Source organism: Sorex araneus, chromosome 10 (genome assembly GCF_027595985.1).
Source record: "Sorex araneus isolate mSorAra2 chromosome 10, mSorAra2.pri, whole genome shotgun sequence".
In the NCBI taxonomy this organism is placed as follows: domain Eukaryota; kingdom Metazoa; phylum Chordata; class Mammalia; order Eulipotyphla; family Soricidae; genus Sorex; species Sorex araneus.
In genome coordinates, this window is record NC_073311.1 from 22,132,536 (window position 1) to 22,420,893 (window position 288,358).

Here is a 288,358-nt window from a genome sequence, read left to right on the forward strand (position 1 = left end):
GGTGAGGCACTTGCCTTGCCTGGCACTGATCATGCCCAGTTCCACGATCCCTGGCATTATACAAGGGTCACTGAGCACTGCCAGATGCAGTCTACTCCCCCCAAAGTTGTCAAGAAGATAAATATTATGGGAAAAAAATAGCAGTCTTGGTGCCTAGAACCGCCAGAATCATTCCTGAACACATCCAGGTGTAGCTTGACCACCCACCTGCTGAAGAGGTTTCAAATGGAGAGCCAAGGAGATACTCAAGGAGAAGCAAGATGTGAAGGCGCCTAGTTTGATCCCTTGCACGACTCGCCTCACTCCCTCACCCACTGCCACTGCCTCGGGAGTTTCTCAGGCAGCACCACATTCCCTGGCCTTAGCTCTGAGCTGAAGGCCCTGCAGTCAGCCCGAGTACCACAAGGAGTATCCCCAAAGCCTTGTTTTTGTTTTGAAAGAATAAAAGCTTCAAATGGATATGTGATGATAATATTCACATGTACTCCTAAAATGTACAATGATATATGTATATGTAATTGACAGTACATACTTTCACAATAAAAATAGGAACATACCAAGTTCAGCTTATTCCATCTGAGAACAGATGGAGAGAAAAGATAGAGGAGTTGTAATGTTGCCATTATTTATGTTTGATCTCATTAAAAAGAAAGAGATCTAAGATAAATGTTGCAAAATATTAAAATTTGCTAAATCTCGGTAGAGGGGTTATCTCATTATTTTCTGTACTTTTCAAGGTTTGATATGCTAGAATTTAAAGTAGTATTTAAGGAAAATGTCTGGACTTGTATAAATCATTTCATCACAAAATGTTTGATTTGAAAGGACTGCAACTTTTACAAAGTTGAACTTGCCCAACATACCTTGAGGGCAACCTTAAAATGTCCCTTTGTTTTTTCTAAACAAAAGATGACACCAAATTATAGAAAACTTAATGAAACTGTCTACCCTGAAAATATTTGAAATGGTTTGTGGCTTGGGGCAAAGGAAGAAAACTGAAGTCCTGCCAATTTCAAAAGGCACTACTAATATTTCTTCTAATATCTGGAAGGCAGATTTCTCTTAAAGTGGACCCTAAATGACATTTCTTCAATAGGCAAATGGCTGTATCAAAGTGCTGACATCGGGGCTGTAGCAATAGTACAGCGTGTGGGGCGTTTGCTTTGCACGTGGCCAACCCAGGTTCGATTCCCAGCATCGCATGTGGTCCCTGAGCAACGCCAGGGTAATTCCTGAGTGCAAAGCCAGGAATAACCCCTGAGCATCACCCAGTGTGACCCCCCCAAAAACACACACACACACACACACACACACACACAAAGTGCTGACATCTCTCATTTTAGCTAGCTCTTCAGCTTCATTCTTCCTTTTCACACAGCCACAAGAGAAGTCTGACAATTTTTCGGATCTCCTTTTGGACACTTGACAAACTTTTGTTATCTTTCAGTTGGAAAAAAAAATGTCAAGGACAACAGTGGATAGAACATTTTGGTTCTCTGAGCACAGAAGGAGCTTTGGAGAAGCTTGGTGACACACCTGGAGAGATGCTTTGCTGAAAGGGTTTTGCTGGCAACAACCACACTTTCATGACTCACACTTTTATCATCCACAGGAGTTGAGCTAAGCCAGCAGTTCTGAAAGGAGCCCTTCTCTGCCCTTGTGAAAACCACCAGCTTTATCAATGCCTGTGCCGGACTTCAGACTTTCCAAGAATTCTGGACCAGAGGATCAGGAGGAGATGGCCTTGGGCTGAAATGCCTGCTTTGCAATTGTGAGACCTCAAGAATGATACTTAGCCCCTTCTCTACCCGCCCCCCAAACACACACACACACACACACACACACACACACTGACTCATGAACAGAACTATGTACTGTCTGCTCTGCTCTTCTGCTGTCTGAAACACCTCCTGCCAACCCAAGCTGCAAGTGATTTTTAGCCACACACAGTCCAGGATGTTTGAGCCCTATGTCTAAGGGCTGCAACTCCAAGAGAGTGTGGGAGCTAAAAAGATGTGTAAGTTTTGCATGGAACCAGTACCTCCTGACAAGTACCTGTGAGAGGACCACGGAGAATCCCTTGGAGCACTTCAACTAGAAGAAGCAAGAGAACCACAATTAAAGGAGCGCAAGAGCTAGTGAGCACTGCAGCGAGGCATTTGAGCACCACAACCTGATGAGTAACTTCTAGTAAGCCCCTAAACTCAAAGTGCAGAGCACCGCAGTCAAGGATATTTGAAATGCTGAGTTATACCAATAGTATCATTAAAAGAAGGAAGAGATACCTGCTCTATTCCCTCTGCCTTCTCTCCTCCGCTGCTTCACAATGCTTCACTATGGAGCTGTCTTTCTGGCCCTTCTATCTACTGTCCTTGGGTGTCAGCCTCATGTGATGTTATTTTATACTCCACAAATGAGTGCAGTCCCTCTACATCTGTCTCTCTCTTTCTGACTCATTTCACTTAGCATGATACTCTCCATGTCTATCCATTTATAAGCAAATTTCATGACTTCATCTCTCCTAACAGCTGCATAGTATTCCATTGTGTAGATGTACCAAAATTTCTTTAACCAGTCATCTATTCTTGGGCACTTGGGTTGTTTCCAGATTTTGGCATTTGTGAACAGTGCTGCAATGAATATATAGGTACAGATGTCTGGAGAAATCAGTCAGGATGGGAGATGTGTGCTGAAAGTAGATAATGGACCAAACATGATAACCTCTCAGTATCTGTATTGCGAACCATAATGCCCAAAAGTAGAGGGAGTATGGGGAATCTTGTCTGCCATGGAGGCAGTGGGAGGGTGGGAAAGGGGGTACACTCGGGATATTGGTGGTGGGGAATGTGCGCTGGTGGAGGGATGGGTTTTTGATCATTGTGTGATTGTAACCCAAACATGAAAACTTGTAACTATCTCACGGTGATTGAATAAAAATAAATAAATAAATAATAAAAAGAAAATAATTTATAAAATAAATCAGAGTTTTAATTAAAAAAAGAAGGGAAAGTGGAATTTATTTACTTATTTATTTTGGTTTTGGGGAGTCATTCCTAGTAGTATTTAGAGGCCCTTGTGGTATCTGGGACCATGCAGCACCTAGGCCGCCCTCATGCAGAGCCGTGGGCTCCAGGCCGCCAAGATATCTATCTGGCCCTGAAAGAGTAGGGAGCTCTTCTCAACTACCTAACTTCCACACTGTGCTTCAAGACTCCAGAGGTAACAGAATGTGGAGTCAAAAATTTGGTAACAGGGGCCAGAGTGAGATACAGAGAGAGAGAGAGAGAGAGAGAGAGAGAGAGAGAGAGAGAGAGAGAGAGAGAGAGAGAGAGAGAGAGAGAGAGAGAGAGAGAGAGAGAGAGAGAGAGAGAGAGTTACGTGGGTAAGGCATTTGTCTTACATGCAGCTGATTTGGGTTTAATCCCTCACACACAGCCCCTTGAGTCCCGCCAGAAGTGATTCCTGTGCACAAAGTCAGGAGTAAGCAACGCCCCCAAGTTAGCAACAGTTGTGCGCCAGAGAGATAGTACAGAGGTTAAGATACTTGCCTTGCGTACTGCTAAACCCAGTTCAAGCCCCAGCACTGCCACATGTAATACCTGAGCACACAGCAAGGAATAAGCCCTGAGTCCTGCTGAGTGTAACCTTAAAAAAACAAAAACAAAAACAATAACACATTGTTGGCAATAGTAAAAGATGTCTTAACTTGCAAGGACCAACAATTGATTCAAAATCAATTGCAACTGAATTTAAGGTAATTGTGGCAGTGTCCTCTGATCTTGCATTTCTTGGACAAAGGAGAAAGTTTAAAAAGTTACACATAACTTACTGACTTTCCAAAGAGCAAGTCTTAAATTTGCAGGGGGCCCACATTTGCTCCCTGGCACACATGGTCCCCAACACTGAACTGGGAGTAGCCCACAAGCATTGTTGGGTACACCCCCAGGCCCAGGGTAAAAAATGTGTGAAAGAGCTTATTGCACTTACACATATACTCTATGTGTGCCCCAAAGAAAGAGAGGGAGAGAGAGAGATGAAATGAGATAAAGATGGGGAAAAGAAGAAAGTCTATTCACAATGATATAACTAAAAATAATTCATTGTGATTTTATGAGTTCATTGTGGTTTTATATATCCGAGATTTTTATTTCTTTAGTTTTGGGGCCAACTTGGGGGTACTCAGAGGAACAGTGTGGGCCAGATGCATGCAAGGCAAACAATCCCTGTACTATCTCTGCAGCCTCCACCTGAACTATATTTGGCTATCTTAAATGTACTGATTCAGGGCATAGAATATGATGGATGCTGCTGATGGAAACCTCACTGACTCTTTCAGTTCAGCTACCTTTTTAGGAATCAAAGATGCAATAAAAGGAAGGATGTTTTAAAGCCATTGGAGGAAGTGTTGCTAGTTTCTCTGTAAACAGAAATCTTCAATGGGGGTAAGGGGGGTGCCAAGTGGATAGAATTACTTTGGATGCTACTTCTATTCATTTTAAAATTAAAGTGCTTTAAAATCAAAGTATGAATTTATCATTCTTTTGGCCTACAGAAAATTGCAATGACATATACCTCCTCAAAGATGGTGTCATTGATATGTGCAGTGATGATGGGGTATGAATTCAACTCGGTCTTGGAAATGTGCTCATTGACCAACATGGAGTTGTGTTTTCAAGGCTTCTTTGGGGGGGAGGCGAGAAATGAAATCAAATTAATTATATAGATGACACAAACTACCTTCTTAGTTAAGACAAAAGAAACATTTCGCTAGAATTTACTATGGAGCAAAGTTAAAGTTTCCCTCTTTTTTTGACACACTTGAATCTAATTCAGGAATGAAGAGAACTTGTTGCAAAATAATAAAGCAATAATATGTTACTTACCATGAGTTGGGCACTGTGGTAAATAACTTACATGTAGTTTCTAATGTCACTTTGTTTTTGGTTTGGGGGTCATACCTGGCTTACTCCTGACTTTAGTAGTCTCAGTGGTCACTCATGGCCGTGCTCAAACTTATTCCTGAGTTTGCACTCAGGAGTCACTCCTGGCCTTGGCTAAGGTGCCAAGGATCAGATCTGAGTTGATTATGCAAATAGCTTGCCTTACACCCTGTACTATCTTTCCACTCTTAACCTGATATGTAATGCAGCCCTCAGAGGGGATAACTATTGCTTCCCTTTCACATACAGAAAACAGGCAAAGGGAGGTGAACTTGCTAAGTATTGCACAGTTAGCGTATGATAAAGCCAAACATTTCAGCGCCCATCAGTATGATTCCAGAACCTGTCCTTACATTATGTCAATGCAATAGCATAAACTGTATGCAAACTGCTCAGTGTCCACGCAATTTTTTTCTCTGAAAAATTTGCTTTGAGGAGCCCAAGTGACAGTACAGTGGGTAGAATGCTTGCCTTGCACCCTGCCAACCTGGGTTCAATTCGCAGCACCACATATGGATGGCTTCCTGAGCCACAGGAAGAGTGATCCTTGATCATGGGGCCAGGTCATAAGCACTGAGCACTGCCAGGTATGGTCCCCCAAACAAAACAAACACGTGTGCGTCCCCCCCACAAAGCCAACAACAACAACAACAACAACAACAACAACAACAACAACAAAACCCAACTCAAAACAATATCCAAAAAATCCCAAAACAAATGAACCCCCAAAAGACAAACAACCTCCCCACACACACACATACACCCCACCACCAAAACACAAAGTAAAACAAAAACAAATGAACAAAAAAAGATCTGTTTGATTTCACAGTCTGTTAGGGCTTCATAATCAGTTATTATTTTCTTGGGGAGGGGCATTGGGGTCATACCCAGTGGTGCTCTGGGGTTGTTCGAGATTCTGTGCTTAGATGTTACACCGACTGTGCTCAGGGGACTGTATGAGGTGCTGTGAATCGAAGTGGGGTCAGCTGCTTGCAGGCAAACACCTGACTCACTGTACTCTCTCTCTAGCATTATAATCAGTGGTTCTAAGGTCAAGAATGACTAATTTGAGTGACTTGAGAAGACTTCCCCTCTCTGCATCAGTATCTATCAGATAGCTGGTACTCATGTATAAATATTTGTCAACCAGCATACTGGCAGGAACTCTTGGAAGCAATATATCTTCCAGGGCTTTTCACAAGGGAAGGTGGGGGGCAGTTTGGGGTGGGGAAGTAATCCTTGGTGTCCGTACCATATAAATCAGCCTTTGTTCCTTAGCCTTGCAGTCAGAACTCTGATTTAATCAGCAATTTACCAGAATATTGATGTCTCAGGGACACGGTCACGAGAATGCAGCCTGCTTGTCTGATGCCAAGTAACACACTGATTTATAATGAAAAATATGAAGGTCAGAAACAGGAATGTTCAAGTCGCGGCGAAAAGCCCGTCTCTCCAAGAAGGCAGACCTACAAGGGAGTGGAGGCAGGACTGGAAGTTTTCTTGGTAAATATGGCAAATGCACAAGAGGACTTGATGAGAGGAATCCAGTGTGCTGTTGGACCCTGCTAAGCCCGGGACACTTCTCTGCAAACAAGGAGAGTCCTGCCAAAGGGAACAAACAGATCTGCTCTCCCCGGGACCTTCGCATTCCTTGTTCGCTAAGGAGCCTACTAAATCTCTGCCTAATGGATACATTCTTTCTTTGTACATTCTAGTGATTTTAATCTGGTTATGGCCATCTTTTATAGGTCTAACCTCTTTCAGGTGACTTTGCAGAGCTCTGCAGAAATCCTTTTTTAAAACATAAAACAAACATTATGAAATTATTATCATGATTATTATTTTATTGTATTGTGCTACTTGGGGTTGAAAGCACTCGCCAGGTGTCATGGTTTCCTGCACAGGTGTGAGAGCTTCTTTTTTTTTTTTTTAATTGAATCACTGTGAGATACAGTTACAAAGTTTTCATGTTTGAGTTTTGGTCACACAGTGAGCAAACACTCATCCCTTCCCCAGTGCACATTTTCCGCCACCAAAATCCCCAGTACCCACCCCCGCTGCTACCATCCCAACCCTTCCCTTGCCTGTATGGCAGACAATTTCCATAACACTCCCTCTCTACTTTGATTACGTTCAATAGTTCGACACCGGTTTCACCATTATTATTTAAAATTTTTCCTGCAACTGCTCAAACTCATCAAAAAAGCAACGCTAGACAATTTATTTTGTATTGCTTGTTATGAATAGCATAAGATGTTGCACGGCCGAGAGAGTGGCCACACGCTCGTGGAATTCTAAGATTTTAGATAATTAGGGTCTGGAGAGATCTCTGCAGAGAGCTGCTCAGTTCTGAGGTTCTTTTTGTGTGTTTCTGGATCAGGGCCCTTAAGGAGCTGAAGTAGTAGCTGGAAGCAGTTGGTGGGCGTCATCTCAAGCTTCCATCGGGGCAGTGGTGTGAGATCATGGTACTGATCCCATGAGGCATAGTTTGCTGTACCTGGGCTTCTCATTGAGTTCTGGAAGATGGCAGCCAGCAGGATTCCTAGGGGGCAGGTGGAGAAGCAGCACCTGCTCCCGTCTGGAGTAGCCCAGCGAAAGTGGCCCATTGCCAAGTCCGGAAGCATCTCTGCAGAGAGCTGCTCAGTTCTGAGGTTCTTTTGTGTGTCTTTTAAAGAGCTTCTTTCCCCCAAGAATTTTACAGGTGGACTTTCTGCTGGGCTGGAGTGATAGCACAGTGGTAGGGCGTTTGCCTTGCACGCGGCTGACCAGGGTTCGATTCCTCCACCCCTCTCGGAAAGCCCGGCAAGCTACAGAGAGTATCTCGTCCCCATGGCAGAGCCTGGCAAGCTACCCGTGGCGTATTTGATATGCCAAAAACAGTAGCAACAAGTCTCACGATGGAGACGTAACTGGTGCCTGCTAGAGCTAATCGGTGAGCAACGGGATGACAGTGACCATGACGGTGACTTTCTGCTCTCTCAGAGTACTTGTGACTAATGCTCCTGATCCTTCATTAGACATTGCTCCAGATTGAAAAGTTAATACACAAGCTCCATGAAGAAAAGGAGTCCAGATACTGACTCAGTGAACGCTGGGTGAGGCAAACCTACCCCGAAGCCAGCTGCTCCCAGAACAGGCCTGCTGAAGCAGCCGCGTGTGGAGATGAAGGACGCCTACAGCTCAGGCTGTCAAGGAAGGCAGAGGTGTGTAAACACCCATCTAAACAAAAACAGGTGGAAAATATCTGCATCAAACTTGGAAAAATGATATTTAGATCTACACAGAGATTAAAAACAAGTTGCTGAAGGAAACCCGGAATGAGAAAGAAGATAGCTTCAAGAATCAATAAGGGCCAGAGAGATGGCATTGGGGTTAAAGGCCCTGCACACATTTAGGCACAGCAGATGGTCCCCAAAGTTCTGCCAGGAGTGAGCCCTGAGCACAGAGCCAGGAATAAGCCCCATGTGCACTGCAGGGTCTGGTGCTAAAATCAACGAGGATGGTTTTGTTTTTTTTAAGTAGATATGAGAAAAAGTGTGTCCTCGCAGATGGAATCACTTATGCAAAGTCACAGAAGCATAAAGTGCCTACAAGGAATGGGGGCGAGTGCCCCTGAAGGCTGGGCGTGGAGACAAGGATGAGCTAGAAGGGGCATGTGTGTGTGGGCTTAAGGATGAAGGTATTTAAGCTCTTGGGACCAAAGGTGCAGTGATATCTCCCACCTCCCTGAACCTTCTTCCCTCTTGCCCTGGAAAATTGAACTCCCCATGTTTACCTCTTGTGCCTCTGCCAATAAATTCTACCTCTTGCAGAAGCTTGTTTCTTTAGTTAATTATTTAAGTCAGAAACTTTGTAAAAATTAGCTTTTAATTATTGAATATATGTGTGGAACAATATTCAAAAGCTGTAAGAGCAGAGTGTGAAAAAGCCGTCTTTTCTCCCACCTATGTTCTCTGGCTCCCAGGCACAGCCATAGAACCCACTTCCTACACAAGAAGAATGTGATGTTTAGGCAAGGAGATATATATGAGTGAGTGAGCCTGTGTGTGTATTTACAATGTATATGCACGTATGCATATGAGTGTATGCATGTGGTTTTTAAATACACAAACAATAGGACATGACTGAATTCTGCCTTCTTCCCTCTTTCCAAATTTATTCATTCTCTAAATTCATTAATTTGACAAATATTTGTTGAATGTCTTCCATGTGCCAGGCATTCAATCCTTGGTAGTGAAGATATGGGAGTAGACAAGAGAAAAAATTCTGTCTATGGAATTTTTATTCTTGTAGAAGGGGTACAGGGAATACAAAAGCAAATAAACAATGCCAGATGGTGCTAAGTGCTACAAGAGAAAAATAAAGTGGAATGTTGGGAGGGCAAAAGTCAGAAAGTGTCTGAAGGGATCTAAAGAGGAGAGGGAAAGAATGAGAGAGAGAGAAAGAGAGAGGGGGGAGAAAGAAAGAGAGAGAAACTTCATTAGAAAGATTCTGTTAGACCAGAACAATGTGATAAAACATTTGACACAACTTTCATAAGTCAACTTCCTACCACTGACATTGGACATGTTCTAATATATGACCAAATATATCAATATCACCAAACTATATTGCAGAGGTTCCTAAACTAATTTGACTTATTGAACTTTTCTTAGAAGACAAATCTACTTTTAATAATCTACCTTAATAAACAAATTACTTTAAGCAAAGAGAAAGTACTTCCTAATTATCCCCTAGATAGTTCTAGTGAGGTGGGGATGGGTGTGTGCTACGGCCTGCTTTGGGAAATGCTACTTTGGGAAATATTTGGCAAACCATCATACTCCTCTCAGATGCAAATGAGAGCGCCACTGTTTAATCAACACAATGTATGGCTAGAACTTGCAATATTTGCCTATTTGATGAGTAAATCATAAAAAATTATTATCAGTCTAATTTACATTTCACAATTTTTAAAAAGTAAAATAGTTTTATTTAAAGAAATTTAGTAAGAAATATAAGAAGAAAGAGAGATACATGTTCAAGAGAGATCACGGGCTTCTCCAGAGGGGAGAAAGTCTACATTTTACTTTTTATTGATTTGAGTTTCTCCTCTCACATTTAAAGAACATTTTTATTTCCTATGAACTGTTCACCTTTTTTTAAATACCCATACGGCCTCATAAACTGCTGTTATACTTGTGGGTTTTTTTGTTTGTTTGTTTCATTCCATTTTTTTTTCAAAAATGTTTATTTATTTATTTATTTATTTGGCTTATTTTTAGGCCACACAGGTAATGCTTGGGGATTAGTCCTGGCTCTGTATTTGGGAAGTATTCCTGGTGATGTGTGGGAGAGCATATGGACTGCCAGGGATCCAAACCAGGTTGGCTCCTTGCAGGACCAATGCCCTCCTCGCTGTACTATCTCTCCAGAACCTGCTTGCTTCATTTCTGATCTGTAGAAACTTCTAAAGAAGTAAGGCCGGAGAGATAATACAGGGCACGTGGTCAGCCCTGGATCAACCCAGGCACTGCCTGCTCAGTCCCCTGAGAAATGCTGGGGGTGACACCTGACCACAGAGCCAGTGCTAAGTCCTGAGAACCAACGAGTGTGGCACCAAAATGAAAAAGAGAGAGTTAGAAAAGAGAAGTCATTTAGTAAATAGCTTACATCATTTTGGGATGTTTGTAGTATGTTTTACTCATTTTCCCAGTTCTCTTTGACTTCATTTAGAGCAAATACTTTTGTGAGGCAGGCATTTTTATAATTCTAACAGTCTGATTAATCCTTTTATGGTTTCAGAAGTTATTTTATTTCCTGTTTTCTTATAATGCTTAAATACTTTGTTATTTATTTGTATGGCGGGGGTGGGGGGTGGGGGGTGGCTCGGGCCTCTCCGGAAGGGTTCAGGGGCTATTTCTGGCTCTGTGCTCAGGGACTACATATGGCACTGGGGGTTTAAACTGAGGTCAGCAGGATGCAAGCAAGTGCCATAATCCCTACAGCTTGTTTCTTAACCTTTAAATATATGATTCATTTAAAATTCATTCTGTGCAAGGCTAGCACACAAAAAGAATGACTTCGAAAGGTTTTTTTTTTTTCCCAAATGGTTATTCAGCCATCATAAAACCATCTGTAGAATAATTACTTTCTCTGTTGGGATTTTTAAATCCACTTTTCCCGCCCCCAACATACACACCCCGACCTTTTGTGTTTGTGTCACTTTGTTTGGGATCAACACCTAGTAGTGCTCAAGGATCACTTCTAGTGCTCAAGGGTGGCAGGGATCAAATGTGAGTCAGCCATGTGCAAGGCGAGCATCCTGCCTGCCCTACCATGGCTCTACCCTCAGCAGTCTTATCTTAAACTTTAAAATTGAAGGGGTTTATGGTGTGTAATCATGGAATTACACATTGAGGGGGCCCAGTCGAGAGAGACTTCTAAGATCTCAGGGAAAGGACGAATGGAGAGGTTACTGAGCCCGCGTGAGAAATCGACAATTAACGGGATTTAGTGATTTGTGATTCATGAATCATGAAATGACCGGGAAACCCGGGGCTCTCGCCTGCATTCAGTGGTCTCATGCTGTTCCCCCACCCTAGATGGCCGGTGCAATGGACCGACGAAGGAGGAAACGAGGACCAGGCTGGTTGATGATCAGTTGTCATTTATTCCATTCTCCCCACGCGCCTGCTCCTGCATGCTTCCCTTCCATTCCTCTTCCCCTATCCCCCTTGCTTATCTCTCCGCGCTCCAACTTGGTCTCTCTCCAACTCCCTGCTTTTGGGGTACCAACCACGCACCTAGGTTCTAGGTCGGGTGGCACAATCAACATATCAAAGCCCTTCCTGATCACAGATCAGGCTCAAGGGCAAAATGCTACCTAGGGGTTTTTCTCCTTTCCTTAGTCCAATAACTTAATTAACATTTTAATTAACATCTTAATTCTACTTCTTAATATTAGTTATATGGGCACAGTAAGAGATACATTAAGCTTTTAGGGTGGCTTTCCTGGGGACATTCTCTCTATAGATCTCAGACTACAGTGCTCAGGCCAGATTAATCTTTCCTAACCCGAGCAGGATCCTAATCTAGTTGTTACTTTTTGCATTATGACAGAATTTGTCCATGACCATGCTCTTAACTTATAGTTAGTATTATGGCGCTTTGGCCTGGCCTATTTCGATACCAGAGTAGTTGATGGCTTGCCCTGGGTTCATCCGGTCCCTCATCAGGACCCTGCTCTTAGGTGCTAGGAAGTAAGGGCAACTGAGGCTTAAGTGGAGGGAACAGATGCCCAGGAGTGAATATTATTCAGAGTCAATTAACTCCTCAAATTACAAAAGCATAGTATTAACTGTCCTTTTTGTGTCTATACAAAAAGGACATTACTCTGAATTAACTATGCAAAGGACTTAAGGAGGAGAGAAAAGCAATATTTACAAGTTAACAAAGATTAGGAGATACAGGTAATTGACCAGTTGGAGAAGCAGAGAACAAAGAAAGAGGTTACAAATAAACACAGAAGAATGGGAGCACTGTGATGGGAGTAACCCAATAAGCCTAAACTCCCTGTGACAAAGCAGAAAGGACAAACCAATGTCATCCTACAGAATGGGAGATTATTGTGAGGATATTTGGAAACATGAGAAAGATAAGAACCCAAGACTGTGATTGCAGATTACTCTGTATCTTTTCTTTCTTTTTCATGTAACACATTTATCATTGTATAATTCTGAAGGCCATACAATGAATGTTTCTCACTAAGCTTATTTTGGACATGCCAGCGATGAGTTCTGTTTTCCATAAAGGTAATGATAGGGAGAGTAGAAATCTGAGCAGGTTAGTTTGAAGAATTTGCTTGAGTGATCTCTTTTCCCATTACTGTCCCCCCCTTTAACAATAAGCTAAACTGGTCATATATATCTTGAAGAATTAAAAAAAAATTCAGAACTTTCAGAAGAGGAAGCATAAAAAAATTCTCATCATTTACCAAAAGCAAATTACTCTGTATCTCAATACTATTTTCTATCTTTTTTTTTTTTTTTTTTTGCTTTTTGGGTCACACCCAGCAATGCACAGGGGTTACTCCTGGCTCTGCACTCAGGAATCACCCTGGCGATGCTCGGGGGACCATATGGGATGCTGGGAATCGAATTCGGGTTGGTCGAGTGCCAGGCAAATGCCCTACCCACTGTGCTATTGCTCCAGCCCCCTATTTTCTATCTTAACAGAATTATAACTTTAGTTCTTTTGGCCACATGTGGCGGTGCTCAGGACCAATCATGGCTCAATGATTTTGTGTTGTTCCTACTGGTATTCTTGTTTAGTGGTAGGGATGGAACCTAGGCCTCCTGCTCTGTAAAATTTGCTCAGCCCACTGAACTCTTTCTCCAGCCCCAACACTTTACACACAACAGATTGCCTGAAAATAATTCCCTAAAAAGCTACATATTGTGTATAAAGGTAAAAATGCTCCAAAAGGAAACTTAATGATAAAAATTTCAGTATTGTACTAAAAAAACCTGCATATTTGAGTTGGAGAGAAGACTTTTAGGTTGAGCACATGCTTTGCCTACAAGAGGTCCAGGTTCTGTCCCTGCTACCGCATGGTCCCCTGAGCATACAGCGGGTCTCTACCTCTGAGCACCAAGGGTAGGATCAGAAATAAACCAACAAGTAAAAACCAAAAATGGTTCCTTCTTCATGGATGAATCTAAGGAGAATTTAATTGCCGAACAAAAGAACAGGGAGTATGAGATCCAAGTGACCTAGTAGTATACTGACTCATCGCTCTCTAATTAGCCAAAACATGGCCTTAATTTAGAGACAATATTTTTTCTGATACATGCAAAAATTTGGCTCCAACTTGTCTCATCTATCAATACTCAAAATCTCCTGCTAGAAAAATTGCTTTGAGATTGTGCAAAGACTTTCATCTTAATGCCCCACAATACCTTGTGCACAACAGATGTTTAAAAAGAATGTTGAACCAGTGAATGTTGGGTAATTAGTGCACCCTGTGTGGTTTTCTATTAGTGATATGTTGCAACGCCTGCGGAACAAAGGGAAGGTTTCAGGTACTCTGACATATGCATCAACTTTTTAAAAAGATGATGAATGTAGATAACTTCAAAATGTCATCTTACTATGATAATGTTTATGGATTGCTAACAATTACAAAATCTGTTTCTGAGACCATCAATTAGTATGGTTAAAAGTTACTCAGTCTTGTATTATGCCTTACCTTTTTTTTTTTTTAAAAAAAAAAACAACTAAAAGGCACTTGTAATCTTCTAAATATGTTACTCATTGACAGCATGCATGTTGAGGTAAGGACATTTCTAAAGCCCCCAAGTGCTTTAGACATTTTCTTAAAGAAATTTTCTTAGACAATCTATTAGAAATTTTCATCTCTGAATTTTTTAATTAAATGGTGAGAGTAAAGAGTTGAAAAACTTTTTAAATACTCGGCATGTGATAAGATGGATCTACAATTTTAACATTTCAAATGTTTTTCCTAAACAACCCATTTAGTATTTAATAGTTTAAAATTGGCATAGCTTTATTTAAGTGGCCCCTTTCCTGGGTTTAATTATCTAAACTCTATGTAGAAGACCTGATTGGTTCAGTTGTCTCAGTATAGTATTGCTCTCCTTGATGAGCTTCATGGCTCTCAGTCCTGTCTAGCTTGTGGATCTGCAGCTTTCAAACACATTAGCCACAACCCCACAGAAATAAATATATTTGTATTGTGATCTCATGCCTAATTGCATATATGCATAAGGATTCTTAAGCAGTTTACATATTTTAATCTCCAGTGTTTTCTGTGCTTAATCTAATCGATTCCATCCCATCCCATTCTGCTCTATTCATTTAAAATACGAACAAGCAAAATTGATTGTAGTTATGCAATCAATTTAACGAACAATGTTAAATTGATTGCATAACAACAATTTTAAAAACAGTACTCTAGGTCAACACTGAGCATTACTGGGTGGGGCCCAAATTCTCCTCCCCAATTATTAATCTATACCTCATTAATCATGAAGATCAATGTACCAAGGTCTTTGACCACTTTGTTGAGAGAAAAGTATGGCCATGGTTGGCATTGAGAGCCGTAGAGGGTCTTGTCTAGGAGAGCAACATTTAGTTCAGAAACTGAAAACTATAGCAAGCATTTAATCAATACTAAGTTCACAGTCACCAGACCCAATTTCAAGATAAATCCTTTAGTGGGGGTTATACACCTGGTAGTACTCCGGGAACTATACAGCACCAGCACTTGGACCCAGGCTCTCAGGTGCTATGTAGGCACTCCAACTCTTTGAGGCAGGTCCCAGTCCCCAACAAGTCTCTTCGTACAAATTTTCCTGAACTTCTGATGAAATTACTTCCCAGTGAACCTGTCATAAATTAAAAATATTATAATTAAAAATCGGAGCCAGAGCAATAGTACAGCGGGTAGGGCACTTGCTTTGCACGTGACCAACTTGGGCTCAATCCCCAGCACCCTATGTGGAACCCTGAGCCCCACCAAGACTGATTCCTGAGTACAGAGCCAGGAGTAAGCCCTGTGCACTGCTGGGTGTGGCCCCAAAACAAGCAAGCAAAAAATGCCCTAAGGATCAGGAGGAATCACAGAGTAACTTAGAGTCCCTGCCTTGCAAGCCTATGGTCACAAGTTCAAACCCCCAGTGCCCCGCATTTGCAGTGCCAAGCCCCATCCACGAAGCTCTGATCATTGTGCTCTGAGGACTGCAATTGATTTTGAAGCCAGGTATATATAAGCATCACAAAAACGAGAGTGACCGCAGTGGACCCCGCCATTAAAAGGATACACAAGAACCACAGCCAAGAAATGCTCAGACCTCTGGCAAGCACATGTGGCAGCATCACAGTGACCTGGTGAGCACCACAACCACAACTAAAGAAGTGTAGTCCTTGGTGAACACCACGGCAGAATGTGAAAACACCACAGACCACGGAGAACAAAAATAAGAACATTAGCATTATCGCAACAATCACAAAAACTAAAGGAAGTGGGGGAGAGGGAGGGAATCAAAAATAATACTTTGTAAATAAAATTATAAAACAAACAAACAATATGCCTTGAATACCCTTAACTTACTGAACATCAAAGCTTAGCCTATAATGACGTTGTGATGACCAATACCATCTGTATGACACACGTTTCACTAGCCCAGGGAAAAGAACAGAATTGAAAGTACATTTTCTACTCAACAGGCATCATTTTCACACAATGGTAAAGTCCAAAAAAAAAAAAATCCTAAGTCAAACATCACTTGGGGAGTGTGTGTGCTTTACGTTTGATTGTGACGAAGAATGGGATCTATCATTTCATTGTGTGTTACATGCAGTGAAGTAGGTGCCAGGAACAGCCTGGGGCCCTGAATGTTTGGGATTTTGTGTTTAAGTCAGATTTACCCGGGTCAGTGACAGGTATAGTAATGAAAAAGATCTGGGAGGAGAGGGGCTAGAGAGATAGAACAGGAGTTAAGGTGCTCACCTTGTAAGCATGGGCTCCACTGGGTGTGACCTCTCCTCTTGTCAAAAGAAAATAGGAGGCCGAACAGTCCAGGCAGAGAGAACAGCAGCAAGCCAATTGTGGGGTGGGAAAAGATCAGTAGTTTTTCAGGATTAGCACGGAGGCAAGTCTGACTAGAGGGGAGGTAAAAAGACAAGGAAAAGATTAGATCAGGGCATAAGATCTAGTAATTTCACTCCTTGGAATCCATCTTCAAAACCCAAAACCTCTCATTTGAAACATCATCTACACACCTATATTCTATTTATAATAACCAAGCTCTGGAAACAATTGCTATGCCCCACAACAGATGAGTGAATAAAAAAATTGTATATGCACACGATGAAATACTAATCATCTGCAAGGAGAGATGAAGTTTTGTAGGACATAGTTGGATCCAGTGGGAGTCATAGGAAGCAAAGAAAGTCCGAAGGAGAAAGACAATGACCAGATCATCTGACTCGTATGTGACTGATAAAGAAACAAAGCAAGGGAAAAGATGATGACCTGGTAAAGAAGCCCTTGGTCTCTGAGAACAGTCTGTGAGTAACAAGGATTCTGGGGATTGGGTGTAGTGAGGGGGGGAGTATGTGTGTGCAACTAGAGAGGACTTAGGAACATTAGGGGGGAGAGATTTGGTGGTGGGTGTGCCAAGCAAATAATATTGAATATTAACATAATCAGAGCAAAAATATTAAAACTGTCGTAAACCACACCATCTCAACTTAAAAAGATATGGTGAATTCCTTACTCAGCCCTCACATGTGCCCATCATGGTGTCTGGGACCCTTGGCACCACGAGAGAGTGCGTGACCCCTGCGAGCAGCACGACCACAGCCAACCACTGCAACCCTTTGTCACCACAACTGAAGGGAAGGAAGGAGAGGGGTTGGGGATACAGGAGCAGTTGGGGAAGCAGCCCCAGATCTGAAAGGCTGAGCTGAGTTTGGATCCCATGATACGAAACCCTGGACACTGAGCAAGGAAACGACACTTCCATTTCAACTGGCTGTGCTGGTGGGTGTGAGGTGAGGTGCGGTGGGTACGGAAGGGCAGGAGTAGACTCGGGAGGACTGGTTGGGGCATCACAGCAGAAGTGCACAAATACTCGTTTCAATGGACAGGTTGTGCCCATTTATATTCAGAACAGGGAATAAATTATTTTGCACTGCTGAAGTGCCACATGATGGAAAATAGAGACGGTAACTGATGTGAGAACTCAAGTGATAATTGACATTTAACAAGGGAAGTTGCCAAATTCAATAAACAATAAGTTACTGAAAGAATATAATTGATGCCCCATCTTTCCATGAACTCAGGCAACACTTGAACCTGTACAGCATCACCTGATGTTCGTGTCTCTTTTTCTGGTCATGGGAGTTGATTTTTTCACCCACCCAGATATTCCAGCAGTCCATGACTGCAGAGCAAGAAGGTAGGTTTTGGTTTTCAATAATAAAGTAAGGTACGCCAATTAAAATCACCCCCGTCCCCAAGTCTCACAGGTATGCCTTCTTCCTCTCAGCCTTCCTGCCCAAATCTGATCTTCTACTAGTACCCTCGACCTTATATACTACTTTATGCTAAATCTAAGATATTGTCACATGGTTGATGCATCATTATTCCATTAGAGACAAAAACATCAACAACAAAATGACAAAACATCTAAGTACATCATGCACCATAGACCTCCATTTCAGAGGTATTTATTTATTTATTTATTTATTTATTTATTTATTTATTTATTTTTGGCTTTTTGGGTCACACCTGGCGATGCAAAGGGGTTACTCCTGGCTCTGCACTCAGGAATTACCCCTGGCCGTGCTCAGGGGACCATATGGGATGCTGGGATTCGAACCCGGGTCGGCCGAGTGCAAGGCAAACGCCCTACCTGCTGTGCTATCTCTCCAGCCCCATTTCAGAGGTATTTAAATGTGGAGGGAAATGTGCTTTTTTAGGATTCATATGTATTATGACCAGTGTCAGCCTAGTCCCTGTGGCAGTCACGCAGATTACCCCATCTCACACACACCCTGACCGCCCCCCTGTTTCTTCCACAAGCAGCTACTAAATTTCTTAACCCCCCTTTATCTCTAAAGTTCCTCCCTTTGCCATTTTTGAAACTCTTTTCTAGGCTAAATGACTTTTCTAGCCAACATATTTCCACAATGAAAATAGAATGATATTCTGAAATATTCACATGATGATAAATTAGTTAAAAAGCTTTCATTTTCCCCTAGTTTGTGAATCTTGTCTACCTCTTTTTCAAGTAGCTTCAGGTTTACACAAACAAACTAGCATATAGGAATTTTATTCCCTTTGATTTTGTCCTTCGGGACCTACCTGGCAGTGCTCAGGGTCACCAAGGTCATACCCAGTGGTTCTTTGGGGGTGGGTGGGGCAGGCGATGCTAGGGATCAAGTCCGGAGCCTTGAACAGGTCAGGCATGTGCTCCATCACTTGCCACAAATCACTGAACCTGCCCTGCTTCTCCCCTTCAACAGTGCCCTCCCTTGCTCCATTTTCTGTCGAACAAATATCTGCTTATTCCTCATAAACCAATGCAAATAGCTCATCCTCCATAAATTCTCCCAGTGCCTACTCTAAAGATGCTAAGCACTGACAGCTACAGTGGTGGACTCGCAGGTCCCCTACGATGGCCCTCTTCACACTTGATAATTGTCTGCCATTCTGGGTTGTGAGCCCTTCAGAATCAACTCCATACTGCATCCGTGTCACGGCCTCCACGTGCAGCATCAGTCCTGGCACAGGAGCCGAGCGAAGGTTGGCCAAATGAATGAGAAAATGATGTCAAAGGGGAAAAGAGTCAATCGATGAGATCTAAAGTTTGTACATGAGGCATTATTTTTAACTCTGAAGAGAGTCAGGATCCCTGCCTTTGTCAGCAAGTCCACAGTGCTCCCAGGGGCCCTGATTTGGGAACTCTTCCTGGTGAGAGGATCCCCTGAACATGGGTCTACGAGGCCGAGCAACCTGGATGAACACAGAACTGGGTTGTCTCTTTGTGAGCTGCCTCTTTATTCAGGTAAAAGAACCTAAATTTGAATCCATATGTCTTATCATTAGGGAATCTGGGGACACCAGGGGTGGGAAATGCACACTGGTGAAGGGAGAGGTATGGAACATTGTATAACTGAAACCCAATCATGAACAACTTTGTAACTATATATCACACGCTGGTTCAATTAAAAAAGGCAAAAAAAGAGATGATCTTTTAGTACCCAGAGAACAATGCAGGGGTTAAGGCACTTTTGCCTTGCATGCCGCCAACCCTGGTTTGATCCCTGATACTGTGTATGGCATCACCAGGAATGACCCTGAACAGAGCAGGAATTAAGCCCCGAGCATCATGCAGTGTGGTCTAAATCCCCCCAGTAGAGTGAAAAAGAAATTATCTTGTAAACTATCACCCACTGATTAAAAAAAAAATCATTACTTAATTTGCAGTTAGTTGACAATCAGACTAAGGAGCAACAGCTTCTGACAGATTTTTCTATTTAACTCTCCCTCGAGAACAGATGGACAGACGATCAAAAACTAGGAAATTCCAAAGGCAGCTAAATTGCTTGGTATTGAGTCAGTGCCTTAAATTACTCTATAGTCAAGATAATGATCCCCTCTCCATTGTATATCTTTGACACCATCACGCCTCACAGAACACCAGTATTTTGTGATTATTTACTGACTGAAAAATGTTGAAAGGAGAAATAGAATTGGAACACTTTTTTTCAACTTTATTTTTGCCTTCGGCTTGTTTCTTTCAAACCTGGATAAATAACAGGGGAAACAAGCTCATTAGTCTCTAAATGACTCAACTTAGGACTGTCACCCCATGAGACTGCAATATAAATATCACAGTAAATGTACAAAGCAGTGTGCATTTACTGTGTTCAAAGGGTAGTATGTGAGATGGCAGTTGGTCTGTGTTACAGGGAAAGAAGACCCACATTTTCTAATTTTTCTAGTTCTATGCTCTACAGAGTTCTGCAAGCATGAACAATAGATTACAGGGGATTTCAAGAAGTCATGGGAGGGGATAGAAAAGTTGGTTCATCAAAAAAAAAGTAAAAATGTATAAAAGATTTTTTTTTATTAGTGAATCACTGTGAGATAAAGTTACAGACTTACAAGTTTTCATGCTTACGTTTCAGTCATACAATGATGGAGAACCCATCCCTCCACCAGTGCCCATTTTCCACCACCAATGGTCCCAGAATCCCTCCCTAGAAAAGGTATTTAAAAGTAAAAAAACCCAAAAATCTTTTTCAGATGGTACTTGGCCTGCATTCAATCAACCCCAGTTCAAATCCGTGACATTACATGTGGTCCCCAAGCACTAGGCACAGAGTCAGGAATTGTTCCTGCACACCACTGGCTGGTACCCCACTCCCACCCCAGCCCTAATATTTTTTCATGCAATATAAATGCTGTGAACATTTCAACAGAAATGAAGGTGGCTTGTGATATCAGCCACCCAGGGGTTATATAACAGATTGGCTAAGATATGAATGTCAAGCTTAGGCTTCATTTAATTGAATCCTGTAATGCCGCTTTCTGTGAGGTATTAGTAAATTTACTTCATATCTTCCACCTCAGTTTCTTTACTGTAAAAGAAAAATACTACGATGCTTATCTTATTTGATTTCTTTTTTTTTTAATAATGTAGAAGTACTGCTATTTATTCAGCCATTGATTAAGCTGATTGAATTGGGCATGAACTCCACATCACTCTTTTTTTATTCTATTCTAAATGCTAACTTTATTTTATTATTTTATTATTATTTTCTCCCCCCTTTTTTTGATTCACCGTGAGATACAGCTACAAAGCTTTCATGTTTGAGCTTCGGTCATATAATCATCAAACACCCATCCCTTCACCAGTGCACACTTTCCACCACCAAAATCCCCAGTATTCCCCCCCACTCCTCCCATTCCAACCCTTCCCCTGCTTGTGTAGCAGACAACTTCCCCCATACTCTCTCTCTACTTTGGTTACATTCCATATTTGACACCAGTCTCACCACCACTCAAACCTGCTGAGAAGGCAATGCTAGACAATTTGTTTTGTATTGCTTGTTATAGATAGAATTTAATGTCCAGGAAATTCTGTGTCATTCTCTTCCGGGAGCTTTAGTTTATAGTCTCTGGGTCTTGGCAGTTGATGAGATTACATGGAGCCAGGGGCAGTTTGTGGGTGTGACTGCCAAGCTTCTGGAAAACTGGAGACCTGTGGGGAGGAGGAACAGTCCTGATCCAAGCAGGCTTGGAGATCTCAGTCACGGGTTCCCGCATATATGAGTTTTCCTGCCAGTCTGCTCTCTGATGAGGTTCATCCCGTTCTCATCTGAACATGTGGATAGTGGCCTTGGGCATAGTGGTGGTTGGGTTCTGGAGGTTTTCAGTTGCTGGAGTTCTGCTTGGGGCAGGGAGGGAAATTCAACCTGTCCCCCTCCGAGGTTCCCCCAGGTGAAGACAGCCTGGTGCGGGGTCAGGGCATTCTGTAGTGCTCTCTTATGGGAGCTTTAGTTTATAGTCTCTGGGCTATAAACTTGGCCACTGATGAGATTACATGGCACGAGGGGCAGTTTGTGGGTGTGACTGCCAAGCTACTGGAAAACTGGGTACCTGAGGGAAGGAGGCTGAGTCCTGATCCAAGCTAACCTGGGGCTCTCAGTCATGGGTTCCCACCGACTTCTGCGCTACAGGCCCTAACTGCATCTTTTGATCTCTTTTGAAATTTATGGGTCTCTGAAAAAAGGCCAGTAAATGAGCTTATATAGCTGAGCCGGAGATGGTTTTTGTGAGTGTGTCTCCCACACTCCTAACTTTTGGTCGTTAGGTTAACTTGGTAAACTTGGCCCCAAGTTGTTGGGGTCTGGCCAAAGGCACAGCAGCAATTTGGGGTATTTAGAAGTCTGAAGTCATCATCAAGCTGCTGATGCACTCACCCCACAAGTACAGATTTACCTGCTGATGGCACCATACTCCCATTATTTGATTTTTAAGTAGATTAAATTATAATAAACTATAGAAATTTTTGAGTTTTAGTAGTAACTAAGTTTCTAATTAGAGAAGTATGATGTTACTTTTGTTTTGTCTTTGGTCCTAAAAATCAAACCCAGGATCTCATATGTGTAGAATATGTGTTTCAGCCCTTGACAAATTCTTATTCTTCTATTTTTTTTTTCCTTCTACCATAAGGGATCAAACCCAGGGCCTCTCACATGTGAAGCAGGCCTGCTTTGGTAACTTTTGTCAATTTTGTACAATTACAAGGAAATAACACAGCTATTTATTTAAGAAGTTGGAGTTTCTGGGACCAGAGAGAGAACCCAAAGGGATGAGTGCATGTTTTGCATGTATAGTAGGTCCAGAAACCGTTCCATTACATGGTCACTATCACTGGCTGGTTCCAGGAACAATTTCTGTAAAGAAAACTGGGAATAGCCACCAGATACCACCAGGGACAAAGTTAAAATGTTAATCACACACTTATCATTTTAAGTTCTGTAGACTATTTTCTATAATTCAAAAGTATTGACCTGTTGCAATTTCAAGGTAAGTAAAAAAGGATCTTTCATTCAGGCTATCACTGGGCATGGGAAATAGCTCAGTGGTAAAGCATTTGCCTTGCATGTATAAGGCTTTGGGTTCAATTTCCAGGAACATGACAACCAAAAAAAAAAAAACCTTCTCAAACCAATTACTTAATGTAGCATAAAATCATAGTTTCTAATTATAACTTTCTATATGACAAAAAATGTAAAAACCAGAATTAAAAACGACTGTGGTGGGCATGAGCATATTCCTATTACTAAAATGAAAGGAAATAACTAAACGTTTGGCAGGAGGCAAGAAGAGGGTGCATATATCTGAGGGGAGAGCGCATACAGTGGTTCCCCATCTAAAGTCTACAGGTGGGTGGGCCAGAGAGATACTACAATGGGTATGTATCTCTTTGCCTTCTCATCTTTGCCTAGCATGGGGTTGACCCTCGTTCGATCTCAGCACTCTATATTGCTCCCCAAGCACACAGGAGTGATCCTTGAGCACAGAGCCAGGAGTAAGCCCTGAACATTGCCGGGTGTATCCTCTCCCCTCCAAATAAAATGAAATCTACATATAGCTCAGCACAGTGGCTGACTTCTGGCTTCAGTTCTGAAGCTGTCCTTTCAACCTATTCTTTTTAGCCATAATGTTATTCTAGGTGATAACATTTAAAAATGAGGGAAAGAGACTGATAACATTTGCTGCAATAGACTAAGAATATTGGGGAGACAAGCAGATAGAAGATGAACAAGAAAAGATCAGCTCAGATTGCATCTTTAAATTATTATGGAAGGTATTTGTTTAGAAAGACACTCCAGGGTCCGCATATTCAAAGAAAATAAAAAATGATATGAAAGATGATATTATTCTAATACATTTGATTAATGAAAAGACTGCATTCATGATTATAGGAAAAGTTCTTTATGGAACTTGAAAAGGTAGAATTGATACACCACCTCCTAACACTTCATAGACTAAGAATGCACTTTTCCCTGAGGCTCAAAGCATTAAAGCCACATAAAATATTTCATTGTCTTGTGATTCATAATGCTGGCACAACTTACATCACACTCAATTAAAGAACAGTTCTTGTTTCCCCACATCATCTTCCCACAGGGAAACTGAGGGACACAAATGAAGTGGCATTATCAGGAATAAAATCAGCCTCTATATTAAATTATTTTTATTTCATTCTTCTTTCTAGCTTTTTACCTCACCTTGAAGTTTCTTGCTTCCTATATGACTTTGGGTACATATATTTTGATATATCCAGTTTATAGCACTTGAATTTGGTTTGAACTAGTCAGGTGGTGCCTGGAGGTCCCTTCTACATGCATTTGTCTTGCCTTTGAAAGAAATGAGTCAGTATGGCAGTGTGGTTAACGTTCAGTATTTGGTTTCAGATACTGTCAGTTCAAAGACAAGGCTTGACCTACCAGCTTTAAGTCTCAGTTCCCTCTGCTGTAAAACAGATAGCTTACTATCTACTGCATTAGTGCCTAAAGCATTCCATTACAGGGAGCTCTAATTGCCTGTGAGACACTCTATATAATGTCTGGTACATAGCAAAAACTAAAGGCATGATGATTATTTTTGAACTATTTGTTGGCACAGCAGGTAGGGCATTTGCGTTGCATGCGGCTGACCCGGGTTCAATTCCTTCGTCCAACTCGGAAAGCCGGGCAAGCTACTGAGAGTATCCCGCCTGCATGGCAGAGTCTGGCAAGCTACTCCTGACGTATTTGATACGCCAAAAACAGTAACAACAAGTCTCACAATGGAGATATTACTGGTGCCTGCTTGAGCAAATCGATAAACAGCGGGATGACAGTACTACAGTGCTATTTGGAGAATAATCATGATCACGATCACGATAGTCCGTAAATCACCGATTTCTCGGGCGGGCCCAGTAACATCTTATTTCGTCCTTTCCCTGAGATCTTAGAAGTCCATCTGGACTTGGCCCTCCCAACGATGTTGCACTGGGGGCTCTTCAGGGTCAGGGGAATGAGATCCAGCTTGTTACTGGATTTTGCATATGAATACACCATGGGAAGCTAGCAAGGCTGTCCCCTGTGGGCAGGAAACTCTCAGAAGATTGCCAGTTTCTCCCAGAGGGAGAAGCAGGCTAAAGATATCGAGCTTCTGAGAGCTTGCTTTAAAGTCTCTCTGGATGTTGGCCGATGATGGGATTACACACACCTGGGTTCCTCTGCCGGTACCTTCATGCATGAGGCCTGTCTGAACATGTGGAGAGGGGCCTCCAGCATGGCTGTAGCTAGGTTACAGTGGTCCTCGGCTGCCCGGAGCTCTGCTCGGTGTGGGGAGGGAAGCTGGAGCCTATCCCCTCTGAGGGGCCCCGGGGAAGACAGCCCTGCGTGCGGGCAAGAGACTCTCTTGGAGAATAATAGGATTTATATAATGACAATTATTTATTAGTATGGGAAATCAAGTATTTCTTGCTACATGAAATATCCTTAAGCTATAACCACCTCTTTACTGCAAACTTTCAGATCCTTAATTATCGGTATTTATACTAAGAGCTAGATTGTTTCCTCAAAACGTGACAAAGAGAGACCAGGTATAAGATTTCTACTTCTGGGAAGACAAGATGATAAGTTTTTCCCTACTTTTGCAACCAAGTACCACCTAAAACTCTACACATCACTTATAGAATAAACAGAGACCCTGAAAAGTGGAGAGAAGCAGGCAGGCCACACGTCGGGATGCGGGAACTCAAGGAATGACACGGTGGTGAATTCTGCAGTTTTCTCTTTGCCTCCTCATCTTATTTATTTATTTATTTATTTATTTATTTATTTATTTATTTATGTATTTTTAACTGGGGACCACACCTAGTACACCTCGTGCCACCTGTAGGAACTTAAGCCCCTTCCAGGACAGTTTGGTGCTTGAGCTGGTTGTGCTGGGGAGTCACCTGTGCTAGACCTGATGCCGCCGCCGAGGGGGCCCCCTGTGCTGCCGGAAATAGAACTCAAGGCTTCAAACAGGCAAGGCGTCCGTGCCGTGGACACAGCCTTTCTCTTTGCCTCCTGGGTAGACAACCCCACAGCCCAGGAACAGCAACAGGAAGCACAAAACAAATGAACAGACAAATGAACTACACTGTTGCTTTAGGAAAGGCGAGACCTAGAAAGCCAGAAAGCTGTGAGATAACACTACTGCAGGCAAGTGTCACAGATTAAACACACCAGGACTGTCCAACTGGGGTATCTAGACCACCGTCTTCTCCAGGCTATAGTCAATGACCCCAATGCCACAGTGGTGTGGAATCAAATGAAGGTTAAGCAGGGATATTTCTTATCCCTATTTGCCAGAAGCGAGCACGCCATTCCCTTACCGTTGTGGACAGTAGAAAGCGATGTCCCCATCTCAGTGAAACAAATGACTATGCCCCCTGGAAATCTGTCTTTAAGTGAACAAGCAGAAAGTGCCTCTTCAGTCCTCCATGCCCATTCCGATTGCTTCCAACACTAGTAGCACCTGCTGAACTTCTCCAGAACCCTCAGGGGGTGGGATTGCCCACTCATGCCACTCAGAGGAAGACTGCTTTGAACCAAGGGAGGAGCCTGGACTTCCCCCCGACCTGGCAGGCATGATGTGCCTCTCTCAGTATTCATTGTGGAGGCATCAAAGGAACTTCCCAGTGAAGGCAGACAGGTCTTGCCTCACAGCCATGAGTCCACTTCCTCACATACCTTAAAGTTGAAGGAAGATGCAGGGAAAATGGTAATAAACCACATCCATCAATCACTTTCAGTCAAAGTCATCCCAGGGAATTTCTGGTGGGAATCTACAACTCTAGGGACCTGCTGCAACAAGGAACTCAAAGTGGAGCAGTCAAAGAGGCAGAGCCCCAAATATCTACCTGCCTTCAGTAACGTGGCCAATTCCCACCGGCACCTTTTTCTGAGCGAGAGCAGCGTCTGAGGAAGCCAGAGGGTTTGAATAAGACTGAGAGTCTCAAAACACCTAGAATGTCTTCGCTCTATTGAACTTCACTCCCCAGGCCATGAAAGAGGCCTGTTTTAGCATGAGTGGTGCCGGGCGGGTCAGGTGTGTGGTGTGTGTGTGTGTGTGTGTGTGTGTGTGTGTGTGTGTGAGAGAGAGAGAGAGAGAAAGAGAGAGAGAGAGAGAGAGACAGAGAGAGAGAGACAGAGAGAGAGAGAGAGAGAGAGACAGAAAGTTTAGAATTTGCTGGCAGATGTAAATGCAGGCGTCAAAGTTTCAATGATCAAGTACAATCATGTTTGGAAAAATGAGTCAGCAAAGAGAAAAGATGGAGAAAAATTTAGGACTGAAAATGTAATAATTGAAAATAAACGAGCATTTATAGTCAAATGGAGAGGACCGAGGAGTGCACCAGTGAACTGGATGATAGAACAATAGTCTCGACTAACACAGGATGATCTCACTTATTTGTGGTATGTAGACCTCCATCACTGTATTGTAGTAATGAGGTGGTGGGGGGGGTTGTGGACCTTGACTCCAGTGTGTAGAGATGAAAGGGACAGTGATGAAGAGAAATCAAGGCTGGGAAAAGAGAATGGGAAGCAATAGGTGAACAGCATCAGGGCATCAGTTAAACTGATGATAGGGGAGAGTGGAATAGCCATGTATCCAGAACACAGACTCAGCAACATGAGAACTGAACAGCAGACACTGGAACTTTGTTATGTGCCTGTTAAGTTGACAGGTGGGGATAAGGCATGTCTGGGGGAGGGGAAGGGATATGGGAACACTAGTGGAGGAAAAGTTGACACTGGTGGTATTGGTATTGAAATATTGTATGCCTAAAATTCAATCATCAATAGCTTTGTAAGTTAAAGTCATTTAACTAAAAAAAATTAAAAAACATTATAAAGAAAGCACACAAAATTTATTTTCTAAGAAAACAAAAGACAAACACAGAACACAAAAGAATAGTCCTTTAAAAAAATTTTTTTAGGGACTGGAGTGATAACACAGCGGGTAGGGCATTTGCCATGCACGCGGCAGACCCAGGTTCGATGCCCGGCATCCCATAATGTCCCCCAGCACTGCCAGGAGTAATTCCTGAGTGCAGAGCCAGCAGTAACCCCTGAGCATCACTGGGTGTGACCCGAAAAGAAAAAATATTTTGAAATAAAAATGTACTTCACCGTGAGATACATTTTTAAAGCTTTCAAGATTCAGTTTCAGTCATACAATGGTCTGACACCCATCCCTCCACCAGTGTAGATTTCTCACCACCAGTGTCCCCAGTATCCCTCCTGCCACTCCAACCCCATGCCACCCCCTGCCAATATGGCAAGCACTTTCCTTCTTATTCTCTCTCTTCTTTGGGGCACTAAGTTTTGCAAAACAGATACTGAGGCCATGATGTTTGGTCCTTTGTCTACTTTCACCACACATCTCCCATCCCAAGCAATCCCACCAACCATCATTGACTTAGTGGTCCCTTTTCTATCCCAATTGCCTTCTTCCCCAGCACTTGAGGCAAGCTTCCAACCATGGACCAATCCTCCTGGCCCTTGTCTCTACTGTTCTTGGGTGTTAGTCTCATACTATGTTATTTTATAGTTCATAAATGAGTGCAGTCATTCTATATCTGTCCCTCTCCTTCTGACTCATTTCACTTAGCATGATATGTTCCATGTCCATCCACTTATAAGCACATTTCATGACTTCATTTTTTTCTAACAGATGCATTTGATTGTATAAATGTGCTATAGTAAGAACAATATTCTTGATCTAACCCAAGTAGAGGAAAAATAGCACTCACTTCCTATATTAAGGAGAAACTCAGAAACCTAAGGGACTCTAAAAAATTAGTTAACATTCATATCATCAAAACCTTGGAAAGAAAGGATAAGGTATATCCAAATAATCAGTAACCGAGTTGAACAAACTGGAAAAATTCTAAATAGGATCAATCCAAAGTATCTAAAATGGCATATAGTTAAGTCTCTAAAAATTGATAACAAACGAAAAAATTTGAAAATGGTGAGAAAGAAATGACATATTATTTTACCTATTGGGGATAATAAATAACACTTATTTCTTGACAGAGATCATGGATGACAGAAGGAAATGGTATATTTTTCAAGTGATGAAAGACAGGAACTGTCAACCTAGAATCCAGCAAATACATCTTTTAGGAATGAAGGAATAAAGACATTCTCAGATGAATTAAATCTAAAAAAAAAAAAAAGTTGACAGCCTTGAAAGAATGATTGAAGGAAATTCTCTAAATTGAAAGGAAATGATAAAAGAAGGAGTAATGGATATTATGAAGAAAGCACAACAATGAAAATAAGAAGCTCAAGCTAGAGCAATATTACAGCGAGTAGGGCATTTGCCTTGCATATGATGGGCCTGGGTTCAATCCCCAACACCCCATATGGTCCCTCAAGCCTGCCAGGAGTGACCTTTGAGCACAGAGCCAGGAAAGTTCTGAGCACACCTGGGTGTGGCCCAAGTAAATAAAAAAAGTAAGGAGCTGGTTTTTTCAGTTTCCTTAATCACAGTTTATTGTGGAATTAAAATTACATCACTTCATAGGACTTTAAATGTATTAATAAAAATATGGAACAAGCATATTATAAATGGCTGAGTATAAAGAGATATAAAGGAAGGAAAGTTTCTATATTTACTCAGGTAAAATATTACTATCATAATGTATATATAATGTTAACATCTACAATAACTTCTAAAAATCTGTATAAAGAATTGCAATCTAAAACAGGTGTTGGCAAAACTGGATAACTGTAAAAAATTAAAGCTGGATCCATATCTTACATTTCACACAAAAACCAATTCAAAGTAAATCAAATACCTTGAACACCAGATTTTATAAAGTATATTGAGAAATATATTGGCAGAATGCTCCAAGATCTGGACCTCAGAACTGTCTTCAATGATACAGTGTCACTGACAAAGGCAACAGAATAAAAAACCAAAAAAAAAAAAATTGGGACTACATCAAATTAAAGAGTTTCTACATGGCAAAAGAAATGAAAGGATAAAATGAAAGGACAACTAACTGTATAGTAAAAAATATTTCCACTCAACACATCAAAAAAAAAAAGGATTTATATCCAGGATCTATAAAGTACTCACAAAGATCAACAACAAAACCCTGAAAAAGGATAATGAAGATGCGGGGTATATATACATATATATATATACACACACATACATACACATGCACATATATATGTATATTATATACATACATATGCACACATGCAATGGAATACTATGTAGCAGTAAGGAAAGATGAAATTATGCAAAATTTGCTGCAATATGGATAGAACAGAAAGATATCATGTTAAATGAAGGACAAGGATGATACCACTTATATGTGGTATATGGAATAACTGAAGAAATTCAATGTTTGAAATGGGGCAATGCCTAGTTCACCCTTGACCCCGGGATATATGGAGGACAAGTGCAGAGAAGGAAGTAAATAGAGATGGGAAGAAGAAATATATGGGAAACAGCAGGGAGCAGGGTCAAGGGGATCCAAGTACACAGCGGTGTAAAGGAGCCAAATATCCAAGCACAGAGTCAACAACAATAAAAACAAGGGATCCAAACTTCAACAACCGAACTTAAAATGTGCAGGTAGCAGGCTGGGGATGGCGGGGTGAAGCAGGATGGGAGGGAGCCTGGGTACCCTGGTTGGGGGAGTAAGACACTGGTGGTTGGATTGGTGCTGGGACAAAGTATGCCAAAAACCCAAGTACGAATAATTTTGTAAATCATGGTGCTTATATATATGTGTGTCATACATACACACATATATTGGTTTTTGTGCCACACCCGGTGGTACTCAGGAGTTACTCTTGGCTCTACACTACAGTGCTCAAGGGACCTGAGGTGCTGAGGATAAGCCTGTGTTGATCATATGAAAGATAAGCACCCTATCCACTGTACTATCTTCAGGTCCTGAAATAATTCTTTCAGAAAAAAATTGCTAAGATTACTTAGCAATTCTAACACACACACACACACACACACACACACACACACACACACAGAACTGCAAATTAAGTGAAGAGAAACCGATAGAACTGAAAGGAGCTATAGGTAAACCCAATATATAAATCCTATGATATAGTGTCATCACTGACAACCCGTTGCTCATGGATTTGCTTGAGCGAGCAACAGTAAAGTCTCAACTGTGAGACTTGTTGTTACTGTTTTTGGCATATCGAATACAGCACGGGTAGCTTGCCAGGCTCTGCCGAGCAGGCGAGATACTCTTGGTAGCTTGCCGAGCTCTCTAAGAGGGGTGGAGGAATCGAACCGGGTCGTCTGCGTGGAAGGCGAACGCCCTACTCGCTGCACTATAGCTCCAGCCCATCATGTAGTGTAATCTTTATTTTTATTTTATTTTATTTTATACCAACCCTGGTGGTTTTTAGGAAGCTACTCCCAGCTCTGTGCTCAGGCATCACCTCTAACAGTACTTGGGGGACCTCGCAGTACCTGGAATCATACTGGGGTTTCCTGCATGCAAAGCCTGTGCCCTGACCTTTGAGCTATCTCTCTATTCCTGTCAGTAATTTCACACCCTTATCTTACTGATGATTAGTACAAGTAGGTTAAAAAAAAAAAGAAAAGAAAAGTCAGAAAACAAACAGAACATTGTCAACCAAGAAATAACATTAACAACTATTATGATCTGATGAATACCTATGAAAAATACTTGACAATGGAAAAATTTAGGATGCCCTGAAACATATACAAAATAACACACTGAAACACTAAGAATACTTTAAAAAATTGAAAAGGGTTGATATCATTTAGAGTATTTCTCTGCTCATAATGGAAGCAAACTGAAAACCAATAATGGAAGCATATAAAGAAAATCTTCAAACTACACAACACCCTTCTAAATAATTCATGAGGAATACAAATTTTTTAGTAAAATTAAAAAACATTAAAATAAAGCAAAGACATAATGTATCAAAAGTTGTAGAACATGGTTAATGAAGCACTTAAATTTAGGGAATTTAAGAAACAGATATGTACAATATGGAGAAAAAAATCTAAAAGCAGCAGTCTAACCTCTTACTTTAAGAATCTACAAAAATGTTAGATAAAATCAAATGGAGAGTAATGAAAAAATGCTGACAAGAGCAGAAATCAATGAAATTAAAAGAAAATATCAAAGCTAATGAAACAAAACCTTTTTTTAAACAAAGCAAACATCGAGCTAGATGAAATAAAAGCAAAATAAAGTGATTAAAACAGAAATATCATGACATACCCCCAAACCTTCAAAAGATAAGGACACAATCACAAGTCTATACACATTAATGATAACATATTTAAAAATGGAAGAATTCATTGGAAAACACAAAGTACAATTCATTTGATATAAAGCATAATTTGAATGGTTTTATAACTCTTAAGGAAATTGACTATATAATTTTCTTTTATTTTTAGTATTTTTGGTTTGGGAGTCACCTGCAGCTCTGCTCAGGGCTTGCTCCTGGCGCTGTGCTAAGGATCACTCCTGCAGGCTTGGACGACTGTCTGGGCTATGAAAGACTGAACCTGGTTTGGCCACAGACAAGGCAAGCATCGTTCTCTGGTGCCGTCATGGCATCTCTCTAACCATGTCATTTAAAATCTCTCCGAAGCACTGTGAAGGCTTAAGATGGTTTCCACTAAAAATTCTACCTAATATATAAGGAGGATATTAGAACCATTTAAATATACAGTTGATCTCTTCTAGAACTTAGAAAGAACATTTTCTAACCAATTTATGAAGTCAAACCAGGCCAAAATTAGCAAAAAGTACTACAAAAATTTATACAACAATATTCAGGGGGCCAGAGCGAAAGCACAGCGGGTAGGGCGTTTGCTTTGCACGCGGCTGACCTGGGCTCAATCCCCGGCATCCTATATGGTCCTCCAAGCACTGCCAGGAGTAATTCCTGAGTGCAGAGCCAGGAGTAACCCCTGAACATCGCTGGGTGTGACCCAAAGAGAAAAAAAAAACAGATGCAAATATCCTTAATACATTATTAGCAAATAAAATTCAGAGATCCATATACATACATATGTACATGTATATATAATTATATGCCCTTGGGCCCGCAGTGTTGGGGGGAGACCACGCAGAACCTCACGCCAACATGCACTCAGCCCTTGGGCCCGAGTGTGTGTGGGGAGAACACGCGGAGTTGGGAGTCCAGCCGGGGATGCCTCACCTAACAGGAACTCGGACCTTGGGCTCGTAGTGTGTGGGGGAACCATGCAGAGCTGGGAGTCCCGCCCGAGATGCTTCACACCAACATGCACTCAGCCCTTTGAACCGTCTCCCGAGCAACTGTCCCAGATGGTGCTTGGCAGCCTGGTGATTCTGTGTGGTTTGGTGAGATGTGACTGATTGCAACCCCCCCTTTCTTTTTTTGCTTTTTGGGTCATACCTGGTGATGCACCTGCACAGGGGTTACTCCTGGCTCTGCACTCAGGAATTACCCCAGGTGGTGCTCAGGGGACCATATGGGATGCTGGGAATCGAACCCGGGTCGGCCGCGTGCAAGGCAAACGCCCTACCGGCTGTGCTATTGCTCCAGCCCCCTTTTAACTAAGCCCCCACCCCTAGCCCTTGCGCCTTCTCACCCAATTTCTGGGCATGTGAGAAGACTACAGCCTCATTGCTCACCCTCCTATCCCACTGTTGTGTCTGTGTCTGAGCAGACAGGTAAAGTTTGTTTATCTCAGGAAAAGTCTATTTCACACTCTCTGCAGCCAGGAAAACCGCCTTCACCTTATTAACTAAGTTACAGATTAGACTTAAGGACTCAAGAAGAGAGATCCCCCTAGCTGCTTCTAGATTCCTCTTCAGTATATCAAGTGGACTTTGATAAACTTAGAAAAAAAAATGTGAATAACCTTAGTATAGCTTCTATTTGGATTTCAGCCACATGCATCTGTGTGGGGGGTGGGGCAGGGGGTGTGTGGAAACTTTTCCTGGGAAAGGAATTAGTTGGCAAACAGCAGCTAATTAAAGTGGAAAACAAATCACCTCATCTCGGAGCATGGAGTACGGAGTTGGGAGCAGTCCTCAAGTGCTGGTGGGTGTGGCCCCCCAATCCAAACTCCCCTTCCCCCCAAAGAAACAACCCCAGAAACCATGACAGAGAAATCACGATGGTATTTATGTCAAATACCTGGGCTTCTCTCTGGATCATTCTTTCCAAAACTATAATTTTTCATGATCAGGTGAGAGTATTTGCATGGGGGAGGGTGTGGATTGGGGCTATACCCGGCAGTACTTAGGACTTACTCCTGTTCCAGTGCTCAGAGATCACTCCCAGTAGGCTCGGGGACCTTCTGGGTGCTGGGAACCGAACCCAGATCAGCCAGTGTGCCAGGCAAGCGCCCTGCCCATCACACTGTCTCTCTGGTCTCCACATCTGTATTTCCGATTGATTGAAGTTTGAGTTGGGTCTGGTCTTCCGGGGTGGGGGGGTGGGAGGGCTGTGATGGTGACGTGATGCCTGTCACAGTCTCAGAAGGGAGAGTTCTGAGGAGGCTTTCTGCTCCACGTGTGTGTGGGGGGTAAATGTGTGTTGACTTTTTCTGTATGTGATGGTGGCGAGACTGAAGGGGAACTCACTGGGGTTTTCCCTGAGGGCCAGGTGCTGCTGGACAGCAGAGGGGCCACATAAAGCAGAGTGTGACTCAGTGGGGCCTCCGCTCCGTTCTTTGCAGGCGGTGTGACTTTTATCTACCTATATATTTATTTATATTTTTTATTTTGCAGCCCTGAACAGGGTTTTAATTTTTATTTATTATTATTATTGTTGATGATCATCATAGAGGGAAATAAATATATATGCCTCTTGGAGAGTTCAGCGAGCTACCGAGAGTACCCCTCCCACACAGCAGAGCCTGGCAAGCTCCCCATGGCGTACTCTGATATGCCAAAAACAGTAACAATAGCAGGTCTCATTCCCCTGACCCTGAAAGAAGCCTCCAATCATGGGAAAGATGAGTACGGAGAGGCTGCTAAAATCTCAGGGCTGGGACGAATGGAGATGTTACTGGCGCCCACTCGAGTAAATCAATGAACAACAGGATGACAGTGATACAGTGATGCCCATAGTAGTGGGGTTTATTCCATGGGCCCATGGCTGGCTTAATATTTGAAAATTAATCATCATGCTTATTTGGCTCTATTTACAGATTTAAAATGAAAATCAAATGATCATAATCAACTAATGCTGAAAAAGCATTTGACAAAATCCAAATTTCACTTCGAATTAAGAAATCTATGAAACTAAGGATGGTGGAGGCTGGAGAGATAGTACAATGGGTATAGATTTTGCTCTGTACACAGCAGACCTAGGTTAGCTTCCCAGCACCACATGTGGTCCCCTAAGCCTCGCCAGGAATGAGGACCAATCCCTGAGCACCTGAGCATTGCTTCAGTTTGATCAAGAGCATCAACAAAATAAAATTAGAGATAACATTATACTTAATGTTGCTCCATTAAGATGAACAAGGAAAGAAAGTCTACTCTTACCCCCGTTACTCAACAGAGTTGTAGAGGTTCCATTCTATACTCTAAGTCCAGAAAATAAAATAATTTTTATTTTATACAGGTCAGAAATGAAGATTAAAAAATTAAAGGTCTCTATTTGTCTAGAGAAAGTCTAGCTACATAGAAAATCACATGGAAGCCACACAAAATTCTTACAACTAATGAGTTCATCAAAGCCACAAGATGCAAAATAAGCATATTAAATTAAGTTTCTCTACACAAGCAATTAACATATGGACACAGATTAACTATCACTCCATGTATAATTTAAACAGTGATCTTGTACAAACTGTATCACTAACTCTGCATGATGCCACAGAAGTGAGGAGAACCAGGTGTGCTGAAGTAATTGCAGTGATAGATAGGGATTAACCGCAGACAGTACTGAGTTACCTATTTTGTCCTAGTACAGGGTAAAAAAAAAAAAAGGAAAATCATACAGTGATCTTGAAATGACAAAGTGACAGAAATGAGAATAATTTGTGCATAGCTTCCATTGCCCCTCCTAGGGGCAGAAAGGAATTGTTGAGTATCCAGAATGTCTGAATTTCAGTTTTCTGGTTGGGAGTTGGTGGTAAAATTATGCCAGGAGGCGGAGTGAACATGGCCAAAGAGGCAGTTCCTTAGTCAGTACTTTCCTATGAACATGACAAATTTTGACATACAAAGTTGCAGAATCTTTTCTGCAGTTGGATCTCTCTGGAGGAGTCCTCAGACAGAAAGCGGAATGGGAGGTTGTCAGTAGGGCAGTTTCTGTGGAGCAACACACAGCAGTTACAAAAAGAGATCGAGGCAAGCCGACAGCTGTGGGGAGCAGGTTCAGTTGCAAGAGGCTGATAAGGTTCTGAACGCCACCCTGAGAAGCCTGGTGGTGAGGGGGGAGGTGAGCCCCTAACGCCTCATCACCGTTAATCCTGTTTTTTACAACCTCTGCGTTAGGAGACCAGGGAATGTGAGATGGAGACCGAGGTGAGGACTGGTGACAGGTACCGTTGCCGTTCCTTGAAGTCTGGCAGGGAGATGTTTTCTGAAGTGAGCTCTGCCCATCCCAAACCCAGAAGGAAGCAAACAGGAGTCAAGTGATACTTGCTTTGCTGAGCCAATACACTCGGCTTCTCCCAGCCTCTAGCTTCCTGCCAGCAAGCAGGCTGGACCTCCCAAAGCATATCCGGTTAGCGCTGGGCCCTTGTCTGCTGGCTCTGTGACTGAGGGCCCGCCGCTTTCTGCCAGGTCACCCATCCACACATAGACCTGCGTGACGTCAACAGAGCAGATGTGGGATGATGGGGCTCTGGTGAGCACAGGACCCTCATTGTCGTTGAGATCTTCTCGATAGAGATGCTTAGGTACCTTGGAGTACTTCAGTCTTAAAGCCTAGTTCCCTAAGGTGGAAATAATTTGGTTATTTCACAATTATCCTTAGAACTTGGGGGAACTGTACACTTGTGTACTCAGACTCTAGTACCCCAAGTAACCCAACCGTCTGCTCAAATTTGGCACAGACATGCCAAAGGACAATTGTGATCAAGCCCCTCTTCCCCCCCTCCCTCCGCCCCCGGGCTGGTTATCACCCAATCTGCTCAAATGTATTGCATAGAACCCCCAGGGCACCTGCAAGCTCAAGCTCAAACAACTGGCTACAGCACAGGACTATTCAAATCAGGTGCCAAACATCTTTTCATTTTTTGGCCTTTTGGGTCACACCCAGTGTTGCCCGGGTTTACTCCTGGCTCTGCACTCAGGAATTACTCCTGGTGGTGCTCAGGGGACCATATGGGATGCTGGGAATCAAATGCAGGTTGGCTGAGTGCAAGGCAAACGCCCTTCCCGCTGTGCTATCACTCTAGCCCCAGGTAGTGCTACATATCTTTCCAAACACGCAGTATCATTTTACAGAACACTGACCAGCTCTGATGAATTTTGGCACCACAGTTACTTCCAGAGGCCATCAACACAAAACTGCCCAGTTTGTGTTGAAGGCCAGTTTGCTGTTACAACTATTACTGGAATCCATGACCACAACCCCTAGTCACTGCCCAAGCCTGCTGGACTCTGACACCACAGCACTGCCGCCTACGGTACTGAGCGTGCTGGAACTACAGACCAGGCCTGTCAGACCTTGGCCCCATAACTGCTGCATGGTTATTGTGGCCACAACTGTCTACATATATACAGATGCAGAGCCAAAGTCACTGTAATTTACAGTTCCAACAACCTGATTGCTCCCCAGGTTGACACAAATGGGTTCACCTCTACCCACAATTTGGCATTTAAGCAGAATGTCAATATTGAGGAACTTCCACATGAGTGGAGGAAGACAAAAACCTGAGAAAGACCCCAGGCACATGGGAATTTTCTATTCTTCCTCATTAAGACTTCCAAGCAACAGTCCTAAGAATGCTCACTGAAATGAAGAACTCAATGGAAGAGAACTATAAAGACAGAGAAAGCATGAGAAAAGTTTAAACAGAAATTCAGCTAAAGAGCATAGTAGATAAACATGCAACACTGTACAATTCCATGCAACACAATATACAGTAATACAATAGCAGGGCAAAATGTGGAATGGAAGGAGCCAAACACTGGATCAATGAGCTCAAGCAAATGTAAGTTAGAAGGAATCATTTAAAAAATTAAAGTTGGGGCTGGAGAGATAGAGCAGCAGGTAGGGCAACTTGCCTTGTATGCACCCAACCTGGGTCCAATCCCTGGCATCCCACACGGTCCCCTGAGCAGTGGCAGGAGTGATTCCTGAGGCGGAACCAGGAGCAACCCCTGAGCAATGCCAGGTGTGGCCTCCAAACTAATAAAAAAAAAGTATGAAAAAGAAATTTTAAAATGAAGAATCTAACAGAATTATGGAATAATATATGCAGGGATGATATATCATGAGGGTTTTAGAAGGGGAGGAAAGAGAAAATGAGGAACTACTGGAGAAAGAAAGAAAAGCTGACGTATTCCCCTATCTGAAGAGGGAGACATAGAACCAGGTCCAGAAAGCTAAGGACTTCCAAACAAAATTACTAGCCTCAGTCTATTGATTTGGGAAACTGAAGAGATAAGCCTTGCCCCATGTATTCTGTTTTTTTGTTTTGTTTTTTTTTTCTTTTTGGGTCACACCCAGCGATGCACAGGGATCACTCCTGGCTCTGCACTCAGGAACCACCCCTGGCTGTGCTCAGGGGACCATATGGGATGCTCCAGCCCCTGCCCTGTATTCTGAATTGGTCAAATATAAAGGAGAAAATGTTTCAAATTTTATATATAGCTACATATTTGGACTCAATCTTATGAAACAGAAGTTGCTTCATTAATTTCCTATTTTATTGGTTTTAAAATTATGTGTTGTTCGCCGGCTAACGGAGGAAATAACCTTCCTTCTTGGTCTCTCTCCCCTCCGGGAGAAGGCGTGGTGTCCGACATTTTGTGGGTCCGTTGAGAAGGTATGAACTTGTGGCGCGGAAAAAAAAAAAAATGTGTGCTTTGAACTTGAAACAGCCGCGGGATACAGGGCCAGCCCCAGTCGGGGCCCGTGCTCGGCTCCGGCCGGCCGGGTTTTCAGCCCGGGCGCCCATGCCCCTGCAGAGCCGGTGGATGTGGAACGAGCGGGAACCAGAGACAGCTTTAGGAATTGGGGTTCCAGCAAGTGCTTGCACCCATGTATGGAGACTGTGAACTAACTTTGGCTACTGCTGTTCCAGGAAGAGAAATGATTCATTTTCAAACTTAAATCTTCGCGGACTTAATTATTATAATACAGAAATTGTAATACAGACATTTTATCTCTTCATTCTCATCAATGGAAAACTTATTATCAAATATTTCCCTATTAATAGAGCTGTATTCTTAGGGGATAAATTCCAACAAAAATAGTGAGTCTGTTTTGAAACTCTAACAACAATAGTGAGTTATGTGTTGAAATCTGGAATGTAATCAAGGTAAAGAGAAAAGGAAGTGAAATTATCACTCACCTACGGGGTGGGTTGGGGGGTGAGGGGTGGGATGTATACTGTTTTTTCTTTTGTTTGTTTGTTTGTCTGTTTTGTTTTTGCTTTTGTTTTTGTTTTTATTGGTGGTGGAATATGGGCACTGGTGAAGGGATGGGTGTTTGAGCATTGTGTAACTGAGATATAAGCCTGAGAACTTTGTAACTTTCCACTTGGTGATTCAATAAAATAAATTAAAAAAAAAATAAAATTATGTGTTGTTCATGCCCAATTCAATCAGCATAATCAATGGCTGAATAAATAGCAGTACTCCTACATTAAAAATAAATAAATAAATAAAAGCATGTGTTTTTGTTTGGTTTGCAGGCCACACACTGTGGTGCTCAGGGCTGACTCCTGCCTCTGCACTTAGGGATCAATCATTCCTGGCAGCGCTCCAGAAACCATGTGGTCAAATTTGGGGGTAGGGGGCAAGAATCGAACCCAGGGCAGCTGCATGTGAGGCAAACACCGTGAGCAAAAAATTATGTTTTATTTTTTAATCCTGGCTCGTAGATACCACAGAGCGAGAAAGATCAGAAAGGACTTCTTCCAACTGTCTACCTCTCAATCCACTTGCTTCTCAGTCTAACTTTTCACATTGGAATTGAGAGCTTTTGTTGGAGAAAACAGTTTTTGAAGTAAGGCATTTTAAAATCGACTCCTCTAGTTGCAATCTGTCATTTCACTAGTCAGAAGAACTGAAATCTGTGAAGTTTAGTGATCTTCATTAAGACAGTTAGTAATTGAGCTGAGAATAGCACGAGGCAAAACTTCTGGCATTCGGGTCTGGGTTATTTCACGAAATCATGATGTTCTGTATTTTGATTCCTAAATATTTTATCAGTGACATTAAACCCTATAGTAGCTAGTACTAAAATAATAACATTTACTGTCTAGAGCTGGTGATCCCTCTTCATTATAGAAACTTTTACATGATCTTTGGCATAGCACCATATAAAAGAGATTTACAAATCCAACATTTATTGATAATAAATCATAAATATATCCTTTAACACATTTTTCTCTTTTATTTTATTTTGGGAGTAGGGGCACATGTGTTGGGGGCCAGGTGGTACCTTGGAAATGCCCCAGGGTTTTTTGCATGCAAGGCAAGAGAAAGTATCTAGAAAATGTATTTCCTCTTTACTATCTCTTTCCTCACATTTCAAAACTTAGATCTGACTCTTTAAAAGGGGCTGCAACCCAAAGTTTAAGAAGTTAGGATCTAAAATCATAACTTTTATATAACATCCCATAGGTACATGTGAAAAATTTGTAGATATATTTTTAGAGGTGGTTTGAAAACCTGTAGGTGGATGGAATTCAGTGTTTATACATGCAGTGTACATATTTGGAAAAAGCTTGTTGGTGCCACCTAGTGTAGATATTAATAGTAGCAAATCAGAAGACATTTTATTTCCCTTTTGTGAAACTGTTTCATTAATATAGTAAAAGTCATTGTCAACTACTTCAGTCATTTTATTTCTATAATATTTTAGGTGGAAAATACTTTTCATAGCACAAAGGAAGAGTTTACCTTTTGGCTTAACTATGAAATTTACCTCTACTTTCTTCTTGATAGAGTAAATTAGTTAATAAGTTACTTTCAAGTTCAAATTATTTGTTAATTAAAATTAATGTTAACAGTGAGACATTACTTACAAATATCCTTTGATTTCTATGAAATAAGTTAGTGTATATGTTTTAAAAGGATTAGTATGTATTCTTAAAACTTCATATTTTAAAAAATTCTTTTAAAAAATATGCAGTTCAACTAATTTCTGAACTAATAAAATATTGTTCTGTTAAAATACCTGTGACTATGCTAAACACTAATGTCATAAGGACTGCAATTAGAATTAAATGCACAATTTAATTATTAGAAGGGTTTTAACTCTTTGAAGTTTTCTAATGAGCAAATGTTTCTTTCAATGAAAACTTATATTTAATAGATATAATCCTTTTCCTAACATCAAAGCAACTGTTTAAGCAAGGCAAACTCATTTCAACAACTATTGAATACTTAAAACCTTAATTACTTCTATACTCTCACCATATACCAATTTTCTTTCCTTTATGAGGGGTCATGAAAGGAATGAATCATAAAGTAATTTGTTTGCTTAAGCTATTATTAGCTTTAGAAATTGCTGGTCTTCTGGACTAGCCCACTTATCAAAGCTATTTCAGAATAATTATGACCAGGATGATTGACTAGATACTCAAATATACAAAGGCTATTTGGTATGCAAGTATAGGGAACTTGTTAAAACATTCCATGGAGGAAACCTGAATAAATATAAGGGAGTAGGATAGAAAGATAACCAGAGAGAGGAAAGGAACCAGTGAAAGAAAGAGAAGCTAAAAAGATTTTAGAAACGGATTTCAGCTACTATGATGGAAAATACGGGAAAGGTGTCAGAGAATGCTGGAGTGGATTAAAAAAGTTGGAAGGAGAATTTAGAAAACATATGAAGTGTCCATTTTAACATTTTTACCTCTATATAAATTATGGCTTCTTTTTTTCCTTCTTCTTAAAGTTCATTTTAACAATAATATATATTTAAACTACTAAAGTGTATTTTTTCACTGTCCGTTCAAAAATTACTAAGAAAAGATGACACAATTGTAAACAATTTCAAGAACTGGGGTCAAAGATGAAATTTAACACCGATTAGTCACATCAGTTCTTTAAGTAATGTACTGACAAATTGAAGACAATTTCGTTCTTTAAAAAAAAAAAATAGGGGTGCCCCATAAGCTGAGCATCATGTTAGAACCTTATTAGGAAGCCACACTCAGAGGCTGCCATTTCGCCCCAGGTCAGAACGCTCTGATACTGCACTTCTTCATATCTCACAGAGAGCGTACACTAACATCCTAACTCAAGTCACAGTGACACACAAAACTAGCTGCAGCCATAAGAATTAACTTATAATTGGAATAGTGGCAGGGTCAAAGATACTGAAAGGCTTCCTGGAACCAGCATGAGAAAATCTAAGCAACTAGTTTGTAACAACAAATCTGGTGCACGTCGTTTGGACAGGGGGAAAGAGAGCAACACTCGGCGGGCTCCTCCAGAGAGTTCACAGGCAGTGGGAATGGATATGAAAGGTGAATTGAAAAGAAACTCTTCTGGACCACAAAAGCCACCATGGGAATGCAGTGCAGAATGACACTAAGCGTGGGCGTGGAGGGGTAGTGGGGGGAGGTGGTGGCCCTGAAGACTCAACCATTAATGACCAGCTACATAGCCTCTCTGATAAGAACTTTAGAGAGCAAACATTGAGGATGTTTAAAGTGCTTAAAGCAACAATAGAAGGGGCGGCCAATGAAGCATAAGAAGCTTTGAGAGCAGAAATGAGAAAAGTACAAGCAGAAATCACAGAACTAAAGAATTTGCCAGGTGAAATAAATAATTCACTGGAAGGTATCAGTAGCAGAGAAACAGTAGCTGAGGACAAGATCAGTGAGGTCCAAGATGAGATGCAATAAACCTCCAGAAAATGGCAGGAGATGAGGGGAAAAAGAACCCTCAAATTAAAGAACAGCAGTTCAGCAAGTACAAGAATCATCGGGATCCCTGAGGCCCAAGCAGGTAATTCTGATGAAAGAGCAGTAGTCAAAGAAAACGTCACCAAGAGTTTCCAGAGAAGAAGAACGCATGCCTCCAGATTCAAGAGGCCCAAAGGGTACCAGCTAAAAGAGACACCTCCCATCCCCTAATGGTGGTAGGAAAGAGACAGTGGGTAAGGAGTGGGGAACACACTTGCCTTGTACGTGGCCAACACAGAATCAAACCGAGGTACCACATATGGCTGGCTGGCCTCCTGAGAATCGGCAGGAGTGATCTCTGAGTACAGAGACAAGAGTAATCCTTGAACACAGAGCTGGGAACAAGTCCAGTAACCCCCAAAAGCAAGCAAACAAACAAAAACAGGGAGCAGAATGATAGTACAGTGGGTAGGGCGCTTGCCTCACACATGGCCAGCCAGGGTTTGGTCCCTGGCACCCCATAGGGTCCCCCAAGCCCTACCAGGAGTACAGGAGCTTCCATATGTTGCTCCAGTGCCTCAGATGTCTGCTCACTTGCTTCCTTCTGAGAGATGCCTCCCTTGGTCACCCCATCTGGAACAGTCATTTCCTACCCATACTCCTTATTTTGAATTTTCCTTTATAGCACTTTTTGCTGCATGATAACACACCTTTTATTTAGTGGTCTATATCTCCTTGGAGCTAGATACAGCCCAGGGGTTAAGGTATGTGGCCGATGTTGTTGAATCCTTGGCACAGCATGTATGCATGTGGGCACAGAGCCAGGAATAGCTTTTGAATATGCCAGGTGTAATCAAATTCACGTATGAGCTATGTCTTGGTTCTCTTTATTACATTTACATAGTATTTCATGCACATCTTTCTCTTATCTCTGGGTACGAATTTTTTTCATTGTTTGTTTTTTTGTCCCACACCCAGTTTGCCCAGGGATTTTTTGAGGCTCTGCTCAGGGATCATTCCCGGTGATGGTGGACCACGTGGAGTGCCAGCCACTTGCCAGGTCAGGACCTGTACCCACTGGACTATCTCCAGCCTCTTAGTACCAAAATTTTTGCATGCTCACTCTACAAACTTTTATTTCCCAGTGCTTTCTGTTTATAATATAACCAGGACATAGTGGCTGTTAAATTTGGGACCCTATGAGGTGCCAGGGACCAAGCCTTGGCTGACCATGTGCGAGGCAAGCACTCTACCCACTGTACTATCACTCTGCCCCCCGTTTTTGTTTGTTTGCTTGCTTTTGGGGTTATTGGACTTATTCCCAGCTCTGTGTTCAAGGATTACTCCTAGCAATATACCAGGTGCACCACCAACAAATATTCTCTCTTAAGGAGATAGGTGACTATATTTTATTTATTACTACATTTCCAGTGCTTCAGCCATAATAATTCTCAAGTTTCTAGAGAAGAAAAGGAGAGAATAAGAGGCCATTTTGTCAAAGACTTTGAATACCTTGTCTAGTTATTCTGCAGGACACTGTATCTCTCGTTACAAACTTTTTATTTTTTTTCCTGGGATTATAATAGACAGTTAGTGATTTTCTCTCTCTCTCTCTTTCTTTCTTATTTTTTATTAAGTAGGTCCAAAATGTTGAATAGTTGGCATATCACTGCTTTCTTATATTGCATAGAAGAACAAAAGAAATTAATGAACAATTTTTTTTCTAGATTTTTAGGCCAGACTCAGTGGTGCTTATGGGCACTTCTTGGACCTGTGCTCAGGATTGTTCCTGACGGTGTTCAGGGTACTGTATGCCACATCTGTAATTGAGCCACTGCATGCAAGTGACTTAATCCCTGTATTATCTCTTCAGACTCTCAATGAACGATTCTTTAAACCAGCAAATATTTGTTGGGTACTTAATATTGCTAGATGCTAGGTATAAAACAACAAATAAGATAAGGGTTACTCTCAGAGTTAAAGCCAAGTAGGGAGTTAGAGTGAAGTGCTCTGCTTAAGGAAATACTTTTGTCGAATTGATTAAAATGTGTTGTAGGGAAGGATAATCAAGCTGAGACCTGAGAGATGAGTCAGACATATAAGAAGGGAATAATAAAGACTATTTTAGAATAAGGAAACAAATGTGCATAAGGGAGTGGAAGGAATTAAGGTAGTTTGAGAATGACTAGAGCTTTAAGTTCTTGATCTTCTGGTGTTTACATTTTCGGTATGTAATAAGACGTGGGCTTTTAAGACAGTTAAATAAGGATGTGAGAAGCCAGAGGGAAGAGACCCTGGTATGAAATGGGCATTTTAGTCCAGCAAACACAGAGAGAAATGAGGGAGCTGGACTGAAGGTAATTGCAAGTGCTTAGGGAACAGATGGGATGTGGGCGGAATATAGAAAGGCGGTTGGCTGTGGGTGGGTGGAAAGGGAATGAATATTTTAATGAGAAGAACTGGTGTTTCTTGGCCGAAGATGGGATAAAATAACTTGGAATGTTTAAGTGGGAGAGGAGGAAGTGATAAGATTTGGTGTCTAAGTTACAAATGGAAGCCCTTAAAAATAAGAAAATTTGAATTTTATCTTGAGGATGACTGGGAGATAGTGAAAGGAATAAGTAATAACGAGTTATTTAACAGCCACTATATCCTGGTGCTATTATAAACAGAAAGCACTGGGAAATAAAAGTTTGTAGAGTGAGCATGCAAAAAGTTTGGTACCAAGAGGTTGGAGATAGAACAGCGGGTACGGTGCTGGCAAGTGGCTGGCACTCCATGTGGTCCACCACCATCAGGAATGGTCCCTGAGCAGAGCCTCAAATAAGCCCTGGGCATAACCAGGTGTGGGACAAAAAACAAAAAATAAAAAAATTCGTACCCAGAGATAAGAGGAAGATGTGCATGAAATACTGTGTAAATGTAATAAAGAGAACCAAGACATAGCTCATACCTGAATTTGAACCATGCATGCATTTAGGGTGTGAGCCCCAAGCACTTCTGGCCCAAATATGGCCAGGCTCTACTGAAAAAAAAAAAAAAAACGATGTAAGCGAGTGTGGCAAACTAAGAGGAAAGAAGTGCTTTGGATCTTTGTTTGTTTTTTTTTTTTCTTTATTTTATTTTTTAATTAAAGAACTGTGCTTTTTTTTTCTTTTTTGCTTTTTGGGTTATGCCCAGTGATGCTCAGGGGTTACTCCTGGCTCTGCACTCAGGAATTAGTCCTGGCAGTGGTTGGGGGACCATATGGGATGCTGTGGATCGAACCCAGATCAGGCGCGTGCAAGGCAAACGCCCTCCCCACTGTGCTATGGCTCCAGCCCCAAAGAATTGTGCTTTAAATATTATTGATAGTTAAATTTTAGGCATATAATATTTCAACACCAATCCCACCGCCAGTGTCAACTTCCCTCTACCTGTGTTCTCATATTTCCCATCCCAACCCTACCCCATCTCTGCCTGTCAACTTGATGGGCACATTGCAAAGATTCAATGGTTGCAGCTTAGATCTCATGTTTTCAGCGTTATTAAGTCTCTGTTTTGGATATAAGGCTATATCACTCACCCATATCACCATTATAACTGAAGCCCTGATGTTTGAATCTTTGCTTTTTTTCACTTTCCAGCCTCCCATTGTGTTTATCCTTATTCCCTGGTCCCTAGAGGTGTCTTCAATGATTTGACTCCAGTGGCGCAGATTACAATAAATAAATAAATAAATAAACAAACAAACAAGAGGAATTATATAGAATTATAAATTTCTGGGTAAAGAAACTTGGGCTAAAACAAAAAGACACCATACGGAGGAAACACTTGTAAAAAGTACATCAGATAAAGAGATATTATACATAATCTATAGAACATTCACAAAGCTCAGACACACACACATATGCAATAACCTTATCAAAAATGGGGAGAAGAGATGAATACATTTCTCCAAAGAAGACATAAGAATGGCCAACAATTGGGGGCTGGAGCGATAGCATGGGGGATGGAGCGATAGCACAGCGGGTAGGGCGTTTGCGCAGCTGACCTGGGTTCAATTCCCAGCATCCCATATGGTCTCCCCAGCAGCGCCAGGAATGATTCCTGAGTGCAGAGCCAGGAGTAACCCCTGAGCATCTCCGGGTGTGACCCAAAAAGCCAAAAAAAAAAATATTTGCCAACAAGCATAGAAAAGGTGATCGTCACTTTAGGAAAATACAAATCAAAGCAATCTGAGAGATGGTCTCATGCCAGTGAGAAATGGCATATCTCAAATAAGCTAGAAATAAGTAGTGTTGGTCGTCGGGACATGGTAAAAAGGAAATACTCAATGCAGGTGGGAATGTCATCTGGAACACAGTATGAAAATTCCAAAAATGTAAAAAGAAAGCTCTGATATGACCCAGTAACTGCTCTTTTTTGCCATCTACGCTTAACACAAAAAGAGAATTCCGAAAGATATATGTATGTCTAGGTTCATCACAGTACCTAGTATACTCTATCGGTTGTTTCCATATCCTAAAAGTCAGGATATGGAAACAATCCTGGCTTTTAGATATGGAAACAATCCAAATGTCCAATGACAAATGAATGGGTAAAGAAATTATGGCATATATACACAATGGAATATTATGCAGCTATAAGAAAAGAAGAGCTCATGCAGTTTGGTGTAATATGAATGGAACTGGCGGGTATTTTGTTGGGCAAAATAAGCCAGAGAGGATCTGGAATGATAATACAGTGGGTAAGGTACTAGCTTTGTACCTGGCCAACACAAGTTTGATTCCTGGCACTCCATATGGTCCTTGCTAGGAGTGATTCCTGAGTGTAGAGCCAGTAGTAACCCCTAAGCATTGTGGGGTGTGGCCCCCAAGGCAATAACAACAACAACAAGTCAGAATGAAAATAACAAACACTGGACAATTTCACCTGTCTGTGGAATATAGAGAAACAAGGCAATATTGATCAATGACAAACCCTTGGTGTTGGGTGACAAAACTTATCAACAGAGGACAGATGGGAAGTGGAAGTATGAAGACCAAAATTGCCAGCCTTGTAAACAGGAACTATGTTCTCATTCCCAGTGCAACACACAAGGTCATGAAAGCTCTTCTCTGACTGTGACTTCTGCAAACACATATGTGATCATCACAGCAACTCTGCCCCCTCTGTGAGCACAATTGAGAGGGTGACACCCCGGGAACATGTGAAAACCTGTGAACATGTGAAAAACGTGTGCAACTCTGGTGAACTCTACAACTGCAACAAAACAAGAATGGGAAGGGGAAAATGGGGAAAAATAAAATCTTACTTTTAGAGGTAATCTTCAACAATCTAATTTAAAACAGGGATTCTCTGCCAGCTGGTTCAGCCTTTTGGAAAACAGTATGGACGTTTCTCAAAAAATTAGAAATTGAGCTCCCATTTGACCCAGCAATACCGCTTCTGGAAATATACCCAGGAGATGCAAGAAAGTATAGTAGAAATGACATCTGCACTTGTATGTTTATTGCAGCACTGTTTACAATAACCGGAATCTGGTAAAAACCCGAATGCCTGAGAACAGATGACTGGCTAAAGAAACTTTGGTACATCTACACAATGGAATACTATGCAGCTGTTAGAAAGGATGAAGTCATGAAATTTGTATATAAGTGGATTAACATGGAGAGTATTATGCTAAGTGAAATGAGTCAGAAAGACTCATAGGAGTCAGAAATACACATAGGAAGATTGCACTCATTTGTGGAATATAAGGTAACAAAATGGGAGATTAACACCCAAAGATAGTAGAGACAAGGAACAGGGGGATTGCTCCATGGCCTGAAAACTAGCCTCACATGCTGGGGGAAAAGGCAGCTCAGATAGAGAAGGAACCACCTAGTAAAGGGTGCTTGGAGGACCTGCTAGGGGTGGGAGATGTGTACTATAGACCAAACATGATGGCCACTTAATACCTGCATTGCAGAACACAACACCCTAAAGGAGAGAGAGAAACAGGGAATCTGCCTGCTACAGAGGTGGGGCATGGGGAATGGGGGCATGTGGGAGGGATCCTGGGAATATTGGTGGTGGAGAATGGGCACTGGTGGAGGGATGGGTACTTGATCATTGTATGACTGAAACGTAAACATGAAAGTTTTTAAGTCTGTAACTGTACCTCATGATTCATTAAAATAAAAAAAAATAGAAAAAAACCAGGGATTCTCTTAATCTCTAATACACAAATATATTAGCAAAACCAGTCATGACTTTTATAATTATTTGGAATAATAGTTTTTTCTTAAATTTTTAAAAATTTTATTGAATTGCCGTGAGATAGTTACAAGCTTTCATGTTTGGGTTACAACCTCACAATGATCAAACGCCCATCCCTCCACCAGTGCACATTCCCCACCACCAATATCCCGGGTATACCCCCCTTTCCCACCCTCCCCCTGCCTCCATGGCAGACAATATTCCCCACTGGAATAATAGTTGAAGTAGAACTGTAGCCTACACATGGTATTTGGCAACTATCCATTACATGAATATTTTAAAAACTATTTAATAAATTAGAGCAGGATAGAGAGGCTTTTTTGGTTAATAATATTATTTTCATCCTAATATACTTTCCTGAGTGGGAGAGAAAAATAGCTAGGCCAGGAGTATCTTACTAAATTGGAACTGATCATCATCAGGTACCCTCTTCTATTCCAGAGGCCTCTAAGAATTTTAAGGCAATGTGAAAGTCATCTCTGTAGGTCTTAGGTAGTGGGAGAGCTATGATCTACTACCATAAAAATCATCAAATCATACTCAGTTTCATCACCCTACAATTATTTGTCTTCCTTGGTCTATCCCTTTCTGATTTGTGTTCAAAGGTGTATTTTGATATGGATATTATATGCCATTTCATATAATAATAAGTTGGAAATATTAAGATATTCAGTAGGGTTCTTTATAAAATACTAAGTTACTAAATAAAATAATATCCAACAGATTTTATAATCCGACAGATTTATAATCTGTGCATATGGCAATGAATTGAGGCTAAGTGCCTTTGTGTATGGGTAGGGCTTCCCTTGTTTCTTTAATTTGTCCATATCTCCACCCTCGGAAAATCACACTGTCCCCAGCCAACAGCTGATTCACAGATGACTCATACTTTACACACACACTTACCTTTTATTTCAATTTATATACCTCCTACCATATGGGAAGTGTCCACTTCATGCAAATTCTATCCACAAGAAAACGTTTGATTAAAGGAATACCATATTACAGAAAATTCAAAATATAGGGAATAAATACTAATAATAATACATAAAAATAATAAATAAATACTAATAATTACTCACTAGCAGAAATGTTGTATTTTGATCCATTTTCCCCTAACTGTCTTCAAAACTAGTTTTTAATTTATAAAAATATTTTCAGTAATGATAGAGTAGCCTGTATGGGGAAAAAGTATCTCACAAAAAAACACTTGTGGACCTTGGAGCAAAAGTAATATAACTGGAGAGTTATCAAAAATAAGGCACAACTTGAGAGGAATAAATTCTGGAAAAAGAAAAGGGGTCCTTACTTGATGAGATCTATGTTTAAACAGGTTTGCCTCTGGTGGCATTCCCTAGTGACTTAAAATAAGTCAATTCTTATTGTCTTACTGAGAATAAAAGTCTGGGGTTGCCATAACAGTTGGAAAATAAGGGTGATGGTGGTGGATAATCTGAGAACAAGAGCCATTAAACGGGATTCCCAAAATTGCACACACACTTTCATTAAGTCTTCTGATTTACATACAATTTTGTACATTCATGATCCAAAAAAAGCTTGGGAGAACAATGGCTATATATTTTGAGCAGAGATTTCAGTTGTTGCTAATCACCAAAGAGATGAACTTTGTAGTTTGAATTCTACTGTTTCAGCCCATTCTGGCTACAACAAGATATCACAGAGGTTTACAAAAAACAGAAATCTGTTATTTACAATGTTATTAGTAGGTTTATAAGTTTGGGGGGTTTATAGACAATAGAAACTCATTTCTCACAGTTTGTAGAAGCCAGAAATTCAAGATCATGTGCTAATATGATTGGGTGAGTGTCTTTTTGTATCCTTATTTCCTTGTTACTGTATTTCCACCATCAACAAAAAGAATTATAGAGATCTGCAGGAGTGCTCTTATTATACCATGCAGTTTTATCCCCAGTCTCTAGAAAAATCTTTTATAAAAGTAGCAATCTTGGGGAGGGGGAAGAGAGAGAAAGGGAGGGGAGAAAGACAGAGAGGAGGGGAAAGCACTTGCCTTGCATGTGGCTGGTTTGTATTTGATCTTCAGCACTATATAAGGTTCCCAAGCACTGATTACTAAGCACAGAGCTAAGCCTAGGCAACCAAACAACAACAACGAAAAAAAACAAAACCAACCAAAAAGTACCAATCATATTCATGAGAATTCTACCTTCATGACTTAATGACCTACCAAATTTCCCCAATTCTATCCCCATGATTTAATCACCTCCCAAATTTCCCCTTAGAAGAAGATTAACATTAGGATACAGGACTACAAAATTTGGATTTGGTGGGGGTGAGGGCACACATTCAAATTATAGAACCTATGAAGTCAATTAGTTAATACTTCAAGATTTTGATCAAAATTTGAAAGGGACCCTATCTTTGCAGCAAAGACTTTCTATGTGGAGCCAGAGATAGTACAGGAGCTAAAGCACTTGCTTTGCATGTGGCCAACCACAGTTCAACCTTGGCATCAAATATGGTCCCCAGAGCACTAACAGAAGTGATCTCTAAGCATAGGGTCAGGAGTAGCCTGACCCAGAGCACAGCCAGGCTGTGCCTCCCTCTAAAAAGACTATTTCCTAGGACTACTTTTTATAATATTAAAGTATGTCTATCTAAAAATATAAAAGGCTTACACAAATTCAAAGTTCTCAGTCAGTAATGTAATTGCCTTCTAGAACAGAAACATGTCTTCAAAGGAAGATGAAGTCATGAGTAATCTATAACACCTGGGATAAAAAATGCTAAGCATGTAGAAGCACAGGAAAATATAAGCTAAGATCAAGAGATAAAAACAGTCAATAGAAGCAGACCATATTATATATATTTGTTATTATAAAATTTCAAGCTGAAAGGAAAAGACAGTCAGTGAATGGACAGAAAATTTCAGGAGAAAAATGAAAACACTGAAATAAAAGTCTAGAGCTGTAAAGTATTATTTATTTTGCTGAATCTAATACCCAACAGAAGATAATAAGAGAATTTATGAACTTGAAGAAAGATGTCCAAATTATCCACTTTGAAGAGCAAAGAGTAAAGGGATGAAGGGAAAGAAAGTCTTTTAAAGTCTTTGGGAAATATTAAGCTGATTAATAGACAAACAATTGTAATCCAAAAAAGAAAAAGGAAGTAACAAGAAATATTTGAAATAGGTAGCTAATGCTAATTTTTAAAATAACCTTGGTGAAAATATCAACTTACAATTCCAAAAATTTCAGTGAATGCAATTACCAATTACAAACCTTCTGGGTGCCAAAAATAAAGTTCATACCACTAAAGGAAAAAATATGCATTCACCTAGGTGAAAAAAATAAGTTCAATTATGACCAAATTTTCATCAGTAACAGTGAATACCAAAAGACAATTTTATGACATTAATCAAGTGAAAGAAAACAATTAAGAATTCTGGAACTGGAGAAGATATTTAATGCAAATGAGGGGTAACCATAAAGACACATATATAAATAGAAACTGAGAATTCATTATTAGAGGTCTCTATTACTAGGGATACACTATGAGGTACTTTGAGTTGAAAGTAGTATCTTCATGGCTATAAGCCCATCTGCATCGACAGCAGTGCTTCTATTTCTGGCCTGTGGTTTTATTTCTCCATCTTCATTACTAGTCACTGCAAGTAGCCATACTGCATTTTTTTTACTGATTCTCCTGTTTTCTTTCCTCCATTTAGAGATCCTTGTAATTAAATCAGATCCAGGTGAATAATCCAAAAATAATATTCCTATATTAAGATAACTGATTTGCATTTTGTGCGACACCAGGCAGTGCTGTGTTGCTGATGTGGAGCCCTGTGCAGGGTTCCAGCAGGGTTCCAGTCTGCTGAGCGTCTCTTCAGCCTTGATTAGTATTTTTTTTTCTTTTTGGGTTACACCGGCTATGCACAGGGGTCACTCCTGGCTCTGCACTCAGGAATTATTCCTGGCGGTGCTCAGGGGACCATATGGGATGCTGGGAATTGAACCTGGGTCGGCTGCATGCAAGGCGAACGCCCTACCTGCTGTGCTATCTCTTCGGCCCCCTTGATTAGCATTTTAATTCTGTCAGCTTTCATAATTCCTTCTAACAGGTAACCTAACATATTCACAAATTTGAGGAATAGAACAAGACCATATTTTGGGGGCAATTGTTGTCACTACATACACCCCTTGTCCTTTACTTAAAAGGCATTCTAGAGAGGGGTTGGGAAGATAGTGCAATGAGTAAGGCTCTTACCCTGAACATGGCTGACATAGGTTTGATCTCTGGTACCACATATGGTCACCTGAGTACTGCCTATAGTGATTTATGAGCAGAGACACAGAGGAGAAAGACAGCCCTGAGCACTATCAGATGTGGCCCCAAACCAAACTCAAAACCACAAAAGGAAAATCTATCAATTCTTTAAAAAATTTTAATAGAACGATGACATTTTCCCCTTGGTCTTTGGGCCACCACACCTGGTGGTGCTCAGGGCTTACTCCTGGCTCTGCACTCAGGGATCACTCCTAGTGGGACTGGAGACCACTGGGGAGCAGGAAGTGAACCTGGGTTGGCTGCATATAAGGCAAGAGCCCCAGACCCATGGCTGTTTTTAATTTTTTTTTTAACAATGAAAACCTGAACAGATGATGCCTAAATTTCTTGTTTCCTGTAGAGATCAGGGGTTGATCTTAGTTCTCAATGGGAACTCAAAAGAGATTTCCAGGAATATTTTTCAGCTAAACAGGCTTAAGTTTGCTCAATTCAACACATTTCTACAATATTATTCAAGAAAAGGCTTTGGCGGTTCTTTGATTTTAAAGGAAACTGTCGTTTTGGAAGAATCATGTTTCCAGAAAGGATATTATTTTTCCAATGATGCTTGAGTTTGAGAGTGATGAGAGATATCATATCATCACTGCCCAGTTTTATTGTAACCTCCTTAAAGAAAAATGAAGAAAATTAAATATTATTTTCCCTCTCATTCTGAGGAAAGTATACTGCCCTCCTTCCAAATATGCTCAGATATAGAATCTGGGATCTGGTCTTTCCACTGATGGAACCTACTGATTTGCCTACCACTAAGACAAGCTCTATTAAAAAAAAATCCATACTCTCATTCATAGGAAAAATAAATATCTTCCTGCAGTTTTCAACTCCTTACGTATGCAAACAAATGTATCAGTTGAAAATGAAATCTTTACTTATCCTATTCAGAATTCACAGAAAGTCAAGTACATTTGAGCATCATGTGTAGACTATTATGATACCTCTCAATTCTTTCCATACATTACCTTTGCTTATTTTATCAAGCCTCACTGCACATGGTCGATGTGTTTCTAATCCAGATCTTAACAAGTATATGACTTTTTCTTCTGTCCTAAAAGCCTTTGCTCCCTTAGTCATAACCACATTAGCCTTACCATTTGTTACTCGGAAACACCTGCCCAGCAGGGTCTTTACTTTGAGTCACTCCCTGTCAAGAAAGGCTTAGTTGTCTGTGTAGTTTTTGCCCTCATCTTCTTCTGGGATGGGCTCTCTTCTCAGCGAGGACCTCTCTAACTTGTCTCTCATTCCTTAAATTAAAAACTTTGTATGTTGTTATGAATTAAACCCAGGATCACACATGACACATGCACTCTCTCAGTTCCACAACTCCAATTTCATAACTAAAAAACCATTTTTTTTTGGCATACACCTGGCAGTACTAGGGAACCATATGTGGTACTGGGATACGAACCAGGGTTACGGCCTCCCCTGCATGCTAGGAAAGTAACTTAAGCTTTGTATTATCTCTTCAGCCCCCATTTCTGAAATCTTATCTGCTCTGTTTTTTATACTGTACCTATTATCTTCTAAAATAGGGTAGCTGCTTATTTTCAATATTTCCTTTATTTGAATGTGACTGTTACAGGCAAGATTTTATTTTTGTCTGTTTTGCTTCTGGGGGTGTCCACATAATCAAGGTAATGTCTGGCATTTAACTTTTTTTTTTTTTTTGCTTTTTGGGTCACACCCAGCAATGCTCAGGGGTTACTCCTGGCTTTGCCCTCAGGAATTACTCCTGGCGGTGCTTGGGGGACCATATGGGATGCCGGGGATCGAACCCGGGTCGGCCGCGTGCAAGGCAAATGCCCTACCCACTGTGCTATCACTCCGGCCCCATGTCTGGCATTTAAATGCGAAGCATTTAATAAAAACTTCAAGAATCAGAATGCATTAATAGTTAAGACATTATCTACATACCAGTTCAAAGTTTTCTTTCACACACAAAAAAATGTATCACAATTGTTCAGATTTATGCTTCACTTTTAAATACAATAATAAATATCTACTATGTGCAAGTCTAAGTGCTGAGAGCAAAGAGGAAAAAGACGCTGTACCCTTTAGGGACTCACAGTAAATAATATTAAAGACCTTTATTGAAAACAATTCTGGGGCCTGTGAGATAACAGCACAGGTAAGATGCTTCCCTTGCATGCGGAGGACTTAGGTTCACTCCCCAGCACCACATGTGGTCCACTGAGCCAAGAAGAAACCCTGAGCACTGCCCGACATGGAAAAAAAACAAAAACAAAAACAGAAAAACAAGGCAAAACAAAAAAACCTGGCAGTGATTTGAACCACATCTGGCAGTTCTTGGGGACTATAGCTCACTGCTAAATCTTGGTTGGGTATTAAGCTCAGGTGCTAGGATTGAGCCCAGGACTCCTGCATGGAAAGTATGTAAGTCAGCCCTCTGAGCTATCTGCCTAATTCTAAAACGGTTTTTTTCAAGTTCACATCAGATGGGTAATGTGCCAAATATGTAACAAGTTTTAAGGGTGGCACATGGCAAATTTGTGAATGCACAATCATCGTGCTTATGAACTGGGAAAGAATCCCTAAAACTTTTTTAACCAAAAAATCATTTACGTATAGTTTCTAGTCCACAGAAAATACTAAAGATGTATATTCCATCTCTGGTTTTCCTACTACTGGTTTGCAGGACTCTGTACTAGAGAGTGAAAGTGTAGTCCTGCATGGTAAGCAGGAGAGAGTAAGTCTCCCAAGTTCAAAGTAGATGACAAAAGAAAATTCTCAGGGTAGAACATTTTGTAACAAGGCTAATTTGATCCACAGTCCAATAGATAGACATTATCTCAGGATACTTTATGGGAGGGTTTATGTAAACTTAAAAAAAGTGATTAGTGATAATCCTGATGTTATAACTACATATTTTAAGAAACAGCATAGTAGTACTGTAGCACTGTCATCCCATTCATCGATTTGCTCAAGTGGCACCAGTAACGTCTCCATTGTGAGACTTGTTGTTACTGCTTTTGGCATGTCGAATACGCCACGGGTAGCTTGCCAGGTTCTGCCGTGGGGAATACTCTCAGTAGCTTGTCGGGCTCTCCAAGAGGGAAGGAGGAATTGAACCCGGGTTGGTCGCGTGCAAGGCAAATGCCCTACCCGTTGTGCTATCACTCCAGTGCAAGAAGCAGCATAATTAAAACAGATGAACTTACCCATACTTCATCACCTGCCTCTTCTAAAATTGGCAAGTGTATTTTGTAAGTCACCCCTATGAACTTCCTAGTACTCGCCCCTCTCTTCCTTTTTGATTACAGCCACTGGAATTCAGAACTAGACTCACGAGTTGGTCTCCAGATTTTACCAGGACAGCCATCGTGGCATTGTTTAATGGTGTGATTTCCCTCTTTCCAATGGCTTAAAGCGCCCTTTGAAATCCACTTCAGTTTTCACCCTTACTGATGAAACCCAAAGTAAAACTTTAAATTGGGTGTTTATGGCAACCAGACAAATAATTACAGACATGTGCTTCACATTTTCTAATAAACATTTTCAAACACTAGAAATTTGTTGAAAATATTATTTATCAATGATGCATTTATAAAATGATCCTAGTCAAGATAAACTGCTTTCCAAAGTAAATTAAAAAATCAGAAGTTTTTAAGAAATTTAAAAAAAATTAAAAAAAATCAGAAGTTACAGCAGTTTCCCTGACTTCTGCAGAGGCCCCATGTCCAGCGGGCGGGCCCAGAAGCCTTCACACTTAACCGGCACCATGCTAAGGGCTCACACCACAGCCCCTGAAGGGCACAGGGAGCTATGCAACGGATCTACCCAACAGGGTACACCCTCCTCACAATTATTCTTCCAGTCTTTCTGTGTGCACGGGCAGAAAACAAGAGTGGTCCTCTTGCATTCCCGCGCGTGTAAGCCTAATCTCAGCTGGTCCACAGAGTCGCCCTGAGAACCAGCCCTAGTTCTCCGTGGCCCCATTTCTGCTCCAAAAGGATGAAAGAAACCATGCACCAAGAGAAGCTGCTAGACTTCCAGCATAGGTGTGCACAGGCGGGAGAGGAGCTGCCGGCAGAAAGAAGGTGGTTCACAGAGCAGCTACAGCAGATAGGAAACTTCAGTTCTCCCGAAAGAAGTTAGGCATAAACAGTATCTCTGGCATTGAAGAGGTGAGTATGTTCACAAGCCAAGATCCAGTGGTCCACTCTAAGGACCCTAAAGTTCAAGCATCCCTGGCAGGAAACACTTCCACCATTACAGGCCATGCTGAGACAAAGCAGATGACAGAAATGCCTCCCAAGCCTCTTAAAGCGTCTGGGTGCAGACTGTCTGACTAGTTGAAGGAGACCGGCCAAAGCTCTGCCCAAACAACCAGGGGATGGAAAAGCACCACTTGCTACTGGGGAGGAGGAAGATGAAGTTCCAGATCTCGTGGAGAATTTTGATGGGGCTTCCGAAATGAAGCAAACTGAATTGAGCCAACTTCTGAAGATAAAACTTGAAGTTCCTGGGAGCAGCTATTTTACATTATGATTGCTTTTAAAACCTTTGCTCAAGGATCTAGTAAGTGTATTTCTAACATTTTTTAAGCTCCAGCCCCTTGGACACTGCAGCTCTTTTCAGTTTTTGCTTAAATACAAGTCATTCTCTGCGGCTAATTAAGCTGAAGAGGCCTGGGAAAAAAGTTTGAAACAAAGGTTAATAAAGTTCTTTGTCTAGTATATAGTTTAATGTTTTATTTCATTGGCACTGATTTATGCACAGAAAAGCAAACTTATTTATAGAGAAAGCTAATCACAACATGTAATAATAAGTGAAAAATCTTTGATGAAATTTGATCAAAGATTTGAAATGACAGAATAATTAAAAAAAATTTAGAGTAAACTTCAGCTTAATTCCTCAGTATCTTTCAGCAGGCATAACTACAAAGACTCATCCCACCCCCAACCCCCTACTTGACAACGTGGCAGGAACACCAAAATAAAAAAAAAAAGGGTAAAAATGAGGAACACATAGAAACCCATCAATTTCAATGAGTTGAAATTGAGCCCATCAATTTCAATTGAGCTCATCAATTTCAATGAGTTTATGAAGACATAAAAAACCAAATAGCTCAGCAATGGAAAACAAATTACCAAATGCTTTCTTTTCAGCAGGTCAACTTTAGGGGGAACTCCAAATCAATAATAGTGAATTTTTTGTTGAAATATTGAATGTAATCAAAGTGAAAGTAAATTGAAATTTACCAGTTACACATGCGGGGCGGGGAGCTGGGGAGGTGGGGGGAAGGGGGAGGTATACCGTGATTCTTGGTGGTGGAATATGTGCACTGGTGAAGGGATGGGTGTTTGAGCAATGTATAACTGAGACTTAAACCTGAAACTTTTGTAACTTTCCACATGGTGATTCAATAAAAAAATAAAATTAAAAAAAAAACAAATAGCTCAGTAAATTCTCAGTCTTTAGTGACACCATGAGGATGACCAATGAGCTCAAAGAAATGATAGCACAGGTAGTAGTCAAAACACACAAAAGTATTCCAGTATTAGTAAATAAAACTATAATAAAAAATGATAGAAACGAAGAGCACGGTAGGTGATATAACAAACTCAACAGAAGTTCTGAACAGCAGGATAACAGCAGCTGAACAAAAGATCAAGGAGCTCCAAGCTGAGGAGGAACCGGCTAAATAACAGCAGACGGTAGAAAACAGTCTGAAAAGAAATGCATATTAACAGAGAGGAACGATGAAAGAATTATAGAAGTCCTGGCCGTCGAGATGTGATCCTGGCCGCAGCTGCACGAGCATGACTCCAGAGGCCAGCTAACCTACTTTTGGTATGAGCAGCTCCTTGCAGAATGTCTCCAGACTGAGAACTAAGCCATGGCCCCATGCCTGCACAGGAGGGGAAAGGTATTTCTCTCTCGCCTTTTTCCTTGCCGGGGGTGAAGGGCGTGGTGACCACCATATTATGAGGACCACAGATGAGAGTTACAAGCTTGCAATGATCCAATATCTGGAAGAAATTTCCTTGGACTTAGTTGCTAAAATACAGAAATCCAAAACCGACCTCATCTCTTCACAACAGGTCTGACTCTAGTGAGGAACTCCTAACAATAATAGTGAGGTTTTGTTGAAATATTAAATGTAACCAAAGTAAAGAGAAAGTAAAATGAAATTTATCAGTCTGGGGTGGGGGGCGAGATGGGAAGTATACTGGGTTTTTGGTGTTTTTTTTTCTGGTGGTGGAATATGGGCACTGGTGAAGAGATGGTTGTTTCAGCATTGTATACTGAGACTTAAACCTGAAAGCATTGTAATTTTCCACATGGTGATTCAATAAAATAAAAAAATTAAAAAAAAGAAAAATATTTAAAGAAAAAAAGAATGATAGAAGTCCCTTAAGGGGAAAGCATGTGTGATAAAGAAGCAATAGAAATAATCGATAAGAATTTCTGAGTTGAGGATTACAGGCACAGACATCTAAGAGGCCCACTTGGTTTCAGTGAAAATGACAAGTCCAAAGATATAAACAGAATATTGAAAGCAGCAAGGTGGAAAAAAAGAAGCTTACACACAAAGGAAAGCCTGTAAGACGTACAGCAGACCTATCAAATGAAACTCCAAAAGCCAGAATACGGAAGGATAGAGTATAAAAACTCAAAGAAATGAACACCTCACCAGGATTCCTCTACGCAGCTGGATGCTCAGTTTTGAAGGAACTATACAGAGCTTCATGAACAGGCAACAGTTAAGGGAATTCAAAACCTTGAAACTAGTTTTGCAAGAAGCGTTAAAAGAGCCCCTTTAAAGGTCAGGAAAAAATTTCCCATCATGGCAGAGTATGTTATTCACCAATGGTGCATATGGTTGTCCTTTTGAGACGTTAAAAATATGTAGCCATCAATTATCACAAATTAACTTTTATTATCTGATAATTCTATTTGTTATTCCTTGTTTTACTGGAGCAAGTAATATGAAATAAACTTCTTACATATGCCTGCCAAGGGGGCAAGTCTGGTGCCAGGGGATGGCAGGGAACCTGGGGGTACTGGTGGTGGGTGTAGTGTTGGAACGTTTTATGCCTGAAATGCTATTATGAACAACTCTGTAAATCATGGTGTCTTAATAAACATTCCTGAAAAAAAGTAATTTCTTGAAAAAGAAATGCGTGTATTTGTTGTACACTGATGCACTAAAGATCAATAACTACTATGAGGCACTTATAGAGGTGTTTAACCTGAAGAAACTGAGCATGACAGGTTAAAAAATTTAGCTAAAGACAATTACACAGACGAAGCTGGGATCTATTTCTGGATTTGACGGTTTAAAATTTACAATGTCAAATGTTTAGAAATGTTATCCTGTATGTTTTGCAAGGGTACTTTATCTCTCGTTCTGTTTGATTACAAAATAGTGAAAACAATGAATTTGTAAGATTGTGAAATGGAGCGCAATACTGTTGTCATTTCTATTGGCAAATATTTCATTTTGGCGTGGGGTGTCTTTTATTTACCAATGTTTTCTCTGACATAAAGAAAGCAGGCAAAATGCAGCTGCACACAAAGTTCTAGTCTTAAAAATTACAGACCAGCAAGTGTAGGTGGTCAAGCTATTGCCAAGATGCTGGCTTACTGAGGCATATTTAAAAGTTCGATTCTTTATTGAGAGGGTCATCATATGAACAAAATTCTTGTTTTATGTGCTGGTATTCCATGTTTCCACTTTGGGATATTTATCCTAAACCACATCACTATCCAGTATTACCTGTCATATAAGACAATGAAAAAAATCAATGGGGTAACCTAAGTTCCAATTACTAGTCAGATTTTTTGATATGCAAATATATGTAAAAATATTTTATGAACTCACAATGGTCTACTAGACATAGCTGGACCTTATACAAGGGAAATCAACCAGATGCTAGAGCATTACTCTAAGGGAAAAAGAGAACAAAAAAATAATAAATAAAAAATAAGAAGCACAAGCTCTGTTCCCGAGTTAGATTCCTGGCACTGCATGGTACCAAGCATCCTAGAGTTCTGGAGGGTACCTCTTTTCTTCAGCACCACAGTGTGGTCCTGGAGACCTGCTTGAGCACTGTTGACTGAGCCTGGTGACCCCTGGCACTGCTAGGCCTAGGCATTGAACCACTCAGTCTGGAGCAGTAATTTAAGGACAGGAAAAATGTATGGGTGTTGGGATGAGAATATGGGATTAGAAAACAGAATATGGAATAAGAAAAAAAGACAGGCCATTCTCGAGGAGAATATTTTAAGCCCAAATCTATAAAACCAATGAGTATTTATGTAAATTCATATAAGTAAACTATTAGGTGGACAGAGAAAAATGTCCCGGACTAGCAGTTCCTAAGGAAAACTGAAAGCCCCTAGCTGGTGGGGATGTGGTGAAAAGGAACCCTCTTGCAAGTTGGGGAGACTTCTAAAAACAGCGCGGAAATTTTTTTTCTTAAAAACACTAAAAATTGGGACTGGAGCAATAGCACAGCAGGTAGGGCGTTTGCCTTGCACGCGGCTGACCCGGGTTCGATTCCCAGTATCCCATATGGTCCCCTGAGCACCGCCAGGGGTGATTCCTGAGTGCAGAGCCAGAGCCAGGAGTAACTTCTGTGCATTACCAAGTGTAACCCAAAAAGCAAAAAAAAAAAAAAAAACACGAAAGATATATGCACATCTATTTTCATCAAGTGGCTTGCTTAAGTACAATAACCAGGTTATGTAAACTCAAATGCCTAAACGGAAAATTAAAACTTATGTTGTATATATAAACACACACACACACACACACACACACACACACACACAGAGGAATACCATGAAGCTGTTAAGAAAAGATGAACTCTTTCCATTTACTGTAATGTGGATTGAACTGGAGGCCATGATAGTAAATGAAATGTCAGAGGGAGATGAACAAATGCAAGATATCATTCACCTGTGGTATATAAACAAAGGAACATGCAACTGAATTAGGACAAACCCTAGGCATTTGATTGCAAAACTAAGATTACTAAACTGTGGGGAAAGAAGCGGATGAGAGGTGGTACAGGGTGTGTGTGTGGGGGGTGGGGGTGAAGGGGGTGGGGGGCCCTGGGCACTTTGTTGGTGGTAAATGTGCCTTGGTTTTGTTAATTAAAAACCATGAAAATTAATACATATTACCTAAGCTACAATGAAAAAATGTTCTTGTATCTATTAAAAAAATTGTAATTTCTGCTTTCTCACCTGTAAGGTGAGACAGATTCTGTTTACCCTGTCAGTTGTAACAAACTATTCTATGGAAACAAGTTTTATTTAGGGCAACAAAACAAAAGTGGAGAATAAAAACTGTTTGGAAAAAAATATGGTTTGTTTCTTCAAACTTGCCCCCTTCTTTTACTTTAACTCTTTAAAATACTAATCGAGTTTATGACCTACATGTTTCCTGAAAGTTAGCAGTGATATGTTGGTACTATGGTTCAAAAATGTTTTTAAATAAATTTTAGAAAATTTTAGTAAAATTTTCAAGTTACAGCAATAACGTAATTTGTTACTTTATTTTAGGAAATGTATACTTCTGGCTTCTATGTTCTCATTTAAATTTTATTGCTTTGTAATTTCATCATTTTTATAGGCAAGGATTAGCAACATAACACTGTCAGCTCACCTAAGAGGAAGAACACTGATGCCTACATAGTACTTAACCCCAGATAATCTTTTCAAAACCAAAGTCTAGAACTGTATTTAGAGATTGTATAATCTAAAGGGAAAATAAATACTTTATTCCATACTAAGTCCTTCTGGACAGCAACTCTCATATGCGCTTTAGCCCTGTTGAACATAAACACTTTTAGATACAAAGACCACACAAATATAATGCAAAATACAGGACATCACAGAAAGGTTATTTATCTGTGAGCTTTCATCTTTGTAACCAGAAGTTTTCATTAGCAAGATGTGATAAAGGATAGTAACTGTTAATCTGTGCTTTGTATTTTGCCTATAATGACAAAGTGGAGAACAATCTACAAGGCTATTACAGCCTATGGGGAATACATTTTATATTTTACTTTAAACAGTACCTGACCCTCTGGATATAACACACACACACATATATATATATATATGATTTTATATATAATTTTTTGGGGGGTCATATCCAGCAATGCTCAGGGCTAACTCCTGGCTCAGTGCTTTTGGGGAGCAAGGGCGCTGCTTGTGGTCTCGGGAGAGCATGCAGTGGCAGGGACTGAGCTTGGGACTCTGATGTCAGCATATCAAGCATGCACTAAACACACTGGAGCTATCTTGCCAGAATCTGGTTATTTTCTAAAGAGTCAATGCCAACACTTGGGAGTCCTGATTGTTTCAGCTAAGAAAGAAAATACAAAACAGCAACATCAAAGAATGGCCAATGCAGTGATCTTCCATCCTTTCCTAACTATAGACTAGCACTGCTCTGCAGTCCTGTGACTGAAACCACTGGTCTAAGTGGATTAGTGAACGGACCCTGGCACACACTGGCAGTGCTCAGGGAAACGTGGTGCTGAGGACCAAGCTCAGGGCTCCAGCAAAATATGGACCCCACTGCTCTGAATTGACACCCACTGCCCCCATCTTTTATTTTTATTTGAATACTCTCCTAGAACTATAGTCACTTTTCATTTGACTCTGAAGTATTTTCATGTGAAACCCTCTTTCAATAATAGAGAAACAGCAACAACGACTTTCATTCTGTGAGAATACAAAAAAGTACTGGAAATAGAGATAATTGATACTAATTTTTGTTATAGTAACTTAAACACAGTCTTACTGTAAATCCTCTAACAAAACCCCTGAAGTGAAAAACCTTTATCTAGTTACAGATATTAGTAAGCTGAACTGGAACTTCAGAAAAATCTAGGTTGGAGAATGATCCAATACATATTTCAATAGAATATTTTCTTTGCAGGTATTCTCAAGTTTATGTTTGTACCTAAGGAAAGAGCACAGGTTTAATTAAAACCACAAAATGCTTATAGAGCTACGATCTTAGAATTCAGTTACTATTTTCACCCACTTTATAAAGAAACTAGTTCTCAGATTCTCCATACAGATAGCTTTATGTAAAATATATAAACATTTGTCCAAATTGGTACATAGATTGCATAAATATGGCAAGTAAGATTGCATTTACAGGTGTGCATGTACAATGTTGTGCAAAGTATCACAATATTACAATTTCAAAAATTATTCAAATTGGAATCCAAGTAATGCAATTAGTGAAAATACCCATGCAGAATTAAAATCTCAGAACAAAATTTAAAATATTTTCAGTAAAAGCTCACACATTTAAAATAATTTTATTCATTTTATTTGTATATGTCAAAATACATTTTTATTTCCAAAATAGTGGGTTTTGCAACTAGTTTCATGCAGAAACAAGGTCTGCTCAATACTACCAATAAAATCAATATAGCACAGTAGCTGTTCAGTTTTAGATACAAAGAATAAATAACCTAAATACAAAACACGAAAATATCAGAAACATGTATTTCACCATTCTTCACAAACACCCGAACTCCACAAATATCATCCTTAGACGTCTAACTGTTGTGCAACCAGGACACGTTGCAGTCACTCAAACTGATCTGTCATCTGTATATTTTATGTCTCTTTAAGACCAGGGAAATTCTCTATATTCAGACCCACCATTCATACAGTTCAAATATAACCAGAAATAAAGCTCCCACAACTATCCTTGTACCTTTAAAAAACAAGAATCCTGAGCTTGGTAGTAAGAGCATAACCTTATATCTTCATAAAACCAATCAAGAAAGAGGATTTAAAATCCTGCTTACCGAAACACCCTATCCCAATCCCAAAGTAATTAAAAATAGGCAGTAGAACACAATGACCTTTTAAAATGAAGGGGCTACAAATTCACATTTAATATAGTATACAATACAATCAATAATACAATTAGCTACAATATGCTTTACAATGTACAATTTATTCAAATGGCTGAACTGCTCAGTGGTTAGGGAGACAGTTATGTGCCAGAAAGATGTAAATTTTTTTTGCATGGTTTAATGAAAATATAAAAGCTATTTGTCCAAATAAAAGCCATTTTAACTGTGACTTGATTTTGCTTTTTTTCCTTTCTTTTTAAAAAAAGGCCACTGAAATGTATAAAATGATTTGAACATGATGGTGGTATCAAAGTCAATGCCTCTTCACATGGCAATTAACAGTGCATTTACCATTAACTGAGGGGTTAAAGTCTGTAAATGATTCAGATCACTACTTTGGCTAGCACAACAGTTTTAGACAGCACTCAGATAAATATACGTAATGTGAAATGTGAAGCAATTATCTTATGCAACTTTAATTATGGTTGAATACTATCAAATGAAAACTGAAAATCAAAGTAAAAGCACTTTACAGTAGAAAACTCTTGTAAAGATAGGGCTCCATATAATGTGTTATTTTTAAAGTCTATCACATTTTTAAGCAAATTTTGTTTTTAACACTATCATGGAGTAACCTACTTTAACAGACATTTGAAATAAGAGAAATAAGAGTCAAGCATGCCATGTGGTGGTTTAAAAATCAAAATAATACACTTATTTATATATACAGCATCACTCAGTACCTGCTAAAATAAATGTGAAGATTACAGAACTAACGTTTTTATACTACAATAGTAAAAAACAAACAGAAACAAAAAAGTGACCAATGAAGGCAGAAAGTAGGTCTTAAAAACATCTAATCTCAATTGACTTTAAAGCATTCATATAAGAAATAAATGCATATTGCACAAACAGTGAAAGCAAATGTTCCACCGAGCAATTTAGTTCCAGGTGGGAGACAAAAACACAGCATTAACCTAATGCATGACAATGATATCAGAAGAACAAGTGGATTTTTTTTTTCCTTTTTTCCTTTTTTTTTTTCAGTCAGAGAAAGTTGTGGAAACACAGAAAAGTCTGCCACATGAAGAGTTAGGAGGAAAAGATACAAACCCAAACTTAGATGTAAGGAAAAAAAATTAAATATAAAAAAACTGAATTGTGGCACATCAAAAAATGTTGAATAACTGTCTTCTGTGAGAGCTGAAAGTTTTTGTTGACACAAAAGTATTTATGTACAACTAAGGCTTACTGGTTAAATATCTGAGGCATATCTGGCCTTGAACACTTTCCTTATATGCTAGAGCTGTAAACAAGTTTTCTCAGTCATTAAAAAAATCTTCTCAGCAGCTGCATTAACATGAAACAATGGTCTTGATACAAGAAAAAAATGAAATTAAACAAAAACAAATTCTAGTAAGTGGGTATTTGGCAGGATATCCAAAAATGACAGTCTTCAAGGATTCTTCTCAGATTTCCATTGACTGTAAAGTATGGTCCATTTGGGTAACTAATATGTGCAATTCCATTATTTGCTGCTTTATTTTTTTTATTTAGAAAGTTTGCTTATAACTCTGATCAAGGCCCCATTTTCATCCTTTAGCCTCTGGTTGTCTGCTTTTAAGTCTGGTAACATCTATGAGGGAAAAACAAAGAGAAAAATTTTACTTCAATAAAAAGATAAATGAAATATTACTCTAAATAAATGTTATTTTTTCACCACAAAACACATAAACAAGCTTGGTCAGTTATATACTGTGTATATATATTTTTTCTAGTGGCTAAAACATTTATCAGAAATAATAAAAGAGCCAATTTGTGAAACTAATTAGTTTTAGGTACAGAGCAGAATGGAAGACTTATTCTGCCATGGTTACCAATTAAAATGTACTTCCGTTGATCTTATGTCTCACAAGCACACCATATTAGAACAGCCACGAATGAAGCCTAATTTTGTTAGGATATGTTTTTATGCACTTAAATAAAGTTCATGTAAGAGTTCTGTCACCATCTAAGTCAATGCTTTCTATTTTCTTTATGCCAGACCTTCATTGCAACTTTCACTATTATTTCACAAGGTATCTGATCAATTAGGAAAGCTCTGAGAGAAACAGATTTGTTCTCAACTATTATGATTCTTTAAAGAATTTACCATAGTACTAATTTAAGTGCCTAGTAATTACATCTTCTGGAGCAGGTGTTCATTAAATGGAAGTAGCACTGTATCATTGTTGTCCCATTGTTCATCAATTTGCTCGAGCGGGTACCAGTAACATCTCCATTGTGAGACTTTCTGTTACTGGTTTTGGCATATTGAATACGCCCCGGGGAGCTTGCCAGGCTCTGCCTCATGGGCAGGATATTCTCAGTAGCTTGCCAGGCTCTCTGAGAGAGACGGAGAAATCAAACCTGGGTTGGCCTCATGCAAGGCAAACAACCTACTTGAAATTATTAATGAGTAGTAGAAAGTAATTTATAAGGATGTATCTTATAGTACTTCAAATCATCAAAATATAGGGAAAAAATTATTCACAGATAATTTTGAAGACGGGTGAAAATATTTTAATTTAACTGAACTTCCTGTTAACACTTCTGGAGAGTACTTTCTCAGATATTCTCCTCTTGCCACAGGTTTCAAAATGTATAAGGATCCCTGAATCACAAAAAAGTAAAATTGTATAACGATTCCAAGCAAAACCTTCATAAAAAGTTGAATTTCATTTGGGACCAATCAATTCTTCCTTGTGTACAGAATGGATAAAACCGAACAATAAGTAATTTATGTAACAGATACCTCTGTGACTGACAAATTAAATGATTATAAACTAAGATGGGTGTGACTGAAAATGACAATATTTTGAAAATCAGATGCAATATATGCTTAATACATGCGAAGTTTGTGTGCTCTAGACCTCCGGGCGATTCCCTGGCTCCAATAAAGAATCATAAACAAGTTACATCCCAAGTACTAAGCTCTTTGTGGAGTCAACAATAAGCCTAAGCTTTGCAAAAGTGCATGTCTTCTATTTAAATTCACAAAACTTACCCTAAGTTTATCATAGTTTATAAGTAGCAATAAAAAAATTAGTGATACTTTCTGACATTCTGAGAAGCCATGCATAATTAAACAGTTACACAGTGAACTCCAGACACAATGGCATTAATTTGTAAAAGTGAGCTCAAGACACGCTTACTAATCAAGACACCTGCCTGGCTCTACCAAGAAGAATTCATGGGGCTAAATTATAGGTGGACAGACTGCAGCTGCCTACAGAACCCTGAGCGTTTGGCGACCACTCTGGTCAAGGCCCTATTCTCTGCCAGCAGTCGCTCATTTAACTCTCTCAGAGACTGATTTTGATTTATTTGATGCAGGTTCTGTAAAAATCAGAACATAAGGAAATAGACAATAGAAAATAAGAAAATGGAAAAAACACAATAAAAATTTAAAAATCACAGTGGATATAAGAAATTAAACCTTAAAAGACTAATCCATGAGATTTACAAGAGTAAACAGTGTAGTCCTAAAACTAAACATCAAGCAAAATAGATATCCAAACAAAATCCAAAAATTGTCTCCCAAGTAATTCAATAACATGCTAAAAAGAAACCAAATTTAATTACAAGGTAATACAGAATAACAAATAAAGCTCTTATTCTATAATATCCTCTATTTCAAAGGGAAAAATTTTGTACTGATTTCCCTTTCACCATTTATTCTCCAAGAAGAGTATGCAAAATGTAAAGACCAACATTCTGAAAATCAGACATCATTCTCTACCCTTTATAATGAAATATCAAAAGTGCTATAAAAATTGATTAACAAAAAGAATGAAAATTTAGTATTCTCTTTGCTCAAGACAGAGAAGTACAAGATAGATAACTTGACAATTCGCATAATCATTTAGAAAACAATTCATTTGAACATAACACAGCAAGAGACTAAACTTTAAATTCACAAAAAGAATTCTTATGGATAGCATGGTCTAACTTACTTTAAGCTCTTCTTCCATTTCAGATATTCTTCTTTCTAGAGCTCTTCGTTCCTAGGTCAATTTAAGATACGGTATTAATTGTACAATTATGATATTCTTAAATTTTCTCTCAAATTGTGAAAGTGGCACTTTAGAACAAAAAATCAAATCAGGAGCAGTGTAGAAAAAGATGTGATGCGCCAGTGAAGTGTAAAGAGCTTTCCAAAATTTAAAATAAATCATCTTATTATTTCTTAGATGCTCTTTTTTAAAGCTTGAACTTTCTAGTAAGATGCTATTACAATATGTTCAAACTATCCGCTCCCCCACCCATCACATGTAGACTTAAGGACAGAGTAAACCAAGTAAACCTCAGTCTTGAATAAGACAGGATTATATACAGGAAAAAAAACCCACTCACACAAAAGATGCAATTATATTCTATAGTGATGAAGCAGAGAAGCAAGAAGCACACGTGCCTAATCTATGTGTATTATAATATTTCAAAGGGATCTAAGTGAAGTTCATCTCCTCCACTCACAATGTTTACTAACCATTATTAGTCACTGGCTTTACAACTTATATTTAGGTTTGAGACTGTGTAGCATTAATGCAGTGAAGTCTAATGAAGAAGCAACTACAGCATTTGTTTAAAACTTATTTCACAGTGCTAGGCAAAGGCAACATCCATTATTGCAGTAACATTATTTTTTTTCCTTTAAATAAAAAGCATTCTAGGGTGTTATGCATAAAAGCAAGCAGCATAATTAATGTGCTGTAAAACTTTGGTTAGGTCATACCGCCCAGAAGATACTGACTCCTGCCGGTCACCTTTCAGATACAAACCATTTACATTTAGTTTAATCACACCAAAACTATTTCCAAGACATATTTTTCCAGATTAATAATTAATGCTGATATTTAGTAAAGCAGTACATTTATCGTAAATGTTAATTATCTTTAGAGTATATAGCTTAAAAGAAAAACAAATATACTCTGTATTCTTACATGAAGACCCGAAAATATTAAATACTCTATTATTGGCATGTTCAAACAATATTACATGACAAAATGGTTTCTTTTTTAACTAAAAGCAGGCAGTCTCCAAGTTAAAAATACATTCATGACTAAATTCCTAAAAATAAAGTACTAGCAACCTATCATGTCATTTGATTCTCATACCTTGGCAAAACATTAGAAATATCATTAAGATGGCATTTCTAATTAAAAAGGTAACCTTCTCAATTAAATTGTAGGCAATTAATTATTTCCCTGGCTGTTATTTTCATAATGAATTGATTACTTTCAAAAGAAAAACAAAACTGGGGGCCATACCTGGTAGAGGACCCGAAGGGGTGCTGGGGTCTGAACATAGGGTTAGCCACAAGCAAGGCAAGCACCTTGCCTGATGGACTCTCTCCGGCCCCAATTCTTATGTTTGACAAACTTGTTACTATGGACAATTATGGTCAAGAGAAAATACTTATAAATACTTTTAGTGCAGTGCCTGTCTAACATGTAAGAGTGCTGAATAAATGTTAGCAATTATTAATATCATGGTTACCAATATTCTCAATATTAAATTGAGAATGGATTAATGTCAAAATGTGAACTTTGTGGCCACGTATATAAACACAGATTTAAAAAATAGGTCATTTCTGCAAATAGGTCAGTGAATGATTTTTCTTCTCTGGTTATGATTTTTATAATAAACATTACTTTCAAAAGAAAAACAAAACTTTTTTTCTTTGGTGTTCAGGACACATGAAGTTTTCAGGGGTCATTCACTCCCAAGTGGTGCTCGAGGGACCATATGAGATGCTGGGGATTGAACTGTGGTTGGCTGCATACAAAGCAAGTGCCTTTAATACTGTACTATCTCACTGGTCCCCAACATAAAATTATAAAAATTAGTGGTGTCTCTCAATAGTTTCTGCATGGTTGCCTTTTTGTCAGGCCCAGTATCCTGACAAAGGAGTCATACTTGCAAATCTCTTGGTTAAAAAAAATAATGCCAGGATGAATAATTGTAATATTTATGGAAATTTAAAAATTGCTAAATATTTTATAAGCTAGTGTGGGTTTTAAGGTGTGACTATCTCAAATATAAATAGTAACCGATTAAGCATATTGTTTTATATTGACTACTGTTATGGATTTGAGAAGTGACTTTAGAGGGGGCTGAAAAGATAGGACTTGAACTAAAGTGTTTGTCTTACACTTGGCTGACCTGGTTCAAATTAAATTACTGGTATCACACATGGTCCCCCAAGTACTGCCACAGGTCACTCCTGAACAGTCAGGAATAGCACCTGAGCACTGTAGGGTGTGGGTCAAAACCACCCTGAAAAGTTTTTTTTTTTTTAAGAATTTCTGTATGTTCTGATAATAAGATCACTAGTGGTTTATTATGAAAGAAATATTAAATTTAATAAAAGTGATTCTAAATTTTTAGCAAAATGTTATAAAAGGGCTATTAAAAATGGCCTATAAAATCATTTAAATAATCTGCTTGGGGCTGTAAAAATAGCACAGCGGGCTGAAGTGCATGCTTGGCACACAGGAGGCCCATGTTCGATCCTTAGCACTGCTTGGTGACCCGAGTACTGCTGGGACTGACCTCTGAGCACTAGAGGGTAGTCCCCAAATCACACCAAACCAGACCAACTATTACAATAAAAAACCCCAACCCACTGAAGTCATAATGCAACAGCTACTCATTAGAAGGCACAATTTAGTAAATGGCAAAGACATTAATACAATACATATGTACATCCATTATATAAACTCTTGAGTGCATGCATGTCCTAAGCAGTGCTCAGGAGGACTGAAGACACTCTGTCCCACTGTGCAGGCCGGACAGTTCAATGATTGGCCCAATGATGTTGGGGGCTACCAGGCTACACAACCAAGTAGTGCTTAGGGGACCACGTGGTACCAAGCACTACACATGGAGCCTGTAATGCAGGACTCCTTCCTCCAGTCCTTTGAATTACATCCCCAGCTTTATTTGATTCCTATATATTTTTTGCTGTTTGATAAAAGATTCACTATTGCAATATGTACATTTCAGACAAGGCAAATAGTTTAATTTTAGTCAATCCAAAGAATAGAGCAAATTAAAACTTAGTGGAATTTCATATCTAGATATACATCATAGAACTCTACAACAAAACTAAAAAATTCATATTATTAAACTACTACTATTAGTCATTAAAAAATAATAACAAAACACTCACTGCTTATACAAAAGGGAAAATAATTTTCTCATTCAACAAAATGGAAACTTACCCTTTTTTCCATTTCCAATAGTGACCTATCAGTAAATCTTTCTTGTCTCTGAAAAATAAATAAGTAAATAAATAAATAAAAGGGATACTTGTACAAGAGATGAGGGTGGAAAGTGGGAAAACATTAATTCTTCCTATTCCAGGAGGAGTAGTACACAGAAATGAGTTAAGCCAAGCCAGAATTCATACTGAAATAATAGTTTAAGAAATGCTTAGAAACAGAATGGTTTTCACAGATCTTGTTTTCTATATATTACTATTCCTCACATTTTCATATAATTTGCGTAAGGACACCAAAATTAAACTAGTCTTTCCCCAAATGCTCGAGCCCTCCCCATTTTTCTTTATCCTCTGAATATTTTGTTTTTTTAAGTGAAGCAAAATATATCCTGCTGAAAGAAATCTAGATGTGAGGGAGGAGAGGGGGAGAGCGAGTGAGAGCCAGCAAGCGAGAGACAGTGCGGTATATTCAACAGAGACATGGGCTTCTCCAGAGGGGAACACCGAGCTCGCCTGCTCCGTCCTCCAGAAGCAGTGGTCAAAGTGGTAGATCCCAGAATCCTGACTCAGTCTGATCAGTGACAGGTGGTGGGACTCTGAGCACTCACTGGGGTATGGTCAGATATCTCTTTAGATTCCTTCTCTAAACTCCAATGCTCTTAAATTACTATGACGGTTCTCAGCTACTGTCATGTGGAAGAAATTCTAACTTAAATTCATTCAGTGTATTAGAAATTAGCTTCTTTTCTCTAGGTGAGCACAGAATCTCTCAATCTACTTCTACTCCACTTTACATTACTGATTAAACACAACTCTACTTAATGTTGAAACCAGAATAGCTTTTTCTTTGGGGGATTTTTCTGGCTACACCCACTGGTGCTCAGGGAACCGTATGTGATACGGGGGATGGAGCCAGGGTCAGAGGTATGAAAGTTTCTCTAACCTGAACTACCTCTCTGGCCCTTAGTGTGGCAATTAAAAAAAGAAATCCATTACATTGTTTTCTGCTTTGTCTATCCTTTCAGGAGGTTTTAGCATTACTGGGATTCATAACCAAGTTATTTAACCCTTTGGACACAATTTTTATGGTTCTGGTACAGAAGACTTAAAAATCTTTTCTTTTAAATATTTAAAAGCCATACTTTTCTCTACGTTTTAAACAATTCCATGCTTTGTGAATATTCTTTCTGGAAAAACAGAAGTCGATATGTTCTAATAGTTTCTTATTAAAAGTCAAATTTAGAATTTCAAGTACCAGAGATTATTCAGGCAACCCCAGCAGTGTCTGGGGGTGTTCAGGGCTGTACCAGACGAAGAGCAGGTAGGATCAGGGATTAAGCCAGGTCTGCTGGAAGGTGAACTTGAATCCCTGTACTATCTCTCTGGGGTCAGTCTTAATCTTTTTGGGGGACCACGCCCAACGATGCTTACAAGCCTCCTCCTGGCTCTGGGTCTCAGGGATCACTCCTGGTAGGTTTGGGGGACCGTTGGGTTACTACCGCTTTGGCCCTAAAATTTGTATTTTAACAGACGTAAAACATTCATAAGCCACTTTAGGATCTGTAGATAAATCCTAAAATTGTTTAAGACTCAAAATGACATTATAAACTACAATGTTACCAAGTCAATAAAACTTTATATGAACATTAGCATTTTGATTTTTCCCCATTTAGAAATATTTTAAAAACTAATATGAACAATGTGCCAATTTCTTTTCTTTCTTTAAAAAAATTATTTTTTTAAAGCTGTGCTCAGGGTGGTACTGAGGACTGAACCTGGGCCGGCCATGTCACCCATGGCTGCACCTGCCAAGCACCTGCCATCTCACACTGTACTGTTGCCACCCCCCATGTTAATTTCTCAAGTAGATTATCAACTTAATATTTCTGGTAAATGCTTTGGTTCAAGCAGTTAAAATTACAATGAGTAAATCTGGTGAAATATACAAGACAAAAAAGATTATTCAAACTTATTTTGGTAATTTGGTCTATTTTACTTCTGGTGGATGCTAATGGGAGAACGGTTAGCTGGGATATGGTAAGATCTCAGGGTCTTTTAACAAAATACTATGAAACAAAACTTCAAGATCAGTTCTTAAAAGAATTTCCACTGTAAAAAATACCTTTTGGTATTATGTGTGTGTATACGTGTATGTTGCACTGTAGTCCTGTTCATCGATTTGCTCGAGCAGGCACCAGTAACGTCTCCATCGTGAGACTTGTTATTGTGTTTTTTTTTTTTCTTTTTGGGTCACACCCAGCTATGCACAGGGGTCACTCCTGGCTCTGCACTCAGGAATTACCCCTGGTGGTGCTCAGGGGACCATATGGGATGCTGGGAATCGAACTCGGGTCGGCTGCGTGCAAGGCAAACGCCCTACCCGCTGTGCCATCACTCCAGCCCCTTGTTGTTATTGTTTTTGGCATATCGAATACGCCACGGGTAGCTTGCCAGGCTCTCCGAGAGGGACGGAGGAATCGAACCCAGGTCGGCCATGTGCAATGCAAACGCCCTACATGCTGTGCTATCACTCCAGCCCATATATGTACATACATGGGTATATATGTATATTCATAGTCATATAATTTGCTTAAAAACAAAACAAACCAAAGCAACAATGAGATAAAAGGAGTCAAAATAAGGTGTTGAGGAAAAATACTTAAAACTGAGCTAAAAGTCTGTCTATTGGTTTTTCTTTTACATATATTACTAGATTTTAAAAGTAAGCTTTAATATATTTTTCAACTAAGATAACGAATATTTATTCAATGCCTTATACTATGAATTACTCTTATTAAGTCAGTAGATTGGGCACAATTATCAAAAGGTCTTAGAAACATTACTTTTTTATCCAATTATGTTATATGTCAAAAACCAAAGGCACCTTTATAGAGGTGATGGACTGTCCTATGAATGGTCACTACACCAGAGAGTAACATTTTTAAAAAGTTCCTCCTAACAATACTAACTAGTTCAATTGGTTTCCCACCCCCAATATGCAGGACTTGAATTAAAGCCATACAGGAATCAGATAGTAAGGCACATAGAAAGCAGAGGAATACAGGGAAGGTGCTAGGCAGTGGAAACAATGCAAGTCCTGTGGGCAGAATACTACTGTAAGCAGCCCTGGAAACTAAGGTAAAATGTCTAGAGGTGAAACACTATTGAGAGATTGATTGATGATACTTTTATACATGGAGGATTATGAGACTAACACAGTTTGAAGAATGGTGTCATTCCAGTTTACTATGAAGTCTAAATGTAAACCAGTAAATTGTGCTTTTTTTGGTTTTTGTGTGTTTTGGTCACACTGATGGTGGACTCCTGGTGGGCTTCGGGGATGATATGTGGCACTAGGGATTAAGCATGGGTCAGCTACACGCAAGACATCATTAAAAAAAAGAGGGTGTTAGAGCAAGGAGGAGAGTAAAAAAGTTGGTAACAAGTAGGTTCAAATGAAGAACTTAATTTCCAAAAATATAAAAAAGGTCCAGGTGCAAAAGGATAATGAAAAAGTGTAGACAGGCTCGTTTACTGAACTGGGAAATGCCATTTAAATCAGTACTAGATTTTGAGTTGTACTGTAGAAATGTATTAACGCTAGAGTCTTCTGCTAAAATTAAACACGTTTTTTTCCACCTTTTCTTTTTTGTGTTTTCGAACCACACCCATATCCAGCGGTACTCAGAAACATTCCCAAGTGTTTTGGGGGATCATACGATGTCAGGGACACCTGGAGTTGGCTGCACACGATGCAAGCAGGCTCCTTAACCTTCATACTGTTTTTCAGTTTCAAGCTTATTTTCCTAAGAATTACAGGCCCAATCAGCACTGTAACATATGGATATACCTTACGAAATCCCAGATCTTATGTCCAGTGTTTATTTGTTCACTTTTTCTTGGAAAGGGCAGGAGGAGGAGAGTGGCATGAGCCTATAAACTGTCATAGAACTCTTGGGGGGGGAAGGGGACGACTACGAGGACAAACTTGGGAAACAACAGATTATATGTAAATGGCAAAGTCTTAAATTAACATCTAAAATCATCTCCTCTAAACTGCTGAGTGTGGCCAAATAAATAAAATTGCTTTATTCTCAGAAATGACCCCCAGCAGCACTTGAGGACCACCTGGTTCTAGGGATTGAAGTGGCCTTACCCATGTGTTATTTCTCCAGCCCCCAAATAGTGATTATAAAAACATTTCTGGCTTTAAGAAGATTCTCTTAAGTACTTCTACTGTATTGAACATTTCAATGCAAATCTTATGATCAATCTTTTCCCCTTTGGTTTATTTGAACGTAACCACGCAAAGGAGACCATATTTGGTGCTGTGGATTTGAACCAGGCTTGGTCAAGTGCAAGCAAAGTGCCTTACCTCCACTACAATCTTTTTAGGCCTCAATAAAAATTTTTAGACAGAATAAATTTATTTTTAAGTAAGATTAGCTTCGGAGTAACAATGACAAACAAAAAGGTACAAACCTGGGTAGCCTTTTCCAACTGCAATTTAAGATCTGTCAATTCCATGTTTGTATCATGTAGCTGTGCTTTTAGCTTTTCATTTTCAGCTAGAATTTGTTCATAAAGCTATAAAAATTTAGATTAAAAGAAAAATTAGTACCTGCTCTTCTGAAATTTTAACATTCCCACCGATTATGATATGGAAACAAAAATACATACAATATATGAGCTATTAAAGAATGCTTTACAACTGAAAAAAGATTTTTGGACTGTAAGGCAAGAGGAATTTTTGGTCACGAAGTTCTGTATTTTCCTATATAATATGCCCCCCAAAGTTACTGCCAGGGATCAAATCCAGAATTTCCAACAAGTGCTATACCACTCTGTCACATTACTGGTCCCATCCTACATGGAAGTTTTAATATTATCAGTATTCAAAATGTAAGAATCACCAAAAAATCTGACAATTCGGTTATTTCTTGAAAAGAATTCAGTTATCTAAAAGGAACCACTAAATTGTTTCAGTAACTATAGCGAGGAAAAGTAGTCACTGTGGTATTTTCCTTTGCTGTCTGTGAGCTTTTCTACCAATCATTCTTTTTTCAAATTTGTGTGGTGAATTATCTAGTGCATTTATACTTATATTAGTTCTACTGAAGTTGAAGAAAACAAAAATTCCTAGAATATGTAACTGTAAATTTCTTTTACCTCATCTCTACTATCACTATCAATAGGCTCTAATTATTTTTTACCTGGTATACTCTAATATTAGATTGTTCTCAACCTTCTCTTAATAGGAAGAGTTAACTTAAAAGGACAATTTCATGAATTTCTTATGTCAACATATGCTTAAAAACTCTTGAATAATTCCTCAACTTTCCTTAAACTAGTACAAAGCACTGGACGGTTTAATTCCCAGCCTACACATCCAGGGCAACTAAAGCCATCACTTCTGTCAACAAAGCACACCCAACATTTCATCACTTCAGTGCTTAGAGTAGCCCCTCCTGCCGCCAGGGCTACAGTCTCACACTCATTCCTGCCATCTGGGACAATTTTCCTTCTCATTTTTGCCAGTCAACTACTAATCATACTTCTGTTCCTGGCCAAAACAAAATGAAACAAAAACAATTTTTTTTTTTAAAAAGGAAATCCATCATCATCTAGTCCTGCCACTATAACTGAAGGATAACTTCTGTTTTATTTTACTGCAATTTTTTTCCTTCAGTTTTTAGTTTTTGGGCCACCCTTGGTGGTACTCAGGACTTACTCCTGAGGATCACTGCACACAGTGCTGGGGGGGGCTATATGTGATGCCAGAGATTGAACCCAGGTCAACCACATACAAAGCAAGCACTCTATCGCTCTATTCTACCTCAGCCCCCTAGCTGCTTCTATTTTCTTTTTCAGTTTTACTATCTTTGTTTTTAGCAACATACCCAAAGGTATTCAGAGCTTACTCTTGGCTGTGCGCTCAGGGATCACTATTGGTATACTTGAGGAACCATATGGGGTGCCAAGCATTGAACCTGGGCTGGCCACATGTGAGGCAAGCACTCTATCAGTTGTGCTATTATCTCTCCAGTCCAACGGCTTCTGTTTTAAAATTACATATTCACAAGTCTGTGAATGACGATAATGTTTGCCAATCTTTTTAGCTGAAAGATGCTGAAAACTAAGGGCAATATCCAATGTTCACGTGTTCGCTGCTGACCTCCTAGCATGGCGTGATGTTCTGTTCTTTACAGAATGAATCTTTTCACTTTTTTGGGGGTGAGGGGAGAAAGGTACTTGGCCACACCTGGCAGTATTCAGGGCTTAGTCCTCTATGCTAAAGAGTCACTGCTTGTGGTATTTAGGGGACATATGTGATGCCAGGTATCAAATCAGGGTCAGCTGAGTACAAGGCAAATACCTGAGTACTCCAGCCCTTTGGATGACTGAATCATCATAAAGTAAGCTGATTCCCATCACCCCGTCCTTGTCTTAGGAGTTTGCTAAATACTTGAGAACATGTACAAGGACATGTACAATACTTGAGGACATAAGCCACTTCTTTCTCCAATGAATTCTATCAGCTTCACAAAATAATATAAATAATAACATAGACTCATTTTAGAAACCCAAATTGAGTTTCCCAGGATTTACTTCATGCTTAATCCCTTAAGAGCATTTTGCACCAATACAAGTTTTTCTTAGTAGGAAATATATTCAATTATGAAATGTCATACTTTAACATACTTGCTTGTGTTCTTTTATATACATTTTTTGCCCCTCTCAGAGAGCCCGGCAAGCTACGGAGAGTATCTCACCCATATGGCAGAGCCTGGCAAGCTCCCTGTGGTGTATTTGATATGCCCAAAACAGTAACAATAATGAGTCTCACTCCCCTGACCCTGAAAGAGCCCCCAATACGGCACCATTGGGAAGAACGAGTAAGGAGAGGCTGCTAAAATCTCAGGGATAGGGCGAATGGAGACATTACTGGTGCCCGCTCGATCAAACTGATGAACAACAACAGGATGACAGTGATGATGAAATCTCATGTACACTTTGTCTCCTACTGATGTATGTGCATAAACTGCCCTTACCCCTCCCCACTGCCATACTACCTTTTAGCTTAAACAGAATCAGCCCAAGACAGTGAACCAAGGCCTGGCTACTTTCCCCTTCCTTAAAAGGCAAAAGGTTCTTAAACTTCATTATTAAGTGCTGGAAATGAAAAATTAAAGTTATTCTTAGATGCTGATTTCATTATGATAGACTAGTAATAAAACATTGAATACAAATTGTTATTTTAAATAAATGTAATTAAATAACCCAAATACCTTTTTAAAGTCAGATGAGTCATCCTTTTCTAGCCGGCTGCTGTAAGATTTTCTTTCATCTAAGTAACTGTATGATCCAGAGCGACCCAGCAAGGAATCATACCGATCACTAGCTGATGTGGAACTGGTTTCATATCTTCAAAGGACAAGTTTAGTTAAAAGCAAAGATGACTTTATATTCTTACAACTTAAACTAGTATTAGGTATATGTTTCTATTATAAAATAGTATGGAACATTTTCAAGTTACCTATAGTTTTAAGTTGTTGGGCGACCCTGGCATTGCTCAGGGTTTACTCCTGGCTCTGTGCTCAGGGATCACTCTTGGGGCTCAAGGTACCATTAAGTGGTGCCAGGGATCAAATCAACGTAGGCTGTAGGCATGGCAAATTTACCTGCTGTACTATTTCTCTACCTCCTATTCTCACGTTATCTAATCAACTTTTGTGATACATAGTAAGTATTACTATATACAGGCATAAAAGCTGATATTAACAACTTGAAATTGCACAAACTTTTCACATCAACATTTCTGAAAATAGGACATGGCTTATAACTGATTATCTATTATGGCAATAGTTTGTAAATAACTGGCAGTATTTTTTAATAAGTGGTCTTATGAATTTGTAAAATTACCAACATTTTAGATTTAACAAGTTAACACAGTACATTGAATATCATTTTAAATGAGACTTCTCTTACTATTTAGTTCTGAATTCAGATGAGTTTCTGAGAAATGCTACTGTCTCTAAATTTTAACTCGGATTATTTGGGAGGAGGAAACACACAAAAGTGCTTTGGAGGGGTGTCTAAACAGTACTCAACGGGGCCACCTAATACTTGCGTGGCCAGTCCACAGGGCCACACAGGCCAATGAGTGGGCCCTAAAATGCAATGCTGTTCAGGCTCTATGGTGCTGGAGGCCACCCAGGCCAAACTTGGTAATGCTGGAGGTGGGGGTGGGGGAGAACATGAGGTGCTAGGGGTTGAACTTGAGGCCTCATGTGGTCCAGTCTGTAAGCTATCTCCTAGCCCTACATTTCAATTCAATAGAATCATAGAACATAGAAAATTATCTTTGGGTTTCATGTGGCTTTGTCGAACAATCATGAAGCAGAGAAACGGAATGAAGATTAGATTCAAGGTTATTGTGGAGGTACCTTGAAATGAAGTTTTCGGTTAGACAAATACTTCAGTGTCTTCAGTTGTTTTCTTTATTTAAAAAAAATTCAAATATAAATAAAAGATTCTGAGTGCCTAACTGTGACCAGCCACTGATGTAAGTAGTGAAAATAATCATTGAAATAAGTTAGGAAGCTTAGGAAAACTTAAGGTACCACTGTCATAAAAAACAAAAACAAGATGGCAGCTCATCTAAATGTCTATAAATTCTTACTGCTCAAGAATTCTATCAACATGTAAAATCCATAAACATCTAGAAATAAACTTTTAAAACAGGTAGAAATGAGAACCAGAAAATAGCATAAAATGTAACAACATACCTAGAGATGGAATCCGTCTAGAAAGAAAAATAAAGATACTAAATTTTAATTCTTTCAGTAAATATTGCTTATTAATTTAATATGACACATTACCATTTCATTACTTATCTGTATGTTTTAATTTTAATTTTAATGTTCTTTTATAAAATTTTACTCTACAAAGTCAATGTATGAAGTTACATGCATAATACTAAACAATTACATTTGGCAATCTATGGGCATAGTATTTAATGTTAAGGGGAAAAAAGAGAAACTGGATCCATACTATTAATACCCGCTCAGCAGAAAGAAGCACAATAATTAAAAAATGTACTATGTGACTTTTCAAAGCAACAACTTTGCTCATTTTCCTGCTTTTTAAATTTATGGCAATGATATAAAGGCAAACAAATGAATAGTTAAGGTATTATATGTACAATGATGCTGAAAAATTTTGTTTATAATTTACTTTCTGACAATCGAGATATACATCTATCAAGTTTAGCTAGGAGACAGGAAACAGTGATGGATAGTATTTATTATTTAGTGCTGGGAATCAAACCGAAGCCTCACACATTCAAGGCACACACTGTATTGTCACATTTCCTTTAATTTCCAGTAACTCCTATCTGAATAGTCACTAGTGTAAAAGAATCTTTTTTTTTTTTTTGCTTTTTGGGTCACACCTGGCAATGCACAGGGGTTACTCCTGGCTCTGCACTCAGGAATCACCACTGGTGGTGCTCAGAGGACCATAGGGATGCTGGGAATCGAACCTGGGTTGGCTGTGTGCAAGGCAAACGCCCTACCCACTGTACTACTGCTCCAACCCCTGGTCCCAATTTTGTATGTTTAAATTATCAAGTCTGTTAATATCTTTTTAAAAGTTTTTTGGTGTAAAACATTTAAATTGTTGACTTCTAAAATCCTTTATTACTTATAGAAGTTTTGCCATTCAATATTGAGCATTTAATAAAAGCAAGTCACAGTAACATAAGCAATAAAACCCTAATTTTTAGAAATAATGAGAATATTATGATATAGTAAAACATTTCCTGTGGTAAAATTTTATTACCAACTTTTATCTTTTCTTTTTTCTCGTATTTTGGTCACAGCTTACTCTCACATAGGAATATTGTCTCTACTCTGGGTTTTAGACTCCTAAAAGCCTATTTTGTTTCACACAAATTGTGTGAAAGATTTTTCAAAACTTTTTGTAACCTTACAATTATTTTAAAGCAAAAACGTACATGCCAGAAAGCTATTTTTTAACGTTGTATACCTGGACTTTATAAACTGAATTTAGGCAACGCTACTTTGGAAAAAATATGTATTAAGAGATTCTGCTGTTCATACTTGTCACAGAAAGGGTTAATGTCAACAGTTTCAAGTGCTTCTACTTTTCGAGTTTACTGTAAAGACACTGTTGGGTCAGTGTCTAACTACCATTCTTTTTCCTCACAGTGCAGTGAAGGTTAGTAAAAAAATGGCTCATTACCCTAACAATGGTTAGTCTAACTTCTATTTCCTTTTTGGCTCTTGGTACCCAGTAGGGCTCAGGGTATACTCTTGGCTTTGTGTTTTATTCCTGTGGCCTTGGGGGACAAGGGAATTAAACCTGGGTCAAATGCATACAAGGCAAGTACATTATTCACTGTACTCTGGCCTGATTTTACTTTTTTTATTTTTGCCATTTTTGGGGGGCGGGGGGAGGGCAATCCCACCCAGCAGTGCTCAGGGGCTACTCCTGGCTCTCCTGGGGGACCATCTGGAATGCCAGGGATTGAACCCAGGGCAAAGCAAGTACCTTACCAGCCTGTACTATCGTGCTAGCTAAAGGCTTACTTCTTTTAAGCCATTTATAATTTGGTGCTATGTGAGATTGTTTAGTTTAAATGAAATACAATAAATTCTCTTTCTTTAACCCAGTTTAAGTCATTTACTTGTATGCGAAGGAATGAACGGTAGAAAATACCACAATTAGGGGGCTGGAGCGATAGCACAGCGAGTAGGGCGTTTGCCTTGCACGCGGCCGACCCAGGTTCGAATCCCAGCATCCCATATGGTCCCCTGAGCACCGCCAGGGGTAATTCCTGAGTGAGGAGCCAGGAGTAACCCCTGTGCATCGCCAGGTGTGACCCAAAAACCAAAAAAAAAAAAAAGAAAATACCACAATTAAAACAATTCTCTATTTGAAATGAACAAAACCGAATTTGTATGGAATGAGCAACTTTTTTTCTTTATAGAAACAATGCTCTACTCAGTACTAATGTATCTCATACATAATGTACATACTTAATGCATCTTAATGCATGTAAAAGTAACATTTATACACATCATGTGTTGTTATGCTTCAATGTCTCAACTCTGGAAGCAAAAAAATATCTCCTTCCTATACCATCCTTGGGAGACTTGAGGTCGACAGGATTAAGCCAGGAAAACATCGGCTGGGAATTGCTTACTAATACTAATACCTTCCCCCACTTGTTTCTAGTTTACCTGTCTACTGTTTAACTTTGAAAGATAGGAATTCAGAAAGCGCCCAAAGAAAAGGAAGGTGATAAATGAGTTTACAAAACATAACAATCATAACCCATAGGTAAATTAAAGGAGAGTAACTGATAGGCAAGAGGTCTAAAACTTATAAAACCTTCACACTGCAAATAAATTACCCTTCAAAGTTCTTAACCTGCCTTACCACCGAGAGAGAAAAATAAAAACCTCAAACATTACAGAGATGAGACAGCCATTAAAAATTACTTGGTAGCCACCACGGAAATGACAGGTAGCCAACTGCCAGTCATTTCCATAATGACTATCAAGTAATTTTTTGGGGGGAGGGGACAAATCACACTTAAGGTACTCAGGTGACCATATGGTAGCAGGGATCAAATCAGGGCCACAAGTACCTTTACCCAGTACTATCTGGTTCCACTAAAAAGAATGTTACTTAAGAGCTCTAGTCAAAATAAAGACAATGACCAAATGCAGTTTTAGGCTAGACAGTACTGAATTTATATTGCAGATTAGAATTTGCCTAGATGTACAATTCTGAGGTTATGTTAACAGAGCTCTCTTTAACTAGGCCAGCTTCCTGTATCATCCAATAACAGGGCCTGGGTGTGGGGAAGGAAGGGGATCACCATCAACAACGCAACTACTGTCCTAACTACTGAGGAGGAGCACATTTCTTTAGAAACTGCTTAAGATCAGTTGCCATAATGAATATGAAAGTATTCTAAAGAAACTGAATTTCTAAGCAATGTAAAGAAAATTAGAAAGGTCAATTTGATTTTTCCAAAATATTAGCCATTTTCAAAAACTAAAATGCATCTGGTATGGCACCCATTACTACTGACTATTCTTTATTGCTCTGACTTTTCTCTGGTCAGAACAGTAACTTTTATGGATATTTTTTCTTTGCCACTTTGAGGATAAATTTACATATAACAAACTATATCCACTTAACAGTATAGAGTTTAATGAGTTGACGTGTGGCGATATTTAGAAGAGCAATACTAAAAGTCAAGACCCAGAACATTTCCATTATCTCTAACAATATTCTTTATCATCTTTTCCAGTCCCTTTACCCTGGGTTCCAAGCAATGATCTGGAATCAAGTTTATTGTCAGTATGCAGGCATTGGGTGTCCTAACTGTCTTACATGAATAAACACAAGTTAAAAATAATCACTGAAAAATCATTGTCACTGTCATCCTGTTGCGGGTTCAATTCCTCCGTCCCTCTCGGAGAGCCCGGCAAGCTACCGAGAGTATCTCGCCTGCACAGCAGAGCCTGGTAAGCTACATGTGGCGTATTCAACATGCCAAAAACAGTAACAACAAGTCTCACAATGGAGATGTTACTGGTGCCCACTCGAGCACTGAAAAATACGAATAAAAATAAAAAATACAAAAATAAAAAAAAATTGCCTGAAAAATACAAATACTTAAATACAGAAATAAGATTTTTTTTACCTGAGTTTCTTTCTTATTGGATCCTTCGTCTGTATCTGACTGTTGTTCTTGTTCATTTTCATCACTCTAAAATAGATGTAAGGTTAGTTTAGAAAAATAGAGACATGGTATAAATACTTTAAAGTTTTTCTAATTAAAGACAATTTACCAGGAAATGGATCAAAGAAAAACTCATTTTTACGTGGGAATTTTTATACCTTAGAGGCAGACTAGTATGTCTGCAGTGGCACAACGTCCAGTAGGTTAGAACAACTGGTAAAGAAAGACTAACAACCAAACAACTTGACTGAACCAACACATTCCTTTCTGGGATGTGTTATTATTAAGATATTAAGGGCCAAATATGAGAAAGAAGATACTCTGGTTTTATTCAGTAACGATACTACATATATTTTTATGTTAATGTTTTTACACAGCAGCTCAAACTATAATGGGCAAACATAGTGACTTCATCATCAAGAAAGAAAAGCTGTATTTTATAAATTTGGCAAAATTTTTGTCCACTCTTCTATGTGGACAGTTCATTAACCTAGAAAAACATTTTGGAGTTTAAGAGCACACCAAAGTGATAACGAAAAGTTATCAGAGAGAGAGAGAGAGACAGAGACAGAGAGGGAGATTGAGAGGGGAGAAAAGAGAGAGAGAAGGGGGAAAAAAGAGAGAAGGGGGGAGAGAGAGAGAAGGAGGGAGAGAGAGAGAATGAATGTGCCTGTCACAGAGGCAGGGGGTGGTGAAGAATGGGCACTGGTGGAGGGATGGGTACTCAAATATTATATGACTGAATGGTAATCACGTTTTGTAAGTCTGTTAAAATACCATACGCAGTTCCCAGTAAAAGCATGCATAGCAGTCCTTTGAATCAGTAGGGAGACTCTTCATACAAGATAGTATTTTGTAAAAATAAGTATGTGTAGTTACTAATAGGAGAAATCAATGCTGCTGATAGTATGATTTATTGATATAAATGTTAGTTGTAAACCATGAGCTATTTTTATGGTTGGTAATTTCAAGGGAGAACACAGAACTGGAAATTAAAAAGTGGTGAGGCTAAGTACTGAAAAACATCACCTCATCCTTTCTTTGGTAAAAATTTCTGGTTCTTTTTGTTGTGTGGAATAGGTTCAAAAGAGGAAAGAATACCTGTGCTCTTTTGGATTAGAACAAAACTCAATGCATGCTTGATTAAAAAGACAAGCATTGCCAAAGTGGATCCTAAAAAGGATCCTTGGGCTGGAGAGGTAAGAGTACTATCCTTGCTCGCCGTCCAAGCAGATTCCCACAGACATATACAATTAGCAGCTATGTACAACCGAACAGATTAAGCCTTCTATAAAGAAGTATACTTCAGTAGGTTCTCACATCTTGTGTCCAAAATGAAACTCCCGTAGATCTTCTTTTCTCTCTAGGTCGCCGTCTTTCTCTGATAGATTTACTTTGTGATTTATCTTCTCCTTCTTTTTCTTCTTCTCTCTTTTCTCCCTCTGTAAAGAATTACAAAAATCAGCAATTTGTGATTCAATCACAAATTGATTGTAAATCAGTGCACATTGACAGTACTTGGCAAGGGAGATGTATAAACAATTTTAAATATTTTGTGAAGTCTTCTGAAATTCTCTAAACAGAAAGAAACTTTGTTCCTCATAAACAATTTTTGTCTGTGTCTCCCATTAGATGTTTTTGAGAATGAAGACAACAAATGTTATTTTAAACTAACTATAATTATTTTTAATTATTAGTGCTATAAATAAAAATTTTAAGACACACTTGGGCTAGAGTAATAGCACAGTGGGTAGGGCGTTTACCTTGCGTGTGGCTGACCTGGGTTCGATTCCTCTGGCCCTCTCGGAGAGCCTGGCAAGCTACCGAGAGTATCTCGCCCACATGGCAGAGCCTGGCAAACTCCATGTAGCATATTCGATATGTCAAAAACAGTAACAAGTCTCACAATGGAGACTTTATTGGTGCCCGCTCGAGCAAATCGATGAGCAATGGGGTAACAGTGATACAGTGAAGACAAACTTGATATTTAATTATCAATCATAATAAACACTTCTAAAACCAGTTTCCCACCAGTTTTTATATTTAACAACTTTTTTGGCTGAGGTAAATATACAAAATTTCATGACATTCTAGGTTATGATGAGTTATATTTTCCTATGCCTGATCTATCATTTTATTTCCCCCCTCTTTTTTACTTTTCTTCGTCTCAGCCACTAAAATTAATTTTTTCAGTGTAGGTCCTACTTTAGGACATATTAGGAAAAAAAATATTCAAAGCTTATTAGAAAGAAATGGCTTTCAAATTTTGTTCTTCTTACCTCTTTCATTTTCTTTTGTTAATCCTCTGTAAGCAGACGTTATACCTACAAGACTATTTGGCCTGTTTAGTTGACTGGAAGCATAGAGTGAACTGCTCATGGTAGAATGTGAAGAGGATGGAGTGGTTGAACTTGAAGTTGATACTGGTCTGTAACGCTGGTAAGTCTGTGAGATATTAAAATTAGACTCCATTTGAAAATTAAAAACAGTAAAACCAGGAAGCCCAGCAGTCACAGCCACATCCCATAGCCTCCAGCATGCACACAGTCCAGTTCCACAGCTTTATAACCAATCTCGGATGAGATGCCAAGACAATGAAAGTCATAGGTACAGCAGCCTTCAGGCTGAAACTCGGGCATCCTAGGGAGTGTGGTGGGCTGAGAATCATCCCAGTTCTACTCTGCAGCCAAACCTCCAAAACTATTAATTCTATCAACGTACCTCATCATATGTTCTGGAATACTTTTGTTTATATTCATCTTCTCGAGAAGTTTCTGACTCCTTCTTTTCTTCTTGCTTCTCTTTATCCTGTTTTTCTTTTTCCTCTTTTTCTTTTTCTTCATTTTCTTGTTCTCTAGTTCTGATAGAACGACTTCTTCCAATTGTTTTCTCAGCTTCTTGAAGCTCAGTCAGTGTCACCCCCTGTGTATCGAAATGGTAAATATATGATGCATCAGTCATATTCATTCTATGAAGAATAATCATGAATAAACACGACAGGTGCCCGAAATGACATAAAATATATGTAAGATGAGGGTAGGGAGAGACAAGACAGCAGGTAAAGATGCCTGCCTTGCATATGGCCAACTGGTTTGATGCCCATAACCCCAGCTGACTCTTAGCCCCATCAGGATCCCCGAGAACAGAGCCAGGAGAAAGTCTCGAGGGTATAGCACAGGTTTCAACCAAAAAATAAAAATAATTAAAAGAACGGAAATAAACATGCTAATATAAATGTTTCCAATAAATTCAAAGAAAAAAGTCATTATGTAAATTATCTTTATATGAAATTTGTATTTGCTTTTATATGTATTTTGTATATATGTACGTGTATGCATATACATTTCAGTAAAATATTTCAAGAACAGAGTAGTTCAGATTTCAAGAAATAAAGTTACACAATTAAAACAGCATGGTACTGGAACAAAGGCAGAGCCACAGACCAATGGACAGGGTGGAATATCCCTACACACAACCCCAAATGTATGATCATCTAATCTTTGATAAGGGAGCAAGAGGTGTGAAATGGAGCAAGGAAAATCTCTTTAACAAATGGTGCTGGCACAACTGGACAACCACATGCAGAAGAATGGGCTTAGACCTCGACCTGACACCATGCACAAAAGTCAGATCAAAATGGATTAAAGACCTCAACATCAGACCACAATCCATAAAGTACACTGAAGACAAGGTCAGCAAAACCCTCCACGATATTGAAGATAAAAGTATCTTAAAAGATGACATGCAACTGACCAACCAAGTGGAAACAGAAATAAACAAATGGGACTACATTAAACTAAAAAGCTTCTGCACCGCAAAAGATACAGTGACCAGAATACAAAGACAATCTACAGAATGGGAAAGGATACCTACCCAATACCCATCAGATAAGGGGCTGATATCAAGGGTATATAAAGCACTGGTTTAACTCTACAAGAAGAAAACATCCAACCCCATCAGAAAATGGGGTGAAGAAATGAACAGAAACTTTCCCAAGGAAGAGATACAAATGGCCAAAAGGCACATGAAAAAGTGCTCTATATCACTAATCATCAGAGAGATGCAGATCAAAACAACCACGAGATACCACCTCATATCACAGAGACTAGCACACATCCAAAAGAACAAAAGCAACATCTGCTGGAAAGGATGTGGGAAGAAAGGGACCCTTCTACACTGCTGGTGGAAATGCCGACTGGTTCAGCCCTTTTGGAAAACAATATGGGTGATTCTCAAAAAATTAGAAATTGAGCTCCCATTTGACCCAGCAATACCACTGCTGGGAATATATCCCAGAGAAGCAAAAAAGTATAGTCAAAATGACATCTGCACTTATATGTTCATTGCAGCACTGTTTACAATAGCCAGAATCTGGAAAAAACCCGAGTGCCCTAGAACAGATGACTGGTTGAAGAAGCTTTGGTACATCTATACAATGGAATACTATGCAGCTGTTAGAAAAAAAATGAGGTCATGAACTTTGCATGTAAGTGGATCAGCATGGAAAGTATGCTAAGTGAAATGAGTCAAGAAGAGAGAGACAGACATAGAAAGATTGCACTCATCTGTGGAATATAGAATAACAGAGTAGGAGACTAACACCCAAGAACAGTAGAAATAAGTACCAGGAGGTTGACTTCATGGCTTGGAAGCTGGCCTCACATTCTGGGGAGAGGGCAACTCAGATAGAGAAGGGAACACCAAGTAAAATGTGGTTGGAGGCCACGTGGGGGAAGGGTGATGCGTGTTGGATGTAGACTAGAGACTGAACACAATGGCCACTCAACACCTTTATTGCAAACCACAACACCTAATTAGAGAGAGAGAACAAAAGGGAATACCCTGCCACAGTGGCAGGGTGGGGTGGGGTGAGATGGGATTGGGGGGTGGGAGGGATGCTGGGTTTATTTGTGGTGGAGAATGGGCACTGGTGAAGGGATGGGTTCTCGAACTTTGTATGAGAGAAACATGAGCACAAAAGTGTATAAATCTGTAACTGTACCCTCATGGTGATTCACTAATTAAAAAATAAATTAAAAAAAAAAAGAAAGAAAGTTACAAAGAAAAATGTCAAAGTCTTGAGGCCAGTGCAATAGCATAGAGGGTAAGGCATTTGCTTTGCACTCGGCCAATTTGGGTTCGATTCCCAGCATCCCATATTGTCCCCCAAGCACCACCAGGAATAATTCCTGAGTACATCTATACAGGATGTTCAGGAGTAAGCCATGAACATCCCTGGGTGTGATCCAAAAAGAAAAAAAAAAAGTCAAGGTCTTAAATAGTTTTGCTTAAAATATGAGTAGTAGTAAGAATCAAACAGCTGAATCTGGAATCTGAAGTTTCTCAACATAAAAAACAAAATAGGGACATATAAGGTAAAAATAGAATGGGAAGGAGGTGCTAAGAAGATAACTAGCATGAGTGACATTGTTCTCATTTTCTGCTATAGTTATCTGATATAGCTAATAACAGACCCAAATATCCCTAACTGCAAATATTCATAAAATTCTTGAGTTTTTAGACAACCTATATAATTAAATAATTCTTAACAAATACCATTAGGAATAAAAATCATTCTTAACAACTACCATATTAAGAATAAAAATATATTATAATTTTAGTGGCAGTGCTATAGATTATAATATATAAGAATTCTTAATATAAAATATATTAAGATTTCATTATCACATAATTGCATTAGAAATAAAAATTGAGATGAAATACTATATTAACAGTTAACTACATATAGTAATTTTTATATTTTAATATCTACTCACTATATGCTAACATCAATTATTTTCACAGAAAAATGGAAGAGCAATTATAAAGTTTTATATATTATACACATTAAGCATTACCTGTGTTGATCTTCTAGACTGTCTTGCTTGTCTAGATCTTGCTTTTCTTTGGGATTCAGACTCTTCATCTCTAACAGGAGTGAGGTATGATCTACCGTAATAAGTACCAATTGTTATTTTAGTTGAAAACAATACTTGTGCATAAGTACAAATAAATTTTAATGACCTAGGCAAATTCAGCATTTTAATGGGTTATATGAATAAGCATCTTTAGAGTACAGTTCTACTCACTCTGAAATACAATTTAACAGTTGCACTTCGGATAACTAATCACATTATTGTGCATTTCAAGGTATTCCTAACTACAGGTATTCTTTTTGTTTTTTTTAATCACATAGTACCACTCCTTTTGCAATACCATTCTAGAAGATATGTTACATTCTTTTTATATGCCCCTGTTAATTAGTATTCCTGTTTGTCACTGATTTGGGTTTTCACTTTGATATAGTCTTGAGGTTTCTCTTTATTTTAAACTTGAGTTTTATATCACTACCAGGAACTGTAAAACATGGCTAATGTCTAAACTGTCTGTATCTCTTAATTAAACAACAGTTAGGAATCGGTAACCATTGTCATTTAGGCTATAGAGTGAGTGATGAACATTCATTACCTGCATATTGTTCTGCACATGCAGAATGTTCATTGTCTGGACTTGTTAATAATGAAATACATACACACCTATGTACGTATATATGTTGGTTTCGAGTGATACCTGCTAATGCTCAGCCGTCACTTTTGGCTCTGCATCCAAGAGTTACTCCTGGCAGTGCTTGGGGACTGAACCCAGATCAGCTATGTGCAAAGTAAGCGCCCTGCCCCACTGCACTATCTCTCTAGCCCCTGTTAATGATGATTTTTGTAGATACCATACTTCTGCTTATACTTGAAGTTCCCTAAATATCCAAACACTTTTTTTATATACTTAAATGCTATAAAGCAGTGTCTTACACTGGGTTAATTGACTTTCTGATAGAATGAGAACTTGGCATTTATTTTCATTAAGTTTCACTTCATAAATCTTGAGCCTATGTTTCATCCTTTCATAAGATAGGAGCCATTTCAAAAGAATGTAATCTATATGAAGAAATAATTAAATGGTCAATTAAGTAAAATTAAGATTTGAAACACAGCAGAAAAACTTAATTTCAATAATCAATATTACTTAAAAAGTTTAAGATAAAACAGTTTTTCTGATTATATATCATCTAATTCTTATTTCTCTGAAAACACACTTACATCAAATACCTCTACTTTGTAAGTGTATAAAACTTGTTATAACTATTCCATTCTCAAAATGTTACTTTTTAGTATTCATCTAATTTATAGTTCATTCTGCTCTTTTAATCTCCTTGACACTGTATTTGTAACATATAGTTAAAATACAGAACACTAATATTGCATAAATTTCAGAATTTCTTCTTAGTTCTGTGCATTATCACCTGTTTTATTAATGTGGACTTTTAAGTTCTAAGTTTAAAAAATACAACTCAGCTTCAAACTCCTTACAATGATTTAGCTTCTAAAATACTCTTTTTAGAGAGCCCCCATTCAGTTCAGATACTTTCAGAAAAACTTATCTTTCTTGCTCTTCACAATTCTGTAGTTCTTTTAAAAATGTCTACAACTAGAATACAAGACTCAATATTCCTAGCACCCAATCCTTTATTTAATGCCAAAATGACAAGATAATGTCTAATCCAAGATCTTATTGCCTCATTTTCATCAATTAATTCTTACTTTAAGGTGAAAATACGTTGAAGAGCAGCAAAGCTCCTCAACCACTTGTCTATCAACTGGTGTCAATGTGCAGGTGTAGAAAGATTAAAAATCAGTAGTCTACCACTGTGGCTACAATTGCGATGTGTGTGTGTGTGTGTGTGTGTGTGTGTGTGTGTGTGTGTGTGTGTGTATGTATGTCTGCAGGACAGGTGCCAGTCTGCAGGTGTAAAAAGGTTGACCACTGTTCTAGAGATTGAGTCTTACTGTTTATACTTGAATTACACATGAACTTCAAGCAGGGAAAAATCAAGAAATTTTCAGAGTCTTTATAATGGAATTAACCACCCCAGCAACTTTAAGTAAAGATAAAGATTCTATCAGGACAATATTTTGACTTTTGAAAAAATACCACCAAACTTTTTCTCTATTCATTTGAATTAACCTATGGGGCACTATATGATCACAATGTAATTAATTTTCTTCTCTTTATCCAATATCTTTTCATTGTCTATAAAGGTAGTAATAGATTTAGTCTCACCAATAAAGCATAAATCAACTGAAGCATTTTATTGGTGACTATAAGTTATGATAATTAAGTTTATTTCCACTAAAATGTTGGTACTGACTTGCCATAATCTAAAAATTTTCATTTTACAGGCTAGGTTCCTTATTGTTTGTTTTCTCCTAATCATCTTCTCTTAAATGTGGAGGGCGAAGGAAAAAATTCACTAAATGAAATATTTTGATTACTAGGATTTCCTTAGTTTGCTTTTCCTTAGTTGAGATTCTGCTGCATCAGATATGTTGGTTCCAACAGAAAGACCCCAAGAGATGAGTGCAACTGGTAGGACACCTGCTGTTTGTCTCTCCCATTCTGTCCGTCTGCTCTCTTCCACTGTTGTATAACTTTCATTCTACCTATACAGTAAATCTCAGGGTTGTTTTGTTTTGTTTTTGTTTCTTGGGCCATATCTGGAGGTACTCAGGGCCTATTTCTGGCTCAGGGAACCACAAGGGGATAGAGCCCAGATTGTCCATGTAAGTACCCTACAGCGGGACTATTGCTCTGGACTATAAACTCGGGTTTTAAGGATTTTACTTAACTGTAACAGACACTTTATACTTTTTTTTTAATCAACTGGTGATTTTTCTGGGACAAACAAGGAAAAAAGAATATTAAACTTGCTATTAAAGTTCAAGAACTATTTATTTTGGACTATGATGATGCTGTAGACAATTATATAAAACTGGAAAATGCTTTACGTTCTACCTTTTCCAGGAAAATCATAGCCTACTAAGGAGTCTGAAGGTAGTAAGGGAAGAAAATTGTTCAACTTCTTTAAGTCTATCCTCATTTAAGCTAGTGATTCTCCCTTCCAGCACCTACCTTTTATGGTACACTTATTAAATGTGAAAATTCTCTATAAAATATAGGTCAATGTAATTTATTGTGGTTTGTATTCCACCAGCCAAGAAGACAAAAGAATAAACCTCAATGTGGTAACAAATCTAGTTATAGAGAAAAAAAAAATTTACAGCAATCCAGATAGCTGGCATGTAGCATTCTTAGTATTTATGGATTGCTCTGGGGGAAAAAAAAGCATGAGCACGAACTACTGAATTCTGATGACTACTACTATACATACATGGTCAATTCTTCAAAATTAATTGAAAACGGCAAACTGTACTGGTAGTCTGTTATTTTACCTATGACAAAAATATGGCAAATTTGTCCATGTATGTACCCTACTGCTATTTTACCTATGACAAATATATGGCAAATAGCACTAATTAAAGTCATACTCTTCTACAGAGCCAAGATTCCTTTTCAGCAGTTTCATATTGCCTATACATAATAATAAACCTAGCAATCTAATATATTCAGGTTAAAATGAAAAATGACTAGCTAAGAAAACTGAAAAAACGTTCATTTAAATTTTCCATAAAATACTTTCCCTCATTTATACTTTTAATTTCAAAGAGCTGATTTGTATCAAGACAGTCGAGGGCCAGAGAAACAGAACAGTGGGCAGGGCAATTGCCCTGCATATGGAAAACCTTAATCCCTGCAGTCCCTGAGAGCCTCACCAAGGGTAATTCCTGAGCATAGAGCTAGGAGAAAACTCTGAGCAATGCCGCGGAGTGTAACCCAAAACAAAAACAAGGCAGAATATGTCGCTTAATCTCCGTCATTCACTACCACTGCAATATTATATTGATACTGTTTCTCTTGGTTATAACTACACAGGCAAATAATTTTGTTCCAGTCTTAGATTGAGTATTTCTTTCTGACTCTTCAAAGGTAGTCATGTTAGAATTCATAATTTCCCCTAACTAATGAAATTATTTTCTATACATATTTAAATAAAATAGATATTTTCAGACTAAAATCTATATGCCTATTTATGGCATTTATATTATTTAAATTACATATTTAATAAACTTGATACCAATCCTGCTGCTTTTCCGTAAGTTTTGTTCATTCCAGAGGGATGATAAATGGGCAAATGGGAGCCAAGTCAAAAGAACAGTGGCAGAGAGCAGAGCAGACACACTAAAGCAACAGATCCATGTGAATTTATGCTTATTAACAAGATACTGATCCACAATTTGAGAGTATGGAAAATTAGAACTATTTAAACTATAAAAGAATTTGCTATCATGCTTCAAGTATTTAAAGCTACTTTCTTCCCCTATTTGTCACAAAATTAATCCACTGGAAAAAACACAAGCAGGGACTCCTCATCTAATCTTGACCAGTAATATTGGGAAAATTAAATAACAACAGAATTTGAAAATGACCCAAAATAACCCAAAAGTTCACAAAGTGAGGTATAAAAAAAAGGGTATGTAAAACTTATTTTTTTTGTTACACATGATATAGTCTTAAATCATCATATATACACAATGTGGAAATATTTTCATCATACACATTTCAAACTTTTACTAAAATTTAAATGACAAACAAAAATGACCAACAATATATTCAAAATTACAAACACTCATTTGACATGAAACAAAACACAAACATTAATATTACTGAAAACATTATTGAAACAAAGTAAGACAAACAAAATTTCTATAATACAGACCAGGAAAATGTCAACAGACACTTTTTGTTTCTTATACTATTAGAATCTGCTCTGTCCTAACAATATCTCCAAATATTTAATTCTAATCTTTATAATGAACTAAAGTATTAATTCTAAAACTAAACCTCAGCTCTCCAAAACCATAAAAAATGTGAATCAATAATTTTTTCTAAAACAATTGCTCATCTATAGAAATATTCATTAAGCTTTGTCACTGGAAAAAAATGTTAAAAATATGGACTGACAGAGATAGAAAGGATTCTTGAAGTTAAAAGTTACATAAATCATATTAACTCAGTTTACAGAAGAAATTCTAACCCACAAAATGTTCTGAGAATTAAGTCGGAGGAATAAAGTTTAAAAAAAAAAAAAGAAAAGAAAAAGGACTACTTCCAAGGCCCTTTTTCTAGTAAATTTCTTTCCTTCCCTTTTCTTTTCTGCCCACCCTCCCATAAAAGAAAGCCTGCAAATTAATTTTCACAGGATGAGAATTATGAATACCTGTAATAATTCAATTTTCATTGGTGGTATGGTCTTATTAAGAATACCATAAAAACCTAAAGTGACTTACATTTATAAATAATAATAATAAAATGACATACTGGCAAACACCATAATATTAATCTAATCGTAAGCAGTGTTGTCACCAAAATATCACTAAACTTCACCACAAAAAGAAAACTGACGAGCCAAAGAGATGGTGTAGTGAGTGAGGGAGGTGCTTGCCTCGCACACACCTGACCCGGGTTCATTCCCTGGCACCATATATGGTCCCTCTGGACGGCCAGGAGTGATTCCTGAGCACTGCTGGGTATGGCCTAACACCCAATCCTTTCCCACAAATCATCAAAATACACTGACAAGAACTAAACTAATGATGTCATGATAGGAAATAAAAATGCTTAACATTTAAAAATAGCTAACTTTCATATATTTATGACAAATATTACTATAAAGCTGCTTCTATAATGTTAAGCCACGTACTTTGGCAAGCATCAGAGACCGGTGAGACTATCTGTATATGAATACTATGCCCCAGATATAGTTGCTATTTTATCAAGAAAACTACATGCTATATGGCTAATTAAAGTTTTCAAAAATGAAATTAAGCAAAAAAAGGGATACATTTAGTTTTTAAAATATTTTTTCAGTGAAAACTGAAAACTAAAGCTAGGGCCTAAACATGATACAGCAGAAAGAACACAAAAATTTTCCTGCCACCGTGGGCTTCCTCTGATCTCTCATACTAATAAACAGACAAAGGAGAAAACTCTCTCTCAGGGTCTCAGCTTCCTTCTGTAAACCAAGTGTATCACAAAGACAGCAAGATCCTTTCCACGTCTATGATTCCATACATACGGCTGCAGCAGAAAATAAGAAATGTGCACATTAAATGACCGTTTACAATATTTAGTTAAATGCCTTTCATAGACCAGATCTAAAGCTAAATGAATGTAATTTTAAGATTCTTAAAATGTGGCTGATGTACATGCCAAGAGAATCTTAAAATGAAATTTCTCAAAAACAGTAACAAAATGGCTTAACTTTTTAATAACGGGAATAAGTGAATTTTACTATGTTTTCCACCCTCCTAACCCTGAGTATGCTTTTATGTACTACATTTTTACATCACAAAGCTGTCTGAGTGAACATTTGTAAAACTAACAAGTCTAAGGCCAGTGGCGATTATTCAAAGCATGAGAACACCTGAGTGGAATGTGGAGGCTGGAGTTCCATCTGTAGCACCACTCAGGGCACAGAACACAGCTCTGGTATGCCGTGAGCTCTTGCTAGTACTGCCGGGTCCAAGAACAGAACTGTCCAGCCTGTTCAGAAAAGCTCAGTATTGCCGGGCCTGGCGCTCTGGCCACCTGAACTTGGGCAGACTCTGCACCCTAAGTGTGATGGCTGTGCAAGAAGACAACCACCTTAAACAAAAATGTCAGTTTTGTCAAGGGTGCATTTTCACCAAACCCAAATTCTAATAATTGCTAACTGAATTTAGATAGTTTTTACACTGATGGTGATTTTTTTTTTTTTAAATTAACCCCATGGAGAGATGGTCACCAACTTCTTAAGATGAAAAACTGAAACAAAGCAAACAACTTTCATCACTGGGCAAGATACATCAGCAGTCCTAGTAGGACCTTTACACACCTGCGTCTCTCCCTGACCTCTGATGTAGAGGACACAGTGCCAGCAGTAGTTGTAGTCAGGGTTGTGGTAGAGGCTGCAGCATTTACAACAGTTGGAGCAACAGGAATGGTCACTGCCGTAGGAACACTGTCCTTTTCTTTTTCAGTACTATCCTCAGCCCACAAACGATTTGAGGTACTATAGCATCATAAGCAGCAACACAAAAAAGAGAAAAGGGAAACAGCTAAACAATGAAAGCACTTTCTAGCAGCTGAAAACATGTAATAGGGATGGATTTTTTAAAAACATGAGGCAAGACATCTTTGAACTATGAATCAAAAAGCTCAGCAAGAGCTGTCAGAGAAATTTACATTTTAAGCAGTCTAATAATTGAGGAACTTAATTTTTTCCCCAGACATGCAAAATTGTCTCTTTTGGAATCAATTTTTGATTGTAAATAATTTTAACAAGGCAAATGAAAAAAAATCCAGAGCCCCACAATCTTCTAAACAAAAATGCATGCACATACATAAGCACACAGTAGACCTGAACACAAAATGCATCTGCGACTTACCTGCTTTGTGTGCCTGCTGAGGAAGAACCCGTTGTAATCTTGGTAGTGGCGCATGTGCTGGAAAGCAGGCTTTTCTGAAGCCCAGCTGCAGAGGTAACTGTTGGTGTTGATGTGGTGCTTGGAACACTAGAACTAATCAAATCATCTTGTCTTCTACCAAACGAGTAACTAAAGGAAAGAGTCATATCTATATAGGATGTGTTTGTATGTGTATTCCATAGTTAGTGTCTATACATTACACAGATTCACAAGAGTTAGGGGAGAAATCCTAAAAAACTGTGTTCCTAAATACACCCCCTGCTCCAGCACCAACAGTTGTGGCTACAATTTGCCAGAGTCCAGATAATTTGCTAACTTGGTAGTGCATCATTTTACTGCCTTCTCCGTTTCTTCAATAAGATTCTAAAGTTGATCCGATCTAATACTTTACATTTTACAATTATTCCATATATCACATATTTTGGAATGACTAATATTTTCAAGTAAGTTTTCAGCAATAAGGAGTTATCTAAGCCTGTATACTCGACCATATTTAAGTCTTATTTTTGGCTGCCTAACGTGATAGATAGCTCCCTGTTCCCATCTCCAACAGGCTATTATCAACATAAGAATTCAAGGCATTTCCAAAGTCATGAAGTCTTAAAATCTTTCTAGGTCACAAAATAATGACCAGACCAATCAAGAAACTGACCTTTTAAATTGCCCGAGTCAATAATAAAGGGGTACCATTTCATATGCTACAAAAGATACCTTGTATCAAATTTAGATATAACAAGAAAGTTATTTAACAAGAAGGCATAATAAGAAACACATTTTCACTGTCTTTAAAAATCTTTTTGTCTTTAAACAAAATTTAAACAAAATACATAAAACTATTTAATAGATGTATTTTTCTTTTATAACATTAAAGGGCTCCAAACTGCCTATGTATTCATAAAACTACACTTAAGTTATTAAGAGTTATTACCTTCTATGGTAAGTTGAGCCTTCATTAATTGAGCTATTCTTTTTGAGATCATCATCCCATTTCCTTCTTGTATAAGAACTACTTGTTCGTAAACTTGAAGAGTCTCTGTGAAAAGAATATCCTTCAGATTCTGGCAGATAATTTTAAAACAGCCATGCTGTATGTTAAACATTACTGGAGATATAAAGTAGTAAAATTCCTTGTGAAATACTTTAAAAGTCACTGTCACTGTCACTGTCATCCCGTTGCTCATCGAGTTGTTCGAGCAGGCACCAGTAACATCTCTCATTGAGAGACTTATTGTTACTGTTTTTGGCATATCCAATACGCACGTGTAGCTTGCCAGGCTCTCCGAGAGGGGCAGAGAAATCGAACTCGGGTCGGCCGCGTGAAAGGTAAACGCCCAACTGCTGTGCTATTGATCCAGCCCACTTTAAAAGTATTAATTAAAAAGTAAAATCCTAATTCCAAGATTCTATTCATAATATATAATCCTAATTACTAGAGAAAAATTAAGATGTTTATAGAAGTTTTACTTACAATTGTGAAATACTAGATAACTTGAAAGTTCATAACATGGGGAGGAAAAGTGATTACTTTAATCTTATAAAATATTATGTACTGATGAGAAATGCTTACTGAAAATATATATAAAAATGAAACTACATGAAACATCAGGTGAAAAGAGTATACATGTAACTGATTATAACATGACTACAGATATATAAAATATTCTCAAGCCCTATGTACTAAGAACTATAAGAAACAAACTAAAATGTAAACAGTAATTAATGGCCTTTTCTGCTTTATGTTCCAAATATTTTAGAGTATGCATTAGGTTGAAAACACGTTACTTAGCACCAGTGTCCCTTCTATTTCAGCCATGCCTTTCCTCTGCTGTCTTTTCATACTATCATAGGAATATATGAAGTTTGTACCTCCTCAGCATCATGTACTTTGTATCCTAGCTGGGATGCCAGGTCAATATACCATATATAATTGTAACAGTGCTAACATATTAACTTTCAATTGAGGTAAAAAAGATTTTAGAGTAAAACCATAGCAAATAAAAGTAAACCCACCTGTTTTCTTTTTCTTCAATATCAGATGTGCTGGCTAGTCGTCTTGGTATTGTAGGCGCAACATATGCAAGCCTAGTTCCTTTACTATCTTTCTCCTATATAATGGGAAAAAGAAAAGGGTGAAAATATATCTGATGATTACAGACATTGCAGAAATACGAAGGAGCACTTTTAACAATACCATCATCACAGTTTATTTTGAAGTCCTTCTATAGTTCCCAGCTAAGCTATTAAACTGGTCTACCAGAGTCAAGTAGTATGAATGTTAAGTTCAGAGAAATAGTATTTTAACACAAGGAAAAAAAAGATCATCCATATCTAATGATTTTTTAATCTATTTTAAAACTAAAATAGATTTATTATCCATCATAAGATGAAAATATCCTTAACTCCAGAGAATAAATCTTAATGTGTGAAGTCCCAATCATTTATGTCAACAAGCTTTATGATACAAAATAATATTCACTGTTTTGTTCTAAAAAATTAATTGTCCATATCTGACTGAGCATGTAATTATGACAGTTATAGTCTCCCTATACTGGTACATTGTACTAGGAACTAACAATTTGATTTGTAAAAAATAACATATATAGTTTTTGTTTTGTTTTTTAAGTGTTTGGGCCACATTTGGTGGGCTCAGGTGCTCATATATTGTTCCAGGAATCAAACCTAGGTCAGCCACAGGCAAGGCAAGCAAGTGTCTTACCCACTGTACTATCTCTCTAGTCCCCCCAAAAAGAAATATATATGAAAAAAAAATTAATTTCATTTCTGCATATCTGATGGAAGGAAATACACAAATAAAGGAAAAACTTATGAAAACAAAAATTCACACCCTCCCCCCTATTCAAATACTGAAAATGTGTAAAAAAGAAATAATTTACCTATATACAAAGCACTGAGTAATTCTGTATACTCTATTTGCTGTAATTTAATAATACTTTCAAAATACAGTTATTAAAATTAGCAATAACGACAAAGTTGCTTAGGACGTATGAGAAGCAAAGACATTACATTAATACAAACTATGAGCACAATCACATTATAGAATAAATATGGTCCTGCTGGAAAAATTTTTGAAGAAAGGCTGCTCTTTAATATTTTATTGTAAATCTTTAAGTATAGCAAGGGAATCCTTTAATAAACTTTAGTCTCATAATTTTGTTTTGGGAAATATAATCTATAGAGATATTTGTATGTCAGGGGAATTAAGTTCACATATAAATTTTAACAATACAAAGTAGAACATTCACCACTTCTACTATTCCTGAGAAACCACATTGTTTTTATAGAAACCAGACAGTAAATTACATTACCTTCTCTTTATTATCCAAAGAGGAGGAAAGTCTGGGACTTGAAGCTGAACGCATAACACCTGCCATATCTTTATCCTTCTGTGCCTCTTTAGACGCTGTGATTTCTGCCAGGGCACCATAACTGCCCGTCTTTCTAAGTCCTAGCCTCCAAGATGCAGGAGACTCATCTTTTCTCTCTTCTTCTTTAGGAGAAATCTTTGTAGAAGAGGTTGGAAACTATTTTTGTTTTATAATAAAAAAAGAAAAGAAAAGAATTATCAAGACTGATAGTCCTTTAGGCAGGAAATGACAAGTATACACATAGTATGTCTAAAATTGTAGTTAATAATTTCAGGAAAGAACACTTTTACTAAGTAGGTTAATGTCTTAGTCAAAAAATGTAAAGATCTAAAACTGAAAAAGTAACTATTTTTTCACAAGTTAGATCTAAGAAAGACACTCCACACTTTATATCACACAGAAAATTCTTGATGCAAATACAGAGATACCAAGAGCCACACAGTAAGGCTTAAAACCATGCATCTTGGAACCAATATTTGTATTAAACTTGTTACACTGTAACCTAATATAAATCTTTGCACATAGAAATGCCTCACCATAGGTTTTTCACCCTTACTGGGCACAAGAACAATGCCAGTCTTGCGCAAGCCCTGCCTCCATGATGCAGGATCTACTGATTCCACCACAGGCATGAGAGGAGCAATGAAATCATACTAAAGCCAATTAAAATAAGACAGGTAAGGAGATAAAAGGTTGAAAGTATGAAAACAGAAAAGGGAGTTAGAGCAAAAAACATTACGTTTTAAAAGAATTTCATAATAAATACCCAGTGGTTGGGTAATAATTCAATCTTCAGAAGTCACTTGGAACAAGTTTTAGTTTGAGAATATGAAAGATTTCAATAAAGATACATCTGAAGAAGTAAAAGGCCCATAGGGAGTACATGAATGAATAAATTACTGCATTTGAACTTGTGTTTTTTATTTATAGACCATGGTTAAGAATTTTTAACAAATATCAATAAACTAGTAATCGATATATTCTTTAACTATGACATCTAATTCAGTAATATTTTAAATATCACAAACATAAATTTACTGTGTGATGTTTCCACCATTAAACATTTCACTAAAACTATTTTTTGTACATTTATTCCACCTTCAGGGTTTTCCAACAGTCATAAAAATGGAGTGTCTGGTGCTGGAGCAACAGCACAATGGGTAGGGCATTTGCCTTGCAATAGGCCAACCAAGGTTCAATTCCCAGCATCCCATATGGTCCCCTGAGCACTGCCAGGAGTAATTCCTGAGTGCAGAGCCAGGAGTAACCCCTGTGCATCACTGGGTGTGACCCAAAAGAAAAGAAACAAGAAAAAAAAAAAAGGAATGTCTATTATCTTTATCATATCAATTTCACTTTGAGTTTAATCACCATAGTTAAATCACAGTTAAGTACAAGTAATACAGCAACTAAGCATTTGCTACAAGCACAGGATATAGATAATATTATAAAAAGCTGACCTTTTATGTTTATTGCCAAAGTACAAATAATTATCTAATTAATGGTGCTTGTTAAAAGCACCTAATGGATGCACGGGAGTTATGTTTATCGAAAAAATCATTATAAAATATCTCTGGCACTTCCAGCAATTAATTCTTATCAGAAGATCTGGCAGAAACATATGATATTCTATACCTCTCAGTTCCAAAAATGTGCAGTGAATCATACTAGGGGTCAGAACAAAATTACAGGGGCATGGGGAGATAGTTTAAACTTTTGAGAGAAGCAGTGACATCTGTTGGGCACCGTAAAAACTACCATTATCAACCTATTTTACCTAATTATTTAATAAATGAAATAAATTTCTTTTGGTCAAGAGATACTGTAAATAGTAAAAACATTAAGGGTGCGGTTGACCAAGTTTCATGTAATAGGAGATCACAGGTTCACTCTGAGCCTCAAGTCGCAAGAACTCTGGTACAGGAGTTCAGAACTTTAGAACAGGAGCTGGTAAACTTTAATAAATGGTCAAACTAAATTTTAGTGTCTTCAGATAGAGTCTCTGTGGGTACTAACTATGCCACTGTGCACAAAAGCAGTTACAGATAATACCATAAGCCACTGAGCCAAACAAGTGTTCAAACTTTATTTAGGGATACTGAAACCTAAATTTCTGTCCCGATTATTTTGATTTCTCTCCCTATTTAAAAATGTGAAAAATCACTGGATTGCAGAAACTGTGCAAAAACAGTGTGCCAGCTTTGGCCCACAGACTACAGTCCACCAGTCAGTACCTCCTTTAGGACCTCCCTCCATAGAGCAGTAACAAAAATTACAAAAATTACTGCTCTATGATAAAAGTAGAGTAGTGGGTAAAATTTACTGAAGGTTACAACTGAGGTAACATCTTTGAGGTTGAGTGGGATGGAGGATGAGAACACTGGTGGAGGGAAGCTGACACTGGTGGTAGGATTCGTGTGGAAATACTATATGCCTAAAAACTCAATCATTAAGATTTGTTAATCACGATTCTTGAAAATTTAAAAAGAAGGTAACATCTTTACTAAACTATGGGCTTCACTGGGTTAAGATTTCTAACCATCCAGTCGAGTACTATTGTTACCACATTTAAGAAAATTGCAGTAATAGCAACTTGAAAGACATCTGTTATACTCCACTGTGCCACATGAATGCAGATTTAAATACCTGTTTATGTGTCTAAAAGCTGCTTCTAATTTTAAATAGTATTTAAGTAAACATCTCTGAAATACTCAACTGTACCTACTCCCTGAATCTCATCTCTGGGTAATTTTCTGGGGGGACAGGGGTCAGGGTCAAGATGGGGTGGGGTTTGTGCCATACCCGGCAGGCTCAGGAGACCATGTGATGATGGGAATAAAACTAGGGTTGGCCAAATACACGGCAAGTGCCTTCACTCCTGGGCTATTGCTGTCACTTCTTTTGATTTTTGTTACAGGACACTATCTTGACATTCTTACTCATCTGAACACTCCACTTTATTTTGTTTTTAGCCATGTTCTTCTCAGAGCTCTGCAACACGAGCACTTTCATCAGTCTGCTCCCTCTCCCATGCTCTCTTTTCATTGGCAGAAGTGTGCTTTCTATAGTATCAGGCTGAATAGTAAAGACATTCATCTCTCTATGATAAGAATAGTGGGTAACATTTATTGAAGGTTACAACAGAGGTAACATCTTTGAGGTTGAAAGGGATGGAGGATGGGATGCCAGTTCGGAATTTCTATCTACTTGGAGAATAGCCTTCAAGCATCTATGACTATCTAAAATTAAATTATAAAAATGTCACTACAGGGCATGAGCCACAGCACATGCTAAGTAAGGCCTTGGCCTTCAAACTAAGATTCTGTTGGCCAAGAACTGCTGAGAGCAGGGGCTGGACAGACAGTACCACAGGTAAGGCACTTGTCTTATATGTGGCCAACACTGGTTGGATCCCTGACATCGCATATGGTCGCCTGAGTCCTGTCAGGAATGATCTCTTTGAGAATAGAGCTGGGAGTAAGTCCTGAGCAAAGCTGGTTGTGACCCAAAAAGCCGGAAAATAAAATTGCTGGGACTGGACCATGGGTGGGATCTCAGGGCACCATTTGAGAGATCCTGTCCCCAACCCAGCCCCGCAGCCCCCCTCAATTATAAAAGAGTTCTCACATGGGGCCAGAGAGATAGTAAAAGGGCTAAGGTGCTTGCCATGTACATGCCGGCTTGTGTCTGATCTCCAGCACCCCATATGGTTCCCGAGCCCTCACCCAGGAGTGACCAGCTGAATGCAGCCCTGAGCGCAGCTGGGTGCGGCGCAAAAACAAACAGAAATCGGGCCATCCAGCAAATTGTCTCTGTTTTTCCTGTTTTACTTTGTACATGTGCCATATAAAATTCATCTTTACTGAAAATATTCTACATTATCTTGTAAATGTCACTCTTCTTCCCCATTTAATAAGTTACATACTTCCTGTCAGTTGAAATACTATGTACTCACCCTTTAAATTTTATTATTATTACTTTTATGATTTTTGGTGTTTGGGCCCAACTCAGTTGTGCTCATGGCTTACGCCTGAAATCCCTAATGGGGCTCTGGGGAACATATGTGGTATCAGGGATTAAGCAAAACTGCTTTGCATGCTGTACTATCTCTCTAACTCTTTTATATTATTCTTATATTTAGTAACGAACTTTGATTCAGCATTACATTTAATGCAGAAATAAAATCTCGATCTTTACCATACAGTAAGGAAAATATATACTTATTGGAATTCGTGTACATACAGCAGAGTAGAGAAGCTATTTCAGAGATTTCCAATAATACTTACTTTGACACTAGTTATATAACCCTATTGTCAACATTTTAAAGCGTAAAATTAAACTGACAATTTTACAGATAACATCTCCACAAATTACAAGCATAATCCCACTGCAAGCAAAATAAATGCTTCAATTATACTTAACAGTTTAATGGGAGGTGATTTAAAGCTACCTTCCTCAACCTTTTACAGCTGCAAAGAGACACCTGTCCTGCATTCCAGTCCATGGACTGGCACTTACAATCAAGGTGGCAGATCAGTAGTTGAAGCAGATTTAAAGTAAACCCATTTCTGCCACCACTTTGAGTTACTGTATTATGAAAATACGTAAAACTGTTTAAGAGCTTCCGTGTGTACACGGGCACATGTATGGCCTTATTTAGAGGGGAGAGGACATCCCAGTAGTGCTGGAAGTCACCAGGCTACAACTGGAGGTGCTTGGTAGATCATATGGTGTTGGGGTTGAACCTGGGGTTCTGTGAATGCCAAGCACACGCTCTAGGTCTTTAGAGCTCTCTCCCCAGACCCCACCTGTGTGTATTTGTGTGTGTGTGTGTGTGTGTGTGTGTGTGTGTGTACTGGTAGCTAAAGCTACAGAACTTAAGATAACTTTGTATAAATATTAAAAGCAAATGAGTGGGAAACTAAAACGTGATTGAATGCTTAACTGCAAAACGTTTTTAAGGTATATTTATAAATTATTGATCCACCTGAGAAATCTGTATGATTGTTTGATAAAGTTTCAGGAAAAATTTCACTTTTTTGAGGGGAGCGGGGTTTTGACCACATCCAGGTATGCTTAGGGCTGTGGCCTAAGCTCTGCATTCTGGCTCTGCACTCAGGAATTACTCCTCTTGGGATTCGGGAGATAGAACCTGGGTCAGCGGGAGTGGAAGGCAAGCACCTTACCTGCTGTACTATCGCTCAAGCTCCTCACATTTCAAGAAAAAATTTTGGACAAACTTAAAAAGACTAACGCCAAATGAAAACTGGGTAAATTATTATTGAAGATAGGCCTTAAAAGCCATACCACACTGACAAAGATGAGTGCTCGTCATTAAAAAATGATTATGTTGCAGAATAGGATTTTATTGATTTGATTAAAATTTAAAGTCATGGTATTAGAAACAGGAGTATAAAATGTAGTCTCTTTAAATTACAGAAAGTTGTAATTAGATCAATTCAATTACAAACAAGAAAATATTCTGCGTTTTATAGCAAAGAAGTTCACTGCCCACTAATCAAATAGAGTGGTTACATATTTGCTTTCAATTTAATCAGTTGGCATGAACTAGAAAGTAAACAGCCATTTCTGGGCTATATTTAAGAGAAAAATTAAGTAATTAGAAAAGGCTGATTTAACTGTGTGACTATGGTAGGATAGAAATTGCCTAGCTCAATCTGCAGGGAAGGTGAAGATGTAGGTCTGGGTAGAGCGCATGCTCACATTATAAACGCCCGGGGGTTCTATTCTTGGTATACCACACCAATTAAATAAATGAAGAAGTGAACACAGCTTGTTTCTTGGATAAGTATTCAAAGGATTAGAGCTTTGTGGGAACTTCTGCTATTCTATAATTTCAACAGATAATGAATTAAAAAAGCTCAAGTACAGTTCTCACTGAAGAAAAAAATGCCTAGAAATATATATATGCACATATATCACTGTCATTCAATTAATTTGCTTGAGTGGGCACCAGTAACATCTCCATTTGTGAGACTTGCTGTTACTGTTTTTGGCTTATCAAATACGCCACGGGTAGCTTGCCAGGCTCTGCCTTGGGCTAGATACTCTCGGTAGCTTGCCGGGCTCTCTGAGAGGGACGGAGGAATCGAACCCGGCCTCGAGCAAGGCAAACGCCCTACACGCTGGGCTATCGCTCCACAGACATACACATATATAAACAAAATTATGTAATTAAATACAATGGTAAGGAAGAGCAGAGTAACATCAGTTATGGAAGAATAGTTAAATTTCTTTGACAGGGCAGGAGAGATAGCACAGCAGGGAGGGCACTTGCCTTGTATGTGGCTAAGAAAGGCTCGATCCTGGGCATTCCATATGGCCCCCTTAATGTCATCACAAGTAATTCTTCCTTAGTACAGAGCCAGGAACTCCTGAATATTGCCGGGTTTGGCTCAAATCTCCACTTCTCCACCCACCCACACACAAAAAAAAATCTGTGATATAAACATGAATTCTAACTGAATTCATGAAGCACTCATTTCAAGAATATAGAAGATAACTCAGTTGAGTTTGATTACCTGATATCCAAACACTGTGCCAGTAAACCCATACATTTCTATCACTAATGATTTACATTGTTATGTTCACTGGGAACATTTTTAGAGGAGAATCATGCCAAAATTTTTAGTTTAAGATTTTAAAAGCTTCACATTTTAACCACAAGGAGTAAAATCCAAAGTTTAGAAAGACTACAAAAAGTCAAATACATTTTGGAGATTTAAACTTAGCTCTTAAACCCAAGCAATCCAAATATACCAGACAAGCAGCAAATTAAGAAGTCCAAAGGCAGAGACAAGGATAGCTAACAGATAGCTAACACAATATGTAACCCAAGTAGACTCTTGGCTTGAGAAACCATTAACTTGACTCATGGTAAAATAGAAATTGAGAAACCATTAAACCATTAGTTTGAGAAACCATTAGACTATCCATTAGTCTTGGATAATGCATCTGCACTTAGGAGAAATATACTGGGATTTAGGTGTATATTGTCATCAATGACTGTCTTGAAATCTTGGAGTGTTAAACTGAAAGGGAAAAAAAGGTATATAGGTACAGAAAGAAATGAATATGCTTGTTAAAGATAAATAAGAGTTAGTGGAAAGATTTTAAATGGGGAGTCGGAGATAAAGCCAAACTCAACACTTAATTTCTAATTCAGCAGGGAGTTAGATCAAGAAGCACATACTTAATTTGGAAAAATAAAAAGACAAATTCTAAGTAGTAGGAAAAAGAAAAATCACCACACTTATTTGAAAGCAGATGGTTAAAAAGGAGGAAGCAGAAGGGAAGAACAAATTATTAATAAGAAGAAAGAGCCAGAGAGGTTGCACGAAGGAATTAGTACACTTGCCTGGCATTCTCCTCCCACCTGTAGCACTGTCACTGCCATCCTGCTGTTCATCGATTTGCTCAAGAGGGCACTGGTAATGTCTCATTGTGAGACTTGTTGTTACTGTTTTTGGCATATCGAATATGCCATGGATAGCTTGTCAGGCTCTGCCATGCGGGTGGGATATTGCTGGGCTCTCTGAGATGGATGGAGGAATCGAACCCGGGTCGGCCGCGTGCAAGGCAAACACCCTACCTGCCATGCTATCACTCCAGTCACCTACCCAGTTCACTGCCTGAAGTCCCCAAGCACAGCTAGGGATCACTCCTGAGCACAGAGCCAAGACTCAAGAACAGTGTCTAAGCACTACGGGGAGCTTCCCCCACCCCCTGAAATAAAACTAGTTATTTTGGGAGCACTTAGATCACTTGCCAGGCCCTTACCAATGCTCACAAAGTTTCCTTTTGACTGTAGGGGAAAGAAAAACTCATTCAAGTTTGAATATATAACAAGGTGGAGGATCAAGGGTGTATGTTCAGTTCCTCTAACTTCAGAATACACTTCTACAGGTATCATACAGGTCCTTTCATGCCTGCTAATATGTACTGACTACGAAAATCTACATTCTAGTTCTTTCACTTGTGGTATGTATTTTCTGTGCTTACCTTACACATGTGAAAAATTATGAGTGTATTTTTAAAGAATATATATGAAATTTCTTAAAAGATTAAAAGAAAAACTACCATGATCACTAATTCTTCATCTATTTCTTTTAACAATCAACTGCAGTAATGACTGCAAAAAAGTATTTTTTTTAAAAAGATTATGTGATTTAGAGGAAATCTCAAAAATAGGAAACAACCTTATCCTAGAACATTAGACACTTTCAGGATAAATTAAAAAAATTCAGAACTATTTTAATATTTTATTCTGAATTACACATAAATAAAATACAGGTATTCTCAGCAAACATAAGTTTTGGCTTACCTTTTTAATAGGTGATGTAGGTGTTGCCTGGCCAGACGATACAGTAGGTGTTGTGACAGCTACAGGAGCTGCTTGTGTACTAGAAGTATTGGTATTAGTTACAGAAGCCATTGGTTTTGTCTTATCTATTAAAAAGAAGAAAAAGTACATTGAAGTCAAGATCCTGTATAAATTCAATTTGATGTCTGCAAGGAAAAAAAAAAATATATATATATATTCACGTAGGTTTTGCAATATCCACAGAAGTGCTCAGAGCTTATTACTCCTGGCTCTGTGCTCAGGGATCACTAGGCGAACATCAGTAAACAATATTTTATTTCTCTTTTATGTAAGGTTTTATTAATTCAAAGTCATTAATCTCATCGACTGTTAATCCTTTTAAGATGTATATTTTTCAGGGTTTTTATTGGGGGGGGCAAAGAGGGGTTGGGCCAGATCCAGTAGTGCTCAGGGCTTACCCCTGGTGGGTTCTGAGGATCATATATGGAACCTGGCTATGATAGAACCTGGGTTGGTAGCACGAAAGGTAAGCACCCTCGCTGCTGTAATATCACTTTAGCCCCAGAATGTTTCACAAACATGCTGAAGTAAGTACGGTAGTTTGAAGGCACAAAACAAAGCTCTCAAGAATAAAATGCACAAGCTGACTTGACTTTTGAGCCTTTTGGGGAAAGGGGGAAGCATTGAGCACTATTGCTGAGTCACTACCATCAGTCTGATCTTTATACTTTTAACACTGTTAATACAATCCTGTTGCTTAAAACTTAAGTGCATGAATACAAAGCAACTAAAATGAGTATTATGTGACTTTTCCAATGGCTAAACAACTTACACTGTTAATCTAAAACTAAAAGTTCTACTTTATTCTTGAAATCCAAAAGTGCTTTTACTCCTATCAAACAGCGGGATTAAATATAACAAAGCACAAACCTCCCACAGAAAAATTCTGAATGCAAATGGACACATGTCAACTGAAGCAGGTTAAACCCCTTTCATAATATACCAAGACAATTTCAAGTAGTAGTGATTAACACTGAAATACTTTTCTTTAACCACAACACCCAAAAGGAGAGAGAGAACAAAAGGGAATGCCCTGTCACAGAGGCGGGGTGGGGTGGGGGTGGGGGGATGGGATGGGGGGGTGGGAGGGATACCCGGTTCATCAGTGGTGGAGGGATGGGTTCTCGAACTTTTTATGACAGAAACACAAGCACGAAAATGTGTAAATCTGTAACTGTACCTTCACGATGATTCACTAATTAAAAAAACAAAACTTTTTTTTTAGAATTTGGTTTTCAGGTCATACCCCCCAGTGCTCAGGTACTATTCTTGGTCTGTGCTTGGAAAATCACTCCTGGTGGGTTTCAGGGACCATATGAGTTTCCAGGGATTAAACCCATCTTGACTGCTTCTAATACAAACACCCTACCTGATATACTCCAGCTCCAACTTAGAATTACTTTTTAATATTAAAAAACTCCACTTAATGGTAGAAAAAAAAAACACAATATGAAAATGTAAATGAGACCCGGGCATTTGGCATTCAGGACTTTGGAAAACAGTCACATAAATTTAGATCTTTTAAACTATACATTATAAGTAGGCTAGAAAATATTAATTTCCAAATGTTGTCAAAGGTCATGTTATTCAACTTTCAAGTATTCTTTGGTTTCAATGGAGTAAGATAGGTCATCTTTCCTAATTTGGGGAGAAAATAAACTGTTTTAATGCCCACTGAAGCACTCAATATTATACTACCTTTTCCCCTCCTTTAAGGGTCAACTTACAAAAACAGTTTTTCAGGGGCAAGAGTGGTAATACAGTGGGTAGGGCATTTGTTTTGCATACGGCTGACTTGAGTTCAACACCTCATATGGTCCCTTGAGACAATTGGGAGTGATTCCTGAGCAGAGCCAGGAGTGAGCCCTGATCACTGCTATATGTGGTCCACTCCCTCCCAACCCCCAATGATTTTTCATCTTAAGCTATTATAATATGCTCATCTAGTCAGACACAAACTTCTCATTTACAAATTTATAATAATTCCTTTTTTGGGGGGTGAGGGGGAAAGGTAGTGTTAATGAACTGAACTCAGGACCTCACACATGCAAGGCAAGGGCTTCAACACGGTGTCACATTCCTGGCCCCCAACCTACAATTCTGAATTTGCAGTGATTTATTTAGTGCTATTTGTGACCAAGGAAACAGCCATACCATAAGATTTTAATAGGGCGGAAAGTTTAGCTATAACTATACCGAAAAGAACAAGGCCAAATCTATGCATTTCAAATCCACTGTAACTTCATATCTTCATATAAAATTACATTAAAGTCTAACTATACTCACTGTTAAATATCTTTTCTTTTTCATCCAATCGAAGCCTATTTACTTAGTAGAATTAACTACAAATTATGTATAACCTATGATATTAGGAAAACCACCTAATGGGTGGGGACAGTTCAGCAAACACATTAAATATCTGCACACATAAGTAGGAACCAGGGATGTATCAATCAAATAAAGAACAAAATAGCTTATGAAGTTTAGTGGAAGAAATATGCAGCAAGATAAAAAGGAAGCATTTTTTTCATTTCCTGCTCTCATTTTATTTTACTTAAAAAATGTGACTTATGTTAGTGAAATCTATAAATTAAGAATGTATATACATGTATGGAAACACGACTTCTTTAAGAGTAATAAATTTGATACATTCACCATCCAACTTATTAAGTAGATATTAGAGCAATGTTGAACCTCTTCTATTCATCTGTATTTGATGATTAATGCCAATTTCAATTTGTAGCAGGAAAAAGCCTCGAAACCAAGAAAAACAGACTTCCTCTTTATCATTCACTCAACTATCTCTCAAATTCTTCATTTCATCTAACTTCTTATTTATTTGGGCCTCCAAGGTACTACTGGGGACCTCCAAGGCTGTAGCACAGCCATCCTTGGGGAGACACGTGCTGCTGGGGAACCAATTAGTAAGAGATGTGGACCCTAAAGACTCATCTAATTTTAAAAGAAAGAACATTGGTATGTTACAATTCAATAAAGAGAAAAGAAAATTCTGCAAAAGTTACTTTATGTTAAATACTTTCCCAAAGAAGTAACTTTACAGACATAGAAAAAAAAAAAGACATGGTTTAGAAATTGTTAAATCAAGCTGGAGCTCTAAGGGGAAATGTCTTACTCAAGCTTGCCATATAAAGTATGATAAAGGATATATACTCCTGAGTTTGCAGTTTTGATTTCTACTATATAGGCTGCAAAAGATTTGACACACCAGTCTGAAGATCTGGGACCTGGTCCTGGCTTTCTTGTGTGTATGAACCTCGAGTTTTATTTGTAATGGTACATTGCATTGCACGAGGCCAACCCAGGTTCGATTCCTCCATCCCTCTTGGAGAACCTGGCAAGTTACCGAGAGTATCTTGCCACCATGGCAGAGTCTGACAAACTACCCGTGACGTATTCTACATATGCCAAAAACAGTAACAAGAAGTCTCACAGCAGACGTTATTGGTGCCCGCCCGAGCAAATCTATGAGCAATGAGATGACAGTGATACAGTGATAAATTTTACTACAGACTGGGTACTAAGGCATCTCAGACAAGATAAACTATAAAAAAAGAACTTCACACTTGCAAAAGTATCTAAAAGTATCTGAGTCAATTTAAATTTCACCTTGTAAGCTTTTGTAAAATAAGTAAGAGTAAAATAAGGGTAACAGCACATATTTAAAGTGAAATTAAGTAGGTATATATCGGTCACACAAATTTAGACTTCATATATTATCATGCTATATGTTCTATTATCACTGTCACTGTCATCCTGTTGCTCATCGATTTGTTCGAGCGGGCACCAGTAACATCTCTCATTGAGAGACTTATTTGGCATATCCAAAATGCACCGGTAGCTTGCCAGGCTCTGCCTCGAGGGCTCGATACTCTCGGTAGCCGCCGGGCTCTCCAAGAGGGGTGGAGGAATCGAACTCGGGTCTGCCGCGTGAAAGGAGAATGCCCAACCGCTGTGCTAAAAACTAACATTTACTACAAAGCAACTACAAAGCAAATGATACAGAGCATTCATATACAGCAAGTACTATGACTATTTTATAGAGAATTTGAGATCAATTATTCACATCTACCATCACATGCAGTGATCTGTGCATTCTTTAGTGTGCATACTGACTCTCATAAAGGTTACTGTTACAACCTAATTCTACCAGTATCTGGTACTGTATATAATAAACTATAGCAATCACTACTTGTTAGTCTAAAACTTCAACTCTCATGTAACGGTCTCATCAAAAAAAATAACTCATTCAACTGGCAATGTGGTAACAATAAATAAAAATTCAAATCTATTATTAAAATCTAGGTATTGAAAAACACTACTTTGGCAAACAAATCACTCTGTAACATTTGAAAATTAAATCTTGATATCACTTCATTCTGTACCAAAATTCAATGTTTTTTTTTTTTCTCTTTGGGTCACACCTGGATATGCACAGGCGTTACTCTTGGCCCTGCACTCAGGAATTACTCCTGGCAGTACTCGGTGGACCATATGCGATGCTGGGATTTGAACCAGGGTTGGCCGAGTGCAAGGCAAACACACTACCCGCTGTGCTATCACTCCAGCCCCACAATGAAAACTCTTTATATTTCAAACATTTACCTGTTTCAGCTTCTGATTCTGAGTCATCTTCCTCATCTTCTTCACTGGAGCAGCTAGATTCATCTTTCTTTCCTTCTTCTTCATCATCAACCTTTTCTTGTTCCAGAGATTCAATACGAGATGCAGTTTTCTCTGGTTCAATAATTAATGTTTCTTTGCTGTGAAACAAAAATGGCCTTCAAATGATTACAAATACAGCAGGTACATTAATTTTATTTCAATCCAAATCTACTAATCATGTCTATCATTTCCACATCATGCCAGTCCATTCGTAATAGTAACATGCATAAACTTAATATTAAACTTACTTTTTAAAGGTCTTCTGTGATTGATTATTGTCGATATTGGCTGTTGATTCAATTAGTGGTGATTTCTTCTCTCGCTTCTCACTGTGGAGCTTCAGAAAAAAATATATACAAGGAAAATAAAAATATTAAAATGGAAGTAAAAAGTTTTAAAAATGCTAAAGAAAACTATTATAACCTGAATGGGAGTTAAATAATAAAAGTATTAAATTGTGAGGAAGGTCCAGATAGGACTAGGCTGAATTCTTAGATCTCCCCAACTTGAGTTAACTGAAAAAGTCAGAGTCTAGTTTCAGAACTCCTTGTCCATCTAAGACAGAAGTTCTTAAATTTATTGGTTGATCACAATCCTTTTGCAGGAAAACAACAACAAATCACTTAGTGCCCTCGCCACCCCCCATCCTCTCCCACAAATGAACCCTTTTTAAGGGAATAAAGATCATTCCAGGAGTCCCCAATGGGTGGCACTGTCCACTTTGGGAAACGATCTAAAACTGGCTGCGAGATATTTATATTACAGTCTCTATCCTCTAAACAAATTGTCTTAAATATAAAAACACCTCTTCACATAGACATATTTATTTAAAGAAGTACAGATTAAAAAAAATGGGGACAAAAACATAAATGATTAAAAACCATTACCACCATCACCTTTAAATCATACTGTCAGTTTGATTACCAACTGAATACCCTAATTATAAATCATCCAGCGAATACGTTTTTTAACAGTCTGAAATCCTATATATTCAATAAGTTAGGTAATTCTTAGAGTTACCAAACATACCAAATTTTGTTTCTTTTGCAACTCCTCTAAATATCCTAAAATGTCTTCATCTGCAACATCAAAGGCTGTCTGGCCCTAGGAAGGAAACAAGAGGGTAGTAATGGTATATAAAGTAAGTCAGCCAATATTTTTAGTGATTGAGGATGATTACAAAGAATTTAGAAGCTAGATAATACTTTTATGGTAATTATAAAGCACAGTGCATATAACTTAAAGGAGATGTCAGAGAAACGCGTGCCAAGCACCCAAGAGAGCTTTCTTCAATTGCTTGGTAACAGCTTTACTGAAATATAATTTGAATACCATAAAACCACCCATTCTAAGTACACAAGTCAAAGGATTTTAGCTTCATTTACTGAGTTTACAACCATCAACCTTTAGAATGCTTTCGTTTTCCCCTGAAGAAATGACATCCTATTAGCATTACCTATCCATTCCCCCTCTGCCCCCCTAGGCTGTGTCAGCCACCAATCTGCTTCCTGCCAGTATGGAGCTGCTTATGTTGAAAAGGAACATATTTCAACTTAATGGAACCATTTGTTATGTTTCTGCTCATTCTGGAAGTGTTCAAGATTCATCTATACCGTAAGATGCATCACAACTTCAATCCTATTGGCTGCTGAATGCCTGACTACATGATCTATGACATTTTTCTTATCTATTCATTAACTGTTGAACTCCTGATACTGTTCTCTGCTTTTGACTCTATATAAATAAATTATACTGCTCTAACCATATGCATGAAAGAACTGGTGTAGACAACAATTTTCCTTTTCCTTGGGAATATTAGCTGCAAAACAAATTACCAAGTTACGCTAGGTCCATGTTTAAACTTTATAAACTTTTCTGATTCCTACACAAAAACAAACATTTTAAAGTTCAGGGTAGTACTGGTATTTCTTAGTCTCAAATATTAGTACAGATGAACACGTCAATGTATTTTTGTTCACTGAAAGAAAATTTCAAAGGTCTGTTGACCAAATATAGTAAGTGATTTCTTCTTGCCTGAATTAGTCCTTATAACAATGTACTGGCATCAGAAAACTCAAATTTCTTTAAGAGGAGCTTCATATTCACAACGAAGTCATGGTGGTAGGCAAGTTACTTCTAAAATTATACAAATAATTTCAGTTAAGGGCAAAATTAAAACCCTCAATTCTATTATCAGGATATTAATATCTACTTGAAAAGGAGTTATATTTCTCAACACTGCACGAGCCTCACACATGAGCGAAATCCCACGAAACCCAGGTAATGCGAAACTTTGTGATCTTGGACTCTGGGCTCAACGGGACCTGGGAGCAGAGATCCTCTGCCTTGCCTGCTTCCCCCAACCTCCGGCGACCCAGGGGTCACACCCTTAAGCCAACTCCTGCTGGCACCAGATAATCTCCTCATTGCCACCCTCCAGAACTCATGGCTCCTTCTCCCGGAAAGAAGCATAAAATGAGGCCCCCATAACCATACCACTGGACTCCACACCAAGGGTGCCCCAGAGGGGGCCAGGTGGAGCTCTCCCTGCCTCAAGGGACCCATCCCCGGCAGCCGACCTCCACTATCCCGCCGCTGCCACGCTCCGGCTGAGTCTCACATACGAGTGAACGTATTCCTGGACTTAAGAGTTCAATCCCCAGAAATCCCTCAATTATTCCCCAAAAGGTTTTTCTTCTAGTCCTTTATCTGGAAACCAGTATCACAGAATGAACCAATTATTTGGAATGAACCAAGTTCAGAAAAAGCACTTACCTATGAGCAAATCTTGGGCATACAGTATTATTTCCCTCTTTCCTTTAGCAGTTCCCCAATTTGAAACTGCAGTTACTAAGTAACAGTACCAGTAACCACAAAATGCACACAATACAACTAAGATGGCTCAATTCAAATAAAGATGAGATAATTTAAGGGACCACTGTTAAGAATCACCCCCTATAAAATGGATAAGGAATATTCAACAGAATTCAAGGGCAAATAATTTCACTAGAGGAGACATGTTTTGAAGTTCTGCAGAGATGTCATCATTTACTACCAACAACATGGAGTGGGCTGGAACTAGTACAAATAGTAATGACTTTGGTAATCGACCTGATGGCACTTGACAGAAAAATTCTGATCTGGTAAAAAATAAAATATACTGAATCTGTTCATCATTTTGTGAAACCATTTGTTCCTTCTTTCCTTCTCCCTAACTGGATGATACCAGCAAATCACTGACCTCATATTAACTTTTCTCATGAAACATTAGGATATTAAACATTGCATCATGTTTTTATATGGCTTCAAAATTTGACTATTCTAACCCGCAATCTCACCTAACCTAATCAAGCTACTAAGAATATCTGCTAAAGAAAACTGGAAACATACTTCCATGCTTTCCAACTCATAAATACAATAATAGGAAGTATTTATGAATGAGAACAGTTTCCTATATATTTTCAACTCATAAATATAATGATGAGTTTCAACTAAAAAATACATTTTCTTAGCAGTTAAATTATTGCCATAGGAGCACAGAATTTTCAAATTCCCAAGAATATAAAATCAAGAAAATACCTAAATTGACTATATGTACAGTAAAAAGATTTTTCAAAGAAAAATTCTTTGCAGAACAAGGCTAAACTCAGTTATGTGAAAAACAGCTTACTAAAAACCAACTGACAAAATAAACAGAATTATATAATTTATATTCCTCTAACAGTTAAAATGCACTATATCTGAAAAATGTAAATCATCAAAATGCATTTTAAAAAACCTACCACTTTGTTGACCATCTCCATATCGCAAAGATTATCCACTAAGATTCTACAGGCTTCTTCTTTACCCCAGTGAGCTGCAGCATGAAGAGGTGTCCAGCCATCATAATCTTTAATATTAACATCATAGCCTGCCTGTATTAAAAGTCTAAAGAAATGATCATAAATTAGATAATTATTTAAAATTTCACAATGAATAAACAAATACAATAGCTTTTATACCATGCAAGTTAACGAAAGTTTGCCGTATCTTGCATTTCATAGTTCAAATCTCCCCTCCCCTCAATGAATTTATTGGGGCAAATGGATGTAAATCTCAGAAAACACAGAGTAGCTAGAGCTGCTGCTACAACACACTCAGCTTGAATTCTTAATGATTTGAAAGTCGTATGGTTTGGTATGACAAGTTAATTCCTGTTAATGTGATCTGCAATTGTAAATTTCACAGCAAAGCCTACAATTTTCTAATGTAAGAAAAAACAAAAAATCCCCTACTACTTGTATGTTAAATAGACTAACTGCATGGAATGTCTTCAGGTGTTCTCATGAAATAGCACATTAGGTTGAATGTATTCTAAAAGTATTCTGAAATCAAACAAGCATAATTTACAGTGTTTTTGTTATTCTGCAGCCCAGGAACTGGTTTATGAAAAACTTCAAGAGTCTTTATGATGTAGCATGGAAAAATTTTCTTATAAAACAACAATCTGTTAGGAACAAAACAAAGCAAAACAAGTATTTTCAGAGGTTGAGGCTTTCTGCAGCAATAAAAAAGCAAATATTCTCATCATCAACAAAGCTGGAAAACAGTAATATAATACAATGCAGACTGCATAAACAGTTAGTATGCCCTTTTGTGTACCGATACCACTTTTAATTTATTTAAATATCAAAATTAGAGAGCAAATAGTGGGTCTATAAATTGCACATAGCACAGCTCCACACACACAGCTCATAAAATCTGTTGACCTTTACCTTACTTTCCAAGATGTTGAGCTTGAGAAGGGCTTCCTTTAACCTACAGGAGGTGGTAGTAATAACTAACATATAACCCTCCATTGCTTTAAATTTCAAAACTGATCCCTTATGTCTGAACAAAGTATTTCCAATTCTTGTTATGTAAGAGCTCATATAAGAACTTGCTTAAGCAATATTCCTCAGTTTCACCCATTTCTATGGGCCCTGACAATCTGTATTTTTATTAAATCCCTCATGCCATTCTTACTTCACTCTCACCTAATTGCAGACCAGCATTTCTAAGTCAGAGATAAAAGAATAACCCTGGTTTAGACAACCTGCCTTACAAAAGAATAGTTACAAGTTCAAATCCTGGGTGTCACCATGAATGTTCAATGCTGGTAGAGCTTTGCTGTGCACCGTGGTCCCTGGTGGTGCAAGTGATTTGTGGCTGCATCACAGCCAGATGTGTTTAGGTACCAGGAAGGGGTGTGATTCCCAGCAAGCATCACAACTAAAAAGAAGGCAAGCGTCATAACCAGAAAGTGTGACCCTTGACAATCACGTGTGAGAGCCCTGCAGCAATCCTTGGTGAGCAATACAGCTGTACCTAATGTGCCACAATTAGTGTGAAACCTCAGAGGAGTACATGCATGCACAAGCACTGCAAACTTTAAAAAAGAGCAAAATCTTGCCAGATTCTGTGGTCCAGTGTGCAAGCATTGAACCCCAATGTGCAACCTCTACTGAGGTCCACCGCTGAAAGGAGAACGTGAGCACTCCAGGTGTGCTCTGTGCACAACAACACAGGAAGAGAGAAGGGGCAAATAGCAGCCAACAGATTTGACACAAAGAAAATCTAAGTTAAGAATACTGTCCTGGACTAAAGAAATAGCTCAATGGGACAAAATGCTGTGCTCCTCATGGGCCTCTGAGTAGTAAGAAGTAGCGCCCTGAGCACCGCTGCATGTAGGTAGCACCACACCAAAACCTATGAAATGTCTATTAATACTCATTATCAGAAATGATCGCTACAATACTAGAATCTAATGAAAAAAACATACCCCCCCATTAGAATGTATAAACTGTAAGTTAACTATCTTAAGCAACAATAACTTATTAATACTTGGGTCTGTACAGAGGAAAGAGAGAAGAAAGGTGCATTTTCCCAGAGACAAGGTCTGTGATGGAGATAAAATGAGTATACCGAGCAAAGAGCATCAACATCAACCAAAAATGAAGGACTTTCATGCATTTGAGGAAAGCTAACTGGGAAGTACAAAAGGTAAAAGTATCTAGAAACTCTCCTACTGCTGATTTTTTGTCAGTTTCTCCTTTCCAGAGACAACCTTTTACTAATTTGGTTATTGAATTAACCAAGATCTGAATCCTCACAGAGATTTTGTGTAAATAAATAATAAAATACAAGCAAAAATAAATTTTAATAGACATAAATAATGCCTATGAGGTACCTGATTTTGACAATATATTCATTCTCAAGTTCTTTCTGCTCTGAATACTCTGGGGCATTTTCAATTGTTGGCTTATATTTAGGGCCACACCGGGCAGTGCTGAAGGCCGGCTACTCCTGGCTTGTTCAGGGGTCATGCCCATCATTGTTTGGGGACCATGTTGTGCTGGGTCTCCTGCCTACAAAGCATGTACTCTAGCCCTTTGTGCTATTTCTCCAGCTCTGTATGTTGTGTTTTCATTATTAGAGTATTTCTGCGAAAAAATCTATCTTAATCCATTCAGCCATTCTTCTACTATAACAATGGTCAGCACATATACACATACCTCATTTTCCTATGTGAGAATATGTTAAAAAAAAAATCCTAAAGGTAGAATCGCTAAGATAAATAACTGTTTCTTTGATAGAATTTGCTCTAGTATCATTTACACTGCTTTAGTTATTTTGCCAATACAGAATGCCAAATATTGTTTTTGCTATTAGGATATTAAAAAAATGGTAATTCATTATATCTTTATCTGCACTTATGAATGAGGCTGGGCTTTTTTGGAATACAACAACAACAGCAACAACAATAACAACAACAACAAGATTAGGAGTCTTATACTTGGTCCAAAAATTGGAAGGAATTTTCCTCCAAGCTAAACCGATGGTGAATGAAGATATACAGACAGAAGAGCAGACATTAAGACATCAGCAGAGGGGGCTGGAGTGATAGCACAGCGGGTAGGGCGTTTGCCTTGCACGCGGCCGACCCGGGTTCGATTCCCAGCATCCCATATGGTCCCCTGAGCACCGCCAGGGGTAATTCCTGAGTGCAGAGCCAGGAGTGACCCTTGTGCATCGCCAGGTGTGACCCAAAAAGCAAAAAAAAAAAAAAAAAAAGACATCAGCAGAGAATTCTATGTAGGGTATGTGTGTGTAGGGGGCGGGAATACGTTATGTGTATGCCTATGGAGCTATGCATTTTAAGCTTAGTTTTAAAGGAATCAGTGATTAGAAGAAAATCTTACACGCTAAGAATTTAAATAAGCTAAACAACCTAATTACAATACCTGAAAGCAGGCTAGAAATCTGTATTACAGAACAACCTAGTTTTGTGAAAACAAGAATTCTAAGACACTTTACCTAAGCATATGCAACACTTGCAATATTTTCAATTTTTACTTTCTAATGTCACTGGCATCTAAATTCATTTTATGACTCACTAATTAGGTCTGAAGGCTTAATTAGGATTAGAGAGAAATAGATGGCAGAGGGGGAAAGGAGACAAATCAAAAGTTTACTACTACTTTAGAAAAAGGTTTAAATTTTTGAAGTGGGTCTGAAATTTGGAAACTGACTCATTTCAACCTCTTCACTGTATTTACCAAAGAAAGGAAATGAGAAGGACTGACATTAAAAACTTAAAAAAACAGAAATATAAAGGATGCAGTAGATACTGCTAGAGGTCAATCTTACCCTTTCACACAGACATAAGAAAAAAATCATGTACCGAATCATTAAAAAAATTTAGCTACCAATACTTTGTGTTACCAAAGCAGAAAACATACAACAAAAATTTATTGTGACTTAAGAAACTATTGCAAGGAAATATACGGATCAATTCATTACCTCAAGGTTACGTTGTCTAAGGCTTGGCATTAAAAAAACTTTTTTTTTTAAATCACAGTGAGATACAGGTACAAAGTTGTTCATGATTGGGTTTCAGTCATGTGATGTTCCATTCCCCCCCTCCATTTCTCCACCTTCCTTTCTCTCTGTCCACCCCCTTTTGAGGCATTATGGCTTGCAATACAGATGCTGAAAGCTTATTATGTATAAGTTCAACACTCAGCTCTAGTCCAAAGTGATGATTTCTAACTATTATTGTCACACTGGTACCTTCTCTATCCTGTCCTTCACCCCCCACACGTTTGTGGCAAGCTTGAAATTCAATGTTAAACTATTAGCTCTATGAATTCCAGTGTTTATATAGTAAAAAGAAAATTTTTAGATAAATTACATAAAACTAATTCATTAAGAATCATGTTTTCAGAATCTGGTAACATGGCTCCACACAGTTCTTAGTTTTGTTAAGCAGCCAGTCTTGGAATCTGAAAATGACTGCAATAATTTATTAACTCAGAAGGTAACATATCATAGCTGTCTAGTACTTAAATTTAACGTCCGGGAAAAGTCACAACTGAAGAAATTGCAGCAGAACAATCAAAACTTCAAAGTGAAAGAAGTAGCTTTAGAAACAAAGCAACTTATTTCTCTTTTGTCCTATAACCATGGGTGGGGAAAGTAAGGCCCATTAACCATATAAGGCATGCAAAATCATGTAGTCTGGCCCTGGTATGTGACAGGACAGACACATATGCTTTTGTCAGCTGCTCGCAGTCTGCTTGCCTGTACTGTATGGCATGTGTACATTGGTATAAATACCAAATGATTCTTGGCAGGAAAGAAGTTACCTACCCCTGCATGAAATAACTTTTATAATGGCATCATAAGAGTGGCAATGATATACAAAAAACAACCCAAACCAGAAAAAAAGGCCATGAAAGCACTTACTTCAAAACTTCTGTGTAGCCTTTAGCAGCTGCAACGTGAAGTGCTGTACCTCCAGATTTTGCATGTCTGACATCATTTATATGACCACTGTTTAGCCACTGTCTTGCATCTCTAAGCATTATTCGTTCTTCTTCCTTACGAGCTGCTTCTATATCAACACCTGATAAATTAAAAATAAGTTTTTCATTTTATGGTAAAAAATGATCCTTATATGCTGGTAAATAAAATTATTTAAAATATTTCTAATTTAAATAAAAATGGAATAAAATTTCATTTTTTAAAAACGGCTGCTTATAATCAGTAAGGAAAAATGAAGTCATGAAATTTGCCTATAAATAGATGGACACGGACAGTATTATTCTGAGTGAAATGAGTCAGAAGGATAGGGACGGATATAGAATGATTGTACTCACTTGTATATAAAATATATATACACAAACATATATATAATAGAATACCAATATCCATGGCTAGGGAAAACGGGGTAGGAGACTGGTCAATGGTTGGAAGTAACCACAGTGTGTGTGAAGGAGGGCATCTAAGATAGAGAAGAGACCAGTAGGACAATAATAGCTGGGAATGATCACGCTGGACAAGATTTGAGGGTTAAAAGTTGGTAAAGGGTTATTCTTGACAACCTTTCAGTATCAATATTGCAAAACACAATCGCAAAAGAGGGGAGAGGAAGAGTGGAAAGGGGGTGGGGGGAGAGAGGGAGGAAGAAGGGGGGTGAGGGAGGGAGGGAGGCAGGCTGGAGGTGGGGGCTGGGAGTTCTGGGAGGGAACCTGGGGACACTGGTGCTGGGAAATGTACACTGGTAGAGGGATGAGTGCTGGAATATTGTATGGCTGAAACCTAATCATGAACAGCTTTGTAAGGGTCTATCTCACAGTGACTCAATAAAAAAAAAATTTAAAAAAGAAGAAAAAGGGCTGCTTATAATAAGCTGGTTGAATAAGAAAATGTGAGAATACTGTAGCTGTTTCATTAGCCTTCTTTACAAATTCATTTTCTGTTTGAGGTTCTGCGTCCACACCTGCAGTGCACGGGGATGACTCCTGACGGGGCTTAGCAGGCCCTACGTGGAGCCTGGGCATGAACCTTGCTTTAGCTTTTCACTTACTATCTCTCCAACCCATCTACGATTATTTTCATCTCACACCATTAGTTTGGCTTTCTTTTTACCTTTCTGTTTGTTTGGGACTGTGCACAGCAGCAGCCAGGGCCTATTCCTGGTTTTATGCTTAAGATTAACTCCCTGGCTAAGGTCAGGAGGCCATATGCCATGTAGGAGATTTGAACATGGCTGGTTCATTCAGGAAAAGCCTGATCTCCTGCACTCTCTCTGACCTTACTTTATACCTTTTTTTCCCCACACTTAACTTTTCTGTTTGAAGCTTAAAGTTAAAAACATAAATAAATTAAGAAAAATAAAGTCACCTCCCCCCAAAAATCATCTTTTGAATTTACACACACACACACACACACACACACACACACACACACACACACACACACACACACACACACACACACACACACAGTATCTTGGGGTGGAGGCTGAAGCAATAGCACAGCGGGTAAGGCATCAACATCATTTGCCTTGCACGCAGCACTGTCATCCCATTGTTCATCGATTTGCTCGACCGGGCACCAGTAATGTCTCCATTGTGAGAGCTGTTGGTACTGTTTTTTGCATACTGAATATGCCACGGGTAGCTTGCCAGGCTCTCCAAGAGGGATGGAGGAATTGAACCCAGATCGGCCACGTGCAAGGCAAATGCCCTACCTGCTGTGCTATTGCTCCAGTCCAACAGTACAAGGGGAAATGCAAGTTACTTTGCATGCAGTCAATCCCAATTTGATCTCCTGCACAGCATACAGTTTCCTGGGCACAAAGGGCCACTCCTGAGCACAGAGCAGGACACTGGCCAACTCTCTACCCCACCTAAAAGTTTCTGAAACAATCCTATACAATTAAACCTCACAGTTCTATTTTCATGATTAGATAAAAATGCTTATTCAACATTTCAACTCAGAGGTCCACTCTTCATCTAATTATCAGTGTAAAAAATGTAATCAGGGCCCGGAGGGACAGCACAGCGGGTAGGGCGTTTGCCTTGCACGCGGCCGACCCAGGTTCGATCCCCGGCATCCCATATGGTCCCCCAAGCACCGCCAGGAGTAATTCCTGAGTGCAAAGCCAGGAGTAACCCCTGAGCAATGCTGGGTTGTGACCCAAGAAGCAAAAAAAAAAAAAAAAAAAAAAGTAATCAATGTAAAATAGCTTTGCTTAATGTAAAACTCATAGAACATTAGTACCATTAGTTTAAAGCTCAATAATTTTAACAATTTACAAAGACATTTGTTCGCTTAAAAGCATTAAGTGCTGTACCAGGTTGAGATGATGAGGAAAACATAAAGAGGAATGGGAATTCTAGACTTTATTTTCAATAAGCTTAAACAAACCAATAAAAACATTACAATAATGACCTACATGTGGCCTTACAGCTTCACCTGCTGGTAACTTAAAAAACAATACACACTATACTGCATTTAAAATATTTTACTCTAGAAATCTATAGATTTATTAAAGGTAAAAATGCTGTGTCTTTTCGCTTCTATCTACACTGTCTGAAAAAGCAGAAAGAATTAGTGAAATGTTTACTACATGAACAATGAGTAACAACTGCATACACAGACATGCATACACAAAACTCTAGCTAAAATGCTTCCTGTAATTTCCACATATCCAACTGCACTGTCAGAAGTTTTTCATCTATTCATTCATTTATTTTGTTCTGTCTACTACATGTCAGGTACTTTATTCATGCTATGAGTATAAAAGTTAACTTACTACTGTATAGTAGAAGATGGTACCTCTGTGAAGAAAAATAAAATATGGTAAAAGGAACAATAGGGTAATAAGATGTGCTATTCTTTTATATGTTCATAAGAAACAGTTATCTTTGAAAAGGTGACTGTATGAGCAAAAAATAGAGAAACTGCCATAATTTTGACCAATGTTCAGGGAGAAAGACTGAGTTCACAGAAGCCCAATTGGAATGCTCTTCTTTAGAAGAATGCAAAACTGTCCTACAAAGTAGTGAGGTAAACTAGAAGGGTGACAAAAGCTGACTTAAGGCATCAGTTAAACACAAAAATTAGCTGAAACTGAGGCTATCTAATTAGAGGCTAGAGTTAAGATGACCTAAGCAAGAGACATTGTTAACTTGAAAAAGGGTGGTATCAATGAAGTAGAAAGATGAGGTTCTTCAAAGCAACCCAAAAATTTGCTCAAGTTTAGATGTAAAAGAAAAAGAGAAGTTAAAGGATGAATCACAGGTTTTTAGCCTGAGCAACTGGAAAAGTTAAAATTTCAACTTTAGAAAAAAAAATTTCAACTTTGGAAATGTGAAGTTTGAGATTCCCTAATAAAACATCAAACTGGAGATATCAAGTGGTTATCTGAGCCTGGAGAACAAAGAGGTCAAGACTAGGGAAATAATACACTGTGGTCAGCTCAAACTCAATGCTAAATCTTAATGGCATTTCTCTCCATGAGTGCGGTTTCCTGTCTGTTTCGTGCTGTCTATACTGTGCCTGTCCACCTGGAAGCCACCCACAGTCCTCCCCTTGACTGAGTCCTAGACCTTATGCACTTCAAGCCAGACTGGAGTTGCCATTTCCAGACTGTGCTCTTGAACATCTCTTATACCATCTAAGCTCTCTTATGTCTCTTACTCTGAAGTGAATATTACTGTCCTTTAACTCACTCAGTTTCATTCCCTTCATCAGGTATCTATCACTACCAGACTCATATTTTATACTAAAGATTGCTCCTTTTGTACAAAACAAAGTTTACGTCTAACCCCCCCCCCCAACACCTCAAGTCAGGATAGGAAATACTGAAGTATCACAAGCGAATCTGATGGGGGCAGTCTTCTTCGAAGTGTGAAACAATCAGTGTTTATATTAAGATGATTCTTTTCAGGCCGGAGTGACAGGACATTTGCCTTGCACGCAGCCCACCTGGGTTTCCAGCCCTGGCATCCTGTATGTGGTCCCCCGAGCACTGCAGGAGCACTGAGCATTGCTGGTGTGACCCAAAAAAGCCCAAAAAGAAGAAGAAAATGGTAATTCTTTCAAGGTTAAGGTGTTAACATAGATGAAAACAAAGTAAAGGGAGTAAAGAAAAGAGAAAACAATATAATTATAGAATCAGTATAATTTATTGTTGCAAACAATTTTTTTCATGACAGTCTCAGTGTATTTTTTAGCCTGTAATTTTTCCTATAACATCACTCAATGTTCTATCTCCATGTCCACATAGGTCCCAAATCCATCGTTTATTGGGAAATTATTACCCTTTATGTCTGTTTAGCAAATTCAAGACAAGACTAATCAACCCAGCTGAAGCTCAATTTCACATCAAAACTTGAAACATTTCTTTAATCCCAAGATTAAACACAGGAACGTCACTTTCAAAGCAGATACCCTATTGTTTTATCAAAACACTGAAACTCTTATAATTTTTCATACAGACTTGACAAAAACAATAAACATGTAAAGAACAAAACATATTGTAATTTTCATTTTTGTTTACATGGGGCAATGCACAGCAGTCGTAAGAACTCATTCCTAGTTCTGTGCTCAGTAAACTACATGAGGTGCCAGAGACTGACCAGGGCAAGCCACATGCAAGGCAATGGCCTAACTCCTGCACTAACTCTCTGGTCCCTATCTTCGCGATTTTAAACATCCTGATTTTATTGTCTTTTACTACTTTAGACTTGAAATTAAAAACCAAAACCAGAAACAACTATTGCTTACTTCTGGGTTTATCCAGTCTCATGCTAAGTTTACTTATTTATGACCTTGCCCCACAACTGGCATTGCTTTGTGGGTTCTTCCTGGTGCTGCGTAATGAAGCATGTGGAGACTGACCTTGAGCTTACTGCATACGAGCATGACTCCAACCTGACCTCTCTCCCCCTAATTACAAAACCATTACACTCCTTCCCTTCTGATTGTGCCTTACCATTAATTTTGCATTTATCATTATTATTATTATTATAATTTTGTTTTGGGGCTACATCCAGTGGTGCTCAGAGCTTCTTCCTGGTCCCCTGAGCACCGCCAGGGGTAATTCCTGAGTGTAAAGACAGGAGTAACCCCTGTGCTTCACCGGGTGTGACCCAAAAAGAAAAGAAAAAAAAAAAGAATATAGATGCTGAATCTAGATTGGGAGGTTTCAACCCTGATCTGCCACTTACTAATAAGTATTAATCTTGGGCAAATCTATACTAATAAAAATAATTTATGCAACATATTTACAGATACGTAAGAATGACAGAAAGTACTGCTACTAAAGAGTCCTTGTGAAGATTAAATTATGTGTTTAGAAGTTAGAAGCAACAATATGTGAACTACCATTATCAGTTAAAAATCTACCATTTGCTTCCTTTTCTTGCTTTATGGTCTGCGGCAAAGAACATTTTACAATGCATTTAGCTATTCCATAATCCACGTACTGTAATATTAAGGATTTTAAACAAAAGATACTAACAAAATTTAGTATGATATACATCTGACACTTGTCAGTACTCAAAAAAATGTGATGAAAATACAAAGATGTAAGCACATACTCAGAAAAGATAATACAAAATATATCCAAAATCAAAGTTCTCAACTCTTCATCTACTATTCAACTTCTGCCCGTATATCTGCCCTTCACATTCTACAATCTCCTCTCAAGAAAAATCACAAAGGAACTTTCCTAAAAGTCAGTTAGACTATGTCCTTCCTCTACCTCATTCCCATTCTAGTGCTCCTTTACACCCCGACTTAGTGCTAAAGTCCTTCTAGGGAACGATGCACAGACCTTCTGTAGCAAGGTGCCTTGTCTTGCTAGCCTCATCATTTTCCCGCCTGCTCCCATCAGAGCAGTTGGCTTGTTCTTTTTCTCAATACTTCAGGTACTCTCCTAATTCATCCCTGTGGCTGCTATTAGCTGGACTTCCCCAAATCCACAGGATTTATACCCTCACCTCATTTACTATTGTCTTAAATGTTACCCAATTGGTAGAAAATAATTTGTTTTGGTTTTGAGCCATACTCAGCTGTTCTCAGGATTTAATTCTGGCTCTTTGCTCAGGGATCAGTCCTGGAGGGCTCTCAGGGGACGGTATCAGGTGCTGGGAATCAAATCAGGTCCATCCTATACAAGACAAGACCTGGCTCACTATATTTCTCTGGCCCAAAGAAAATAGTTTTTATGCTGATTTTATCACTTATGATCATCCCTACAATATTAGGGAAGTACCTTTGTGACTTTTAATTAATATATATATAGTGCCATACCTGGCAGTGCTCAGGATTTACTTTCAGAGATCATTCCTGGCAGTGCTCAGGGACTATATGTGATGCAGGGGATTGAACTGGGTCAGTCGTGCCAAACAAGTGCCCTACCTACTATACTATCACTATAGCATCAACATTAAAAATATTTTAAGTTTTAGAGTTGAGAACCAAGAATGTTGTTTAATAGACTGATTTCTCTCTCACACAAGTTCTCTCAAAGTCAACAATTATTTTACTGAAGAAGTCTGGTATAAGGTACTTTCTACAACAGTTCAAACACTTTTCCACGTAAGTTGCTTTTGTATTACCTTGCCGATTAATTTCATTTTGAAGCAGCTCTTCCATTGCCTCCTCCTCAGCAATATCTAAAGGAGTATCCCCTTCACTGTTAACTGCTCCTACATGTGCTCCCCGGCCAATCAAAAACCTGTAAAAATCAAAGAGAAGACATTTAAGCAAATATATTATTACTGAAACAAGACTAAATGCATTGCTATATAAAAGCAGCAATAAAAGCCAAGGATAGTATATGGATTAAAAAAAAAAAAAACACCATACAAAGCAGGGAGATCGTACAGCAATTAGGGTGTACGTCTAGTATATACCTGACCTGGGTTCTGTTCCTAGAACCATATGGTCCCCCAAAGCACTGCTTGGGAGGCCCAGGTATCCACAGCATTCACTGCAGACCCAAGCAGCATAGAATGTCTGGGTCCTTGCATTGAACTACTGGACTGGTTAGCAAACATGGCCAGAGAGGTACCCAGGCCTCCTAAACACTGCCTCAGAGGTCCCCTGCCAAAACAAGACAGAACAAAACAAACTACCGTACAGACTCAGGTATGTAGTTCAGTAGTAAAGCAAAAGCACTACTTGCATGTGTAAGGTTGTGATTTCAACTCCTCACACTGCAACTACAACCACAAACACAACCACCACAGCCACAAGCACCAGCAAAATGCAATTAAAAACCTATCACCAAGAATTCTTTTTTCTTGCTAATTTTTATTTCATATCTCTATGATGTACACCCTACTTTACTAATACAAAAATATTTCTAATAATAAACATCATTTAAGTCATTTCAGACAACTTTTACTATGAATTTTCATTATCTCCATGTTGGCTGATTTCCTAAATGATCTCCATGCAACCAGTCTCATGCTATTGCAATATTTCTTAAAATTTTGTTCAAGGACAGAATATAAAGTGTCATCCAACTAATGAAAGTATATAAAATTCAAGCTCATAACTATTTTAATAGACAAATATAGCTATAGCACAAATGCTTTTCTAATATTTTAAGAAGTGAAAACTGAAATCAGTTTTACTGTTATTTTATGTATCTAAACACAAGTGTGAGAAAATAATTCAGATGTCATGAATTATGCCAAAAGTATTCAGACACAAAAGGTTATAAATCTTTTTCCACTGTCAGCTACATCATCTGCCAGTCACATAGTTAACATGGCCTAAGTAAATTCACCTGAAAAATCCATGAATGACTAAATCATATTATGAAAATACTTTCTTTTTAGTACTTTAGCAACTATCTTCTCAGTACCTTGCTGTGAATTTATATACATGTAAATCTATAATCAATTTTGATATGTTATTGGATATAAAAATTGGTTTGGGGTGTAGATCAAGTAAAATAGAGTACATGCTTTGCATGTATGAGACCCCGTTTGGTACTTGGCAATGCATGCACTTCTCCCACGGTATGATGAATCTGAGGACTGAATCACCAAACCCTCACTGGAGGATAAGGAGGCAATCACCAGGAGAGGCAAAAAAAAAAAAAAAAAGTATTACTTTAAATGCACTGGAATACCACAGTGCATTTTATAACATTCTCAGTTTATTTCTGTATTATTCTCTTGTAATAATAGCTGAAAATACTCCACAGTATAGCAAGAACAAACCTTATATTTAATACCATCCTCTTAATATATTCTTAAAATGTACACTTGACATTATCAATCCTTGAAAATTTTCCTAACATGATGGAAGTAACAGATTTTGTATTCCTTGATTATATACTAGTTAGAAACAGTCTGATGTATACTAGTAAGTATAGTTTCCCTTTTGTGCCATTCTTTTCTTGTAATAACTTGTTTATACCTCTAATTTCTAATGTGCTCATTAGTTCAAAACTTGTTAAAGACTCAATTATTTATGCCTCATTTCACCAAAAACAAAATACACCTCAGGTTGAAACCCTAACAAGGTAAGATTTGGGAGACCATTTGGTTTAGATGAAATTGTAAAGGAAGGGATTATTATTCTTTGTAAGAAGAGGTAGACTGAGCCGGAGCAATAGTAAAGTGGGTAGGGCCCTTGCCTTGCACGTAGCTGATCAGGGTTTGATCCCAGGAACCCCACATGGTCTCCTGAGCCTACCAGCAGATATCTCTGAGTGCGGTCAGGACTAACAACTGTGCACTGCTGGGAGTAACCTTAAGACAACAAAAAGAGGTAAACAGAGACAGCATAGTGCCTTCCTACTTAAGACAGATAATAAGAATGCAGTCAGGTATGAGCGTAGAAAGAGCCCCCATCAAAGAAAAAGTCAGTAACCTTGACCCTCAACTCTCCAGTCTTGAAAACCATGGGAAACAAATGCCTGCTTTTAGAGCTAATCATTCTCTATTGACATAGAAGGCAAATCTAACTATGACAGCTGTGTAAAACATGTCTAGCCCTGTACTATTTGGCCAGAACACACAACAAAAACAAGGACTTTCTTAAGAGTTTACAGCTTAGAACATAAAACTGATAATTCTATTATAAAAACATTTTATTGTCTAGAATGAATACAAAATTTTGTTCCATATTATCAGAAATGATTCTTTCTGATACACACAGATATACTGTTTTAGTGTATTTTGTTTTGGAAGATACAGGTATATATTTCAAAAAGATAATCTCATCATAATGCAAAATACAAACTAACGAATGAGAATAAGGAGCTGTGCAAAATTATACTGAAGCATGACATTGATGAAAAAATGAATTTTAGAGATATTCAGAAGACACTGGGACATCATTTGGATATGAAAAATGAAGGTAAAGCTGTTTAAGATAAAAATTAAGTTGACTTGTATGACGTGATAAATGGATAACGACAGTAATGGTTTTAAAAAATAAGTTATTTCTTTTGTTTTTATTAAATCACCGTGAGATAGTTACAAGCTTTCATGTTACAATCTCACAATGATCAAACACCCATCCCTCCACCAGTGCACATTCCCCACCACCAATATCCCAGGTATACCCCTCCTCCCCCCCCCACCTTCATGGCAGACAATATTCCCCATACAGACACTGAGAGGTCATCATGTTTGGTCCATTATCTATTTTTGGCATGCATCTCCCATCCTAACTGGTTCCTCCAGCCATCATTTCTTAGTGATCCCTTTCTCTATTCCATCTGCCTTCTCCCCTCACTCATGAAGCAGTCTTAAAGAATTTTTATTTTATAAAACAGTTCACAATATTTGATTACATTTAATATTCAAATACCCGCACATGAACGGCTCCTCTGTTCCTAAAAGACCATGATCCCGGAGGCCTACTAACGAATTAAGGCACCAAGCGGCTTCTTACAGAAATGCCTCCAGACTGTGAACTGAGCTGTGACCCCATGCCACCCGAGGAGGGGAAAGGTTTTTCTCTCTCGGCTTTTCCTTTCTGCAGAGGAGGCGGCGGCATGGTGACTGCCATCTTACAGAGCCCAGTAACTGGAGGTATGAGCTTGCAGTGCCGCAACTTCTGGCAGAAATTTCTCTGGACTTAATTACTAAAATACCAGAAATACAAAACCACACGGCCGCAAAAGCATGTACTCTTCATTCTCAGAAATGTAAAGGTTTGATTGTTGGGATAAAATTCCAAATAATAATAGTGAATTTTTTGTTGAAATATTGAATGTAATCAAAGTATATAGAGAGTAAAGTGAAGATCATTAGCCACACAGGTGGGGGGCATGGGAGGTATACTAGGGTTCTTGGTGGTGGAACATGTGCACTGGTGAAGGGATGGGGGCTTGATCATTGTATGACTGAGACTAAAACCTAGAAGCTTTGTAACTTTTTTCATGGTGATTCAATTAAAAAAATAAACAATTAAAGAAAAAGAATACTCAAATACCAATCCCACCATCATTACACCTTCCCACCACCAGACTTCGGATGTTTCCATCCAGAACCCCACCTCTGCACCAAAGCAAAACCGAAATAATACATTTCATATTGTTTGTTATGAAAGACCAAAAATACTACAAAAAAGTTTCCTTAGAGGAAAGAGTGTGTTCGTCCTATAAACAGATATGTTACAAACACTTCCCTCCACCCCTATATTATCACTGCATTATAAGTAATGTTTTGGGGCAAAGGATATGGTTCAAGTCTTACATGTTTGAGGGCCAAAGTGACTGCATGACCCCCATCCCCACTCCCATCTGCATCTTCAGGTGTGGTCCCCACACCACAGTAATTCAAAAACAATGCTTTTAAAAAAATGACAGAGAGGGAGAGACAGGGAGGGAGGAACTTTTTAAATATAAACTTTCTACAGTAAGTTTACCTTTACATGTGTTATCAGACAACAAAAATGTATACCATTATAAATGTTTAGCCTGATGTTTTACTTTGTGTTGTCAACATTTCTCCCTTTCATTTTTCTGACCTTCATTGGATGTCTAAACAAATCGTAACATGAAACAAATTTTTCTGTTCTATACTTCTAAAAAAAAAAAGATTAAACTGAGGCTGGAGTGATCATCGAGTAATGTTTGCCTTGCACACAGCTGACCCAGGTTTGATTCCCAGCATCCCATATGTTCCCCCGAGTACCGTGAGGAGTGATTCCTGAGTGCAGAGCCAGGAGTAACCCCATGAGCATTGCCGGGTGTGACCGCCCACCCCCCAAAAAAAAGATTAAACGGTAATATATGGTTTGCTCGAGCCTCAGGCAACCACAAGCTAACGTCCGAGCTCGCAAAGCTGTGCAGAGAAGTGATAAAGGAAGACCTCAAAGAGAGAAGAACAGCAGTGTTGGCTGATGCAGTAGAAGCCAGGAAAAGTATTCGCAACGTTTGCCTGTCCTTTGTCAACCACAAGACCAAGATGACTGTCCTCAGACATCCTGATGGATCTATCACATCTTCCAGAAAGGCAATGGAGAGGATTATTCACAACTTCTACTCCGATCTCTTTGACAGCCATGTCCACCTTCTCACATAAAAAAATTCCGCAGGATGGATATGTCATTCCCAACGCCCTCCCTTCCGAAATCTGACATGCCATTTCGTCAGTAAAGGCCCATACAGCACCCGGTCCAGACAAGGTCGGACCTGAACACCTGAAGAATCTGCTGCCAGTACTCATCAATACAGTGGCTCGGATCTTCACATGCTACCTGTCTGAATGCAAGGTTCTGTCCCAGTGGAAAACCAGCAGGACCGTTCTGTCGTACAAGGGAGACACCCATGACATCGGCAACTATCGCCTGCTATTGCCTGCTGTCTGTTGTCTACAAGTTGTTCACTAGTGTCATCCTGAATAGAATAGGCAGAACACTAGATGAAGGCCAACCATTTGAGCAAGCCGGGTTCCAAAAAGGATTCAGTATGATCGACCATATCTACGGTGACCAAAATCATTAAAGTTTCGCGAGAGTTCAAGATGCTGCTCTGTCTAACGTTCACTGACTTAAAGTCCTTCGATTCTGTTGAGACTGAAGTGGTCATTGAAGCCCTGGCCAAATAGGGCATTCAAACTCAGTACATTAGGATCCTCCGTGAGCTGTATTACAGATTCATCACCAGGATCTCACCGTTCTACAAGGAAGTGATCATTGACGAAAAGAGAGGGGTTCGGCAGGGTGATGCCATTTCACCGAAACTCTTCAGTGCCACCCTCAAGAACATCATATGACAACTAGAATGGGAAGGAATGGCAGTGAAGATAGATGGTCGGCAACTACACCACCTCTGCTTCGAGATGACATCGTTCTCATAATGCCAAACTAGCCAAGCGGCACAAATGCTGGCCGACTTTGACCACAAGTGTGGAAAGGTCAGACTGCAGCTGAATCTCAACAAGGCTACACTCATGAAAAACGAACTAGTCCCTGATGCTCCATTTGCTCTCAATGGAACGAACATCTTTGAATGCAGCACCTTTGTGTACCTGGTCGAGAACTCAACATGAGGAACAAATTGGCGCCAGAAATGCGCAGGAGGAAGAGAGCAGTGTGAAATGCCTTCAAGAGCGTCGAAGAAGTGGTTAAGAGGACGAAGGACCTCCGACTCTGGGCACATCTTTTCGATTCCACCATTCTTCCTGCACTAACGCACGCCTAAGAGACCTGGGCACTACGCAAGAAGGATGAGAACACTATTCGGGTATCCCAAAGAGGAACTGAAAAAACTATGCTTGGAGTATCACGTCTTACTCAAGTGAGAGAAGAAATCCGGAGTTCTGACCTCCGTCGACGATGAAGAATCAGGGATGCTGTCTCGTTTGCCAAGACATCAAAAATCAGATGGGCTGGATATGTAATGTGATGCAGAGACGACTGCTGGACTAGAGCAGTTACTGACTGGGTTCCCCGGAACGTCAAAAGACCGCGTGGCCACCCACCAACGAGATGGTCAGACTTCTTCATCAAAACCCTGAATGAACAATTTGAAGCTCTTCCTGCTCCTGGAGCGAGCAGATATCATTGGGCTACACTAGCTTGCAACAGGGACAAATGGAGACGTTACTGGCGCCTGCTCGAGCAAATCAAATATCAACAGGAAGCCAAGTGATACAAGTGAAGTGAAACAGTAATATATATATTTATTAATTTTATCTTATTGAATCACCGTGAGAGCTACAAGCTTTCATGTTTGGGTTACAATCTCACAATGATCAAACATCCATCCCTCCACCAGTGCACATTCCGCACCACCAATATCCCGGGTATACCCCCTTTCCCACCCTCCTCCTGCCTCCATGGCAGACAATATTTCCCATACTCTCTCTCTACTTTTGGGCATTATGGCTTGCAACACAGACACTGAGAAGTCATCATGTTTGTTCTACTATCTACTTTCGGCATGCATCTCCCATCCCAACTGGTTCCTTCAGCCATCATTTTCTTAGTGATCCCTTCTCTATTCCATCTGCCTTCTCCCCTCCACTCATGAAACAGTTTTCCAGCTATAAAGCAATGCTCCTGGTCCTTGTATCTACTGTCCTTGGTGTCAGCCTCATGTGATGTTATTCTATATTCCACAAATGAGTGCAGTCCTTCTATGTCTGTCCCTCTCTTTCTGACTCATTCACTTACCAAAATACTCTCCATGTCTATCCATTTATAAGAAAATCTCACGACTTCATCTCTCTTAACAGCTGCATAGTATTCTATTGTGTAGATGTACCAAAATTTCTTTGACCAGTCATCTGTTTTAGGGCACTTGGGTTGTTTCCAGATTTTGGCTATTGTGAACAATGCAGCCATGATTATATAGGTACAGATGTCATTTCTACTGTACTTTTTTGCATCCTTGGGATATATTCCCAGAAATGGTATTGTGGGCTCATAAAGAAGCTCAATTTCTAGTTTTTGAAGGACTTGGTCCATATAGTTTTCCAGAAAGGCTGGACCAGTCGACATTCCCACCAACAGTGAAAGAGTGTCCCTTTTCCCCCATTTCCATGCCAGCACTAATTTCTTTTGTTCTTTTGAATGTGTGCCAGTCTCTGTGGTGTGAGATGATTATTTCACTGTTGTTTTGATTTGCATCTCCCTGATGACTAACAATGTGGAGCATTTTTTCATGTGCCTTTTGGCCATTTTTATATCTTTTTTGAGGAAATTTCTGTTTATTTCTTCTCTCCATTTTTTGATGGGGTTGGAGGTTTTTTTCTTACACAAGTCTACTAGCGTCTTTTATATCCTAGATATTATCACATGGGTATTGGGTAAATATTCTTTCCCATTCTGTGGGCTCTTTCTGTATTTTGGTCACTGTTTCTTTTGAAGCGCAGAAGCTTCTTAGTTTGATGTAGCTCCATTTGTTTATGTTTGCTTCTACTTACATGGTCAGTGCTGTTTCGTCCTTAAAAATGCTTTTAGCTTCAATGTCATGGAGAGTTCTGCCTACATTTTCTTCTATGTACCTTATAGATTCATGTCTGATATTGAGGTCTTTAATTCACTTTGATCTGACTTTTGTGCCTGGCATTAGACAGATGTCAGAGTTAATTTTTTTGCAGGTAGCTATCCAGTTTTCCCAGCACCACTTGTTGAAGAGGTTTTTCTTATTCCACTTCACATTTCTTGCTCCTTTGTCAAAGATTAAGTGGCCATATATTTGGGGGTCTGTAACAGGATATTCAACTCTGTTCATTGGTCTGCAAGTCTTTTTCTAGCCCAATACCATGCTGTTTTAATTACTACTGCTTTGTAGTAGAGTTTGAAGTTGGGGAAGGTGATGCCACCCATCTTCTTTTTTCCAATGATTGCTTTAGGTATTCGTGGGGGTTTATTGTTCCATATGAATTTCAGGAGTGTCTTGTCTATTTCATTGAAAAATGTCATGGGTATCCTGATAGGGATCGCATTAAATTTGTATAGTACTTTGGGCAGTACTGCCATTTTGATAATGTTAATTTTCCCTATCCATGAGCAGGGGATGTGTCTCCATTTCCTAGTGTCCTCTTTTATTTCTTGAAGTAGTGTTTTATAATTTTCCTTGTATTGGTCATTCACCTCTTTGGTTAAGCTGATTCCAAGGTACTTGATTTTCTGAGGTACTATTATGAACAGATTTAAACAGTAATATTTAAGCACTACAAATGCATGCAGAAAAATGAGTAGAGGGCACTAATGCGGCTCTGTTACCACACACAAACACACACAGTGAGGAGTAAGAAGCTAATGTTCCAACTGTGTTATGTACATGGGCCAAGAGAGAATATATCATTATCTGCTAAGAAATCATATATCTAGGGAATTTTACATAAAACACTTTAATTCTTAATTATACTAAAAGCACTCTAGGAAAATGAAAGCAAAACAAAAGGGCTACCTCCAAAGGAGCTGCAGAGGTTGCAGAAGGGGAGCTATACGGGAAGCTGCCTTAAGGAATTACCCGGTCAAAGTCAAATACAGACAATCTAAAACTTACATAAACAGGAAGGAAGTTAAACTAACACAGTTAAGATCCAAAGCTGCTGCAGGAAGCAGTGCCTGGAGCAACCACTGGGCCAAAAGTTTTGAAATACGAACACACACACACACACACCTCTCTCATGCATATCAAAATTATCAGCAGCAAATACAAAATGCATATTTCTCTCTCTCTCCCCTTTTCTATCTTACTCTAAAAAACGTTTATAACTTGTATTTAGTATACACTAAATAGAAGTATGTACAAACATATACAAAAATAAAAATATACAATACGATGGCTTCCATTTTTCTCAACCACACCTCAAAAGGGTATTCAAAGGAGGAAAACAGTACTAACTGAAGGAAGTGTAAAGAAAATTATAGGAATACCATAGAGTACCTGCAACGGTTGCAGCAGAGGGAGCTATACGAGAAACAGCCTTAAGAATTATTAGGGTAAAGTCAAATAGAGACCATCTAAAGTTTAGGTAAGTTATTTTCATTTCAAGGTACTGTGATTACCAAGACTGTCAATAATATTTTCAGGTATACGAAAATCTGCACACCTGTACCACCAGTACCCGAATCCTCTCCATCAATATCACACAAGATCCTCTCACTCCACCCCCACATATTTAAAAAAAATTATTATAGTTTAGGTCACATGTTTACAATAGTGCATTACCTATCTTCCTGGAAAGAAGAATTCTCTCTCCCATTATTAACTGTGAAGTGATGGAAAAGTTTGTAACATCACAAACTTTAATCTTTTAAGTTTTTATTAATTTGTCAAACTACAAAGGCAGAAGTTTACTTCTGATACAAATCATTTTATTAGTTCTATTTTTAGTAGTATTTATGGTTTGCCAAATACTTTGCTTAGCTTTTGAATTCATGTTTCTAGAATTATGGTTAATTATAAAATTAGAAAATTACAAGCTAATACTTGTGATAGAAATGAGTCAACTTGTGAAAATGAACTTTTTGTAGTTGTCTTGGTTCCTAGATTCTAAATCATAAACATTTTAAAACCTCTTAAACTGTAGGAATGTACTTAAATTTCACATTAAAATATAGTTAATCCTATAGTTTTTTCTTGAGCATATTCCCCAGAGCAGTATATACTTTGATCAAATCCTAATTCCCAAACAAACATCTATTGATTATATGTACATCCTGCTTTGTTACTAACTATAATTCTCAGAGGTATTAAAAAAAAAATCTTACTCATTGTCCAACAGCTGAAAGAAATTATGCCATCACATTTTATTATCAATAAAATCTCCCACAACCAAAGGATATTAAAATTACTGATCACTTAAGAGTGAATATTGATCGGCTGGAAGACACAACGTGGTTGCCATTATCCATCCTCATGTGACGCCTGGTCACAGCTATTCCTATTGTTTTCATGCAGGAACTTAAGTGCACTGATTTAGTTGGTACTTTTCTGATAAAGTAACCAAGAAAGTATCAACATCAAAACTTGCAAAAAGCCTATTAGTGGATTATGAGAAAAATCCCAGAGGCAACAGCATATTCTTAAGCAATGATGTAAAATGCACCATATGATACTGTAGGGAAAACCACCCTGGGTGATTTAAAAAGTAATAAAAAAGAAGCATAGACCTTTATAAGTAGTTTTGTTCTGAAACCTTTTTAGTACATAAATAATGATATTGTGCTACAATAATGGCATCTTAACTCTGATGTATACAATGTAATATATATTAAACATATGCCCTAAATATTGGGCTCAATCCATACTCAACTATATTTTCACTCATTCTTGCTATTTAGATTCTTTAAGTTTGATCAAAAACTAGAAACTGAGCTTCCATATGACCCCGCAATACCACTTCTGGGAATATATCCGAGGATGCAAAAAAGCAGGGTAGAAATGACATCTGTACCTATATATTCATGGCAGCACTGTTCACAATAGCCAAAATATGGAAACAACCCGAGTACCCTAAAACAGATGATTGGTTAAAGAAACCTTGGTACATCTACACAATGGAATACTATGCAGCTGTTGGGAGAGATGAAGTGATGAGATTTTCTTATACATGGATAAATATGGAGAGTATTATGCTAAGTGAAATGAGTCAGAAAGAGAGGGACAAGACATAGAGGAACTGCACTCATTTGTGGAGTATGAAATAACATCACATGAGGCTGACACCCAAGAACAGTAGATACAAGGGACAGGGGTATTGCCTCATACCTGGAAGACTGCTTCAGGAGTGGAGGGGAGAAGGCAGATGGAATACAGAAGGGATCACTAAGAAAATGATGGCTGAAGGAACCAGTTGGGATGGGAGATGCATGCCGAAAGTAGATAATGGACCAAACATGACCTCTCAGTGTCCGTGATGCAATATATAATGCCCAAAAGTAGAGAGAGAGTATGGGGAATATTGTCTACCATAGAGGCAGGGGGAGGGTGGGAAACAGGGGGTATACCCGGGATATCGGTGATGGGGAATGTGCCCTGGCGGAGGGATAGGTGTTTGATCATTGTGAGATTATAACCCAAACATGAAAGCTTGTAACTATCTCACGGCGATTCAATAAAATTTTTAAATTTTTTTTAAAAATAGAGTCTTTAAGTTTGATGATACCATTTTCCTATTTACAAAGGTTGGGAAGACAGGCTGAATAGACTAGTAACTTAAAGTACAAATTTGAAAAGTTAAACTTTTAGATTAAAATTCAGTCACTGTGATTTTTCTCTACACTTCTCTGATCTCTAAAATAAGATTAGAAGTGGCAGATACGGCTTAGTGGTTGATTACATGGCTTCCATATTGAAGAACCTCAGTTCAAAACTTGTTCTAAGATAAGATTATCGTGCAGGTCTAAAGCAAGTTTGTCACTTCTATTCAAATTTCATTCTCTACCCCCACATTTTTAGAATGATTATAATTATAAAGCACCCCACTGAGTCTGAAATATCATTCTATAATAAAACACAGACATTTTTACAAAAAATAAATTTATGGTGAATAATGATAGTTTCATACAGTAAATAATATAATAATAAACAATTTCATAACATCATTCACACCATGATTTGTTACCAAATAACCCTATGCTAAATTTATAATTTATTTAGTCATCTGGGGGTAAGGTTTTGAATTATGGCACAGGGCTTGGGGGGTAGGTGCAGTATATTTTCATGCAACTATTAGAATGAAATTATGTAAATAGAACTTAAAGCAGTGATCAGAACATTGTAAGCACTCAAAAAATACTATTACTACATTTTCACTATCTTTAATTTTTCCTACCTGATTACTTAGAATAAAATGACTTATACCATACCTTACCTGTTTTATTTTCTAAATCTCTTTGCTTTTGTCCTACTTCTGATCTTGCTCCTCTTGTTGCTTTCTTGTCCAAAAATGATATTCCTAATTTACAGAACAAGGAGCAATAGCCCCCAAATTGCATCAGTACTAAAGGTAATTTATTTATTTTTTTTTGGTTTCCTTTGGTTTATTTGCGGTCTCCCAAGAGATGATGAAGGACAGAGGTGGTTTCCTGTCAGTCAGTCACTCAGTGCCCAATGAGAGGGCCCAGGAATGCTGTGTTGCTCAAACCTGTGGAGTCAGGGGTTTCCAGGGCTATACTCAGAGATGCTCAGGGGACTGGCTTTGGGTGCTTCTGTACTAGAGTCCCAGTGCCTAAGCTCAAATTGATCAAGACATAAAAATTCCTTTATGTTCTCTTTTTGCAGTTCACCTTCCCAGTCTTCTCTATTAACCTACAATTACTTTCTCTTCACAAAAGTATGACTCCAAAGCCAGCTTTTAAAAATATACCAGACCCAATTTCCTTGGTTAAAGAGAAGCTGATTAGGGCCAAGAGATAACACAAGTGTTTGCCTTGAATGCAGCTGATCCCAGCTGATCCCAGTTGATCCCTTGAACCAGATCTGGCCCACTGAGCACTGCCTGTAGTGATCTCTGAGTCTGGAGTAAAGGTCTGCAGTAAACCTTGAGCACCGCTGCATATAACCCCAAAACCAAAATAAGAAAGAAATAAGCTAGTTAACATAGGGAATCATATAAAAAAGATGAAAATAAATGTTAAATAAAAACTGTTTCAACATAAGAGATATCAGTTTCTTTAATGGCATATAACCATGCTACCTTCTAGACAAAAATAATACCCATAAACGCACTGAGAATTCAAAATGGAATAAAAGCTGTAAGTTAACAGAAAAGCAGTTCTAGATTCTTTTGCTTTTAATAATTCAGGTATCAAAGTTAATCAAACAACAATTATTTTATGGCTTTGCTATTCATTTAGACTCCTTCCAAAGAACATGGTTATAGCTAAGTACAGTTATATGATTTTTTTTTTAAATGTACAAATTTCATTAACAAGTTTGAAAGACAGAGAGACTAGAACAAACACAACTCATTTTTCTTATGTTTACAATTCAGCTCTGGAAAAGAAGCGCATGAGCTCAGTAGAAGTAAAGATTACCCACAATGTTCAGTTCTAAGATATTAGAAATCATCAGTAAAAAACAAAGAAATAGACAGTTAATCTTTACCATGTACTATTTTACTTTCATAAACAACATAATTTTCCTACTAGAGGCAAAAGACTCCTCATCCTTTAATGTAATTCATTTTTACCTTCTCTAGAATTTTTCTGAGTTCCCCCACATTCTTCCTCAATGTTCTTAAACATCACCTGAGCCAATTATTTTATTTATTAGGAGTTAATTAATTTCATATGCATTGGCATTCTTTAAGATTAGGGACTGCATTACAGAAAACTTTTTATTGTATAATACTCTTCGTGGTGATCATATCAGTATGGCTAAAAGAGAAAACCAGAGAAAAGTAGAGGAAAGGAAGCTGGGGTGAACAGTCATATAGCAGAAGCATGCTGGGTCCCTGACTTTAGGGTGGATGGGTACACCCTATCAAATCACATCTTGTACACTAGACCTCTGGCTTTTCTCTGAATGCTTTACACACTCATTATAGGATTTTGAATTAAAATTTAAAAATGGATAAAATGCAATGCTATCAAACCTGCAATATTTTTAAAGGATCACTCTGGCTGCTCTGTGAAAAACAAATGGGAGGAACCAGACAGTTATGGTTTGAGTTGAAAACAACCGTGCTAAGATCTGAGAATAATGAAAGAGGTGATGAATAAGTTAATACTGAATACGTTTTGAGGAGTAAGCCAAGAGACATATTAGAGTTTCTGTTGACTGTTAGAATGAAGAAAAGACAAGTTCTAAGTGAACCACCAAAAATATTTAAGAGACTGGTTGCTTTGTTAGCTTGTCACATTATAGTTCTTTATTTGGTATTTATGCATTTCGAAATTGAGAGGAATGAAGTTTGAGGAGTTCTTTTTGTTAGCATTTATTGTACTACAATATTTCTGAGGCCAGAGTTCTAGTACAGTGGGGTAGAGCGCTTACCTTGCATACTGCCAACTTGGGTTCAACCCTAGAACCCCATCTGAGCACTGCTCATATGTCAATTAAGGCAAAAAATTGGCAATTTACCATTTGAGGCATCTACTGACATGGCTGGAGTGGAGCAATAGCACAGCGGGTAGGGTGTTTGCCTTGCACATGGCTGACCAGGGTGGGATTCCTTCTTCCCTCTGGGAGAGCCCAGCAAGATACTGAGAGTATCCCACCCACACGGCAGAGCGTGGCAAGCTACCCGTGGCGTATTCAATATGCCAAAAACAGTAACAAGTCTCACAATGGAGATGTTACTGGTGCCTGCTCGAGCAAATCGATGAACAATGGGAGGACAGTGCTACAGTGCTATCATACCCTTAAACAGATGATTCTTTAATGATCAGGGGACCAAGTTAATGATTCTTTTCCCATGCTGTAAATAATACTATGAAAATGTTACAACTGTAATCCTACCACAGCATTTTAAATCTGCAAAAGTAGCATCTTTAAAACTACTAAGAAGGCTTCCCTCTGCCGAGATGTGACCTGAGCGGCCGCACGTGTGTGGCCTCTCCGTTGCTGAATGACCATGATCCCGGAGGCCACTGATCTACTTTTGGCACCAGCAGCTTCTTGCAGAAATGTCTCTAGACTGTGAACTAAGCCATGGCCCCATGCTGCACCAGGAGGGGAAAGGATTTTCTCTCTTGGCTTTTCCTTTGGGGAGGGGAGGGGTGGCGACCACCATCTTATAAGGACCACTAAAGAGAGGTACGAGCTTGCAATGATGCAATTTCTGGCAGAAATTTCCCTGGACTTAGTTACTGAAATACTAAAATACAGAAATCCAAGACCTCATATCTCTTCTCAGCAATGGAAAACAAATTGTCAAATGCTTCTTTTTCAGCAGGTCTGATTTTTTTTCAGAAACTCCAAACAGTAATAGTGAGATTTTTTTGTTGAAATATTGAATGTAATCAAAGAAAAGTGAAAATTATCAGCTACACAGGCAGGGAGGGTGGGGGTGGGATGGGAGGTATACTGGGTTCTTGGTGGTGGAACATGTGCACTGGTGAAGGGATGGGTGTTCGATCATTGTATAACTGAGACTTAAGCCTGAATGCTTTGTAACTTTCCACATGGTAATTCAATTAAAAAAAAAAAGGAAAAAAAGAAAAAAAACTACTAAGAAGAAAATATATATTGAAATGTACTGATGAATAATAGTCCATTATATAAACTATGTTAAAGTAGTCTTAATGCCATGTTATTTTTTTCTATTCTTGGAAAATTTTATGAAAAATATTAAAAATGCTCAAAAAGCATTTCCTTAAGTATTTATAGTGGAAGTCAATAAAGCAATGTGAAACAATTAGAATACAAAAAAAATTGTATTAGGATTATCACATTAAACAAAACGTTAATAAGTTGCTACATCATTTAGCTGTAAAATGTTTTTCAGATTAATATAAAAATTCCTATTATTTTCAAAAATAAAATAACTCAAAGGCTACAAGCACAACCATGCAAACCAATTACATTCATTGGTCAAACAAAATGGGCTGGTTGATTTAAAACTATAATGATAGTACTACAATGGAGTATCATACCTAAAAACAGTGACAAATATTTCTATATTTCATTATGTATTAATGATCACTAGAATAACCTATTAAGTAGAGAAATGTACACAAGTTGACAGTCTATCATTTATCTACAAAGGGTAGGAACTTCCTTTAAATAATAACATAAGAACGGAGGAGGAAGAGAGTGCTCGATGTGGTAAATAAGCACCTGCTTTGCATTCGAGAGGCTCAATTCGGTCCCCAGCAAGCATGATCTCCAGAGCACTGCCAGGGAAGACTCCCAGGCACTAGCTGGAAGTAGCCCCCACAGCATGGCTGGGGGACCCAAAAAATAAATAATAAAAGAGTAATTTTTAAAACAAATGGTCTGACTCAAGAGATAAAGCATATACAGCGCATATTAAATCTCCCAGTTCAATCCTCAGCCCCATATGGGCCCTGAGTACCCATCCCCCTCACCTGCCCTCCCCACCCTGAACTGGCACTGGGAGGGAAAAAGAGGGTAGGAGCAAGACTTAGCATTAGAACAAGGTATTCGTTTCTGCTTTGGGCAGTGCTTGGGGAATCACACGGCGTTGGGATGGAACTTCATCAAGCATTCATCTCATCCCTTCGAGCTATCTCCCAGTCCCCAAATCTTGTGTTTTACATAAATTATAAAACACAGCAGCCAGGTTGCTTGCCTGGTATATTTGCCTCCCCACCCCAAAGAATGTATTTTTTTTCCCCTATAAAATGTGTACCAAAGATAGATACAGTAAATAAAGACAGACTTACTCTAATGAAAACGACAACAAAACAAAACAAAAAGCAAAAAAAAAAAAAAAAACCTACAAACCCCAGAACTCTTCAATCAAATCTATGCAAGAAAAACTGATCTGTAGTATTACTGTCTTTTCAAGCTCAGAAGCCTGAATTTTAAAAAGAAAAGAAGTAAATCAGTTTTTCATTTTCCTAAAGATAATGATATTGAGTACTTCTAATGTGTTCCATGCTACATTTGATATATCCAGTTAATGCCAACAAAAAACTAGAAAGTATAATTCTTATTCTCCAACTGGGAAAACTGAAGCTCATACAAGTTAAGGAATGTGCCTAGATTCATATCCCTAAAGAGTAGTTGAGGACATATCATAATCCACACCGATCCACTCTGGAGTCTGAATATTGAATACTTAAGGAGAGCTAGGATGCACTTTAGCTACTTTTTCTATGAAGAAAAGATCCCAAACCATTTTGGACATAAAAAGAAGAAAGAAATAAGGAACTTGGCAACTCTAATTATAAACTCAATAACCACTGTTTTTTTGCAATGGAAAAAATACTTCTGCATTTTACTAAAAAATTAAGGCCTAAGAAGAGAAAACAAATCACCAAAATTCGGATCTGGATATGGCTCAGGCACACACACAGTCTCTCTTTTCAACAATATACCATGCAATAAGTGCTAACTCTGGATACAAACCTAAAGGGACTCCAACCTGATTTCATCTCCGCATCTACAATACTCCCCCCCTTCCTCTCAACATTGCTGCATGTTATCTGCAATATACATGTGTGTGTGTGCTGGGGGAGTTAAATGTATGGAAAAATTAACTATTAAGGTTTACTAAGAGTGACAAAGAACATAGCATATTTAGCATATAGTGACACAGATATATACATATCACAAAACATAAGTTTTAGTATCAATATTCAATCAATATCAATAGTATGATTTATCTGAGCAATTATACAACAAAACTACATTGCATAGATAGTAAAAATCATGAAAAAATATTTTGCAAAATATCTAAACTTCATTAAGTCTTTATTTTTCACTGGATATTCTAAAAGAGTTTTAGAAACAGCTTTCACAAAAATGAAGCAAGCACAAAGATACTGACTAATTGGAGAACTAACATCTTTATATGGGGAGAAAGGGACATATACACTGCTGGTGGGAATTTTGACTCGTCCAGCCTTTCTGCACATTCATTAAAAAAAAAAAAAACCTACAAATTGAGCTTCCATTTGACCCAGCAATTCCAACTTCTTGGAATATACCCTAAGGACCAAAAAACAAAATGGAGAGAAGACATTAGCACCCTATGTTCTTTGCAACACTATCCATAATAGCCAAGGTCTGGAAACAACCCTAGAATCCAAAAATAGATGACATTTCTTGGAAGCTTCTTGCAAAGAAACTATGGTATATATACAATGGAATATTACTTTCTATAAGAAAGATGAAACTACTCAATTTGTCGCCACGTGGATAGATCTGGAGAGCATCATGCTAAGTGCTGAGTCAGAGGGAGAGAGAGACTGATGCAGTATCATCTCTTCCGTAAGTCAGATGTAAGGAAATATAATGGTGGAATAATGAATGCCCAAAGACACTCGAATCAGGGAACATGAACTGGTCATGTTTCAGAAGGGGCAGCAAATATGGTGAAGAGAAGTGTTCACCCTGGAGGAGGTGGTACTGAAAGATGGTAAATTAGTATGCATGAAACTCTATCAAGTAACAGAACTATAAACCATAGTATGAAACATTAGAAGGTGCCTCAAAAAAAAAAAAAAACAACTCTCAGATTGGTGGTGGGAGGCAAACAGGGTTCTTGGGTTGCCTATGGGTAGAGAAAAGTAGACAATGGTGAAGGGACTGGCGTTAAAACATTGTATAGGGGCTGGAGCGATAGCACAGCGGGTAGGGCATTTGCCTTGCACAAGGCCGATTCGGTTTGATTCCCAGCATTCCATATGGTCACCACCAGGAGTAATTCTTGAGTGCATGATCCAGGAATAACCCCTGTGCATAGCTAGGTGTGACCCAAAAAGCAAAAACAAACAAACAAACAAACAAAAAACCAAACAAGAACCCCACCAAAACCCAACCCATTGTGTATCTGAAACTCAATCATGATTAACATTGTAATTTCATGGGTATCAAATCAAATAAAAATTAAAAAAAAACAACAACAAAGGAACACCCATTAAACCACATACACAAAAGTATTCTTTAATTTCTCCCTGGCAATTCATAACTCTAAAGACTAAATATTAACTTTGAATCACTTGACAATGCTCTCAAGAACAAGATGTATTCAAAGGAAAGAGATGCAGAATTATTTACATCAATATAAAGTATGAACAGCCAAAAGTTGTCGATAACAGAAGAGACTCAAATGTTTTCAAATGTTTGGATTTCCAAGAACTTATTCTCTTTTTTTGAAAAAATAACCTTCATGAATAAAGGTAGTATATGACTATTCATTTTAAATAATAATTTCTACAAAATATCTGGTATCAATAAAAGCACTTAAATCAAAGTAAATACAGAACTGACTTACTCTGCAATATCAAGATATCCACAGGAAGCAGCTGCATGCAGAGGTATCCAGCCTTCATTATCAGGCTGATTAATATTTGCTCCATTTTCTACCAGAAACTTCACCATATCAACATTGTCATCAATACAAGCCTAAAATCAAACACAAATGCAAAAAAAAAAAATTAACCAACATTCCCAAAAGAACAAACTTTCTTATTTTACAGTTATTATTAACATTACTATTCCTTGTAAATCATTCTTAATTGTGTTGACATAAAATGGAACAATGATACTAGTTACATTTTAAGGTTGCTTAGAAGATACATATGGGGACTGGAGAGAGATCTCTATAGGCTGGCACATGTTTTGCGTTCAGGAGATCTGGGTTCAACCCCCACACCACATGATCCCCTAAGCACTACTAGGTGTGGCCCCAAACCAAAGCCAAACTAAACACATATAAGACTAGACTACTGTGTATGACTAGATTTTTTCACACCAACTCCAGAAGGAAAGCAATAAGATATTAACATGAAAATAAGTATGGCAATTTAGAATCAATAATATCATCTATAGTGTGGTTTCCAAAATGTGATCCATTGAGCATAGAGCAGGAAATACATCAAAAAGTTGACAAGGTCAAGACTATTTTCAAACTAACAACATACTAATTTCCTCTTTTCACTGTGTTGACATGAGTACTTGAGGTATAAACCACCTGTGGTAAAACTGGTTAAACCTTAGCACAAATCAGGGCAGCAACAAAAATACTGTTAGTCATTATTATTCATCACTACACATTCGAGATTTTTTTAAAGCTGTTTTTACTTATGTCTTTGACATAAGTAAAAATACAATCCACAGAACAATACCTCTTAGGGTCTTTCTATAATTTTTAAGAGTATAAAGATGTCCTAAGAAAATGTGTGAGAATCATATCCTAAAGAAAATAAGGTAACTTTTATCAACAGTTATTCTGTGTGCTTTATTTTACTGATTTACATTATCCTCATAAAACACATTATAAGAACAAGAATTCTGCTATATCCTAAACAGAGAAAAATGCTATCGCTGAGATTCTAGCACAGATAGTCCGATTCCAAGAGGTTCTTTTTACATGTAAAACTGTTTCCCAGTATGTTGGGATTTTATCAATGTATTTCTTCCCTCCCCCTGCCCCCCATTTTTTTTCCAGGCCTCTGCAATAGGATATCATGCAAGGTTGGCATTTAAGATGTGCTGGGCAAGTTAAACTAATTCTTCTATCTTGGAAGCAAAAGAAGATGCTTTTAGTAGTATTTTCTTGGATTAGGAGTCAGGGAGAGGTAAGAAAACTGGACCAGAGTGATAGTACCTCAGACAAGGATGCTCTCCTTGCTAGCAGTGACAGTTTCGATCCCGGGAACCCCAAATGGTCGAGTAATCCCTGAGTGCAGAGCTATAATCCCTGAGTATAGGTTTCATTACCACTGAGCACTACCAATTCTACACCCCAATTCCCAAAAGACAAAACCATCGTCCAGAAAAGCATTAAGGACAAAGTACACCCAAAATATTAAAGACTAACAAGGAATGTTTGGGTTCTAAGGTGCAGTTCTGGTTCTGCTAAAAATTTGTAGCTATGGAAAACCAATTTAATCTTTAGGGGCTTTAATGTTGTTATTCTTCAAGTAGAGGGAAGAAATTAGTAACAATTCCCTATTATGTTATTATGTTTAATTAACATTCTTAAGCATCTATGATCCTCAGTCTTACAACTTGGAATAAGTTATAAGAACCAAATGGACCCAAAGTGTCCACTGTCAACAACAGTACTTTATATTGAACCTTACAGAAATGAATATATAAATAACATATTCTAAGTTAATTTATGGGCTTTAATATACAATCTTGGGGGAAAAACTCCAGCTGTTTAATGTTAACTATAGGCGATATTCAGAACCACAAGCTGTCTAATAACAAAAAAAGACAGTATGGAAACTGCTACGTTAGACAATAATGACTGGGGCTTATAGCTCAGTAGTAAAGTTCATATGTTGTATGTTGAAGTCCTGGGTTCAATTTCTGGCACCTCATTATTTCCCCTTCATCCCATCAAACAAACAAAATATAAGAAAGTAAAATATAAAGTATTTTTGAGTGGGCGGGGCGGGAAAAAATATTTTTGAGCTAGGTACTAATGAAGCAGCTCTGAAATATCAGACTGATTTATAAGATAATCATTATTATGCCTCAAGACTATATTATATTCAACTCTCCTTTTCTCAATCTTTATATTGCTACAAGTCCCAAAACAATGTTCTGATTTTTATCGTCAATATAAATGTATCTATTATTTTTAAAAAATGAAGACTGCTGTTAAGTCAATACGAAATAATTCTTTATAAAAGGATATGGGGAAAATGTTCATAGTATTTTCAAAAGACTACAAAAACAACTTTCCCTGGTCTGAAGTCAATTTTAATAAAATACATGTTTTATATACATAAACATATACACAGACTCAAAGAATATATACTGAAGATTAATAGCAACATTTGTGCCCACACAGTTATTGATAAAGGATAAAATAATTTGAGTGCAGAAATTCCTCAAATCAATTTCCTCTTCCTTGAAACAATTCTACATGACACTTAGGAAAACTCAGTTCTGTTTAACTGATGGAACAGAAATTTGCAGACACACTAGAGAAACAGTCTGTACCCTAAACACTGAGTGTGAAAAGATGTCAGTACACTTTAATAGAAAGGTGACTGCCAACCTAAGATGTGTTCTTTTGTAAAAGAAAACTTAACTTGGACATAAAGGAAGGACTATGGGTAGGTTTTTGATCAGAAAAATAAAGCTCCAACCAAAACCCTAATACTAAAAGAAAATTAATATCATGGTCTTGCAGAAAGATTTGCAGATCAAAAAGCATTTGTAACCTTAAGAGGTCATCATGTTCACTTATGTCAAACAAGTTCAACATTATATATTTTTGTCTTTCTATTATCTTATCATATAAAGCAGACAAGAATCTATATATGCAAACAAACATGCATTCTCATTACTAATCATATATTCAAAATGATAAAATTGTGGAACGGTAAGTTTAAGCCAGATTATGTAACATGTTAAACCACTGAAAATTCATTTAAATTAAGAAAAAAGGACTCATTTTAATACAGACAAAATAAAGGAAACAATGCCTGAACTGGGTCGTGTCGGATATAATGCAAGTATTTATAGAATAAATTAGATACGTGAAACACTCTGTAAAAAACTATCTCCAACTGAGGAAATGATTCAAAGGGTTGAAAATAAATGGTTTTGCAAGCAAAAAGCCCTGGTTCATTCACTGACCATTGCTAGAAAGCAATTCCTAAGCCCTAAGTCAGGGGTCCCTGAGTCCCCCCGACCCCACCAGATATAGCCCAAAATTCAAAACCAAAATCAAACAAAGTGCCAAACTTATCTATGAGAAAAAACAAAACAATAAAATTTCCAAGGGAGGAAAATAAACCTAATAAATAAACACTGCTTAAACATTCATATTTTACCCAATAGTCAACCTTTAAAACACATTATTATTACAATGCTATTTCCTGTACTGTCAAAGAGCTACAAAGTAATAAGCAAAACCTAGAATTTTTTTAGAATCAACATTTTAATTTGGGGTTTGGTTACATTTTTCCTGATGTTTAGAATCTTAAATGGAAACTAGGACTGACCATATTCTCTCACACCAGGGATTTACTGTCTGCTCCCCATGTTTAATGCACTGAATCACAACCATTTTGGTAGGTATAAAGACCAATACTAAAGAATATATTCTTTGTATCCTCATGGATAGAATGTGGCTTATAGTAGACATATGATAAATGTAGAATGACTAAAAAGAAAATGCTAGCTAACTAATGAGCAGCATTTATGATTTCATCTGTGTACAGAAAACTATGAGGCAGGCTGCCTTATTGTTTCAAGTGTTTCAGTTATTTTCTCCCAAGCAGCCTATATGGTTCTTTAAAAATAGAAACTACCTTTTAACACAACATCCAACAGGGCTACTGTAATAAATGTCAGTTAGATTGAAACTGTCATGTATAGCAGCTCTCTGAATGCCTATAATCTAAATAGAAGGGTAAGATTAACAGATTAAAAAAGAGAAAAATATTAAACAACTTAGAAGCAGTACAGTATTAAAAAGTCAGTATATAGAGATTAAAGAAATCTTTTTGGGGAAGTAATTATTGTCAGGTTAATTACTAAGTTTTACAAATAGATATCTTTTTCAAGCTTAATTACCTTATGACAGCACACAATGAGTCAGGGGAGCTAATTAAATATATACATATACACATATGCACATGTTTTATACATACAAAATAAACACACATATATATGCACACTAATAAAATGTTTCAGTATGAGAAATAAGAGTACTATTTTGTTCAATGAAAAACAAGAGGCAGGGCAAAAGAGATAGTATAGTGGGTAAAATACTTGCCTTGCATATGGCTGACCTGGGTTCATCCCCAACACCACACACTGTCCCCTGAGTTGTGCCAGGACTGACCCCTGAGCACAGCAGGGTGTGGCCCCCCAAAGGGGGGGAAAAATTTGACCAAAAAATTTTCATAATGTCACAACTGTGATACTTATATGCCCAATTATGAGTCTGAAAGAAAGTCATTGGATTATTTTCCCAAGACTTTTCCATTTTGAGGATGTAGAGTTCTTAAACATTTTCCAAAATGACAACAAAAATTTACTTGTTGGCGATTTTTTAATAAATTTTATCAGTAAACAGCAAATTATGTGGCAAATGAAGCAGAAACTCTTCATTAACTCTTAAATTTAGTTATTTTCACTACTTTTGGAGGTTTTGGGCCACACCCAGTTGTGTTCAGGGATCACTCCTGATGAGCTCAGGTGGGCATCTTATGGTGTCAAGAATGGAACACACTTTGGCCACATACAAGGCAAGCTCCTACCCACAGTACTATTACTTGGCCCAACTAAATATTTAGTAAATGAATACTATAGCTATGCATTCTGCTGGCTGCTAGAACTACACTGGTGAAGGATTTGATGTCTGTATTTGTAGAACTTGCAGTACTGCAGTCAAAAGTGACAACTGAACATAATAATAATTAAAGTATGACCCAAATGCTAGGGACTTATTATCTACAGTACTCTATCTAGATTTAGGACAGAAAAAGAATAAAAAACAAGATAGTACCCAGGAATTTCCACCTTAAAGTTCCTCATCTACTTTGTAAACTGGACTGGAAAAAAACTGATATGGGGGCTGGAGCGATAGCACAGCGGGTAGGGCGTTTGCCTTGCACGCGGCCAACCCGGGTTCGATTCCCAGCATCCCATATGGTCCCCTGAGCACCGCCAGGAGTCATTCCTGAGTGCAGAGCCAGGAGTAACACCTGTGTATCGCCAGGTGTGACCCAGAAAGAAAAAAAAAAAAAACCTGATACAATAACGATAACTGAAGCAGGACTATATAAGCCCTGAGCTCAAAAATCAAAAAATGAAATAAACTAAAACATGAAAATTTAATTTCCAATGTACTGAATTAGTGGATGAAGGAGCTTGTTGACAGGTTCTGCAATAAAAATATTTAAGCCAGTGGTTCCTAAATGGAATTGTTTTGAAGAAGTTTTTTTTTTCAGAATTTTATAGCAACACTTTGGGAAATGAGTCTTTTGGTGAAGCTAGTGAAATAAAAAGTCAAAGGCTCACCAAGAATAAGTAAAATTTAATTGAAAAATCCTACATCAAACCTCTATTAATAAAAATTTTAGGAAGAAAGACAAAATAGAGGAGATTTAATGTAAGCATGAAAAAATCCCAGTGAAGAATGTAACATCATTGTGGGAGAAAGACAACCTGACAAATCAAAGAAAATGCTCTACATTTTGGTACTTTATTTTTATCTGTTCTGGGGTTTTGGAAACGACAACTGGTAGTTCTCAGGGTCTATTGCTAGTTGGGTTCAGGAGTAACCGAGGATAGTGCGTAGGGGTCAGTATGTGTTGCGGGGCACTGTAATGAAGCAGAATGCACTGCATGCAAGGCAAATGTCCTATTTCCTGTATTTTTTCTCCAGTCCTGAAACTCAATGAAATCAAAAGTAAATACATACAGATAAAATTACAAAGAACACAACCTCTCTAGTCTCAAATTTTCCCTACTCTAATATATATGAGTTATTTAAGTACAGCTTTTCTGAAACCTTAAGACAATGTTACAGTTACAATTTAAGTACAGCTCAATTGAAGAAAAGAAGAAGGGTTTGGAAAAAGAAAAGTAAATTTTTATGTGATTTTACAACATGAATGTGGAAGAGAAAAAAAGTAACAGTATGGACAATTTACAATTTTGAAAAGATCCCTGCTTCTTTTTCAAAAAGGAACAAATGTGACTAACAGAGGGTGAAAACCTGATAACTTTTCTACTAAGTGTTTCTATGTTGGCAAAAAATATCAAGGCTGGGGCTGGGGCACTAGTACAGCAGTAGGGTGTTGGCCTTGCATTCAGTCAACCCAAGTTCAATCCCCGGCATCCCATATGGTCTCCCAAGCACTGCCAGGAGTAATTTCTGAGTGCAGAACCAGAAGTAACCTCTGAGCATCACTGGGTGTCACCCATAAAGCAAAAACAAACCAAACAAAAACCAAAAAACAATCCAAGGCTGAATGAGTCCTGAGGATGAAAACTAAAAAGAAACAAACAAAAAAGAAATGAAACAAAAACCATGTTTGACTATTTTAAGCATATATTTTCCATTTTAGATCACCAAGCTAGCCTGCATTTCTGGTACCACCAATGGAAAAATTAACAATGCAAGGGTTTCATACTTTCAAGTCAAAAACTATGAACTAAATGTTTAGTGCACTAAACATTCTGAGAGCAGGCGGGGGCGGGGGGGTGGCGGCGAGAGACAGAGAGACAGAGACAGACATAGAGACACAGACAGACGGGAATAGAGACAGAGAAAGAGAGAGAAAAGTCCAACCACTGAAGATATAATTGATATTACTTTTTGTTGTTTCATTTTTATTTTTTGGACCATGCCCAGTGGTTCTCAGGGACTACACCCAGTGGCATCTGCATGACCCGATGGTGTTAGGTTACAGACTGAACAGAGGCTCCTGCATGCAAAACCTAAGCTCCAGTCCTCTGAGCTATTTTCCAGCCCTTGAAGCCATGATAATTATGAATACCTTAGTATTTTGTAGGAGATAGTACACACCTAGCAGCACATGTCGTGAGGGGGTCTGAACACAGAGCTTATGCATGCAAAAGATGTGCTCCAGCCCTTTGAGCTATCTCACCAGTCCTTAAGTATTCTTTGGATAATAGAAAAGGAGAAATAACCAGTTCTTAACAAATAAGGTATACTAAATAGGAAACAATTGAAAATTAAGGAATATCCATTACAACAAAAAATTACTTGTTTGCTGCTGGAAGGTAGCCTCTCAAGTGGCAATGACCCCTCTCTCAGGACAGTGAAATTTTGTGTAAAAACTCCTTTCTCTTGGCAATAACAACAGACCTTGAGAGTCTGCCTATAAAACAGTGAAGGACCAGAGAGGTAATACAGGGAGTAAAATGCTTGATTTGACTGCAGGCATCACATATGGATTCTCCTGAGCACCAGTGGATGTGGCTCAAAAGAAGGGTTTCCCCTGCAAAACAAAATAAGTCTGCTAAGGAAAGAGGATGTAGAGCCTATGGTAGAGGGATGCCGATACTCTGGTGGGGGGTAAGGTATAGCAATCAAGTATTCCTCAAACAGTAACAGCATTGTAAACATGGTATTTTAATAAAGTCTTCCCTTGAGTGTGGGCCAAACCAAGAGATCTGCTTTACACTACATGATTTCACTTTTGAGATTACGTTGTAAGACTGTAGCTTCCATTTCAAGAGCTGGCATGCAACTCTTCCTCTCTCAAATCACTCACAACCTGGGAGAACTCAACTGCCATTTTCTAGAGGCATTCCTATTAAGATGTCCAGGAGGCAAAGATGCAAGATCTTGCCAACCTCCACCCTAAGCCTTAAGATGAGACCAAAATCCCCAGTCAATAACCTGTGGGTTAATTAACATCATATTCCCATCTTAGTCTTTGCCTCCGGTATTCCAATTACTCTTAAAAGGTTCTAAGAGTTATCTAAATTTGGACCTATCTCTTCATTTCCACAAACTAAAAACTCTTAATCATGTGTCACCCTTTATTTCTTATTAGCAAAACAATCTGAAATTATTAATTGAGAATAATAACCTGATAATGTGCCAGCACTCATTTTTCATGACTAAGAAACACAAAAAGGTCTATTTAAAAAAGAGTATCCTTGTAACTTAGAGGTATTGTAATAAAAAATATTCCTTCAAAATTTACTTCAACAGTAAGGCTATTAATAGCAGAAAATAAAGGACAGGACACTAGAGACATCATACAGGGATACTTGCCTTACATGTGGCTGACCTGGTTTGTTCTCTAGCCGTCCTATGGTGTGTCTGAATCCCACATAGCCCTTGCCAGGAATGACCCCAGAAACCAATGCAAAGTAAAATAATTCAGCTTATACACACATTCTTTGTTATTATGGAAATGGGAATATATCATCATTATCACCATCATCTCGTTGACTGTTGATTTTCTTGAGCGGTCTCAGTAACGTCTCCATTTGTCCTAGCCCTGAGATTTTAGAAGCCTCTCTTTCCTCGTCCTTCCCACACTGGAGGCTGTTTCAGGGTCAGGGGAACGAGACCCATCATTGTTACTGGTTTGGGCATATGAATATATATAATTACATAACTCATGCATTATGGGACCTGGGCCTCTTCCACTCAGATTCTGTATCTTCCAGTAGCTAGGAGGTCACACCCAGGGACTGCCCCTGGCACCGTGTAATCCCACCACCGGCCAACACCCAGAGACTTTAAAACCAAGCTCCCAGAAGACATCTTATAGTGTACTTCTCCCTCTGGGAGAACCTGGCAAGCTACCGAGTTTCCTGCCCACATGGAGAGCCTGGCAAGTTCCCCATAGCGTATTCATATGCCAAAATCAGTAACAATGATGGGTCTCATTCCCCTGACCCTCTAGTGCGGCACCATTGGAAAGGACGAGTAAAGAGAGGCTTCTAAAATCTCAGGGTTAGGACGAATGGAGATGTTACTGAGACAGCTCGAGAAATTTGATGATCAACGGGATGATGATGATGATGACGATGAATTCATGAATTTAAGAGTGGTTCCCCAACCAAGGTCAGAGCAATAGGACAATGGGTAGGTCGCCTATCTTGTGTGCAGGTGACTTGTGTTGGATCCCCAGTGTCTCATGTGGTCTCCTGAATACCTCCAGGAGTAATTCTTGAGTGTGGAGCGAGGAGTAACCCCTGAGCATAACTAGGTGTGGCCCCACTCACACCAAAAAAGAAATTTCCCCAATCTAAGAAAAGATGCTAATACTTTACATTTACAAATAATAAAGTTGACACCCTCTCAAATGTAGACTACCATCTAATTCACAAAAGAGACCAACAAGACAGAAATAAGACCTTCCCTTTCAATTTGCCTTCTGAAGAGTGACAATATGGCTCCCTTAAGAAAGAAATTTAGTTCACAAAAAAAACTAATTTCCCAAATTAGGCTTGCTACAAAACTGAAAAAAATCTTCAAAACAATAAAATTTAGGAATTACTGGATTAAATTTTTCTATTGTAGAACTCGTCAACAAGATCCTTCATCCACTAAATCATCATCATCATCATCATCATCATCATCATCATCATCATCATCATCATCATCATCATCTTCATCCTGTTGATTGTCGACTTTCTCGAGCGGTCTCAGTAACATCTCAACTAACTCAGTACACTCAAAATTAAATGCTCATGTTCTCGTTTACTTTTTGGTTTTGGGGGCCATACCTGGTGGTGCTCAGGGATTACTTCTAGCCCTGTGCTCAGGGATCACTCCTGGTGGTACCTGGGAACCACTATTTTGGGGGAGGGGGGAGGTTGGGGACATACCCAACGGTTCTCAGGAGCTATTCCTGTTCCTGTGGTAAGAATTGGCCCATGGTCTTACCTCTTACATTATACCATATGGCTCTCTAGCTACCTAAAAAAAGGTTTAACCTAAGAAACGATAAAATCATGCAATTTACTACTATGTGGATGGATCTGGAGAGCATCGTGCTGAGTGAAGTTAGAGGGAGGCAGATTGACTTAGAATGATCCCTCTCACACGAAGGATATAGTAAGGAAACAAAAAGTGCCCAAAGGAAACACAAATGAAGAATATGAGAACTGGCCTGGTCTTCAGTAGGAAACTTGACATGGAGTGAGGAGTGGGGGTGAGGGGGGAAAGGGTAGCAAACAGACCACTGCAACAATGGTGGAAGGAAGTGGTTAGCTGGGAAGATGAGGTGGTGCTGAAAACTGGTCAAGTGTAATGCATGAAACCCTATCAGGAATGGCACTGTAACTCACAGTGCCAAAAATGAAAATGTGCCTGTCACAGAGGCAGGCTTTTGGGTGGGAGTGAAAATGGAGACACTGATGGCAGGAAGTAAACACTGGTGAAGACTATGCCTAAACCCAATCATGAATAAGTTCACAATCCAGTAACTGCATAAAATAAAACACAAACTTTTAACACACACATACATAACCAGTACTAAAAAACCTACAACTTTTTTTTTTTTTTGGGGGGGGGGGCACACCCAGTGGTGCACGGCTCACTTCTGGTGGTGCTGGGAGACCACTGGGGTTCAAACAGGTTGGTCACATGCAAGGCAAGCACCTTAATTCCTATTCTACTAGTCAAAAATCATAAAAAAAAAAAAAATTATTTGGTTTGGGTGCTACTCCAGGCAGTGCTCAAGGCTTACTCCTGATTCCATGCTCAGTGATCATTCTGGGCAGGGCTCAGGGACTACATTCAGGATCAAATCCAAGTCAGCTGTGTGCAAAGCAACATCCTACCTGCTTTACTATCTTTTTGGCCCAGAATAAACTTTTAAACTCCATTAGAAAAAGAAGGTTGACAGAATTAAATTGCCAAGAAAAAGCAACCCAGTAACAAAAGTTTAGTCTTTCTGATCACAAGAATTAACTAAGGATGAGAAGAACTATTGACTTCTTTGCAAGAAAACAAAGGGTGCCAAGCCCCGAGGCACTGCTGAACCCTACAGACTGTTACTCAATTTCATCTTCTTTTAAGCAATTTAAATTACTTTTATTTATAACACCTTTTCCAATTTGTTAATTATCATGTTGCTCTATTTTCTGTAAAACAGAGTACACTTGTGGCTGACAGAGTTAAAACACAGTATTATAAATATCTGATCACAAGTACTATCTCCGAGTTCATCTTCCTCTCTTCTGATTTCACTGCACTATTAACACTCAAGGACAAGCTTCCTATTGTTACTCCTAAGAGTATAGAGAATACATTATTAGACAGTAACCAAATGTCAAATGAATGGAAGAACTTGCAAGTATAACTGCTTAATTTTCAGGACTCAGAAATAAGTTACCACACCATAAAAAATGGTATAGGAGGTAATCTTGCCTTGCACACCCCAGTTCTACCCGTAACATTGCATATGGTCCCCACAAGCACTGTGATCCTTGAGAACAGAGTCAGAAGTAAGCCCTGAGTAATGCTGGGTGTGGCCCCCAACAAATCAAACAATACAAGAAGTTGCCAATTCTTTGTCACCTGTAGGTTTGTAGCTGAGAAATTTGTCCAAGTCATATCAAATAATACAGTAGATTGAAAAAGTGACAAAACATCTGGCAATTTTCTTTTGACATCTTGCAATTTCCTTAAATTAGGGGGAGTAATATTTTCCTTCCTTTTCCTATCAAGTGCAAATAATACCAAGAATTGTAGCACCTATGATGTATTAATCTATGTTAAAGTTTTATATGTATGTACACAGACACACAGACACAGACACAGATACACAGACACAGACACACACAGAGAGAAATACTCATGATCAGTCAGAAAAAAAACCTTTAATCTCCAAAGGAGGGGAAAAAAAAGACTAGAGGGGTCCAGTCACTTTGCCTTGCATTTCACTGGCCCCAGTATGAATTCCCAACACCACATATCAGCTTACAAGCACTCCGGGGGTCTCTCATGAACTCAGAGGCAAGAAAAGCCTGTGAGCAGTGCTGGGTATGGCCCAACCTCAGTGCCCCTAAATAAAACAAAAAGCCCAAAAGATGGCCAGAACTGATCAAGACACACCCATGTTGACAAAAATTACTGTTTTAACAGTCTTTTCTGACTATCACTGTAGCTCTTGAATGCTCACTTTCACCTCTGCCAGCAGGAGTAGACAGCAGGAGACGCAAGACAGGAAAGAAATCCAAGCAAGTAAATTTCACTTTTACTTTCCATTTAAAAGATTGATTATATAATGTATATTATTCATCGTTCTATTCAAGAAACATTAGCATTCTAGCATAAAATTACTGCCACAAAAGGAATTCCTTCCACTAGTAAGACTCCCAATGAACATGAGGTTCTTATAATTTAGCTACTGTGACAATAAAAACAGCCAAGAGGATACTGAAGATGAAGTGAAAGCCAGAAGTTCATTTTTCTTTTTTTTTTTTTGTTTTGGAGAGCTGCCTTGCATTTCACTGAAAGTCTGAAAGCTAAGTCTTAAGTCTTGACCATATAAGGCTTTGGGATTCCCACAGATGCAATGCCTATGAAACTAGAATATGATGTTTCAATCTAGAAACATCAAATACATGAAACATAGATAACTCTAGGGCTTTTATTTTTTATTATGATTTTACTTAAATTCTTGCAAATAATTCAAAAGTTTTCCTGAAAAACACTGATAAAACTCACAACCCAAATGTATAAAGAAAGCCAGAGAAACAGCACAGAGGTTAAGGTGTTAGCCTATACATGATCAATTTTAACAGAGTCCCGACATCAACTATGGTCTCCTGAACTCTACCACGACAGACCCAGGCAAAAGAAAGTGCTGAGCATCACTGGATGTGGCCCACAACCCCAATTTTCAAAAAAGTGCGAGTACCTATATATTTATTCCAAGCTTTTTTTAGGGCCAGAAAGAGAATATAGTGGGTAGATCACTTGCCTTGCATTTGGTGACCTGGGTTCAATCCGCAGCACCACATCAGCCCCCATCCCCTACCCCACGTCCGGAGCCAAGAGTAAACCCAGAGCACCACTAAATTAAACCCTTAAAACAAAGCCCTTTTAAGTTGGTTGCTTTTTTGGTGTTTTGTTTTGCTTTTTGGGTCATACCCAGCGATACTCAGGGGTTATTCCTGGCTCTGCACTCAGAAATTACTCCTGGCAGTGCTTGGGTGACCATGAGATGCCTGGGATTGAACCAGGGTCAGCCGCATGCAAGGCAAATGCCCTACTCACTGTACTATCTCTCTGGCCCCCCTTTTAAGTAAGTTTTGATAAAAATCTTCCCAAAGCTTTTTTCCTTGTCATTTTAAAAAAGAAAAATAAATGTAATTTGACTTTACTGTTTTTCTTTTTAGGTGTCAATTATTAAACTCCGATTAAGCAACAATACCTAGTAGCTACTAGTTCTGGCAGCTAAATTAATACTGGAAAAAAAATCTCTTGGAGATTTTGTGTGTGTTTGGCTGTGCTGGGCTGGGGTGGGAGTGGGGGGTATATACTTCCTGGCACATCTCAGGGGACCATGCAATGCTGGGCATCCAACCCAGGCCTCCTACATGCTGCAGTCCTTTGACCAAAAATAAATAAAACTCCATGTCTTTATACAATTTTGAGATTTAATTTTTATAGTTACAGAACAACCTAAAAAAGGCACAGCAGAAGTTCATTTTATAGAAAATGTGAAAGCTAAACGGACTAGTCATGTCTAATATATATGAAAATAGTTCCTGATAGTTAATTCTTGTTAGACAAGAAAACATATCTAAATAAGATGCAGGTAAACCTAAAACTCTAGTGTTTTTCACAGTAAACTTCCTCCTTCAGGAACATCGAGGAGCGAAACCAGTTTCTGATCTGAAAGCCCCTGATGAGCACTACCACACCACTCAGACCTTTTCAATAACCAGTGAACATCTACTACAGCTTAGACAAAAAGATGAGTCATGATTGAAACACATACTCAGTGAGTATAATTTTAACTAACCAAACACTAAACAAAATCATTTAAAAAAAACATGGTATATACCACATTTTATAGGACAAGTAACAACAGCCAAGAAAGGAGACAGGCTCCTTAGGATAAACCGTATCTGAAAGGATGAAGGGAAAAGAGATTCTCCTGAAAGGGGAGGAGCAGTGTACGAAACAGGTCTTATCAAGAATTTGGCATCTGAGGCTGAGCAAGAGTCCCGGAAGAAAGGTGCTTCCTGTGCGAACGGCCCACCCTAGCTAGTAAGGTCCCCAGCACTGCAGATGGTCCCCCAAGCACTACCAGGGTTCTCTCTAGAGCAGAGCCAGGAGCAGCCCAACCTACTTCCGCTCCAAAATTTGGAATCTGACACCTCAACAACTTTATCCAACTTGTACAGCAATACCTTTAAAGGGAGAGATAAAGGGCGGGATAGGCAAAAGGCTGCAGTACAACCTTTGCACACAGGAGGGGAGGTTCAGACCACAGCACAGCAGGGAGCCCCAAGGACCGCTGGATGTGTGACCCCTGATACTGCTGGGTGTGGCCCACCAAGAGAAATACAAAGTGAATTTCAATTCTAAGTATTCTCTAACAAAAAAAAACACCATTTCCTCTGGGTTTCAAAGGTACTGATATTATCAGTAGAGTCAAAAGTCAAATGAAGAAATGACATTTACTCATGCCTTTTGTTAACTGTACTTGAGACATCAATTTGATACATCCAGTATGTCCTCTAATCATCACAATTAGAGTGATCTAATTTTTTAATTAAAGTGTTACTTTTCAATCTTTAATTTTAATCTTTAAAGTTTGATTCAATTTGAGAAAGTTTCCTATTTTAAAAACCATAAAACTGAATTCTAAATTTAATTTGCCTGATATACACAAAGATCTTGTAAGTATTTAAAAGTAACTTATTTAATTAAAATTTTTCCCTAATATTGTATACCTTACAAGGAAAACTGATGTTACCAGTAACACCCATCAAACTGAATCTAAGTTTTAGTATTCATATGAATACTGTAATCTAGAGATGGGTACAATAATTTCATACTTTGCTTTCTAATTTTACATACATATGGCACATGTTATCTTTTTTTAGTCCTTGAGGAAAAGACAAAAATAATTTGATTCCAAGCTCTTTAGAAGAATATGAGACTCACACTACATAACTGTCACTAAACATTTTCCCCTCTACATAAAAACTATCTTTTCTCCTTTACCTCATCACAATTTCCCCCTGAAAATCTGCTTTGTTTATATATTTACAAGCAGGAAAGCAACTACTTAAACTCTTTTCAACTCCGATGGACTGGGACAAAACAATACACTTTATAAGTACATAACTAAATAAAATATATATAATTGATTGGAGTAATTTCAGATACATTCATTCTTACACGTACAAGAATGAATGTATTCCCAAACAGATTATAAACTCAATAAATATACTTTCTATTTCTACTCCAAACACCAGTGAAAGATCTGTAATAGGATAGTCAAGAATTAAATGTTTATTTCTGGGTAAGAAAGTCTCTATGCTAACATACTTTCATGTACACAATCTCATTTCATACTGCAAAAATCTACTGCAGTTATTATTTTTACTTTACAATCTGAAAGGGGAAGAACTCAGATAAGGAAAAGAATTCATAGCAAGTGGTTTCCACTGTAACCCATTAAGATTCATATACATAAAAACACTCAGCAAAATGAAGTAACAGGAGCTAAAGAAATAGTACAGTGGGTAAGGCACTTGTCTTGCACATGGACAACCTAGGTTCAACCCCCAGTACCACATATAATCCCCTAGATCCTGCCAAAAATGATCCCTGATTGCAGAGCCCAAAGCCCGAAGGAGAAGCCCTGAGGCACTACTGTATGTGTACCCAAAACACAACAAAAGAACTAAAATGAGTGCAAATATGATATATCTTAATACACAGGTGAGTGTACTCCTGAAACTTAGTACTGAAAAACAATGATATACAGAATTTTAGTTCAAAGAATTAAAAAATAAGAGCCAGAGAATGCATATAATAATTTCTGAAAATAAAAAAGTGTAAGTAATGAAAACCTAGAACAGAATTGGATATATGAAAATATATAGATTGTGTTCTTGTGGAAATGATCACTTTCAATGGCAAAAATTAAGAAAATTAGCCATAAAGGGGGCTAGAAGATAGTGTAAAGAGCTGCAGTACCAACTTTGCACTGGGAGACCCCCTGCCTGATTCCTACCGGAGTCCCGCAGCACCGCCAGTTGGAGCCACCTATAACTGGGTTGTGCACTAAACCACCTGGCCTACAATGCCAGTTCAAGTAGCACAGGGGGTGGCCTCTGGGTGCCTGATCCCAAATACTAGTCATATGGTAAAATGGGATTCCAATGTATAATACAATCAAAAGCCATTTCTTTCTTTTTTTTTTTTTTAAAAAAAGGACACACATATTGAAAAGACAGAGAAAAATTTAATGAAAGACAACATCAATATAACATAGAATAAAGAAATTCTGGTAAGCATTTTAACACGGTCTCCACCCCAACTTCCACACACAGGTTTTGTACACAGTAGCTATGCAACCATCACTGTCACTCTGTCATCCTGTTGCTCATTGATTTGCTCAAGCGGGCACCAGTAATGTCTCCATTGTGAGACTTATTGTTACTGTTTTTGCCATATCCAATACGCCATGGGTAGCTTGCCAGGATCTGCTGTGCATTCGTGATACTCTCGGTAGCTTGCTGGGCTGTCCGAGAGGGGCAGAGGAATCGAACACGGGTCAGCTGCATGAAAGGCGAACGCCCTACCACTGTGCTATCACTCCAGCCCATACAACCATGAGTAGTGAAAAAAGAATGCTAAGAAATGTCAAAATTTAGAAAATATTAGTAGAAACAAAGTCACTCTTCTTGTATAAATTTATGGCATGTAATAACACCTATTATACTTCATAAATTAATTCAGTTAAAGTTTATTTTTATCCACCCAGGTGGTACCTGAGGGTTATTCCCTACAGTGCTCAGGAGACCATTATGCTTCAGGAATCACACCAGAGTCGAATATGCGAAAGGCAAGGACCTTAACCCTTGGACCATCTCTCTGGCCCCTGCTCATATTTTTTAACTTATGAAACTTATTAATTTATAAAAAACATACTTTAGCTTTCAAAGACAATTTTAACATTATAACTGAACTTCAGAATTACTTTTGGAATTGGACAGAAAATTTGAGCAATATTTCTCCTATACTAATAAGATTACCAAATTAAAGAAAAATGTTAATGTTAAAACAAACAAAAAATCTTAAGTGCAGATTACCTCCTTGGGAAGAGATGAAATTAAATAATTGGTAAAGAGCAAAAGCCTTCAAAAGAGACAAAGTTTCAAGCTACTACTGTCTCCTTTCAGTAACGGTAGACTTAACCAAATTTATGACGGTATAAAAATATAATTTTTCATTAGAAGACCGCTATATCTGTGATGTATAAATCAGGAAGATGTCATGGTATGTTAAGTACCACATCCTCAACAGCCTAAGGATCAATCAGGCTGTTTACTATAGTAAAGTTTTGGAATACAACTTTTTATTTTCCATATGAACCACTGGGAATGGGGTGCATTGTTGTTACTAATAATTTGTTTTTCACTTTCCTAGATAAAGGTTTTCTTTCAAAAATGCAAAATCTCAGTGTTTTGAGAATAAAGTATAATCTGAAAATTCACTTCTACTTCTAACAGGGTGATGGAATTGGAAAGAGCGTACAGAGGGTAAGCAGTTGCCGTGCATGAAATCAACCCTGGTTTGATTTCTAGAACTACAAACGGTTCCCTGAGCACCACCACAATGATCCCTAAACAGACAGCCAGAAAGGAAATCCTGAGCACCACTGGGTATGGTTCAAAACCAACAACAACAACAAAAGAAACCCACAAAAGAAAGAACAGAATAAAAAAAGGGGGATAGTTGATAGTCTAAAGCACTGTCTATGAAAGCTACCAAACCATACCTAAACTGAGCTCTATTTTTCCTCTTTATTCCAAAATAGGAAGAGAGCAGTTTATAGTACGGGAGGGAAAAAAAGATGCCTTTGAATTTTTCTACTGAAACTAAGAACTGCTTTTCTTGTTTTATTTTCATTTTTTATCTCCCTGTCATCCACAGTCCCATAAAACGTAGACATTCTAAACTTGGAATCAGATTATCCAGTAAAAACAAACAGTTTTAGTAATGGAAAAACTGACTTTACACAAGAGCAGAGGCTAGCAGAAAAGCAGGTATATAATTCCATAATAAACTGAAAATTATAGACAAGCATTTAGTAAGAATTTTACTTTTTTCCCCCCTTTGTTTGGGGGGCCACACCCAGCAGCGCTCAGGGCCTAATCCTGACTCCACACTCAGGAATCACTCCAGAAAGAGCACAGGGACCATGAGTGGTGCCAGGAATCAAACTAGGTCAGCCACGGGCAAGGCAATAGCCGTACCCTCTCTCGCCCTTAATAAGACAGCTATTCAATGTCTTTTCATACAAGGCACCTTTTAAAGAACTTAATGGAACATGCTTGTCAGTGTTACCCTTTCTAGTCATTAAATGTTTGTTAACATTTTCAACAAAGGGTATTTCCTTCTTTTCTGTCTTTTAAAGTTGGAAATGGACAATCCCAGCAGAATGCAGGGAATCAAAAGGTGCCAGAGACTGAGAGTCAGAGCTTCTAACAGTAAAGAATGCATTCCCGTCTACTGAGCTCTCTCTAGCCCGGGTACAAGTATTTAGAACTGATAATAGAAAATAACATAAAAATAAGCATGCCCAACATGGTCCTAAATTTCTTGTCCAGTAGTAGCTATAAATCTGAACAGAAAGCATTTTACAAGCAAAAGCTAAATCTTAGTGTTCCTGGACAAGTTCAGGAAGTTTATTGGAACACCCATTGGAACAGTCTCGGAAGATAACTGACCTATATCTGGATCTGCTCTGGCCTAGCTATTGTCCTCAAATTTTGTCAGGAATTTGACAGAATCTGGTCTTTCAAGTAATCCAGTGACACAGCAATGTAGTATTTAAGAGTAGATCATTTTGGGTCAGGCTGAACTTTAAGCTGTTAATTCTTGTGTTCTGTTGTGACCTTTGTAAAACTTTGTTATAAAACCACAACCTTACCTCATTTTTCTAATTAGTATAATGGAATAATAAGAATACATATCTCATATAACTGTTGAGTCAATATTTGACCTAAAAATATTTGTGTGTTTACTATTTATTCAATAAAATACAACTGACAGCAAATCATATTCCTTGGGTGGAAAATAGGGCAATATGCTAGATGCTGACTTATTCTAAAAAAAGTAACTCAACAGGATGGGGTAACTGAAACATTAGATACTTATTTTGTGGATTTATTTTAAATTTTAATATAATTATATGAAAATTCTATAACTGTTTCCATTTAAAACATCTTTGTTTTGTTTTTTTTCTTTTTGGGTCACACCTGGCAATGCTCAGGGGTCACTCCTGGCTTTGCACTCAGGAATTACTCCTGGTGGTGCTCAAGGGACCATATGGGATGCTGGGAATTGAACCCTGGTCAGTCGCATGCAAGGCAAATGCTCTACCCGCTATGCTATTTGGGGCTCCAGCCCCAAAGTTTAAAACATCTTGACCGGCAGGAAACTTCTGCAGGTCAGCTACTGTCCTTCAATGACTTCACTCACTCTACTATGACATACTACTTCTTCACTACTATTTCTTCACCAATTATGAATTAAGAATAGACTTGCCATGATTCATCCTCCTACCCTTTCTTTACACTATTCTCCATCTCCTAAAACCAAAATTTCAGGTCCAAAGCCTTATTTTATCTCCATCACTTGGGTACAGTCTCCTCCTTGGCCTATGTTCCTTTCAGCACATTTTAAAGACTGCAAAAATTTCCAACAAAATCCACTGAACCTTGTTTTATGGATTATCTCTCACACATACGGACTATAGAATTCCTTTTATTTCCTCCTCATCCATACACTATTGCATAACACAGGATTTATACGATGGTTCAACTGTCAAGCCATGTGAAAAAAGCTCTGGAACATATCTCCAGCTAGAACATCCGTCTTCCTACCCTTCCCCACTACGCAATCATTTTCAAAGGCAGCAGCAGTCATTTAAAAAATATGATTACATCAAGGCATTATAAATCATCAGTGCAAGTTCATTTCTGGTGCTCTTAATATGGGATGAACTTAACAGCGCTTCCTAGGACCTGCTAATCTGTACTTTACCTCCACCCCTGGGCTACCTCTCTTCTTACTATGAAGAACTTTCATGTAGTTTCCTTTGGCAGGAATCTATTTCTCTATCTTCTACCACGAATCTATGTAGTTGCACTAACTTTACCAAGTTACATCCATTCACCCCTCAGTTCTCAATCAATAATCACTTCTGGAGATTCCATCCAAACTCTCGAGACATTGGATCCTTGAAATCCATTTATTTATATATGTACTTTCCCCTTCAAAATAATACAATTTACAATATACATCTGATTAAGAGCAAAATCCTGTTTTGCCAGATTCTGGATTCTGCAGCTCCTAGTATCAGACCTGGTACATATAAGAAATTCAAGAAACATTTGTCAAAATTAATGAAATGCTGGGCTGGAGCGGTAGCCCAGTGGGTAGGGCATTTGCCATGCACACGGCCGACCCGGGTTTGATTCCTCCGCCCCCTTGGAGAACCCGGCAAGCTACCGAAAGTATCTCGCCTGCACGGCAGAGCCTGGCAAGCTACCCGTGGCGTATTCGATATGCCACAAACAGTAATAACAACTTTCACAACGGAGACGTTACTGGTGCCCACTCGATCAAATCGATGAGCAAGAGGATGACAGTAACAGTGAATGAAATACTGATAGTTTAATTCTTCAACTTCAGCATAAGAGAATCTTATCTTTGAGCCTGGCAAATATTGATAGGTAACACATAAAAACAAGACAGTAAATATATTGATAAAAAATTAAATTCTTTCTTGAGATAGTTATAGATTTAGTTGGAGTTTTAAAAGTATAGAGACTGTCCTTTGTTTAATTTCCCTCATCGGTAAAATTTTGCAAATCTAGAATTCAACATGGCCAGGACATACACACTGAGATCATCATCTACTGTAAGCAGACTTCCCCAGTTTTACTTGTGCCAAACTTTAAGAGTGTGTAAGAGATGTTGAAAGCAAAAAAGATGAGAACAGCAGATTTATTTCTTGAATACATTTTGAGACTATTTATATAATCAATATTTGTACCTTCCCAAACGTTTTATCAGCTCCAAGTACATTAGTGAATTACACTTAAAGCAGATATATTTGCTAAGAGAGACCCACTAGGACCACTTCAAGACCAAATGCCTAGTTTCTTAAAACTGTGGGTAGCAACTTCAATGAGAGGTTGTGTAACATTAAAAACCTTGTTTTAAAACAAATTATTTATTCCAGCAAATATTTATTTGATTTGTAAATCTGTATTATATACCTACATATTATATACCTACACATCAAGATTATGTAAACATTTCTCAGAAAAAAGGGGTGTGCAGGTGGTAAAAGGTAAAGAAGCACCAAGAGAAAAAAAACACAAACGAAGCCCACTACTTTAGCCTTCCCTCTGAGTAAACGGAGACTGACGGAGCAGACCACCAGCCTACACATGGTGGCTCGCCATGGCTAATCCAGTTCATCCTAACACTCACGCCACACATTTTGTCACATTAACCACAAAGATTAAGCAAAAATATTTACAGCCTTTTTACTTAAAAAAAAAAAAAAAACAACCTATACTCATGGGTTTGCTACATTTCCTTCACTTAAATTTGTCAACCTTGTCAATAAAGGAAGTAAAGATAAATCACCATGTTTTCAGCAAACTCATATTGGAATCTAGCAAATAAAAGTGTATTCTAAAACTGTGAAATGTTATTGTTTCCACCTCTTTATTCCTCTCAACAGTTACATGTTCATGCTCTATGCCCCCCTAAAAAAAAAATCACTGTGCTGCTCCCCAGATAAAAGTAAATATGGCTTTACTCAGGAGATTCTTCTGAAAAAGGCACAAATACAAAATTTTACATGTGTTTTTAGGTAGTTCACTAAAAGCCTTAAAAGTCTAACTGTGAATCCTGATCTTGAAGCTTTACTGCAATTTCAGTTATTTTTCTACTTGGTCTTCATACTTTCCAAGAAAGAAGGCTAAGTCCAAAACCAAAACCAACAACAACAAAATTTTGATGTATCAGTTAGGTCACCTCTCCTTGCTGACTCAACATCCTATATGTGCCCTAATACATATTAACATACATTTAATATATTTTAATATTCTTTTTTATATTTGATTTTTATTTTTTGCTCACCTATCTCCCTCAATATCACTATTTTTCTTTTTGTGTGGGCGAGGGTGGTTTGGGTCTAACTTGGTAGTACTGAGCACTTAACTCCTGGCTCTGTGCTCAAGGGTCACTTCCAATGGTGCTTTTGGGAACATATGCGGTGCTCAGCACTGAGCCACTGTTGGCCATGTGCAAGGCAAAAGCCTTAACCCTTGTACTCTCCTTCCAGTCCTGTCATTCAAATCTTGAACCATACAATCAGCACATGGTATTTATTGAAAGAATGTATTGTGTAAACCCGCTTCCATTTATCAAATTGTTCAAACCAAAAAACAAAGTTCACGAACATCTTTGAATCCTATACTCTTAAGCAGATCCATTTCAAATACCTATTATTTTTCAACAGAGCTGCAACTAGCTAGCTCAGCTCTCTGGACTACGTAACTTCCTAATCTCCCTGACCAAGTCTTGTACTATTTATTGCGTGTTCCAAACTACAGTATTTTTTTTACCTCATGGAGAAAACTCAATCTCATCTAACCAGATTATAATCTAATCCTACTTTTCTATACCTCTCTGTAAAAGGTACTTCCTTCTGAAGGTTTTGCATATCCTCTCCTTTCCTTCACAACACTCAATTCATCACTCATCAAATACAAACTTTCTCCCCAAATCTAGGTGAGATGAAACTTCTAGAACTTCAACAGCAGGACTAGGGGAAAAGCTCAAAGGCCTAGAGCATATGTTTTGCATACAGAACAGCTGGGTTAATCCCTGGTACTGCAGGGTCCCCCAAGCAATTGTCTGGATTAACACTTCTAGAGTGCCAGGTGTGCAAACACTATACCCCTAAACTTCCACTGTACTTAATACTATTACATATCATTATATATATATATATATATATCTGATATGTGATTGCCTATATACCCCAGCATACTGTAAATTATATTAGGGCAATGACAATTCTGGCATTGGGAGATTGATAGATGCTAACTACACTGTACCAGGAATCCAACCAAGGTTGGCCAAAGCATCAAAGAGCTAGGTAAATGCTTACCTCCTGTGCTATCTTTCTGACCCTACTGCCTCAATTTATAATGGTGAACACTAATACAATAAATGATTTCACTCATTACGTAAAACATCACTGGCTTTGCAAGCCAATGATCTCCCTTGAACGCATATGTAACTTGCTTATCTCTATTTCTTGGCTTACCCATTTCCACTCTGGAGCACCCTGTGTTCTCCTCTTGATGTATTTTCCCTGTCTTTCTCCCAGCACATCTTTCTAAGCAAATTTCATTCAATAAAAACTACCTTGCTTCACTAAAACATTAGAAAAATAAAAACAAATTACTGATAGGATTATCATATTAATAATCCATTTCAAGTGTACAATTAAATGAGTTTAGAACATTCAAAGCTATACAACCATCACTACATTAATTTTAGGACATTATCATTACCCTAAGAAGAATCCTTTGAACTATGAAGGGGAAGATGGGGCAAAGGGTTGAAGTACATGCTCTGTAGTGAAGGCCTAGACTTGTTCTCTGGAATCACATGAGATCTATGAGCAAGCACTCTTCATTTCCCTTCTACGCCTCCAGTCCTTTGGTAAGCATTAAACTAACAGTTACCTCTATAGATCTACTTGTTTTAGACCTTTCACAAACAGTTATAGAGTTTATGTTACAAAACAGTAATGGTCTTTTGTGATTAGCTTTTTTTTCATTTAGCTTATTTTTACGATTTATCTATGAGGCTAGAGATATTACTGAAATAAGGTGCCTGCTGCATATAGCTGACCCGGCTTTGATCCCCAGTATTTGGGGAACTACCATGAATGACCCCTGAGCAGAGCCAGGAGTAAGCTTTAACCACCACCAGTGTGGCCTGGGAAAAAAAAGTTCATCTACCCTATAGTGAGCATCAGTACTCCCCCACCCACCAAAATAACATTCCACTGATAATAATAACAAACCAGATTCACACTCAATAATGCTGAAGGTAAGACTGTAGTGCAGGGGATCAAATCCAAGTAGGGCATGCAATGTAATGTTCTACTACTTGACCCATACATAATACCCATTTTAATTTTTTTGTCAAAAGTAAAATAATGCTGTTACGAACATAAACACCAGCATACATATTTCTGTGTGGAATATACATTTTAGTTTTCAGATATGTATCTAGGCAATCAGTCAAAATATATGGTAATGTTTAATGTTTTAAGAAAGTGACAAACTATTCCAAAAATTATTAAACATCTTTACATTACACCAGCCAAGTATGAGGGCTCCCTAATCACCAGCTGTTTTTATAGAGCTGGAGAGAGCTCAAAGGGCTAATGTATGATTTGAGGCAGGAGCCTCAGGTCTGGTTCATGCCCCCACACAGTTCCCTAAGCACTGCAATGCCTGAAGTCCACCAGGTGTGGCCCCTCCCAAGTGAAACCCTCATCTTATTTTTAATTAGAGCCATTCTACTGAGTATGAAGTGTTATCTCCTGGTGGCAAAGTAATTTCATTTTACCGTCAACTCCATGAGGGTAATGTTAGCATGTATTTTACTTTGAAAAATTTATCCCTCAGCACTCAATAGCATATCACACAGAAAAAATCCTTTAATTCTGTTACATGAATATGCAAAAAGAACTGACATCTCATATTATAACTACAACAGGCATGTGTAAGCAGTAGAACTCTCAAGGTTAAGTGTTCTATATTAGACATACTAGAAACTTCTGAAAAAGTCTTTTGCATAAACAAACACTAAAAACATCACATTATTTTGAGCAAACCATAAATTACAAATGGCATTTTAAAGAAATAATCCCAGAGATTGGGAATGTGGTTCAGTAGAAAAGTTGCATGCAGGAGACTTGGGTTCAATGATCAGCACTGCAAACACAAAAACCAAAGAATCCTAATAATGCAATTTGGTGACTAAGCAAATATGTTCATGTTTGAATGCATTATGTTCACCTTATGAGAAATGTACTAAGTGTTCATCATCTTAAGACTGGGAAAATTAATTTTGGGGTTTACATGTAAAATACTGGCATGCTCAGGGTCCTGGAGTCCCACCCTGGCACTGAGAGCATGGCCCTTCTCGCCCCACAGGGAACAGTCCTGATGGCTTCCAGCATCCCACACCCACCAAAACAAAAAAGCTCTTACATGCTTGTTTGTGCATTATCTCTCTCCCCCCCTCACACAAACACACAAACAGTGAAAAATCATGTAGTCAAAAGAAGATAATTACCAATATTTGTTAATATAAATATTTCTACAACTTTAAGAACAGGTTATAAGAGGGAAAAAAAGGGAATGATTCTCTAAAGAAATTTATATCGAAAAAAATAAAATGGAGTTTATCAACGTTTTAAATGGTATTAGTGCCAGGGGCCAGAGCAACAGTACAGTGAGTAGAGCACTTGCCTTGCATGTGGCTGACCTGGGTTTGATACCTGGCATCCCATACGGTCTTCCTGAGAACCACAAGCCAGAAGTAACCCCTGAGCATAGCCAGGTATGGTCCAAATATGCCCCCCCCAAAAAAATACTAGCTCCAGGTCTAAAGTTCTGTTTTAACATTTTGCTTCTCTATTATTTTTCTATGATGCTTTAACAATTCTTAAATCTGAAGGGGTGGGGGCGTGGAGATAATGAAACACAGAAACACAGAACAGTAAACAATTATGAATGCAAAATTAAAAGATTTAAAATATAAAAATATTAGGAAGACAAAAAGAAAAAGTAGATGATACTGATTTAATTACAATAACTTAAGATCATTTTCATTAGTATCGCATGACAAAAATGCCAAGAAAACAGTGAGTCATTTTATTGCAGTGACGTTTCAAAGAGCCAAATAGCAAGAAATCTAGTGTCTATTGTTTTGAGCCACATCCAATGGTTCTTAGGACTTAATCTTAGCACTGTGCTCAGGGGATCCCAGGCTCACATGTGGTGCCAGGAACGGAACCGGAACAGCCATGTGCAAGGCAAGTGCCTTAAGGCTTACTATCTCTCTGCCCAGTGGTAAATTATTTTGAAAGAAAAAAAATCTTGAAACAAGGCAGTTTTTATATATGTAATCGCATGAAATTGGAAAGGCAATGGAACTTGTTGAACACATCATCCATACTAATCTCTTAAGAAAAACAATACAGGGGCTGGGAGACAATATAACGTTTACGGCAAATGCACCTGTCCTGAGTTTGATCGTTGACACCCAAGGTCCCCTGAGTAGTGTCAGGTGCAGTCCTGGAGGCCCCAACAATGCTGGGTTGAGCCAAATTTTTCCGACTGCATGTATTCTCTGGCCCCTGCATTGAAATACTGGCGAGAATTGCTGATGGGGCCCCCCAGACTGCCTGAGCACCTCTTATGAGCCTCCCTTACTACCACCACCAAAAACTGTATGAACTGTTTTTAGTTTGGGGCACAACTGGAGATGCTCCGAGCTTACTCTTGGCAGTGCACTCGAGGATCACTCCTGGCAAGCTCAGGGACCGTGCAGTGTTGTAGATCTAACCTCACTGGCTATCTGCAAGGCAAGTACTGTACAGCCACCTGCTGTACTATCTCTCGGGCCCCAAAGTAGTCTATTACTCAGATCATGTTCAGGGCCAGTGATATGGTTCAAGTGGCAAAGTACATACTTTGTATGTGTAAGACCCTTGGGTTTGATCTTTAGACCCCTTCAACCAAAATAAAACAAAACATGCATACTTAAATCCAACATAGAAAGCATGCTTAAATCCAACGTAAAAAGATTTAACTAAGATCCCAGCTGGCCTCTTTATGGTTAGATTCCAATAAGAAACTATTTAGAAAATATCATCTAACCAGTAACGATATTTACCACTGATAGTACTTAACTCTCATTACTCATGAGCTACCTTATTAATCAGTCAAGTTTCCAATGACTGCTTTCAAAATTTAAAAACTGACCAGAAAGAGAATAACCAAAGTCTAAGGCTATTTAAAACAATACAGTAGAGCTGAAACTACAAAGAGTTACAAAAATGTTCCAAGAAAAAGTATAAATTGGTATGTTTATAACCATTTTAATAATTTGGTGTGTCCGTGTGTGTGTGTGTTAATTATTAATCCACAGAAATACACTGTCATTTTTTACATGACTACTAGCATTTCTGTTGCTGTTTAGGGGCCACACCTGGCAGTGTTCAGGGCTTACTCCTGGCTCTGCACTTACCAAATCACTCCTGGCATGTTTGGTGGACCATACGTGGTGCTGGAGATGGAACCTCCATATCAGTCACATGCAACCCACTGTACTCTCACTCTAGTCCCTATGGTTAGTGTCTAAGAGGCTATCAACCGGTATTTCAGAAAATTTCTTCTTTGCCCTCCGCAGGTAGTGAAGAAACTGACACAAACTTCCTGTAACTGTATGGTTTCTATTGTACCTCAAACAAAAAGTAGTTTCAGTTTAAATGTGAAATAATTAAGTTAAAATAATACTTAAGTTCTCCCTGTCAAAGATCTTACTTCATGGACATAATATATTTAAATAATTACTAACAAGAAGGCACTGGAGGAATGCCTTCATTCCTTTACATGGTTTATACTTCATGTCATTTCAGAAATACCTATAACACATGACAAGATGGAATGTCTCCACCCATGAAAGATTATTCAAGTCAAGCAAGCACACTTAGGGCAATAACACGTAAATGATTTGTATTTTTATGGCTTGGCAGTTCAACAATGAAGAAATAAAAAACTAAAACACTAAGGCCAGAAAATACATATATTCATAATGAAAGTGTTATTTAAAAGAAAAGTGTGATTAAAATACATAGAAAACATGAAATAATTTAACACCAGTATACTGGGGATTCATGTCTAACTGGCTAAGTAAACCAACTGCCAATGATATACTTTAAAAAAATTATTTTAAACTTTATTCTAAAATTTGGGCAAAACTCTGATAATACTGGTAATTAGAAATATGTATCTGATTTCAAAAGAAAACTAAGATTGTTAAATTTTGACTGTAGCAAGATTACCTTTTCTTGTTATGAAAGTTAATGTCGGGGTCAGAGATTTACAGGAAGTAGGGTGCTTGCCTTTATAAGGGTGACCAGGTTCAATCACAGGCATCCCACACAGTCTCTCCAGCCTTGCCAGAAGTGATCCCTGAGCACAGAGCCAGGAGTAAGCCCTGAGAACTATCAGGTGTGGCTAAATACAAAAGTTACTTGTACATGGTTTTAATTAGAATGGAGGGGGTAGGGGATGAAGGCTTTTGGACCTCACCCTAATGAATGGAGGGGGTGGGGGCTGGACACTTGAAAGCTATATTCCTGACCCGTTATTACACTGTAGCACTGTCATCCAGTTGCTCCAGCGGGCACCAGTAACGTCTCCATTGTGAGACTTGTTACTGTTTTTGGCATATCGAATACGCCATGGGTAGCTTGCCAGGCTCTGGCAGGATACTCTCGGTATATATTAGTGTATATTAATTCAGTTATATTTACCCAGATTGCCATTATTTTCTATTAAATTCCTCTTTGCAAGACTAGTCTACATTTAGTCTACAAACATTTTCCATGCACCTGCTAAAATAAAATGTTGATAGAAAAAGGGGATTTAAAGGAAAATAAATCAAAAGTACCTCCTTGAAAGAAGTCACTATTTTGCCCAGAGATAAGATACATTAACAACGGCAGAAACTGTATAAATGCCAAACCTAAGTGAAAACAGCAAGTTAAAAAATCATAGTGTGCCCCAGTAGTAAAGCAATTAAACACTTCATGCTTTTATCTATGGCCTAATATATACTGGGAAATACATTCCAGAGAAAGATTACATGTACACAGCCTACAAATATGAAACCAGTGGTTCCTGCAGAAAGCTGTCATTCACCTCTGGTATCTCTTAAGGTAATCATACACCCCTCCCCCAAGTCCTTAAGGATAAGTATGCCAGGCATTAGATGACCTACCACCACCTGCACTCTATCATTTTCTTCCAAAAGGAAGAGACAGATTTAAATAAAGAGATCTGTCAGCTACTTTCAGCTACTCTTCACTTAGATGAAAGGGCATTAAGAATTTTATACTTGTGCCCATTATTTGGAGACTATGTCCTTTCATTATTAAAATCTTCCCTTTTCTTTATGAAATGACAAAGATAATAGATAATGATCAGGATGTTTGCCTTTAGAGGGTTTTTTTTTTGGGGGGTAGAGGGGGTGGAGAAGAGTTACACTCAGCAATTGCTGCCCCCTCCGCAAGCACTCTACCCACTGTGCTATCAGTCTGACCAAATGTTTGCTTTTAATGTCCTAACATGGCAGAATAAAAATTATGCTATACTGTCTCAGTCTTTAAAAAACTATTTTTCCTGATCCAGAAAAATTAAAATTCTAGAATAGTAACCTGAATATCAACAAGCAAATCACAATTCAAACAGTGCCCTTAATAGCAATTAAAAAAAATAAATTTGATAGCTCTTCCCAGGACTGAAGCGACAATACAGAGGTAGCGCGTCTGCCTTGCATGCGGCCGACCCGGGTTTGATTCCTCCTTCCCTCTCGAAGAGCCAGGCAAGCTATCAAGAATATCCCGCCCACACGGCAGAGACTGGCAAGCTACCTGTGACATATTAGATATGCCAAAAACAGTAACAACAAATCTCACAATGGAGACGTTACTGGTGCCCGCTTGAGCAAATCAGTGAACAGCAGGACAATAGGACAATAGTGCCACACTCCTAAAGCACTCTTCCCAAGGCAAGAAATCATTTATAACCTGAATATCCCTAACTTCCAACTAAAGTTTTTACATTCAAATTTAATACTAAAATATTTGTTTTACTAATTCAGAAGTTAGTTCGGCTAATTTTATCAGCATATCATGCTTCAAATCCTATGCGTAAAAAGTACTGTATAAAAAGAAAATTCAGAAAAGCAAGCTAAGTAGTGGTAAAAACAAAGTATGCCTTAAAAAATCGCTAATAAGTTACCTACAATTTATCGCTATTCATTAAGAGTTAAATATCTGTGTATATTTGAATATATACAAAGCATTATCAAAACCAATGAAAATAAATTGTTATTAGGATAAAGAAAAAAAATGTTTTTAGACTAAACTCTATGCCACAGATTTCTGTAACTTCCTTTGTAACTTCCTAAAGCACTTAATCAAATATTCTAAGTAACGTAATGGTCAAAAACAATCCTGGTGATTCCTAAATTTTAGGACAGATTCTGAGAATAATTTAGATATATAAATCTACTGTATTTCAATTATAAAAAGATCTTTAATGTGTTGGGTAGCTAAAGCAAAAGTAGATGAAGAAAAAATTATACTGTGTATGTGTTTCATTTGATTCTCTGATTTACAGAGAAATTTCTAATGTCTAATCATCAACCCAAATGACTGAAATTTAATACTTTCTTAGAATTTAAGACAGCTAGTAGAGTGTTAAAGACTGGGCTTTGGAATCAGAAATACCTATTAGAACTCAACTCTGCCATTATCTTAGTAACCTTAAGCAAGAGAAAAAGGAAACTGTGGAAAGTAGGAGTTTGTAAAAGAACCTACCATAGAATTTAACATAACCATAGAATCCTCAACAAATGTTCACCAACCCACTCCTCTCTCTGCTGACTGAGATTGAACATGCCTACTGCATACCAAAACCAAACCAAGTTAGAATAAATTCAAAATGACCGGAGAGAGCTCCATCTTAACATTTAATATGACTGTGGAACCCCCCCAAAATTTTCAAAACAAAGGTGGGGTAAAAATGACAAATTTCACATTTCTGCAGGGAGAGAAGCAATGAAAAGAGTTTATAGCACTCAGAATCTCAGGAAATAAAACAGCATTTACAATGTTCTACAAAATCTAGTAGGGCTTCAAGGTGGAATGCACTTAAGCACTAAAGTGAATAGTTTTAAAAATCTTTTAAAAATCATGTTAACTATATACTTTTTCAATAATGATTTTAAGTGCAAGTACTTTCTTGCTTTTCTTTACAGCATTTATGAAATGTGGGAACAAATGTCCCATGAAAAAAATTCCTGGTCTATTTAGTGTTTCTACCTGGCTACAATAGAAAATGCTCAGTCACAACTCGCAATCACACTGAAACACATGAAAGATGGTCTAGGTTATAACACTTCAAAGTCATACCACAAAACTGTTGCCAGAAGGAGAAAGGCGGAAACTGCAGAGAAGACATTATAAAGGCAGTACTATGGGCCTTGGGGCCCTACAAGTATACCCCATATGGCTAGGGTGTCCATTTACGTGCAGGAAGTGAGTTTGCGGTTACAAGTTTTGTTTGTAAAATAGAAAAAAAAAAGTTTTGTTTGCATAGGCAGAGAGGCAATGAATTGTTCATAAAGTAGAAAAAAAGTTTTATTTCGCTTAGTAAGTTTTTTAAAAAATGGGGCTGAAGAGATAGTTACAGGGATTAAGGTGCTTGACCTTGCATCCAGGCAACCTGGTTCAATCCCTGGCACCACATATTGTCCCTCAGCACCACCAGGAGTGATCCCCAAGCACAGGGCCATGAGTAAGCCCTGAATAATGCTGGTGGTTCCCCTTCTACCCCCCCCACCCCATACTCCCGCAAACAAATAAAGATAAACTGGGTGACTTCAATAAAAAATTTCAAGAACCACCAGTATAAAGTCTTCCAAAAAAATTATGAGAAAATAATCTGTATTATATATTCTTTCAAATAATTTTAAATTATTTCACATGGCCCACTATATTCTTCCACGGTTTCAACAGGGTTAAAAACTCTACTCCTGACTCCCCCATGTAAACAATTATAAAGCTCTATACTCAGTTTTATATAGGGCTTCTCTATACAATCAACTATTCTCTAACAAGCTAGTATCAACTGTTTCCACTCTCTTTTCCATTGGAAACCACTTCACGTAGCTCTATTAGAACAAAATCTTTCAAAAAGATGGCACATCAATGACTCAACCAAGTATTTTTCTTATCTTATTTACTAAAATTTAATCTGGTTGAGGGTTTTTAAATGTAAAGTTTTTCATTTGTTTTATAAACATAGAAATTATACTATGTCTAATAGTGGATGAATTTCAAAGAGTTATCTCCCGGCATATAAATAAAATCCTAAAACTCCATTCCTACAATATGAGGTAAAGATACAATTCAATAAATCTTTAGTGAGCACCTATTTTGTGCTTGGCTCTGGATATGAAACTGTGGACTAAGTAATTACAGTCAATCAAAAAAGATTAGCTTATAAACAAACAGTACTCAGTAATAAGTGTCCTAACAGAAGCAGAAAAGCAAATATCAGGTGAACTGAGCAGCAAGGAGACAGTGTCTCTCCCATATTACATGCCACCACATTACACAAATTCAAAGGCCAGAAAGACTGCTTTTGGCTGGCAACTGGGCTGAACACTCAAGATTGTCTCAGATTTTGATTTGCAAAAAAAGAAAAGGAGGATATTGTAGTATAACTAAAACATAACATGAAAATAGAGTAAAAGAACACAATGTAGACAGGTAAGGTGTAACATTTTAATCTTAGTTTAAGGAGAGAAGGGACAACCAAAAGCGAATGTTAATTCTGAAAGCAATATGAAAACTAGACTAAATCAGAGAATAGGAGCAGGGAAAACAATTAATTGCTACAAACAAGGGTTAAAAATAAAGGTATAAACTGGACTGATTATGAAAGTGGCAAAAAAAAAAGGAACTGATGTAAAGGCAATTTTGAAAACTGACTATATATAGTAAGGGGGTAAGAAATAATTATCATGCTTAAAACTTATTTAATCTGCAGATTAAAAAAAATCAGTAAGAGTTGGTGAAGAAAGTTTCATGCTGACCTTAAAGGAATTCCTCAGTGATGTATAAGAAAGGATACTGATAAACTACAAAGTTTATGAAGTATACATAAAAACTAAACCTATTTGATAAAACTGTAAAAATAAAATTAAATTACAACAAAAAGTTATGTTTGAGTAATAAAGTCATGTTTGAGTAATATAATCATTTGAAGAAACCATAAAGGCATATGTAAATACAGTAATAGCTAGTTTTGGCAAAGACAGTGCACTTTTATTTACTATCATTACTACTAATAATCTTAATAAAAGAACGGTATTAAATAATACTTTGTCCTGAATCAGTATTTCATTAACAGTCGAAAAGTTGAATGAGGAATTATTGCTCTTGCAGAAATGTGAGAGTTGGAAATTGACTTAGAAGTTCCTGACACAGAAGCAGGAAATAAGATTTTAAGGTAAAATCAAAAGGATAAACTCAAACTACTAGAAGTCACCTCAGTTCTTAGTTTTATGCATACCAATAACAGTATGAATCAGCTGGGCATTTTACAGAACACTCTAACTTTCTTAAAATCTTCATTTCATAAAGTACGCTAAAACATAGATTTAAAAAGGCAATATACAACTCCGAGGCAGTTAAAAATCAAAGCTGATAACTCTTATGATAGAGCAAAAATCTACTCTAGATATATTCCCAAAAATCAGCAATTTGTATGCTAAGTTTATAGTCAAGGATGTTTTCTAGTTTTGGGTAAAAGAGGCTGCTCTAAGACAAGAAAGGAAATCTTGACAACACACAATGCGGCCCCTTATACAGATAACACTCCTATGTTATATAGAAGTATTGAAATAGCTGAAAACTGGGTATTATAACTTGTAGAGAAAACATTCAACTAAACAAAGTTACTTCTGAATATCAGCTATTTATGTTAAAAAATGGAAATTAAATGTAAGATAAAGAAATATTTGTGGGAAACCATTTTTCTATCTGTAAAATTTGAGTCACTTGATTGAAACTTAAAGGCAAATGAGTATTTCTATTGATTTAGCAAATAATCCAATTGGTACAAAAAAACTAGGTATTCTATGACCTTCGCGAGAGAAAAAAAACTATTCAAAGGCCTTAAATCTATGGGTCATTTTAGACTTAAAGAGCAAGTATTTAAAATAAGTATCATTCAAGAGGTTTCTTAATAGCTTAAAAATTTCTTATGATTCTTTTATAAAGGCTTATCACCACTCACTATTTGTTGTCCTGAATTTGCTTAACGCATACTAGTTCTGGGGAGGGGGAAACACACACACACACACACACACACACACACACACACACACACACACACACACACACACACACACACACACACACACACACACACACACACACACACACACGATGGAAAAACAACAAGAAATGATAATAAAATTAAAATGTTAATGTTTGATATTTTAAAGATCTCACAGACTATGTAAACTATAAAAGGTATGCAAATGAATACGGGTAAACTTGGAAACTTCTGCTTAGGCACTTATCAACTAAATGAAATACTCAATATACATTACGCCTATAAAATAACCACTGAATTCAGTTAAGGAAAATGCTTTAAGTTACAGAAGTCTTGCAATATGTTCAAAATGAAAGGGTTAAAAAAAAACCAAATTCTTAAGAAACCGTAATATGTTTCTCTTTTCCTACCTAAACCAGTATATTAATTTAAGTTTCAGAAATTTTCCTTCTCATCTAATTAGGCTACAATTAGGTTCTCTCACAACTGTAAACTTTTAAATTTCTATTTGATAATGTAACAAAACATACCCATAAATGTTTTGTTTACAGTTATGTTTTATTAAAGACATCTTAGTTTTATTAAAAACACTTATTTCATTAGTTTCATTCATTATCCAATTGAATCCTGACCTCAAGCATACAATAACTGTCTTTCAGAATCAATTCAAAACGTGTAATTACACTTGAAAGAAATTCGAAAAGATTCATTGTAACTAACTTGCATTATCATTTTTAGTGCCAAGAGTTTTTGTCTACACCATGATTCTGGAATACAAAGTTATGCCCTACCTTAAATCTCAGCTAGATTAAAAGTTTGTGATACTAGAGACTCTAAATTAATGGAATAAAGAAAGAGTTCAAGACCAAGCTATAGTTTTACTGGGTGTCACATTCTGAACTCCAGATTTGTCCAGTGATTTGTCAGTCAGTTCAATTCATCCAGTCAAGGTTGGAAACAAGGGCTATACATAAGCCAAGTTTCATACAGAAATTCAATTAAACAAAACTTAAAAAAAAAAAAAACAACCTGTCATCCACGAAACAGGAAGCAGTAAAAGGAAAAATGCTATAGAGCGCCTCTCTTGTAAAAAGGTGGGGAGATAATATATACATGAAACATAAAGCCTAAAGTTGTGACCTCCCAAACAAGTTTCTCTATTGTATTAAGAAAATACAGTTAAGATCTTCCTACTATAAGCAAAGCAACTTAGAGAAAGTCTGCAAGACGACCCTTCGGTAGGGGAGAAGTTACTGCTGCAAAAATTTTTTCAAAATGTTCTTTTTCCAAATCATTCCTAGTCGCCCACCTAAGAAAAGAGAGTTCTGTCTTGTCACCTCTCAGTACCACTTAAAAACTTGCTTTTTATGCATAACTCTACGTGGCCGTGTTGCTTCTGGCCTGTTAAAGGCAAAGCAACAACATTATCTCCGGATTGCCAATAGTTTCTCCTTATTTGGCTAACATTGAGAGATCCCAATCGGACTAACTATAAAACTTTAACGTGCACAAAGCATCCATTTTGAGAGAAGTTTGTGACCGGCTCTCTTCTTTCCCACCCCGGGAGAAGGAATAAAAGAGCTCGATAACCGGCTTTGGAAACGGGAGCCCCGCTTCCACTCCTCTCCCCGGCCGAGTGCACACCCACGGGCCGGCCGGGCCGGGGGTGCGAGGCTCGAGCACGTCGGCCCCCTCTCCTCCCGAGAGCCGAGTCCGTCGGGCTCCGGGTGGGCACCTTCCTCCCCTGCCCACTCCCACTGTTCCCCAGGCCCTGCCCGCGCAGACCGGCCCGATGACAAGCCCATTCCGCCCCCGTCCCCAGTGATCAAGAGCAATACCGGGCGGGGGGGTGGGGTGGACAGGAAATCGTTCTCGCAGGGCACCGGCGGAGCCTCCCGATCACTCTGATTCTCATCACGCGGAATCGAGCCCCCGAAAAGTAACAGCAAACCCCGTGCCCACCTACGGGGCAGAGACGTGCGGCTGCCCGAGGGGTCCCGCAGCCCCCCCCCCCCCCCGGTTAGCAATTGTCTTCCAGAGTCTTCTCTCCCCCCCTCCACCTCCGCACCCCGTTCCCCCCTGAGTTGATCACTTGACACCAAGGACCCAGGTAGGCACCGAAGCCCACTCTTAGGAACACGGTCCGCTCGCGTCCCCGAATCACACGCACACAAAGTCCACAACAAACGGCTCTGGGGTCCCGAGCCGACCTCAGAGTCCCTTTTCCCCTCGAGCCCGGAAACCAGCCGGTTCCCAACTCCACCAGCCGCCGGTGCGGAGGGGGCCCGCTCCCTGCAGCCCCCACCCCAACCCCAGCCTCGCGGGAAGCCGCCCCCTCACCCCAGCAGCTGGGGAGCCTCCCGCCGCCCCCCTAAGTCTCGGGGGAGGCGGGGGGGGGAGAGCCCTGCGGCCGGGGGGTGAGGGGGGCGACGGGTGTGTGGGGGGGGGGTCACCGACCTGGTGCAGGGCAGTGAGTCCGTCCACATTGGCGTAATTGATGTCGGCGCCGCGGTGCAGCAGCTTGAGCACCTCGTCCGTGTCGCCGCTGGAACAAGCCGCCAGGAAGACGGCGCCATCGTCGAACTTCACCTTGGTCTTCTGGCGCTTCACCACGGGAGGCTCGAGGTCCGTCTCGGAGCCGATCCAGCGCTTCAGCTGCTCGTTCCGCTTCTGCTTCGCGTCCGCCATCTTCATCCCCTCTCCAGCCGCCGGGTCTTCTTATCGCGAGGGGGGTGGGAAGGGGGAAGGCGGAGAGGGAAGAGAAGGGGAGGCGGGGGAGGGGGGAGTGCGTGTGTGTGTGCGTGAGTGTGTGTGTGTGTGTGTGTGTGGCGGGGACTGCTTCTTTCTACGCGTCGCGGGCCCGGAGGAGGGCTTGGCCAGCGGGAGGAGACGCTCGAGACTTCCAGTATCCCACAGAGCACTGGGGCGGCGCGGCCGGACCGGCGGACCTCCCTTCCGACCACAGGCGCCCTCCCGCCCCCGACCCGGCCGCCCGTCAGCGGCGGCCCGTGTAACGTAACTTCGCGAGATCCGGGCAGGGAGGCGCCCCGCCGCCAGTGCGCACGCGCGCTGCGCCTGGGCCCGCCCCCAGGAAGCGAGCGCTCCCGCGAACTGCGGCGGGGGCGGCGCGGCGACCGGAGGGAAGCGGGTGTGGTCGTGGTCCCGGCCGCCCGGGCTGCGGCGAGTGGGTGGGGGTGGCGGGAGGAGGCGGGGGGGGGGGGAAAGAACTGGGACCAACCTGCAAGGGCGGAGACTGGGAAGGAAAGTTGTCCTGGCGGGGCTGAGCGCTCTCGGGGTTCCGGAGACCAACGGTCGGACCTGCCAGGGCCCCCAGGGCGCCAGACCCGGCGTCCCCGGGCCGGCTCTGCTCCCGGAATCGTTTGCTCAGGGCAGAGGGTTTTCTCTCTGGCTGCGATATTGGGATGGAATGCAGGCTAGGTCGGGGACAGGGGTGCTTGTGATTTTTTTTTTTTTTGGCCCAATCCCGGATGATTTGGGAGCCTCTCGGTTTGATCAAGGAAACTTGGGGAAGCGGAGTTGGGCTGGCCGAGGGTGGCTCCGGTGGTGCTAGTTAACGCCCAGCTCTGCGGCCCGGGAAGGGGCTGGCCGCCTGCTGACATGGGCTTGACCCGAGGTAATTGCAGTGGCTTCCTGCCAGCCCGCGCGGCCGAAAGGTCTTTCTCGCTGGGTGTTTTTCTGTTTTGTTTTGTGTTGGGTATAACTTTGTTTTGTGTCTTCTGCGTCTTCTGCGTTCTCCCCTCCAGTATTTTTAGCACCCATGAGCTTAGCCGAGCCTTGTTACTGCTCCTGACCTTTTAAGGGATTTCTAGTTCCTGCGCCGTCTCTTTCTAAGGATGGGGAGAGAGAGATCCAGCGCTTCTCGAGTTCAAAAGAGAGTGGGACTGTCCCTCGGTTCATTCGGCCGGCCGAGAGTTAGGATAATACAGAACCCGTCGTTGGTGTAGGCACCGGTGAAACAAGATAATGACATTTTAATCCACTTTTTGTAATCGCTTTAATGATAACCAGAAAAAAAAGACTGTCTTGTATGAGCCACACACGCGCGCGCACATTATTTGTAATTTAGAATGTATTTTTGAGCCCACTGTTTACAACTACCACCAGTTGATACCAAAACACTACATTGTTTTCATCAACTATTTTTTAGAGCATTTAGCGCCCAAATAGGAAATATAATGAAATGTTTACCTTGGAGTGGAACTTCAGGGATCATTTACTTGCTTTCAACCTTTTTATATACCTGCAGACCGTATCACTGATTAGACTTGGTCCCCAGAGAATTGATTTGTTAATTTTAACCCGGCAGCGGAGTTAGAAATCTTTCAGTTTATACTCTGTACTGATCAAGCATTGGTGCTGGGAACACAACAATGAACAATTAAGCTTTTCTGAGTCTCTGCAGGATACCCCTTCAGTAGACTACATTGCTGCCCATAATGCTAAAAAAATAGTTGAGCAAAATCTGATTAGAAAACCACCTGCTGCCTGTAAGACTGAACTTTCTGATACGCAATTGGTAGGATAATAATAGAATTCAGGATATGGTAACGTTAAAAATATGGTGGAAAACATAGAGATACACAGTATAACATGCATAGAAGTGGCAATGGTATCAGATCTTTGAATACTAGTAACAGTACACTCAATATACCGGTGCTAGGGTTTGCGAGAACTCTAATGTCACAATAAATTCACACTCAGTTTTAAAGCTTCAAATTTTAAGTTTTAAAGCAAAGGCAAACAGCAGGAATTAGAGGCTTGTTTTGTCAGCTCCACTGTCTACCTAGAAAATCTCTTAAAAAATTATTCTTAATATTTCCCAAGAATATCCCAGCCACTTGGTAAGTTTCTCAATGTTCTCTGAAGTTAAAGTGTCTAAAGTTTTCATTTGGGCCAGAATGTGACAGAAACTTTGCCTTTTCTGACTGAAGGACTGCAGGATGTAAAATTTAAGGAAGGGTTGATGTTAAAACTATAAGTAGTGTAGTGCCACTTGCCAAAGGCGGGCCACCAGTCAAAACAAGACAGAAGAAAAGCCCACCTTGCATCTTTCACTGAATATGCAAATTAGTTTTGTTTCCACTTCCTAGTGGGCCTGGTTTGCTCAATCAGTGGGAGTAGTACCAGGGCTGAGTCACTTGCCTTGAATTCAGGGCATCTGAGTTCAATCCTGGTCACTGCTTATAGCCCCCTAAACACTGCCAAGAGTGACCCCTGAGCACAGAGCGCAGAGTAAGCCCTGACCACTGCAGTTGGGGCTCAAAATAAAAACAAAAAGCAACATGGGGGTGAATTGCAACATTGGACTCCTGAAACAGTAATACTAACACTGTGTAAATCACAGTACCCAAGTTAAAAAAAATAGAAAACAACAAAGCTAATAACCTTATATTACTTCAGTAGCTGAATAAACAAAAAATTTGTTAAAGCCAAAGAAATCAAAGTATTTCAATTGCCTAATGTTCTCTAAGATTAGAGTGTGAAAATACTTTTCTGCTCTCTAAGGCAAATTAAACAAAATAGAAGGGAAAATTAAGCTAAAATTTCTAATTGCTTTTCTTCAATGCAGCAAATCATAATCATGTTGGGGTCTTCAGGCAGATGTTATCAAGAGGACTTATGCATATCTTTTTCAAAGCTTAATTATGAATAATTCTTACCATTAATTTACTTGTGAATTACGATGAGTTTAAAGAATTTGAAAATATTTTTGTTGTTGTTTTGGAGCTATACCCAGAAGTGCTCAGGTGCTATTCCTGTTGCAGTGCTCTGGTATCCTACCAGGGACACACCTGGGTATCTAGCCTCTGGTTTACCGTGTGGGGTGAACCATGTAGTGTTGGGAATAGAAACTGGGCCTCCCACATGGCAAACATGCTGTAACCCTTTGAGCTGTAACCCTACTCCAAATCATAAATTTATTAGATGCTCACAGCTTACATGATTTTCTCTGCTTTTCCCCCTTACCTAATGTACGATTTCCTAAGAGTCTAGTATAATATGATACTGAGCTAGTAATCCCTTTTATAATTAGGAAAGCACTAGCTAATGCAGTAACATAGGCACAAAAGCTGTGGCGTGCCTATATTCGTGTATTTGTCTGCCTGTAACTTAGTACCAATCTATGCCATGCGAAGGTTGATTACTGAATCTAAAACTCTTAAATAATTTGATTATACTGCAGTGTGTGAACACAGGACAAGAAAAAAAAAATAAAGTCAACTTAAGCAAATGAAAACAATAAAATGTCGTTAGCTCAGTAAAAGATTGGTTATGGTTGGTAAAAAGAAAAAATGCTTTGAAGATATAAAAAGCTTTCCATCTCCATTATAGAGAAAATATTTAAGAACCCTTGAGGACTAAGCTATTTGCTTGTTTAACTGATAGCTCACTACTTTGCCGGCCTTTAAATTCTTTATAAAGTTATAATGAAGGGGCCGGACTGGGCTCAAAGGGCTGGAGTGCATGTCTTAGCATGTGGAAGGTCCTGAGTTGGATCCTGACACTGCCAGTTGTAGCTCTGGTGATCCCCAGCACTGCTAGGCCCAAACAGCACTGCCTCACTGACCGAAGAACTGTCAGATGTAGATTATCAGACAAAATATTGCCAGGTGTGGCCCCAGAGCCAGCTGGGGACCCCCACCACAGTGGTAAATGAAATAACAAGGAATATATCACTTATTTTTCTATAAACCAATTTGCTGTTTGGTGAAATTTTTCCACCACTAAGATTTGTTATACTATTGGACAGATATTTTGCTACTAAAGTATGTGACTTTTACTCATATATTTAAGTTCTCAGCTATAATTCAAACCTGAATATGGTAGATCTGTGTTGTTTGTTTTTGTGCCACACCCAGTTGTGTTCAGTGTTTACACCTAGTTCTGCACTTAGGGAGCCATATGAGTACCATATGTGTGAGTTTCAAAAGAGAAGGCGTGGGTGCATGTGGGACTTGAGCATTGGGTGGCAGAGAGCCATTCCCCTGGCCAGCTGATGGCAATGGACCGAGAAACAGGGCCCTAGGCTAGTTGGTAGTGGGTTTATTTCTCTCTCCTCCCCAGTGTAGAATGATCTCTCCCTTACAGCACAATCATAGTCGTAGTTTTGGTTATAGTCCCAGTTATCATGGTTCCATCATCCTAGTCTTCTCCTAGTCTTGCCCCTTACAGCAGAGTTATATAGAAATCATAAAGGATGGGGGTATACATAGATGGGGTTAAACATTTTCATAACAACAAACAGAGGTAAAGCCACTCCTTCAGGGGAAGTTCTAGATTAACTCAAGGACAAAATCTCATCTGAGGGTTCAGCACTCTAGATTATTAGGAGATCCGCTCAAGGGCAGGATTTCATCTAGGGTGTATTGCTTTATCCTTTCCTCAGCTAGTAATCCATTAAAACAATCATAGTAAACTTATTTATGGTATTTCTAGTCATTTTATGAACACGGTATGAGATATATTAAGCTTAAAGGTTGGCTCTTCCTGGGAACATCTCACTATCTACCCCAGACTACAGTCCGCAGGCCAGGTTAGTCTTTCCTAACCACAGCAGGGTCCTTATTTTGGGGTCATGACAGAATTTGTTCCATGACCATGCTCTTAACTTATACTTCTTATGGCACTTAACTTGTCCCTTTCCAATGCCAGGGTAGCTTACAGTTTGCCCTGGATCCATCCTTGTCCCTCGCTGGGAACCTCCTTTTTGAGGGGTGTTAGGAAATAAGGGCAACTGAGGCTTAAATCAGGTAAATATGATGGATGCCCAGGAGTAAATATTTGGAGTCAACTAACTCCCATGTTACAAAAGCATAGCATGAACTGTGTTCCTGTGACTATACAAAAAAGGACATTGCTAAACCATGCAAGTGATATAAAGGAAAGAGAAAAGCAACATGGGATTATTAGTGCCTAATGGAATTGAATGTGCCTCAGGGACACTGTTGTGGGAGTAACTCAGTAAACCTAAACTCCCTAGGGAGGAGCAAGGACAACCCGATGTTATCTAGCATCGTGCAAGGCAAGCACCCTACCCACTGTACTACCTCTCCAGTCCCCAAACATGAGATTTTAATGTACACTTACACATTTGAAAATTGAATAGTCAACAAGATAGTTGGGTCTTCTACATCCTATTACTAGTCTAGGCTCTCTCTTGTTTTACAATAATTTCCAATGTGTTTTTAGGAACCTGAAGAAACAATTCTAATCTGCCAGTCAAATATTTAATCTCACCCAGATTGTTGAGCATAATGGACAGTGAATAACCATAAATTGCTTCAGATTTCACTTTTATACCAAGTTCTGGAGCATAGCATCAAACCCATCTGAGTTAAAAAGTTAGCCTCACTCCAGGATGTTCCTTCACTACACCAAAAGTAGTTTTCTTATAACTCTTGAGAGTCAATTCTCTGCAACTTTAGTCTTAATACCAAGACTCTAGCCCTGTCAAAGTTACCTGTAACTGATAGTCCTACAAAGTTCCTCTGGCCTCCATAAACTGAAAATCATATAACAGAGACATCACTTGCAGCCTTGTATTATGGTCATTGTCAGAACATAGCATAGTCATTAATATGAACAATTTAGCATTTCACAAACTTTTAAAAGGAATTTATTGGAGCCAAGAAACACAAATACTGTTATTAATGTTTTCGTCATCTCAAAAAAAAATCCACTTAAATTTATTTTAAATGTTACTTAAAGTAAGTGAAAAGTACCACCAAAGTGCCCAAGATGCTTGTAACCTTCCACCATTATCCTAGTAAGATTTCTCCACTGACCCCCCCCCCATCCAGTTTCTCAACCCTGCCCCATACTGCTTGGAAATCTTAGTTTTGTAACCCAAGGCAAGGGCTTGCTGTCACTTAATTCTGCCTACTCCCTTATTTGTTTCTTCATATACCACAGGTCAGTGAAGGACTCTGAGATCCTTTCATATTCTAAAACCCTTCCAGGTACTGGGAAGCAAATCCTCACTGTCCTAAACCTCTTTAGACCTCTTCCCTCATCTTTAAGTCTACACAACCTCTGTTTATTAGTAAAAATTTTCCTTTCCGCATCAGTATCAAAGGATGAGAGACCCCCTCTGTTGGTTCCCTCTTTTCCACCCAATATGAAGTTCATGATACTATGAATTTAAGTGAGAATAAATACAGAATTTAAGAAAATTTATATTTGCATTGCTTGATAATGCTGTGCAAATCTAGTTATGATAAATTCCGTGTCTTCTCAAACACTACCTCCAGCCAGATTATAAACCCTAAACCCTTATTGAATTTGACCGTTTCAAATAAGGAAGCAGAATTTTGAAAGCAACTTCTGCTTTCTTCCCTGCCACAAACATCCTCCCTGAGGCAAGGAAGCAGAATTACTTGAGTTAAGATGAGGGAAGGAAAAGAGGCAAATAGAAGAAAACAAACCAAAGATCAAAAAGCTTTTCTTTCAGGCAGAAGAGATAATACAAACAGACTCTAGCCTTGCATGCAGCTGACCAGTGTTTTAGTACTTTAGTATAAATTGGCCTTCCAATGACCTGCCTTATATCCTGAAGTGTTATACTACTAGGTCCTTATGCCTTTCGCTAAATCATAATTAAAGTCAGCCAGTGTTTCCCAAAAGGTAAATCATGTAGACTGAGAATATATAGACAGTTTTAAGTAAGGTGCATACCACTTAGCAAAAAAGTAGCACTGTAGCACTGTTGTCCATTGTTCATCGATTTGCTCAAGCGGGTACCAGTAACATCTCCATTGCGAGACTTGTTACTGTTTTTGGCATATCAATACGCTATGGACAGGATACTCTCGGTAGCTTGCTGGGCTCTTGAAGAGGGATGGAGGAATTGAACCCAGGTCGACCGCGTGCAAGGCAAACCACCCTACCCGCTGTGCTATCACAAAAAAGTAACTCTTCAAAATACCATCATCTTGGGCCAACCTTACCAATCTTCTATTTAATAAATTGAGAACACACTTTGTATTCAGATCCTTGATGGAACAACTAACTGGACTAGTATTGTTTTATACATCAATAGAATAAATTCTGGCACTATTGTAACCATGTTACATAAACTGCAATAAAATTGTTTAGAAAGATTAGAAGATCTCGGAGTAAATGACTGCTTGACACTGCCAGCAGGAGGCTGGAGCCTACATATGGGAGTCCCATTAACCAAATATAGCTGTCCCACAAGTGCAGTTGCTACAATGGTCTGAATGTTTGTTTCTCCCAAAGATGTATATGTTGAAATTGTAATCATTAAAGTGGCAGCATTAGGAAATGCTTAGACCATTAGTGCAAGGGATTAGCACCTGCCCGTATAAAGAAATCTTGCATGCTGCCAACATTTGGTCCCCAACACCACTTGGGCTTGTAAACATTGCAGATGTACCCCCATTGGCCCCTGAGTAAAGCCTTGGAGGCCTCTGTCTCCCGGCCTACAACCTTAAGGTGGCCTGGATAATCCCAGACTAGTGGTGCCTCAGTGGCACCACATCCTTGGACCCTCACATTGAACTCTTGGCTGAGAATCAGGAGGTGGGACCTAGAGATCCTCAAGCACTGCTTGGAGACACCCAAACTCCACACCCAAAAGGGGCTTCAGAGGGAAAGTAAGTACCTTTCAAACATGTGCATATGAGCACCAAAGCCAAGTGTGCAACTCCCGTCATCATAACAACATCAAAATGAAGGGAAAGAATGGGAAAAAAAGAATTTAAAAGAAAAGCTCAGGAGAGTCCCCCTCACCCACCCTTTGCACCCAGTGTGGGCCTTGAAGACTACCATTTATGAGCCAGTAAGTAGGCTATATATAAGCACTGAACTTTTTGAGACCTTGATAGTAGATTGTCCAGCCTTCAGAACTGTGAGGAATTTTTGCCTTTTAGAAGCAGCCTAGGACACCATGATAGCAGCCTGGACAGTCTAGAAAAGCCAGAATGCAGCAGTTTGGTAGATCAGGGGTCAGCCAGTTAATACATACTGCCTGACACAGATAATCAGTCAGTCATTCTCTCTGTCCTGCAAATCTGAGAATAAATGGTTTCTTCTGACAATAAACCTACATTCTAATGGCGAGGAACCAAATAAGAGTTCATTTGAAATGAAATTAATTCAGGTATTGCTAACATAATGATGTATGGTGAAGAAAAAAAGTAGGATGAGAAAGAAAATGGAAAGCAATGAAATCATTAGTTAGGGAGATGTGGGATAGAGAAGAAAGGATTACATTACTTTGTGAATAAAGAAAGATGGTTGTCCAGGTTTTGTGGTACATGATATTTATACAATTTGAGGATTCCTCTTTAAGACAAAAAATACACATTGGTCTGGGGAATGAGTCACAGTATTCTATGTCTCACATGTATGAGGACCTAATATCGATCCCAGGAACTACCCACCCCCCCAAAAAAGAATATAAATGTATACAAGAACTCATCACAGAGCCATAGCACAGCAGGCAGGGCATTTACCTGCATGCAGCCGACCTGGGTTCGATTCCTCCACCCCTCTCGGAGAGCCCGGCAAGCTACCAAGAGTATCTTGCCCGCGTGGCAGAACATAGCAAGCTACCCATGGCATATTTGATATGCCAAAAACAGTAACAACAATTCTCACAATGTAGATGTTACTGGTGCCCGCTCAAGCAAATCAATGAACAATGGGAAGACAGTGCTACAGACAGTGCTACAAGAACTCAAGTACAAGTACAAGACCTTCAAAGGGACCATAGCTGTTAGAGAACCTGAATTATTACAGTAAATCTCTAGCCGGCACTTCAATGCCAGGAACCATAGTTTACTGACCGGCAGACTAGGGCAGATATTTAGGCATTCACTAGTATACAAATGCAACTGATGGATTATGTTTGTGATAGTATTATATAAAATGGTAGAACTCTGGTGGAAGTGAAAGACCATCAAGAATGATTGATACAGAATGTCCTACTGTATTCTAGCCAGCTCTGAAGTTTGGAATTAAGTTCTTCATAGAAAATTGGGAAATATGGCCTTGATGAATCTTTAAGTGAAATCCATTTCCAGTAGGATTTGGATTTCAAATGAAATCCAAAACTGAATATTCATTTTCTATTGCACCATAAGAAGTCACCAAAAAAAACCCGCAACACCTTAAAACAACACTATTTATAATCCCACAGTTCTCTAGTCCAGACAAGGAGCTTTGCTCAGAGTATCACAAATAATGTGTCAGTTGTATCAGGCTTTTATGTGAAATCTTGACATGGGCAAATCTGCTTCTAAACTCATTCAAAGGTCAAAGAGTTAGTCCAGGATTAGGGTACTTGGATACGGCCAAGCCTTGTTGAATCCCTAGCATGACATGGTCCCTAGCAGATGTAGCCCCTGAGCATAAAGCCAGGGTAAAACCCCTGAGCACTTCCAGGTGTGGGACCCAAATCCAATAACAATAATAATAATAATAAATAATAATATCAATAATAGTAATAATAACCCATGCAAAATGCATTTTCAGGACTGGGGTCTCTGTTTCTTAGCTGAGTAGGTCTGAGTCACTTTCAGTTCCTGGAGAAAGATGGGTCTGCTCTTGAAAGTTGCAAGAAGATATTCTTCTTATTTAAAGTCAAATAACTATATAAAAGAGCCTCATCACAGGGGTTATAGTTAATTTAATAGACAGATCGATCTATAGTCCACATATATCTATAGTCCAGGGATTAAAGCAGACATATCTTTAAGAGATTGCTTTAGAAAGCCTTCCTGCCAGGATTACAATAGTATTTCCTTTCCATCTTACATTTAATGAAGTTTCCTTGATCACATACTACAATCTAGAACTAAGTAAAAAAAATAGGAGTGAATATGCCATTGCCTTTTATATTAAGAAATTTTCAGTATAGTTTTAATAATAAGGCCTAAAACCTTGTCAAAATTCACCAAGTGTTCATTCCTGTTTCAAGCACTGTAGGAATGTGGTCTTACTCACTAAGGGAAGGGATGTGGATAAATGTCTTTATACTGTTGAAACAGAGGACAGTGTAGTTCAGAGTGGAGGGGCGGGTAAGAGTGGCCTACTAGGAAATCTTTGACAAGGTAATGATACTTTAACTTAACCTCCTGGAAGAGGAAGGATTAAGTAAGCACAAACATGATGCATGTGTGTGTGTGTGTGTGTGTGTGTGTGTGTGTGTGTGTGTGTGTGAAGGTGGGAAGAACACCATGTAGATTTTATATGCATAAAAGCCTATGTGAAATATGAAGAAACTTAATTTATCTTGAAACCCATTCCTTCTTCCCAGGCAGTTTTCCTCTGACTCATTATTTGCTATTGGCAGACTTAGTCCATGTTTGAAATAAACTTGGAAATAAGATATTTGCTAATAAAGGCTTAAATTGTGATGTTTTATTTTATTAATATTTAAAATTTTTATTGTATTTGGGGAACATAGTTCTAATAGTGTTAATGTTTATGGCGTTTATTGTTGGTTTGTTTTAGGGGGGACCTCCGAAGTGGTGCTCAGGGGACCTTGAGGCCACTTCTAGTAATTGGGCTCAAGGATACAGTGCTGCTCAGGCCATGCGGTGCCAGGCTGTGTGGTGTCAGGATCACCCTAGGGGTGCTCACAGACCTCCAGGCCGAACTTGGAAATGCTTGCGATGCCATGTGATGCTGTAGGTCAAATGAAACCTTACTATTACTAGTATTGTAAACCACAATGTCTAAAATAAAATCAAATCAGGTTGGGCATATTGTCTACCATGTAGTATCTCCCAGCCCCACATTTATGGTTTTGATACGCTAAGCTACTACACATTCACCACCAGAAAAGTGCCCGTGACCCTCCACCATTGTCCATATGTTACAGCTAGCCCATATCTACATTCCCTTCTCCATTTCCCCCATTGTTTGGTAATGTCAGTTTTGAAATCTGAAATCAAAGCCAAGGTCTTTCCTTATCCAATACTGTCTATTCCTTATTTTCTTTCTCGCTATATCACACATGAATGCGGTCATTCAGTATTTGTCCTCCTCTTCCTGCTTTATTTTACTTTGCTCCAGTCCATTATCCTCATTGCAGCAAACTTTAAGAAGTCAGCTTTTCTTATAATATACCCTTATAAGCATATGCCACAACATCCTTATCTATTTATCTGTCATTGTGTTATTTCCATGTCCTGGCTATTGTACTAAGTGCTGCATATATTGAATTAATGTTTTTGTGTTTTGAGGGTAGATGCCAAGAAGTGGAACTACTGAGTCATATGGAATTTATAACACTTTTTTAAGGCATCTCCATACTGTTTTCTACTGAAGCTGAACCAGACAATTTTCTTATCAACATTGAATAAAGCTTCTTTTTTCACTACATCATTTCTAACATGGTTGTTTCCAGTTATTTATATATATATATATGTATGTGTATACATATATATTCCATTCTCTGGTGCGAGATGATATCTCCTTGTTATTTTGATTTTCATTTCCAAAGTTCTATCCCTTTTGAAGACAAATCCTCAAAGATTTAAAAGTCTCCAGTACTATGGCATGTCACCAAACCCTCATATATCTAAACAGATGCCTTTTCTTCATGCAAAGTTGCATTCTATGGCAATTGACATTATAGAAGAAAGCTAGTGAGGTGATGGGAAGGAACACTATAGTTTTCCACTACTCATTTGTTCCTTCTGATTGCATCTTGGAGAATTAGGCTTGTCCTACTGGTTTGTCCCCAATTATGCTTCTTAAGTGGTCTGGCTAGACTAATGACCTCACAGTTCCTTGGGAACTAACAGAGAAACTTCATTTGTACCCCACCATCATAACCTAATGATAACAAACAAATGAAGACCTGGAACACTGCTATTAAGGCACTAGAGACTTGTGGTTAAAAATTAGCAATAAAATAAATAAGCAAGTGTAGTGGACATCATCTCTTTTAATTTTTTTAATTTTAATTTGGACAAGGTACCTCCCAAGCAGTGCTCAGGGGCCCGGGGGTCACTCCCAATGATACTCAGCTGTCTTTGCTGGACAGATGAATGCTAAGACTGGACAATTCATTTTAGCTCTTGCCTGACAGTACTGGAAGTCATCATGGCCACACCCAGCCATGCATGAGGACCTCCCTAGCTATGCTCAGCAATGTTGGGTAGGGGGTGAGGGAGACTATGTGAAGAATCAGACTCAGGCCTTGTGATGATAAATCCTATGACTCTGATGCCTGAGCTATCTTTCAGACCCCAAATAGCACAATTTTTAAATTTAAATTTGAGGCATTATATGGACAGTCCTTCAAAAACTAGAAATTGAGCTTCCATATGACCCTGCAATACAACTTCTGGGAATATGTCCCGAGGATGCACAAAAGCACAGTAGAAATGACATCTGCACCTATATATTCATTGCAACACTGTTCACAATAGCCAAAATCTGGAAACAACCCAAGTGCCCTAGAACAGATGACTGGTTAAAGAAACTTTGGTACATCTACCAATGGAATACTTTGCAGCTGTTAGGAGAGATGAAGTCATGAAATTTGCTTATAAATGGATAGACATGGAGAGTATCATGCTAAGTGAAATTAGTCAGAAAGAAAGGGACAGACATAGAAGGACTGCACTTATTTGTGGAGTATAGAATAACATAACATGAGGCTGACACTCAAGGACAGTAGATACAAGGGCCAGGAGGATTGCCCAAAGCTAGAAGACTGCTTCACAAGCAAAGGGGAGGAGGCAGATGGAATGGAGAAGGGATTACTAAGAAAATGATGACTGGAGGAAACAGTCAGGATGAGAGATGCATGCCAAAAGTAGATAATGGACCAAACATGACGACGTCTCAGTGTCTGTGTTGCAAGCCATAATGCCCAAAAGTAGAGAGAGAGTTTGGGGAATATTGTCTGCCATGGAGGCAGAGGAGGGTGGGAAAGGAGGGTATACCAAGGATATTGGTGGTGGGGAATGTGCACTGGTGGAGGGATGGGTGTTTGATCATTGTGTGATTGTAATCCAAACATAAAAGCTTGTAACTATCTCACAGTGATTCAATAAAATTTTTTTTTAAATTTGAGGCATTATGATATTCAATACATTCATGATAGGGTTTCATGCTTACAACGTTCCAACACCACACCTTCCACCAGAGGTTCATCTTCCCTCTACCATCGTCCCAATTCCCCACCTCATCCTACGCACACTACCCCACTCCCTTTCACACTGCATGGTGAATTCACCTCTGTAGACACAACATTTAAATCACAGTTTCTGTGAGTCAGGAGTCTTACTTGGCTGGGTCCTCTGCTCAGGTCTCTGAGGCTGAAATCAGCCTGACATTCATCATGTCCTGTATCTAACTAAGACTTGAGATCCTGTTTCAGAGTTCACTGACTGTTACCTACATTCAGTTTCTTGTAGTAGAATTGAGTTTCCTGATTCTGGCTATCGGCTGGAGATTTCTCTCAGCAGCAGGAGCCTACTTTTAGATCCTTGCTACATTGCTCCCTACCAAAGGTAGCTCACAATCCGGTATTCCTTTCCTTTTTTAATTGAATACCCTGAGATACACAGTTATAAAGCTGTTCATGATTTGGTTTTAATCATACAATGTTCCAATGTCATTTCCCCCCTTTCCCCCCACTTGCCTCTATGGCAGGCACTTTTCTTCTTCCTCTTCCTCTCTTCCTCCCCCCGCCCCCGTGTGTGTGTGTGTGTGTGTGTGTGTGTGTGTGTGTTTTCTTTCTTTTTTTTAAAACTTTTTTAAACTGCAGCACTATAATTTATAAAACTATTCATGATCAATTTTCAGGCATACAATTTTCAGACACCTCTCCCTTCACCAGGGTCAAGTATCTAGGCCTTCACCAGTATTTAGGTCTGCAGGAAAGTCCCCTTCCAGGAACGGTCCATACAGTACTAATTTTAGTAGTTGTTCCTGTTAGTGTCGTCCAACTCCAGATCACCTCCTTTTTGAAAACATTTTAAAAAATATATCTAAACATTTTAAATAGGTCCAAAGAAGATGTCACCCGCCCTGCAGACAAGAGATGGTAAATTCCATCCAGCACCCTCCCACATGCCAAGTATGATTCTGGGGGCAGCTGCAGTCTTGTGATTCCCAGCACCACAACACAGTGTGTGATCTCCAGTATGTCATTGCCAAGTGTGAGCACCACAACCGTGTGCAAGTACTCTAAGCAAGTGTATGTGTGAAGCCCCCAGTCACCCTAGTTATTGCACAAACTGCAAAGGGAAAGGAAACATGACATTTTTAAATGTAATAAAATGTGTATAACATTGAACATTTTGACCATTTTTTAAGTGAACACTTTGTAATAAAAGTAGATGCATTTCATTATACAACTAGCACCATCACATCCACATAACTTCTTCCATCTTATAAAGCTGAAACTTGGGTGCAGAGAGAGTATAGAGCATGAAGAGTGCTTTGCATGTGGCTACCCAGGTTCCAGCCCCAGAACCCCAGATGGTTCCCTGATCCCCACCAGGAATGATCTCTGAGCACAGAAGCAGAAGTAGGCCTTGAGCACCATTGAGTGTGGTCTCCAAACAACATACAAGAGGGAAAAAATAAGAAAAGCTGAAACTCTATACAGATGAAATGGTAACTTCAAGGGCCAAAGAGAGAATACAGCAAGAAAAGACCTTGCACACAACAGACCCGGATTCAATACCCAGAAGAGCTCACGTTTCACTAGGAGTGAACTCTGAGCACAGAGCCAATAGTAAGCCCTAAGCATAGCTAGATGTGACCCCAAAATGTGTAACTTTTGGGGGCTGAAGCATAGCACAGTGGATAGGGTGTCTGCCTTGCAGCCGACTCAGGTTCAATTCCCAGCATCCTATATGGTCCCCTGAGCACCGCCAGGGGTAATTCCTGAGTGCGGAGCCAGGAGTAACCCCTGAGCATCTCCGGGTGTGACCCAAGAAGAAAAATAAAACCAAAATGTGTAACTTTTTTCTTTTTCCATTCCACTCTTTAGTCCCTGGAATTCAGCATTTCCCTTTCTATAGACTGAATGATTATGTTTTATCTGAGAAGAATCATTTAGTTTTTTCGTTAGTGTGACTGACTTTTTTTTACCCAATATAATGTTATCAAGGTTTGTCTATGTTACAGCATGTGCCAATTTTTCTTCCTTTTCATAGCCAAATAAAAGTCCATTGTGATATGATTATATTAAAAACTTGGCATGCTTATAAATTTTTTAACTATAATTTTTGTATGAATACCATTTGTGTTCTTGCTTTAAATTCTTTGAGTGTATAATTGGAGGTGGAATTGTTGGGTCATGTTCTAACTCTTTTCTTTTTCTTTCTCTTTTTTTTTAAGGAACTATTATGGTACCATCATTGTTATTTGTACCATTTTGCACCAAATAATCCATCAGCATTATTTGCTTTATTTTTAAATAAAGGTCACACTCTGAGGTTCTGTGAGATTAAACTCATGATCCTGTAATGCTAAGCTGTGCTCTTCACTTTGAGTCTTATCTATGACCCAGGAAAATTTGTCCTTGAGTGGTTCAAAATCAGCTGACTTGGGGCATACACATCTGCAAAATTCCTCACCATTTTTATGTAATGTAACCTAATACAGGGTGAAAATCTATTGTATTCAAGGATGTTTATGATACACAGAATGTGGAATGATGAATATACCATGTTGTGAAGAATAAGGAGCTTTCTTAGACATCTGACCACCACACTTTGAAGAAAAGAAATGTATCAAAAATGTATCCAAAGGATATTAAATGGTGGTTCTAGAGTTAGTAGGAAAGCTGGACAATGACTCTTAAAATGAGCAGAAAGATATATTAGGCAAGCAAATAAGAAAGTCGAGGTCATATTACATGGTAACACTAAGAAAATAGTGTTGTTGGTTCCGCCACCACCATATAGTAATTGTCATAATAGCCATGATAACAGACTTTTATGAGGGCCCTGAGTAATGCACCCTCTGGGATTCAGGCAGTGTGTTGTGCTCTTACACTGTCTCTGTGTTGTTCTCGATGACCAATAGTACAAGTGACTGCCTGTCACTTTCCAGCTTATATTACAAAAGATGTATTGTTTGCTCTGCCACTCTCTTGAATCAATCACAAATCCTGTGGGACTTACACTGCCGTGTGTGAAGACACTCAGCAACTTCATGATGAGGTTTACCTGGTAAGGAACTGAAGCTTCAAGCCACGTAAGTGAATCTTCTTGAAAAGCTGATTCTCTGGCCTCAAACAAACTTCGGATAAATGACTGCACTCTACCATCCAGAAAGCTGAAAACACATAATTTTTGCCATATCTAAAGGGTTTTAAGTAAATAATAATTAGTATAGTAAAGTGATTATATGTATAGGCAGTAATTAAGTCATCATTCGGGCCTTTATAGAGATTTGCAGGTCCTTCTACCCCCACAGAGACCCCTCATGTACTTTTTCTTTGTCTTTCAAAAAACTTCTCCAAATTCAAAGTCTTTAGCATGATTGTCTATTGGACAAGTCTAGTTCAGGCATCCAGAGTTGTAACTGCCAAAGAATTAGAAGAGACGATGTGTATCTAACACCATGTTACTTCTGTAGTCAGCATTATGATCCTTTCTCTTGACTCACAAAATGAGAATTGTGCATCAATTCTAAGTAAAAAGTATTCAGATGCCAGATAACAAGCAATAAACAAAACGATGCATAACTTTATGTAAACCAATCAAGTGAGCTCTTCTTAGCACTGGCCAGACAAGGTTGATGTGCCCAGATGATGATGCCCTAAAGAGACTGTCTGCTGTCTGTTGTCATCACTTTGAATCTGGAGAAGTTTTGGAGCAGATAAAGAAAAAGTTCACGATTGGTCTCCATGGGAGGAGTAGGAGGATCTGAAAATCTCTCTAAAGGGCTACATGGTGACTAAATTATTGCAAAACCAACTTCCCTTGGTTTTGTGATACTTGTTTTTGTTTCAACCTTTCTTTCAATTTTAGGAAGTACCTCACAGCCTTCCAACAGATTCTTTTTTGCTTAGATAAAGTCAAACAACAAAGAACCCCACTGATAATAGTATTATTATTATTGTATAAATACCATCAGAGAAGAATTTTAAGCCTGTTGATATTTTAGTTCCCTAAAATATTTTGATCTACTGAAAGAAATACTTTTCCCCATATAAAATTTTCATAACGACTTCACTTTTCACAAGCAATAGCATCATCACAATATGTTTCAAAATACTGCTATAATGAGGATAAGCAGGAAATTATATATTTATGACAAGACAGAAGACTTAAAGTTATACATAAAAATGCTCAAAAGTATTTTTCTTAGTTCTCCAACCATTTCAGAGTTCATGTGTCAAAATCCAAGCTAGCTGTCACTTTACATCAATTTATATCATTGAGTCAGTCATTCATTCAATATTATGAGCACTTGCTATGTGCAAATGCCATATTATTGTGAAAGTTACAAAATAAGCTGAAAATTTTTTATAATTTTCAACATATAATGGGCAATAATTAACTCCAAGTTGAAATATAGCACCATAAATAGAATAACCTCCACTATGTGCTATTTCATAACCTATTATATACTTACCAAAACTGAATATCCTGAATCTTAAACATATCTTTTATTTATTTATTTATTTATTATTTTTGAGTGACATTCCTCTCTGAGCAGGGCTTACTCCTGGTTGTGTCCTCAGGGATCAATCTTGGTGGGATTTGGGGGTGCCAGGGATTGAATCCCAGTTGGCCATGAGCAAGGCAAGCACCCTACCCACTGTATGTTCTCTCTAGCTCCTTTAACAGGTTTTTAATTTTTTGCAGTTTCTTAATTTATTTATTTTTTAATTGAGTTACCGTGAGAACAGTTACAGGGCTTTTAGGATCGAGTCTCAGTCATACTATGCTCAAACACCCATCCCTTCACCAGTGCACATGTTCCACCACCAATAACACCAGCATACCCCCTCCTCCCCACTCATCCTCTGCCTTTTAACAGGTTTTTTTAGACCAAATATCTTCCGATAATAAATGAGGAATATAGTGCTGGAGAAAGTACGGAGGTTAAGGCATTTGCTTTGCATGTGGCTGACCCTAGTGCATTATCTAGCAGTGGAAAGATAGTAGAGCTGGTAAGGCATTTGCCTTGTACTCTGTCAATCATGGTTTGTTCCAGGTATCTCATCTGATTCCCTCAAGCTCACACCAAGAGTGATCCCTGAGCACTGCCAGTTGTGGTCCCAAAACTAAACAACAACAACAAGAACAAGACTTACATATTTTTTTTTTGTAATGATATGGATTTTATTTTATTTTTATTTATTTATTTATTTATTTATTTATTTTTTTATAGTTTATTTTTAATTAGTGAGTCAACGTGAGGGTACAGTTACAGATTTATACATTTTTGTGCTCATGTTTCTCCCTTACAAAGTTTGATAACCCATCCCTTCACCAGTGCCCATTCTCCACCACCAGTAAACCCAACATCCCACCCCCCCTTCCCAGTCCCGTCTCCCCCCACCCCACACTGCCACTATGGCAGGGTATTCCCTTTTGTTCTCTCTCTCTGATTAGGTGTTGTGGTTTGCAATAAAGGTGTTGAGTGGCCATTGCGTTCAGTCTCTAGTCTATATTTGGCCCGCATCATCTTTCCCCCACATGACCAACAACCACATTTTACTTGCTGTTCCCTTCTCTGAGTTGCCCAGGATGAGAGAACAGCCTCCAAGGACTTACATATTTTTAAGCAAATAAAGGAAATTATTATAAGCTGCTCCTCCCAGACAGGAGTATAAAATGAGGCCCCTTAGCCATGCCACTGAACTCCGCGCCAAGCCATTTTCATTCAGGGCGCCCCAGAACCCTCCCCGTCCAAGGGACCCAGCCCCAGCAGCCGACCTCCACTATCCAACTGCCACCACGCTCCAGGCCACTTTCCGGCCATGCGACACATTATAAGACACCTCCTACCCATTTTCCATAATCACCACACCATATTTGATGGAGTTCAGACAGTAGGCAACAAATCATAGAGAGTTATATATATAATGTACATTATATATATACATATATATATGTATACACACACACACACACACACACACACACACACACACATATATATATATATATATATATATATATATATATATATATATATATACACACCTCTCAGAGAGCCCTACAAGCTACTGAGAGTATTCCCCCCACACGGGCAGAGCCTGGGAAACTACCCGTGATGTAGTCAATATGCTAAAAACACTAACAATAGATTTCATTCTCCTGACCCTGAAAGAGCCTCCAATCATTGGGAAAGACAAGTAAGGAGAGGCTGCTAAACTCTCAGGGCTGGGAGGAATAGAGATGTTACTGGTGCCTGCTCCAGTAAATCAATGAACAACGGGATGACAGTGATAGTGACAGTGATTATAAGCTGCTAAATATTCTGAATCTAGCTAATGAATGTTAATGCTTACTATGTTATTATTTTAACTTCTTGGTTTGAAAAATTTCATAACAAAATGTTAGGTGAGAAAAATATTCTTATTTTTTGGAGACTCTTCTGTGATTCTCAAGTAGGGTGAGTATCATTGCCTCCAAAGCATCTTGAGGTATAGATGGGAATATTTTTGGTTAACAGAAGTCCTGGGCAGACTAAGGATCTCAAATATGATTTAGTGGGGACAGAAGTAGAAAGATACTAGTAACACTCATCTGAAGCCTTCTGAACAATGAATTCCTCTTCTTACTATTTCATTCTCCAGTCTCTACTTCAGTTCTGAAAAAACTATCCTGACAGAGCAGTCCTTATTCTTATCTTCTACTTTCTCATTTCTTATTCACTCCTTAACCCACTTTTGTTCTGTTTCACAACTACCATTTCTTAAAAAGATCTTATCAGGATAACCACTGATGTTGTTTTGAAATCCAATGAATATTATTCAGTATTGACAAGGATGAATATCTCTCCCCTCTTGAATATTTCCCCTCGTTTTTCACGACACCACTTTCTTCCAGTTTTCTTCCTTACTCTATAGTTATCTTTAAGATTCCCCTCATATGCTCGTTTTCTCCTGCCTATATCTTTTTTCATCTCCCCTTTGTTTTTGTTGTTTTTGTTGCAATGACCAGAGTAACACACTTGTTTAGTTGCAGTGTTTACACATTAGTTGTGCTGCTTGCTGGGTATTGCACTTCAGGCTGTGGTGCCTGCGAACTTGTCCATGACACTTGCTGAGGGTCATGCTCTGTTAATGGTGATGTCTGTACATGTGCTGCCCAGGAGTCACACTCTTCAGGGGAGGTGTTATGCACATTTTTGTCAGGAGAGGGGACTGCTATGGTGCTCAAACCTGTGCTTCCCAGTGTCATACATCCTGGCTGTGGTGCTTGCAACTCTTTATTTGTGGTGTTCCGTGGGGAAGTCACCCCCTCCACACACACACACCTGTCTATGGTATGATCAGAAATCACTTGTGTCATTGGAGATCACAGAGGGGAGATTGCCAGAATCATGTTCCATGCATGCAGTAGCTACAATGTTTGAACTCTTTGCCTTATGCTGGCAATGTGAACGCCCTCAGCTACTGAACCCCCTTTTCACAGAAATACATCTTTAGTCTTCTTTTATTTTCCATTTTAAACTTCATATTCCAAATTCAAGGGCAGCTATTTCATCTATGAACATTGACATTCGTGAAGCCATATTTATAATATAGAGTCATTCCAGAAAAATTGCATTACTTGTCTTACTTGAACTAGGCCAAAGACACATAGAATAGCCTCAAGCAATTAACTTAAGAAGCTCTCAAGGGCCCTTTGCCGACTGGGACCCTGAGATGAGTTCTCTGATGTATAGACAGGTGTGTGCAAATTTGGGTTAACATAGACAACTAAAGCTATGTGAGCACTGAGGCCAGATGGGGGGTGTGCAAACCCTGAACAAACACATATGAGAACCACAGCAACTCTAGTGAGTGCTACAACTAGAATTTCATATAAGCACTGCAACTAAATGAGTGTAAGACATGTGTACAAGTATCACAACTGAGCACCTGACCGCAATGAGCTTTGTGATCAAATATGTAAGCACACAAAGAGATGTGCAACTTCTAGTCTTTTCACAACACCAAAGAGAAGGGAAGGGGAGGGGGAAAAACCATTAAGCAAGCAGTGGTTTGAGAAGTCATTCAGATCTTGAGAACTAATGCGCATGAGAATCATGATAGCTGATGTTTAGACTTTTATCTGGATGATGTTATCAGTCCATTCTCTTTAATCCTTTTTAGAGAATCTGTAACCAATTGTGTATGGCCAACATTGGCTGAAGCTGTTTACGTGATGAATTATCTTCTTTAACTCCCCTATCTCATCTTCCTCTTTTCCTACCCCTCAGAAGCCACCAAATCTACCTTTGCTAGAAACAAATTCTAGTTTTCTACATGAATCCGGTATCTGAAATTGCAATTGCTTTTCCAAGTGCATCCTAAATTTTTTATACTAAGAAATCTAAGTTTCATTCTCACTGGATTAATTGCTTACTGAATGCAGAGGAAGAGTTCAGTGTCTTAAAGCACCTGCCCTGCAAACTTATGGTCAAATTTCTGGTGTCCCACATAGAACAAGCACGATCCAGCCATCTTGTTTGAGCTTTGTAACTATCCTACCTGTAACTCCAGTGCTACAAGTGATTTCTGGCCTCATCATAACCAACTAACATAACTAACATGTAATCCATTCTGCAACTGAAAAGGGCCATGTGTGGGCCATGGCAGGAAGTAGTCCTTAGCAAGCATTTTTCTGAGCACTACGGTGACCCCAGTCAAGCTCCACAGCCATAACTTGTGTACCTTGGTTAAGAGTGTGACCTCTAACAAGTATGGCCATAAGCATTACAAGTAAAGGAGAGCAAACTTCAGTGAACACCGCAGCTGACTGTGCAAGTACTGCAGCGTGATGTATAAGCCCCAGCAAGCACCATAGCTAGGCTGCTGAGATCACTACTATGACAACATAAACATCGATGGAAGAGAAAAGGGGGGGGAAATAAAACAATAATTGCGTACTGGCAGCAATACAGCAAAGTCTAACAAGTGCAAAATGAATTTAGTAAGTCTTCTTTTGGAGTCTATTTCAGATAAAGACGAGAATGTACAAAATGCTCTGGAAACCCACTGTAAAGATGTTCCTTCTAGAAGAAATGGAATGGGAAGGTCGGGGATAGAAATGCCTTCTAGGGGGAGATGGCACTTAGGTGAGATAATTACTTAAAGAGGAATTCACTGAGATGTTAAGAGTGATGCAGTGAGAATTGGGGGGGAACTCTGTCAGAGAAACAGAAACACAAAGGCAAGTAGAACGATACTCTTCCTGGAAGTGGGGTAATTTTCAAGGCTTGAAGAACACCTGATATTTTATAGAAAGAACTGGCAAACAATAGGGACGGGAAGATAGGGAAGAATTTAATAATGGGGCCAAAGAGGTAGTCCAGGGGTTAATGCACTTGCCTTGCATCTAATCAAGCCAGCTGATCCTTGGCACTACATGAGCATCTCTGGAAAAGGCCCATTCCTCCCCCCTCCCAATTTTTTTAAAAGCAGAAATTAATAATGAAGAGACTTTTGTGCCATGTTAATAGATTTGGGTTTTAAAAGCCTGTCTAATCAGAATTGATGGCATGATTGCCCGTAGGATGCAGCAGGAATTTCAATGACTGGGCTGTATCTTTTAAAAATACTTAGTTTATTGTAAAATTTTTTTTAAAATTAAGACGTTTCACAAACCAATCTAGACTTGTAGTCTCTCCAAAAGAATCAGGAGATCTGGTTACATTTCCCCACATTTGACAGGCTCTACTGTTAGCACTCTGAAATAATCCCCATCAGATCTGCTTGGTCTAAAGGCCACATCAACCTGCCTGACTTCTGCGGTCTCTGACAGTGGCTAATTTTGGTTTTAATTGGAAGGATATGACCAAAGAGCTGTAAATAAGGGAACAGCATCATCAGATGTTTGGGTCAGAAAGAACATTCTGGAAAAAAAAGAGAAATTAGATATTGGGGCCCACGTAGCAGATACCATTTAAAAAATGTGTAAATTCTAGAGCAATACTTGGTTGTGGACAGAGAGACAAACTCATCACATTACCCCAAACATTGTTTATTCTATACCTGGAGAGATCAGAGGTGGAACGACATTATATTACTGGAGTGACAGTTGTGACAGTTGAAGACAGTCTCAGCTGGGGCAATGATAGCTGGAGAGGTGGGATCCAAAGTTGATGAAGCTCAATGATTGATCATGTATAGGCAGCAAAAAATGAGAAGAATGTAGCACAGTTTCTGGATGGATGATGAATGACAGGGTCTGATTTTGTTAAAAGCCCTCATTAATCATGCTGCTAATAAAAGATAAGTTTTTTTGGCATTAATTGAATACATTTGCTCTTCATAACAATTCATCATCATCATCATCATCATCCCATTAATTGTTGATTTTCTCAAGTGGTCTCAGTAACGTCTTCATTCATCCTAGCCCTGAGATTTCAGAAGCCTCTCTTTACTCGTCCTTCCCAATGATGCCGCATTGGAGGTTCTTTCAGGGTCAGGGGAAAGAGACCCATCATTGTTACTGGTTTTGGCATGTGAATACACCACAGAGAGCTTGTCAGGCAGGAAAACTCTCTGTAGCTTTCCAGGTTCTCTGAGAGGGAGAACTAGCCTATAACATGTTTTGTGCTTCAGGAGCTTGGTTTTATAGTCTCTGGATGTTGGCCATTGATGGGATTACTCAGTGCAGGGGGGAAGTTTGTGGGTGTGACTGCCTAGGTACTGGGAAATGGGGTATCTGGGTGGAAGAGGCCCAGCCCTGATCCAAGCAGACTTGGAGATCTCAGCCCCGGGCCCCACATACCTGTGTTCTTCTCCCGGTTCCTTCATGCGTGAGGCTCATCCGAACATGTGGAGAGGGGCCTTGAGCATGGCTGTGGCTGGGTTCCGGAGGTCTTCAGCTGCCGGGCTCTGCTTGAAGTGGGGAGGGAAACTCAACCCACCCCCTCCAAGGGGGCCCTGGTGAAGACAGCCAACAATTACTAATTATATTTTCATAATCCTTTATTAAAAAAACAATAAATTATACACCATACTGAGCAAGATTCTAGGAGAGATAGTTAAACATAAAATAAATGAGAACCTCAGGGGAAAAAAATTAGTGATCACTAGGAATAACTAAAGTTCTTGAAAAACAGCCATGGTAAATTAAGCTCCTTGGTTTCTTGCTTGTTTGTTAAGAATGTGGGACTGTATTGGGAGAGAGCTCAAAGGGGTACTACTTATGTTTTACTTGCAGAAGCCCTGAGTTTGATCCCTCGCGCTGTATGGCAGCCTGAGCACTGCCTAGTTACCCTGGAACACTGAGCTAGGAACAGCCCCCAGTACTTCTAGGGATGGCCTAAATACAAAACAAAAGAATACAAGATGGGGCTGGAGCAATAGTTCAGTGGGTAAGGCATTTTCCTTGCATGCAGCCGACCCTGGTTGAATTCCCAGCACCGCATATGGTTCCCTGAGCACTGCCAGATATGACCCAAACATTTAAAAAAAAGTGAGACAAATTATGAAAAGCATACATAGATTCCTCAAAAAAAATTAAAAATATGAATTCTATATAATTAGTTAGTCCACTTTAGAATTTAAAGAGACATATGCACCACATATTAATTGTAGTACTATTTACAATAGCCAAGATCTGAAAACAGCTAATGTGCACATATTTAAAGAATTGAATAAAGAGCATGCAATTACATATGGACATATCTCTATTTCTCTACTTTTGTAATTACACACAATGTAATAAACTATTCAGCTACACAAAGGAGAAAATCCTGCCATTTGTAACATGACTCATGTAGAAGGCAGTGAAATAATTGAAATAAGTGAAATAAGTTATTTAGTGAAATAAGTCAAATAGAGAAAGATGTGCACCATAGGACATCACTCACATTTGGCACATAAACAAAACACAAATGAATTCAATAAAATTTTTTTGATGAAAAAATAAATTCATAATTACCAGAGGAGAAAGGCGAAGAGGGCCAGTTGAATCAAAGGCGCCAATTGTATGGTGAAAAAATAAATGAACTTTTAGTGTGGACTTACAGAGATGTTGACTTGCAACAACACACACCTGGAACTTATATCATGTTATAATGCAATATACATCGGAAAAAGAAAAAGAAAGAAAGAAGGAGAAAGAAATAAAGAGAGAAAGAGAGAGAGAGAAAGAAAGAAAGAAAGAAAGAAAGAAAGAAAGAAAGAAAGAAAGAAAGAAAGAAAGAAAGAAAGAAAGAAAGAAAGAAGGAAGGAAGGAAGGAAGGAAGGAAAGAAAGAAAGAAAGAAAGAAAGAAAGAAAGAAAGAAAGAAAGAAGGAAAGAAAGGAAGAAAGGAAGAAAGAAAGAAAGAAAGAAAGAAAGAAAGAAAGAAAGAAAGAAAGAAGGAAAGAAAGAAAGAAAGAAAGAAGGAAAGAAGGAAAGAAAGAGAAAGAGAGAAAGAAAGAGTGGAAGAAAGGAAGAAAGAAGGAAGGAAGGAAGGAAGGAAGGAGGGAGGGAGGGAGGGAGGGAAGAAGGAGAGGAGGGGAGGAAGGAAGGGAGGGAGGAAGAAGAAAATGTGGGGCTAACACAGAATAATGTAAAGACCAAGTCTAGGAGCCTGAGCACAGCTTATAAAGTTTCTCCAAAGTGATTTGCCTTAAAAGTTCAGTTATAGTCATTGAACGACTTTGTCTCAACAATTTAAAAATTCTATGAAATTTTCAGTTTTCTTAAATAATTTATTATCATTCTTATATATTTTTTTCTTATTTTGGAAGGGATTGGGTCGCATATGGTTATGCTCAGGGCTTATTCCTCATTCTGCACTCAGGATTACTCCTTGTGGGTATGTGTAAGGCAAGTTCCCTATCTACTTTAGTGTCTCTCTTCCTTTTTCATTTTAACATATTATTTCTCCTTCAGTCATCAATATTGTGATTTAGATATTTTTCCCTATGTCTATTGAAATTCAGATACCTTTATCTTCCCCATAAATACATGATGAGGATTTGTCTCCAATATTATTACTAATTTTACCTATCTTTATATTGCAACTCCTAATCCTTCTTGATCTTTTTACATAGCCAGGATCCTGTTTGATCCTGATGCACACAAACCATATACTTACTATGTGTAAATTTTATACATTTCCTTTGATATTTATTTTTCAAATATTTCATTTTATTTCATTGTAATTCTACTCCAGATAAATCCTTGGGAATTTAATCTTCAAATAAATAGATATAATTCCATAACTATGACATCCTTTTCATGCCATTTAGTACCCACGATATACTTATCTGAGTAGCTAAGAATAAAGAAGCCTGTATATGCTCCATTCACACTATGGCTGTAAGGGAAAATATGAAACATGTACTGAGGGATGAAAGTTATGCTTTCAGATATAATTTAAAGAGTGTATGTTAGGCACAAATACATAGAACTTGTTGGTGATAATTTTGTTTTCTCTGACTTATGTTCAAAGTGGGCAATCAGCTATTACTCTATGGAAAAGAATCCAATTTTTACTTTTGTTTTAGCATAGGTTTTTTTTTAATTTTTATTGAATCACCATGTGGAAAGTTACAAAGTTCTCAGGTTTATGTCTCAGTTACACAATATTCAAACACCCATCCATTCACCAGTGCTCATATTCCACCACCAGAAACGCCAGTATACCCCCCTCCTTAGCCCCCTATCCCCAACTGAATAACTGATGAATTTCACTTCATTTTCTCTTTACCTTCATTATGTTCCATATTTTAACACAAAACTCACTATTGTTGTTGGAGTTTCCCACCAAGAAAGACAGCCCTACTACCAAGGAAGTATTTGATAATTAGTTTTCCATTAAAAGATTGTATGTTTTCAGATTTTAGAAAAGGTTGCGCGATTGCATTAGCGGCCGCACAGTTCAGAGTTGTCCCAGTCCTGCGTCCTGGAGCTGTGTTAGTTGCTGCTCAGTGTCGCCGGGGCTCCATCTGGAGAAGGTGTGCTGGCTGTACCTCCTCCATCTGGATCCCCGGCCCAGTTGCTGGCCCCGTCTCGGGTCGGGAGCATTTTCCGGCCGCATTAGCATAGGTTTTATAAGAAGTTAATTCCTAAGTCTGGAGAGAATGGAGAGGGCTTAAAGTGCATGCCTTTCATATCACCAACCCTGGTTCAAACCCTGACACTATCTGCTCTTCTGAGCATAGCTGGGTGCATCCCATGAGACCCTCCAGAACTTCTGGGGTGCTCTTGGATGAGCACTGTTTGGGAGATACCAATACATAAATGAAATGTAATTCTTTAGCTTATTTTCATTTAAAGATACTACATTATAATCCCTTAATTAAAAAAAAAAGACTGGTAGAGAATCAGGTTCATTCAGACATGAATGTTTGACAATCGGTCCCTAAGACCCTAGTACTATGCTTTTATAGTCAGTCTTACATTTTTCTGTGGAACTTTTTCTGGTTTTCTTATCCCCAACACTTCTATTACAGTTCAACCCTATTTACCTCATTTCTACACATAAATTTTGACAGTATAGTTTTTTTATTGTAATGATTTTATACAATTTTATCAAATTAATTCTAAAGACTAGTGATTTACCTCAGAAGGCAAGAACAAACAAATGAAACAAAAGTACTAATATTTTGTAATGATGGAGTTATTCCAAAACTTGATTATGGTGATATTTATATAATGTCATGCATGTTTAGCTAGGGCTTTGATGACCACTTCAGTCTCAACAGAATCGAAGGCCTTTTTTAAATTGATGAACGTTAGACAGATTGGCATCTTGAACTCTCGTGAAATTTCAATGAGTTTGGTCACTGTGTGAATATGATCGATTGTGCTGAATCCTTTTCGGAACCCGGCTTGCTTGCATGATTGTCCTTCGTCTAGTGTTCTGCCTATTCTATTCAGGATGACTCGAATGAACAACTTGTAGAAGACAGATAACAGGCAGATTGGGTGATAGTTGCTGATGTCATGGATATCTCCCTTCTTGTACAACAGAACAGTCCTGCTGATTTTCCACTGGGACGGAACCTTGCATTCAGACAAGTAGTGTGTGAAGAGCAGAGCCAGTGTATTGATGAGTACTGGCGGCAGATTCTTCAGGTGTTCCAGTCTGACCTTGTCTGACCTTGTCAGGTGCTGTACATGTCTTTACCAATGATATTGCATGTCGGATTTTGGAAGGGAGGAGGTTGGGAACGACATATCCATCCTGTGGAATTTGGTATGTGGGCAGGTGGACATGGCTGTTAAAGAGATCCAAGTAGAAGTCGTGAACAATCTTCTCCATTGCTCTTCTGGAAGATGTGATAGATCCATTAGGACGTCGGAGGGCAGTCATCTTGGTCTTGTAGTTGGCAAAGGACAGGCAAGCATTGCAAATACTTTTCCAGGCTTTTGCCGCATCGGCCAACACTGCTGCTCTTCTCTCTTTGAGGTCTTCCTTTATCGCTTCTCTGCACAGCTTTGCGAGCTCGGACGTTAGCTTGTGGTTGCCTGAGGCTCGTGCCAAACCACGTTGGCAAATGAGCTCAAGAGTTTCCGAAGACAGGCATCTGTTTGTGGCTTTCTCACTCTCGGCATTCTTCGCACAGTCATGGAGGTGCTGAACCAGTTGATCGTATTCCTCATCGATGTTGTCAAGGATGGCATCTTCCCACATTGCTGCAATAGTGCCAAAGAGCTCCCAGTTGGTGGTTGTTCTGGGAGTTCTCTTCTTTAGCTTAAACTTTGCTGTCCTTTCTCCCTGCTCTGTGAAGTAGAATTTTGCATGAAGGAGATAGTGGTCAGATCCCATTTGGAATTTTGGGACCACAGTGACATCAGTTAGGCAAAACCTTTGATTGATTATGATGTGGTCAATTTTGTTGTGGAACTGTTCACTGGGAGACTCCCATGTCCAAAGTTTAGATTCTGCCTTCTGGGACTGTGAGTTACCATTGGATGGTGTTGGTCAACATGATGAACTCAGACAGTCTCTCACCCTGTTCATTCCATTCTAGGTCATGGGACCCAATGTGGAGTTCTTTGGGCGACCTTCTTGGTCCTATCTTGGTATTAAAATCATCAACAATGATCTTGTAGAAGGTGTGGTCTGCTTTATAGGACTTCTCCAGCTCCATATAGAACTTCTCAATTTCTTCTTCATCGTAGTTTGATGTTGGTGCGTAGATGATGAAGATTGAACCTGCCAGCAGTGAGCCACATCTATTCAAGTTTAATCATCTGATTTGGGTTGTTAGGCATTCGAATGAATCAATGCTCATGGCCAAGTTCATGTTGACAAGGACACCGACACCACAGATGCCTCTGTTGTCGCATGTTCCAAGGAACAGTTCTTCTCCACTGTCGAAAATGGCGTGATGTGATTGATGCCTTCTTCTTTCAGTCAAACAGGGCATTCAAGCTCAGTACATCAAGATCCTCCATGAGCTGTATTACGGATTCACCACCAGGATCTCACCAGTCTACAAGGAAGTGATCATTGAGGTAAAGAGAGGGGTTTGGCAGGATGATGCCATTTCACCGAAACTCTTCAGAGCCACCCTCAAGAACATCATGCGACAACTGGAGTGGGAAGGAATGGAGTGAAGCTAGACGGTAAGCAACTACACCACCTCCGCTTCACTGATGACATCGTTCTCATAACAACATACATTAGCCAAGCGGCACAAATGCTGGCCAACTTCAACCACGATTGTAGAAAGGTTAGACTACAGCTGAATCTCACAAAGACAACGTTCATGAGAAATGAACTAGTCCCCAACATTCCATTTGCTCTCAATGTAATGCACATCTCTGAATGCAGCAGCTATGTGTACCTGGGTTGAGAACTCAACATGAGGAACAACTTGGCGCCAGAACTGCGCAGGAGGAAGAGAGCAGTGTGGAACGCCTTCAAGAGCACTGAAGAAGTGGTTAAGAGCATGAAGAACTTCCAGCTCCGGGAACATCTTTTCGACTCCAGCGTTCTTCCTGCACTAACATACGCCTCAGAGACCTGGGCCCTACTCAAACAGGATGAGAACGCTATTCGGGTATCCCAAAGAGGAATTGAAAGAGCCATGCTAGGAGTATCACGTCTCACTCAAGTGAGAGAAGGAATCTGGAGTTCTGAACTCCGTTGACGGTTAAGAATCAGGGATGCTGTCTTGTTTGCCAAAGTGTCGAAAATCAGATGGGTCGGACATGTAATGCAATTCAGAGATGATCACTGGACTAGAGCTGTTACCAACTGGATTCCATGGGACGTCAAAAGACTATGTGGCCTCCCACCAATGAGATGGTCACACTTTTTTTGTCAAAACCCTGCATGAATGATTTGAGGCTCTTCCTGTTCCTGGAGCGAGCAGATTATCATTGTGCTACACCAGCATGGGACAGGGACAAATGGAGACATTACTGGCGCCTGCTCGAGCAAATCGAGGATCAGCGGGATGACAAATGATACAAGTGACACAAGTTATGCATGTATTAAAACTCATTGAGTTGTATAAGAAAAAGAATGATACTTGCTATAAGAAATCATACTTCATCAAAAAATTAGAGTGGAGCCAGGAAGCTAGTGGTAGTACAATTGGTAGGGTCTTGCATGTGCCTTGCATGTGACCTACCTGGGTTCAATTTCTGGCTCCCAACATGGTTCCCTCAGTCCCTCCAGGGGTGATCCCTGAGCACAGAGCCAAGGGTAATCCCTGAGCACTGTTGGGTATGGCTCTCAAAATTATAAAATTTAAAAAGAGAGGAAGACCATTTAAGTTTTAAGACTATGACATGTCCAGAAAGTTGTTTATATTCAAAAAATAATTTTCCTAGTAAGACAGCAAACATTACCAATGCAACTTTTCATGTAACTTAGTACTCTCCTGTTTTGAACTTTGAAGGAGTTATCAAACCAACTTATTGTCTAATGATTTGGTTTTTCACTATATCACTGCATCACTGTCATCCCTTTGTTCATCGATTTGCTCGAGCGGGCACCAGTAAAGTCTCCATTCATTCCTATCATGTGCTAGTGTAGCCTAATGACATACTGGGGGCTGTTTCAGGATCAGGGGAATGAGGACCATCGTTGTTACTGATTGTGGCATATCGAGTATGCCACGGGTAGCTTGCCAGGCTCTGCCATGCGGGGATTTGGTTTTTAGGACTTTAAATTTAATTTTCAGTTAATATCAATGTAGCTAGCTGAGAGTTCTAAAGAATCAATTACACCCACTGATTCTGGTGTTTTATTTCTTGTGTAGTTCACTGTCAGAGTGTAAAGAACTGATCTTGTAATCAATGGTATGTAGAGGAGATGATAGACCATAGACCGTCACTTTCTAGTTTAGATTATAAAAGCATTAACATTTCTCTCAGGCATCACTCATTCGTTCAGAGAAAAGCCAGTTGCCATGTTGCATGCACACGCAAAAGCAAAAACTATTTTCATGCAAGAAAACCATCTTGAAAAGGAATCCTTTTTGCCCTTTGTTTCTTAAAGAGAGGGTCATGACCCCTGGTGGAGTTGCAAAACCACACGTGGGGATCACGAAAAAACTTGGCAATAGTAAAAGGTTTCTGAATGTGCAATGACCAAAAATTAATTCTAAATCCACTGTGTAAGTGTCTCTGGCAGTGCTGGCCATGTGTTGACATTTCTCAGGGGAAATATGGTCATGAGTGGTAAAAGTTTATGAAGCCCTGCTTTAGCCTATGCTAAGCTTTTTTTCCACTTGCAGGTCCTGTTCTCCTAAGAAGCTTTAGAACTTTTTACACAACTCTGGGTATATAGGTTTACTAAACTCCACATTTACTTGAGAACTCCACATGGAGTTGCTTTAAGAAGCAAAGTTTTAGGCTAAGAGAAGTTTTCTTTGGCTGCTATTTTTAATGCAATCTCAGGAGAGACACAGAGTGATAGTCATCCAACTATCCTGCTCCCAAATTCTCACTGATACTATGAAATAAAAGTATTTTAATACTGTTTTAAGTTGTTACGTTTTGGGGTAACTTGTCATAGAGCAATCTAAAAATTGTATGTATATTTAAGTTTTCTAAAATTAGTTTAAACCTAAATATTTCAGACCGCATTGCTTTGATACAGAATATTATATACTGAAATTTAATCACAATAATATTAATGCATAAATTGAGGATTCTTGCAGAGTCTAGATTCCACTGCTTAGACTGATAAAGTGATCATTGTACATTTTTAGTCAGTGCCTATTTGCATAAAAAAATCTGTATAACTTGGGACCAGAGATATAGTACAGCAGGTGAGGTATTTGCTTGAATGTTTTCCTCCCATCACCCCCCACCCCACCATCCCCCAGCCTGCCTCTATGGCAGATGCTTCTCTCTCTCTCTCTCTCTCTCTCTCTCTCTCTCTCTCTCTCTGTCTCTCTCTCTCCTTCACTCTCTCTCTTATTTTGGGCATTGTGGTTTGAAATATTGATACTGAAAGGTTATCAGAGTATCCCTTGAGCCTCTTAACAGTAAGTTCTTGCCCTGTGTGATCATTTCCAGCTATCATTGTCATACTGGTTCCTCCTCTATCTCACTGATCCTTGCCCCCCACACACTTGTGGTTGACTCCAACCATTAACCAGTCCTCCTAGCCCCTATTTCCCCTGACTATGGATATTAGTCACATATATATATATACATATATACACACATATATACATTTGTAGTATATATATGCATATATATATATCTTACTCGATCTGTTATAGCATAGTTCTCCCTCTCGGAGAACCTGGCAAGATACTGAGAGCATCCTGCCCTCACGGCAAAGTCTGGCAAGCTCTCTGTGACATATATGATATGCCAAATACAGTAACAATAATGTGTCTCATTCCCCTTATCCTAAAAAAGCCTTCAAAGCAGCACCGCTGGGAAGAATTAAAGAGAGGCTGCTAAAATCTCAGGGCTAGGATGAATGGAGACATTACTGGCGCCCACTTTAGCAAATCAATGATCAACGGGATGACAGTAATACAGTGATATATATCTGTAGTAAATATATGTACATATATGTATATGTATATATGTATATATCTGTGGTATATATATACATATATATATCACTAATGAATGTGGTTTTTCTATATCTGTCCCTTTACTTCTGACTTATTTAATTCAGCATGATACTCTTCATGTCCATCCATTTATATAGAAGTTTCATGACTTCATTTTTCCTAACAGATGCATAGTATTCCATTGTGTAGATGAACCATGTTTCTTTATCCATTCATTTGTTCTCGGGCATTCAGGTTGTTTCCAGATTCTGGCTATGGTGAATAGTGCTGCAATGAACATAGGAGTGCAGATGGTGTTTCTGCTGTGTGTTTTTCTGCTGGGTATATTACCAGAAGTGGTATTACTGGGTCAAATGGGAGCTCAATTACTAGTCTTTTGAGAAATGTACATATTGTTTTCCAAAGAAGGCTGGACAGGTCAGCATTCCCACCAACAATGAAGGAGAGTTTCTTTCTCCCTGAATCCACACCAGCACTGGTTGCTCTTGTTCTTTTGGGTGGGTGCTAGTCTCTATGGTGAGATGATATCTCATTGTTTTGATTTGCATCTCTCTGATGATTAGTATATCTGGGTTCTTGAGATAAGGAAATTATCAGATGATGTAACTCTCCCTCCATTTTTATTTTACTCTTTTACATTGTTTTTCAGGACTGGAGCGATAGCACGGGGTAGGGCGTTTGCCTTGCACGTGGCAGACCCAGGTTTGATTCCTCTGCCCCTCTCGGAGAGCCCAGCAAGCTATAGAGAGTATCTTGCCCGCACGGCAGAGTCTGGCAAGCTACCCGTGGTGTATTCCATATGCAAAAACAGTATCAAGTCTGGCCACCCTCCGCCAAGATGTCACCCTGGTGGCCACACGTGTGCGGTCTCTCCGCTGCTGCACAACCATGGCCCCGGAGGCCAACTAAACTACTTTGGGCACCAGCAGCTTCTTGCAGAAATGTCTCTAGACTGTGAACTGAGCCACGGCTTCCATCTTATGATGACCACAAAAGGGAGGTATGAACTTGCAGTGATGCAATTTCTGGCAGAAATTTCCCTGGACTTAGTTACTAAAATACAGAAATTCAAAACCACGCGGCTGCAATAGACTTCATATCTCTTCATTGTCAGCAATGGAAAACAAAACAAATTATCAAATGCTTTCTTTTCAACAGGTCTGACTTTGGGGTGGGGAGGAAACGCCAAACAATAATAGTCAGTTTTTTTTTTGAAATATTGAATGTAATCAAAGTAAAAAGTAAAGTGAAATTTATCAGCTACACAGGCGGGGGGTGGGGGAGGGGTGGGGGGAGGTATACTGGGGTTCCTGGTGGTGGAATATGTGAACTGTTGAAGGGATGGGTGTTTGAGTATTGTATAACTGAGACTTAAGCCTGAAAGCTTTGTAACCTTCCACATGGTGATTCAATAAAAAGAATAATAATAATAAAACAAACCCAGTAACAAGTCTCACAATAGTGATGTTACTGGTGCCCGCTCAAGCAAATGATGAGCAATGGGATGGCAGTGATACAGTGATACATCGTTTTTCAGGACTGGAGCAATAGCACAGGGGGTAGGGTGTTTGCCTTGCACGGGGTCCACCCGGGCTCGATTCCTGTGTCCCTCTTGAAGAGCCTGGCAAGCTACGAGAGTATCTCACCCACATGTCAAAGCCTGGCAAGCTACCCGTGGTGTATTCGATATGCCAAAAATTGTAACAGCAAGTCTCACAATGGAGACCTTACTGGTGCCCGCTTGAGCAAATGAACAAAAAACGTGATGACGGTAATACAGTGATACATTGTTTTTATGCCTCTATTTTCTATCTCCTCCCTTTACATTTTTTTCTTCACTTTCTCTGCACATGTTAGTTTCTCTTCTCCCACTGCTGCTTTAATTTCCCTTCCCTCGCTTCTTTTAACAAAGCCGAGTCCCTCCTCACTTTTGTTTCATTTTCCCTAAACATTTCCATGTCTTCTGCCTTCTCTTTATCCTGCATCCTTTTGCTTTCTCTTGCCTCCTTTACCTTCCTGTTTTCTTTAGATCTCCCGACTTCTCTTCTTTTCCATTTGTATTCTCTCTTTTTCTATTTTACATTTTCTCTCATCACATACTCTTTGTGTCTTTTTTTACTCTTCTCTTTTGAAAGATGACTATCAAGAAAATAAAGTATTTTGATGAGTCTAAAACCAGCTTTCTTCCCCTCACCCCTTTTCTTGAGAAGGGGCATGAGTGTCTGTGCTCAGAGCTTATTTTTGGTTCTAAGCTCAGGAATCATACGTGGTGGGCCTTGGGAGACCATAGTGATGCTGTCAATTGTGCGAGTGTGGCCACATGCAAGGCAAATGCCTTAACCCCTGTATTATCTCTGGCCCCTCTAATGTCAGTTTAATCATTTTAAAATCCTGCTAAAGTTTTCTGAAATACAAACATCCAATTTACAGCAGAACTGATGGTCTGAAAGGTGAAAAAAGACCTCCAAGCAGCTAAGGTAAATGTCTGAAAGTAAATTTCCATGTGTTACCATGTGCCTTGTGTTTAAGATCATAACCAGGTTCTCATTCTTATTCTGCAGCAAATCAGAAAGACAAATGGATACAACTAATATTTAGCTATTTTTGAGTGGTCATTTTTTTTTGCCTTGAAAGGTGTATTATGTAAGTACACATATTTTAAAAGTTGAAAACTTGCTGTTTGCCATAACTTGACGTATTTTATTCATTGTTGTACTTTATACATTGATGTATTTTATTAAGTATTAACAGAGAGATTATGAAGGCAAAGAAAATTAAGTACCAGGAAAAATAAACTATGTGTAAACAAAGAAGAAAAGTATATTTTGACTGAGCACAGAGTCAGGAGTAAGCTTTGAGCACTGTTATGTGTGGCCCAAACAAACAAGCAAACAAAGAAATTTAGAGTACTTCTAAGTAGTTACATTTTAATATATTTTGAAATGGTGAAGAAACCTTTGAGACTCTGTGGGTTAAGACCAACTAGACAAACTGTTAACTATCAAAGTCCTGATAGCTTTTGCAATGGGAAATTAGCAAATCACAATTGCTTTTGTGGTTATATTAGCAGCAAAGTTAAACATTAATAATGTCCCCTCCTCGTAATGGGTGATTTTTTTATTGTATTGTTATCAAAGATCAAAGGATTGGAAAAGTCATACTAGAAATTAAAATCATTTTTGATGACTGAAGATCTTGAGCTGAATTTGTTTATCTTTAAGGGACAATCAAGTATGCTGAATTTTATAGCAAGTTTTTTAAAATGAACTTATAGTCAGTCAAATTAATAAATTTGTGAAAATATTATTTGAGGAAGTTAATTTGATAACAAACATTGTATAATTCTTAGGAGTAGACACAAGAGTTGTTATTTGACAACTTGGGGTGCAATCCCACTGTTTTCTCTGGGATAAGTAACAAGCTCTTTAAACAATTTTCTCATTTAAAAAATGGAGGTTAGGGCAAGGCTGTAGTTCAGTGGTAGAACGCATGATTTGTAAGTGTGAAGCCCTGGTTAAAACACTAACATCAAAAAAAAAAAAAGAAAAGAAAAAAGAGCAAGAAAAGTATTTGTTATAAAACTCACAAGGATCATAATCTTAGAACTAGTAATATGGTTTAATGAGATAATGCAAGTGACTTGTCATGTGGTCAGCAGCCATCAAATTCCAGTGTTTTTTTAGGTAATCATTAATGCTATTAGAGTTGAGTGTTCAACTGGTGGAGAGATTGGTGTAGTAGCTCTCTGCAACTGTACAACAATGACTTTAATGGTATCGTAGGTATTGTGGTCTGTGTTATCTTCTAATATTAATTAAAATGTAAAAATAACTAAGACAAAAAATTTTTGTTCATAAATAAAAAATCTTTTTTAGATGGGGGGAAAAAAAGCATTCAACCTCAACATATTCATAAATCAGTTACACTTTAAACTTACACATTGTAAAGCCATGTACGAAAAAACCTGTGGCAATTTCAGTCCATTTCAACTAATAAATACTAAGCACATATTATGAGCTCAGCCTTGTGTTCTAAATACAAAGATTAATTTTCTGTGGATGCTAAAGTTGGGAGGGAATTTGGAGATAATGTAATCCAAGTCCCTTAATGAACAGAGAAGGAAATCAGCGCCTCTAAGAGATGAAGTGGTTTTCCCATAGTTTGAAGACAAGAATACAAGTAGTAGAGCCAAGATTAGAATATTCCCAATTGGTATTCCTTGCATAGTCTCACACTCATTGCTCCATGGTTTACAAAAGATACTTGGTACAGTTTCTACATTGACTGGAGCTCTTGTGGCGAGGCTATCCAACAAAGCAGGTCGGGAAAATTTCCATGACAGTCAGCATCTCTAAATAGCAGTGGGCCACAGCAGCTTTTTTTCCCTAACTCTGGGAGAAAGAAAGAAATTCTAATTATACAACTGGCACTGGACAAATAGTCCCTCTCAAGAAATATTTGAGTGCTTACCATGTGCCTGGCTCTGTGTTATACCCTAAGAATATAAAGTAGATCTAAACTACTTCTGATCTTTAAGAAACTAATAGTTTAATGGTGGAAACGCAAGAAGAGACCATTCCAATCCATTACATAACTCAAACCTAGGCCTTGGAAAATATGTTTCAACTAAACCAAAAAAAAATATAGTAATTACTTGCTAAAATATTTGTTGCCTTTAGGAGGTTTTGGCCAGGAGACAAATATCCAAATCCTACTTTAACACTTGTCTAAGAAGTTTTGCTAAAAGGAATATGCAAAACCAACAGAGCAGAGCAAAGCAAACTTGGTTCCAGGCCTCAGTGCAGAATAATATGATACACTGAATTTTAATCTTAGGGGTGCAGTCATTTTAAAAAAAATTTGTTTGTATTTAAATGACCTCAGAACAAAGTGGCATTTATCATTCAAATTTCCGGCCTTGTCTTGGATATATGGAATAAAACTATGTGTGAGAGAGCTGGTTAAAAAGCTAATTAGGCCTCTGGTAGTTCTGTGCCACCCTAGTCTTAATGGTATAAATGCCTGGAATAGAGATAATAAGAGAAAGTTTCTACCTCTAATATTTAACCTGAAAATCCCACATACTAATATAGTCTAATAAGGTACTTAAACTAGCCAACCCATTTCTTTCTTCTTGGAGAGTTTGGGAAGGCAGGAATTTTCTCCAGAATTTTTAAAAAATTATGATTTTATTTTTTATTGCCCTTCCCAATCTCTGTCTCTACCTGACCACCACTTGTTATAGCTATAGCTACCACTTGTATCACTTGTCATCCCGTTGCTCATCAATTTGCTTGAGTGGGCTCCAGTAACGTCCCCATTCATCCCTTCGCGTGCTAGTGTAGCCCAGTGGTGTCTGCTCGCTCCAGGAACACGAAGAGTCTCAAACCATTCATTCAGGGTCTTAACGAAGAAGTCTGACCATCTCATAGGTGGGCAGCCATGCATTCCTTTGATGTCCTGTGTAATCCAGTCGGTAGCAGCTCTAGTCCAGCAGTCATCTCCAAATCGCATTATGTGTCCGTCCCATCTGATTTTCGACACCTTGGCAAATGAGGCAGCGTCCCTGATCCTCAATCATCGATGGAGGTTGGAATCTCCAAATTGTTTTTTTTTTTTAAAGAAGGATTTGGGCTCCTCCTAGCTCTGCTCAGGGCTTATTCCTAACTTTGTGCTCAGGGATCACTCCTGGCAGTGCTGGGGACCATGTGTGATGCTAGACAGGGGGAGATCAGACCAGGGTTAACTGCAGCAGGACAAGTGCCTTAGTTCCTGTAGTATCTCTCCAGCCCTCCAAGTTTTTATTCATGGTTTTCAAGTAGGCATTTGATAACATCTTAGAGATTTATTCGTATAACATCAAGCATAATACCTTTACTTATCTTGAGATTTTATCAATGTCATGGTTGTGGTTCAAGACTCCTTTGCCAAAATGGTCAATATTGGGTTTCAATATGTTGTGTTAATTGACCATAGTACTAATGCACCACATCTATGAGGTACTATTCTAACTACTTAAATATAACTTAAAAATTATTAAAAAATTGGGGCTGGAGCGATGGCACAGCGGGTAGGGCGTTTGCCTTGCACGCGGCCGACCCGGGTTCGAATCCCAGCATCCCATATGGTCCCCTGAGCACCGCCAGGGGTGATTCCTGAGTGCATGAGCCAGGAGTGACCCCTGTGCATCGCCGGGTGTGACCCAAAAAGCAAAAAAAAAATTATTAAAAAATTTATTTTATTTTAAAATTTTCTCACAACAATTCCATGGAATGGTTATCTCCTTGACAGCTGAAGTAAGGAGTGGTGAATGGAAGTGCCTATCAGAGATCAGAGGTAATATAAATGAAGTGGACAGGCCATGATAAGGCAAGTGATTGAGTAAATATAGCGACAGTCTCCGAGGTGAGATATAAAAGAAGACTGGCAAGGTGGGAAGAAGGTGGCATGTCTCCAGCACTTTCTGGGCATTCTTATGTGCCAAGTCATCTCCCCGCACTCACACACCAGAAGAGGTTGGAAATCTAATTTTTAAAATGAGATTTCCTGATCATTAGAAACTGTTTTGAATTTAACAGTCTAGTGATTAAATGAAAACTATAAAACAAACTAAGAAAAATATTCTTCTGACCTAGAACTTGCTTCTTAGAAGATTTTGCTGCCACTTTTCCCTTTCTACTTGAAATGCATTTTACTACAAATGTAAAACAGATACACTGCTTTATTGGAAAAAAAAGATAAAAACAGATCAACTGCTTTTATAGAGAAAAAATCACTCAGAAAATCCTGTTATGTGTATGGACGACTCTCAAAAAACTTGAGGTTGAGCTCCCATTTGACCCAGCAATACCACTGCTGGGAATATATCCCAGAAAAGCCAAAAAGTATAGTCGAAGTGACATATGCACTTATATGTTCACCGCAGCACTGTTTACAATAGCCAGAATCTGGAAAAAACCCGAGTGCCCTAGAACAGATGACTGGTTGAAGAAACTCTGGTACATATATACAATGGAATACTATGCAGCTGTTAGAAAAAATGAGGTCATGACGTTTGCATATAAGTGGATCTACATGGAAAGTATCATGCTAAGTGAAATGAGTCAGAAAGAGAGAGACAGACATAGAAAGATTGCACTCATCTGTGGAATATAGAATAATAGACTATAAGACGAACACCCAAGAATAGTAGAAATAAGTACCAGGAGGTTGTCACCATGGCTTGGAGGCTGTTCTCTCACTCTGGGCAACTCAGAGAAGGGAACAGCAAGTAAAATGTGGTTGTTGGTCATGTGGGGGAAAGATGATGCGGGCCAAATATAGACTAGAGACTGAACGCAATGGCCACTCAACACCTTTATTGCAAACCACAACACCTAACCAGAGAGAGAGAACAAAAGGGAATTCCCTGCCATAGTGGCAGGGTGGGGTGGGGGGAGACGGGACTGGGAAGGGGGGGTGGGATGTTGGGTTTACTGGTGGTGGAGAATGGGCACTGGTGAAGGGATGGGTTATCAAACTCTGTAAGGGAGAAACATGAGCACAAAAATGTATAAATCTGTAACTGTACCCTCACGTTGACTCACTAATTAAAAATAAACTATAAAAAAAAAAATTTAAAAAAAAAAAAAAAGAAAATCCTGTTATGTAATATAGATCCCATAAACATATTTCTAGACCTTATACAAAGCTGTGGTAATATATATCAATCAGAGTTAAATGTAAAAATTGAGTAGCCAATGGGGCTGGAGCAATAGTACAGCGGCTAGGGCTTTTGCCTTGCACGCAGCCGACCTGGGTTCGAATCCCAGCATCCCATATGGTCCCCCAAACAACGCCAGGAGTAATTCCTAAGTGCATGGGCCAGGAGTAACCCCTGTGCATCGCCGGGTGCAATCCAAAACCCCCCCCAAAAAATTGAGTAGCCAATATTAAAGAAAACAACTGCTGTTTTCTATTTCTATTTTAATTGCTTCTCAATGAAAAATTTTTATTTTAAGACATGATTTTACATCACAGTTGCCCTTAAATGTATATGTGTTTATTGTACAAATAGTGCATGGAAAAATAATCCTACTAGATGAGATGCCTCTTCTGATGAACTTGATTTTATAATCCCCTTGTGGATCACATCTAAATTGAAAACCTTTGCTAAATGAATAGCTATTCTTCCATAAGGACTATGCTGACTTAAAGCTCATGATGCATCACAACTTTTTTGTACTGAGTGATAAGATGTTTAAAATCCATCAAGTATTATGGATCCAATTCTAGTGTGAAAATACTGATCATGAGAAAAACTCATACTTAGGTATGATTTAATTGTCTCCTGGTCTAAAGTGCAGATTAATTTTGTTTCTAAAGATAAAACAGGGCTTACGAGGACTATATGGAATAGTTGGCTGCTTGTTACAAGTGTGTGGGGGCAAAGGGCAATTAGGATATAGAGGAGACCAGTAGGACAGTAATGCAATAATAATTAGAAATCATCACTCTGAACAAGAACTGACTGTTGAAAGTAGGTTAAAGGGTATACATGATAACCTTTCAGTATCTGTATTGCAAACCATAATGCTGAGAGAGAGAAATGAGGGGGGGAGAGAGAGAGAGAAAGAGAGAGAGAGAGAAGTGCCTGCCATTAAGGGTTATTTGGGGAGGGAGGTAAACTGGTGGCATTGGTGGTGAGAAATGTACACTGGTGAAGGGATGGGTGTTGTAACATTATATAACTGAAACCTAAATAATGAAAAACCTTATAACTGTGTATCTCACTGTGATTCAATAAAAATGTTTAAAATATATGTAAAACTTAAAAAAATACTAAAAATTCAAATTACAGCTTCTTCTTCTTCTTCTTCTTCTTCTTCTTCTTCTTCTTCTTCTTCTTCTTCTTCTTCTTCTTCTTCTTCTTCTTCTTCTTCTTCTTCTTCTTCTTCTTCTTCTTCTTCTTCTTCTTTCTTCTGCTCCTCCTCCTCCTTCTTCTTTTTCCTCTTCCAAATCATCATCATCATCTTCTTCCTTCCTTCCTTCCTTCCTTCCTTCCTCTTCTCCTTCTTTAAATCAAACACCCCAAAACTCACTCAAAGCAGGAGAATATTATCTCCTGTGTTTTCTCCTAACATTCTTTAAAAAGTGGCATATTGAAAACGTTTGTTTTGGTGAAGATAGATTATATGAATAATGATATGTGTATCATTGATTTTCTTTTTTTTTGCTTTTTGGGTCACACCTGGCTCTGCACAGGGGTTACTCCTGGCTCTGCACTCAGGAATCACTCCTGGCGGTACTCAGGGGACCATATGGGATGCTGGGACTCGAACCCGGGTCGGCCGCTTGCAAGGCAAATGCCCTACCCGCTGTGCTATTGCTCCAGCCTCTATCATTGATTTTCAAACCTAGTTTAGTATTAGAGTTTTCAGAAGACCAAAACATGTAGACTTTCAATCAGAACAATCATATTTTAATTTGTCCTTTAAGATACCAATTTAATCTCTAACGATCAATTCTGGAAACTAGTTGGTGTAATAAAACATGATATTGCCAATTTATCTTTTATGTAGCTATAGAAATAAGAACGATCTCCATGATATATGGCTAAGTGGAAAAAATAAAATTAAGGGGCATGCAGCTTATTTATTTTTTCCAAAAGAAATGCAGGTAGTAGAGCAGTAAAGATAATAGAGTGGCTAAGGTGCTTGTCTTGCACATGGCTGTCCAGGAATCCCGTATGGCACATCCCCTGACTACCTCCCCGCTCCCAGCCCACTCAGACCCTCAGTCCCTTAGTGAATTGCCCAGAGTAAACTGTGAGCACAGCTGGGTGTGGCCCCTAAACAAACAAACCAAAACCAAAAGAAGCACTTCTAGTATGAGGAACTCATAAAAAGGGCACTTGTGAAAATGATTATTCATATGGTGATTCGGTAATGTTGTAGAGGGGAAAGGAAGTGATGTAAGAGCTGAACTTGTAACATCTTGTGATAAAAAAAATAGGGCTGAAAGTTAGATACAGTGGAAAGGTATTTGTCTTGCACTAGTCAACCTGGGTTTGACCCAGGGCACTGCTCAAGGTCCCTAGAGTACCTCCAGGAATGATCCCTGAGTGCGGAGCCAGGAGTAAACCCTGAGCACAGCTGGGTGTGACCCCCAAAGAAAACAAAAGCAAAATAATCTTCAAATATAGGAGAAAGCTTGAAGCCGTTTTCAGTGACCAAATTTGGAACAAGCCAGTCATCACAAGATTATAACCAAATGAATATAGGACACTGAATACAGGAAGCCCATAAGTTTGTAGTTTCCATTAAACAAATTTACAACAACAATGACATTATTTCAAAACAGAAAGTGGTGGTGGTGGGGGGAGAGATACTCATTTGTCATCAGCAGAGGTCATTTTATATTAACATGTTTCTCTGGAAATATATGAGAAATTCTTTGTCATGTTTTATTTTCATTTTCTCTTATAAAATTGAAGCAATACTGGTTTTCAATACAGTTTGGGCTTTTGCTGTACGTTTTTTTCACCTCAGCAACTATATACAACACATTGCACCCACCCTCAAATGTCCCATCAGCCACCACTGCTGTACGTGTTCAGCCATCGCATGTTGCCCTCTGCTCATCACTAGTCTCTCTCGTCAGTCTAAGAGTTTGATTCTGTTTCAGTTTTGTTTTTTCATTTGAATTATTTAGGTAATATCCCACTTGTCTTTAAAAAAGAATTGTTAAAGCCAATTAATAGTAAAAAACAATAAAAAAATCTTAAAATATTCCTGGGGCTGGAGAGATAGTTAGGAGGTTAAGGCGCTTGCCTTCATCTGACCAATCCCAATCTGAACCCAGCATGCTGGGAGGTCTCTATGCCCCGACAGAAGGGATCTCCGAGCACAGAACCAGGAGTATACACTGAGAATAACTGAGTCTGGTCCAACATACCCAAAACCCAAATTTCATTACTCCTTTCCCCACTCCCTTCGTTGTTGATGTTGCTGTGACGAACAGTGCATGGACTCATGCCTATACACAGTGCCCACACATCTTTTACCTGTGGTGTCTGAGGCAGGAGGTTCCCTCACTAGGCTACAAAACTATACTTTTGGCCCTGGTTCTCACTGAGGTTCTGGACTTTTAAGTTAGAGTTATAGGGCTTATGAGGTACTTATGGGGGGTCATAGGTTTTTTTGGGGGTGGAGTTTGGGGCACATCTGATAGGGCATAGTGTTTACTTCTGGCTCTGTTCTTGCAGGTTCACTCCTAGTAGTGCTCAGGGAACCAGGTGGTACCAGCAATGGAACCTAGGCCTCTAGCATGCAAAGTGTTCTCTCAGCACTCTGAGCTGTCTACGGCCCACAGGGGTCGTATTTCAGTTGTGAGTGGAGTGCTCACCAAGGGCTGCGCAGTGCTCACATGCCTGCTTGTCAGGGCTTACATTTGCACAGTATTCTCACATATTTGTCTTTTTCATTCAGTGGCAGCAATTGCGGTGTGTGTGTGTATATATGTGTGTTTGTGTGTGTTTGTTTTGGGGGTGACCTCACCCCTTTTTCGTGATACTTACATACCCCTTTTTGGTGATGCTCACATACTCTGCATACTCTGACTGTAGTGACACCAGAAACTGTTGGCAGCACTGCAGGCTGTAGAGCTGTAGGGCTCAAAGGGCTAAGAAGGCTTCTTAAAAAAAATAAAAGATAATAACAGCTCATTAACATGGACAAAGTAATAACATTAGAAAACTCACCATTTCGGAAACTCTAATGGCAAAATCATTAAGTGAGAAACTGGTGGGGAGGAAGGTATTTGTGGAGTGTGTTCAAGTAGCATTCCACAGATGACTTGTTAATTGCAAAGGGGCAGGGGGGGGGGGAGCAGTACCTTTACAAGGGCAACACCTGCCAAACTGAAACTATGTGGTTCCGGGGTGTGGCCTCAGGGGTCAGGATTATCTTGTCAGAATGAAGTATTTATGACAAAAATGTTTGACCTAATTTTGAGTCTTAAAATCCAATTCCCAGTTTGCAGGAAAAGGGAATGGACCAAAAAAAAAGAAAACATTTAACAACACAAAATGACACTTTTAGCGAGTATGTAGCAGGCAAAGAGTTTAGAGAAGCCTCAAGGACCTTTCCGGTCCTTTTAATTTGTATGTGTTTCATTTTTTTTTTTCTTTATGAGACAGCATTGATTCACATCATTGTATAACTTTTAGGGGTGCAGCTTCACATCTATAGTAACACACCAACCATGCCTGGCCTCAAAGGTCTAGGTTCCACCTACAAACATATAGTCAACCCTCACTGCTTGTCCCATTTGCCAGAAATTTTGGTTTTGAATATAGCTAAGTGGAGCTGTTTCTCAGTTTTTATTGCAAGTCCCATTTTTTCACCAGGATGATATGTTGAGGCTGATGATTCAGGCATTTAATCCAAATATTTGAGACTATTCTTTCCTTCTCCTTCTTTTTGCTGCTGATGCTGTTTTAAGTAGTGACACTTGCTTGGTTGTGGTGTCTGCACACGGGCTTGTATGCTGAGTTGCGATTCTCATGGTGAAATGGGCAGTGGACACTCCTTTCTCGATGGTGCTCAGGTACACTTAGGTGGTCGTGCTCCTCAGGGATTTCTCTTATAGGACTATTTTTATGTCATACAAAAGGACTGTGAATTCAACAAACACTGAGCTCTACTAGAAGTGGAGATTTTTTTTTTTTTTTAAGAAATGGTTCTTGTCTAAATACGGGCATTTTCCTTGCTTGGTTCCACTGATCCCTTTTAACTACTTGCTACATTAGGTTCACATTGAATGTGCAAATATCTTCTTTGTAATGGAATTAAATTAATCTCTAATGTTTTATAAAAATGTTCTTTAGACTTCTAATGGGATTAATTTCTGTTAATGCTATTATATTGCCACAAAACTCTGAATTTAGAGGATGACATTAAAAATCACCTCTAAAATTTGAGATAACATTCATCTTTAGGACTGCATATATTTTAGGGGTAAGTGTATATTACCATACCACCATCACCACCGAAGTACTGATATTCTTGTACACAGTCACTGGAGGCCACTTCCCCACTTTTTCTTTCTTTTTTGGTCACACTCGGCCATGCACAGGGATTACTCCTGGCTCTGCACTCAGAATTCACCCCTGGCGGTGCTCAGGGGACCATATGGGATGCTGGGAATCGAACCCGGGTTGGCTGCGTGGCAAGGCAAACCCCTACCCACTGTGCTATAGCTTCAGTCCCCCGTTTCCCCACTTTTATTTCCCTTCTCTATCCATCTCTGGTAACCTCATTACTGGCCGGAACACAAGGGACTGTTTTCTTTCGGTGTTATCTGGCCCCTTGCTTTGCTTCTGTATACTTGACATGTGTGATATTCTTCAATATTTTTGACAGATATCTTGTTTTCATCGATAAAAAATCCCCTTTTCTTAAACTATAGTTAAGTCTAGGTGAACTAGCAGGAATACATATGATTTCTTTCTTCCCTATAGAATGGTGATAGTTTAGCGAAGCGCTCACCTTGATTTGGAGGTGAGAGAGCCGTGGAGACCCAGAACAGCTACATCCTGTTTTTGAGGGAGGAGGGAATTCGGGCTCACCCTCGGGAGCTGCCAGGCAGCATAGCTTCGGAGCAGAACTGCCCTATTTTTGTCGCTGACAACTCCACCCTTGCTGCGCCCAGAAACACCCTCCAGTTTCCCCTTTTCATGCTGTGCCTTCCACCCTGACCTGACAGCACATAGCATTACTGTTAAATAAGAATGAAGTGAAATTTCTTGACTAGTTTAGAGAAATCCATTTATGTTATCATCTGGCTACTTTTATGTGAAATCTTTGCTGTGACTTGCATATGTGGGAATAAGAACAGGGCTAGAGGTAGAAAACAGGGTTACTATTTATATATGAATATAGATGCATTAGAACATACATCTTTACGGTCAAATCTAAATCTCTAGACCTACTGTATCAGTTCACCTGCGACTATAAAATTTGGGGCACAAACTCAGACCCATTGAGACAGAAGTTCTGGGGATAGCCCAGGAAGCTACATTAAAAACTGTTGTTTATCTATTTATTTTTGTTTCATTAAAAAATTTAATGATTTTTAAAGCTAAAATTATTTATATTACTTGGGCACCATGATTACAAAGCTTTTAATAACAGAGTTTTAGGCAATGTTCCAATTCCAAATCCACCACCAATAGCAGGGTCCCTGGACCAATGGCCCGGGGTATCCTTGCTTGTGATACTGTTGAAGCCTTTGTTTCACTGTTGCAGAGTCAGGGATTAATGTTTTAACAAACGCTTCAGTGATATCTTCCACGTACAAAGTTGGGGAACTTGAAGTTCTCTATAGTTCTTTTTTAACTCAGCCAACATGGTTAAGCACCTTTTATACCTTTTATAACCATGAGCTATAAAAAGTAACATAACAATCTCTACTCCTGAGGATAGCTATCTATAGGATTTCTTGAAATAATAAAATCTTTACAAAGGAAGTTTTGCGCGATAGACTTTCACACAAAAATTACTTATTGTGATTTGTCTTCCCAGTTTCTGAGTGTTTACAAGTTAAGGTATGTAGGTATGCCTAAGTAAACCATTTCTACTAATGGTGAGGTGGCTAAATTGACATATGTTTATGGAAAGAACATTACCTGTGTAAATGGAAGACAAAAGTGAGTTTTCGAACTTAGACTCATCAAAGGAAGGCTTTATGCTGTTCTATACTGAGAAAGAAGAGCTAAGGGAGGCTTTGAAAAAATGGTGGGAGAGATGGTAGGAGGACTGGGACGATCTAGTTTAAAGGGGAAATTTAAATTATACACTGTGTAAACAAAATCATCTTTCCTAAGCCTGTTGATTCAGCTGGTTAGAGTTCTGTCACAGATTCAGTTCCCTGAGGGGGAATGAATAAATTATTCTTGTTTCTGGCCACAAGCAACAGCCTATTCACAAAGCAAGTCATCAAATTCAGGTGAAATGGGACATTGAGGAAGAATGTTAGATCATTGCACATTCATTTTTATCCCTGGGCAAATTGCTAAAGGATACTGGAGGTAGGAGGCATTACCATCATCCTATGAGGAGACCAGTAACAAGTGATAAACTTCTTGTATTCTTTTCCTAAGCTTTCATGTGTTTTTTTTTTTCCTTTTCTTTTCTTTCTGGGTCACACCCAGTGATGCACAGGGGTCACTCCTGGCTCTGCACTCAGGATTTAATCCTGGCGGTGCTCAGGGGACCATATGGGATGCTGGGAATCAAACTTGGGTTGGCGGAGTGCAAGGCAAATGCCCTACCCGCTGTGCTATCACTCCAGCCCCCAGAAGCTTTCATGTTTTTGAAAAGTAAAAAGTACAATACTTTCTCAAGGAAAGTTATTAATGTTGACATCATCATTATAATTTTATCTTCTATAACTTCTAAATGTTTATTTGGTAAAACTGTAACACTGTAGCACTGTAGTCCCTTTGTTCAATGGTTTGCTCTATCGGGCACAAGTAAGGTCTCCATTGTGAGACTTGTTACCATTTTTGGCATATTGAATACCCCACGGGTAGCTTGTCAGTCTCTGCCGTGTGGGCGGGATACTCTCGGTAGCTTGCCAGGCTCTCTGAGAGTGACGGAAGAATCTAACCTGGGTGGGCCAAGTGCAAGGCAAGTGCCCTACCTGCTGTGCTATCACTGCAGTTTTTCTTGGCGAAACTAGTTTAAATATTTATATTATCACATAATCATATTGCTCTTTTTCTCTGAACATCAAGTAGATCTTTCAGGTTTTTAAATAACTTGGAGGTGAGTCTCATGCCTCTTTTTAAGGAGAGAAGAATTAAATATTTCACTCCTACTATAGCAGTGTGTATCCAGCAACATTATTAACAAGGCTACCTCTGTTTCTGTGCAAAATTCTGCCTAACACAACCTCAGAAAAATGCCCTGAGATAAAATTTGAACATCTTTGAGCACGCTATTATAAACTTTCTGAGTAACAAGTTACCAAAAAGATGGGTAATATAATTGAATGAATTATATGTTTATTTTTCTCTGTTTTAAAAGTTAAAAAAATAGAAAAACTTTGTGATAAATGTTATGCTAATTGAGTGCCAGTATCAAAAAAATAAATCTTTATATTTCCCACACTTTTGAACACAAAGAAACATTTTCTTCTATGTGGTTCAACCAAAACCCAGCTACTATTTCACAAACCACATTAAAGTATTAAAAAGCAGGATACCATCTATACATGGTTATTTCCATAAAGTGATGATGACTGGGTACCATGATCTTTAACTATTTCAATGGAAATATGCCACCACTTGATTATGAGGATAATGTTATTTGTCTGCTATAATTAGGAACAGATTTTCTAGCAAAGGGGTAAATAATTATATGGAACTATGAACTTATAAAAATACAGTTTAAATTTCTTAAAAACCAAGTGAGTAGGAAACTTGACTCTATAATAAAAAAAACCAACCAATGAGGAGGATATTATTGTTGTATAAAGGGTCATAATACTACAAAGGATAGTTTTGAAACTTCATAGAATATACTTATTAAGGTATCAATATTCTTCAGTAAGAAGGAAATAGTATAAATTTACCAGATAGTGAAATTAGACTCAATGGATACCAGAAATTACATCCTCAAATGTCTGCAAGGTTAATATAAATGGTGGATCAGGCTTTGGATAGTATGGAGACAATTCTTAAAATGAAGAATCATACCTGTGTAAAAGATGTCGTAGTGTTCAACTCAGTCCATAAAAAATTGTAAGCCCAGTATTTCTAGATCTTTTGTCAAGGGCAACTTCAAATTTAGAATTTTAAATAAAATCTTCAAATAATTTTATTCAGGGAATTAAGCAAATTATAATAACATTGTCACACAATATACACCAGAATGACAGGTTTGCCTGTAATTTACTAGTTTTTAACTTAATTATAATATAGATTGTATACTTTCATTTATATTTCTCAGTAACAAAAATATAGAATGACAGATGTAGACTCTTATAAGATACTGTAAAGAATGATGAAATTATCTCTAAGTAATAATTATTGAACATTTATTTGAAGGACAAATACAATTTGTATATTTGAGGTGAAAACTTCACTGGTATCAACACACCCATTGGCATGTAAACATGTTTCCACTGAATGAGTGAGATAGGAATGTTAATTTTAGTGACCCAGTACCACTGAGTCATTGAGGGAAAAATACAGCTCTTTCTCTCTGTTCTCTCTCTTACACTAGCGCACACTCACACACACACACACACACACACACACACACACACATACACTCCTCTCTTTCACACATATACACACACACCCACATAGAGGCACTGGGTAACTGTATATGCCTTAGAAGTCACTGTATAACTGCAAGTCTGAAGGAACAGAGTCCATGTCTGTAAAGATAAGGCTTAAATATAAATTCAGTTTATTGCTGGGTGTCTAGTAAAGCATGAATAGACATGAAATTATTAATATTTCCAGAAATCATTAGATCAGGTGATTTGAAAGTGGCATATTGAACTTCAAGATTCCAATGTTAACTTTAACATACTGACTCAATATGTATGACCATTAGGAACATTGTGTGTCATGAATTAATGAATATGTTTTATGAATTAAAGGACTATATGGAAACAAAAAGGTGCATAATATTAGGTTTACTTATTTTTTGGCATTGATAGCTTGTAATATTATAATTCCTGATACATATTAAATGTGTTAGATATTGTGAGATTTTGAGAAATGTTTTTAAATTAAAATATAATACCTATAGAAAAATGCATATTTTTTACTGAAAATTACCCTTTTATATTTGATAATAACTGAACATTTGATTTTTTCTAACTTGTACTTTTTATGGGCTGGAGCGATAGCCCAGCGGGTAGGGCATTTGCCTTGCATGTGGCAGACCCGGGTTCGATTCCTCTGCCCCTCTTGGAGAGCCCGACAAGCTACCGAGAGTATCTCGCCCCCACGGCAGAGCTTGGCAAGCTACCTATGGTGTATTTGATATGCTAAAAAAATTAACAACAAGTCTCACAATGGAGACATTACTGGTGCCTGCTTGAGCAAATCGATGAGCAATGGAATGACAGTGATACAGTACTTTTTATGTCTTTTACTCTTAATAATTATTGGGATAAACTTTGTATCATTTATTTCCAGAAAACATATATATATATGAAAGGAAAATTTCTGTGAAGACCTATAGTTTTATCACAGAGTATTAAGTATTAAGCAAATTCATTGTGTTATTTTGAATTATTGATTGGAAGTACAAAATAACATCTTCTAATATGACACTTGCATTTTTGGAAAAAGATCTTATATTCCTTAAAATTAGACCAATTAATTCCCTTTTTATATAAATATTAGTTACCGTATCTATAAAAGTATAAATATTAATTTGCATACTTAACTGATTTTAAAATTATAACTTTTAAAATTTTCAAATAGACGTTTTTCACAGAAAATATTAAGAAGTTACATTTCTTTTTCTCATTACTAGAATCAGAATCTGTTAAATATTAATCCAAGCAATTTTACTATAAAGCACATACCTCTGTAATGTCTCTTGTTTAAATAGCTAAAGCAGGTCACCTATCGCCTTCAAAACAAAGATAAACACATGTGGTAACCTAGAAACATGATTAAAAATTTAATTGTCTTACATAATCAAGCATCATTTAAGTAGGTGAGCCAAAATTATTACACATTACTAAATCTATTAATCCATAAATTCAGAAGAAGGTTCACCATCTGTTTATGGTGATAGTGGTACATCCTTATGTCTACTTAGAGTTTTTGATTAATTACTTCAATGAAGGTAGACTCACTGTAGAATTTTCAAATTGATGGGTAAAGATACTCTGGATCTTTTCCAGAATGTAGGTGCAAAGTAGGTTATCTATAATTATAATTGAGAGAGACAGCCCAACTTTGGAATGCTTTCTTTCATCTTTGCAGATATAATATGGTTTATTACAGAACTGCAGGCCACTGCAGCTGCAAATTGCTGATGAGAGTAAATCATGTCATCTAAGGAACAGATTCCAATGAAGTAAAATTTTGCCTACTAATTTGAAAAAGACTAAAATATTGTACTGTAATCAAGGAAAAACCCTTTACACAGTATTAGGCACTCAACAGAGTTTTGTGTATGTTAATGTCATTAACAGATAGTTGAATGCATCTATTGAACCGTACTTATTTATAATTATATAAACATTCAATGATTTGGTCCATTTCAGATACACTCTATTAGGTACTAAGAAGTGGAAAAGGAACTCTGATACTTGAGCAATTCTGTCTTTTGTCAGAAGCACATATACATAAACCCATAATCATGATATTATATTGCAAGTGTCAGAAGAAAGCAAGTACAGAATGCTATGAAACTCCAGAAAATAGAACCTCAGAGAAACCCTGTGGACTAAATGTGAATATTGAGGCAGAAAATTCAGTTCCCAAGAATAACCCCTGAGTATCACTCAAGAAGAAAAAAAAAGGCGAACTTCAGGCAGAATTTGATGATTCATTAGAAAAAAATAAAAATAAATAGGCAATATTAAGAAGACAGAGAATTGATGGACAGATATTCTTGATTAGATTAGGTGATATTAGTAGATATTGGAGGAAAATTTGGTATTCTGGAGGCAAATGGGATGCTGAAGTTGGAATATTTGTAACACAATTTGTAGATATGTCTAGCATGCACTTTAATATAAAGTCTCAAGTATATTTAAAGGGAAAGTACAAGTCCTGGAAGCAATATCAAAGATCTAAATATCAAAGTCCTTTTTATTTATTAAAGTAAAAATATAATAAATGGTTCCCATGAGGAGCTTGAAGTCTTATTGTCACACTAGTCTTTACATTCAATATCTTAAGTATCCCTACATTTTCTAATTATCACTGAATGCTACTACCTTCTTGCCTTCACCAAAGCCAACGATACTCTGATTAAAAGAAGCATTTGAGAATTTATTATCAAATTATCCTTGAGGTTGTCCTCACTTTAACTCTACACCCCAGATTTGCCCTGTTCCTTAGTTCAAGTGATCATTCCTAATCATGCTAGGTTATGACTCAATCAAACTTCTACTCTTCTGTGATGACATTCCATGATCAGATTGGGTTACCCCAACTTGCACTAAATCCTTCAGCATTTCCCTAATCCCACTATTTCTTGCATGGACTAGAACTCTAGATTACAGATCTGTTTCCTGCTTCAAGATTACCCTGACTTAGGGTGGCATTTCATGCCTGGGCCTGCTAATTCAGTGCAGTCATTAAAAATGTTCTCCAGGGAGCCCAACATTCACTTGTCTCATTTATGCTTCCTCTAAGAAATAACAATCCAATTTCTCTTTGGAAAGTTTTCCCTCCTCTGTCTTGACCTGCATAGGTGGTTACTGTGAAAATGGCTCTAGGTTATTCTCTAAGTTTCAGAAAATCAGAACTTTGAATTCCCTTACCTCTAGTCATTGGTTAAAAAAATAAAACAACGCATATTGAGTCAGAGGCAATGTACTATGCTCATCACTCATATGCATGAGGAACTTTTCCCCTTTCCTGTTCAAAGTGACTATGAAAGCTTGCATGCAGCTCTGGATGATGCTGATGGTCTAAAGTGGAGTCATCTAAAGGAAAAGGCAGAGAGCCCGTATCCTGATGATAATATTTGAACACTGAATTTAGCTGTTTTTCTTTTCTTTTCTTTTCTTTTCTTTTCTTTTCTTTTCTTTTCTTTTCTTTTCTTTTCTTTCTGAACTCAAATCTAAACTTGGATTACTCAGTCATTATTTATCTAAGACAATTTGTGCTGGAACTTTTTTGCCATCTTCAGCTGAAAAATATCTGAATTGAGTAATAATTTATTCTCTTAAGTAAATAATCATTAGGGATGCATAACACCTTAAGAATTGGCTTGCTGATGTGTCATGGAAGAGAATGCTTCAAGGAAGGCCCTCGTGGTGCCCATAGTTGATTGGTAAACCTCTGTTAGTTTTCCTGGACATTGACTTATAACTACCTGAACTTCTTCCTATCGTCTGTTGACACATACCTCTGACTCTGGCCTTTGTTGCTGGTCTGCTGTGAACTCTCTACCACTGAATGTAAAGAATCCATTCTTTTGTCTGGAGAGCTCCAACATTTAGGGCCAATAAGCTCTCTGGGTCATCTTATTCTGGCAGGTTGCACTACAGTTTTGTTCTCAACTAATGCCTGTCTGACACTGTTATAATTCTAGCTCCAGTACATTGCACTGTTTTTGCTGACTCTCAGATGTCATTTAAAATGGTAAAGATGAATAATTTTAGGGAACTGGATGGTCAGAAAGAAAGTGGGACATATTATAATTTAGGAAATGTTTTAAGAAATCATAGGTGCTTTCTTCATAGAAGCATTTCAGAGCCACTTCTGCGGGGGAAATGTGGATACGTATCTGGCATGAGCAAAGCCGTAGATTTGATCTCTGGCACTGCTCAGCCTCTTGAATGCCTTGGTTACCTGCAGCACCATTGGAGAGGCCTCTGCTCCCCCCAAGATAAACAATGATTTAAAATGAATATCGAACACATCACTTTCCTTCCTTTTCTTCCTCCTTTCTTTTTAAAAATTGTATTTATTAAGGAAGTCTGGAAATAGCATAGCTGTTAGGGTACATGCTTGGTATGCATCTGACCTGGGTTTGATTCCTGGCACCATATGTTCCCCTGAGCATCACTGTGTGTGGCCCTGGAGACTTCTGAGAAAATGACTGTGACTCTGGAGGACCTAGTACCACTGGGTGGCCCTGGTGATGGCTGGAACTGTAGGATACAAGCAACATCACATAGTGGGGCCTTTGCATTGATCCACCAGAGCGGCTGACTCAGAACTGCCATTGGGGCCTCAGGATCTCCAGAGCACTTTTTGGAAGCCCCCCCAATATTAGAGCAATTCTTGGTACTGCTGTGAATGATGAGGTGCACTTTTATACCTACAAAATCTTGGCCCTTCTGAAACTTGCACTCTGATACACGCCATTGAGTCCATGGTTTTACAGGCAATTTTAGTTAACTGGTTGGTGCAGGTGTTGCAGTTTGTGTTCATTAAACCACGTTCAAGTGTGAGCTTCCAGTGCTATGTGCTGGGAGCACAAAATTATTTTGAACTACAAAATAATTAATTTTTTACCAATAAGAAAGTGGAAACTAAGCAGCCTGAGTATGTAAGTTGTATACTGATATAGCAAGGGCAGAGAGGATTCTAACCCAGAGCACATCTAAAACATAGACTCTCTAGCATGTGTTTGCAACTGAAAAAAATCAAGCCTAAGGGGTGTTTGACATTCAGAGTAATTCATAGAAATACGTCTAGAAGGTAACATTTGCATCTAAATACAATCTGAGTGCACTCTGAAAGATAAGTGATGAACCACAGAAAGAGAGTAGAGCTGTTTTTCAGTGAGATGAAGCTAAACTAAGATTGGAATCTTAAATTTGTTAAAATTCAGATGACTTTGGGGCCAGAGTGATAGTATAGCGGGTAAGATCCCCTGAGTGCTACCAGGAGTTTTTCCTGAGTTCAGAGCCAGGAGTAACCCCTAAGCTTCAATGGGTGTGTTCCCAAAACAAAACAAAAAATTCAGATGATTTTGTGATTTAAAGAAAACCCCTTCTTCTAATGAGGATATCTCAGGGCTTCTTATAAGCAAAATGAAACCGGTCAACTTATTCAGATTGCCTGAAATATTTTTTTTATTTTGCAAAATCAAGGGGATTAATGTCACAGTGACGATTCTTTTTTTGTATGTACCTCAACCTCATCAAAATAAGAGAATTTGTTAGAAGCATAAAGTAATTTATTTCTAAGGTCCCATTACGGTGTTTGAACCTTAAAATCTTTGCCCGGAGTCCTGAAACGTGTTTTCAGTAGCTTCACTGGTGATCTCATACTCAGAGAGGTTGTGAAGCGCTATTGTGGATTCCTGCTGTTGACCTGTAGTCTACTTGAAATAATCCTATTAAGATGTTGCTTGCCTTCTCTAATCAGCATGATTTTCTCAACCCAATATGGTCCTATACATAGAATATATTAATTTTGTCATTTCCATCCAGAACCAGAGATAACCAGTTCTGTTTAAGCTAAGTCGCAAGCACTGCTACGTTCTGGAGTTAATCATGTATCCTTAAATCTCTTTGTTGCTACCAACCTCTCAACAAATTCTCACCCCAATTGTTGCCAGGTGGGACCTATACAATGTGAATGATTGTCTTCTAGACCTGTCAGCCCAGACCAGTGTTTCAAATGTACTTAGTCCTCAGTACAGCTCTCACTTCCCTGGATGAATAGATTCTCCTGGGCACAAAGTGTTCACTGAGATTCTGCTTCATATTGCATGAACTTTCCCCATATATATGTATTTTTTTTTCATTAGAACACATAAGTTTCCAACCTCTGTTGTAAAAGGGTCTGTAAAAGGGACACTTCCAGTGTCCATCCCCTTTAACCACTGGACTTGTCATTATATTATCAGGGCTCTCAGTGGCAACTGAAACCACTCAAATTGTTTTGATTAAAAGAAAGGAATTTGGTAGTTGGCATTACTGATAGTAGGTGGATCTCCAGGAACGATGGCGATCAGTGTATAAGATAGTGCTCTCTTGAGAATATCTCTCAAGCAGGAAAAGGAGAGGTGAGAATTATAGGACTGGGGATGAGGGTAATAGGGGCCTGTGGGTTTACAAATGCTGATATGGAGCCAGGTTGTTTATTTACAGGATCTTTTTCTTTGTGTGTGACAGGAGTGAGTGGGGGAGTGAGAAAGAGAGAGAGAGAGAGTGAGTGAGTGAGTGAGTGAGTGAGTGAGTGAGTGAGTGAGTGAGTGAGTGAGTGAGTTCCAAGTGGAACTCAGGAAGCCAGAGGACTTTCTGGATGATTCTTGCCCAACTGAACTGCAGTTGAATGCTAGATCTCAAGGATGAGGTATTTCTGGCCCTGTGGTGCTGGGGCTACTAGGGCCACAACTGGCAATATGTAGCCGGGATTGAACCAGGGTCAGACACATGCTCTCATGCTCTTGTACTATATCCCTTCTCTCTCTCTCTCTCTCTCTCTCTCTCTGTCTCTCCCTCACTCTCTCTCTCTCTCTCTCTCTCTCTCTCACACACACACACACACACACACACACCACACATACATGTCCTGTGACAGGGACTGGAAGTTACCATAGTTACTTCTGGCTCTGAACTCAGGAATTATTCCTGGTTGTGCTCAGGGACCATATAAGATGCAGGGGATGGAACCTGGGTTGGCCACCTGCAAAGCAAGTGCTATCCCCACTATTCTCTCTCTCTCTCTGACCCCTGCTCACAGGACCTTAAAGCAGAAGTTGCTTCTTGAAGTATTTCTGTAAACAGTCTCTTTCAGGTCTGTGCTCTCTGAGTGTATGGAGTCCGGATTCAAAGCCAAATAAAAGGGAAAAGGAGTTCCTGAAAAGAGAAGTTCCAGGGAAGTAGTGATGAACTTGGAGTATTCCAGAGGCCAAGAGCAGGAACTCTTACTCCTCCCTTGTGAGTAGAGCAGTAGTAAATTACTCAAAGGAGGCACAGGAGGACAGATTTTTGAACTTTTAACCATCTAATATTTAGGGCTTGATTTCTACTTGATAGCCCTCACCTCCACATTCATTTCTTGCCTGGCTTTTCTTTCTGGTTAGCGCAATTTATTTATTGTTTTTGTTTGTTTGTTTTTGGGGCCACACCCAGGGATGCTCAGGACTTACTCCTGGCTCTGCAGTCATGGATCACTCAAGGTGGACTTGGGGAACCACATGGGGTGCTAGAAATCAAACCCGAGTTGGTCCTTACGTAAGGCAAATACCCTGCTCACTCTGCTATCTCTCTGGCCATCAGCAATTTATTTAACAAATATTTACTGATGATGAAACATCTTATAGACATTGAACAAAATTCCATAAAGATGATAGTCTCCTGACAGAAGACACATGAGAAACAAATGGAAATGATCATGGGAATATTAAATACTGTGGAGAAAAATAATGCAAAGGGTGTGGGAGTGAGAGTGATGAGGCTCGGAGAATTTTCACTTCAGAGGCAGAGCAGGGGTTTGAGATTAGGCTGTGTGGAACTCTGCGGATCAGGCTTTTCAGGAAGATGGACAGAATGTACAGCAGGAGCATTTGGGGTGTATTTGAGACGTCAAGGGGTAAAGTGCAAGGAGGGGAAGGGTTGCAGGTGAGGAGGACACAGGGGAGAGTTATAGGCCTGATGATGAAGGATCTTATAAACCACAGTAAAGACGCTGTTCAGGGATACTCATCACTCTGGTTCAGCTGTAAAATGCCAGTTTTTTAAGTTCAAGGTTCAGAGGGTTGAGACGGAATGAATCAGAGATAGGAGTCTGAGAATTCAGGGAGTGGATAGAACAGATGAGATAACAATGCCGGGGCCCTGGCCAAACACACATCCCACAATGTAACCACACCCCATTTGGATTTAATTTTTTTCTTTGAACTGGAGTTTGAGCAGAATGGGAGTGGAGGGTCAAACTGCCTCTCTGCGAGCACTCTGCTCTGATCTCTTTCTACTCTGTTCCTGAGCAGAAAAAAAGAAAAAAAAAGGACGATTGACACAAGTGGGAGTGAGATATCAGAGAAAAATAATGTAGCTGATATTCTCTTTAAAAGAAATTCCAGGGCTCACCCACTGACTCCCAAACATAGTGGCTGCTTCTGCCAACACTAAAATTGAGATGGCAATGTTACACAGTCTGTGCTTTATTTTATAAGGAATTAAATTCACATAACTCTACATAACTCAAAGATAAAACAAGTCCAACAGTAGACCCTATATAGTGTAATCTTCAATTATCTTTATCTTATATTTAAGTAAATCTGTCTGAGGGAACTAGATAACTTACACTATTTAGAAAAATTTTGATATGCGCTATAAAGATTAGGCCAACGAGTGATTTTCTTTCTACTTAATTTTCCCCCCTTGGGGTTGGGGGGTAGAGGTCTTTAGTGGAAAAAAATAAGTGCCTTCAAATAAGGAAGATGTCATGAATATTCTACATAAAAACATTTGACATCAGAATTGAATAAAAATTAATGATAATATTCATATTTGGTGTTGACAGAAAAGAACAGTATTTAAAATTGAAAAAAATTGATCTCAATTTTTTTTATTAAGACATTATAATTTGCAAAGTTATTCATGGTCGAGTTTGAGGAATACTATGTTCCAGCACCAGTCCCATCTCTGGTATCAACTTCCCTCCACCAGCATCCCTGGGTTCCCTCCCACAGACCCCATTTTCCCAGTTTGCTTCTGAATCAAGTATTTTAAATGCTGAGAACTTCATTAAGTCATACATGATTTTTTTGGGACATGTCACTGTCACTGTCATCCAGTTGCTCATCAATTTGTTCGAGCGGGCACCAGTAACGTCTCTCATTGTGAGACTTATTGTTTCTGTTTTTGGCATATCAAATATGCCATGGGTAGCTCGCCAGGCTCTGCCGTGGGGGCGAGATACTCTCGGTAGCTTGCCGGGCTCTCTGAGAGGGGTGGAAGAATCGAACACGGATCGGCCTTGTGAAAGGCGAACGCCCTACCATTGTGTGATATAATAAAAACTAATTTGGAAAAGTTTTGTTTTATGCTTGAAGTTAGTCTTTCAAACTTTTATAAACATATTCTCCTGGTTTTAACTTCCTTTAGCCTTGGGTAGTCACCTTAATTACAATGATTCTCTCTCTCTCTCTCTCTCTCTCTCTCTCTCTCTCTCTCTCTTTCTCTCTCTCTCTCTCTTTCTCCCCACCTCTCTGTCTCTCATGCTAGGGATCAAACCAGGACCTTACCACTGAGCTATATTCATAGGCCCTGTTTTAATTATAGAAGCACTTGTGAATATCATATGAAATATCTCATATAAAGTTGGTTATAGCATTTTTTGGAGAAATTTAGGCTGTGATTTCTTTATTATATATGTATATATTTCTATATTAAGTATGATTTTGTATCCACTTAAAACTAATCCACAGAAAGAAATTTGAGTCCAATAAATCCATAAATATGTATGTATGCAGCACACATGTATATACACACAGCTAACAAAGCAACATTAAAAACATGTTTGTTTATCTACTCTGGTTCTATCTTATTCTTTTCTATAATTTGAATTCTAGCTCTAATACTCTGTAATAACCTTATAAAACCACTCATGGTTAGAAAAGAAGACTGATCCTTCTTTTTCAAAGGCAAATATCTTTGAACTTAAAATTAAAACTTAAACAGTTGCAATAATAAAAACCTATAGTTGTTAGAAAAGGAAGTTGGGGATTATTATTAAGTATGCCATATTCTTAGACTTTAGTGGTTATTATCATAGAATCAATTATAATATCCACTCCTGACCTAAATGAGTTGTGATCTGGAGTTTGATATCAAATAGCATTTAAAAAAATCTCCTTTGCCTTTATTTTCACTAATTAGTTGAGTTAACATTGTAGGACTAAAGAGAATACTCACACGTTCTTGAAGTACTTACTTTAATTATGATAAGCTATAAATATATAGCTTTATAGTGCAGGTATCAATAGGGAGAGGATAAATGAGAGCAAAGTTCATTTCTGTATTCATACATGTGACTCTGGCCAAAGTACAAAGTTTATTTAAAATTTTCAAAAAACTATGAGGGCTTCAATATTGTCTTATACATTAAAGATTACATGAGTTCCACCAAAGTTAATGACTTGGATTTGAAACCTATCAGAATACATGCCACTACTTTCTTACTCTTTATATATAGATAGAAATATGTTGTCTATATACAGAAGTATGTTGAAGCTCACAATAGGTTGACTATTTTGCTTTTGCTAATTCAACATCCATATATTCTAAAACAGTAATTCATGTTTTCTATTGAACATTATCTCTCTACCCTTAGTTCTAGTAGTAATAAGTCATGAGGTTAGGGACTAATTCCCAGTCCTATTTGCTGGATTTTTTAACACTTCTCTCTACACTATTAATTATATTTAACACTAAAATATGTTAAACCTACCCTGACTTTCAGGACTGATACTCTGGAGATGGCAGAATAATTCAAAAAATGATTTAATGTAACATCAGGATTTTTCTTCCTAAATTAATTTTTTTTGTACCTTAGTTCGAATAATGGGCCACTCACCTTGATTTGAGTGACTCAAGGATTTGAGTCAGTCTATGTAATTAGTCTGTAGTTTCTGGAGATAAGACACTTTGCCTTGCTCTCACTAGGTTCTGGAGACTTAGAATAATTATTATGTATCAATATCTGACATTGGTGGTACTGCTAACTTGACTAACTCTCTTGCCTTTTTTGTAAGTTCCCTCCCTCCCTCCCTCCCTCCCTCCCTCCCTTCCTTCCTTCCTTCCTTCCTTCCTTCCTTCCTTCCTTCCTTCCTTCCTTCCTTCCTTCCTTCCTTCCTTCCTTCCTTCCTTCCTTCCTTCCTTCCTTCCTTCCTTCTTCTTTCCTTCTTTCCTTTTCTTTGAGTTGTGCCCTATTTTCTTGTGCTTGCAGGGCTATCTTTTGTGAATTCTCAAGATACACGAAGCTAATTTTTTATTAGCTTTTCTCATAACTAACAATGCCTTATTTAGGAAACGCTTTGGGGTAGGCAAGTCTATTTGAAAATCATTTGTCACATTGTCAATCAAGGATCCGATTGATTCAGAAAAGGAAAGTGTGTGCCTTGATAACTGTTTTTAAGTGAGAAAGCTTGTGAGGAATGATTCTACTTTTTAAAGATTTATTATAATAAGTGTCAAAAAGCAAAGTTTAGAAAAATATTTATTTAACTGCAATATTCACACTATTTAATTTTGGTGCCACAATTTTTTTAATTTAATTTTTTTCTTTTTATTGAATCAACGTGAAAAAAGTTATACAGTTTTCAGGTTCAAGTCTCAGTCACTCAATGATGAGCTCCCCATCCCTTCACCAGTGCACATGTTCCACCACAAAGAACCCCAGCATGCACCCCCCCACTCCCCACCTCTGTGGCTAATGATCTTCACTTTATTCTCTCTATACTTTGAATACATTCGATATTTTAACAGAAAACTATAATTATTTAGAATTTTCCCCCAACAATCAAACCTGCTGAAAAGGTATCATTTGATAATTCGTTTTCCATTGCTGAGAATGAAGAATATATGAGCTTTTGGATTTATATGAGCTTTTGGATTTATATGAGCTTTTGGATTTCTGATATTTTAGCTCAGTTCACAGTTTCATGTGTGGCTGCTCCAGATCTCATCTGGGTGGAGAGCTTGCCGGTAACACCCCCATCCCAAGATGTCCTGCGTGCCATGTCACTGAAAGCTGGTGCCTCTGGATAATGGTTTCTAGAAGATGGCGGTCACCATGTGGGTGCCGCCACCGCCACTGCTGCCACCCCCACAGAAAGAAACGGTCGAGAGAGAAAAACCTTTCCCCTCCCTGGGTGGCATGGGGTTGTAGCTCAGTTCACAGTCTAGATGCATTTCTATAAGAAGCTGCTGGGTGCCAAAAGTGGTTAGTAGCCCTCCAGGATCATGGCCTTTAGGGAGCAGAGGAGCTGTTTCATGTGTTGCTGCTCCGGATCTCGTCTGGGCCTGGTGCCACAGTTTTAAATGTGTTTCATGCAACCTTATGTAACTTTAAGATATTATTATGATAAAGTTACATGATGATGTATATGATTGAGACAAGAAGAAAAGAAAGGAGAAAGTGGTAGAAAGAGAGGGAAAGTTATGGAGATAGACAGAGGAAAAGAGGGAAGTAAGGAAGGAAGTAAAAGAAAGACAAATAAGTCAACCTGGCTTGGAGGTTGGGGTTCATGAGAAAGGGAGATGAGTACACTACCTTGGGTATGATGTTGGAATTATGGTTATGAGAATACATTATTAATAGTGTTGTAAAAATATTTTAAAAAAAATTTTAATTTTTTAAGTTAAATTAAAAATTTTTTTATTAGTGAATCATCGTGAGGTACAGTTACAGGCTTACAAACTTTCGTGCTTGCGTTTCAGTCATACAATGACTGAGTACCCATCCCTCCACTAGTGCCAATTTTCTACCACCAATGGTCCCAGCATCCCTCCCACCATCCCCACCTCATCCCCACCACCCTGCCCCGCCTCTTTGGTGGGGCATTCCCTTTTGCTCCTCTCCTTTTGGGTGTTGTGGTTTGCAATAGAGGTATTGAGTGGCCATCATGTTCAGTCTATGGTCTACTTTTGGCACGCATCTTTCAGCCTGAATGGGTCCTCCCAATGTCCTTTACTCGGTGTTCCCTTCTCTATCTGAGCTGCCTTTTCCTCCAGCATGTGAGGCCAGTTTCCAAGCCGTGGAGCAGAGCTCCTAGTCCTTATCTCTATTGCTTTTGGGTGTTAATCTCCTATTCTGTTAGTTTATATTCCACAGATGAATGCAATCTTTCTATGTCTGTCTCTTTCTTTCTGACTCATTTCACTCAACATGATACTTTCCATGTTGATCCACTTATATGCAAATTTCATGACTTCATCTTTTCTAACAGCTGCATAGTATTCTATTGTGTAGATGTATCAAAGTTTCTTTAACCGGTAACCTATTTCTGGGCACTCCATTTTTTTCCCAGATTTTGGCTATTATAAACAGTGCTGCAATGAACATACAAATGCAGATATCATTTCTACTATACCTTTTTGCCTCTCCGGGATATATTCCCAGGAGTAGTATTGCTGGGTCAAATGGGAGCTCAATTTCTAATTTTTTGAGAATCGTCCATATTGTTTTCCAAAAGGGCTGAACAAGTCGGCATTCCCACCAGCAGTGAAGGAGAGTCCCTTTCTCCCCACATCTGCACCAACATTGGTTGCTTTTGTTCTTTTGGATGTGGGCCAGTCTCTTCAGTGTGAGATGATGTCTCATTGTTGTTTTGATCTGCATCTCCCTGTTGATTAGTGATGCAGAGCATTTTCTCATGTGCCTTTTAGCTATTCGGATTTCTTCTTTGAGAAAGTTTCTGTTCATTTCATTACCCCATTTTTTGATGGGGTTGGATGTTTTCTTCTTGTGGAGTTCAACCCCTGCCTTGTATATCCTTGATATCAACCCCTTATCGGATAAGTATTGGGTGAATATCCTTTCCCATTCTGTAGACTGTCTTTGTATTTTGGTCACTATTTCTTTTGAGGTGCAGAAGCTTCTTAGTTTAAGATAGTCCCATTTGTTTATCTCTGTTTTCACTTGCTTGGCCAGTGGTGTGTCATCTTTGAAGATACCATTGGCTTCAATGCCATGGAGGGTTTTGCCGACCTTGTTTTTAATGAACCTTATGGATTCTGGTCTGATGTTGAGGTTTTTAATTCATTTTATCTGACTTTTGTACATAGTGTTAGGTAGAGATCTGAACATATTTTTTGCATGTAGCTGTCCAGTTTTGCCAGCACAACTTGTTAAAGAGGCTTTCTTTGCTCCAATTCACATTTCTTTTTCCCTTATCAAAGATTAGATGATCATATATTTGGGGGGTTGTCAGAATATTCAACCCTGTTCCATTGATCTGTGGAAAATAATTTTAAAAAGGAAGAAAAACCATGAAATATAATGCAAGTAGTACTATAGACCCCTCATGTTACTGAGAGATTCTGTTTACACAGAGACTTTATTTTGAAGAAGCTATTAATTCAGATAGTCATCATTATTATATCTGAAGTTTCAGTTAGTAAAATAACACATTTGCTAATAGAGAAAAGATTCGTTTTGCTGCTTTTTAAGGAAATGCTCTGTATCTGGTATATTTGAAAGGTAATATGTAGATAAATGAAAAGTAAGCTAGTAAAAACATATTAGTTAAATCTTCCTGAAAACACATTCAGCTCAAAAATCTTTCTAAGATATCTTTGTGGGTTTGGATATCCAATAATTTAAAAACAATATAAACATTTATTGGGACTTTTTTACAGATAAGTTTATCAACTTCCCACAGAATGTTTTCTGTATTTGTCTGAGAGTAGCAACAGAGGAGTAGCAACAGTGAAGATAAAACAAAATACTGCAATTGTTGCTTTAGATGCAGTGTCACAAGTAATTTTCACAGTCCCCCATTCTGCTTAAACCACAGAACATTGAAACTAGCTTTCAAGGCGTCTCATCTTCCCTGTCTCAGCACAAATCAGACTTGCAAACAAGTAAATGGGTTATGCTATCATGCAAGAGTAGGGGAATGAGAGACAAACTATCTGAGTAAGTGAGCCATGAAAGTTTCATAGCTTAACTGATGTTTGAACAGGACAAGTGAGTCATGAAGGGCTCACAGTGTGGGTCTCCAAAGGGGAAGAACATTTACTCTATGGAGGGAAAATGACAAAAACATTAAAGACAGAGCAAAAGCACTGAGCTGTGAAAGTGCCAGGCATACTGAGGGAGATGGTGAATTGCCAGGGTGACTTCAATCACAATACGTATTGAGCAAGGGGGTTTTGCTAGAAGAGTAGAGGGGCAATAAATGGTAGAACATTTTATATGCTAAAGAATTTCAGTGACTGATTTGGCAATCATCAAACTTTTTTTCTTTTAATAAAACAACGTATCAATGTATCACTGTCATCCCGTTGCTCATCGATTTGCTCGAGCAGGTGCCAGTAACATCTTCATCCATCCTTGTCGCATTCAGGGTCAGGGGAATGAGGCCCATTATTGTTTTTGGCATATTGAATATGCCATGGGTATCTTGCCAGGCTCTGCTGTGCGAGATTCTGCATCGCTCTCTTCCAGGAGCATTGTTTTATAGTCTCTGTGTCTTGGCCATTCATGAGATTACATGGCACGGGGGCAGTTTGTGGGTGTGACTGCCAAGCTACTGGGAAACTGGGGATCTTGGTGGTGGAGGCCCAGTCCCAATCTGAGCAGGCTTGGACATCTCAGCTGCAGGTCCCGCATACCTGGGTTCCTCTGTCAGTTCTTTCATGGGTGAGGCTCGTCTGAGTGTGTGGAGAGTGGCCTTGAGCATGGCTGTGGCTGGGTTCTGGAGGTTTTCAGCTGCTAGGGCTCTGCTTGGGGCAGGGAAGGAAACTCAACCCGCCCTGCTCCAAGGGGCCCTGGTGAAGACAGTCTGGTGCCGGGGAGGAGATTCTGAATTGCTCTTTTCCGGGATCTTTGTTTTACAGTCTCTGGATCTCTGCCGTGGATGAGATTACATGGTGCTAGGGGGTGGGAATGGGGGAGTTTGTGGGTGTGAGTACCAAGCTACTGGAAAACTGGAGGTCTGGGTGGAGAAGGCCTAGTCCCAATTCTGGCAAGGCTTGGTGATCTCAGCCACGGGTCTTGCATACCTGGGTTCCTCTGTTGGTTCCTTCATGGGTGAGGCTCGTCTGAGCGTGTGGAGAGTGGCCTTGAGCATGACTGTAGCTGGTTTTCCACTGCCCGGGCTCTGCTTGGGGTGGGGAGGGAAACTCAACCTACCCCCTTCCTAGGGGGCCCCGGTGAAGACAACCTGGCATGGGGGCAAGAAATTCTGCCAATAAAACAATGTAATGTGAAAAATTATTAATGTGAAAAAATGTAACATGTAATCCCATCAACGGTCAACATCCAGAGAGAGATTTAAAAGCAAGCTCTCAAAAGAGAGTGATGCAGAGAGTCTCTTGCCCGCATGCCTGGCTGTCTTCCCTGGGGCCCCTCAGATGGGATGGGCTTCAGCTTCCCTCCCCACCATGAGCAGAGCTCCCAGTGACTGAAGACCACCGGAACCTAGCTACAGCCATGCTGGAGGCCCCTCTCCACACGTTTGGACAGGCCTCATGCATGAAGGTACCGGCAGAGGAACCCAGGTGTGTGTAATCCCATCAACGGCCAACATCCAGAGAGAGACTTAAAAGCAAGCTCTCAGAAGCGATATCTTTAGCCTACTTCTCCCTCTAGGAGAAACTGGCAATCTTCTCAGAGTTTCCTGCCCATATGGGACAGTCTTGCAAGCTTCCCATGGTGTATTCATATGCAAAATCCAGTTATAAGTTGGATCTCATTCCCCTGACCCTGGAGAGCCCCCAGTGCAACATCATTAGGAGGGCCAAGTCGAGATAGACTTCTAAGATCTCAGGGAAAGGACGGAATGAGATGTTATTGAGCCCGCCTGAGAAATCGGTGATTAACGGGATATTGTAATTTGTGAATGTGAAAAAATACACCGCCTTACCTTTACATTCCTACAAAACAGGTCCTTTGGACAGAGGATATTAGAAAGCAACTGAGCTTTCTGCAAAGCACAGTCACTCCTCACACTTTTTCCAAGAATGCTAACATAATTAAGTTATTTTCATGTTATGGATCTTTCTATACTATTTTATTACCCTTTGTTGTGATCTCAATTTATTCACCTATCACAGTACTCATACCCTAATATTTCTTGGTTCTGAGTTACCACTGTTTGATTTCAATGATACCATATCATAATTGTTTTCAACTTAGGACAGTGAACTTTGCTTCTGATATCTATTCAGTGGTCTCAGAGTTGACATCAAATGGAAACTGTAATTTCTCTCATAATACTGTGGTATTATCAAAGATTTTCAAGATGAAGGTGGTATGGCTAGACCCAATAATGTCCTTTTCCAGACCCAACAATTTCCTTTCAGGCTAATTTTGCTGGGATGTTAACCCTCTAATCTTATTAGAGAAAATGGCTGCTATTTGTGCCACTGCTATTTCTTAATCATTTTTATTGTTGTTGCCATTGTTTTTGGGCCACACCTTTCACCTGGCTTGATGCTCAGGGATCACTCCTGGTAAGGGATCACTCCTGGTAGGCTCGGGGAACTATATGGCGTTGCTAGGTGTCAAACTCTGGTTGGCTGAGTGCAAGGCAAATGTTCTACCTACTTTACTTTTAATCATTTTCTCCAACCTCAGCAAAATAATTCTGTACACGCCCCAATTAGATTCCGTTACTCCTCCCCAACTTTTACAACTTTTAAAAAACAGTAAAGAAGTACCAATAGTTTTTTTTCTCTTTCAAGCAGTTGGTACTTAGTTTCTCTTCCAGGTCAGGGAGACAGTACAGCAGTGGGTCAGGCATTTGCCTTGCAGTCATTCACCAAGAGTGGTCTGAATGCAAAGCCAGAAGTAAACCAAGCCAGGAGTAAACCCTGAGCATAGCTGGTGTGTCCCTTCCAAAAGAAAAGCAGACTATATGTGATCTCTCAAATGTGTGTGGTTTTTATCTTATTAAATTGTCATGGTCCTCATGGCATCAGTGGCCCTGGATATATAATCTTCATGGCAATTTAAGCAAGATCAGCACTTGTATCAGAGAGATTACTCATCTACTTGATATATACGTACTTTGAACTTATTATATGAGGGGTACCTTAGGCATTGAAAAGATAAGGAAGAATAAATCAAATGAGATATGAGCTTTCTGGAAGTTTGTTGCTTCTTCCAGGTATTCGCAAACTCCAGCCTGTGGTCCAAATCTGTCTTTGAATATAATGTATTACAGGAATCTGGCCATATCTATTCATTTTTTTTTGTTCTGTCTCTGGTCACTTTTCTGTTAAAAGAGCAGAGTTATGCAGTTGTGACAGAGACTGTGTGGCCTGAAAAGCCCCAAGGTTTGTTTTTTATTCTTTATAGAAAAAGTTTCCTTATTCCTGATACAGAAGAGTGCTTCTGGATCTATTTATCATGAAAAGTCAGATTTTTTTGATATTCAATTGTGTAATTGATTTTATTGTGAAATAAACACACATAAAATCCACCTTCTTGACCAACGTGTAAATGTATAATATATTATTTCTGATGATTGGTACAAGAAAAACTCCAGGGCATGCTCATGTTACTGGACTGAGCTTTATGTTCATTGCTTGGTGACTTCCTACTTCCTTCTCCTTTGAACTCTGGCAATCACAGACTTGATCCTATGCATGTGTCAATTTTAGATACTTTAACAAGTATAGATATTCAGTACTTGTCTATTATTGACCTATTTCACTTTACACAATGTCCTCAAGATTCATTCATGTCACGTATTGGAGAATTTCCTTTTATTTCAAAATACAATAATACCTTATCAGATAATTTTTTAAATCTGCTCATTTGTTAATGGACATTTAAATAATCAATAATGCCCTTATAAATTATAAAAATTATAAAATTTTTAATAAAATTTATTTAAAAAGTGCTGAAGTGATAGCACAGTGGTAGGGCATTCGCCTTTCACGTGGCCGACCCGTGTTCGATTCCTCCACCCCTCTCGGAGAGCACAGCAAGCTACCGAGAGTATCCCGCCCGCATGGCAGAGCATGGCAAGCTACCCATGGCATATTCGATATGCCAAAAACAGTAACAAATAAGTCTCACAATGAGAGACGTTACTGGTACCCGCTCTAACAAATCGATGAGCAAAGGGATGACAATGCTTTTATCAATTATGCTGCAATAAACATAAAAACACTATCTTTTATTTTATTTTTTGCTTTTTGGGTCACCCGGTGATGCACAGGGGTTACACCTGGCTCTGCACTCAGGAATTACCCTGGGCAGTGCTCAGGGGACCATATGGGATGCTAGGAATTGAACCCAAGTCGGCCGCGTGCAAGAAAAATGCCCTACCCACTGTGCTACCGCTCCAGCCCCAACACTATCTTTTAAAGAGCTTATTTAAAATTAATTAGGATTAGGACTCAGAAATGAGATTACTGCATCTGTTATTTTTCTTTCTTTTTCTTCTTTTTTTTGGGCCACACCCAGCAGTGCTTAGGGATTACTCCTGGCTCTACACTCAGGAAATTACTCCTGGCAGTGCTCAGGGGACCATATTGGATGCCAGGAATTGAAACTGGCTTGGCCGTGTGCAAGACAAATGCCTTACCTGTTATACTATCACTCCAGCCCTGCCTCTGATATATTTTAACTTAATAAAATTGAGGTTATGAATTACAGTACTTAAAAAAATTGGACCACACCCAACTGTGCTTATTTCTGGCTCTGTGCTCAGGGATCATTGCTGGCAGGTTTACGGGGATTGCATACAAGGCAAGCACCTTGTATCTCTGGCCTGTGATTTAAAATACTGTTTAGGGTGGGGAGAGGTGTCACCCGCCCTCCTCTGGAGAACCCCGAGTGAAACAGCCTGGCACAGGGTCCGGCAGCATGGTTATGGCAAGTGTCATGTTATGCACCCTTCCAGGAGAGAAGGACATACGATCTGGATGGTGACCGATGACAAGATTATATGTGGCCAGCCAGAGGTGGCTTATAGGTGTGGCTGCTGAGTTGCCCAAGACATGGAGATATGGGCAGGGGATCTCCATTCCCGGTCCTGTTGGACCCAAAGTTCTCAAGTCACAAAGTCCTGCATACCTGGGTTTTTTGGGGATTCACTCTTGGGTGAGGCTCGGCCCAAGCATGAGGAGACTAGTCATGAACATGGTGGCAGTTGCGTTCTGTAGGTTTTCGGCTGCAGGGGCTTTGTCCCTTGGGGCAGGGAGGGGTCTCACCCACCCCACTCTGGGACGCCCCAAGCGAAACAGCCTGGTGCCTGCCCTAAGGGACCCAGTCCCGGCAGCTGAAATCTTCTGTACATTTGCTGCTGTGCGACACCTCATAAGACACACCCTACACATACTCCAATAGTACTGCACCACATTTGATGGGGTCAAAGTGGGAGGCAACCAGTCATAGAGGGAATTTTTTTTTTTTACAGACTTATATGAGGGCTTGATGGCCGTGGGTGAAATACAATGATCTTCACACTCTTTCCTCTAAGAATACCTTTTTTGTAGCATTTTAAGCGGTTTTTCATAACAAACAATACAAAATATATTATTTTGGTTCTGCTTTGGGAAAGAGATTGGGGTTAGAGATGAAAACTTCTTAAATATGGCGATGGAAGGTGTAATGGTGATGGGATTGGTGTTTGAATATTAAATATAATCAAATATTGTGAACTGTTTTCACTGTATCACTGTCACTGTCATCCCGTTGTTTGTCGATTTACTTGAGGAGGCAACAGTAATATATCTATTGCACTCAGCCCTGAGATTTTTGCAGCCTCTCCTTACATGTCTATGCCAACAATCGGAGGCTCTTACAGGGTCAGAGGAATGAGACCTATTGTTACTGTTTTTGGCATATCGAATACTCCATGGGTAGCTTGCCAAACTCTGCTGTGAGGGTGGGTTACTCTCGGTAGCTTGCCAGGCTCTCTGAGAGGTATGCATATATCTGTTAGTGTATTTTGGATATGAATACACTATGGGATCTTGCCAGGCTCTCCCAAGTGGGCAATAGACTCTCATGAATTACTTTATAAGATAAAAAAATGTAAAAATAGTGTTTATGATGTATTTCCATACACTTAATTCCAACACTATACCATCCAGTGTACCTCCTTTTCTCTCAAAAATATCCTAGGTATTTCAATTCCCCACCACACCCTCTTACTATACACACACACACACACACACACAGACCATCCACATACACACAGACCATCTAAGTTGTGTGGAACAGTTCTCCTGTTGTGTTTTCTTTGGCTATTGTTGCTACCTTGCTACCTTGCTGTGTATGGACCTGATTTTTAATTGTGGGGGTGCTCCATACTGTTTCCCATAGTAACACTCTGACCAATAGTGTGCAGGGGTTCCAGTTTTTCTACATTCTTGCCAACACTTACTTTTTTTTCCTTTCCTGGTAATAGCCATCCTGACAATGTGAGGTAATACCTCATGGTGGTTAATTATGGTTTTGATTTGTAATTCCTTGCTACTGGGGGAGTGAATATGATTCTTAGTCTTCTTTGATGGAGGCAACTAGTAAGGATAGCAGAACAAATAGATAAAGGAGGCTTAGATTCTTAACTCTGTGGAGCTTCCATATTAGTTCAAATCTGCTTAAACTTGAACTGTTACAGGAAATAAACTGTTTTTAAAAAATATATGTTTAAAATTTTTAGTAACCGATCCTGTGTCTAGAAAAGGATGAATGGTCTGGGTTGGTATTTAAACATGGTGGTTGACTGAGTGGTCATGTGGTGAGTACAAAAAACCAGAGTTATTATAGTCTGTACAGTTCACTGTCACTGTCACTGTCACTGTCATCCCATTGCTCATCAATTTGCTCCAGTGGGCACCAGTAACATTTCCACTGTGAGACTTGTTACTGTTTTTGGCATATTGAATATGCCACGCGTAGCTTGTCAGGCTCTGCTAGGCAGGTGGGATACTCTTGGTAGCTTGCCGGGCTCTCCAAGAGGGACGGAGCAATTGAACCTGGGTCAGCCACATGCAAGGCAAACACCCTACCCGCTGTGCTATTGCTCCAGCCTGTACAGTTTTATTATGTAGTGAATGAATGTTGAAATTAATAATTTGATTGATGAAATTAATCAAATGCTCACAGAGGCCATAGCTTTAAGAATAAAAACCAAGATGTTGAAAAGTATTGCCTCATCCTTTTCTTCTTTCCTCCTTTCTTGGTTTTCTTTCTTTTGGGGGCTCTTTATCAGTGCTCAGTGGGCCCAAGGACACCTCCTGCTGATACTTAAACTACTTGTATAACCCTGATTCAAAGTTGTTCAATGGTGTTGGGTCCAGTGGTTTTGAGGGTTACCAGGACTGGGGGCCTAAAATTGTCAGGATCAAACTCAGGACTTCCCGCATGTCAGGTATGTATGTGCCTTAGGCCTTTAAGCTGGAAACCCCTAGTTCCATAATTCCTATTTTGGATCTCTCAGCAGCATTATGCTATTCCTGCTGATAAGCAGCCAATTTTGGTCTGTTGCCTAAGAGTGGGGTGTTGCTAAGGTCCTGCAGCGTCAGGGACCGCTGGGACTGCATTTGAAATTGCTGCTCAGGGCCCTAAGCAGAGCCAGGGATTGAACTGGGGCTGCATGCAGGTGATGCGTGACCTCTGCTCTTTCCCAGTTCCTTCTTTTATCCTTTAAAGAAAGATTTCAAAACTAGTACAAAGTCAGATTGGACTGAGTCAGAAGACAGCTTACCTAAGGGAAGATCTTTCTACCTTCACCAGAAATCTAAATGGGCTAAGCATAAAGTAATTTTGGAAATCTTGAAAGGATCAACTGTTCCTGCAGCTTATACCATACCAGTGATTATAGAAGATGTTACAAGAGGATGGTTTAAGTTCCTTACTCTTTTATCATAACTACCTCCAAAATATGTCCACATAAAATGAATAGTACATTTGCAAATTGATTTTATTCAGTGTTCAATAAAGCATTGTTATAAAGTGTTGTTTACTGACTGGTACAATCCATATTAAAATGTGCTTATTATGTAAATACAATCTCTATTGAATTAATTTGACCCAAAGATCTTCAAACCATAATTTGCACACACAGTAGGATTTCTTGGTGTGACTTGGATACACACACACAGACTACATATATTATGAAATACACAGCTATATATATATATATATATATAAAACAGATAAATATAGAAGTGGATCAAATCACATATTTTAAACTCTGTTTAACTCTCATAAAAATTGATTTACTTGAGAATTTCTTCAGGATCAACTATCATCACTTTACTGTGTTTATTTGCTCAATTGTCCTCTTATTTGACCTCTTTCTCCTCTCTAATCTAAGCATACTACAAATGTACAAAACTTTATGGTGTTTTCAGTAATTTATAACTAACAGTGATAGCAGAGTGCAATAAAACTGACTATTGTTGTTACAAGGGATATTTAATGGCAATTTATATACATATATTTATTGTCAGAAAATATTATGGAGATTAGCAATATGAGACTGAAAGTGAAAAATGTATCATCCTATATAAATCTATGATGGAAATTAAATTTAAATAGGACTACAAGAAGTAAAAGGAACTGTTAAATATTAACTGCTCTCATATTTTTTTTTTTTTTTGGGTCACACCCAGCGATGCTCAGGGGTTACTCCTGGCTTTGCACTCAGGAATTGCTCCTGGCAGTGCTTGGGGGACCATATGGGATGCCGGGGATCGAACCCAGGTCGGCCGCGTGCAAGGCAAACGCCCTACCCGCTGTGCTATCGCTCCGGCCCCTGCTCTCATATTTTTAAAACAAATAATGGCTGTGTCAATTACTTTTGATAAAAAGTAATATTTTATTAAAAATATCAAAATATACAATTTATTGAAATTTCATCCTTTGCTACTATTTAGACTTAAGGGGAAAACAAACTTAGAGTTAAAAATATTGGCAGGCCTTCATAGATTTTGAATTCTCTTTAATTTTATGCTCAAAGAATGTTTGAAATTACTTCTATTTCCCATTGTAACTACATCACTGTCCAAAAACCTTTCCTGTATAAAGGACTGACCCTATACCACTTCCTAGCAAATAATGCCTTTATTTAGAATTGCTGATGACGCCTGGATGGTTGCATATTTTCTATGGGAGCCAAAATAAATCAGTAAAAGTTTTGCCAGAGTAAAGTGTAGAGTTGCTAAGCTTTCAGCCTTGTGTAGAATGGATGAGGCTTTCATTTTAACTGTAAACAGTAACATTAGGTTAGGTGAGGTGAAGAAACATGGGAAGAGTAACAAGGTATGCTTGTCTTTTTCTTTTGATGAAGTTTTCATTTTCTTTCAGAAAAGGTTGAAAATATACTTTCTGATTCCTCCCCAATATGAAGATAATCTTGCTAAACAATGTTGTTGTACACGCAGTCCTGTATCCAAAGCAAATACTAGTTCTAGTCCTTTATATATTTTTTAAATATGACGATTAGAGTTCCCAGTTATGAACTGTGCTCATTCTACTGTAGCTAGAAGGATTGGCAAGGGTTTGACTAGAAGATTTCCTAATGAATTTTTGTATACCTTATTAGGTCTGGTACGTTTTTTTTTCCAAAGGCAATTGGGAAGAATAACTCAATGTTTGTTTTTAAAAAACACTTTAACTTTCTTTTCTAATAAGGGGGAAATATATGTGTATTAGGACACTGATCATCAGTTAAAAATAAATGAGAAAGAAATAAAATATAATTTAAATAAAACTTTAATTCCTCTTTAATGAAAAATTACTTCCTGATTATCTAGTTCATATTAAGTTTTTTTTTAAGGTTTTTTTTTTTTTATTAAAGTCAACTGTGAAAAAGGCTTACAAGCATGGTGTCCCTTGTCTTTTAACAGGAATGTTTTGGTTTTGCATACTTCTGACTGATTTGTCTTATCCAAACGAGATGAATCAATGTCACGTTTACTATACTTGTGAAGTTGGAAACTCAGTAAGGAATCTAGGCAAATTTCTCTGGAAAGCACTGTAAAGAAATTTCTGTGAAATTTCCCTAATTTCTGTGAAAAAGCTTATTTTTTAAAGCACTGAATTGATTAGGCCAATGGTTGGAGTTCTTCTCCCATCTCTCCTTCAGATGGCTAGTCAAGCTCCCTCAGACACTTTCAGTCAGAGAAAGAGGGGAGTTCGTTCTCTGTGACTCAGCTTCTTTCTTGTTACCTCAAAGCTGGGAAACAGCCAGCATTTGGGAAAGGACTGGCTTTCCCCAGTCAGGAAAGAGACCAGGAACAAAAATACACACTGTGACCCTCAGATGACGTGCTTTATATTGGAAAAGCATAAATTAAGGAAACAAACTATTAGGTAGGCCATTTATAATCTTCTTATCTTGAAAAACTCTGAAACGAGAAAGAACCTTTGCAGACAAAGCTGGTCTGTGGCTTTTCTTATTTCTCTCAGGTACCACAAAGCCTTCTTCATTGCACATACATCTGCTCTCCTGTTGCTCACCACAGTGAAGTCCAACTTGACCATCCTCAGTTCTCCAGTGGACATTTTCTTTCCTGAAATGATGTATACGTGTATATATATATATATACACATAATTTTTCCTGACAAAGTGATTATATATTTACTCCACACTCTATGAGTTGAGGAACACAATACTCATTTTTCAGATACAGAAATAGAAAATCATTTGTCCAAATTTCCAGACAAGGTTTCCTTGAGGCATAGAAAGAGGATTTGGGTATGTGTTGTTCTCCGGATATTTGTTTCAGGAGAAATTACATTATAAAGATCTAACAGTGATGTCAGGGGAGCATTCTTCCCATGCAAACTCTTAGGTACAGGGGACAAGTAGCATTTGGTTCTTTTTTGGTGTGTGTGTAAACATAACCCTTTTGAAATTTCCTCTGAAGGAAGTACAAATGGCAGTTGCCAACATCTTTATACTTCGCGGCCTATACCAGGTGCTAAACAAAAGGTACATTTTCTAGTATAGAGGTGCTAGGTACCTAAGAACCTAGTATTTAAGTACCTAAGTTACCTAGGTATCTAAGAACTCCTTCTAGATTCACTGGGAAGGGAGTTGGGTTGGAAAGAAAAGTAAGTATCAAATTTTAACCAAGCGTACCAAGAAGCCTCAGAGTTATGGGAATCCACAGGTATCTGGCATTATCTATGGTTATGGAATAAAAGTGAAATTGTGGTATGTGGGCAGCTAATTCTCTGATTTTGGCAATCTGCCTCCCTGAAAATGTAGCTGGGGCAGGTGCACAGAGAGTAAGTCTGCTGAAAGTTAACAACCCCCTAGGATATTCTCCCCAAATGCTATGTGTGTGTGTGTTTGTATGTTCCTCAAGCCAATACACTAAGATTGCTATGATAAAAGAAAGGTCCCAGGAGGATAAGTGTAAATAAAAAACAAAAACCCAAGTAAGATTTCTTATGAGGCCTGGAAGATAGAACGTTGTTTCCAACAAATGCAGAGTGAGGGCATTAGTTGTGTTTGAGCCTCTCGGATCTTAGTCTGAACAATGAAAGTTCAGTAGTGTTGATAGCATTGCAGATACTGCTGTTGATTAATTAACAAACACAAGCTTCTTAGGCTTCCATATGTGAGAATTTAACAGTCATATCTGTAGTAGTGGAGGATGGGGGATGGGAGGTAAAGGAAGGTCTGAGAAGAAGGTCTTGCTCAGTTCGAAAGCTGGAGTTGGGTGTTTTTAAGGAGTGGACCATAGTTTTGTCATTTACTTTGTCCCCTTTTGTTTGAAAGAAAGGGGAAAGGGAAACTCATGTTCATATGTTGAATGTTACTTAACAAAGTAGCTACCACTTACATTTAAGTGTGTGGTCGCAGGGTTGTCACATCTCATAGACTTAAGGGATTTGTACTTCTTTGACCTACTTGGCTAAGCTACTGGGAAGGAATCTATTGTAGAATATTTATACTAGCACTTGCCCCTCTGTGGCATTAACCACAGATTTTTGAGGGTTTCTAGACCTGCACTCCTGAACCCTGTAGGGTGTGTTTCTAAATTCCATTTATTATAACCTCTCTATGGCATCATCATTCCAGATTTGTGAGAAGCTCTAGATATTAAGAATATCACAAATTTGGTTGTGAGTCTTGGATCTTTCAGTACAAAACCCAGTATATTCTCAATTGAGTACACTTATTCTTTTTTAGTTTATCGCTATTTGGTAATTTCTTATTCTTTGAGGCTGCAGCAAATCAAGTCATGTCTTTCACCCGGTTTTATTCATTTTTTAAATTATACCTTTCAGATAACACAGCGGTTGGGCGTTCGCCTTTCACACAGCGGACCCGAGTTTGATTCCTCCACCCCTCTCGGAGAGCCCGGCAAGTTACTGAGAGTATTGAGCCCACGCAGCAAAGTCGGGCAAGCTACCTGTGCGTATTGGATATGCCAAAAACAGTAACAATAAGTCTCTCAATGAGAGACATTACTGGTGCCCGCTTAAACACATCGATGAGCAACGGGATGACAGTGACCCGTCAGAGAATAAATTAGAAGTTTGTAAGAAAATAGTTCTGTTTTCCAGTCATTGAAACTAACTTGTCAATTATTAACCAAATTAATGTAGATATTAAAAATATGGGATTTATGAAGGCAATTCATAAAGTTCTCTACTGTATAAGACATGCTATGGCACCATATGAAGGAAGTCATATAGACCATGTTTCTGCTTTTGGAAGTCATAGTCACAGATGGAACTATGAGAACCTTTCCAGTTTTGGTGGGAGGTGGGCACAACCTGCTATGCTCAGGGCTTACTCTTGGCTCTATGCTCAGAGACCACTCCTGGCAATGCTTGCGCACCATATGGGGGACCATATGAAACAACTGAACCTGAGTTAATTGCATTTGTGGCAAGCACCTTACCTGCTGTACTCCCTTTCTGATACCTAAAAACTCTTTAATTTTTATAAACAAATACAAACTGTTTTTTAAAAATATCCAATAAAGTATAGTAATGATAGAATATAGGCTTTGGAAAGATTTCTTTAATCTATATGAGTATGATGAAAGTTCAAATATTTCTTTAATAATAAAAATAGAATTACATAATGTGCATATATATTTGTATACCAAATTATTGACTCATACATTATATATTTATTTAGGTATCAGTGATGCAAGTAAATATTACATCAACTGTACATTCATTGTGTTGTGTACACTGCTTTCCTCAATTTACATGAGGAGATCAGATTGGAAAGAGGAGATAATTGGATCAATATTGTATATTTAGTAATAGCACAGCAGGTAGGGCATTTGCCTTGCATGCAGCTGACCTGGGTTCGATTTCTCCATCCCTCTCGGAGAGCCTGGCAAGCTACCGAGTGTATCTCGCCTGCACGGCAGATCCTGGCAAGCTACCTGTGGCGTATTTGATATGCCAAAAACAATAACAACAAGTCTCACAATGGAGACATTACTGGTGCCTGCTTGAGCAAATCAATGAGCAATGAGATGACAGTGATGATAGTGATCCAGTGATACAGTAATGATGAATAGTTTTATTTATTTATGGATTTTTGGCTCACACCTGATGGTTCTTAGGTGTGATTACTAGTTTTGTGCTCCGGTGTTGCTCAGAGACTACATGAGGCACTGGGGATTAAACTGGAGTTGGTGGGATGCAGTGCAAGCTACCTGTGGAGTATTCTATATGCCAAAAACAGTAACAACAATTCTCACAATGGAGACGTCAATGGTGCCCACTTGAGCAAATTGATGAACAATGGGATGACAGTGCTACAGGACTTGAAACTATCTCTCCAGTCCCAGAATGGAATTGATTTTCAGACTTTTATACAAGGTCAAGCAAACTACAAAGTCTACACATAAAGCAATCCAACCATCATTTATAAATATATTCACAATACTAGAGTTTCTGTACCCAAGTATGATATTCTAAGGACATTTCCCCTTTAGCACCTGCTATGGACTGGAGTGATAGCACAGTGGGTAGGGCATTTGCCTTGCAAGTGGTTGACCAGGGTTTGATTCTTCCATCCCTCTTGGAGAGCCTGGCAAACTACTGAGAGTATCCCACCCGCATGGCAGAGTCTGGCACGCTACCCGTGGCATATTCGATATTCCCAAAACTGTAACAATAGGTCTCAATGGAGAAATTACTGGTGCCCATTTGAGCAAATCAAGGAACAATGGGACAGCAGTGCTACAGTGCTAAAAACTAAACTGGTCACCTTGAACCAGTATTATTAATCACCATCATGCATGGTCTAAATCTTTGCTTCTCATGTTGTATTATAGAAATACTATAGAAATAGTCCATTTGTAGTAATTCTTCTGAGAGATTTGGAGTCTACAAAAAAGCTACTGATTCATTATTTTTAGCATGAACTTTGGAAACTTGTCTGCAAGAATCATGCCACATGATTCTTATGCATACTATACCCTGAAAATAATCAGGTACTTGTTAAACTTTATTGTGATAATTAGTGCTATACAATATTTGAGGTGTAAAGGGCTAGTAATAGAGACAAAATAGTGGAGGGAGTAGAATTGCTTCATATGTTTTATGTTAAATTATGTTACTATATTTTTTATAATACATAATATATTCCTTATACATATTTATATTCATTGGTACCTCAGATTTCTTGTGTTTATTTTATTATAGTCTTAGTAAATTGGAACCCAGCTTCATATTAAGGAGTAAGTTAGTAACCCAACAACAAACTAAAGTTCTAAAGTTTAAAATTTGAAGTAAAGCGGGGCTGGAGTGATAGCATAGCGGGTAGGGCGTTTGCCTTGCATGCGGCCGACCCAGGTTCAAATCCCAGCATCCCATATGGTCCCCTGAGCACCGCCGGGGGTGATTCCTGAGTGCAGAGCCAGGAGTAACCCCTGTGCATTGCCAGGTGTGACCTAAAAACCAAAAAAAAAATTTGGAGTAAAGCTAAACACAGTAAGCTCTGATACTTTATTTTGAATAAAGGTTTGAAATCACTCTTGAAACAGAGGACTAGAGCGATAGTACAGTGGGTAGGGTGTTTGCCTTGAACATGGCTGACCCGGGTTCGATTCCTCCGTCCTCTCGGAGAGTCCAGCAAGCTACTGAGAGTATCGCTCCTGCACGGCAGAGCCTGGCAAGCTACCTGTGGAGTATTCTATATGCCAAAAACAGTAACAATAATTCTCACAATGGAGACGTCAGTGGTGCCCACTTGAGCAAATTGATGAACAATGGAACGACAATGCTACAGGGCTTGAAACAGAGACCACCAGTTTAAAATATTATAGATTTCCATTCTGAAAATTCCACAAAGCAGGATAGCAATTATTGTCTTATAGTACTTCCCTTTTTATGTTTATAGTGAGCCAGACTAAAAGTTAATATGGAAGATGGTTATCTAAAGAAGAATCTCTGAGCATAAAGAGTGCAGCAGAAGCAGAGGCATCACCAAACATAAAGGTGTTTGATAAAGTCAAAGAAAAGGAAGTATTTTATTTTCCTCAGTAATCACTGAAGTATTCATAGCATGATTTGCAAGCTTAGAATTATGCATCGACATCTAGCTGCTCTTAGGTTAAAGCATGCACCCTTTGAAAAAAATTCATCTTCCACTCCCATCTTTTCTTTTACAGTACAAATCTCTTCTGCCAGTAAATTCCATTGCTTTTTGTCTTGAACATCTGCTTAATGACCTTCTAAATTTTGTCCTTGACTTATAAGACTTTGTTCTTAAAATGCAGCTGGAGTGAAATGAGATTAGCAGAAGTAAGAGGCCAGGGCGATAGTTCAGAGGCTTAGAGCACTTACTTGCCATCATAAGGCTCAGAGTTGTGTTCCAGTGCTCTCCCATATACTAAACTAGGGCCTCCTGGCTCTACCTTGTGTGTCTACCAGCTCTGCTCTCTCAGATCCCTGCACCACAAGCAATTTCTTGCTACATCACAGTCAAGTGTGTGAAGACCCTGCATGTATGGGGTATAGCTCCAAGTGAACACTCCAAGTGAAAAAACAAAGCTATGTAAGCACCATTTTTCAAAAGTGTGACCCTTGCTAAGCATATGGTGAGCACGTTAAAGCACACCAGCAAGCACTACAATTCCAGATCAAGTCTGGTCTCTGGCAAGCACTACAAGTACATGTGCAAGTATCATAGTCAAGCACTGTGGCAACTATATCAACAGAGGGAAGATAAGGGGGGAGGGGGATAAATTAAATAAAGTATAAAAAGCCTGAAAAGGCCTCAGAAGTAAAATAATTACTTAACTGCCCAAATGACTTGCTATCTTTTTTGGAATAAACTCAAAGTTCTTACATTGATCTAAGACCTCACAGATCAACTTGAGATGCCATTAGCTTCCCCACTAATTTGCTTTTTGCTCTTGTGAAGCAACCATCTTGCTGTATCTCAAACATTCCTAGAACCTCAGCGCTGAAGTGCTTGTTTACTTCCTAAAACATTTTTTTTTATAGTATTTGTCCTTTACTCAAAAACTTCCCACTGGGAATCTCCCTGAAAGTCAAAACAACGTTTTAACCACAGCTTATTCACCAACTCTGCTTAATTTCCCCCCTACAACTTATCTTGTCTATTTTTAGTGAGAACTCAGAGTGGTCCATACTACTAGATCTTTTCTCTGTGACGCTGTGCATGCTGTGGGCGCTCAGAGACTGCAGTGGGGAAGACTTGTGGAGTTATGGTATCTCAAGTGAAGAGCTGAGGCGAGATCCCCTACCAACACCACTTTCCTAGTAATGCTCTCCATTCACTGAACAGAAGTTGGAGAGTGAAATTTTAAAAAAGGAATTGGAAAGATATCTCAAAGGGCATGTCTTGTGCCTTGGGTTTGATCAGTGACACTCACCCCTTCACACCTCTGGCAAAGTAGAGAGTGACCCCCAACTGACACACACTCACCCAACCTTGAGCACAGTAGAGAATGACACCCAAGAAACCCCATGAGCCGGAAATAACCCGTAACATTTCTGGGTGTGGTTCACAGACAAACAAAAAAACAACAGAAAACTTGAGGCACACATCATACTTATTTACTCTATTTGTCTTTTCTTTTTCCTCCATAATTCTGAGACCTGAGGGGTGACTTCATTTTCTTAATTTTGATGAGCTAGGAATGACTTTCTACATTCAAAATGACCACACACACACACACACACACACACACTGCACATATCTCAAAATCCAAACAATAATTTGTGATATGTAAAATTGCAATAAACTCAAATTTTAGTGTTCCTAAATCAAGTTTTATTGGAACCTAGCCATGCCCACTCATGATGCCTATGACAGTTTGTGTCATGGTGGTGGAGTTGAGTATGAGACACAGAGATCATATGTTTGATAAAACCCAACATGTTTTTTCTCTAGTTCCTTAGATAAAGTCTGTTGACTTCTGATATAACAGAACATATTTTATGACTCAGGGTAGGGTAGGATCTCATTAGACAAAAAAGTCTAGTCATCTTGTTTAAAAATAGAGTCAAACCTTTGAGTCAAGCATGATTGGATATTTTTTTAAGATCTATATATTCCTAGCTATGAGATCTTAATCAACAAACTGAGTAGTTCTGTATTTCAGATCTCTTATATAATTTGGCATGAGAACATTCTCTAGATTGCATGTTTACAAAATACTGGTGTTGGTAGAGGGATGTAAACAAAATGCAAACATGAAAGTTCATAAGTTTGTAACTGTACCTCACAGTGATTCATTAAAAAAAAACAAAAGAGAAAAAAAAAGACTGGTGCCTAGTAGATGTTCAGTAAAAACTACTTGGTAAACATTTAATAAAAGTTTATTTCTTGTAGCTTTAATTTATACTAGAAAACAGCTTAAACCCAACGTTTTACTTACTTGAGTCATTTGTACACAAAGAATGGAGCATTATTATTACTCTTAACTTAATAATGATTAATACCAGGAATATTAACAATTCAAAATGAAAGAAAATAAATAGGTATTAGTGAATGTCATTGGTATAGGACTACACAGCTTATCTTTATGTGCTCATTCTAGATGTTCTGGGGATTCATATCATGTGAAATAAATGCGAGATGTTTGCTCAAAAAAATATTAGTCAAAGGAAAAGACTAGTGAATTTAGTGATATTCAGTGAGTTCAGCGATATTCAATGAATTCAACATTAATTCTGATTGGAGATTGGAGCAGGATAGGGAAGAGAAAGAAGGAATAGATGCAGAAAGAAATAATATTTAAATCTTGAAAGATTTTGAATATTGTTTGAATATAGCTTTTAAGTTAAAATATAGCTTTTAACTTAAAAAATGCTTTCAATACTCTCAATAAACATTAAAGAATGAAAAGATCAAAGAGTTAATTTTCCTATGTATAAAGAATAGAAATTGTTGAATTTCACATTCTAAGAACAGACTCATATATTTGCCCTTGAAACTACTGAGGGTAATAGGATGCTTTTAAATACATGAATGCTTTGCTCTTTGATGTTCTAGAATTGACCTGTGGTTGTTTGGTATGGCGTCAGGAATAAAGACACATTTTTTTAATTATATAATGTAGGAATACTGCTATTTATTCAGCCATTAATTAAGCTGATTGAATTGAGCATGAACTCCACATTACTTTTTTATCCTACTTTCAATGTTTATTTTATTGTTTTATTATTATCTCCCCCCTCTTTTTGATTTACAGTGAGATGCAGTTACAAAGCTTTCATGTTTGAGCTTCATCATACAATCATCAAACACCCATCCCTTCACCAGTGCACATTTTCCAATACCAAATATCCCAGCATTCCCCCCACCCCCATTCCAACCCTTCCCCTGCTGTGTGGCAGACAATTCCCCCCATACTCTCTCTCTACTTTGGTTACATTCGATATTTTGATGCCAGTCTCACCAACACTCAAACTGCCTAGAAGGCAATGCTAGACGATTTGTTTTGTATTACTTGTTATGAATAGAATATAATGTCCAGAAAATTCTGTGTCATTTTCTTCTGGGAACTTTACTTTATAGTTTCTGGGCCTTGGCCATTGATGAGATTACATGGCGCTGGAGGCAGTTTGTGGGTTTGACTGCCAAGCTTCTGGAAAACTGGAGACTTGGGGAGAGGAGGCCTAGTCCCAATCCAAGTCAGCTTGGAGATCTCAGTCATGGGTTCCAGCACACCTGGGTTTTCCTGCCAGTCCGCTTTCTGGTGAAGTTCATCCTGTCTTTGGTGAGGCTCATTCCCTCTTCGGTGAGGCTCATCCGAGCATGTGGAAAGTGGCCTTGGGCATGGCGGCAGTTGGGTTCTGGAGTTTTTTGGCTGCCTGGGTTCTGCTCGAGGTGTGGAAGGAGACTCAACCTGTTCTCCTCCATGGTGCCCCGGTGAAGACAGTCTGGTGTGAGATCAGGGCATTCTGCAGTGCTCTCTTCTGGGAGCTTTAGTTTATAGTCTCTGGGTCTTGGCCACTGATAAGATTACATGGTTCCAGGGGCAATTTGTGGGTGTGACTGTCAAGCTACTGGAAAACTGGGGACCTGGGGGGGAAAAGTCCTGATCCAAGTGAGCCTGGGGCTCTCAGTCATGGCATTCCCACCTACCTTTGCCCCATACCCCTAACTTCATCTTTTGATCTCTTTTGAGATTTGTGGGTCTCTGAATAAGGCCAATAAATGAGTTTATATAGTTGAGCTGGAGGTGGTTTGTGGGTGTTTCCCACATACCTAACTTTTGGCTGTTTTCTTGGTAAACTTGGCCCCAAGTTGTTGCGGTCTGGCCAAAGGCACAGCAGCAATTTGGGGGTATCTGGAAGTCTGAAGGCACCATCAGACTGCTGATGCACTTGCCCCACAGGTACAGGTTTACCTGCTAGCGGCAGCATACCCCCAAGGACAGCATCTTAAATCTAGAAAGAGAAAATTTGCCAATAAATTAATATATTCCTTGACTAATAATGAAATGAAATCCTAAAATCTCTTAAAAACTGAAAATATGGTAAGTTGAAATAAATTTTAATGCAGCTAACCTACTGAACAAAATAGCTTAGTCTAGCATACCTACTAAGGCTACTTACATTATCCTACATTTTGGAAAAATCAGCAAACAAAAGTCTATTTTATAATAAAGTATTGCATCTCTCATTTAATTTATGGAATACTGTTCTGAAAGTTAAAAACATTTTTTAGGGTATTTGTCGTTTATCTTTGTAATTGTGTCACTGCCTCTGCCCAGTACCATAGAAAGTCTCATAGGACCTACTGCTAACACAGGGTATCACTGTATCACTGTCACTGTCATTCCATTGCTCATCAATTTGCTCGAGTGGGCACCAGTAACATCTCTATTATGAGACTTGTTACTGTTTTTGGCATATTGATTAAGCCACGGGTAGCTTGCCAGGCTCTGCCGTGCGGGCGAGATACTCTTGGTAGCTTGCCGGACTCTCTGAAAGGGGCAGAGGAATCAGACCCTGGTTGGCCACATGCAAGGCAAACGCTGTACCTGCTGTGCTAGGGTAAACAATCAAAATTCAAAGTATAAGTTCAATTGGATGCATTGTGCATTATTGTAAGTTCTAAAAATCATTAAATTGAAACATCGTAAAGAACTACCTATAATGAGTTTGTATCAATGCAAATTTTCATTTATTTAATGAACTTTTTAATCCTATTTTACATATTTTACTTTAGAAAACACCATTATAAACTATTATCAACACATGTATGCTTATGTGAGCTTTAGTGGGAACCCACTAACCATGCTTTTATATCCTTTGGGAGCAATTCAATTGTCCTTTAAGATTATTTTTTTTTGTCTACTGTCATAATAAAATATCTCACAAGCAAATTGTACTTTTTCTTAATCCTCAGACATGGAATCGACCAATTCTCTGGTTCTCTTAGAAGGGAACTAGCAGGTAGAGACAAATAACTAGATGACATTGCTTTGAGGTCTTTTGGTTGAAAGAAATTATAAAGCATTATAAAAAAGAATAACAAAGTTTGGGCATAATTTTTCACCATTAAATTTTATTTTATAAAAGAACTGCTTCTGAATGCCTCTTTTAGGGTAGCAAGCATTAAACTCCTAATTTTAAGAGAATAATAGCCCAAACCCCATAGCTGGTTTAATTGAAAACAAAATATTGGTAAAAATCCCCCTGTATCTGTTACTATAGCATAGAAATAGTTCTTTATTAAATAACACAAAATAAAAACCTTTGTAGCCAGGGACAAGGACAGTAAGTCATATATTTTGTTAACTGAACTTGAAAAATCATTTTCTGAAATAATCAGTTGATCTTCACTTACTGTATTCAAATGACTTTGCTGAAGTTATTTGTGAATAATGATGTCATAAACATGCCATCACACTTTTAATTTTTCAATTATTGAAATTATTAATATTATTTTATTATTGGGCTGGAGCCCTACACACAGGGTAGGGCGTTTGCCTTTCACACAGTTGGTCCGGGTTTGATTCCTCCACCCCTCTTGGAGAGCCCAGCAAGCTACCTAGAGTATCTCGTCCGCACAGCAGAGCCTGGCAAGATACCCGTGACGTATTTTATATGCCAAAAACAGTAACAACAAGTCTCATGATGGAGACGTTACTAATTCCCACTTGAGCAAATCGATGAGCAACGTGATGACAGTGACAGTGACAGTGATTTTATTATTATATTTTGAGTAATATGACTATACTAGCGAGAAGGTCTGTGGATTTAATATACACTATTACTACACCTCACCACTACCAAGTTGCTCAAGACTAAATATCACTATTTTATGCCACTCTACTCCCCTTCTTTATAAGCCTAACTTCCCCACTCCTTCATAATCTCAGTTTTGTAATCCAATCCCAAGGATTTGTCATCATTCAATAGTGTCTATTCCTTTAGGTTTTTTAAAAAATACATATACCATAGATTAATGAGAACATGGGTTTATTTTTTCCCTCTATATACCATAGATTAGTGAGACTATGTAGTATTTGTTATCCCTCTGACTTTTTTTTTTCTTAACATACTACCCTGACTCTGCCCTGTTCCGTGAATGACCTCCCTGTCTCGCCTCCCGTGAATGTGAATAATGATCACATCCTATCCCTGTGTCACTCTTTATCCTGTGTTTGCTTTTCTCAGTCTCTGGTCACAGCCACTAGCATATGGGCAGGAGCCCTGCGCTCTCTACCTGTTGCTGGGTCTCCCAACTGCCCAGTAGTTCCTGTCCTGTCCCACAACCATGGTCAGCGTGAGTTTTCCTGGGTGTCTGAGTCATCTGTACTCTGCAGGAGCCTTACCTGATCCTGCAGTTGATGAGTGGAGATCTTGGTTTGGGAAGAGATAGGTCAGGAAAAGAGAGATAGAAGGAATCAGAGAGAGGGGAAAGAGAGCAAGAGTGAGAGAAAGCAAGTGTGTGTGTGTGTGTGTGTGTGTGTGAGAGAGAGAGAGAGAGAGAGAGAGAGAGAGAGAGAGAGAGATTGTGGACTCCTTTTATCCACTGCCTTGTCTACCTCACCCCCATGACTGGCTATGTGTTCTATGGGTGAGATTTAGAGTGACCAAGTAAATTCACCTGGTGTTCCACCCTTCCGCTCCTGCTATATCATTTTTACTATAGGCAGAAAATTTAGGGGTACTGTTGGGAAAAGTCACATTCAAAGGCTATTTTCCAGTCATTACCTTGCTATTGCTCTCAGTCTTCTTTTGTATTTGGCTGTCTCACTACTACTTTTTTGGCATTTGGGGCACACTCAGCTGTGTTCAGGACTTGCTCCTGTGCTCAGCGATCACTCCTGGACATATGAAGTCCTGGGAATCAAAGTCAGATCAGCTATGTGCAAGACAACAACCTATCCACTGTACTATTGCTACAGCCTTTGTTTCATTCTTAAATCACATCTCCTAGTTACACAAGGCTCTAATGTCTATTCCTGTGAGCTGCTCATAGTTTGGTACAAAGTTCTGCGATTTCTTAAATTATGTCTTATTTCTGTGACACCTTCAGATTTTGGTTTCAGGAAAGTAGACAGAAACTGTTAATTTGCCATCTTTCCTAGGACAACCAGTAGATTGTATTTTTAAAAAATTGAGTAAGCAAATTATTTTCTAATTTATTTTAAAAATTATAACAATTGTTAGTAGTACTGATCATGAAATTTCTGCTTCTCTTTTGAGTATATGTTAATATTGAACTTTTCCAACTCATTGCTGAAATTCAGTGGAGCCAGGTGAGTGACTTTGGATAATGAATCATGGGTAGAATTATCTTTTGACCCCATTGGATAGAGTCCGAAGAAGTCAACGCATCATTTGCTCTACTCTCTTATTATCTGCCATGGAGAGGTTTACAAGCTTTTTCTTCAAAGTATGATATGATATATATTTTAAGCTTTGTAAGGCATTTGATCTTAGTTGCAACTACTCAGCCCTGTTACGATGGTGTAATACATAAACGAATCAGCATAGCTCAATTTCAATAATACTTGTGTATGATGTGGGTATACATCTGCAAGTATATATATCTATGTATGCTAATAAATGTATCTATATATACATGTTATAAACAAGAAAATATTTAAAATTAGCTGTAAAAACTGTAAAAGCCATTTTTTTGGTTGCTACAGACCATACAAAATTAGGCAGTGGGCCTGATTTGTTCTATAAGTTGTAGCCTGGACTCCTCTTCTAGCTGAAGATTTATATTCCATAAACCTCTTTTTTGGGGGTAAGAGCACAGAGAACAAATTCTCAACTGATCAACAAATAATATCCAGTGTGTGGAAAGGGAAAAAGGAAACTTGTTTTTCAAGCTACCAAGATTCTCTTTCAAATTGCAGAATTACTAGACTAATCTGATACATAAATTCTGTTTTTAAGTGATAAAGCACTTTCACTTTTAGTTGCCTTATCACAAAAGTTGAAGGTAAAGACCAAAGTTAATGGGAAGAAAGAGAAGCTAAGAAAGAAGGAGTTTGGATTGAAAGTAAAGAGTTCATTAAAATTGTCAAAGATAAGTCATTCTTTTCATGGGAACTCTTTATCTTTAAATCCCAAACATCTGCCTATTTATGCAGTTAATAGTGTTTTTATAATTTTTTACTCTTTCTGGGATGCTGGAATGTTGATTGTTTTTAATAATTAAGAAAAAAGTCAAGAAGTCTTTTAAAGTAGATTTGAAAACTGCGTCAGAAAGTCAGAAAGGCCAAAATAAGGAGCTCTGTTAAGAGACATTCCATCAACAAAAATATCTCTTCTCTTTTTCTGCCATGGCAACTTCAAAATAGTAAAGAATATGTAATATGCAGTATCCTTATTTGAACCAGGATGCTGAGAACTGTGCAGCCAACACATGTCTATTTTGGTGGCAAGAAGGGGCATATTCTGCAAGAAATGGTAGCATTTGTTGAGTGTTTCCAATTGTTAGTGGTAGAATTCCAGAAATGCTCCCTGTATCCACTTTCCAGCGGCTTAAAACTGTATATCCACCTTGTGGGAATTTGTCATTGTTGGAACCCTCATTCTAATGTGGTTGGTGTGAGTTCAATAATCTTTTTCTTCGGACATGCCAAAGCAGGAAAGAGTAGAGATCTTTGTGGTGATAATGGGTGCTCTTGTCAGAGCCTCTTGTCCTAGAACTGTTGGTAGGGAAACAGTCCTTATTTGATCATTTTGGGGTTGAGAGAAATGAAAATCAGTTGTATGCACAGGCTCTGACTCCCTCAGGGCAGCCGAGTGGGAGAGAGAGAGAGAGGCTCTTTGGAAAACCTACAGTTTATTCTTACAAAACAATGTAGCCTCTAAGAAGCTGAAAACATTTGGAGAAAGCACAGAAATGAAAAGCATTATTGTGTGAAGTTCAAACACTTCAAGGAGGAAAAGAAAGGTATTCTGTGAAAGGTTCAGACCTTTTTTTTTAAAAAAATTCCCTGGCCTACAATAATAAGATTTGTTTAAAATATGGCACTTAAATATTTAAATGTAGCAGGCCCCTATGTGTTTAATTTCTTTGTTTAACTGATGCATAGTTTCCCAACTATGTAGTGACTGGTGTAAAGTGTGAGGCTGTTCTATATTTATGAGGTTCAGCTTTCCAGAATATTTGGATACTGGCTTTAAATATGTACAGTATCATTTCTTTGCAGGAGTGATGACAGTTCAAAATATGTTAATATTATACCTCACTTTTTCTGAAGCATAGTTAACAAGGAGAAAAGCAATAAAACATCTTAAATAGTTTATAAAAAATACAGGACCTGTTGCTAATTACAAAATAAAGTTTCTATTCACCTTGTAGAAAATTGGATGCTTGGTTACTCTACACAATTTTAATAATAATAATTATGCCTTTATTGTATGAATTCCTTGTTTAATTCCAGTAAGGATTCTGATATAAACAAGCCATCAATAGCATGAAGTACAGAACTAGACAGTGAGAATTGATTAAAAAAAAATAATTTAGTTTTTTTAGAAACACTGCTTTTTAAAGAAAAACAGAATCAAGTGTTACCTCTAATTAATGGTTTTACACAGAAATGTATCTGAATTTTAACAAAGATTTGACTATGCTGGTGCTCTAGGCCACCAGTACAATGTTTTAAAGTGGAGAAATGTAAATGTGGTTGGGATTCCTCTGAATTTATGGTGCCGCTTAACTGGAAGATCTGTAGCAAGAATTGGGTCTTAAAGAAATCACACACTAATGAACTAGCAGAGCCTATGAAAGAGAACATTTTCTACCAATCCACTTTTATCAGTCCCTAGGAAGAGAGCACATGTTTTAGAAATAGTATTCCCCACTCCTGGGAATTGGAGTTCAGGGCAAAAATAAATCAGAGAATTAGAAAAGAGACTTACAAAACAAGAAAGCCAAAAAAGAATTTATATATAATGCATCTAGAGGTTTCTACAACATACAATATACAGAGTAAACATGATTTTAAATATTATAGCCATTTCTTAGATAGAAATACTATCTGGTTCTAAGAATTCTTAGACAGCTGCATACATTTTGGAAGTTCAAATAATGTGATAGAATCACTGTATCACTGTCATCCCGTTGTTCTTCGATTTATTCGAGTGGGCACCATGACATCTCTATTACACTCAGCCCTGAGATTTTAGCAGCCTCTCCTTACTCGTTTTTCCCAGCGATTGGAGGCTCTTTCAGGGTCAGGGGAATGAGACCTATCGTTACTGTTATTGGCATATTGAATATGCCACGGGTAGCTTGCCAGGCTCTGCTGTGTGGGCGGGATACTCTCAGTAGTTTGCCAGGCTCTCCAAGAGGTATGCATATATCTTTTACTGTATTTTGGGATATGAATACACCATGGGAAGCTTTCAAGGCTCTCCCATGAAGGCAATAAACTCTTGGTAGCTTGTCAGGTTCTCTAAGAGGGAGAACAAGGCTATTACATGTCTTCCGGGAGCTTGGTCTGATAGTCTCTGGATGTTGGCCGTTGGTGGGAGTACATGGCGCTGGGGGTAGTTTGTGGGTGTGGCTGCCAAGCTGCTGGAAAATGGAGGGTCTGGCTGGAGAAGGCCCAGTCCCAATCTGAGCAGGCTTGGAGATCTCAGCCCTGGGTCCTGCACACCTGGGTTCCTCTGCTGGTCCCTTCATGCTTGAGGCTCGTCCAAGTGTGTGGAGAGTGGCCTTGAGCATGGCTGTTCTTTTTTGTTTTAGGTATTACAGCTAGTCTAATTTGAGAGAAGATAAATTGTATGGAATGAATGACATCTCCTCCAAAATTCATCTGTAATTTAGAATGTGGCTATATTGGTGGATGGGTCATTTTAAGGGGGGTGCTAAATTAAAATGAGGAGTTGAATGTGCGTTCTGATCTAGTTTGACTGTTATCTCATCAGAAGAGGAACGTGGAGCCCACAAAGAGTGGCTGGCAGACAACGAGGCAAGGCCTTGTAAGAACACGATGAAAAGAAGACTGGGCTCAAGGAGGAAGCTAACTCTGCCAACACCTTGAACTTGGACTTCTGGTCTCCAGAACTGGCCTCTTGTTTAAGTCCCCCAGTCTGTGGCATTTTGTTGTAGCAACCCTAAGCAAACAATTACAAGACACGGGTTTGAAAGAACAAGAAGGCTTCATCTTTTTGCAAAGGAAGGTGATCATTGGTGGGAAGAGGATGAGCTGATCTTAGGGAAAATCAGCCACATTTTTTATAGTTCTTTTATTTTGTCTTATTCGCTTTTAAATGGTTGCAAGTCCCAGTGTGGACTTTACTGAAAATGCTAGCATGATGATACCAGAAAGCAGATTTTAAGATAACTGATAGAATAAAGGAGTATCACTTACTTTTCGCAATTCCAAGAGAAATTAATACTTTTTGTCTTTTCTTTGAGTTTTTGATAATCGGGCATCCTAAAAATACTCCCTAACATAAACCATCAGTTTTAATGTTAAGAATGTATTCTAAAGAAATATGAGGGAAAATATATTTATTATTTTAAACTCTAAAACCTAATGTACATATTTCTGTATTATGGAAATATGTAATCATTTTTTGCTTTTTTTAAAGTATAAGATTTCAGGAAGCTTTGTAAAGATTTAAAGAGTATTTTGTGGTTACATGGATCCAAACTTTGAACAGGAAGCTTTGCAAAGTTTGAAAGAGTGTTTTGTGGTTACACTGATTCAAACTTTGAAGATGACGAGAGTTTTAAACATACACTTTTGAGGAGATTTGGTACATCCAGACAGGAGAAATGTTCATTAAGATATAAAAAAGTATATCCCATCTCATTGCATATAAAGTAGGATCAGACCATTGGTCATTTCTTGAGCATGTCAGGGGGATTAGGCTTGCCTCATTCAGAGATGTGAAAGGAAACGGTTGATTTTGTTTTTGATAAAATTAGAATAAGTGTCAAAGGTCACACATAGGAAATCCCTAATTCTGATATATAGAACCAAGCTCAAAAGGGCCAAGAAGATGTCCAAATTGATGCAGCAAAATAGTTAAATCCAAATAATCTAATAAATTCACTAAATCACAAATTGAAAACCTGAATTATAGCAAGGCGATATTATTTTACAACCTGTAAGAACAGGTATTTTCTGTGATTAAATTCATAGCCATTTTGAGCACTCCCTTTAAGGAATGCTTTATTTGTCTCCATCAATTTAAGATGTCACCACCCCATGCCCCAAGCTTGTTGCCAATTTTTAATACTAATTTAGAGCATCATTAGTGTGGAGAGAAACCCAGGTTTTACATCTGGCCTGGAGTGTCTGACTAATTTATCTAAGAATATGCTGAGATGGACATTTTCTGGTCCTGTTCTTCTAAACTGTCTCTTGCTTATGGTCTCATGCAGAGAGTTTCAAATTTATTTGGCCTACTCTTCCTTTTTTTAAGGAAAAAGAAATTCGCTCAGTACTCCCCTGGAAATCTATCTTAAGCTAGCAAACAAAACGTGCCTTCCAGTTGCACTGAGGTTATTCATTACTATTCCTCTATATATTTTCCAGCACACTAGCTCCCGGGGGAGTGGGATAGTGTTGGTCACTTGGGGAAACAGTGGCAATGGAGAGGAAGACGTCTCAAAGGCTAGCCTTCCTCTTAATGGAGACAATTACTCTCCTCTAAACTGTCTTAACTTCTCATTGCTGAGACATGGCCTGAAACCAGTACTACTTCACTATTTCTACACTTTACTCAACCCTAGAATCTTGGAGATTCTATTTTTTAGAATATCATCTAAGGAAGGGGATACCACGCCTCATAATCTGTCACTTCTACTTCCCTGCTTCAAATCCTGGACTTGGTCTGTGGGTAATGATATGACTCAGGACTTTTGCAGAGACTTTCTCCTTAATTTTCTGTCTTTTTTTTCTGTCTTTTATTCTCATTAGATCATCTCCAATGAGACCCCTATGTGTTGCCTTTCACTGATAGTGTGCTCTCATGAAGATATTATTTGTTTTATATATATGTATATATCTTGATTTAATAATTTAGCTACTTTTGATATTCCTTTTTTCCCATGATACTCTTTTAATAGTAAAAGTAGCACTCTACTTATTACTACAGTTACTAATTCCTCTGAGAAAGTAAGTTTCAAAGAAAATTATTTTGAAATAATTTCAAATGTACAGAAGTGTTTCAAGGCTAATACAAATATTTTTAGTGCAGTCCTCACCCTGTCACCAATTAACATTTTCTCCCATTTGTTCAAAATCTGTGTGGATGCTTTTCCCTAAAGCATCTGAGTTATCTACAGTTATCACTGTGCCCCTTTAAACCTAGGTATTTTGGCATGTAGATTTTAAAAAACAAGGGTATTATCTTTCATAACCAAATAATGAAACTGAGAAGATGGGATATTCACAACAGTTCTATCATCTAAAAAACAGTACAGATTCAAATTTTACCAATTGTATTATAGAAACTTAAAAGCTAAATATTTGGACACTTTTGTTCTTCATTTTTGAAAACTCTCTAAATTTTAGACTAAAAGGAAAAATGGACCACAAGAGAAAGTGAAGAGAAAGTTATGAAAAATAAAACTATATGAAACAGAAGCAAAGCAAGCAATAGACACAAAATTAGGGTATATAGTAAAATTAGAAGAGTGCATAGAACTGAAATTTAACTGCTTACTCAAGTCTTTGAGCCAAAAGTCCAGTTGCCAAAGTTAAAACAATATAAAAGTTAGGTTGTTATTTATTGATCTATCATAAACCTATTTTCTAAAACACATGATCATTGAAAGGCTTAAATAGGCAATTAAAAGAGGTATAATCGCAGCATTAACTTTTAACCTGTTCCATTAAAATTCTGGCAAAGTTCTTTTGGAAGTGTCACTAGAGGAAATGTGTTGATTTTCTTTTTTATAGAACCTTTTCTAAATTTATTCCCCAGTTTTTCTTACTCACAGACTCTTCTCTGTATCATGCTAACTCACTTCCCATTCTTGATTGTGCCTAAACAGTTTTTTTTTCCATTTTGTGAACATCCCCACATCCATTTCACTTACAGAGAACCATCTGACCAGTTTTTCTATCAGCACTTGCTCAGATGTCATCCTTTCAACTGTAGTGAGCATTCACTGTGTTTTCTAAGCTCTTTCCCTAGGACAGTGAGCATCTGTGCAGTTGCTGAAACTTATAGAGGTTGGAGCTCATTTACTCAGCAGGATTTATCGAGCTCCTGATTATGCTAGGCACCGCGCCAGGGGCTGCAGCCCAGGATTTCTGCCTTCCTGGAGCTTTCAGGGTAGAACAGTCTCTGCAAAATGCCTGTCACAGTCAACTCTTTCCCCTTGGGATGGCTGGAGTGCATTTCTCCTTGCCCAGAGTCCTTGTTTGGTATGTTCTCTGATATACTGATGAAGTGGGAGAGATTTTCCTACTCTTCTCTGACATTGAGGAGGGAGCAAAAAAAAAGGTTCACTTTCTCCCTGACTTCACAGAGTGCATTCATTCTGTAACTCGTGCTGTTGCATTCATTCTGTAACTCGTGCTGTTGCAACTCGGCCTCTGGCTCCAGCAGTGTTAAGGGCTACTTGCTTTCACCATTTCTTGTTCATATTGTGGGCAAAGACTCCAGTGGGAGCAGGGTTTTCTTAAGTCTCCCTGTAGTATTTAAAAAAGATGTCTATGGAAATACATGAACTTGGCCTCGTATTTGGGAGCCAGATAAGCTGGGATCGCAATTAGTGCTTCAGCTTGTTAGTCAAGCATTCTCACATAGGATTCTGTACGGTTCTCAGATTCCTATTTTTGCTTCTGTGACTCTTGCTCGAATGTTACAAGAGAAGAGTTGGTGACTAATTTCCTATATTATCAACATTTTCTGTGTCTCACAATTCTTGTATAATATAACAGTAACACAAATACTGAATTATTTATGTTTTAGTAACACATTTAGAGTCTGCTAATAGTATCTAAGAAGAATACACAGAAGGCAAAACAAAAGAAGTAATAAACTTTACTTAACATAAGTATGTTTATGTTTCTGATTTTGTTTTATTATTCCAGTTTTTGACTGTATTTATAACATGATATATAATACATAGGATATACACATGATACACAGGATGTATAATATACAGGATGAATAAAAAAGGTATATTTTACCTGCTAATTTTAGGGTAAATAGTTAAAATTATTCAACTGAATGCATTTACATGTATTTTATTTTTTAAATTATTTTTATAGATTGAACTTCTATAATTTAAAGTACTTTTGTTGGTGTTTTCCCATGCACATAATTCCAATACCATACCTATCACAGTGTACACACTTCCCTTCCTTAAGGACCCTAATCACCTCACCGTCCCTTTTAACTTCCCCACCCCAACTCAATTTTGTCGATCAGTTCTCCCATTTTGATGTTGCCTTTGGCTCTTTGTTGCTACCTTGCTCTGTGTCTTTAGGTGCCATGTACAAGAGATCACCCTAAATCTAATTCTTTCTCTCTGACTAACCTTACTTAGCATGATATCTTCTAGTTCTATTCATGTTGCTTCAAACTGTATGATTTTATTCTTAAAGTTGCATGCATTCCATTGTATTTACATAGAATTAAAACATTCTCTTTTGACATGTTTCTGTATGTGTAATATTTTTGCAAACATTCTTCTTTTAATGCTGAGATCTCCCACTATTCCATTATGTTAAGTTGCAGTATTTCCTCATGTCTAATCCTTCTTTTAGATGTAAAATGTTTCTTTGTTTTATACTTTAGAGCTGTCACTTTCTTCCTTTTTAGATAGTCCTAGGAACAAAAAGTAATAGTATTTCATATAGGACAAAGAAGGAAGGAAGGAAAGAAAGAAGAAAGAAAGAGAGAGAGTGAGAGAGAAAGAAAGAAAGAAAGAAAGAAAGGAAGAAAAAAGAAAGAAAAAAAGGAAGAAAAGAAAGAAAGGAGTGAAGGAAGAAAAGTTGACTGTCAAATATCTGATGTAAATGCAAATTTAGTCCAAAAAATGAAGGTTTATATTGTATGGTTTATTTGCCATGTAATTTCTAAGTATAATCTAGAGATTAAAAGTACATCTTGATGACATTATTCTTTTATATTTTTCCTTAAAAATATAGTTTTATTATTAATAATTATAAGAGAGCCAGCAGGTCAGAAGATTTGCCATTCAAAAGACAATTCCTTATTTGCAGACATGAGCTGCCACACAATGTACACAGGCAAACAACAAACAGTAAGTCAAAAAACAAAAGGAGGGCAGACAAACGTCGATGTGGTGATTTTTGTGGAAATAAACGGCAGTGTAAACAGGAAAACTGTTTTGCTGAAAACAGGTTAGAATTTGGTTAGTTCGAAGAGTTCTAGCGAGTTCTGGGGTGCAGGCACTATCTATACTTATGTAATTCCTGGCCCTAAGTCTGACTCGAGAGGGAGTGGGGGAAAATAACTTGGCATATATAGAGAGAGAGTTCAGTAAAAGAAGTGGTAAGACTCTGAACTAAGTAGTGTGCAAAGGAAACACTAAGCTTGGCCTGGTGAGATAGTAGAGCGGACAGGGTGCTTGCCTTGCATGCGGCCAACCTGGGTTCGATCCCCGGCATTTCATAAGGTCCTCTGAAGCAACCGGGAGTGATTCCTGAGTGCAGAGCCAGAAGTAACCTCAGAGAACCATGAGATGTGGCCCCCAAACAAAAACAAATAAACAAAAAAACCCCAGAAACATTAGACAATTCCTAGGCAAAACATACTCTAGGAAGTGGCCAGTTCTCACAGAGGCAAGTCTTCAGAGTCAATAAAAGGCCCCAGATGTTAAAGAGGATGGCATTATTCTTACAAAAAACTGAGAGAAAAAAAGAATAAAAAATAAGAGGATGAAGATCATAAGCTGGGTTTTATTCCCTTTTCCCCAGTTTATGACTTAAATTCCCAGCTAAACTATGAGACAAAATGAATTTATTTTAAGAGTTCTATGATCTCTTAAAGGATTCAGAAACATGAAGTCTTTTGCCTCATAAAATGAAAAGTTGTCAGTAACTAAGAAAGATTTTTTTCTTTTTTACTGTCTTTTTCCCTTGTTTTTGTTTTCTTCTCTCACCCAGCCCCATGCTTCTACATGTTTTTGAATTCTTGTCATTTTGCCTTTCTGTTCAGTCTGGTTCTTTCTGTTTCCTCAGCAGCACAGTCACACTTGAATGACTCCCCTAGTTTCTAATACTGCTGTGTTTCTGGCTCCTGCTGACTCCCGGTTTCTGGGACTCTTAGTTCAAGTTCTCAAGAGAGAGGATCTGATGAGAACAGCACAAGACAAGATGTTTACCTGTGATCCAATTAGTTTTTAGCCAAGAAGGACTGGAGTTGTGCTATGATATAAACAGCTGAGGTAGTAGATAGATGAGGCAGCTCTCAGAGAACATAAGAGAGGAACAAACACCCTAAAATGTCTTGATGCTAAACAAGAAGCAGAATGCCCGAGATGATTTTAATTCAGAGTGTGGTTGCTGAGAAACAGTTTTGGAAAACAGCTTATGGCAGAGGTTCTAAGAGTGTGTGTGTATGTGTATGTGTGTGTGTGTATGTGTGTGTGTATGTGTGTGTGTGTGTGTTTAAGGGGGGGGGAGAAGGGAGAGGGAGAGAAAGGGAGAGCAAGAGGATATACACCATTCCCTTTATAGAAACTATGTCTAAACAGGAAGGAAACTATCGTCCAGATTCCAAAAATGGGTCTAAGAACAGTAGGTTGTCTTAAAGTTGGAGGATGGGAATTGTTTATATTACCAGAAAAACTGGAAACTGGAACCTGGAGAAGTATTAGACCTAGGAGAATATTTTCTTATTTTAAGTCTGTGTGTGCATGTGCGCGCGCGTGTGTGTGTGAGTGTGTGTGTGTGTGTCTGTGTGTATATGAAGGGGGGAAGGGATCTTAATATCTTTTTAATATAGCTGTAACTTGTATACACATCTAAAATGGGTTTCATACTTTGCTTCTAAGAAACTCAGATTACTCTAAGGCTTTAGCCTTTTATGTGTAGTGAAATGAGAATAAATAATAAAATAAAATTAGTAGAAATAAATAAATGATTGAGAAGGGGGTAGTGAGAAAAACAGAAGGAGAGGAACAAAGGGGTTGGGAAGAAATGGAAGTTAGGAAAGGGATTGAACATTAGACTTAGAGTAAGCTCTGAAATAGGAGAATACTTCAGACACAATCACCTTTAAGAAACATCTACAAAAAAAGCTTCCACTATTTTAGTAAGTTAGCTGTGTCCTTGAATTCTATATGTTTGTTATTGAGAAAATGGAGTGGTAATGAGGAATTATTAGAAGCAGAGATAAGGAGGATTTGGGCTAAGGGGTATTTTTGCTAAAAACATTTCTCTTTTAATAATCTTTTGGTTGGCTGATAACAAATATAAAGTAAGATCTTACAAGGGCAGAATTTAAGAACATATCTGACCTCTAGAAAGTGATAGTGTGATCGTTTCCAGGGAGTAGGATTGAATGAAGTTAAGGAGCAGGCAAAAGGAAGGGTAATACTTTCTTACTAGTATTTTGATTTTACTTTTATTTTTTATTGTGTTGGGGACACTTGCAGTGGTACGTGCGGGGCCAGAAATAGAGCAAAGGGTCTTGAACATATAAAGTATATATTTTACCAGCAGAGACATCTCCAAGGGTCCCTGAAGGATTTTCATTTCATAAGAAAACTTAAAAATCATTATAGTTAAAACTCATAAAACACATAATAGCAAAACCTACTGTCTCCTACTTTGTTGGAATATTGAGTACCTGTATATATTTTTTGGTATTTTCTAAAATGTCATAAGTTTTTCTCTTCTAAAAATCAACTTTCAACTATTTTGAGTGAAAAAAATCTGTGTAAGATACGGCAGCACTTATACTTTTACTTCTTTAAAAATAGAATGTTTGATTATGAATACTGTGATCAGAGTGTACAGAGACTTAAATAAAAGGGCATGAAGTTAAGTGTTTTGAATTTCATGTCAATATCTTATCTAAAAAAGAAATAGAGCCTAAAGTACAACGTAGAAAACAAGTTATTCTTAAAAAAAATGGTAGGTAATTCCCAGATTCAGTATATGGACATGGAAAACAATGAACTAAATTTGTTAGGTAATAATGACTTCACCAAAATCAACTCTTCTTTAAGTAGTAATTTAATATTAA

At 38.7% G+C, this 288,358-nt stretch overlaps 1 protein-coding gene, 2 non-coding genes and 1 pseudogene across 5 annotated transcripts; 2 read left to right on the top strand and 2 right to left on the bottom strand.

Annotated features, from left to right (window-relative positions):
• The first annotated feature begins 35,893 nt into the window (after positions 1-35,893).
• On the top strand, positions 35,894-36,025 carry LOC129399208 (small nucleolar RNA SNORA66). The gene has a single exon (XR_008626988.1). It is a non-coding gene; the product is annotated as a small nucleolar RNA SNORA66 (small nucleolar RNA).
• A 20,089-nt stretch (positions 36,026-56,114) lies between these two features.
• LOC129399248 (small nucleolar RNA U13) lies at positions 56,115-56,214 on the bottom strand. The gene has a single exon (XR_008627017.1). It is a non-coding gene; the product is annotated as a small nucleolar RNA U13 (small nucleolar RNA).
• Positions 56,215-57,636: 1,422 nt separating this feature from the next.
• On the top strand, positions 57,637-58,173 carry LOC105943572 (transcription factor BTF3-like; annotated as a pseudogene).
• Positions 58,174-64,974: 6,801 nt separating this feature from the next.
• PPP1R12A (protein phosphatase 1 regulatory subunit 12A) lies at positions 64,975-187,810 on the bottom strand. Of its 3 annotated transcripts, none has more exons than XM_055118110.1 (25): positions 187,244-187,810; positions 150,135-150,265; positions 130,905-131,023; positions 124,234-124,393; positions 119,250-119,394; positions 116,497-116,571; positions 115,716-115,804; positions 115,408-115,565; positions 110,725-110,849; positions 102,321-102,536; positions 101,005-101,099; positions 99,923-100,027; positions 98,956-99,087; positions 98,403-98,579; positions 91,435-91,525; positions 88,298-88,498; positions 87,856-88,021; positions 86,897-87,018; positions 85,538-85,603; positions 81,582-81,598; positions 80,082-80,217; positions 77,275-77,379; positions 72,794-72,841; positions 69,524-69,574; positions 64,975-67,164 (listed from the first exon to the last, which is right to left on the bottom strand). In XM_055118110.1, the coding sequence occupies exons 1-25, from the start codon at positions 187,478-187,480 to the stop codon at positions 67,078-67,080; spliced, it is 3,054 nt and encodes a 1,017-aa protein (XP_054974085.1). In that variant the 5' UTR covers positions 187,481-187,810; the 3' UTR covers positions 64,975-67,077. The 3 variants fall into 3 exon arrangements, with proteins under 3 accessions (XP_054974085.1, XP_054974084.1, XP_054974086.1); XM_055118109.1 differs by having other exon boundaries at positions 98,956-99,123; positions 187,244-187,809; XM_055118111.1 differs by lacking the exon at positions 98,403-98,579 and having other exon boundaries at positions 98,956-99,123; positions 187,244-187,809.
• Positions 187,811-288,358: the final 100,548 nt, after the last annotated feature.

Bases quoted from the DNA above. Each gene is read 5' to 3' on its own strand.
- PPP1R12A (XM_055118109.1), bottom strand. From the start codon at position 187,480: ATGAAGATGGCGGACGCGAAGCAGAAGCGGAACGAGCAGCTGAAGCGC. The intron at 124,394-130,904 runs GTAATACAAAAG...TTAATTTATCAG, and splicing joins AAATGAAATTAATCGGCAAG to GTGTTGATATAGAAGCAGCT. The intron at 91,526-98,402 runs GTGTGTAAAGGT...TTATTACGGTAG, and splicing joins GAGGTCAGGGAGAGACGCAG to ATCATACCTCACTCCTGTTA.